The following is a 207,500-nucleotide window of genomic DNA, read 5'->3' on the forward strand; positions in this document are numbered from 1 at the left end:
GCCATGTTCTGTTATAATCTCCACCCACCACAGCCAGAAGAGGACTGGCCACCCCACATAGCCTGGTTCCTCTCTAGGTTTCTTCCTAGGTTTTGGCCTTTCTAGGGAGTTTTTCCTAGCCACCGTGCTTCTACACCTGCATTGCTTGCTGTTTGGGGTTTTAGGCTGGGTTTCTGTACAGCACTTTGAGATATCAGCTGATGTACGAAGGGCTATATAAATACATTTGATTTGATTTGATTTGATGTTCTGCCCTTGAACAAGGCAGTTAACCCACTGTTCCCTTGTAGGCGGTCATTGTAAATAAGAGTTTTTTCTTAACTGACATTCCTAATTAGGCAAATAAAAAAATGACTTTATTATTATCACAGGAATGACGCAGAACACCCCTACCCATTTCCCATCTTAAACCTACTTCTTCTCAGATGATGAAATCGCCAACCCTGACAGAGGGAGGAAGCGAGAAATGGAAGGAAAGATCTGGAAAGATCTGGGAAGCTCCAGAATGAAGGGCACCTCATCTTAATAATGTCCTGTTTATGACTCCTGTCTGTGCAGCTGCTCTGAATGCTAAATGTCAGCGTAGCAGCCACTGCCCTACCCTCTGCTCCGTCCCACCCAGCTATGTGCAACCTTATACCCCCGCTGTGTGACGTCTACACCTAAGGAAAGTGCTGGACTGGCCTAGAGCTCTGGAGAGAACAGAAACATAACCACAGCTCTGGTCTGGAGAGAACAGAAACATAACTACAGCTCTGGTCTGGAGAGAATAGAAACATAACCACAGCTCTGGTCTGGAGAGAATAGAAACATAACCACAGCTCTGGTCTGGAGAGAATAGAAACATAACCACAGCTCTGGTCTGGAGAGAACAGAAACATAACCACAGCTCTGGTCTGGAGAGAACAGAAACATAACTACAGCTCTGGTCTGGAGAGAATAGAAACATAACCACAGCTCTGGTCTGGAGAGAATAGAAACATAACCACAGCTCTGGTCTGGAGAGAATAGAAACATAACCACAGCTCTGGTCTGGAGAGAATAGAAACATAACCACAGCTCTGGTCTGGAGAGAACAGAAACATAACCACAGCTCTGGTCTGGAGAGAATAGAAACATAACTACAGCTCTGGTCTGGAGAGAATAGAAACATAACCACAGCTCTGGTCTGGAGAGAATAGAAACATAACCACAGCTCTGGTCTGGAGAGAATAGAAACATAACCACAGCTCTGGTCTGGAGAGAATAGAAACATAACTTCAGATCTGGTCTGGAGAGAACAGAAACATAACCACAGCTCTGGTCTGGAGAGAATAGAAACATAACCACAGCTCTGGTCTGGAGAGAATAGAAACATAACCACAGCTCTGGTCTGGAGAGAATAGAAACATAACCACAGCTCTGGTCTGGAGAGAATAGAAACATAACCACAGCTCTGGTCTGGAGAGAATAGAAACATAACCACAGCTCTGGTCTGGAGAGAATAGAAACATAACCACAGCTCTGGTCTGGAGAGAATAGAAACATAACCACAGCTCTGGTCTGGAGAGAATAGAAACATAACCACAGCTCTGGTCTGGAGAGAATAGAAACATAACCACAGCTCTGGTCTGGAGAGAACAAAAACATAACCACAGCTCTGGTCTGGAAAGAATAGAAACATAACCACAACTCTGGTCTGGAGAGAATAGAAACATAACCACAGCTCTGGTCTGGAGAGAATAGAAACATAACCACAGCTCTGGTCTGGAGAGAATAGAAACATAACCACAGCTCTGCTCTGGAGAGAATAGAAACATAACCACAGCTCTGGTCTGGAGAGAATAGAAACATAACCACAGCTCTGGTCTGGAGAGAATAGAAACATAACCACAGCTCTGGTCTGGAGAGAATAGAAACATAACCACAGCTCTGGTCTGGAGAGAATAGAAACATAACCACAGCTCTGGTCTGGAGAGAATAGAAACAAAACCACAGCTCTGGTCTGGAGAGAATAGAAACATAACCACAGCTCTGGTCTGGAGAGAATAGAAACATAACCACAGCTCTGGTCTGGAGAGAATAGAAACATAACCACAGCTCTGGTCTGGAGAGAACAAAAACATAACCACAGCTCTGGTCTGGAGAGAATAGAAACATAACCACAGCTCTGGTCTGGAGAAAATAGAAACATAACTACAGCTCTGGTCTGGAGAGAATAGAAACATAACCACAGCTCTGGTCTGGAGAGAATAGAAACATAACCACAGCTCTGGTCTGGAGAGAATAGAAACATAACCACAGCTCTGATCTGGGGAGAATAGAAACATAACCACAGCTCTGGTCTGGAGAGAATAGAAACTGTCCTGGAGAGAACACAACCAACCACAGCCTCTCTCTCAGTCTCCTTGAACCTCTCACCCTCTCTCAGTCTCCATGAGCCTCTCACCCTCTCTCAGTCTCCTTGAACCTCTCACCCTCTCTCAGTCTCCTTGAACCTCTCACCCTCTCTCAGTCTCCTTGAACCTCTCACCCTCTCTCAGTCTCCATGAACCTCTCACCCTCTCTCAGTCTCCATGAGCCTCTCACCCTCTCTCAGTCTCCATGAGCCTCTCACCCTCTCTCAGTCTCCATGAGCCTCTCACCCTCTCTCAGTCTCCACGAGCCTCTCATCCTCTCTCAGTATCCTTGAACCTCTCACCCTCTCTCAGTCTCCATGAGCCTCTCACCCTCCCTCAGTCTCCATGAGCCTCTCACCCTCTCTCAGTCTCCTTGAACCTCTCACCCTCTCTCAGTCTCCATGAGCCTCTCACCCTCTCTCAGTCTCCATGAGCCTCTCACCCTCTCTCAGTCTCCATGAGCCTCTCACCCTCCCTCAGTCTCCTTGAACGTCTCACCCTCTCTTAGTCTCCATGAGCCTCTCACCCTCTCAGTCTCCATGAGCCTCTCACCCTCCCTCAGTCTCCTTGAACGTCTCACCCTCTCTCAGTCTCCATGAGCCTCTCATCCTCCCTCAGTCCCGTGTGGTACGGATGTCACATTCCTAACTGCCTTGGTAACACACTCAGACTGCACTTGTCATATCACATTAGTTTCTTAAATGCAAGTATGATATACATCCATTCAAAGTGTCTTTTTCTTTGCTTCAGCACCAAGGACACACTGCTTCGTGATAACTCAGAAACTACTACAAGGCAAAAACTCTGTTCAGCCAAAGTTAGGTTGACTTTTGACGGTTACTATCAACACATGACATGAGAGAAAGCACAGACTGGCCACGTCAACCCCGACTTTAACATGCTTATGACATGCTCACACAGACACACACTTAGAACAGGCGAGGTCACAGAGGCAGGCAGTCAGGAAGAGCCCCCAGAGGCAGGCAGGCAGTCAGGAAGAGCCCCCAGAGGCAGGCAGGCAGTCAGGAAGAGCCCCCAGAGACAGGCAGGCAGTCAGGAAGAGCCCCCAGAGGCAGGCAGGCAGTCAGGAAGAGCCCCCGAGGCAGGCAGGCAGCCAGGAAGAGCCCCCAGAGGCAGGCAGGCAGTCAGGAAGAGCCCCCAGAGGCAGGCAGGCAGTCAGGAAGAGCCCCCAGAGGCAGGCAGGCAGTCAGGAAGAGCCCCCAGAGGCAGGCAGGCAGTCAGGAAGAGCCCCCAGAGGCAGGCAGGCAGTCAGGAAGAGCCCCCAGAGGCAGGCCTTAGCTCCATGGCGCTAGCTGACTGAATGACCCAAATGGCAGACCAACACTGTGTTTATAAAAAGCTCATATGAGGCCTAGTCTCTTCTCTCCGGTAACTTCCACTCCATCTGGCATTCTTCAGTTGTCCGTTAAATACTTAGTCTACAGTCTAAAGAAGCTATGGACAGCTTTAAATATATGTTAAACTTATTTCAACCTACATTCAGGATCTGGTAAAAACATCAACTCAAAGATTGTATGGACGCCCTGGATATAGTTCTACAATCAGCACAGTTCAGTTCATTTTACTTCAGTAAATCAGTTCAGTGCCTGGTAACACAACAAACTCAAAGATTATACTGTATGAATTGATTAAATACTCAAGGGGGGTGTAGGCACCAATCAGCAATCGCCAGGCAGAATAATACTTCCAGAAACAAGCTGTTCTGTGTATTTGGTTCCTAGGATCAGAGCATGGTAGCACAACAAGAGCATATGATTAAATAATTACTGAAGGGTCTAGTCAGCTATCACCGGGCAGAATAACAGGTCCAAAACATTCTCTAATACTAACAGCAGTGTGTTGCTTGTCTCCTTCTGGACAGAGACTGTTGTCATGGGACTTCCTCACTTAAATCTATATCTGTCTCATGGGTGAGTGATTCTGGAGGCATCTGAACAGGTGCCTGGGCTGGAATCTGCAAGTCATGGACCCTACTTCCCCATATACTGTAGGTTGTAGGGTATTCAAACATCCTTATCATATGAGCTGCCTATGAGAATATATGATGTACATATTTGAAATATGAATATAACTACTTTGTAAATAATCTTGTCTATTGTGTACTTTAATTGCATGTATGAGAAGATACATATCATTTCATTTTCAAATGTGAAACACTAGCCTATATAAGTACAGTTGTTAATGTTTCTTATTGATCCCCAAAGCAACTGCACTCTGACAATAAACCATTTTTTCTTAGATGTGTTCAAGTCAATTACTGTATATTTGAAGTAGGGCTATGGCTCTATTCAATCCGTATTGCGGAAGTTCAGCGTTACAGTGTGATTGCAATTTAAAGGCAATGTTCCCGCGTTATCGGAGATTAAGTTCACTGTAAACGCTGCATACAGTATGACGCCTCAATCGGAAATTACCTTTACATTTATATCGCGCAATCTGTAACGCCGCAGAGATACTGATTGAATAGAACCTAAACTAATATGTCCTCACCTGATACTTCTACAAACCCATCTTTGGTTTTGATGTTAAGTTCCTCTGGTTTGAAGCTGTGGACGTTCACACAAACTTTCCACGGCTCTCCCGGCGTCTGGGTCGGAGAGCTGCGGGGGGACTCGCTGTATCTCGTGCTGTACACAGGCGGCTGCCCAGTTGATGCACGCGTTGGTGGAAACCCTGTGCGCAGAGTGCCCGTGAATGGTGCGGAAAGGCGCGTGCTGAGCCGGCTAGGCCGGGCCCAACCGGGCCAGTCCATTGACATGTCTTCAGGGAAAGGGGACATCCCAAAGTCATCGTCCATAAACCGAGAGGCCAGTGACGGACTCTCTCTGAAAGGGTCTCGGGGGACCCTCTGCCTACTCCCCAGCGTTCCCAGAGTGTAGAAGTCTTCTGCCATGATCAACTGGCTGCTGCTCCAAATAAGAAAAGTAAGAAAAAAGCGGCACCTTAAATATTGGCTCTGTCCAAGTTTACTCTCCCCAAGCTGACAATTGCCAAAGTAATATAAATATTTAGTAGACAATGAGAAAAAAAGTTGTAAACCAGATGATTTGCTAAAAACAAAAGTTTATCTATGTTTTTCTAGTGTTGCGCTCAAGACAGTTACGCATCGAATCACCCCAAAATAACGGACATCGACTTGTGACGATCCCTTCCCTTAGTATCCTCGAAGTTGAATACGGTCTTTGAGTTGAACTGACGATATATCGACTGAAAGACCGTTTTATATGTCTACCGTTTTCCCTGACGGTGAGTGTGCACAACAATGTCCAGAAAGTGTGCGGTGTCTCCGGGCGCCACAACGCAACAGCTGACAGAAGAAGCCCCTCCCTGTCCGTCCAAGTTTAGCCATTAGCGCTGGATGGTGTCACTAGTCCAACAGTCTTGTCCGTTGAAACCATCCATACCCCAGTGACTCATTATCTTTTTAATAGAAAATAACGCATGGCTTCAGGCGCAGCCTGGGAGATAGGTGGAGACTCAGAGGCTGGGGGAGAGCAAGGGGCAAACACACTGATGTCACCATACGGATAAAACAATATAACTAATGAGTCAGATTTGTCAGTATGTATGACATGTATTTACGGTGTGTCTGTACAGTTGGCCGTAGTCAAAAAAATACTTTAGGGTTAGTGATCTTTCCAATAGCATCATTTAGGGTCGCCTAGTAAAAAATAGGTTACAAAAAAAAAGGATTGTCACCTCTATCATAATCATATCATAATCATATCATAATCATATCGTAATCATATCGTAATCATATCATAATCACATCGTAATCATATTGTAATCATATCATAATCATATCATAATCGTAATCATATCATAATCATATTGTAATCCTGTCGTTTTATTCCTGTCGAAAATAACATGTATTCTTTTTAAACCTTTATTAGTCAGTTAAGAACTAAGGCCTACCAAAAGGCACAATACCTCCTGTGGGGATGGAGTCTGGGATTAAAACTAAAACCATGACAAATAAATAACATATAAATACAGGACAAAACATACATCAAATCAAATCTAATGTTATTGGTCACATACACATGGTTAGCAGATGTTAATGGTCACATACACATGGTTAGCAGATGTTAATGGTCACATACACGTGGTTAGCAGATGTTACTGGTCACATACACATGGTTAGCAGATGTTAATGGTCACATACACATGGTTAGCAGATGTTATTGGTCACATACACATGGTTAGCAGATGTTAATGGTCACATACACATGGTTAGCAGATGTTAATGGTCACATACACATGGTTAGCAGATGTTAATGGTCACATACACATGGTTAGCAGATGTTAATGGTCACATACACATGGTTAGCAGATGTTAATGGTCACATACACATGGTTAGCAGATGTTATTGGTCACATACACATGGTTAGCAGATGTTAATGGTCACATACACATGGTTAGCAGATGTTATTGGTCACATACACATGGTTAGCAGATGTTATTGGTCACATACACATGGTTAGCAGATGTTATTGGTCACATACACATGGTTAGCAGATGTTATTGGTCACATACACATGGTTAGCAGATGTTATTGGTCACATACACATGGTTAGCAGATGTTACTGGTCACATACACATGGTTAGCAGATGTTAATGGTCACATACACATGGTTAGCAGATGTTATTGGTCACATACACATGGTTAGCAGATGTTATTGGTCACATACACATGGTTAGCAGATGTTAATGGTCACATACACATGGTTAGCAGATGTTAATGGTCACATACACATGGTTAGCAGATGTTAATGGTCACATACACATGGTTAGCAGATGTTAATGGTCACATACACATGGTTAGCAGATGTTAATGGTCACATACACATGGTTAGCAGATGTTAATGGTCACATACACATGGTTAGCAGATGTTAATGGTCACATACACATGGTTAGCAGATGTTAATGGTCACATACACATGGTTAGCAGATGGTAATGGTCACATACACATGGTTAGCAGATGTTAATGGTCACATACACATGGTTAGCAGATGTTAATGGTCACATACACATGGTTAGCAGATGTTAATGGTCACATACACATGGTTAGCAGATGTTAATGGTCACATACACATGGTTAGCAGATGTTAATGGTCACATACACATGGTTAGCAGATGTTAATGGTCACATACACATGGTTATCAGATGTTATTGGTCACATACACATGGTTAGCAGATGTTAATGGTCACATACACATGGTTAGCAGATGTTAATGGTCACATACACATGGTTAGCAGATGTTAATGGTCACATACACATGGTTAGCAGATGTTAATGGTCACATACACATGGTTAGCAGATGTTAATGGTCACATACACATGGTTAGCAGATGTTAATGGTCACATACACATGGTTAGCAGATGTTATTGGTCACATACACATGGTTAGCAGATGTTAATGGTCACATACACATGGTTAGCAGATGTTAATGGTCACATACACATGGTTATCAGATGTTATTGGTCACATACACATGGTTAGCAGATGTTAATGGTCACATACACATGGTTAGCAGATGTTAATGGTCACATACACGTGGTTAGCAGATGTTATTTGTCACATACACGTGGTTAGCAGATGTTAATGGTCACATACACGTGGTTAGCAGATGTTAATGGTCACATACACGTGGTTAGCAGATGTTAATGGTCACATACACATGGTTAGCAGATGTTAATGGTCACATACACATGGTTATCAGATGTTATTGGTCACATACACATGGTTAGCAGATGTTATTGGTCACATACACATGGTTAGCAGATGTTAATGGTCACATACACATGGTTAGCAGATGTTATTGGTCACATACACATGGTTAGCAGATGTTAATGGTCACATACACATGGTTAGCAGATGTTACTGGTCACATACACGTGGTTAGCAGATGTTAATGGTCACATACACATGGTTAGCAGATGTTACTGGTCACATACACGTGGTTAGCAGATGTTAATGGTCACATACACATGGTTAGCAGATGTTATTGGTCACATACACATGGTTAGCAGATGTTATTGGTCACATACACATGGTTAGCAGATGTTAATGGTCACATACACATGGTTAGCAGATGTTAATGGTCACATACACATGGTTAGCAGATGTTAATGGTCACATACACATGGTTAGCAGATGTTAATGGTCACATACACATGGTTAGCAGATGTTAATGGTCACATACACATGGTTAGCAGATGTTAATGGTCACATACACATGGTTAGCAGATGTTAATGCGAGTGTAGCGAAATGCTTGTGCTTCTAGTTCCGACAATGCAGTAATAACCAACAAGTAATCTAGCTAACAATTCCAAAACGACTACCTTATAGACACAAGTGTAAGGGGATAAAGAATATGTACATAAAGATATATGAGTGAGTGATGGTACAGAGCGGCATAGGCAAGATACAGTAGATGGTATTGAGTGCAGTATATACATATGAGATGAGTATGTAAACAAAGTGGCATAGTTAAAGTGGCTAGTGATACATGTATTACATAAAGATGCAGTAGATGATATAGAGTACAGTATATACATTTACATATGAGATGAATAATGTAGGGTATCTAAACATTATATTAGGTAGCATTGTTTAAAGTGGCTAGTGATATATTTTACATCATTTCCCATCAATTCCCATTATTAAAGTGGCTGGAGTTGAGTCAGTGTGTTGGCAGCAGCCACTCAATGTTAGTGGTAGCTGTTTAACAGTCTGATGGCCTTGAGATAGAAGCTGTTTTTCAGTCTCTCGGTCCCAGCTTTGATGCACCTGTACTGACCTCGCCTTCTGGATGATAGCGGGGTGAACAGGCAGTGGCTCGGGTGGTTGTTGTCCTTGATGATCTTTATGGCCTTCCTGTGACATCGGGTGGTGTAGGTGTCCTGGAGGGCAGGTAGTTTGCCCCCAGTGATGCGTTGTGCAGACCTCACTACCCTCTGGAGAGCCTTACGGTTGTGGGCGGAGCAGTTGCCGTACCAGGCGGTGATACAGCCCGACAGGATGCTCTCGATTGTGCATCTGTATAAGTTTGTGAGTGCTTTTGGTGACAAGCCGAATTTCTTCAGCCTCCTGAGGTTGAAGAGGCGCTGCTGCGCCTTCTTCACGATGCTGTCTGTGTGGGTGGACCAATTCAGTTTGTCTGTGATGTGTACGCCGAGGAACTTAAAACTTACTACCCTCTCCACTACTGTTCCATCAATGTGGATAGGGGGGTGTTCCCTCTGCTGTTTCCTGAAGTCCACAATCATCTCCTTAGTTTTGTTGACGTTGAGTATGAGGTTATTTTCCTGACACCACACTCCGAGGGCCCTCACCTCCTCCCTGTAGGCCGTCTTGTCGTTGTTGGTAATCAAGCCTACCACTGTTGTGTCGTCCGCAAACTTGATGATTGAGTTGGAGGCGTGCGTGGCCACGCAGTCGTGGGTGAACAGGGAGTACAGGAGAGGGCTCAGAACGCACCCTTGTGGGGCCCCAGTGTTGAGGATCAGCGGGGTGGAAATGTTGTTGCCTACCCTCACCACCTGGGGGCGGCAAGGGAGACAACACGACACTATATAAAGAGAGACCTAAGACAACAACATACCAAGGCAGCAACACATGACAACACAGCATGGTAGCAACACAACATGACAACAACATCGTAGCAACACAACATGGTAGCAGAACAAAACATCAAATCAAATCTATTTGTCACATACACATGGTTAGCAGATGTTAATGGTCACATACACATGGTTAGCAGATGTTAATGGGAGTGTAGCGAAATGCTTGTGCTTCTAGTTCCGACAATGCAGTAATAACCAACGAGTAATCTAACCTAACAATTCCAAAACTACTACCTTATACACACAAGTGTAAAGGGATAAAGAATATGTACATAAAGATATATGAATGAGTGATGGTACAGAACGGCATAGGCAAGATGCAGTAGATGGTATCGAGTACAGTATATACATATGAGATGAGTAATGTAGGGTATGTAAACAAAGTGGCATAGTTTAAAGTGGCTAGTGATACATGTATTACATAAAGATGCAGTAGATGATATAGAGTACAGTATATACATATACATATGAGATGAGTAATGTAGGGTATGTAAACATTATATTAAGTAGCATTGTTTAAAGTGGCTAGGGATATATTTTACATCAATTTCCATCAATTCCCATTATTAAATTGGCTGGAGTTGAGTCAGTGTGTTGGCAGCAGCCACTCAATGTTAGTGGTGGCTGTTTAACAGTCTGATGGCCTTGAGATTGAAGCTTTTTTTCAGGCTCCCGGTCCCAGCTTTAATGCACCTGTACTGACCTCGCCTTCTGGATGATAGCGGGGTGAACAGGCAGTGGCTTGTGTGGTTGTCCTTGATGATATTTTTGGCCTTCCTGTGACATCGGGTGGTGTAGGTGTCCTGGAGGGCAGGTATTTTGACCCCGGTGATGCGTACCCTCTGGAGAGCCTTAAGGTTATGGGAGGAGCAGTTGCCGTGCCAGGCGGTGATACAGCCCGACAGGATGCTCTTGATTGTGCATCTGTAGTTTGTGAGTGCTTTTGGTGACAAGCCAAATTTCTTCAGCCTCCTGAGGTTGAAGAGGCGCTGCTGTGCCTTCTTCACAACGCTGTCTGTGTGGGTGGACCAGTTCAGTTTGTCCGTGATGTATACGCCGAGGAACTTAAAACTTACTACCCTCTCCACTACTGTCCCATCGATGTGGATAGGGGGGTGCTCCCTCTGCTGTTTCCTGAAGTCCACAATCATCATCTCCTTTGTTTTGTTGACGTTGAGTGTGAGGTTATTTTCCTGCCACCACACTCCGAGGGCCCTCACCTCCTCCCTGTAGGCCGTCTCGTCGTTGTTGGTAATCAAGCCTACCACTGTAGTGTCGTCCACAAACTTGATGATTGAGTTGGAGGCGTGCATGGCCACGCAGTCGTGGGTGAACAGGGAGTACAGGAGAGGGCTCAGAACGCACCCTTGTGGGGCCCCAGTGTTGAGGATCAGCGGGGTGGAGATGTTGTTACCTACCCTCACCACCTGGGGGCGGCCCGTCAGGAAGTCCAGTACCCAGTTGCACAGGGCGGGGTCGAGACCCAGGGTCTCGAGCTTGATGACGAGTTTGGAGGGTACTATGGTGTTAAATGCTGAGCTGTAGTCAATGAACAGCATTCTCACATAGGTATTCCTCTTGTCCAGATGGGTTAGGGCAGTGTGCAGTGTGGTTGAGATTGCATCGTCTGTGGACCTATTTGGGCGGTAAGCAAATTGGAGTGGGTCAAGGGTGTCAGGTAGGGTGGAGGTGATATGGTCCTTGACTAGTCTCTCAAAGCACTTCATGATGACGGATGTGAGTGCTACGGGGCGGTAGTCGTTTAGCTCAGTTACCTTAGCTTTCTTGGGAACAGGAACAATGGTGGCCCTCTTGAAGCATGTGGGAACAGCAGACTGGTATAGGGATTGGTTGAATATGTCCGTAAACACACCGGCCAGCTGGTCTGCGCATGCTCTGAGGGCGCGGCTGGGGATGCCGTCTGGGCCTGCAGCCTTGCGAGGGTTAACACGTTTAAATGTCTTACTCACTTCGGCTGCAGTGAAGAAGAGACCGCATGTTTTCGTTGCAGGCCGTGTCAGTGGCACTGTATTGTCCTCAAAGCGGGCAAAAAAGTTGTTTAGTCTGCCTGGGAGCAAGACATCCTGGTCCGTGACTGGGCTGGGTTTATTCCTGTAGTCCGTGATTGACTGTAGACCCTGCCACATGCCTCTTGTGTCTGAGCCGTTGAATTGAGATTCTACTTTGTCTCTGTACTGGCGCTTAGCTTGTTTGATAGCCTTGCGGAGGGAATAGCTGCGCTGTTTGTATTCAGTCATGTTACCAGACACCTTGCCCTGATTAAAAGCAGTGGTTCGCGCCTTCAGTTCCACACGAATGCTGCCATCAATCCACAGTTTCTGGTTGAGGAATGTTTTAATCGTTGCTATGGGAACGACATCTTCAACGCACGTTCTAAAGAACTCGCACACCGAATCAGCGTATTCGTCAATGTTGTTGGCTGACGCAATACGAAACATCTCCCAGTCCACGTGATGGAAGCAGTCTTGGAGTGTGGAGTCAGCTTGGTCGGACCAGCGTTGGACAGACCTCAGCGTGGGAGCTTCTTGTTTTAGTTTCTGTCTGTAGGCAGGGATCAACAAAATGGAGTCGTGGTCAGCTTTTCCGAAAGGGGGGCGGGGCAGGGCCTTATATGCGTCGCGGAAGTTAGAGTAACAATGATCCAGGGTCTTTCCACCCCTGGTTGCGCAATCGATATGCTGATAAAATTTAGGGAGTCTTGTTTTCAGATTAGCCTTGTTAAAATCCCCAGCTACAATGAATGCAGCCTCCGGATAAATCGTTTCCAGTTTGCAGAGAGTTAAATAAAGTTCGTTCAGAGCCATCGATGTGTCTGCTTGGGGGGGGGATATATACGGCTGTGATTATAATCGAAGAGAATTCTCTTGGTAGATAATGCGGTCTACATTTGATTGTGAGGAATTCTAAATCAGGTGAACAGAAGGATTTGAGTTCCTGTATGTTTCTTTCATCACACCATGTCACGTTGGCCATAAGGCATACGCCCCCGCCCCTCTTCTTACCAGAAAGATGTTCGTTTCTGTCCGCGCGATGCGTGGAGAAACCCGCTGGCTGCACCGCTTCGGATTGCGTCTCTCCAGTGAGCCACGTTTCCGTGAAACAGAGAACGTTACAGTCTCTGATGTCCCTCTGGAATGCTACCCTTGCTCGGATTTCATCAACCTTGTTGTCAAGAGACTGGACATTGGCAAGAAGAATGCTAGGGAGTGGTGCACGATGTGCCCGTCTCCGGAGTCTGACCAGAAGACCGCTTCGTTTCCCTCTTTTTCTGAGTCGTTTTTTTGGGTCGCTGCATGGGAACCATCCCGTGGCGCTGGTTGTAAGGCAGAACACAGGATCCGCATCGCGAAAACCATATTCTTGGTCGTACTGGTGGTGAGTTGACGCTGATCTTATATTCAGTAGTTCCTCTCGGCTGTATGTGATGAAACCTAAGATGACCTGGGGTACTAGTGTAAGAAATAACACGTAAAAAAACAAAAAACTGCATAGTTTCCTAGGAACGCGAAGCGAGGCGGCCATCTCTGTCGGCGCCGGAAGTAGACTGAGAGGCAACGAGAAGCACCTGACTGCTGATTGAGAACCGCCTCAGGCAGCCAAGCCTATACAACACCCCTAATCAGCCGCGATCCCAAATACTACAAACCCCAATACGAAACACAACACACAAACCCATGTCACACCCTGGCCTGAACAAATAATTAAAGAAAACACAAAATACTAAGACCAAGGCGTGACATATGTATATACTGTATTCTATCCTACTGTATCTTAGTCTATGCCGCTCTGACATTGCTCGTCCATATATTTATATATTCTTTATAAAATCATGTTCTTAGTAAAATTCCATTCCTTTATTTAGATTTGTGTGTATTGGGTCTATGTGGTGAAATAGTTAGATATTACTAGTGAGATATTGCTGCCAATGGAACTAGAAGCACAAGCATTTCGCTACACCTGCAATAACATCTGCTAAACACGTGTACATGACCAATAAAATTTGATTTGATTTGATTTACATAGTAAAAAAATGCTCTTATGCACAATTTAACCAGGTGCTCTAGAAAGAGCTCCCATAGTGACTGCAGCAGCCCCTTCATTAGCCCTGTCTACTTATTTATTACAACCTGCCATAGTGTTGATATTATTCTATTCATTGTTATTTCAGACCACATTGTATGGACACCACAATTGAATAAATACCTTTGAAAATATGCAGCCGAAGTCCGACGAGTGCAGATACAAATTCATTGCTTTAATTATGACAAATGTTAAGAAAATGTTGAGCAATGTAAGAAAGTAATGACTTTTCAAATAAGTTATGTTACACGTCGTGTTTGGCTGTCAATTTGTTAGCTACGCTATCGTTACAAACTGCCTAGCATATCATTACAGCAGTTTGTACCTGTATGTTAGCTAGCTACCTAAGTAACGTCGTTAGTTGGCTACTACTACATCGAACTTGCCAGTATATTAACTATATGCTACCTAACAAACTTCCAACATTTATTGACTTGATTATTCACATCATTCTTAGCTTAGCGGTATAGTCGTTGTGCATTCTCAATGGACATTGTTCATTTGGGTGTGTTCGTAAATTCGCTCTGGCCATCTACTCCGATTTCAAAGCAATCTTGTCTGAGTGTGCCAGAGCGCAGAATAACTGATGGATTTACAAACACAACACCTGTTGAACATGGTCGGTGTCAGTAAACGTCAGCAAAAAATCATTACAGTCGCCAACACTCCAGATAACATGAAAACAGCCTAACCAGCTCTGCTAGGGCGAGTAAAATGGTCAGAGTGGGGTGTTCTCTCATTTGTGTCTGGAAGTAGCTAGCAGGCTAGTCAATGTTAGCCAGTTAGCTTGGGTGCATGACTGCCATTGTGAGGTCAAAACGCTCGGATCAACCCTTCTCCTCGGCTAGAGCGTCCATTTACGAACTGACAATCTGACAACGCTCTGAATTTACGCACGCCTAGAGAGCACTCTGGCACTCCAGATTGAATTTACGAAACAGACCCGAAGTCATAAAATGTCTACCAAGTAATGTTTTGTTATGCTAACAAGCTAGAAAGAGGTTGAATAGCAACAGAATCAACTTGCGGTAGACATGCGTAGCGCTAGTACGCTCAACTGAAATGATACCGTTCATTTACAGTATACTAAAATGAACTAATAATATATACTCAGTAGTATACAGTATGAAAGTATGGGTATTTGAACACAGCTCATTTGGACAATCTCACAGATAAATATGGCACAGAAACCTGAAGATTTATGTCAAACTGCAATCAAGATTAAAGACCAGTAAACTGGGAAACAGCATCTCTCCCGTGTCTCCGGAGCACAAACTCTGTATCTTTGCCTATTTACACCAGTGATTCTCAATCCCTTTAACACACCATCACAGTTTGGGAGTGATTCAAGGCTGCAAGTTCCTTTACACTACGATCAATAGAAAAATCCTATCAGATTTCGGAACCAGTCATGTTGGACTCCTATGGGGTTCTATCCTATAGGATAGGTTCCAAAATCCGCTAGGATTTTCTCTATAGGATCTTTTGACTAAAGGGCCCAACAGTATCACATTTAAAAATTGAAATTAAAAATGATCCTTTATGGAATTAAACTTTAAAAAGACAATCAGCAGTTGCTACATTGTTTTTTTTGACACATAAAAAAAAAATATATATTTCACCTTTATTTAACCAGGTAGGCCAGTTGAGAGCAAGTTCTCATTTACAACTGTGACCTGGCCAAGATAAAGCAAAGCAGTGCGACACAAACAACACAGAGTTACACATGGAATAAACATACGTACAGTCAATAACACAATAGAAAATATCTAGATACAGTGTGGGAAAATGTAGTAAGATTAGGGAGGTAAGGCAATAAATAGGCCATAGTGGCGAAAAAATAAAAATTAAACACTGGGGTGATAGATGTGCAGAAGATGAATGTGCAAGTAGAGATACTGGGGTGCAAAGGAGCATCATGGGGATGAGGTAGTTGGGTGGGCTATTTGCAGATGGGCTGTGTACAGGTGCAATGATCGGTAAGCTGCTCCGACAGATGATGCTTAAAGTTAGTGAGGGAGTTTTAAGACTCCAGCTTCAGTGATTTGTACAATTCATTCCAGTCATTGGCAGCAGAGAACTGGAATGAAAGGTGGCCAAAGGTGGAGTTGGCTTTGGGGATGACCAGTGAGATATATCTGCTGGAGTGCGTGCTATGGGTGGATGCTGCTATGCTGACCAGTGAGCTGAGATAAGGCGGGGCTTTACCTAGCTGAGACTTATAGATGACCTGGAGCCAGTGGGTTTGGTGACGAATATGAAGCATACAGGTCGCAGTGGTGGGTAGTATCTGGGGCTTTGGTGACAAAACGGATGGCACATCCAATTTGCTGAGTAGAGTGTTGGAGGCTATTTTGTAAATGACATCGCCGAAGTCAAGGTTCAGTAGGATAGTCAGTTTTACTAGGGTATGTTTGGCAGCATGAGTGAAGGATGTTTTGTTGTGAAATAGGAAGCCAATTCTAGATTTAAGTTTGGATTGGAGATGCTTAATGTGAGTCTGGAAAGCGAGTTTACAGTCTAACCAGACACCTAGGTATTTGTGGTTGTCCGCATATTCTAAGTCAGAACCGTCCAGAGTAGTGATGCTAGTCGGGCGGGTGGGTACAGGCAGCGATCGGTTGAAGAGCGTGCATTTCGTTTTACTGGGATTTAAGAGCAGTTGGAGGCCACGGACTGAGTGTTGTATGGCATAGAATGATATGTACCCATTGATTCTTATAGAGTCTAACTTATAAATGAATGATATGTACCCATTGATTCTTGAAGAGTTTAACTTATAAATGCCTCATGAGCTTAGCTCAACTGTCTAACCACATCAGAACCCAACATATAAGCTTGTTTAACTCCGATGTTAGTAAACAAAGTAAATGTAAACAAATAATGTATATCCTCAAAACATGGTTAAAACTATACTTTTGATATCATGGATGGTCAGTCCTTGCATCCACATCTCTGTCTGTGAATTTGAGAGTGGTTACATTTCTCCAGGCCCATCCCTCAGCTCTATCTATTAATCTGAGAGTGGTTACATTTCTCCAGGCCCATCCCTCAGCTCTATCTATTCATCTGAGAGTGGTTACATTTCTCCAGGCCCATCCCTCAGCTCTATCTATTCATCTGAGAGTGGTTACATTTCTCCAGGCCCATCCCTCAGCTCTATCTATTCATCTGAGAGTGGTTACATTTCTCCAGGCCCATCCCTCAGCTCTATCTATTAATCTGAGAGTGGTTACATTTCTCCAGGCCCATCCCTCAGCTCTATCTATTAATCTGAGAGTGGTTACATTTCTCCAGGCCCTTCCCTCAGCTCTATCTATTCATCTGAGAGTGGTTACATTTCTCCAGGCCCATCCCTCAGCTCTATCTATTCATCTGAGAGTGGTTACATTTCTCCAGGCCCATCCCTCAGCTCTATCTATTCATCTGAGAGTGGTTACATTTCTCCAGGCCCATCCCTCAGCTCTATCTATTCATCTGAGAGGTTACATTTCTCCAGGCCCATCCCTAAGCTCTATCTATTAATCTGAGAGTGGTTACATTTCTCCAGGCCCATCCCTCAGCTCTATCTATTAATCTGAGAGTGGTTACATTTCTCCAGGCCCTTCCCTCAGCTCTATCTATTCATCTGAGAGTGGTTACATTTCTCCAGGCCCATCCCTCAGCTCTATCTATTCATCTGAGAGTGGTTACATTTCTCCAGGCCCATCCCTCAGCTCTATCTATTCATCTGAGAGTGGTTACATTTCTCCAGGCCCATCCCTCAGCTCTATCTATTCATCTGAGAGGTTACATTTCTCCAGGCCCATCCCTAAGCTCTATCTATTAATCTGAGAGAGGTTACATTTCTCCAGGCCCATCCCTCAGCTCTATCTATTCATCTGAGAGTGGTTACATTTCTCCAGGCCCATCCCTCAGCTCTATCTATTCATCTGAGAGGTTACATTTCTCCAGGCCCATCCCTCAGCTCTATCTATTCATCTGAGTGGTTACATTTCTCCAGGCCCATCCCTCAGCTCTATCTATTCATCTGAGAGGTTACATTTCTCCAGGCCCATCCCTCAGCTCTATCTATTCATCTGAGAGTGGTTACATTTCTCCAGGCCCATCCCTCAGCTCTATCTATTCATCTGAGAGTGGTTACATTTCTCCAGGCCCATCCCTCAGCTCTATCTATTCATCTGAGAGTGGTTACATTTCTCCAGGCCCATCCCTCAGCTCTATCTATTCATCTGAGAGTGGTTACATTTCTCCAGGCCCATCCCTCAGCTCTATCTATTCATCTGAGAGGTTACATTTCTCCAGGCCCATCCCTCAGCTCTATCTATTCATCTGAGAGTGGTTACATTTCTCCAGGCCCATCCCTCAGCTCTATCTATTCATCTGAGAGGTTACATTTCTCCAGGCCCATCCCTCAGCTCTATCTATTCATCTGAGAGGTTACATTTCTCCAGGCCCATCCCTCAGCTCTATCTATTCATCTGAGTGGTTACATTTCTCCAGGCCCATCCCTCAGCTCTATCTATTCATCTGAGAGTGGTTACATTTCTCCAGGCCCATCCCTCAGCTCTATCTATTCATCTGAGAGGTTACATTTCTCCAGGCCCATCCCTCAGCTCTATCTATTCATCTGAGAGTGGTTACATTTCTCCAGGCCCATCCCTCAGCTCTATCTATTCATCTGAGAGTGGTTACATTTCTCCAGGCCCATCCCTCAGCTCTATCTATTCATCTGAGAGTGGTTACATTTCTCCAGGCCCATCCCTCAGCTCTATCTATTCATCTGAGAGTGGTTACATTTCTCCAGGCCCATCCCTCAGCTCTATAAATTAATCTGAGAGGTTACATTTCTCCAGGCCCATCCCTCAGCTCTATCTATTCATCTGAGAGGTTACATTTCTCCAGGCCCATCCCTCAGCTCTATCTATTCATCTGAGAGTGGTTACATTTCTCCAGGCCCATCCCTCAGCTCTATCTATTAATCTGAGAGGTTACATTTCTCCAGGCCCATCCCTCAGCTCTATCTATTAATCTGAGAGGTTACATTTCTCCAGGCCCATCCCTCAGCTCTATCTATTAATCTGAGAGTGTTTACATTTCTCCAGGCCCATCCCTCAGCTCTATCTATTAATCTGAGAGGTTACATTTCTCCAGGCCCATCCCTCAGCTCTATCTATTCATCTGAGAGATTACATTTCTCCAGGCCCATCCCTCAGCTCTATCTATTAATCTGAGAGGTTACATTTCTCCAGGCCCATCCCTCAGCTCTATCTATTCATCTGAGAGGTTACATTTCTCCAGGCCCATCCCTCAGCTCTATCTATTAATCTGAGAGGTTACATTTCTCCAGGCCCATCCCTCAGCTCTATCTATTAATCTGAGAGGTTACATTTCTCCAGGCCCATCCCTCAGCTCTATCTATTCATCTGAGAGGTTACATTTCTCCAGGCCCATCCCTCAGCTCTATCTATTCATCTGAGAGGTTACATTTCTCCAGGCCCATCCCTCAGCTCTATCCATTCATCTGAGAGGTTACATTTCTCCAGGCCCATCCCTCAGCTCTATCTATTAATCTGAGAGGTTACATTTCTCCAGGCCCATCCTCTCAGCTCTATCTATTAATCTGAGAGTGGTTACATTTCTCCAGGCCCATCCCTCAGCTCTATCTATTCATCTGAGAGGTTACATTTCTCCAGGCCCATCCCTCAGCTCTATCTATTCATCTGAGAGGTTACATTTCTCCAGGCCCATCCCTCAGCTCTATCTATTAATCTGAGTGGTTACATTTCTCCAGGCCCATCCCTCAGCTCTATCTATTCATCTGAGAGTGGTTACATTTCTCCAGGCCCATCCCTCAGCTCTATCTATTCATCTGAGAGTGGTTACATTTCTCCAGGCCCATCCCTCAGCTCTATCTATTCATCTGAGAGTGGTTACATTTCTCCAGGCCCATCCCTCAGCTCTATCTATTAATCTGAGAGGTTACATTTCTCCAGGCCCATCCCTCAGCTCTATCTATTCATCTGAGAGGTTACATTTCTCCAATGCCCATCCCTCAGCTCTATCTATTCATCTGAGTGTGGTTACATTTCTCCAGGCCCATCCCTCAGCTCTATCTATTAATCTGAGAGGTTACATTTCTCCAGGCCCATCCCTCAGCTCTATCTATTAATCTGAGAGGTTACATTTCTCCAGTCCCATCCCTCAGCTCTATCTATTAATCTGAGAGTGTTTACATTTCTCCAGGCCCATCCCTCAGCTCTATCTATTCATCTGAGAGGTTACATTTCTCCAGGCCCATCCCTCAGCTCTATCTATTAATCTGAGAGGTTACATTTCTCCAGGCCCATCCCTCAGCTCTATCTATTAATCTGAGAGGTTACATTTCTCCAGGCCCATCCCTCAGCTCTATCTATTCATCTGAGAGTGGTTACATTTCTCCAGGCCCATCCCTCAGCTCTATCTATTAATCTGAGAGTGGTTACATTTCTCCAGGCCCATCCCTCAGCTCTATCTATTCATCTGAGAGGTTACATTTCTCCAGGCCCATCCCTCAGCTCTATCTATTAATCTGAGAGGTTACATTTCTCCAGGCCCTTCCCTCAGCTCTATCTATTAATCTGAGAGGTTACATTTCTCCAGGCCCATCCCTCAGCTCTATCTATTAATCTGAGAGGTTACATTTCTCCAGGCCCATCCCTCAGCTCTATCTATTCATCTGAGAGGTTACATTTCTCCAGGCCCATCCCTCAGCTCTATCTATTCATCTGAGAGGTTACATTTCTCCAGGCCCATCCCTCAGCTCTATCTATTCATCTGAGAGGTTACATTTCTCCAGGCCCATCCCTCAGCGTTTTACCCAAACGATGGCAGTAAAACGTTTTGTTATTGTTTCTACTGCTGATTACCGCTTAAAGGAATTTTTATTTTTGTTTAGCTCACATAATAAAATGTAAAAGTATGTCTGTAAAGTGTCTGTAATATAATAAACATGTCAAAAACAAATGTACTGTAGACATTAATACATGCATTTCTATAGATTCCAGAATATTTCGTACAATGGTGGGGGAGTGCCAAGTTGGAGTCATGGTGGCTTCTAAACAGCGCCTCCCTGTCAGTCATCTATTGTATATATAAATAATTGCTCACAATATATGGGAAGAGGGATAAGGGTTTATTTTAAGGGTTCAAGGGGAGGACAATCTGATTTCAGCTGAAGCATTACAACAAGTCAAGCTCACACTGACACCCTGCTGTGTGCCAGTGGGAAAACGCATCCTAGCTCTCCATCTCCACATTATTGCTCGTTCACAGAGAAAATGAGAGACTGAATCATTTAACACACTGGAGCATCAGTCTTGTCATGCGCCTTGTTATTTAACTTTCTGTTTTCAACATAATCAGGGATGGAGTTCAAACACAAAGACCTCTATAACCCACTGATATAGTTTCCAATATTTATCAATTCCCCCCCAGTTTCCCAAATGTTTTCTTGGCTCGCTGTCACACCCTGATCTGTTTCACCTGTTCTCGTTATTGTCTCCACCCCCTCCAGGTGTCGCTTATTTTCCCCAGCGTATTTATCCCTGTGAATCCTGTCTCTCTGTACCAGTTCGTCTTGAATGTTCCAAGTCAACCAGCGTTTTACCACGTTCTCCTACTTTTTGCTATTCTCCTTTTTCTAGTCTTCGTGGTTTTGACCCTTGCCTGTTTCTGGACACTGTACCCGCCTGCCTGACCATTCTGACTGCCTTGACCACGAGCCTGTCTGCCACTCTGTACCTCTTGGACTCTGATCTGGTTTTGAACCTTTTTGCCTGTCCACGACCATTCTCTTCCCTACTCCTTTTGGATGAATAAACATTGTAAGACTCCAACCATCTTCCTCCTGTGTCTGCATCTGGGTCTCGCCTTGTGCCTTGTGCCTTGTGCCTTGATACTCTATTATTTCTCTTTCAGAACTAGTTCAATGGCCATTATAGAAACACATCATATAATGTGATGGAAAATCAAAAAGCTTACAGCTGAGTTGACAACAGTGAGGCAATGTATCTACACACAGTACATGTGAGAAAGTTTACCATACCAATACATGTGTAGATGCATTGATCATTTGATTGACTATTCCACAAATTCTAAATTAATTATACTTCATCCGTCATGTAATAAATGTATACAGTGCCGATGCATATTTACACCACAGTAATTACATATTCATATACATTTCACAGTTTACATTTCACCTCATGGAATGGTATATTAGGGCCACGAGGGAGAGTGGTTCACCTCAAAAGCATAATTACTATGTAAAATACTTGTCATCTTCCTCCCAATATCTCTATACTTTTGGACAAGTCGTTGAACATTCAGATAAAGGACCTCAGATGATTATACAGTACAATGCATAGAGAACAGACCCTCTTGCCTGGCGCACATACTGAACGAAGATATACAAGGTGACAGATTAGACATAATGCAGAAATAAAACCATTTCAATGATATACAGTACGGGTAGGAGCAGCGGTTCTAGATACTAATGTTATTCAAACAGTGCACTACGAGCCCACATAATATATCATTTAACAAATGCAGTAGACTATTCATTGAGGCTAAAAGTCATGGTTGGGGTTGTCTTCTCTGACACACAAGCTTTTAGTTTCCTCTTTCTTTTTTCTGTAGTCTCGGTTGTGGCTTTTTATAGGACATCCTCTGAAGAAAATAGCATTCCCCTCAAAAGAGAAGAGGGGGATAGTTGAAAGTAACATTTCAAGAAAAGTGAAGTAGTATTGTCTGAATCTATATGCCATTACATTGTTTATTGTAGCCTGGTCCCAGATCTGTTTGGTCTCTTGCCAACTCCATTACTTTCAATGGGTGACATTGAGTTGGCGTGAAAGCACAAACAGACTGGCATTCAGACTGTCCATTGTAGAGTTTAAACTGGAACTCTCTTCATTCAGACCCTAACATTACATCATAGACATAGTAGAACCCCAGTGGCATAATGGTGTTGCATAGAAACAAACAGATACCATTACTGAGAGGTGACACAAATGCAGAAATATGATTGTAAACACGTTACAAGTATGCATGACACAAACATTCTTTTTATATTGTCCTTCGGACAGACAACAAAACAAGACTGATGAGGTTCTGAAATACCAAACTCATTCAATTCAAGCAAATGATGTTACAGTGCTATTTCAGACCGTTAAAATAGTAGATTCATCCAATGTTGAATTTCCTCTCTGTCAAAAAGGAAAAGTAAAACATTTCAACACTGTCTCTTATTCAAGTTTTAGTCAAAGGAATAGAACTCATAGAACACATAGAACACATAGAACCCATATAACTTATAGAACTCATAGAACACATAGAACCCATAGAAGTTATTGAACACATAGAACTCATAGAACACATAGAAGTTATTGAACTCATATAACTCATATAACACATAGAACACATAGAACTCATAGAACACATAGAACCCATAGAACACAGAACCCATAGAGGTTATTGAACTCATATAACTCATAGAACACATAGAACACATAGAACTCATAGAACACATAGAAGTTATTGAACTCATATAACTCATATAACACATAGAACACATAGAACACATAGAACACATAGAACTTATATAACTCATAGAACACATAGAACACATATAACTCATAGAACACATAGAACCCATAGAACACATAGAACCCATAGAAGTTATTGAACTCATATAACTCATAGAACACATAGAACACATAGAACATATATAACTCATAGAACACATAGAATACATAGAACTCATAGAACACATAGAATACATATAACTCATAGAACACATAGAATACATATAACTCATAGAACACATAGAACACATATAACTCATAGAACACATAGAACTCATAGAACACATATAACTCATAGAACACATAGAACACATAGAACTCATAGAACTCATAGAACACATAGAACACATAGAACACATAGAACTCATAGAACACATAGAACACATAGAACCCATAGAAGTTATTGAACTCATAGAACACATAGAACACATATAACTCATAGAACACATAGAACACATAGAACACATAGAACACATAGAACACATAGAACTCATTGAACTCATATAACTCATAGAACCCATAGAAGTTATTGAACTCATAGAACACATAGAACACATAGAACACATAGAACACATAGAACACATAGAACACATAGAACACATAGAAGTTATTGAACTCATATAACTCATAGAACACATAGAACACATAGAACACATAAAGATCAACCATAAATAAATACATGAATAGATAACCACCAAGATGAATGGAAAAAATATGACAACCTACATATTAATCAGTGTTTAAATTGTCATTTAACCCCTACCCCAGGTGTTGCAATTTAGATATCCAAATTGTTCAGTGTCATTTGGGGTTGTTAGGGAAAATAATGCTTTCCTGGACATTTTCAGGATTTCTGGATCATGAGAAACCCATTTCTCAGTCTTGGCCTTCTGCAGAGTGATATGTTAATTCACCATCATTTTACAAGGAATGACATTTCAAATGGTTTCCACTTGATCAGAGGATAAATAAAACTGGCATTTGAGCTGACAAGCAGTTTGTTTGCCACCGGGACCACCTCCTCCTACCTCCTCCTCCATTTCTCAGAGGAGGAATGTTTGTGTTCTACCTTCTGAAGAGCTGGGATCAGAGAAGCAACACACCTTTTCCTACTCTTCCTGAAAAACACGTTGTTTGAAAATACACACATTCACAAACCTACTGAAATTGTCCCAAAAGACCTTTCTAGTGCACATCCCAGATCATAAATTAAACGTAAGAGTTGTTATGAAATGAAGAGTTGATCAGAGGGTAAAAATGAACGGTGCTCCTTCATCCTTCATTTTACTCATGGACGTCAGAGGAAGAGTGTCACAAGACAAAACTGTCTCTGGACATTACAAATCCACTGGGGATGGACCAAACTGTCTCTGGACATTACAAATCCACTGGGGATGGACCAAACTGTCTCTGGACATTACAAATCCACTGGGGATGGACCAAACTGTCTCTGGACATTACAAATCCACTGGGGATGGACCAAACTGTCTCTGGACATTACAAATCGACTGGGGATGGACCAAACTGTCTCTGGACATTACAAATCCACTGGGGATGGACCAAACTGTCTCTGGACATTACAAATCCACTGGGGATGGACAAAAATGAACAAAAGACAAAATTCAATCAATCTATTTCCAGTGGTTTCTGTCTGGGTAATGTGAACAGCACTGCTACAATTCAAATGGTAATTTATCTGCCAAGCAATTCAATGTATGGTAAAAACAACTGCTTGAAGGTTCTGGCTCAGAGATCTAACATGGAATGATGCAAAGAGAGGAAAACATGTCCCCATACTTTCGCTGTTCTCCTGTTGACTTGGGGAATCATAGTGCAGTCTCCTCCTCAGTCTGTTGATAACTTAGTCTGTTGCTAACTCAGTCTGTTCATAAGTCAGTCTCCTCTTCCTCAGTCTGTTGATAAGTCAGTCTCCTCTTCCTCGGTCTGTTTTATAACTCAGCGCCGGTTCTTGTTCTTGCTGTAACCATCCAACGAGTCATAGCTCCGACTCCGGCTTCGACTCCCAAAGATGGAGTTCCAAGACGAGCTGCGACTGTAGCTCCTGTAGGAGGAGTAACTCCTACTTCTTCCTCGGCTTCTACTCCTGGATCGGCTGAGGCAGAGGCCGGGGCTGGGGCTGGGGCTGCGACTCCTTGTGAAGAGGCTGCTCCAAGAGGATACGCTGGTAGAGCGACTGCTGGACGAAGGACTGGGACGGAAGTAGGGGATGGGTCTCTTCCTGGCACTGAGAGATGGTTAGCATGAGAGGGATTGGACTAAACACATAAAAAATAAGAAAATAAAGTTGAAATTCAATCAACTGCAAAGATTTTGGAAAACATGCATTGCGGTTTCATTCTGAATGTTTATGCTGAATCGGAGGTGCTAACCACATTCCTCTCATGGACATTGGAAATATGATATGGTCATGACATCATAGCTTGTTCTTAAAACATAAAGGGTGAACACCACATTGATTGATACCGGCCTAAGTAATCATGCCTGGATTGTTATGTTACTCTTTCTTCAGAAAAGGATTTCAGCTCGTGTTCAGGTCAGGAGAAAGGTATTTTAGATACAGCTCTCACACCTTGAAACAAAATTATACTGTGAATATTTCAATGCATAATCAGGAGCATAACTGTTTCATTTACACTGCTTTCGGAAAGTATTCAGACCCCTTGACTTTTTCCACATTTTGTTACGTTACAGCCTTATTCTAAAAATGGATTAAATAAAACATCTTCCTCATCAATCTACAAACAATACCCCATAATGCCGTCACAATACCACATAATGACGTCACAATACCCCATAATGACGTCACAACACCCGACAATGACAAAGCAAAAACTGAACTACCCTATTTACATAAGTATTCAGACCCTTTGCTAGGAGACTCGAAATTGAGCTCAGCTGCATCCTGTTTCCATTGATCATCCTTAACACATTTCTACAACTTGATTGGAGTTCACTTGTGGTAAATTAAATTGATTGGGCATGATTTGGAAAGGCACACACATGTCTATATAAGGTCCCACAGTTGACAGTGCATGCCAGAGCAAAAACCAAGCCATTAGGTCAAAGGAATTATCCTTAGAGCTCCGAGACAGGATTGTGTTGAGGCACAGATTTGGGGAAGGGTACAAAAAAAAGTCTGCAGCATAGAAGGTCCCCAAGAACACAGTGGCCTCAATTATTCTTAAATGAAAGGAGTTTGGGACCACCAAGACTCTTCCTAGAGCTGGCCGCTCGGCCAAACTGAGCAATCGGTGAGAAGGGCCTTGGTAAGGTAGGTGACCAAGAACCCGATGGTCACTCTGACAGAGCTCCAGAGTTCCTCTGTGAAGATGGGACAACCTTCCACAAGGACAACATCTCTGCAGCGCTCCATCAATCAGGCCTTTATGGTAGAGTGGCCAGATGGAAGCCACTCCTCAGTAAAAGGCACATGACAGCTCGCTTGGAGTTTGCCAAAAGGCACCTAAAGGACTCTCAGACCATGAGAAAAAAGATTCTCTGGTCTAATGAAACCAAGATCAAACTCTTTGGCCTGAATGCCAAGAGTCACATCTGGAGGACACCTGGCACCATCCCTACGGGGAAGCATGGTGGTGGCAGCATCATGCTGTGGGGTGAAAGTTCACCTTCCAACAGGACAACGACCCTAAGCACACAGCCAAAACAACGCAGGAGTGGCTTCGGGACAAGTCTCTGAATGTCCTTGTGGCCCAGTCAGAGCCCAGACTTGAACCCGATTGAACATCTCTGGAGACCTGAACATAGCTGTGCAGCGACACTCTCCATCCAACCTGGGATCTGCAGAGAAGAATGGGAGAAACTCCCCAAATACAGGTGTGCCAAGCTTGTAGCGTCATACCCAAGAAGACTCGAGGCTGTAATCGCTGCCAAAGGTGCTTCAACAAAGTACTGAGTAAAGGGTCTGAATACTTATGTAAATGTGATATGTCTGTTTTTTATTTATTTATAAATTAGCAACAATTTTAAATAAAAACATCTGTTTTTTCTTTGTCATTATGGGGTATTGTGTGTAGGTTAATGATGGGGGGGTAAACGATTTAATCAATTTTACAATAAGGATGAAAAGTAACAAAATGTAGAAAAAGTCAAGAGGTCTGAATACTTTCCGAATGGACTGTCTCGCTTAATCCATTGCAGCTTGTTGAGACTAGTAGACAATGAATCAGGTTTATTGCCTTCCTTTTACAGCCCAGTCCTTCAACAGTCTCTGAGTTAAACTGGGGGCCATTGTTGATGATTAAAAGCAGAGGTACTCAGTTAGGAGCGAACCAGGCTTGAGTCTGTGGTTAGAATGAATACGTTTTTACCAAGTAAAATGAAAGAATAAAAGAATAAAAGCATGTGTCACAATGTGTGAAATATCAGCTGAAAAGAGAATAGCAGACCTGGTTATCCTCCTGGCTTCCAGGTGACTGGGTGAATCTCTCCTCCTTTTTCTCATGGGAGAGTAGGACCTGGGTTTTTGCCTCTTCCCATTATGCTTCCGACTGCTGTGTTTCACATCCTTCTCACAGGAGCTGGGGTCCCTCTTCCTCTCTCGGACCCTACCAATGTCAGATGGCATCTCTCATTAGCAATTCTATCATTTGGATAGATTTTAAACCCACCATACTAGCGCCTTCTGCTATCATCATGCTAGTACAATAGTAGTGCCAGAAGTCGTTATCTGAGCTAGAGTAGATAGGCAAAGCTTTTTATTACCTGTCTTCACTGTTCCTGGAGTATCTTCCTCTGGACCTACCACATCCTTTCCTTCTCAAACCAGCTGAGTAGCTCGGTGAACGGGAGTATGACCTTAAGACAAAGCACAACACATTTACTTCAATGGAGCTCAGTGAAAGTACACATTATGTCAAGTTGCTGCTGGAGGTGTCAGTGAAGTGCATTAAAACTTAAATGAAACCAACCTGGCAGATGACAGTGATCGGCTTCGAGAGTAGCGTCCAGAGTGTCTGGAGCTCCCAGAGGATCTACTCCTGCTTCTGCTGCTGCTGCTGGAGGAGATGGCTTTAGTCCTCTTACGTGAAGAGGCCACCGTCCTCAACGGAGAGATGGAGGCAGTCTTCTGAGGTCTCCCCACCTTGGCCCCACATCCTGAAGTCTTCACCGGGTCACTGTAATGATAACAGTGGAATTCCATCAATGTCTGCTGCAATTGTGAAAATATACACTATGTATATGGATGGATTACATTTTGAGAAAACAGTCAATCAAGGAACATTTCTGGTCCTTTGACTTCAAGTAGCACATTTCATCACCTATAGTACGATATTCTTCAAGGATGGGAAGCTCACCTCTTGCCATTCCCGTTGAAAGTAGCAGTAGGCAAGCCACCTTCCACATGCAGAGGTTTACACAGGGAAGCGTAGCTGGTCACAGAGTTCCCAGAGTCGGACACGTTGTCTCCGTCCCTGAACCTCAGTTTCTCAGGTGAAGCCGGCGCACGGCATAGGACCTTTTTGTCGCCGGTGACGTTTGACTGTGAAATGCCGGTTTTGGTCGATGGTGGGGAAGACGTGTCGTTCCCGGAATCGTAATCCTGTGGTCCTTTGCTCTGATTGGATAAAGTGTGACGGAGAATCACTGTTGTGTTTAAAACCTCACCGCCAGGTTTTGACTGTAAGACCTGTAAACAGACAAAAAGACCATCTTTACTTCCAGAGATGTTTTCTCTTCTTTTTCGTTTAGTTCAATAAGCAACTACCTGTATGATGCATTGGGAAAACTCTACAAAGGCACGTATTTCCCTTCCAAAACACAGAGAATATATATATATATATATATATTTTTTAGGGGGGGACAGAGAACTTGAAAAGATTATAGACGTCATGCAAATTTGTGTCATGCGAATAACTTGGAAAGTAAAACTAAACTGAACCAAATTGAAAGATTTATTTTACATATATATTTTTTTATTAACTGAACTGAAAGAAATATATGAAAGGAAGAACAAAATAACAGAACGAAGAGTTACTAGTGTGTGAATAGAAACTAGCAACGGCTTTAACTAAATCCAGTGAGAGAAAGAAAGAAGTACAAGAGGAGGAACAACAACGGCCCCATTTCAAAGCCTGTTTTAACGAACAATAGAACAAACATCACAAAATGGGTATTATGTGGAAATGAAAAGGACTGTCGACAGAGATATCCCATCAGTCTAACTTAGAAAGTCCTCAGAATAGGACAGATTGTTTTCCCTGCAAGAAGAAAAGAATTAGCCTGCAGCGAACCCTAAGGTACAGTCAATCCCTACGTCTGCGGATAGCATCCACTTACCAATCAAGAGTTCCTCCTTAAGTAGGGGTAGAAAAAGGGAAGAACGAGCAACATAAGTGCATCATTAGAGTCGTAAAAACAAGAAAAAGACAATAACTTCTTCAAACCCAGAGCCAGTTACTGTTATTGGCATGTTCCTTTCCTTCCCATAATTGAGATTGTTGAAGAGTTTTCTCGGGGCTAGAAGCCCACAACAAGCTTTTATTGTGTACTCAATCTTGAATACACGCTACATGTCTGTGAGGCCAAACTTAATGTACTTTAGAAGAGGTATTCATACCAGTTTTGTAAACTAGACTGTACGTTTTTTTAAATTAGTTTTACTCTAAAAGAGTAAGAGTGGTTGCTAAGGACTATACAAGAATAAAATACATGTTTTTCCTGCTGAAGATAACTAAGAGATACCAAATGATTGAATGTTTGGCTAACTCAAATTCATTCCCTCCAAACAGATTATAATCTCTCTTTACCTATCGATTGCAAATCACTCATAGTAGATTGATTAAACTCTGCCCTCCCTAAGTCTTTTTCAGATAATCCAGTCCCCAGGCTGCAACATCAGACCATAACTAACACTGAAAACCCCAGGGGAAAACATCAAAACAAAACCACCCATCACAGGCCACTGACAAATATTCTTGAATCAATTCAATCTTGCTCCTCAAGTACTATCCTAACAGTCAGTGTTCTTCTGCTGGCTATCAGAACACTAGTTACCCAAAGTAACCAATAGTTACACTGAAAGCAACCCTAAACACCCACCATTTTGTTAAGTCCATTTGGAATATGTAACAGTGGAGAAGCCATTTTAATATTTTGCACATATTCAGTATTCAAACTACCTGGGAGTTAATCAGTGTGGTTGTTCTGTTCATACCCACATTTCCCTTTGTGAGTTGCATTGATTGGGAGGAAATATCAAACATACCGCAGAAATTAAACAGTTTCTAAACTATTGCTAACGTATCCATATTAAAATTAGGACTAATCTACTTCCATTGACGGTTAATTTAATTAAAAACCCTTGAAAATGAACACAAAGTGGAAGAAACATAGTAATATTGCCACGTTAGGTAACCAATTTGAGATAATCCTCAAAAAAAAAGGGTTGTGTTTAGAATTCAAAGCACCGTTGGTCTATAGCTTATTGCATTTCAATTACCAACCCTGTGGTCTGTGATGAAAAACATCTGGGGAGTAATTAGCATAATTTAATGATCACTGGAGAGAAATTAAATGTATCTCACGCCTCAGCGAGCCTGAGACAATGAGTCAACGAACAAACGGAGCTGAGCTGTGTTTAAAATCACATACATTCCCAGTAATAAAGACCCTAGGAAATTTCAAAAAAAGTAAGTCTTTTAGATCTGACCGATCACTATCGCCTAAGTCTCTAATACTGCTGCAATGCTGGGCCAATAGCAATCTATAAACAGTCAATGAAAAGTATTGTTTTGATGAAAAGAACTAGTACTTATATGCTTGAGCTCAAGAAATACAGCTGAATTGAAGACAAAATAAACTGATACAGTATGTGTTGGAATCTTGCCAGCGGTCACTGTGCTGATCATTTCAACTCATTCTTTACCCATTAGCTTTTCACAAAACACAGCTTGGCTGCATCCTCTGCACATTATCATTAGCTGCCTACCACCAGCAAGTTCACCGGGTGCTGTTTCTGCTAAGTTTGTGATTATATAATGGTGTTAGATAAAAACAGAAAAACAAGAACAGATGACATCACTGCTCAATGAAGAGTTCATTAAAAAAAACATGTCAGGAAGCAGCACGATTTTGGACAGGAAATGTAAAATGAGTTGGATTCAAAAGTGATTTAGATCGACCCTCGAAGGAATTCGATAGACTATATTCCCAAAGATTTTGATGAAAGAAGATGTAGATAAGAAAAAAGGTAAAAAGCCATGACAGAATTAGATTGTATTTTTTTTTACAGGATATCCGATGAAGATTATTTGTAAAATAGTTTGATCTTGAGAGAGGATATGGGCTTATAAACAATCTGATATTCTATATGTAAATGTGTCAACAACAAAAAAACATTGCCCTGAACTTTCGGCTTCAGACACGGAAGCAAGAGGTCTTACATGACCTTAATAGAGTAATACCACCGGAAGGTATTTTAGTTTAGGCTCAAAGTCCCGAGGAGCACTTACGGTGCTGGTAGAAAGGACGGAGCGAAAGATTGGAGTTGTTTTACACACTGACTTGGCGGCCGGCTCCCACTCAAACCCTCCGTGGTCCAGTGATGTACCAGGGTCCTCCATCAGGGCTGCTAGGCCTCCCAACGCAGGGTGATCCACTGATTTGTGCAGATGACGTCTGTGGACACAAATATTAAGGAGTTAAAAACATCACTACATCAAAGTCTACAATTTAGTACAAACTTAGTTTTACTGAGAGCCTTTTCTGGCCCACAATCGTCCAGATATGCTGCCAACTGTGCTCGTTCGGGACAAAAACGATTTAGTCAAAATAGCACTAATTGTGCAGCCGTGAGAACATCTATTTGGGGTAATGTAATCACTGGGACAATGTTTACCGTTTGAACAGCTGTAGTTGAAGTTATGTCACAATATCATCCGAAGGACTTTATGACTGGTTGTGATTGAACAGTGGCCTAGTTTCTGACAGTGGAAAAACTGTGGTGGACAGGGGGCACAGGCAGCCAGCTCAGGATGTGCCCCAGACTGTACAGGAGAACCAGACAGCAACCTCATAGTAAATGTCATCTACGGCTGAACAGGGATCAACCCTCAGCTGTTTACAGACTAATGCCTGCAACTCTGTCTGTGTGTGTGTCTTTGTCTATGTGTGTCTGTGTGTGTGTGTGCGCGACAAACCAGCTCGATATATAGCCTAAGCCTCAGACACAGGCAAACACTACTGGCACAGATACCAGTCAACCAGCCAAGCTAGGAGAACGAGAATTTACACAGACACAGCCTTGCCAAGCTGTGGCATTTCACATTTCAAACTAGAGCTACAGCTGTGGACACGAGCCGGAGAGCTAAGTGGGTTTTTATGGCTAGGCTTGACGATTATACAACTCCAGAATGATTATACCGTCCCATAATGCAGTTGGGGTATAATCGTTTCAACGGAACAGTTGATGAAGAATCCCAGAGAATTGAAGATTATTCAGATTGTCCCCCTGTCGTCTTCCCCCCACGACATAGACTGAGTTCCATCTGGCACCCTAATCCCTATATAGTACACTGCCGCCGCTGTTCTAACATAGTGCACTATGTGGTGAAGGGGACCATTTTGGGACGCAAACACTCTCGGCACGGTCGGTGGAGCGCAATCGGTCGGTCGGGGTAAAGCCTGCTGCTATTCAATTTCGGTAATGATTTCCTCTGCCGAATATCACAGGTAAACTCCCAATAATCGAGAGATCCAGAAGGGATTTTAATGCAATCATCTCTGGCTTTAGATTATTTCAGTTTGAAACATGGGCTCAGTTTGGTCGTCTCTCTGTCACCAGTGTGAATGAATAACACATGACTGATCAATTGGAGAAAAGACAGAATAATTTAATGAACAAACAAACAAATAAATGAAATGTCAGATGAGTGACACTATAGAGGTCTAATATAATGACACTATAGAGGTCTAATATAATGACACTATAGAGGTCTACTATAATAACACTATAGAGGTCTAATATAATGACACTATAGAGGTCTAATATAATGACACTATAGAGGTCTAATATAATGACACTATAGAGGTCTAATATAATGACACTAGAGGTCTAATATAATGACACTATAGAGGTCTAATATAATGACACTATAGAGGTCTAATATAATGACACTATAGAGGTCTAATATAATGACACTATAGAGGTCTAATATAATGACACTAGAGGTCTACTATAATGACACTAGAGGTCTACTATAATGACACTATAGAGGTCTAATATAATGACACTATAGAGGTCTAATATAATGACACTATAGAGGTCTAATATAATGACACTATAGAGGTCTAATATAATGACACTATAGAGGTCTAATATAATGACACTATAGAGGTCTAATATAATGACACTATAGAGGTCTAATATAATGACACTATAGAGGTCTAATATAATGACACTATAGAGGTCTAATATAATGACACTAGAGGTCTAATATAATGACACTATAGAGGTCTAATATAATGACACTATAGAGGTCTAATATAATGACACTATAGAGGTCTAATATAATGACACTATAGAGGTCTAATATAATGACACTATAGAGGTCTAATATAATGACACTATAGAGGTCTAATATAATGACACTATAGAGGTCTAATATAATGACACTATAGAGGTCTAATATAATGACACTATAGAGGTCTAATATAATGACACTATAGAGGTCTAATATAATGACACTAGAGGTCTACTATAATGACACTATAGAGGTCTAATATAATGACACTATAGAGGTCTAATATAATGACACTAGAGGTCTACTATAATGACACTAGAGGTCTACTATAATGACACTATAGAGGTCTAATATAATGACACTATAGAGGTCTAATATAATGACACTATAGAGGTCTAATATAATGACACTATAGAGGTCTAATATAATGACACTATAGAAGTCTAATATAAAGACACTATAGAGGTCTAATATAAAGACACTATAGAGGTCTAATATAATGACACTAGAAGTCTAATATAATGACACTAGAGGTCTAATATAATGACACTAGAGGTCTAATATAATGACACTATAGAGGTCTAATATAATTGAGCTGTCTGTCTCTGAAGATGCAGATGTAAATTAAATGGTGTGTTTATGTTGTCAGAATGCATTTTAACCAATGGAACAGTTGAACAGAAACAGCTGCTGCAGACCTAATGTATTTAATCCCACCTAACCCATCACCTCAAACAACTACTGCAGACCTAATGAATTTAATCCAACCTAACCCATCACCTCAAACAACTACTGCAGACCTAATGAATTGAATCCAACCTAACCCATCACCTCAAAGAACTACTGCAGACCTAATGTATTTAATCCCACCTAACCCATCACCTCAAACAACTACTCCAGACCTAATGAATTTAATCCAACCTAACCCATCACCTCAAAAAACTACTGCAGACCTAATTAATTTAATCCAACCTAACCCATCACCTCAAAGAACTACTGCAGACCTAATGAATGTAATCCAACCTAACCCATCACCTCAAACAACTACTGCAGACCTAATGAATGTAATCCAACCTAACCCATCACCTCAACCAACTACTGCAGACCTAATGAATTTAATCCAACCTAACCCATCACCTCAAACAACTACTGCAGACCTAATGAATTTAATCCCACCTAACCCATCACCTCAAACAACTACTGCAGACCTAATGAATGTAATCCAACCTAACCCATCACCTCAAAGAACTACTGCAGACCTAATGAATTTAATCCAACCTAACCCATCACCTCAAAGAACTACTGCAGACCTAATGAATGTAATCCAACCTAACCCATCACCTCAAACAACTACTGCAGACCTAATGAATTTAATCCCACCTAACCCATCACCTCAAACAACTACTGCAGACCTAATGAATTTAATCCAACCTAACCCATCACCTCAAAAAACTACTCCAGACGTAATGTATTTAATCCAACCTCACCCATCACCTCAGATTCTAAATCTAGTCCAGACTGACTCAAAAAAGAATCCACCAAATCCATCAATCTACATCTGTGCCACTGCGAAAAGAGCCTGTTCGCATTGATCTGGCCATCTGTCATTGTAATTTATCTGTGGACGGAGTTTTCCATCCATTTCCTGTGGACGGCGTTTCCAGCCATTTCCTGAGAAGCTGTGATAGGAGGGCTACCGCAAACACTGTTAATCGTTCCTATGATCACACAGTGGCCTATCAGTCACCTCTGGCCAATCAGTCACCTCTGGCCTATCAGTCACCTCTGGCCTATCAGTCACCTCTGGCCTATCAGTCACCTCTGGCCTATCAGGCACCTCTGGCCTATCAGGCACCTCTGGCCTATCAGGCACCTCTGGCCTATCAGTCACCTCTAGCCTATCAGTCTCCTCTGGCCTATCAGTCACTCACCACTTGCCTATCAGTCAGTCACCTCTGGCCTATCAGTCAACTCTGGCCTATCAGTCTCCTCTGGCCTATCAGTCACTCACCACTTGCCTATCAGTCAGTCACCTCTGGCCTATCAGTCAGTCACCTCTGGCCTATCAGTCAGTCACCTCTGGCCTATCAGTCAACTCTGGCCCATCAGTCACCTCTGGCCCATCAGTCACCTCTGGCCCATCAGTCACCTCTGGCCTATCAGTCACTCACCACTTGCCTGTCAGTCACCTCTGGCCTATCAGTCAACTCTGGCCTATCAGTCTCCTCTGGCCTATCAGTCTCCTCTGGCCTATCAGTCACTCACCACTTGCCTATCAGTCAGTCACCTCTGGCCTATCAGTCAGTCACCTCTGGCCTATCAGTCAGTCACCTCTGGCCTATCAGTCACCTCTGGCCTATCAGTCACCTTTGGCCTATCAGTCACCTCTGGCCTATCAGTCACCTCTGGCCTATCAGTCACTCACCACTTGCCTATCAGTCAGTCACCTCTGGCCTATCAGTCAGTCACCTCTGGCCTATCAGTCAACTCTGGCCCATCAGTCACCTCTGGCCTATCAGTCACCTCTGGTCTATCAGTCACCTCTGGCCTATCAGTCACCTCTGGCCTATCAGTCACCTCTGGCCTATCAGTCACCTCTGGCCTATCAGTCACCTCTGGCCTATCAGTCACCTCTGGTCCATCATTCACCTCTGGCCTATCAGTCTCCTCTGGCCCATCATTCACCTCTGGCCTATCAGTCACCTCTGGCCTATCAGTCACCTCTGGCCTATCAGTCACCTCTGGTCCATCATTCACCTCTGGCCTATCAGTCTCCTCTGGTCCATCAGTCTCCTCTGGCCTATCAGTCTCCTCTGGCCCATCATTCACATCTGGCCTATCAGTCTCCTCTGGCCTATCAGTCTCCTCTGGCTCATCATTCACCTCTGGCCCATCATTCACCTCTGGCCTATCAGTCACCTCTGGCCTATCAGTCACCTCTGGTCCATCATTCACCTCTGGCCTATCAGTCTCCTCTGGTCCATCATTCACCTCTGGCCTATCAGTCTCCTCTGGTCCATCAGTCACCTCTGGCCTATCAGTCTCCTCTGGCCCATCATTCACCTCTGGCCCATCAGTCTCCTCTGGTCCATCAGTCACCTCTGGCCTATCAGTCTCCTCTGGCCCATCATTCACCTCTGGCCCATCAGTCTCCTCTGGCCATCATTCACCTCTGGTCCATCAGTCACCACTTTGTCGTGACCAGACCAGACTAGTCCAGACCAGATTGGGCCGAATGTCCGGGGCGGAAAAGAAAAACAGGGTTCTGTGTGTGTGTGTGTGTGTGTGTGTGTGTGTGTGTGTGTGTGTGTGTGTGTGTGTGTGTGTGTGTGTGTGTGCGCACGTCTCAGTGGCTAAGACTTACCTGCTCTCGGTGCTGGAGGTGGAACTCTCAGACTCCGACCTCCGGTAGCGTCGTCTCCGGTGCATGTGCCTCCGTGAACTGGAAGAGCAAATGAGAGGAGAGAGAAAGAACAGGGGATGAGGATCTTCTTAGTGGGGAAGAAATAGCCAGATGTTGCTGTGATGGATATTGGACTTGCTTACCCTTATACCTGTATATGCTACTTTCCTGATAACTGCCACCAAATTAAATTAATATATATTTTTATAAAAATAAGACATAGTAATGGAAAAACAATGACAGAAAAAGAAAAGAGAAAGGAGGAGAAGAAGAGAAAAAGGAGGAGAGGAGAGGAGGAGAGGAGAGCAGAGGAGAGGAGAGGAGAAGAGAGGAGGAGAGAAGAGAGGAGGAGAGAAGAGAGGAGAAGAGAAAAGGTAGGAGAGGAGAGGATGAGAGGAGAGGAGAGGAGGAGAGGAGGAGAGGAGAGCAGAGCAGAGGAGTGGAGAAGAGAGGAGGAGAGAAGAGAGGAGGAGAGAAGAGAGGAGGAGAGAAGAGAGGAGAAGAGAAAAGGTAGGAGAGAAAAAGGAGGAGAGGAGAGGAGAGCAGAGGAGAGGAGAAGAGAGGAGGAGAGGAGGAGAGGAGAGCAGAGCAGAGGAGAGGAGAAGAGAGGAGGAGAAAAGAGAGGAGAGAAGAGAGGAGGAGAGGAGAGCAGAGGAAAGGAGAGGAGAAGAGAAGAGAGGAGGAGATGAGAGAGAAGAGAAGAGAAGAGAGGAGAAGAGAAGAGAAGAGAAGAGAGGATGAAAGGAGAGGAGAGGAGATAAGAGGAGAAGAGAAGAGACGAGAGGAGGAGAAGAGAAGAGAGGAGGAGAAGAGAAGAGAGCAGAGGAGAGGAGAAGAGAGCAGAGGAGAGGAGAAGAGAGCAGAGGAGAGGAGAAGAGAGCAGAGGAGAACGGTCTGACATTCTGTCTGACATTCGGTCTGACATTCGGTCTGACATTCTGTAGCAGTCACACTATGTTCAACAACAATGCGCTGCTCACTACAGAACAATTGGAAACATTGTTTATTCACAGTGTGAACTTGGATTCTCTTATTCTCTTTTGGTCCCTTTTTCTCTTTCATTGTAATTCTCGCTGTCAATTGTTTTTTTCTCTATCGGAGTGGGTGATTTCATGGTGCTTTCAGAACACAAAAGCAGTGTAGTTGTCCACACTGGTTGCTTCTCATCATGGATCGTTACTCTGGACCCTGATCTCATCATGGATCTTTACTCTGGACCCTGATCTCATCATGGATCGTTACTCTGGACCCTGATCTCATCATGTATCGTTACTCTGGACCCTGATCTCATCATGGATCGTTACTCTGGACCCTGATCTCATCATGGATCGTTACTCTGGACCCTGATCTCATCATGGATCGTTACTCTGGACCCTGATCTCATCATGGATCGTTACTCTGGACCCTGATCTCATCATGGATCGTTACTCTGGACCCTGATCTCATCATGGATCGTTACTCTGGACCCTGATCTCATCATGGATCGTTACTCTGGACCCTGATCTCATCATGGATCGTTACTCTGGGCCCTGATCTCATAATGGATCGTTACTCTGGACCCTGATCTCATCATGGATCGTTACTCTGGACCCTGATCTCATCATGGATCGTTACTCTGGACCCTGATCTCATCATGGATTGTTACTCTGGACCCTGATCTCTCTTTTGACGAACATATTAAGGATATTTTAAGGACATCTTTTTTCCATCTTCGTAACATTGCAAAAAATCTGAAACTTTCTTTCCAAAAATTATGCTGAAAAATCTATCCATGCTTTTGTCACTTCTAGATTAGACTACTGCAATGCTCTACATTCTACCCGAGTAAAACACTAAATAAACTTCAGTGCTTAACACGGCTGCTAGAATCTTGACTAGAACCAAAAAATTTATCATATTAGTCCAGTGCTAGCCTCTCTACACTGGATTCCTGTTAAGGCCTCTCCTGCAGACGACACTACAGTGGTAGGCTGATTACCAACAACGACGAGACGGCCTACAGGGAGGAGGTGAGGGACCTCGGAGTGTGGTGTCAGGAAAATAACCTCACACTCAACGTCAACACAACAAAGGAGATGATCGTGGACTTCAGGAAACAGCAGAGGGAGCACCCCCCTATCCACATCGACGGGACAGTAGTGGAGAAGGTGGAATGTTTTAAGTTCCTCGGTGTACACAACACGGATAAACTGAAATGGTCCACCCACACAGACAGCATGGTGAAGAAGGCGCAATAGCGCCTCTTCAACCTCAGGATGCTGAAGAAATTTGGCTTGTCACCAAAAACACTCACAAACCTTTACAGATGCACAATCGAGAGCATCCTGTCAGGCTGCCTGGTATGGCAACTGCTCCGCCCACAACCGTAAGGCTCTCCAGAGGGTAGTGAGGTCTGCACAACACATAACCAGGGGCAAACTACCTGCTCTCCAGGACACCTACACCTCCCGATGTCACAGGAAGGCCAAAAAGATCATGAAGGACAACAACCACCCGAGCCACTGCCTGTTCACCCCGCAATCATCCAGAATGCGAGGTCAGTACAGGTGCATCAAAGCTGCAACCGAGAGACTGAAAAACCGCTTCTATCTCAAGGCCATCAGTTAAACAGCCATCACTCACACAGAGAGGCTGCTGCCAACATACTGACTCAAATCTCTAGCCATATATTGTTTTATGTACATATTCTTATTCATTCCTTTACAGGTAGTTGTTGTGAAATTGTTAGGTTAGATTGCCCGTTATTACTGCATGGTCGGAACTAGAAGTACAAGCATTTCGCTACACTCATATTAACAACTGCTAACCATGTGTATGTGACAAATAAAATGTGATTTGATTTGATTTGATTATCGAGCTCCATTCAAAATGGAATGGTCTGCCGATCCATGTGAGAGACGCAGACTCGGTCTCGACCTTTAAGTCTTTATTGAAGACTCATCTCTTTAGATGGTCCTATGATAGAGTGTAGTCTGGCCCAGGGGTGTGAAGGTGAACGGAAAGACACTGGAGCTACAAACTGCCCTTGCTGTCTCTGCCTGGCCTTGCTGTCGCTGCCTGGCCTTGCTGTCTCTGCCTGGCCGGTTCCCCTCTTTCCACTGGGATTCTCTGCCTCTAACCCTATTACAGGGGCTGAGTCACTGGCTTACTGGTGCTCTTCCATGCCGTCCCTAGGAGGGGTGCGTCACTTGAGTGGGTTGAGTCACTGACGTGATCTTCCTGTCTGGGTAGGTGCCGTAGGGGAGATCTTCGTGGGCTATACTCAGCCTTGTCTCAGGGTAGTAGGTTGGTGGTTGAAGATATCCCTCTAGTTGTGTTGGGGCTGTGCCTTGGCAAAGTGGGTGGGGTTATATCCTGCCCTGTTGGCCCTGTCCGGGGGAATGGACGGGGCCACAGCGTCCCCCAACCCTCCCGGTCTCAGCCTCCAGTATTTATGCTGCAATAGTTTATGTGTCGGGGGGTTAGGATCAGTCTGTTATATCTGGAGTATTTCTCATGTCTCATCCGGTGTCCTGTGTGAATCTAAGTAAGCTCCCTCTCATTCTCTCTCTCTATTTCTCTCTCTCTCTCTTCCTCTCTCTCTTCTCTCGTAGGACCTGAGCCCTGGGACCACGCCTCAGGACTACCTGTCCTGATGAATCCTTGCAGTCCCCAGTCCACCTGGTCATGCTGCTGCTCCGGTTTCAACTGTTCTGCCTGCGGCTGTGGAACCCTGACCTGTTCACCGGATGTGCTACCTTGTCCTGGACCTGCTGTTTTGGACTCTCTCTCTACCGCACCTGCTGTCTCTAACTCTGAATGATCGGCTATGAAAAGCCAACTGACATTTACTCCTGAGGTGCTGATCTGTTGCACCCTCTACAACCACCGATTATTATTTGACCCTGCTGGACATCTATGAACGTTTGAACATCTTGGCCATGTTCTGTTATAATCTCCACCCTGCACAGCCAGAAGAGGACTGGCCACCCCTCAGAGCCTGGTTCCTCTAGGTTTCTTGCTAGGTTCTGGCCTTTCTAGGGAGTTTTTCCTAGCCACTGTGCTTCTACACCTGCATTGCTTGCTGTTTGGGGTTTTAGGCTGGGTTTCTGTATAGCACTTTGTGACATCGGCTGATGTAAAAAGAGCTTTATAAATAAATGTGATTGATTGATCTAAAGAAAAACTCTCTCAAGCAGGGGTGCACAATTTGAATAAAAAAATGTCCAGTGACTAACATTTTCTCCTCCCAAAAGTTCAAACCATTAAAATGTCTAATGTGCGCTATGATTTGGGGGCATATGTAGTTCTTGTATATGTATACGTAGCTAATAAACAAAGTACTACATTTCAATAATATTTCAACAATATTTATTGCACATTTTCATTGCAGACACATTAAACATGAGGTAAAATAAATATGCAGCGTAATCATAAATAAAAGTAGGCCTATCACAAATGTTCTCATTTCAAGCAAAATAAGACTGCATCTTCACAAAAAAATGACCCAAGTGCCTGTTTCTGAAAAAAGTGCTTTGATTTCTGAACAAATTAAAAGCCACATGTTTAATATTTATCTTTCCTACTCTCTCCCACTTCTCCATCTCTCTTCGTTAGTGAGATAAATTGGCTGTTTCTTGCCCTGCCAGTCATTTGAACCTTGGCTGGAGTGGAGTCGATGCCATTCTACACTTGAGCCAAATACATCCAAACTCAGTTTTTCACAATTCCTGACATTTAATCCTAGTAACAAAATCCCTGTCTTAGGTCAGTTAGGATCCCCAATTTATTTTAAGAATGTGAAATGTCCAAATTATAGTAGAGAGAATGATTTATTTGAGCTTTTATTTCTTTCATCACATTCGCAGTGGGTCAGAAGTTTACATACACTCAATTAGTATTTGGTAGCATTGCCTTTAAATTGGGTCAAATGTTTCGGGTAGCCTTCCACAAACTTTGCACAATAAGTTGGGTGAATTTTGGCCCATTCCTCCTGACAGAGCTGGTGTAACTGAGTCAGGTTTTTAGTTCTCCATGCCCGCACACGCTTTTTCAGTTCTGCCCACAAATTTTATTTTGGATTGAAGTCAGGGCTTTGGGATGGTCACTCCAATACCTTGAATTTGTTGTCCTTAAGCCGTTTTTGCCTCAACTTTGGAAGTATGCTTGGGGTCATTGTCCATTTGGAAGACCCATTCGTGACTAAGCTTTAACTTCCTGACTGATGTCTTGAGATGTTGCTTCAATATATCCACCTAATTTTCCTCCCTCATGCTGCCATCTATTTTGTGAAGTGCACCAGCCCCTCCTGCACCAAAGCACCCCCACAACATGATGCTGCCACCCTCGTGCTTCACGGTTGGGATGGTGTTCTTCAGCTTGCACGCATCCCGCTTATTCCTCCAAACACAATGATGGTCATTATGGCCAAACAGTTCTATTTTTGTTTCATCAGACTAGAGGACATTTCTCCAAAAAACTACGATCTTTGTCCCCATGTGCAGTTGCAAACCATAGTCTGGATTTTTTATGGTGGTTTTGAAGCAGTGGCTTCTTCCTTGCTGAGCAGCCTTTCAGGCTATGTCGATATAGAACTTATTGAACTCAAATCAAATCAAATGTATTTATATAGCCCTTCTTACATCAGCCGATATATCAAAGTGCTGTTCAGAAACCCAGCCTAAAACCCCAAACAGCAAGCAATGCAGGTGTAGAAGCACCTGCATTGCAGGTGTGGATATAGATACTTTTGTACCTGTTTCCTCCAGCATCTTCACAAGATCCTTTGCTGTTGTTCTGGGATTGATTTTCACTTTTCGCACCAAGTACGTTCATCTCTAGGAGACAGAACACGTCTCCTTCCTGAGAGGTATGACGGCTGCGCAGTCCCATGGTGTTTATACTTGCATACTATTGTTTGTACAGATGAACGTGGTACCTTAAGGCATTTGAAAATTCCTCCCAAGGATGAACCAGACTTGTGGAGGTCTGAATTTAGTTTCTTAGGCCTTGGCTGATTTCTTTTGATTTTCCCATGATGTCAAGCAAAGAGGCACTGAGTTTGAAGGTAGGCCTTGAAATAGATCCACAGGTACACCTCCAATTGACTCAAATTATGTCAATTAACATATCAGAAGCTTCGAAAGCCGTAACATCGTTTTCTGGAATATTCCAAGCTGTTTATAGGCACAGTCAACTGAAATAGTGAATTATAAGTGAAATAATCTGTCTGTAAACAAAACAATTGTGTCATGCACAAAGTAGATGTCCTAACCGACTTGCCAAAACAATAGTTTGTTATCAACAAGAAATTTGTGGAGTGGTTTAAAAACGTGTTTTAATGACTCCAACCTAAGTGTATGTAAACTTCCGACTTCAACTGTATGTAGGTGCTCAGTTTTTATTTTTTTTATTTCACCTTTATTTAACCAGGTAAGCTAGTTGAGAACAAGTTCTCATTTGCAACTGCGACCTGGCCAAGATAAAGCATAGCAGTTCGACACAAACAACAACAGAGTTACACATGGAATAAACAAAACATACAGTCAATAATACAGTAGAAAAAAAGAAAACAAAGTCTATATACAGTGAGTGCAAATTAGGTCAAATAAGGCAATAAATAGGCCATGGTGGCAAATTCCAATTACACACTGGAATGGTAGATGTGCAAAAGATGGATGTGCAAGTAGAGATACTGTGGTGCAAAAGGAGCAAAATAAATAAATACAGTTTGGGGATGAGGTAAATAGATGGGCTGTATACAGATGGGCTATGAACAGGTGCAGTGATCTGTGAGCTGCTCTGACAGCTGGTTCTTAAAGCTAGTGAGGGAGATGGGAATCTCTAGCTTCAGTGATCTTTGTAGTTCGTTCCAGTCAGTGGCAGCAGAGAACTGGAAGGAAAGGCGACCAAGGTAGGAATTGGCTTTGGGAGTGACCAGTGAGATATACCTGCTGGAGCGCGTGTTACGAGTGGGTGCTGCTATGGTGACCAGCGAGCTGAGATAGGGCGGGGCTTTACCTAGCAGAGACTTGTAGATAACCTGTAGCCAGTGGGTTTGGCGATGAGTATGAAGCGGGGGACAGCCAACGAGAGCGTATATGTCGCAGTGGTGAGTATTGTATGGGGTTTTGGTGGCAAAACGGATGGCACTGTGATAGACTACATCCAGTTTGCTGAGTAGAGTGTTGGAGGCTATTTTATAGATGACATCGCCGAAGTCAAAGATAGGTAGGATGGTCAGTTTTACGAGGGTATGTTTGGCAGCATGAGTGAAGGAAGCTTTGTTGCGAAATAGGAAGCCGATTCTAGATTTAATTGTTGATTGGAGATGCTAATGTGAGTCTGGAAGGAGAGTTTACAGTCTAGCCAGACACCTAGGTATTTGTAGTTATCCACGTATTCTAAGTCAGAGCCGTCCAGAGTAGTGATGTTGGATGGGCGGGCAGGTGCGGGCAATGATCGGTTGAATAGCATGCATATTGTTTTATTTGCGTTTAAGAGCAGTTGGAGGCCACGGAGGGAGAGTTGTATGGCATTGAAGCTCGTTTGGAGGTTTGTTAACACAGTGTCCAAAGAAGGGCCAGAAGTATACAGAATGGTGTCGTCTGCGAAGAGGTGGATCAGAGAATCTCCAGCAGCAAGAGCGACATCTTTGTTGTATACAGAGAAGAGAGTCGACCCGAGAATTGAACCCTGTGGCACCCCCATAGAGACTGCCAGAGGTCCGGACAACAGGCCCTCCGATTTGACACACTGAGCTCTATCAGAGAAGTAATTGGTGAACCAGGTGAGGCTATCATTTGAGAAACCAAGGCTGTTGAGTCTGCCAATAAGAATGTGGTGATTGACAGAGTCGGAAGCCTTGGCCAGGTCGATGAATACAGCTGCACAGTAATGTATCTTATCGATGGCGGTTATGATATCGTTAAGGACCTTGAGCGTGACTGAGGTGCACCCATGACCAGCTCGGAAACCAGATTGCATAGCGGAGAAGGTACGATGTGATTCAAAATGATCATTAATCTGTTTGTTAACTTGGCTTTCGAAGACCTTAGAGATTCAGGGTAGGATAGATATAGGCCTGTAGCTGTTTGGGTCTAGAGTGTCTCCCCCTTTGAAGAGGGGGATGACAGTGGCAGCTGTCCAATCTTTGGGAATCTCAGACGATACGAAAGAGAGGTTGAACAGGCTAGTAATAGGGGTTGCAACAATTTCGGCAGATAATTTTAGAAAGAGAGTTTCCAGATTGTCTAGCCCTGCTGATTTGTAGGGGTCCAGATTTTGCAGCACTTTCAGACCATCAGCTATCTGGATGTGGGTGAAGGAGAAATGGTGGGGGCTTGAGCAGGTTGCTGTGGAGGGTACAGGGCAGTTGACCGGGGTAGGGGTAGCCAGGTGGAAAGCATGGCCAGCCGTAGAGAAATGCTTATTGAAATTCTCAATTATAATGTATTTGTCGGTTGTAACAGTGTTTCCTAGCCTCAGAGCAGTGGGTAGCTGGGAGTAGGTGCTCTTATTCTCCATGGACTTTACAGTGTCCCAGAACTCTTTTGAGTTTGTACTGCAGGATGCAAATTTCTGTTTAAAAAAGCTAGCCTTAGCTTTCCTAACTGCCTGTGTATATTGGTTCCTAACTTCCCTGAAAAGTTGCATATCACGGGGGCTATTCGATGCTAATGCAGAACGCCACAGGATGTTTTTGTGCTGGTCAAGGGCAGACAGTTCTGGAGTGAACCAAGGGCTATATCTATTCCTGGTTCTACATTTTTTGAATGGGGAATGCCTACTTAAGATGGTGAGGAAGGCACTTTTAAAGAATAACCAGGCATCCTCTACTGTCGGGATGAGGTCAATGTCATTCCAGGATACCCCGGCCAGGTCGATTAGAAAGGCCTGCTCGCAGAAGTGTTTTAGGGTGCGTTTGACAGTGATGAGGGGTGGTCGTTTGCTCGCAGACTCATTACGGATGCAGGCAATGAGGCAGTGATCGCTGAGATCTTGGTTGAAAACATCAGAGGTGTATTTGGAGGGCGAGTTAGTTAGGATGATATCTATGAGGGTGCCTGTGTTTACGGATTTGGGGTTATATCTGGTAGGTTCATTGATAAATTGTGTGAGATTGAGGGCATCACGCTTAGATTGTAGGATGGCTGGGGCGTTAAGCATGTCCCAGTTTAGGTCACCTAGCAGCACGAGCTCAGAAGATAGATGGGGGGCAATCAAATCACATATGGTGTCGAGGGCACAGCTGGGGGCAGAGGGTGGTCTATAGCAAGCTGCAACGGTGAGAGTCTTGTTTCTGGAAAGGTTCATTTTTAGAAGTAGAAGCTCAAATTGTTTGGGTACAGACCTGGATAGTAAGACAGAACTCTGCAGGTTATCTTTGCAGTAAATTGCAACACCGCCCCCTTTGGCAGTTCTATCTTGTCGGGGCTCCATGTGGTAAACCAGGCCAATTGGCAAAATATGTTTAGTGGCCGAAGAAATATGACCAAAGGGCCTCTTAAGCCAGCAGTCCAATGTGCTTTAGATAGCTAGCAGGCCGCAGATTAGCGGCTGTGCGTTTAGGGGTCGTTAGCTGCTATAATTCCAGGTGGGAAAAAATATATATAATTTTTTTTTATTTTTTTAAATAAAATAAAAAAATAGGTTCAGAGATTGCGGTAGGAATCCAGAGATATGGAGAAGAATAATTCAGACTAGCTCTGGTTTGAGTCGCGCTGTGCAGACTGGCGAGAGTTGTCCGGGATAAAGGTAGCTGATGACCGCTAGCAAAGGATTGCTGACTGCTAGCTAGTGGCTTCTGAATGTATTCGTTAGGCCTCGTAACCCAACAGTCCGTTGTGCTCTAGACAGCTAGCATTCAGGGGACGTTAGCTGCAGAGGACGGAGGGTGAAAAGGTTCAGAGCTTGCGATAGGAATCCAGAGATATGGAGAAGAATAATAGGTCCGGTATGCTCCGGTTGAATCGCGTTGTTCAAACTGGTGAGAGCTTTCCGAGCTAGAGGTCAGCTGATGACCGTTAGCTGGCTAGTTTATGTTGGAGAGATTCCAGTAATAGTTTAGAGGAACTTTAGAGGAAAAGCAGGTCCACACCTCATTGGGTGAGGCGGGTTGCAGGAGAGTATTTTGAAGTAAGGGTTTAGAAAAATAGAAAAATATATAAAAATATATATACATGGGACACGACAAGACGAAGGACAAATACGTCTGACTGCTACGCCATCTTGTAATCCACCATCCTAGACTCATTGGTGAGTCTGGAAAGGTACTTATTGTTAATGATGTTCATAGTGGAGACAGAAGACTAACAACTGTATGTGGAGCCAAACATGGTCAAGGTGTGTAGTGCTTTTGGTTTTGGTTAGACCAGGGAAAACATTCTCAGACATTCTCAGACACAGCCTGCAGCCAGAAAGTGCAGTTAGTTGAAAGTGCAACAGTTGCTTGCAGATCAATCAGTTCCATCTGTAGAGATCCAGAAAGTGCCCACATGAAGGTCTGAGTCACCTCCTTTGAAAATCCCCTGACATCTGTTATGAGGAATGGATTCTCAATTAGAAGAAGGGGCTGCTGTCCAAGGCTGAAGCTGTCAAAGCGATTTCTGAAGTTTCCAATCAGAGTATCTATGAAGTCAACATGAGGAGAAACATCTCTCTCACCCTGAATCTGATCCTGCACTTTTGTGAAGTGTGCTCAGTCTCCTTGAAGATCTTCCTTGAACACTTCCAGTTTCCTCTGGAAGGAGTGGACAGATGTCACTCATTAAGGTGTGATGTCTACCAAAATCACAAACGGAGTTGTTCTTTCCCTGTAGTTTCATTTGGAGCTCATTAAGGTGTGATGTCTACCAAAATCACAAACGGAGTTGTTCTTTCCCTGTAGTTTCATTTGGAGCTCATTAAGGTGTGACCAAAATTGAAAACTGTGTTGCCTTCTGACTCTTGAGCTGTACAAGGAAAGCTGTTATTTCCATTTATGGACCAAAAGCGTTCCAACACCCTACATTTACTGAGCCATCTTACGCTGTTGTGCAGCAGTAGGTCATTTGCATTTGCCTCAACTTCTTTCAGGAATTCTCTCAGCAGGCGATGTTGATGAGATGAGGATTCCCTGAGGAAGTTGATGAGTTTCATCATTATATTCACACTTCAGCATACTCTTCTGATAGATTGGCGCACAGGACAGACTGATGAATGACGAGGTGGTAGGCTGTGAGATCAGGGTTGTCCTCTTTCAGCCGTGCCACAGCTCCTCTCTCTCTCTTCCTGTCATGGCACTTGTTTTAGATCTATCCCCCTCTTTCTCATCATCTCCTTTATGACCATGTCTATGTCCTTTCCTCTTGTGTGTGTCTCGAGTGGTGTTGCACCTAACAGGTCTTCACAGAATTCCTTCTTCTCTGTGTGGTAAGCTGAGCATTATCACTCACATCAGTAGATTCATCAACAGCATAATGCTCTGCATGGTGCACTCCGAATAGCTCCATCACGCTGTGTTAATACATCCTCTGTTAGTATTTCACTCTTTCTTGCTGCTGTTGTACGTGACATTGTGATTTGCTTGATCTTTTCACACAGCTCGTCTCTTTGTTTGTCGTCAAGTAAAGTTTCAACAGCATTCATGCACTCCGTCACCACTCCCCCGTCAGTAAATGGCTTCTGCTGTTGACCCAAAATCAAAGCTGTTTTTTTTGTGAACATTCGTTTGCACGTTGTTGAGCAGTGAATGCATGGGAGAGGACTCTGGTGGACCGATCACACTGGGCTTTGAGTTAGTTTATTTTGCCTGTCCTCACGTCAGACTGCTGTGGATATGTTTGCTCAAAAAGATCTGTGCTTCGTCTCGTAGTGGCACTTCACGTTGGCACTTTTTATTAGAGCCACGGTCTCTGAACATATCAGGCAGAGTGGTTTGACACTCGCTGCGGGAAGGATAAAGGCATATTTGTCTGTCCACTTCTCTTTGAAAGCTACATTTTCTGTATCGACTTTCCTTATTTTTGTGCATAGCATTCTATAATTTCTCCTTTCGCTTCCGTTTTTGCTTCTCTTGCTGTCTCTCTCTCTCTAACAACATCAGTCTCCTAACATGCATTGTAAACATTGCTTTGATTGGCTGAGTTTCATGAAGTGATTTAAATAACGCACGTGATTGGACAACACACAGTAGTATGGGGCGCTGTCTGGGACCTTCCCAGCTGCGCTGAGCCAGCACAGTATGTGTACATTGAAAAAAAAGGGTTGCTTCATCAGTATTTAATTTAACAATTATTCATGACAAATGTGTCGAGGTCCAGATAGAACCTTCCGCCAATTCCTCTGCTTTAAAGGATCATGTTTATCTTTCCTCACAGCTTCTGGTCGTAGCAGAAGGATGGCTTTACTACAGTGGTTCCCGACCTTTTTCAGGTAATGTACCACCAACAGAATTTTGCTCTTAATGAGTACCCCTGAAGTACCCCGTCATGTGCATTTAACCAGTAGGCCTATGGTAAAATGCAGTCTTCTGACGTATGCCCTGTGAATAGGCTAAGAACCCCCATGGGTCCTTGTATCCCCCGCTTGGGAGCCACTGGTTTATAATAGCAGGAGAGGGAAAAGGATGGCTAGAAGAGAGATTGGGCTGTGGAAAATGTACTGTGATGGAAAGATATATGTTCCTGAATTGATGAGAAATCACATTGACCAACCTTTTCTTGTGCTTTCGATCATCCTTCCTCTTATGTTTCAAACTAGAAGAGCTGTGCTTTCTCTTTTTAGAGGTGTACCTGGAAAATAAAAAATAATCGGTTATTGTTGTTGCTGACACTTCCACTAGTTCTTTTCCATTTATTTGAGGGAGAGGCCTGCTATTAAAACTAACTCAGCCACTGCCCTCCGACACCCGTAGGGTGTCTTCTGGTGAAATACATTTTTCGTCAAAGTTACTCATTTCAATACTGATCAACAACAACATTATGATGTAGGAAGTAGCTACCTGTGGAATTTGACATCATTTAATTTATTTCACCTTTATTTAACAAGGTAAGCCAGTTGAGAGCAAGTTATCATTTACAACTGCGACCTGGCCAAGATAAAGCAAAGCAGTACGACAGAAACAACAACACAGAGTTACACATGGGATAAACAAACGTACAGTCAATAACACTATAGAAAAATCTATATACAGTGTGTGCAAATGTAGTAAGATTAGGGAGGTAAGGCAATAAATAGGCCATAGTGGTGAAATAATTACATTTTAGCATTAACACTGGAGTGATAGATGTACAAATGATGAGGTGAAAGTAGAGATACTGGGGTGCAAAGAGAAAACCATAATATTATGGGGATGAGGTAGGTGGATGGTCTATTTACAGATGAGCTATGTACAGGTGTAATGATTGGTAAGCTGCTCTGACAGCTGATGCTTAAAGTTAGTGAGGGAGATATAAGTCTCCAGCTTCAGTGAATTTTGCAATTCGTTCCAGTCATTGGCAGCAGACAACTGGATGGAAAGGCGGCCATATGCGGAGTTGGCTTTGGGGATGACCAGTGAAATATACCTGCTGGAACGTGTGTTACAGGTGGGTGTTGCTATGATGACCAGTGAGCTGAGATAAGGTGAGGCTTTACCTAGCAGAGGCTTATAGATGACCTGGAGCCAGTGGGTTTGGCGACGAATATGGAGCGAGGGCCAACCAACAAGAGCATACAGGTTGCAGTGGTGGGTAGTATATGGGGCTTTGGTGACAAAATGGATGGCACTGTGATAGACTACATCCAATTTGCTGAGTAGAGTGTTGGAGGCTATTTTGTAAATGACATCGCCGAAGTCAAGGATCGGTAGGATAGTCAGTTCTACGAGGGTATGTTTGGCAGCATGAGTGAAGGAGGCTTTGTTGCAAAATAGGAAGCCAATTCTAGATTTTATTTTGGATTGGAGATGCTTAATGTGAGTCTGGAAGGAGAGTTTACAGTCTAACCAGATACCTAGTTGTTTGTAGTTGTCCACATATTCTAAGTCAGAACTGTCCAGAGTAGTGATGTTAGTCGGGCAGGCAGGTGCGAGCAACGGTCAGTGGAGGAGCATGCATTTAGTTTTACTTGCATTTAAAAGCAGTTGGTGGCCATGGAATAAGTGTTGTATGGCGCTGAAGCTCGTTTGGAGGTTTATTAACACAGTCTCCAAAGAAGGGCCAGATGTTTATAGAATGGTGTCATCTGCATAGAGGTGGATCAGAGAATCACCAGCAGCAAGAGAGACATCATTGATATATACAGAAAAGACTCAGCCCAAGAATTGAACCCTGTGGCATTGAGACTGCCAGAGGTCCGGACAACAGGCCCTCCGATTTGACACACTGAACTCTGTCTGAGAAGTAGTTGGTGATCCAGGCGAGGCAGTCATTTGAGAAACCAAGGCTAATGAGTCTGCTGATAAGAATACGGTGATTGACAGAGTCGAAAGCCTTGGCCAGGTCGATGAAAACGGCCGCACAGTATTGTCTTTAATCGATGGCGGTTATGATATCAGTTAGGACCTTGAGCGTGGCTGAGGTGCACCCATGACCAGCTCGGAAACCGGATTGCAGAGTGGAGAAGGTATGGTGGGATTTGAAATGGTCGGTAATCTGTTTGTTTAATTGGCTTTCGAAGACTTTAGAAAGGCAGGGCAGGATGGATATAGGTCTGTAACAGTTTGGGTCTAGTGTGTCTCCCCCTTTGAAGACAGGATACAGGAAGTAGCTACCTGTTGCATTTGACAGAATGATATGATACAGGATGTAGGTACCTGTGGAGTTTCACATTATGACATGAAACAGGAAGCAGCTACCTGTGGCGTTTGCTTTTCTTAGAGCTCTTGCTTTTCTTAGAGCTCTTCTTCTTTTTCTTCTTCCTCACCGGAGACAGACTGTAGTACGGAGATCTATGACAGAAACCCCCCAAAAAAACATTATGACCACGCACGCACGCACGCACGCACGCACGCACGCACGCACGCACACACACACACACACACACACACACACACACACACACACACACACACACACACACACACACACACACACACACACACACACACACACACACACACACACACACACACACACACACACACACACACACACCATTATCTAAAAGCACTCTTCTATCAAAGCTGATAATATCCCTCTCTCTCTGTGTGCATCTCTAAAATGTCAGTTTGCTCAGAGAACAGTTAGAACATGTCTAGAAATAGACCCATCACACCGGGCCACCATAGTGCTGGTTTCACTAGGCCACCATAGTGCTGGTTTCACTAGGACACCATAGTGCTGGTATCACTAGGCCACCATAGTGCTGGTTTCACTAGGCCACCATAGTGCTGGTTTCACTAGGCCACCATAGTGCTGGTTTCACTAGGACACCATAGTGCTGGTTTCACTAGGCCACCATAGTGCTGGTTTCACTAGGCCACCATAGTGCTGGTTTCACTAGGCCACCATAGTGCTGGTTTCACTAGGCCACCATAGTGCTGGTTTCACTAGGCCACCATAGTGCTGGTTTCACTAGGCCACCATAGTGCTGGTTTCACTAGGCCATCATAGTGCTGGTTTCACTAGGACACCATAGTGCTGGTTTCACTAGGCCACCATAGTGCTGGTTTCACTAGGCCACCATAGTGCTGGTTTCACTAGGCCACCATAGTGCTGGTTTCACTAGGCCACCATAGTGCTGGTTTCACTAGGCCACCATAGTGCTGGTTTCACTAGGCCACCATAGTGCTGGTTTCACTAGGCCACCATAGTGCTGGTTTCACTAGGCCACCATAGTGCTGGTTTCACTAGGCCACCATAGTGCTGGTTTCACTAGGCCATCATAGTGCTGGTTTCACTAGGCCACCATAGTGCTGGTTTCACTAGGCCATCATAGTGCTGGTTTCACTAGGCCACCATAGTGCTGGTTTCACTAGGCCATCATAGTGCTGGTTTCACTAGGCCACCATAGTGCTGGTTTCACTAGGCCACCATAGTGCTGGTTTCACTAGGCCACCATAGTGCTGGTTTCACTAGGCCACCATAGTGCTGGTTTCACTAGGCCACCATAGTGCTGGTATCACTAGGCCACCATAGTGCTGGTTTCACTAGGACACCATAGTGCTGGTTTCACTAGGACACCATAGTGCTGGTTTCACTAGGACACCATAGTGCTGGTTTCACTAGGCCACCATAGTGCTGGTTTCACTAGGACACCATAGTGCTGGTTTCACTAGGCCATCATAGTGCTGGTTTCACTAGGACACCATAGTGCTGGTTTCACTAGGACACCATAGTGCTGGTTTCACCGGGCCACCATAGTGCTGGTTTCACTAGGACACCATAGTGCTGGTTTCACTAGGCCATCATAGTGATGGTTTCACTAGGCCATCATAGTGATGGTTTCACCGGGCCACCATAGTGCTGGTTTCACTAGGCCACCATAGTTCTGGTTTCACTAGGCCACCATAGTGCTGGTTTCACTAGGCCACCATAGTGCTGGTTTCACTAGGCCACCATAGTGCTGGTTTCACTAGGCCACCATAGTGCTGGTTTCACTAGGCCACCATAGTGCTGGTTTCACTAGGCCACCATAGTGCTGGTTTCACTAGGCCACCATAGTGCTGGTTTCACTAGGCCACCATAGTGCTGGTTTCACTAGGCCATCATAGTGCTGGTTTCACTAGGCCACCATAGTGCTGGTTTCACTAGGCCACCATAGTGCTGGTTTCACTAGGCCACCATAGTGCTGGTTTCACTAGGCCACCATAGTGCTGGTTTCACTAGGCCACCATAGTGCTGGTTTCACTAGGCCACCATAGTGCTGGTTTCACTAGGCCACCATGGTGCTGGTTTCACTAGGCCACCATAGTGCTGGTTTCACTAGGCCACCATAGTGCTGGTTTCACTAGGCCACCATAGTGCTGGTTTCACTAGGCCACCATAGTGCTGGTTTCACTAGGCCATCATAGTGCTGGTTTCACTAGGCCACCATAGTGCTGGTTTCACTAGGCCACCATAGTGCTGGTTTCACTAGGCCACCATAGTGCTGGTTTCACTAGGCCACCATAGTGCTGGTTTCACTAGGCCACCATAGTGCTGGTTTCACTAGGCCACCATAGTGCTGGTATCACTAGGCCACCATAGTGCTGGTTTCACTAGGACACCATAGTGCTGGTTTCACTAGGACACCATAGTGCTGGTTTCACTAGGACACCATAGTGCTGGTTTCACTAGGACACCATAGTGCTGGTTTCACTAGGCCACCATAGTGCTGGTTTCACTAGGACACCATAGTGCTGGTTTCACTAGGACACCATAGTGCTGGTTTCACTAGGCCACCATAGTGCTGGTATCACTAGGCCACCATAGTGCTGGTTTCACTAGGACACCATAGTGCTGGTTTCACTAGGACACCATAGTGCTGGTTTCACTAGGCCACCATAGTGCTGGTTTCACTAGGACACCATAGTGCTGGTTTCACTAGGCCACCATAGTGCTGGTTTCACTAGGACACCATAGTGCTGGTTTCACTAGGACACCATAGTGCTGGTTTCACTAGGCCATCATAGTGCTGGTTTCACTAGGCCACCATAGTGCTGGTTTCACTAGGCCACCATAGTGCTGGTTTCACTAGGCCACCATAGTGCTGGTTTCACTAGGCCACCATAGTGCTGGTTTCACTAGGACACCATAGTGCTGATTTCACTAGGACACCATAGTGCTGGTTTCACTAGGCCACCATAGTGCTGGTATCACTAGGCCACCATAGTGCTGGTTTCACTAGGCCACCATAGTGCTGGTTTCACTAGGCCACCATAGTGCTGGTTTCACTAGGCCACCATAGTGCTGGTTTCACTAGGCCACCATAGTGCTGGTTTCACTAGGCCACCATAGTGCTGGTTTCACTAGGACACCATAGTGCTGGTTTCACTAGGCCACCATAGTGCTGGTTTCACTAGGCCACCATAGTGCTGGTATCACTAGGACACCATAGTGCTGGTATCACTAGGCCACCATAGTGCTGGTTTCACTAGGACACAGTAGTGCTGGTTTCACTAGGCCACCATAGTGCTGGTATCACTTGGCCACCATAGTGCTGGTTTCACTAGGACACCATAGTGCTGGTTTCACTAGGCCACCATAGTGCTGCTTTCACTAGGCCACCATAGTGCTGGTTTCACTAGGACACCATAGTGCTGGTTTCACTAGGCCACCATAGTGCTGGTTTCACTAGGCCACCATAGTGCTGGTTTCACTAGGACACCATAGTGCTGGTTTCACTAGGCCACCATAGCGCTGGTTTCACTAGGACACCATAGTGCTGTTTTCACTAGGACACCATAGTGCTGGTTTCACTAGGCCACCATAGTGCTGGTTTCACTAGGCCACCATAGTGCTGGTTTCACTAGGCCACCATAGTGCTGGTTTCACTAGGCCACCATAGTGCTGGTATCACTAGGCCACCATAGTGCTGGTTTCACTAGGCCACCATAGTGCTGGTTTCACTAGGCCACCATAGTGCTGGTTTCACTAGGCCACCATAGTGCTGGTTTCACTAGGCCACCAGAGTGATGGTTTCACTAGGCCACCATAGTGCTGGTTTCACTAGGCCACCATAGTGCTGGTATCACTAGGCCACCATAGTGCTGGTTTCACTAGGTCACCATAGTGCTGGTTTCACTAGGCCACCATAGTGCTGGTTTCACTAGGCCACCATAGTGCTGGTTTCACTAGGCCACCAGAGTGATGGTTTCACTAGGCCACCATAGTGCTGGTTTCACTAGGCCACCATAGTGCTGTTTTCACTAGGCCACCAGAGTGATGGTTTCACTAGGCCACCATAGTGCTGGTTTCACTAGGCCACCAGAGTGCTGGTTTCACTAGGCCACCATAGTGCTGGCTTCACCTGGCCACCATAGTGCTGTTTTCACTAGGCCACCATAGTGCTGTTTTCACTAGGCCACCATAGTGCTGGTTTCACTAGGCCACCATAGTGCTGGTTTCACTAGGCCACCATAGTGCTGGTATCACTAGGCTACCATAGTGCTGGTTTCACTAGGCCATAATAGTGCTGGTTTCACTAGGCCATCATAGTGCTGGTTTCACTAGGCCACCAGATTGCTGGTTTCACTAGGCCACCAGAGTGCTGGTTTCACTAGACCACCATAGTGCTGGTTTCACTAGGCCACCAGAGTGCTGGTTTCACTAGGCCACCAGAGTGCTGGTTTCACTAGACCACCATAGTGCTGGTTTCACTAGGCCACCAGAGTGATGGTTTCACTAGGCCACCATAGTGCTGGTTTCACTAGGCCACCAGAGTGATGGTTTCACTAGGCCACCATAGTGCTGGTTTCACTAGGCCACCATAGTGCTGGTTTCACTAGGCCACCAGAGTGATGGTTTCACTAGGCCACCATAGTGCTGGTTTCACTAGGCCACCAGAGTGATGGTTTCACTAGGCCACCAGAGTGCTGGTTTCACTAGGCCAAAAGAGTGCTGGTTTAATTTATGAACTGACCTTTCCCTCTTCCTCTTTCTCTCCGATTTCCTCCTCTTCTTCTTCCCCTTGGAAGCGTGGGGCCGAGGGGAGAGATCGTCATCAAACAACACACTGCAACAGGAGAGAGACAGGGATGGACAGGGTTACCGATGTGTTCTCCTCTGGGAGACTAAGGTTTCTGCAGTACTGTATGAGACTCCTGCAGGACACCTGTATACAGGGACTCTGTATGCTAACAGCATTTCCAATCAACTATATTTGGGGCCACACAGGAATGATTATAAAATAAGGTCATTTTAATAATTTACTATCTCCCCAAGAAAATAGTTCCAATGTGACCAACTGACAAAAATGTTTGATACATGTTCGCTTAAAGCTCAGACACCAATAAGTTTGCCTGCCGAGAGTACTTAGCACCTCTGAACGGTGTCGGCAGTCAAACTCTTTTGTGTTCACACAGCAAAGACCTTGAAGTCATCAGACACTCAAACTTGTTAAAATACTCCAAACCAGAAGATGGCAATAGCGTTGTTTTGCAATGCATATCCATGCGTATTGCTTGTGGTCTAGATTCCAAGCTATCTGCCCTGTATCTATTTCATACAAAGCCCTTGTTGTTACTAGCCAGATGGCCACAGCTAGATAACTACAATTTATTTCACTCTCCATAATCCTATACTGCCAGTGCCAGCCCATAGCCAAATGTTTAGCTAGCTAGCTAACATTAGCATATTCGCTAGCTAGCACAACATAGCTAGGTAGACAGCTAAGACACTGCACAAACGCAGCAGCCAACACAGGAGCTGTTTCATGAAAACTAGCTAATCCATTGTGATTGAATTATAATGTCTATACTTGCTAAAGTGGGTTGCTATCTTGGAGGAAGTATTTAGTGTTGTGTGCATTGCATTGCATCTGTGCACTTAGCTAGCTACCATCCCATAGCCTACAATGCAAATGACATGTAATGGTTCATGTATGGATGTACAGAGAAAATGCCCTCTTATATCCTATTTAATTTTTTGGGGCTCTTCCGACATGGGGGATCGTGCTCTCTGATTGGCTCAAAGTCAAGTTGTTGGCCACTGACGAGCATCAGCAGTCAAGAACAGTTGCACATAATCGAAAAGGCAGCGAACGGGCTATTACAGCTTCACAACAGCCAGGGCCCTCAGCTAACTTCACAGCAATTAGATCAGGGAGTAGTGAAAATGTAGCCATGATGAATTTACATTCCTGCTTAGAGCTTATGCTGCTAGGTAAAGTCCCCCCTTATCTCAACTCGCTGGACACCATAGCATCTCCCACCTGTAGCACACGCTCCAGCAGGTATATCTCTCTAGTCACCCCCAAAACCAATTCTTTCTTTGGCCGCCTCTCCTTCCATTTCTCTGCTGCCAATGACTGGAATGAACTACAAAAATCTCTGAAACTGGAAACACTTATCTCCCTCACTAGCTTTAAGCACCAACTGTCAGAGCAGCTCACAGATTACTGCACCTGTACATAGCCCACCTATAATTTAGCCCAAACAACTACCTCTTTCCAACTGTATTTAATTTATTTATTTATTTTGCTCCTTTGCACCCCATTATTTTTATTTCTACTTTGCACATTCTTCCATTGCAAAACTACCATTCCAGTGTTTTACTTGCTATATTGTATTTACTTTGCCACCATGGCCTTTTTTGCCTTTACCTCCCTTCTCACCTCATTTGCTCACATTGTATATAGACTTGTTTATACTGTATTATTGACTGTATGTTTGTTTTACTCCATGTGTAACTCTATGTCGTTGTATCTGTCGAACTGCTTTTGCTTTATCTTGGCCAGGTCGCAATTGTAAATGAGAACTTGTTCTCAACTTGCCTACCTGGTTAAATAAAGGTGAAATAAAAAATAAATAAAATAAAAATTATGGCAAGGTGCTCTTTATTTTAATTAATTTTTTAATTTCTCCATTATTTAACCAGGTAGGCAAGTTTAAAACAGGTTCTCATTTATTTATTTTATTTATTTCACCTTTATTTAACCAGGTAGGCTAGTTGAGAACACCTTTATTTAACCAGGTAGGCTAGTTGAGAACACCTTTATTTAACCAGGTGGGCTAATTGAGAACACCTTTATTTAACCAGGTAGGCTAGTTGAGAACAAGTTCTCATTTGCAACTGCGACCTGGCCAAGATAAAGCATAGCAGTGTGAACAGACAACACAGAGTTACACATGGAGTAAACAATTAACAAGTCAATAACACAGTAGAAAAAAAAGGGGAGTCTATATACATTGTGTGCAAAAGGCATGAGGAGGTAGGCGAATAATTACAATTTTGCAGATTAACACTGGAGTGATAAATGATCAGATGGACATGTACAGGTAGAGATATTGGTGTGCAAAAGAGCAGAAAAGTAAATAAATAAAAACAGTATGGGGATGAGGTAGGTGAAAATGGGTGGGCTGTTTACCAATAGACTATGTACAGCTGCAGCGATCGGTTAGCTGCTCAGATAGCAGATGTTTGAAGTTGGTGAGGGAGATAAAAGTCTCCAACTTCAGCGATTTTTGCAATTCGTTCCAGTCAAAGGCAGCAGAGTACTGGAACGAAAGGCGGCCAAATGAGGTGTTGGCTTTAGGGATGATCAGTGAGATACACCTGCTGGAGCGCGTGCTACGGATGGGTGTTGCCATCGTGACCAGTGATCTGAGATAAGGCAGAGCTTTACCTAGCATGGACTTGTAGATGACCTGGAACCAGTGGGTATGGCGACGAATATGTAGCGAGGGCCAGCCGACTAGAGCATACAAGTCGCAGTGGTGGGTGGTATAAGGTGCTTTAGTGACAAAACGGATGGCACTGTGATAAACTGCATCCAGTTTGCTGAGTAGAGTGTTGGAAGCAATTTTGTAGATGACATCGCCAAAGTCGAGGATCGGTAGGATAGTCAGTTTTACTAGGGTAAGTTTGGCGGCGTGAGTGAAGGAGGCTTTGTTGCGGAATAGAAAGCCGACTCTTGATTTGATTTTCGATTGGAGATGTTTGATTCTGGAAGGAGAGTCTGGAAGGAGAGTTTACAGTCTAGCCAGACACCTAGGTACTTATAGATGTCCACATATTCAAGGTCGGAACCATCCAGGGTGGTGATGCTGGACGGGTGGGCGGGTCCAGGCAGCGATCGGTTGAAGAGCATGCATTTAGTTTTACTTGCATTTAAGAGCAGTTGGAGGCCACGGACGGAGTGTTGTATGGCATTGAAGCTCGTTTGGAGGTTAGATAGCACAGTGTCCAAAGAAGGGCCAGAAGTATACAGAATGGTGTCGTCTGCGTAGAGGTGGATCAGAGAATCACCAGCAGCAAGACCGACATCATTGATGTAGACAGAGAAAAGAGTCGGTCCAATAATTGAACCCTGTGGCACCCCTATAAAGACTGCCAGAGGTCCGGACAACAGGCCCTCCGATTTGACACACTAAACTCTATCTGAGAAGTAGTTGGTGAACCAGGCGAGGCAGTCATTTGAGAAGCCAAGGCTATTGAGTCTGCCGTTAAGAATGCGGTGATTGACAGAGTCGAAAACCTTGGCCAGGTCGATGAAGACGGCTGCACAGTATTGTCTTTTATCGATGGTGGTTATGATATCGTTTAGGACCTTGAGAGTGGCTGAGGTGCACCCATGACCAGCTCGGAAACCAGATTGCATAATGGAGAAGGTATGGTGGGATTCAAAATGGCCGGTGATCTGTTCATTAACTTGGCTTTCGAAGACCTTAGAGATGCAGGGTAGGATAGATATAGGTCTGTAAAAGTTTGGGTCTAGAGTGTCACCCCCTTTGAGGAGGGGGATGACCGGGGCATATTTCCAATCTTTAGGGATCTCAGACGATACGAAAGAGTGGTTGAACAGGCTAGTAATAGGGGTTGCAACAATTGCGGTGCATCATTTTAGAAAGAGAGGGTCCAGATTGTCTAGCCCAGCTGATTTGTACAGATTTTGCAACTCTTTCAGAACATCAGCTATCTGGATTTGGGTGAATGAGAAATGTGGAGGCTTGAGCAAGTTGCTGTGGGGGGTGCAGAGCTGTTGACCGGGGTAGGGGTAGCCAGCCAGGTGGAAAGCATGGGCAGCCGTAGAAAAATGCTTATTGAAATTCTCAATTATCATAGATTTATCGGTGGTGACAATGTTTCCTTACCTCAGTGCAGTGGGCAGTGGTCTTATTCTCCATGGACTTTACAGTGTCCAATAACTTTTGGGAGTTTTTGCTACAAGATGCAAATTTCTGTTTGAAGCTAACCTTTGCTTTCCTAACCGCCTGTGTATATTGGTTCCTAACTTCCCTGAAAAGTTGCATATCGCGGGGGCTTTTCCATGCTAATGCAGTATGCCACAGGATGTTTTTATGCTGGTCAAGGGCAGTCACTTTTTTTGGGGGGGGGGGGTCGTTTCATTCATGTAGTGTCCGCCCCTCCCAGACATTGCCTTTCCACCCGTAGCATGTTAATTTGTCAATATAAAGATGTAACTCTTGTCGAAGCCCATCTGTCTCTCAAGATGAATGCTCATGAAAGGTCCACTTAATTTTCTCTCTGCAAATGGCTGATGCGTCGTGGCGACGAGGCCCTTTGAAGCACCAACAGACTGGTGGGAGTGAGGAAGAGAGGGAGTAAGTGAGACAAAGAGAGTGAGAAAGGAACAGAGAGATGTATGTGCAAGAAAGGGTGTTTTATCTGCGATTCATTTGGACAGCTTTGCATTGGTTTCTATAATGAGGTATTAAATGAGCGTTCTATGAAAAAGTGGAGAGTGTGTCATGGAGGAGATCAATAGGGTTGGACTCGCTGTGTGTTTATATCACTGGTGGTTGAGGTGTAAATATGTTTGGCAAGCGAAGTGATGCTGAGAGAGAGAGCAGTCACAGGTTTGTCATACACACAGTACAGAGAGGTACACACACACACACACACACACACACACACACACACACACAGACACACACACACACACACACACACACACACACACACACACGGGTACAGTATGCATACAGTACATGCCCGCCTGCCCACACAAACATAAACATGCACTTGTACTAGTGAATGCAGCTATTGTCTACATTTGATTGCTGGCAGAGCACTTTGTGCATATAGATGTCAAACATTTCAAATGTGTAATCAGAGCCGTCAATACAGAGCAGTTAAAACACTGTTGATTTACAAATTAGCATCGTCCCTGAAAACTGTAAACACACGTAGTCTCTAACAGTGTCTGAGTGGCTCTAAGCATCATGCTGTGATGCAACAGGGTTCTCAGTGCACACAGGCAGGGCAAGGTTTTTCTTCAAATATATATTTGTTATTATTTGTTTCCCTGAGCCTCCGTTTGCCATTGAAATGCTCAGTCTGATCGTATGGGCATGTTGATACAAATGTACATATATTTATATACACAGCCCTGATTGGCGGATAGGATCGTAGACTCTAGAGCCTACCCCGCTTACCCCTTCAAAGTAGGAGGATACATATGCAAATAAAATATGACTGGTCATTGGTTAGAATAATCAGATTGTGATGTCATGCCGTCATTCGGATGGGACGTTAAACGGGTGTCCTGACTTTCTGTGGTCACTAAAGATCCTATGGCACTGATCGTTAGAGTAGGGGTGGTAACCCTGGTATCCTGGCTAAATTCCCAATCTGGCCCTCATACCATCACGGTCACCTAAATCATCCCCAGTTTTCAAATGGCTCAGTCATCCCCCTCCTCTCCCCTGTAGCTATTCCCCAGGTCGTTGCTATAAATGACAATGTGTTACCTGGTAAAATAAGGTTGAAATACAAATTTAAAATAAAAATGGTGTGGATCAAAAAGTCCATCCCACCTGAACAGGCTGAAACTCCAGGTGTTTCTGTTCTTACGCTAAAAGGGTATTGTCCTCATGTTCACCATTTCAGTGTTATTTCAACCTCATAGTCTGGAAATATGTTTTGGTTTTTTTGTTCTTATTTGGATTTATTTTACAGGAAAATCTCGTTTTTGACTGTACTGTACATATTAAAGGTTAGGATTGGGGACTGGTAATCTAATCCTAGATCTGTAGTTAAGTGTCATTTCTGGTTAGGCAATAAAGCATGACATGGTGATTGAATAAAATAAAGATGGATGAAACAGTCGTAGAGATTTGTCGTATTGGCTCCAACTGTAGTAACCTTGTCCTTGAAGATCAACTGCTAATCAAAAAGGTAGCTAGCTATATGTACAACATTAGCTAGACATCTACAGAAACGACTGCAGTCAGAGACAATTTCCATAGATCACAAGAGATGAATCTGAGGTGAGTCGGTTGATGTCAGTGGTTTCGCCATCATAGCCCTCTATCTTTCAATGAGCGGTTTGGTTTTAGCTCCTGTCCTCTCTCCTTAACTCTCTGACCTTCAGGGAACAGCCATGATAAACAGACCTCTGATGGAGGCCATTACTTCAAGCTGTCAGCTAGTGGTGCACAGAGATAGGACAAGGTTAAGTGGCTTGCTCAGGGTCACATTGGCAGATTTTTCAACACGTTGTCTCTGGGTTTCAAACCAGCAACCTTTCAGTTATTTTGCCCAACACTTTTAACCGATAGACTACCTACCACCCTGCAGGTTTACTGCTTCCTTCCCACTAGCATCCCCTGATTGTCCAATGAAAACACTCAAAACAGAATCAGGCAAGGATGGGCATAGGAGTTTTTCCTCACTATGTGACCTGCCCCCCCAAAAACTACTGGCCTTAGTCATTAATCAAAACACTTTTTTTTTACTTCTAAGAAATGAAAAGTTCTCCACGATGAATAATTGATTTTATCCAGATTCTTATCATGTGCAAAATATGTTATAATAATCATCAGAAAAACATCAGACTGTTTCATGTTGCTCATTTGCTCTCCCTTGCTCTCCTCTCTCTCCCCTGCTCTCCTCTCTCTCCCCTGCTCTCCTCTCTCTCCCCTGCTCTCCTCTCTCTCCCCGGCTCTCCTCTCTCTCCCCGGCTCTCCTCTCTCTCCCCTGCTCTCCTCTCTCTCCCCTGCTCCCCTGCTCCTCTCTCTCTTGCTCTCCTCTCTCCTGCTCCCTCCTCTCTTTTCTGCTCCTCTCTCTCTCCCCTGCTCCTCTCTCTCTCCCCTGCTCTCCTCTCTCTCTCCCCTGCTCTCCTCTCTCTCTCCCCTGCTCTCCTCTCTCTCCCCTGCTCTCCTCTCTCTCCCCTGCTCTCCTCTCTCTTCCCTGCTCCCCTCTTCCTCTCTCCTGGTCTCTTCTCTCTCCCCTGCCCTCCTCACTCTCCCCCCTGACACTCCTCTCTCTCCCCCCCCTGATCTCCTCTCTCCCCGGTTCTCCTCTCTCTCCCCTGCTCTCCTCTCTCTCCCCTGCTCTCCTCTCTCTCCCCTGCTCCCCTCTTCCTCTCTCCTGGTCTCTTCTCTCCCCCCTGCCCTCCTCACTCTCCCCCCTGACACTTCCCCCCCCTGATCTCCTCTCTCCCCGGTTCTCCTCTCTCTCCCCGGTTCTCCTCTCTCTCCCCTGCTCTCCTCTCTCTCCCCTGCTCCCCTCTTCCTCTCTCCTGGTCTCTTCTCTCTCCCCTTCCCTCCTCACTGTCCCCCCTGACACTCCTCTCTCTCCCCGGTTCTCCTCTCTCTCCCCTGCTCTCCTCTCTCTCCCCTGCTCTCCTCTCTCTCTGCTAATAAAATAAAATGAACGTTTATTGGTTGCTGTCACGCCCTGACCATAGAGAGCTGTTTATTTTCTATGTTGGTTGGGGCGTGACAGTGACTAGGGTGGTTTATCTAGGTGATTTTTACATCTATGTTGGCCTGGTATGGTTCCCAATCAGAGGCAGCTGTTTATCGTTGGGCAGCCATTACCCCTTTGTACTTTGTGGGCATATTAGTAGCTTCACGTTTCGTTTTGTTCGTTTATTGTTTTGTTTTGCTTTGAGGTCCACATAGCAATAAAGATGTGGAACCAAGATCACGCTGCACTTTGGTCCAGTTATTATGATGATCGTGACAGTTGCGTACACAGATTTGCAGATGTTATTGCAGGTGAAGCGAAATGCTTGTGTTTCTAGCTCCAACAGTGTTGTAATACATAGCAATAAAAGAAATACACACATAAACCCCCCCCCCGCCCAGAAGAAAATAAGTTCTATATGATGTGCCATGTCTAGAATACAGTATATATACTGAATAAAAATATTATGTATGTAAAGTGTTGGTCCCATGTTTCACCATCAAAATGGCGCCGGAGGAGATGCTGCCATTATGAGTTTTTTTCACGATATTTGAAAATGATTTTCTATGTAATGTTTCTGCAACCGTATCTTATGGAAGAAACGAGCTTCTGGATATCAGGACAGCCATCACTCACCTCGGATTAGATGTAGATTTCTTCAACAACAACAACAACAAGCAGGACTCACACGAGGGCAGACATCCCAATTATTCGCAAAAGAAAAAGACGCAGAGTATGAAGAGCCGTATGTCTCGTCCAGACGCGCAGAAGGCAACTAGGAAAGCTGCCGTTACCGTCAATATTACTGGCCAACGTGCTGGACAATAAACTAGACGAGGTACGATCACAAATATCCTACCAACGGGACATCAAAAACTGTAATATCTTATGTTTCATGGAATCGTGGCTGAATGACAACATGGATATTCAGCTAGCGGGATACACGCTGCACCGGCAGGATAGAACTCTACTCCGGTAAGACGAGGGGGGGCGGTCTGTGCATATTTGTAAACAACAGCTGGTGCATGAAATCTAAGGAAGTCTTTAGATTTTGCTCGCCTGAAGCAGAGTATATTGTGATAAACTGCAGGTCACACTACTTACCTAGAGAGTTCTCAGCTATACTTTTCGTGGCTGTTTATTTACCACCACAGACAGATGCCGGCACTAAGACCGCACTCAGTCAGCTGTATAAGGAAATAAGCAAACAGGAAACCACTCACCCAGAGGCGGCGCTCCTAGTGGCCAGATTCTTTAATGCAGGGAAACTTAAATCAGTTCTAGCAAATCTCTATCAACATGTTAAATGTGCAACCAGAGGGAAAAAAATTATTGATCACCTGTACTCCACACACAGAGACGGGCACAAAGCTCTCTCTCGCCCTCTATATTGTGAATCCGACCACAACTCTATCCTCCTGATTCCTGCTTACAAGCAAAAATGAAAGGAGGAAGCACCAGACTCAGTCTATAAAGAAATGGTCAGATGAAGCAGATGTTAAACTACAGGACTGCTTTGCTATCACAGACTGGAACATGTTCTGGGATTTTTCCGATGACATTGAGGAGTACACCACATCAGTCACTGGCTTTATCAATAAGTGTATTGAGGACTTCGCCCCCACAGTGACTGTACGTACATACCCCAACCAGAAGTCATGGATTACAGGCAACATTTGCACTGAGCTAAAGGGTAGAGCTGTCGCTTTCAAGGTGCGGGACTCTAACCCGGAAGCTTATAAGAAATCCCGCTATGCCCTGCGACGACGAACCATCAAACAGGCAAAGCGTCAATACAGGGCTAAGATTGAATCATACTACACCGGCTCCGACGCTTGTCGGATGTGGCAGGGCTTGCAAACTATTACAGACTACAAAGGGAAGCACAGCCGCGAGCTGCACAGTGACACGAGCTTACCAGATGAGCTAAATCACTTCTGTGCTCGCTTCGAGGCAAGCAACACTGAGGCATGCATGAGAGCATTAGCTGTTCCGGATGACTGTGTGATCATGCTCTCCGTAGCCGACGTGAGTAAGACCTTTAAACACGTCAACATACACAAGTCTGCGGGGCCAGACGGACTACCAGGACGTGTGCTCCGGACATGTGCTGGCCAACTGGCAGGTGTCTTCACTGACATTTTCAACATGTCCCTGATAGAGTCTGTAATACCAACATGCTTCAAGCAGACCACCATAGTCCCTGTGCCCAAGAACACAAAGGCAACCTGCATAAATGACTACAGACCCGTAGCACTCACGTCCGTAGCCATGAAAGGCTGGTAATGGCTCACATCAACACCATTATCCCAGAAACCCTAGACCCACTCCAATTTGCATTCCGTACAAACAGATCCACAGATGATGCAATCTCTATTGCACTCCACACTGCCCTTTCCCACCTGGACAATAGGAGCACCTATGTGAGGATGCTGTTCATTGACTACAGCTCAGTGTTCAACACCAAAGTACCCTCAAAGCTCATCACCAAGCTAAGGATCCTGGGACTAAACACCTCCCTCTGCAACTGGATCCTGGACTTCCTGACAGGACCTCCACTGTTTGATTGCCTATGGAGGGAATAACTACACTGTTTTTAATCGGCCATATTCCCAGTCACCTTGCTGTGGTTAAATGCGGTGGTTTGTGTTTTCAGTTTTGCATGAATGCTGCCATCTATCCACCGTTTCTGGTTTGGGTAGGTTTTAATAGTCACAGTGGGTACAACATCTCCTACACATTTCCTGATGAACTTAGTCACCATGTCCGTGTATTCGTTGATGTTATTTTCAGAGACTACCCAGAACATATCCCAGCCTGCGTGATCAAAACAATTTTGAAGCATGGATTCCGATTGGTCAGACCAGCGTTGAATAGACCTTAGCACAGGTACTTCCTGTTTGAGTTTCTGCCTATAGGAAGGGTGGAGCAAAATGGAGTGGGGATCAGATTTGCTAAAGGGAGGGCGGGGGAGGGCCTTGTAGACATTTTGATAAGTTGAGTAGCAGTGGTCCAATGTTTTTCCAGCTCCAGTACGACAGTTAATGTGTTGGTAGCGTTTTCCTCAGATTTGCTTTGTTAAAATCACCAGCTACAATGAATGCGGCTTCAAGATAGTAGTAGTTCTTTAAGGGCCGTCGTGGTATCGGCTTGAGGGGGAATATGCACTGCTGTGACTACAACCGAAGATAATTCTCTTGGGAGGAAATAGGGTCGGCATTTTATCGTGAGGTATTCTAGGTCGGGTGAACAAAAGGACTTGCGTTTCTGTATGTTATCACAATCACACCATGAGTAGTTAATCATGAAACATACACCCACGCCTTTCTTCTTCCCGGAGAGTTCTTTATTCTTGTCTGCACGATGTACTGAGAACCCAGCTGGCTGTATCGACGGGGACAGTATATCCCGAGAGAGCCATGTTTCCGTGAAACAGAGTATGTTGTATGTTACAATCCCTAATGTCTCTTTGGAAGGAGATCCTCGCCCTGAGCTCATCTACTTTATTATCCAGAGGCTGAACATTAGCGAGTAATACACTCAGGAGCGGTGGATGGTGTGCAAGCCTCCTGAGTCCGACTAGAAGTCCACTCCGAATGCCTCTTTACCACTGGCGGGGTTTTGGATCAGCCTCTGGAATAAGTTTAATTGCCCTGGGGGGTACGAACAAAGGATCCAATTCAGGAAGGTCGTATTCCCGTTCTGATATCCAAAAGTTCTTTCAAGGTTGTATGTAATAACACAAAACCATTTCTGGGCTAATAATGGAAGAAATAACACACACATAAACGAAATACTGCAAAGTTTCTGAGGAGCTAGAAGCAGAGTTGCCATATCTGTTGACGCCATCTTGATACCTTGCACAGTTGCACAATTGAATGCATTTAACTGAATTGTGTCTCCCACATTTAACCCAACCCCATCTGAATTCGAGATGAGGGGGTGGCTGCCTTAGCCTGTTAACCCATGTCATCAGCGCATAGGGAGCAGGTGTTGAGGGTTAAATGCCTTACTCAATTTCAGAACGGCAGATTGTTGGTTACTGGCCCAAAGCTCTTAACTGCTACGTCTGTTTGAACAGTCAAAGAAAGCTGGGTAACTTTGTGTTAGAAAAAAACCCAGAAGACAAATGTTAAATTCTCAAACCCACTTATCTGCAACGACTGCTCACCTTCACTATTTGAAAAATAGTGAATAAATATAGTCAAAGGCACTCACCTCCGCGTCCGATGAGAGCTGCCATGTTTGCGTCTTCCCATGTCTCTAATGCATCCATTTCTGTCTGTGGTTGTGTCCAACTTGGTGTCTGCTGCCTCGGCATTCCTCCCATCAGCCTTGAGTGGCTGGCATGTTGTTGTCTCAGTGCTGTGGATAGATAGAAAAAATAAGAAAAATGGATTTAGTTGCATATATTCTCTCTCTCTCTATCTATAGATGCAGTGCCTTCAGAAAGAATTCATATACCTTGACTTAATCCACATTTTGCTGTGTTACAGCCTGAATTCAAAATGGAGTAAATATATTTTCGTTTCACCCATCTACACACAATATCCCATAATGATGAAGTTACATTTTAGAAATGTTTGCTAATATATTCCAAATTCAAATTCCAAATTAAATACAGAAATCAAATTTGTATAAGTATTCACACCCCTGAGTCAGTACTTTGTAGAAGCACCTTTGCCTGCGATTACAGCTGTGAGTCTTTCTGGGTAAATCTTTAAGAGCTTTCCACACCTGGATTGTGCAACATTGCCATTATTATTTTCAAAATTCATGATGATGCATTTGTTCTTTGCCAAGATAATCCATCCACCTGACAGGTGCGGCATATCAAGAAGCTAAACAGCATGATCATTACACAGGTGCAACTTGTGCTGGGGGCAATGAACGGCCAATCTAAAATGTGTAGTTTTGTCACACAACGCAATGCCACAGAGGTTTCAGGTTTTGAGGGAGCGTACAATTGGTATGCTGACTGCAGGAATGTCCTCTGAGGATGGATCAACATCATTGTAGTTATTCTAGAATGTTAACCTAATTGACAGACTCAAATGAAGGAAGTGTGGCAAAGCAATTCCCTTTTGTTCTGAATACAAAGTGCTAGGTTTGGGGCAAATCCAAACCAGCTCATTATTGACGACCACATTCCATATCTTCAAGCATAATGGTGGCTTGAAAATTTAATTTTCAATTCACTTTCCTCCGGCTAAAGACATCTTCCTGTCCCTCTACTAAAGACAGCCTCCTCTCCCTCTACTAAAGACAGCTTCCTCTCCCTCTACTAAAGACAGCCTCCTCTCCCTCTACTAAAGACAGCCTCCTCTCCCTCTACTAAAGACAGTCTCCTCTCCCTCTTCTAAAGAGAGCCTCCTCTCTCTCTACTAAAGACAGCCTCCTCTCCCTCTAGTAAAGTCAGCCTCCTCTCCCTCTACTAAAGACAGTCTCCTCTCCCTCTAGTAAAGACAGTCTCTTCTCCCTCTACTAAAGACAGCCTCCTCTCCCTCTAGTAAAGACAGCCTCCTCTCCCTCTAGTAAAGTCAGCCTCCTCTCCCTCTAGTAAAGACAGCCTCCTCTCCCTCTACTAAAGACAGCCTCCTCTCCCTCTAGTACAGACAGGCTCCTCTCCCTCTACTAAAGACAGCCTCCTCTTCCTCTTCTAAAGACAGCCTCCTCTCCTTCTTCTAAAGACAGTCTCCTCTCCCTCTAGTAAAGACAGTCTCTTCTCCCTCTAGTAAAGACAGTCTCTTCTCCCTCTACTAAAGACAGCCTCCTCTCCCTCTAGTAAAGACAGCCTCCTCTTCCTCTTCTAAAGACAGCCTCCTCTCCCTCTAGTAAAGACAGCCTCCTCTTCCTCTTCTAAAGACAGCCTCCTCTCCCTCTTCTAAAGACAGCCTCCTCTCCCTCTTCTAAAGACAGTCTCCTCTCCCTCTAGTAAAGTCAGCCTCCTCAGACATGGGCGAGAACCCACAGAAATGCAGCCCAAATGGCACCCTATACCCTATGCAGTGCACTACTTTTGACCAGAGCCCTATAAAGTACACTACTTTTGACCAGATCCCTGTAGTGCACTAACTAAATAGGGTGCCGTTTGGGATGCAGATCCTAGATAACACCAGCGATCAGCTATTCCCCATTCAAATGAGCTGTCAGTTGAAATGCAGTTATTTACATGCTTCAGTTGTCCTGACATCTTCTGAAACTATTTTTTGCATCTCAAAGTCTCAAGGTTGGCAGGCGTAGCAATAGGGAGGATTTGGCAAGTTGAACAGTCAAAGCCCAGACAGAGTTCCTTGAGTTTGTCCTTCTGTGGAGAAACCACGGCTTATATTTATTGCAAAGCTACTACCATCAGATGACACACATACTAAAACTATTAGGCCAAAAGTAGTGCACTATATAGGGAATAGGGTGCCTTTTGGGATGCATGCTCTGACTTCTCTGTGCCCTCTACTTATTACCTTATTGTGTTTTAGTCATGGAATATTGGAGCTTAATTACACATCCTTTACGGTGTCTCTGTCCGATTGTAATGAGAAGATAACCAGGAGTTGTTTGCCTCCTCTCTCTCTCTGCTAAGAACAGCCTCCTCCTCTCCCTCTGCTAAGAACAGCCTCCTCTCTCTCTCTGGTAAGAACAGCCTCCCCTCTCTCTCTGGTAAGAACAGACTCCTCCTCTCCCTCTGCTAAGAACAGCCTCCCCTCTCTCTCTGGTAAGAACAGCCTCCTCCTCTCCCTCTGCTAAGAACAGCCTCCCCTCTCTCTCTGGTAAGAACAGCCTCCTCCTCTCCCTCTGCTAAGAACAGCCTCCTCCTCTTCCTCTGCTAAGAACAGCGCCCTCCTCTCCCTCTGCTAAGGACAGCCTCCTCTCTCTCTCTGGTAAGAACAGCCCCCTCTCTCTCTCTCTGGTAAGAACAGCCTCCTCCTCTCCCTCTGCTAAGAACAGCCTCCCCTCTCCCTCTGCTAAGAACAGCCTCCTCCTCTCCCTCTGCTAAGAACAGCCTCCTCCTCTTCCTCTGCTAAGGACAGCCTCCTCCTCTCCCTCTGCTAACAGCCTCCTCCTCTCCCTCTGCTAAGGACAGCCTCCTCCTCTCCCTCTGCTAACAGCCTCCTCCTCTCCCTCTGCTAAGGACAGCCTCCTCATCTCCCTCTGCTAAGGACAGCCTCCTCATCTCCCTCTGCTAAGAACAGCCTCCTCATCTTCCTCTGCTAAGAACAGCCTCCTCCTCTCCCTCTGCAGCCAGAGTCAGACGCTCAGAGCTTTCCTTTCTCTCCCACCTCGTTATTATAGACTGAGGGCCACACACACAAACACGGGAGAGAACACACATGCATACACACAGACATACACACATATATATATATATATATATATATATATATATATACACACATATATACATATATATATATATATATATATATATATACAATTTTTTTTATTTAACTAGTCAAGAGAGTTAAGAACAAATTCTTATTTTCAATGATGGCCTAGGAACAGTGGGTGAACTGCCTTGTTCATGTATGTATGTACACACACACACACACACACACACACACACACACACACACACACACACACACACACACACACACACACACGTCTGCAAGGGCCTGCAGTGTCAAAGGAATTATGTAAAAGTTCAGCCTGGGTGCGCTCCAACACGACGGCTCATTTTAAAGGTGATGGGTTCAATGAAGACAGCTAATGCGCTCTAGACTGGCTGGTTAAAATGATCAAAGCACAGGGACTGAGGCTGAGAGAGGAGAGGAATATTTATACGTGAACATGATTTTTATTCTCTTTTCTTTGTTCCAGGTAGAACCCTTTTGGGTTCCATGAAGGACTCTTTCCACAGAGGGTTCGACATGGAACCCAAAATAATTATACCTGGAACTATAAAGGGTTCTACCAGAAATCAAAAAGTGTTCTCCTATGGGGAGAGCCGAAGAACCCTTCTGAAAGCCCTTTTTTATGACTGTACATTGCTATTTGCAGTGGCAGTTGCATGGACAGTTTTTTGGGGGGGGATGGGTGCTGATGGCAAAGTTAAATATCTTTGCAGATTTGTCTTGACTCTTGTTATAATATCTTTGCAGATTTGTCTTGACTCTTGTTATAATATCTTTGCAGATTTGTCTTGTCTCTTGTTATAATATCTTTGCAGATTTGTCTTGACTCTTGTTATAATATCTTTACAGATTTGTCTTGTCTCTTGTTATAATATCTTTGCAGATTTGTCTTGACTCTTGTTATAATATCTTTGCAGATATGTCTTGTCTCTTGTTATAATATCTTTGCAGATTTGTCTTGACTCTTGTTATAATATCTTTGCAGATTTGTCTTGACTCTTGTTATAATATCGTTGCAGATTTGTCTTGACTCTTGTTATAATATCTTTGCCGATGTCTTGACTCTTGTTATAATATCTTTGCAGATTTGTCTTGACTCTTGTTATAATATCTTTGCAGATTTGTCTTGACTCTTGTTATAATATCTTTGCAGATTTGTCTTGACTCTTGTTATAATATCTTTGCAGATTTGTCTTGTCTCTTGTTATAATATCTTTGCAGATTTGTCTTGACTCTTGTTATAATATCTTTGCAGATTTGTCTTGACTCTTGTTATCGTGAAAATGTATCAATTTGTTTTTCATTCTGACGAACAGTGCACAATTAAGCTCAGAAGCATCTTTTATATCATTCTTGCTGTCCTTGGCCATCTATCATGCTAGCATAATTCCCACATCCCTTTACATGAAAAGATCCTGAAATATGACTATAATCAGCACTAACAAGCAGAACAAGAATAAAATGTTGATTTCTTGTGTTAGCTCCTGTTGTTATTGTTAGTTCCCTGTGTGCTCTTGATAAAGGAGTGCTAGAGGTGAACTGGGCACAAGGCTCTCGTTACCTAGAAGGCCGTGGTTGTTTGTTATTCCCTGTCAGAGCTGAGAGCTGGGGCTGATGAGAATTCTAAATAAAATCGATTCTGTCATCACCAATGCACTCTCCCTTGCCCAGCCAGGAATTTATGGGAGAAACTTTCTAAGCGCTTCGATTTACCGCAGCCCGTGTATACCTGTGAGCTCCCTCTCTCCGTCTTTCTCTTCTACCTCTCTCTAAGTTTCAGAGCCATATGAAATCCTTTTGTAACCGTAATCCATAACCACTGGCTGCTGGGAGTGCCTGGGAGGGAGTGTTTGAAGGTACTCAAAGGGGACTATTCAAAGCATAGTCTCATCGACAAAAGCCTTTAAATGAACACCAACAGAGAAGGGATTTAGTGCGTGTAAAAGGAAGTCGATGTGGAGACGTTATGCGGACTGTAATCGCCAGGAATCCTGGCAGAACCTGTGACATGTGAAAAGACAGCTAAAATAAGTCATAGGTTGAGGAGGACTCTGTCAGAGCCTGCACTAAGGTGAAACTGCTCTCTGTAGGGAAATAACATGCTCTCTATGCCATGAAGACATGTGTTCTTGTTAATATAGCAATATCCAACATGACCAACACTCATAATGAGATAGAATGTACATAAAGAGTTGGTTTCAATTCACAGGGTTTCCAAAGGTGTACCAGTTCTATTCCATTCCAGTCTTACAGTAAGCCAGTCCTCCCATACCTCCTCCAAAACCAGCCCCCTCTGAAACATACCATCATGCCATTTGTTTTCCCGAATCAAGATGAGCACTGTCACTACAGTCATAGTAATATCATACTCTGGTTAACCACTTCCTGCTGTTGTGGGAACGCTAATAGTGGAAACATCAGCAGTATAATCTGGGTTGTGTGTATCAGAGTGACTCCTGGCACAGTGGCACAGTGGCACAGGCTCTGCTCGGCTCTGTTGCTCTGTCATGTGGCACTGCTGCTCTTTTGCCAATGAACAGACAAACCATCTGGACATCTGTTGAACTCAACTGAACCAAACCATCTGGACATCTGTTGAACTCCACTGAACCAAACCCTCTGGACATCTGTTGAACTCCACTGAACCAAACCATCTGGGCATCTGATGAACTCAACTGAACCAAACCATCTGGACATCTGATGAACTCAACTGAACCAAACCATCTGGACATCTGTTGAACTCCACTGAACCAAACCATCTGGACATCTGTTGAACTCCACTGAACCAAACCATCTGGGCATCTGATGAACTCAACTGAACCAAACCATCTGGACATCTGATGAACTCAACTGAACCAAACCATCTGGACATCTGTTGAACTCCACTGAACCAAACCATCTGGACATCTGTTGAACTCCACTGAACCAAACCATCTGGACATCTGTTGAACTCCACTGAACCAAACCATCTGGACATCTGTTGAACTCCACTGAACCAAACCATCTGGACATCTGTTGAACTCCACTGAACCAAACCATCTGGACATCTGTTGAACTCCACTGAACCAAACCATCTGGACATCTGTTGAACTCCACTGAACCAAACCATCTGGACATCTGTTGAACTCCACTGAACCAAACCATCTGGACATCTGTTGAACTCAACTGATTCAGACTCATCAAGGACTGTAACACGGTGTTTCTTTAATGTGGTGTACTGTACACAGACAAACCACACACACACACACACACACACACACACACACACACACACACACCCTCTGATGACAGTGTAAATATTTTTTTTTTAATCAAATGGGAGATTTGCATCCCCTGTGAATGTATAGCTGCCATACTTGCCTCCTGCATGGTAGTGTCTATATTTATCATTCCTACTCTCTGTACAGACACTTCCAAATGGAGTGTTAACCCAAAATGTGTGGGGGAAAACGTCAAACTATTTGCATGTGATTTGATGACAGCCAGACCATCTAGGGAGATGGAGATGATAGATGGAAGCGTCATGGAGCAGAGTGTTGAATGGAGCCTCCAAATTGATGTAACAGAGGGATTCTGATTCTAGAACAGGCTTTATGTTCCATCTTCCATTCCTTCCAATACTGATGTACTGCTGTGACCAGATATGTTCTTACAAGTATATTAGGACAAATAGCAGTTGTGTGCCCCTCATGCATTGTGAGTACTGTATATGAGGAGTTTATTTCCAAAATGCTACATTTTTCACATTTGTGTGTATTCACCAGAAATGATTACTTATGAGAACCTTCATGTGTGTGTAAAATTATAATGTCAGATTTCTTATTCATAGATTGTAGGTGTGTATTAAAATGGATTTTTGGGAAACGTCATATTTTTTTGTCATATTTCTAATTTGTAGTTGTTTATTAAACATGTAGTTATGTGTTACATTTGACTGTGTAAAACCTAGTAGAACTACTTATTTCTCTGAGTGTGAGTTGGATATAGCGTTTTGCAAAAAAAACAGGAATTCAAACAAACATGTCTGTCATTGAACAAACCCATGCCATGATTAAACACACCAATCTCTTTCACAAGTAACCTAATTTACCAACATTTCTGAAAATGTATATATATAACATTTTGGAAATAATATTTTAATATTTTCCTTTTTTAGGCCTACCCTTATCTGGTATGGTGTGAAGAGATGAATTATGAACGTAAGATCCCATTCAGTCCTTCTCTTTACCTGGTCACTGTGAATGTAAGATCCCATTCAGTCCTTCTCTTTACCTGGTCACTGTGAACGTAAGATCCCATTCAGTCCTTCTCTTTACCTGGTCACTGTGAATGTAAGATCCCATTCAGTCCTTCTCTTTACCTGGTCACTGTGAACGTAAGATCCCATTCAGTCCTTCTCTTTACCTGGTCACTGTGAACGTAAGATCCCATTCAGTCCTTCTCTTTACCTGGTCACTGTGAACGTAAGATACCATTCAGTCCTTCTCTTTACCTGGTCACTGTGAACGTAAGATCCCATTCAGTCCTTCTCTTTACCTGGTCTCTGGGAATGTAAGATCCCATTCAGTCCTTCTCTTTACCTGGTCACTGTGAACGTAAGATCCCATTCAGTCCTTCTCTTTACCTGGTCACTGTGAACGTAAGATCCCATTCAGTCCTTCTCTTTACCTGGTCACTGTGAACGTAAGATCCCATTCAGTCCTTCTCTTTACCTGGTCACTGTGAACGTAAGATCCCATTCAGTCCTTCTCTTTACCTGGTCTCTGGGAACGTAAGATCCCATTCAGTCCTTCTCTTTACCTGGTCACTGTGAACGTAAGATCCCATTCAGTCCTTCTCTTTACCTGGTCACTGTGAACGTAAGATCCCATTCAGTCCTTCTCTTTACCTGGTCACTGTGAACGTAAGATCCCATTCAGTCCTTCTCTTTACCTGGTCTCTGGGAACGTAAGATCCCATTCAGTCCTTCTCTTTACCTGGTCACTGTGAACGTAAGATCCCATTCAGTCCTTCTCTTTACCTGGTCTCTGTGAATGTAAGATCCCATTCAGTCCTTCTCTTTACCTGGTCACTGTGAACGTAAGATCCCATTCAGTCCTTCTCTTTACCTGGTCTCTGGGAACGTAAGATCCCATTCAGTTCTTCTCTTTACCTGGTCACTGTGAACGTAAGATCCCATTCAGTCCTTCTCTTTACCTGGTCTCTGTGAACGTAAGATCCCATTCAGTCCTTCTCTTTACCTGGTCTCTGTGAACGTAAGATCCCATTCAGTCCTTCTCTTTACCTGGTCCCTGTGAACGTAAGATCCCATTCAGTCCTTCTCTTTACCTGGTCACTGTGAACGTAAGATCCCATTCAGTCCTTCTCTTTACCTGGTCACTGTGAACGTAAGATCCCATTCAGTCCTTCTCTTTACCTGGTCACTGTGAACGTAAGATCCCATTCAGTCCTTCTCTTTACCTGGTCACTGTGAACGGGTGTTTTCTGTTTTGCAACATGTGGGTAATTTTGGTTGCCATGCCAGCCACATGCTCAGGATAGATCCTGCCAATGTCAAGAAGTCTAATAGAACTTGTGAATGACAAGAAGCCCTATTGGAGGAGATACTAGGAAAGATCAATACATCTAGCGCCAAAACAGGAAGGAGAAGCAAAAAACAAGATGGTAGATCAATACATTAAACAACAACATGACCCCAGCTGGTCAGGGAGATGGCAGTAGGCCAACATACAGTATATAGGCCTACTGTTGTAGCAACTGGTCCCAATGCATGGATTATGGTCCTCCTCGTTGACATTGACACATTACATAGTACATTTTATACAGTCGATAGGCAGAGAAGACAAACATGGTGAAAATGGAACCAGTCCTGAATACAAAATGGTGGCTTGCCAGGTCTGAGAATGAGCAGTAACTTTTGGTGAAACCTTGGTATAGGCAGTGGGCTTCTAAACACATCACTAAGACAGAGTCAGTAATGGCAACTCAGGGTGATAGGTCCACTGTCAATGTACAGTACTATTACCCTGAAACCACAGGGAAGATGGTTGTAAGGTAGTAGAAGTGCACTGAAATAAAATCTAAATGTATTTGTCACTTGCACAGAAAACCGCAGGTGTAAATGGTACAGTGAAGCACTTACTTGCATGCTCTTTCCTCAACAGTGCAGTATCAATATTAAAATATTTACACTTGCGAATATATACCTGGCCTTCTTTAGACATCCAGGATGCTGGCCTTGTAGGCAGAGTTCCTCTGTCCAGTGTCTGTGTTCTTTAGCCCATCTTAATATTTTATTTTTATTGGCCAGTCTGAGATATTACATTTTCTTTGCAACTCTGCCTAGAAGGCCAGCATCCTGGAGTCGCCTCTTCACTGTTGACGTTGAGACTGGTTTTTGCAAGTACTATTTAATGAAGCTGCCAGGTGAGGACTTGTGAAGCGTCTGTTTCTCAAACTAGACACTCTAATGTACTTGCACAGCGTTGTACGAGATCTTCAGTTTCTTGGCAATTTCTCGCATGGAATAGCCTTCATTTCTCAGAACAAGAATAGACTGACAAGTTTCAGAAGACAGTTCTTTGTTTCTGGCCATTTTGAGCCTGTAATCGAACTCACAAACGCTGATGCTCCAGATACTCAACTAGTCTAAAGAAGGCCAGTTTTATTGCTTCTTTAATCAGAACAACAGTTTTCAGCTGTGCTGACATAATTGCAAGAGGGTTTTTTAATGATCAACTAGCCAAGAAGTTAAAATTATACACTTGGATTAACTAACACAACGTGCCATTGGAACACAGGAGTGATGGTTGCTGATAATGGGCCTCTGTACGCCTATGTAGATATTCCATAAAAAACCTGCCGTTTCCAGCTACAATAGTCATTTACAACATTAACAATGTCTACAATGTATTTCCGATTAATCTGATGTTATTTTAATGGACATTTCTAAGTGACTCCACATTTTTTAACAGTAGTATACGTATACAGTGCCTTGCGAAAGTATTCGGCCCCCTTGAACTTTGCGACCTTTTGCCAAATTTCAGGCTTCAAACATAAAGATATAAAACTGTATTATTTTGTGAAGAATCAACAACAAGTGGGACACAATCATGAAGTGGAACGACATTTATTGGATATTTCAAACTTTTTTAACAAATCAAAAACTGAAAAATTGGGCGTGCAAAATTATTCAGCCCCCTTAAGTTAATACTTTGTAGCGCCACCTTTTGCTGCGATTACAGCTGTAAGTCACTTGGGGTATGTCTCTATCAGTTTTGCACATCGAGAGACTGACATTTTTTCCCATTCCTCCTTGCAAAACAGCTCGAGCTCAGTGAGGTTGGATGGAGAGCATTTGTGAACAGCAGTTTTCAGTTCTTTCCACAGATTCTCAATTGGATTCAGGTCTGGACTTTGACTTGGCCATTCTAACACCTGGATATGTTTATTTTCTAACCATTCCATTGTAGATTTAGCTTTATGTTTTGGATCATTGTCTTATTGGAAGACAAATCTCCGTCCCAGTCTCAGGTCTTTTGCAGACTCCATCAGGTTTTCTTCCAGAATGGTCCTGTATTTGGCTCCATCCATCTTCCCATCAATTTTAACCATCTTCCCTGTCCCTGCTGAAGAAAAGCAGGCCCAAACCATGATGCTGCCACCACCATGTTTGACAGTGGGGATGGTGTGCTCAGGGTAATGAGCTGTGTTGTTTTTACGCCAAACATAACGTTTTGCATTGTTGCCAAAAAGTTCAATTTTGGTTTCATCTGACCAGAGCACCTTCTTCCACATGTTTGGTGTGTCTCCCAGGTGGCTTGTGGCAAACTTTAAACGACACTTTTTATGGATATCTTTAAGAAATGGCTTTCTTCTTGCCACTCTTCCATAAAGGCCAGATTTGTGCAATATACGACTGATTGTTGTCCTATGGACAGAGTCTCCCACCTCAGCTGTAGATCTCTGCAGTTCATCCAGAGTGATCATGGGCCTCTTGGCTGCATCTCTGATCAGTCTTCTCCTTGTATGAGCTGAAAGTTTAGAGGGACGGCCAGGTCTTGGTAGATTTGCAGTGGTCTGATACTCCTTCCATTTCAATATTATCGCTTGCACAGTGCTCCTTGGGATGTTTAAAGCTTGGGAAATCTTTTTGTATCCAAATCCGGCTTTAAACTTCTTCACAACAGTATCTCGGACCTGCCTGGTGTGTTCCTTGTTCTTCATGATGCTCTCTGCGCTTTTAACGGACCTCTGAGACTATCACAGTGCAGGTGCGTTTATACGGAGACTTGATTACACACAGCTGGATTGTATTTATCATCATTAGTCATTTAGGTCAACATTGGATCATTCAGAGATCCTCACTGAACTTCTGGAGAGAGTTTGCTGCACTGAAAGTAAAGGGGCTGAATAATTTTGCACGCCCAATTTTTCAGTTTTTGATTTGTTAATAAAGTTTGAAATATCCAATAAATGTCGTTCCACTTCATGATTGTGTCCCACTTGTTGTTGATTCTTCACAAAAAAATACAGTTTTATATCTTTATGTTTGAAGCCTGAAATGTGGCAAAAGGTCGCAAAGTTCAAGGGGGTCGAATACTTTCGCAAGGCACTGTATATTGTGCTTCTACAAAGCATTGACTCAGGGGTGCGAATACTTGTGTAAATAATATATTTCTGTATTTAATTTTCAATAAATTAGCAAACATTTCTAAAAACGTTTTCACTTTGTCATTATGGGGGGTTATTGTGTGTAAATGGGTGATTTATATATATTCATTGCTGTAAGTCAAGGGGTATGAATACTTTCTGAAGGCACTGTAGGTAAATATAATCAGGGGTAAAGTGGCTGAGCAGCAGGATCAGTATACAGTTATGCTTTAATATACATACCACTTAGCCTACCACTTGGAATGCATGCCCAACACTTTGCTTCATTCTGTGGCATTCTACAAGTGGCATACTAAATGGGCCGAAGTCAAGGAAGCTTGCGCGTGTGTGTGTATGTGGGTGTGTGTGTGTGTGTGTGTGTGGGATCTTCCTTCCCCAGTTGCAGTGGGTGATTTGAGTATTGGTTAGGTCCCTAGCCAGTACTCTGAAGTTCAGCAAGGCTAATACGCTGTTCATTACCCCTGTCAGTGCTAGCAGGAACAATAGGTCATCGTTATTATAGGAGATGATAGCCATGCTAATTAGGAGTGGAAAAGACATGTTGTATTGCCACCCGATAGAGTACTTCCTGGGCACTTTGTTTTAAATTAAGGCTTATATTTTTGATCTGTTTTATATTCTAGTTAAGGACAACTTAATTGTCATCCAAAGACTTGGATGATTTAATTGTCATCCATCCAAGATAGCAATTAGATGAATGATGTTAATGCCTTGGACTCGCGGTAGGCTACACTAGATTCCAATAAGGAACATGTCGACTCTTCATGTAGCTGGAGTTGGATTTCACAGCATTGTTCCAGAAACTACGATGGATGCAGAACCAGGCTAGCCCAGCTCAGACTACGATGAATGCAGAACCAGGCTAGCCCAGCTCAGACTATGATGAATGCAGAACCAGGCTAGCCCAGCTCAGACTATGATGAATGCAGAACCAGGCTAGCCCAGCTCAGACTACGATGAATGCAGGACCAGGCTAGCCCAGCTCAGACTATGATGAATGCAGAACCAGGCTAGCCCAGCAAAGACTACGATGAATGCAGAACCAGGCTAGCCCAGCTCAGACTATGATTGATGCAGAACCAGGCTAGCCCAGCTCAGACTATGATGAATGCAGAACCAGGCTAGCCCAGCTCAGACTATGATGAATGCAGAACCAGGCTAGCCCAGCTCAGAATATGATGGATGCAGAACCAGGCTAGCCCAGCTCAGACTACGATGGATGCAGAACCAAGCTAGCCCAGCTCAGACTACAATGGATGTAGAACCAGGCTAGCCCAGCTCAGACTACGATGGACGCACAACCAGGCTAGCTCAGCTTAGACCTGGTTCAGCTCAGTTCAGTAGTATGATATAGGTACAGCAATGCTACTGTATTTCCCTGGATGAGTCCCAAATGGCACCCTATATAGTGCAGGATCCTATGGGTCCTGGTCAAAAGTTGTGCACTACGAAGGGAATATGATGCCATATAGGACACACCCTCTGTCTCTATGTGAACCTTCACACGTCTGTCCTATTTTGCAAAATTCAGTGCCTCATATATCTCAAGAAGAGGTAAACACTCGCTGTGCTGCAATTAGGTCAGTGTCTGATGAGAACGAAAGCGGAGGAGGAGAAGGAGAGGTGCAGCGACGATTACAGAGGTCAACTCTCCTCTCTGTCAACACACACCTGTAAGAGCCTCCACGTGGCTCCTATTCAACACTCACACCCACACACATTCATGACCCACAGTTAATATTTAAACATCCATATACATACACATAGGCACCTGCTTGTATATAGGGAAAATGTCATCGCAAACAAGCAGGAAGATCAAGTGGATGGTGGAGGCACTAGATTTTGCAAATGGATGAGATCAACCACAGCCAGTGTATTCACAAATAGAGCAACATGCTGAAGAACAAGACCCACACAATTTGTTTAGACTGTTTTGTCTCATAATGAGAAAATTTAGCATTTAGATATGAAAATCTATCTTTAAATTCATTTTTACTGTTCTGTCGGAACACCCCATAGCTTCCGGCTCTGTTCCACTAAAATCTCTATTTCACTGCCATTGTCTCAGGGAGAGAAACATCCCACACTCCCTGGTCCTCTCCTGTAGAAGACACTCCCTGGCCCTCTCCTGCAGAAGACACTCCCTGGCCCTCTCCTGCAGAAGACACTCCCTGGCCCTCTCCTGTAGAAGACATGCCCTGGCTCTCTCCTGTAGAAGACATGCCCTGGCACTCTCCTGTAGAAGACACTCCCTGGCCTTCTCCTGTAGAAGACACTCCCTGGTTCTCTCCTGTAGAAGACACTCTCTGGTCCTCTCCTGTAGGTCCTCGCCTATAGAAGACACTCCCTGGTTTTCTCCTGTAGAAGACACTCCCTGGCCCTCTCCTGTAGAAGACACTCCCTGGTTCTCTCCTGTAGAAGACACTCCCTGGTTCTCTCCTGTAGAAGACACTCCCTGGCCCTCTCCTGTAGAAGACACTCCCTGGTCCTCTCCTGTAGAAGACACTCCCTGGTCCTCTCCTGTAGAAGACACTCCCTGGCCCTCTCCTGTAGAAGACACTCCCTGGTCCTCTCCTGTAGAAGACACTCCCTGGCCCTCTCCTGTAGAAGACACTCCCTGGTCCTCTCCTGTAGAAGACACTCCCTGGCCCTCTCCTGTAGAAGACACTCCCTGGTTCTCTCCTGTAGAAGACATGCCCTGGCCCTCTCCTGTAGAAGACACTCCCTGGTCCTCTCCTGTAGAAGACACTCCCTGGTCCTCTCCTGTAGAAGACACTCCCTGGTCCTCTCCTGTAGAAGACACTCCCTGGCCCTCTCCTGTAGAAGACACTCCCTGGTTCTCTCCTGTAGAAGACATGCCCTGGCCCTCTCCTGTAGAAGACACTCCCTGGATCTCTCCTGTAGAAGACACTCCCTGGGCCTCTCCTGCAAGAGATCGTTTCTCACAGAAAATCCCAAATGTCGGGTGATTTTTTGTGACATTTCCAGCTGCCGGAGTGAATCGCGACTCACAGTGAAAGATGCAAATCCTTATGGGCAGCTGAGACTAGCTCAAATTGGCCACCGCCTTCTCCTGGGTTGTGTATCAAATAATACCCTTTTCCCTATATAGTGCACTGCCTTTGACCAGGGCCTATAGTACTCTGGTCAAATCAAATATAGTGTACTATATAGGGAATAGGGCCCTGGTTTAAATTAGTGCACTATATAGTGAATAGGGGACCACTTGGGATGCACACCTACTTTGCCTGACAGGAAGGCAGGGTGATAGAAGTTGACGTCAAGGACTTAATCAGACACAATTAGGAGATATCGCTGATCACCTGTCTCGAGTCGCTGATCACCAATCTTGGGTCGCTGATCACCAATCTTGGGTCACTGATCACCAATCTTGGGTCACTGATCACCAATCTTGGGTCACTGATCACCAATCTCGGGTCACTGATCACCAATCTTGGGTCACTGATCACCAGTCTCTGGTCGCTGATCACCAATCTCGGGTCACTGATCACCAATCTCGAGTCGCTGATCACCAATCTTGGGTCACTGATCACCAATCTTGGGTCACTGATCACCAGTCTCTGGTCGCTGATCACCAACCTCGGGTCACTGATCACCAATCTCGAGTCGCTGATCACCAATATTGGGTCCCTGATCACCAATCTCGAGTCGCTGATCACCAATCTTGGGTCACTGATCACCAATCGTGGGTCACTGATCACCAATCTTGGGTCACTGATCACCAGTCTCTGGTCGCTGATCACCAGTCTCTGGGCGCTGATCACCAGTCTCTGGTCGCTGATCACCAGTCTCTGGTCGCTGATCACCGGTCTCTGGGCGCTGATCACCAGTCTCTGGTCGCTGATCACCAGTCTCTGGTCGCTGATCACCGGTCTCTGGTCGCTGATCACCAGTCTTTGATCACCCATCGCTGGTCACTGGTTATACTGTGTCTCTTTGAGTTTGCTCCAATCCTCTCAAGATTGTTTTTATAGGAGATCCAGTGATGTGTACACAGGGTTTTTAATAAGATATTCAGTGAGATTTTAATCTCCTATTAAAGACCCAAACAAACATACATACACACACTCGCACTCGCACACACACACACACACACACACACACACACACACACACACACACACACACACACACACACACACACACACACACACACACACACACACACACACACACACACACACACTTGTATACTGAATCTCCTGTCAAAAACCCAGTGTAGTGATCAAATCAAAACTAGTTGTATTTATCTGAGTAACCTTTCCAAATGATGCAAAAAAAAGTACCCAATTGTAATTTTTGAGTAAAATTAAGATACCTTAATAGAAAATTACTCAAGTAAAAGAGAAAGTCAACCAGTAAAATATTACTTGAGTAAAAGTATAAAAGGATTTGGTTTTAAATATGCTTAAGTATCAAAAGTAAATGTAATTGATAAAATGTACTTAAGGAATAAAAAGTTAAAGTATAAGTCATTTAAAATTTCTGATATTAAGCAAACCAGACTGCATCATTTTCTTCTTCTTTAATTTACAGATGGAACAGGGGAACACTCCACCACTCCAACACTCCAACACTCCAACACTCCAACACTCCAACACTCCAACACTCCAACACTCAGGCATAATTTACACACAAAGCATTTGTGTTTAGTGACTCCGCCAGATCAGAGGCAGTAGGGATGACCAGGGATGTTCTCTGTTTAGTGAGTCCTCCAGATCAGAGGCAGTAGGGATGACCAGGGATGTTCTCTGTTTAGTGAGTCCTCCAGATCAGAGGCAGTAGGGATGACCAGGGATGTTCTCTGTTCAGTGAGTCCTCCAGGTCAGAGGCAGTAGGGATGACCAGGGATGTTCTCTGTTTAGTGAGTCCTCCAGATCAGAGGCAGTAGGGATGACCAGGGATGTTCTCTGTTCAGTGAGTCCTCCAGGTCAGAGGCAGTAAGGATGACCAGGGATGTTCTCTGTTTAGTGCTTGAATTGGACCATTTTGCTGTTCTGCTAATCATTCAAAATGTAACAAGTTCTTTGGGTGTCAGGGAAAATGTATGGGTGAAAAGTACATTATTTTCTTTAGGAATGTGGTGAAGTAAAAGTAAAAGTTGTCAAAAAAAAAAAAATAGTAAAGTTTAAAAAATGACCCGATATGTATTTTTTACTTAAGTCACTACAGTGACTGGGTGATCAGAACTGTCTGCTTTATCGTCGAGGGCATGGCTGTATATTTTATGAACTAAATCACAATAGAGGATTCACCTTGGAGGATGTAGAGCATCCAGTGGATTCTAACATCTCTCATTTCTCCACTCATAGTATTCTGTGTCAGAACTGCAGGAAAATATAATGATGTAATGAAACATACTGCACTTACCCCACTAATGACAGATTACTACTTAGTTACTGGCTACGTCTGAAATGGCATCCTGTTCCCTGTAGGGCAGGGATCATCAACTAGATTCAGCCGCGGGCTGATTATTTTCTTGAGCGAATGGTCAGGGGGCCGGTACATAATTACAAATAGTTAGTAGACTGCAAATTGACCGCAAGAAGCCCTTTACAGATATAACATTAGACTTTTTTGGGGGCTCAGAGCGCCAAATTCGGCCCGTGCACCGCCAGTTGGGGAACCCTGCCGTTGGGCTCTAATCAAAGTAGTACACCATATAATGAGAAGAAGAGGACTGTTGTTCCCGTTTGAAACAGATCCAACCTGTTCTCTCGTTTTCCTTTCCCATGCAGCCACATTCAACACTACCCCTTTTCTAGACCTTTAAACACCCAAGATTATCCAGTGAAGCGCAAGGCAGCGAGGAAGCGAAGTACATTTGAAGACAGGTGAGGTTGGTTTATTAAATGATTGCAGCCTGGAGAAACATAATGGTTTGATTCATTAAAAGAGTAATTACAACACAGTCCACCACTCCATGAACCACACATCAATCAAATTGAGGCAAGTGTCCTCCACTCTCCCGTCCTGCATCTCAAATGGCCCCCTATTCCCTATGTAGTGCACTACTTTTGAACCGGACCCACAGGGGAATAAGCTGCCATTTAAGAACAGATCCCTGCAATCTCTTCCTCTGGCTAAAGAGAACAAATGGGTTGGTTTTCTCCTCAGAACCCCCTCTAGCTTCGGGGACTTCGGACATGGAAGTGTCGTTTAGTCAAGAACGGTGATCTTTGCCAGCTACGCGCCAAACAAACGTCAGGAAGGAAGGAAGGACGAATGGGAATGTCGCCATGATTGGAGAGGGACATCATTGGAGAATGTTGTGTTTAATTAACTCTAAGGAAGGCTTTTGGACAACTCAAGGTAGCTTGCTGCAGCTCAAGCGATTCTGTCCTAGCATATAGTCTTAGAAATGTTGGTTGGCTGCTGCAATACTCTATCACAGCATAGCAAACACTACTCACTTTGGCCTGGTATCCATCCATGCTCCTGCTGTTGACATTTTACATACAGATGGTGTAGTGGAAGGCTGTTTACATAAACACACTTTATTTTATTTATCCACCTTTTGTAAAAAATGAACTGAAAGCACAGGGAGCGTTATTTTACTCACCATGACCAGCAATCAGCATTTACCCACATATTTCTCTCCAAGCTACCCAAGGGCTCTCCAAGGTCCCTAAATTCAATTAACAGGGGCTGTTATATCTCTGATATCTCTTATTACAAACCAACCAGGCAAGAAAGAGAAATCACTTCGGAGAAGAATTACATTTGGGAAACTGTTATAGCCTATGCTTTGCAGATTCATCTCTCCTGACATGATTTTACCAAACACTCAATTGCATTAAACCTCAGATGGGACGTCAACCTCTCTCTGTGCCCTAGAGCCAGACATCTTTGGAAATGGCCCTTCCCCTAAACTCTAACATTCCGTTAGGATCACAAAAGAGCTACCGTGACTTCTAAGCCACTTTATCGGCAGAGACAGTTTCTGATTCCAACAGGACAGGACCAACAGACAGAACACACTGCAGAAGTTCCAGGTTCTGCTTGCAAGCAGGAAGAACAAAAGGATTCTATTGCTACGGAATTACAACTATCAAAATAGATTTTGAACAATCTAAAATGAACTATGCTAATTTTCAGGATCCAAAAAGATCAGAGTGAGCTGTATGTATGTTTAGTTGTTGGTTAGATTGTTTACATGGGTAAATTACAGTGTTTCTGCTCTTTTCCAGATTATAAACTATAGGACAGCATGTCAATTAGTTTCCCCCCCAAATCAAGTTAGTTAGAAGTGATTATGTATTATATTGTGCCAAGGAGGAGGGAAAGAGAGGGGACAGGAGAGGTGAGAGAATAGGGTGGGAGGGGAGGGGATAGGAGAGGAGAAGAGAGGAGTGGAGGGGAAAGGAAAGGAGGGAGGAGAGGAGGAGTGTAAGGAAAGCAGGGAAAGGGAGAATCACAGTGTTTAATTAGCAGGATATACGACCTGTGATTATGCGTTTCGTGATGGCTCTTCCTGTCTACCTGTCTGGTTGCAATCGTCGCTAAGGGCCTGTGTGTGTGTGTCTGTGTGTGTGTTTGTGTTTGTGTGTCTGTGCCAGTGCCCATGTGTGTGTGCGTATGCTAATGTCTGTGGAGGAGAGAGCAGCAATCACTGCTCCATGCTGTACCCAGACTCTAATTATGACACTGTGGCACCAGAGACAAACTCCTGAACAACGACACATCAAGAGCCAGCTGTCTGGCAAATGAGAGAAGAGGAGAGGACCTTTAGTGTGATTGGAGGAGTGTGTTGATCAGGACAGCAGCGTTGGTTGGTTCAGGGCTGAAATATATGGCCAGTGACTGTGCCAAACAGGTGCTAAGGGGCTAGGGGGGTGACTAGGGAGTGGGACTAGGGAGCCACTGGGCTCTTGTTCTGGCAGAGAGTTAGGACTCAACAGCAGGCAGATGGCTGAACTTGAGATGGACCGCTGTGCTTGTCAGCTGCTTCTTTGTAAGAAAAAAAAACACTTGGATGCTTGGGGGATAGTTGGCTGTAGTTGGCTGTAGTTGGCTGTAGTTGGCTGTACTTGGCTGTACTTGGCTGTAGTTGGCCCTAGTTGGCCCTAGTTGGCCGTACTTGGCTGTACTTGGCTGTACTTGGCCCTAGTTGGCTGTACTTGGCTGTAGTTCGATGTAGTTGGTTGTAGTTGGTTGTAGTTGGCTGTACTTGGCCGTACTTGGCCGTACTTGGCTGTAGTTGGCTGTAGTTGGCCCTAGTTGGCTGTAGTTGGCTGTAGTTGGCCCTAGTTGGCTGTAGTTGGCTGTAGTTGGCTGTAGTTGGCTGTAGTTGGAGAGGGTTGGGAATACTTTTGGATGCTAAACTTAATTTGTAAGGTGAAAAAAATAATGAATGCTTCTCTTTTAGTGTACGGTGCATGAAATACTGTTATATTAGAGAGGACGGTCAGAGATAATACTACATAGCTATCTGAGTAAAACTTTCGGCCTCCATTAGATAAGTAACGTTCTGTCAGCAGCTGTATAAGAGAGGAATAAATACAAGTTTTTCATGCATTGAAAAACAGTATCCAGTATCCAATTTAAAATGTGACAGACCATCAACTGCAAACCGCAGTTCTTGAAATCTTTCGCACATTAGGAGTGTGCGAAAGAGACCTCCTATTTCTCTTTCTCTTTCTTATATTCTCATCCAATGATGCCCTATTATGTTTCCTTGTATCCACTCTGCGGGTAACCATACCCCCTAACAGTTTCCACAATGTCAAAGCTTGTCTCCACACAGACTACTATGTGGGGGGAACAGAACAGCTTCGGACACAGCACATCTCTGCAGTAATGAGCTGCCTGGGTAACGCGCTAATTTGTGACAGTAAACATATCAGGGTTGCAGAGGCGAGTCATGGCAGGGAGAGGGGAGAGTGTGACCCAATGGGCCAATGGACGGCTGTGGTGTGCGTATGAGAGTTAGAGAGTCTGGCTGTGAGCTGGGTGTACTGAGGTAATTAGATAACAATAACTTCAGTACAAACTACCTCTAACTTCCTTCATACTGGATACAGAGACATAAAAATGGTATTCACGAGTTCAACTGACTCTGGGGAAGTAGATAAAGGGCCTCATTGCATAAAGGGCCTCATTGCATAAAGGGCCTCATTGCCAAAATCCTGAAGTTTCCCTTTAAGAGGAGCAGGTCAATCTGGTGGTGCCAGTGAGAGCTGTGAATGATGTGATGAGTAACATGTTGAGATGTTGATGCTGGGGGGGGGTTAAAGCTGTAATCCTTAATGGTGAAACTGCCACGTCCGTTTGCCATGTTACAACATCAAAGTTACAGCAAACAACAAACACTGTTTTTCCCCTCAGACATCGTTGCTCAGACAATAGAACAGCAGCGGCTGCGACTGCAGGTCTATTTGATGAGAGACATTCCTCCAGCGCTCACTACCTTGTAAACAAAACAGTGACAGACAGGAACAGACAGTAGACAGTGACAGACAGTAGACAGGAACAGACAGTAGACAGTGACAGAGAGTAACAGACAGTGATAGACAGTAGACAGTAACAGACAGGAGACAGTGACAGACAGTAACAGACAGTAGACAGTGACAGACAGTAACAGAGAGTAACAGACAGTAGACAGTGACAGACAGTAACAGACAGTAGACAGTGACAGACAGTGACAGACAGTAACAGACAGTAACGGACAGTAGACAGTGACAGACAGTAATAGACAATAGACAGTAACAGACAGTAAAAGCCGGTAGCAGACAGTGACAGATAGTCACAGACAGTAACAGAGAGTGATAGACAGTAACAGACAGTAGGCAGTGCCAGACAGTAACAGACAGTAACAGATAGTGACAGACAGTAACAAACAGTAGCAGACAGTGACAGACAGTAACAGATAGTGATAGACAGTAACAGACAGTAACAGACAGTGAAAGATAGTAACAGATAGTAATAGATAGTAACAGATAGCGATAGACAGTAACAGATAGCGACAGACAGTAACAGATAGTGATAGACAGTAACAGACAGTAACAGACAGTGAAAGATAGTAACAGATAGTAATAGATAGTAACAGATAGCGATAGACAGTAACAGATAGCGACAGACAGTAACAGATAGTGATAAACAGTAACAGACAGTAACAGACAGTAACAGACAGTGACAGACAGTGACAGATAGTGATAGACAGTAACAGACAGTAGGCAATGACAGACAGTAACAGACAGTAACAGACAGTAGGCAGTGACAGACAGTAGACAGTGACAGACAGTAACAGATAGCGACAGACAGTAACAGATAGTGATAAACAGTAACAGACAGTAACAGACAGTAACAGACAGTAACAGACAGTAACAGACAGTGATAGACAGTAACAGACAGTAACAGACAGTAGGCAATGACAGACAGTAACAGACAGTAGGCAGTGACAGACAGTAGGCAGTGACAGACAGTAACAGACAGTGACAGACAGTAATAGATAGTGATAGACAGTAAGAGACAGTGACAGATAGTGACAGACAGTAACAGACAGTGACAGACAGTGACAGACAGTAACAGACAGTAGATAGTGACAGAGAGTAACAGACAGTGACAGACAGTGACAGACAGTAGACAGTGACAGACAGTAGACAGTGACAGACAGTAACAGACAGTAGACGGTGACAGACAGTAACAGACAGTAACAGATAGTGACAGACAGTAACAGACAGTGAGAGACAGTGACAGACAGTGACAGACAGTGGCAGGCAGTGGCAGGCAGTGACAGACCGTAACAGACAGTAGACCGTGACAGACATTAACTGATAGTGATAGACAGTAACAGGTAGTAACAGACAATAGACAGTGACAGACAGTAGACAGTGACAGACAGTAACGGGCAGTGACAGACAGTGACAGACAGTTATAGACAGTAACAGACAGTAGACAGTGACAGACAGTTATAGACAGTGACAGACAGTGACAGACAGTGGCAGACAGTGGCAGACAGTAACAGGTAGTAACAGACAATAGACAGTGACAGACAGTAGACAGTGACAGATAGTAACAGACAGTAACTGATAGTGATAGACAGTAACAGACAGTAACAGACAGTGACAGACAGTGACAGACAGTGACAGATAGTAACTGACATTGACAGAGGAGTAACTGATAGTGATAGACAGTAACAGGCAGTAACCGACAGTGACAGACAGTAGACAGTGACAGACAGTAGACAGTAACAGACATTAACTGACAGTGACAGACAGTAGACAGTGATAGACAGTAACAGACAGCAACAGACAGTAACAGGCAGTAGATAGTGACAGACAGTGACAGACAGTAACAGACAGTAACAGACAGTAGCAGACAGTGACAGGCAGTGACAGACAGTAACAGACAGTGACAGACAGTGACATACAATAACAGAGAGTGACAAAGAATGACAGAGTGACAGAGAGTGACCGACGGTAACGGTGGCGATGTTTCCCACTACTGAGGATTCCATCTTCAAATGAGAATAATGTGGAGAGGGAACAGATCATTGTGCACTCTTGGGTTCATAAACATTCAAGTGTTGAGATAGAGTGGATTTATCATGCTACTGTGGTCTGGATAATGCAATCAGTCCTGCAGTAATCCCAGACACACTGCCTGCAGTGACAACTAGGTTCATCTTTCCTAGGTTCTACAAGTCATTCGTATTATATCCTTCAAATGCAGAAAGAGGGTACGAAACATAATCATTCAACATATACACTTCTCCTTGTATTGAGAGGAAAGTAAGCTATCTTTCTATTTATTCACTGCAAATATTGTTGTATTATACTTCATATACCTAATGACTGGTTTGATTAGGGACTTTGAGTATCTACATACACTACACCACTTGTCTGGGAACACAGAATACACCTGGTCTGGGAACACAGAATACACCTGGTCTGGGAACACAGAATACACCTGGTCTGGGAACACAGAATACACCTGGTCTGGGAACACAGAATACACCTGGTCTGGGAACACAGAATACACCTGGTCTGGGAACACAGAATACACCTGGTCTGGGAACACAGAATACACCTGGTCTGGGAACACAGAATACACCTGGTCTGGGAACACAGAATACACCTGGTCTGGGAACACAGAATACACCTGGTCTGGGAACACAGAATACACCTGGTCTGGGAACACAGAATATACCTGGTCTGGGAACACAGAATATACCTGGTCTGGGAACACAGAATACACCTGGTCTGGGAACACAGAATATACCTGGTCTGGGAACACAGAATACACCTGGTCTGGGAACACAGAATACATCCGGTCTGGGAACACAGAATACACCTGGTCTGGGAACACAGAATACACCTGGTCTGGGAACACAGAATACACCTGGTCTGGGAACACACACCCCAGCTGAGTGTTTTTACACAACACGTTACCTGGTCTCACATTAGGCTGGCTTAGTAGCACTGTCTGAACAGGTGTCACACACACACACACACACACAGTCTTCCACACCCTGAGGGGAGCAGGTCCCACAGGAAGTTGCCATCTCCTTGCCACCTGTAACAGGCAGATGGAGACACAGCGACAAGTCAATCCCATGTCGATCCTATGTGCCTGATATAGCCACCATCTTAATGAGACCCACAGAGGATCACCCCACCTTTCTCTCTCTCTCACCCACTCTCTTCCTCTCATTCTCTCTTTCATTCTCTTTCTCTCTCACTCTCTCCCTCCAGCGGTCCCATCCTACATCCCTCAACCCCTCTCTTCCTCCACCCCTCCCTTCACCCCTCTCCCTCTCTGTCTCAAATACAGTTTTTTACAATGACTTTGGCACTAATTTCAGAAGCTACTGGTCATTTTTCAAAACTTTAGACGCAAAACTCAACACGGTCATCACTTGTAACACAGGCTGTCCAATGTTCAAAACATTGCATTGTGCATTCATATCTTTAAAGAAACCTTGCACTTGCAGAATCATTGTTCCAAATAACTAATTTATCATGAAATACCATAGGAACATTCATTTAGATCAGCCACACACAAGATACCGACAGTTTCACTGTGTAGTTGTTCGTTCAATCATTAAATATTGTAGTACAAAATATGTGATACATGTTTCATTATGGTGCTACATGTAAATACATCACTGTATAATGACTAGTAGAGAGAATACTACAGACACAGTGGAATCATTAAACAAAATCTGACATTTATTGATGAAATACAAAAAAATCACTCATAGGTTTCTTTGAATCAAAGCAAAAATAATTAGCTACAAAAAAAAGAAAAAATTACAGTAAAACATCACCTGGCTTACTGTAAAACATCAACTGCAGTGTTCCTCACCTGGCTTACTGTAAAACATCAACTGCAGTGTTCCTCACCTGGCTTACTGTAAAACATCAACTGCAGTGTTCCTCACCTGGCTTACTGTAAAACATCACTGCAGTGTTCCTCACCTGGCTTACTGTAAAACATCACTGCAGTGTTCCTCACCTGGCTTACTGTAAAACATCACTGCAGTGTTCCTCACCTGGCTTACTGTAAAACATCACTGCAGTGTTCCTCACCTGGCTTACTGTAAAACATCACTGCAGTGTTCCTCACCTGGCTTACTGTAAAAAGCTAAACAAAGGGTTGATTACTGTACTTCTATAGTTCCATCAACCCTGTCTTGTGGATTTGGCCATAGGTTCTCATCCACATCACAATGGATGTTTTCATTAGCCAAACATCTTGGGAAGAATCTTCGGGCATGGCGAAGCCGTGATGTCATTGCATGCGTCATCCATGGCCTGTAGAAGGGCGGCTTGTTCGTGAGGGCGCCTATCATATACCTTCCACCTCCATGTGTAGAAAAATTCCTCAATCGTGTTAAGGAAAGGAGAGTATGGGGGTAAGTACAGGGTGGTAAATTGTGGACGGGCCTGAAACCATGCTTGCACCATTTGAGCATGGTGGAACCTGACATTATCCCACACAATGACATAGGTCATGCCATCAGCTCTACAGACCTGATTTAGCTCATCCAGGAAAGGTACATTCGAACAGCGAATCATGTGGCTGCCTGCAGCTCAATATATAGAGTATATAGAGTATAGAGCTTTAGTTGTTGTTCGAATGTAGAACGGGCAAGATGAGTAATCTAAGCAACTTTGACCGTGGTATGATTGTTGATGCCACACATGGTGATTCCAGCATCTCAGAAACAGCTGCCTTCCTGGGATTTTTATGCACTACAGTCTCTAGAGTTTACAGAGAATGGTGCGATAAACAAAACACATTCAGTGAGCGGCAGTTCTGTGGGAAAAAACACCTTGATAATGAGAAAGGTCAGAGGAGAATGTCCAGACTCATTCAAGCTAACAGAAAGGCCACAAATGCTCAAATAACAGCTGTTTAAAACAGTGGTGTGCAGAAGGGCATCTCTTAACGTACAACACCATGAATAATTCAGACTGTTGTAGAGGCAAAAGGGGGTCCTACCCAGTACTAGATAGGTGTACCTAATAAAGTGACCAGTGAGTGTACAATAATGTCAAATCTGAAAACATGGTCTGGAAAAGTGGTACATGGGACCATAGAAACAGTGTCTGATAAAGAATAATGATTAAATATTACAGCCATAGATAATGTAGTCCAATTGGTTCATGTTCCACGGTAATTGGTGTCAATGGATCTCGGTATCCTGAAACTTTCAAGATCTAAACATGGAATATTGTTCATCAGTTCCCATACAACTATGCATTAAGAGTAATGCAACAGTTACTTATCATTTTGAGCAGTTGTATCAATTGATAGTTAGATCATTGTAATGAAATGAATAGACAGTCATCTCAGATGTAATGTGTGAATTGAAATACTTAATAACTTAGTAATACTTTGATGTTAAGTTGTGTCATTTTGAACAGGTGATTTTAGTTCAATGAACAAATGATCTTAGCTTTATGTGTATTGTATCCAAGCAATTGGAAAAAGTGTTAGAGTTTTGAAAAATGTGCATTTTGCATCATCGGTTGTGTGTTTGGTGTCTAGAGTTTTGAAAAATGACATCAAGGTTCTGAAATTAGTGCCTAAGTGATTGTAAAAAACTGTAAAATAAAATTGCATTTTTCACATGCGCCAAATACAACTGGTGTAAACTTTACAGTGAAATTCTTGGTTATGAACCTTTACCAATGATGCAGATTAAAAATAATAACAAGAATACAAAAATTGTAACTAACACAAAAATAAGAAAGTAAGAATGGAATTATATAGAGTAGCAGTACCAGATCAATGTGCAGAGGTATGAGATATTTGAGGTAGATATGTACATGAAGGCAGGGTAAAGTGACTAGACATCAGGATAGATAATAATAAGGTATTTGAGGTAGATATGTACATGAAGGCAGGGTAAAGTGACTGGGCATCAGGATAGATAATAATAAGGTATTTGAGGTAGATATGTACATGAAGGCAGGGTAAAGTGACTGGGCATCAGGATAGATAATAATAAGGTATTTGAGGTAGATATGTACATGAAGGCAGGGTAAAGTGACTGGGCATCAGGATAGATAATAATAAGGTATTTGAGGTAGATATGTACATGAAGGCAGGGTAAAGTGACTGGGCATCAGGATAGATAATAATAAGGTATTTGAGGTAGATATGTACATGAAGGCAGGGTAAAGTGACTAGACATCAGGATAGATAATAATAAGGTATTTGAGGTAGATATGTACATGAAGGCAGGGTAAAGTGACTAGACATCAGGATAGATAATAATAAGGTATTTGAGGTAGATATGTACATGAAGGCAGGGTAAAGTGACTAGGCATCAGGATAGATAATAATAAGGTATTTGAGGTAGATATGTACATGAAGGCAGGGTAAAGTGACTAGACATCAGGATAGATAATAATAAGGTATTTGAGGTAGATATGTACATGAAGGCAGGGTAAAGTGACTAGACATCAGGATAGATAATAATAAGGTATTTGAGGTAGATATGTACATGAAGGCAGGGTAAAGTGACTAGACATCAGGATAGATAATAATAAGGTATTTGAGGTAGATATGTACATGAAGGCAGGGTAAAGTGACTAGACATCAGGATAGATAATAATAAGGTATTTGAGGTAGATATGTACATGAAGGCAGGGTAAAGTTACTAGACATCAGGATAGATAATAATAAGGTATTTGAGGTAGATATGTACATGAAGGCAGGGTAAAGTGACTGGGCATCAGGATAGATAATAATAAGGTATTTGAGGTAGATATGTACATGAAGGCAGGGTAAAGTGACTAGACATCAGGATAGATAATATAAGGTATTTGAGGTAGATATGTACATGAAGGCAAGGTAAAGTGACTGGGCATCAGGATAGATAATAATAAGGTATTTGAGGTAGATATGTACATGAAGGCAGGGTAAAGTGACTAGACATCAGGATAGATAATTATAAGGTATTTGAGGTAGATATGTACATGAAGGCAGGGTAAAGTGACTGGGCATCAGGATAGATAATAATAAGGTATTTGAGGTAGATATGTACATGAAGGCAGGGTAAAGTGACTGGGCATCAGGATAGATAATAATAAGGTATTTGAGGTAGATATGTACATGAAGGCAGGGTAAAGTGACTAGACATCAGGATAGATAATGATGATAAGAGGAAATAAAGAACAGAGTAGCAGAGGCAAATCTTGTGTGTGTGTGTGTGTGTGTGTGTGTGTGTGTGTGTGTGTGTGTGTGTGTGTGTGTGTGTGTGTGTGTGATGACTAGTGATGTTAATGATATGGGACGTAGCAGCTGTAGCTGATGACTGTATAGTGATGTTAATGATATGGGACGTAGCAGCTGAAGCTGATGACTGTATAGTGATGTTGAACACTTCTTTGGGATAGGGGGCATCATTTTCACTTTTGGATGAAAAGCATGTCCAGAATAAACTACCTCCTACTCAGTCCCAGATGCTAATATATGCATATTATTATTAGTATTTGATATAAAACACTCTGAAGTTTCTAAAACTGTTGAATGATGTCTGTGACTATAACAGAACTCATATGGCAGGCAAACACCTAAGAAAAAATCCAAACAGGAAGTGGGAGATCTGAGGTTTGTAGTTTTTGAACTCAGCCCCTATCGAATACACAGTGGGATATGGGTCATTTTGCACTTCCTAAGGCTTCCACTAGATGTCAACCGTCTTTAGAACGTTGTTTCAGGCTGCTCCTGTGAAAGGGGGCCGAATGAGAGCTGATTGAGTCAGAGGTCTGGCAGCAGCCTCGATCTCAGTCATGCGCATTCACATGAGAGGTAGCTCTAGTTCCATTGCTTTTCTACAGATAATGGAATTCTCCGGTTGAAACATTATTGAACATGTATGATAAAAACATCCTAAAGATTGATTCTATACTTAGTTTGACAAGTTTCTACGACCTGTAATATAACTTTTTGAACTTTTAGTCCGGCGTTCTACTGGACCTGAACGCACGTTTGGATTTGTTTACCAAACATCCTAACAAAATAAGCTATTTGGACATAATTATTAACAAACATTTATTGTGGAACTGGGATTCCTGGGAGTGCATTCTGGTGAAGATCATCAAGGGCAAGTGTATATTTATAATGCTATTTCTGACTAATGATGACTGCGCAACATGGCGGATATTTATTTTGGCTGTTTTGTGCTCTGAGCGCCGTAGTCAGATTATGCTCTTTCCGTAAAATTAAAAAAAAATCTGACACAGCGGTTGCATTAACTTCTTGGATATAGGGGGCGCTATTTAAATTTTGGGATGAAAAACGTTCCCGTTTTAAAAAAGATATTTTGTCACGAAAAGATGCTCGACTATGCATATAATTGACAGCTTTTGAAAGAAAACACTCTGACGTTTCCAAAACTGCAAAGATATTGTCTGTGAGTGCCACAGAACTGATGTTACAGGCGAAACACAGATAAAAATCCAATCAGGAAGTGCCGCATTTTTTAAAACCGCCTCATGCCAATGACTCCTTATATGGCTGTGAATGGGCCACGAATGAGCTTAGGCTTTCTGTCGCTCCCCCAAGGTGTCGACAGCATTGTGACGTATTTGTAGGCATATCATTGGAAGATTGACCATAAGAGACTACATCTACCAGGTGGTCGCTTGGTGTCCTCCGTTGCAATTATTGCGTAATCTCCAGCTGCAGTATTTTTCCGTTTGCTTCTGATGAGAAACCAACTGTCATGTAGTGACTGCATTTTCCGGTCTTTTTCTTAGCCAAACGTGATGAACAAAACGGAGCTATGTCGCCAACACAAAAAATATTTTGGGAAAAAATGAACATTTGCTCTCTCTCTCTAACTGAGAGTCTCGTCATTGAAATCATCCGAAGTTCTTCAAAGGTAAATTATTTTATTTGTATGCTTTTCTTGTTTTTGTGAAAATGTTGCCTGCTGAATGCTAGGCTTAATGCTATGCTAGGCTATCAATACTCTTACACAAATGCTTGTGTAGCTTTGGTTGAAAAGCATATTTTGAAAAGCTAGGATGACAGTGTTGTTAACAAAAGGCTAAGCTTGTGTTTCAATATATTTATCTAATTTCATTTGCGATTTTCATGAATAGAAAAAGTTGCGTTATGCTAATGCGTTATAGTTGAAGTATTTTTCTGTCGATTTCTCAGCCAAGCAGGATGAACAAAGTTTTTCGCCTACAAAAATATTATTTTTGGAAAAAAGGAACATTTGCTATCTAACTGGGAGTCTCCTGAGTGAAAGCATCTGAAGTTCTTCAAAGGTAAATGATTTAATTTGGTTGCTTTTCTTATTTTTGTGAAAATGTTGCCTGCTGCCAGCACAGCCTAGCATAGCATTATGCCATGCTAAACTTACACAAATGCTTGTCTAGCGTTGGCTGTAACGCATATTTTGAAAATCTGAGATGACAGTGTTGTTAACAAAAGGCTAAGCTTGTGTTTGAATATATTTATTTCATTTCATTTGCGATTTTCATGAAAAGGAAACGTTGCGTTATGGTAATGCACTTGAGGCTATGATTACGCTCCCGGATACGGGATTGCTCATTGCTAGAGGTTAAGGAGAATTGTATCTATATTTCCATGTATAACACATGTATTTTCATCAACATTTATGATGAGTATTTCTGTAAATTGAAATGGGCATCAGACCGAGACTGAGGCTCTGCATCTGTCCTAGTGCTCCTAGACCTTAGTGCTGGTTTTGATTCCATCGAACATTCTTTTGGAGAGATTGGAAACCCAAATTGGTCTACATGGACAAGTTCTGGCCTAGATCTTATCTGTCGGAAAGATATCAGTTTGTCTCTGTGAATGGTTTGTCCTCTGACAAATCAACTGTAAATTTCGGTGTTCCTCAAGGTTCCGTTTTAAGACCACTATTGTTTTCACTATATATTTGACCTTTTGGGGATGTCATTCGAAAACATAATGTTAACTTTCACTCCTATTTGGATGACACACAGCTGTACATTTCAATGAAACATGGTGAAGCCCCAAAATTGCCCTCGCTAGAAGCATGTGTTTCAGACATAAGGAAGTGGATGGCTGCAAAATGTCTACTTTTAAACTCGGACAAAACAGAGATGCTTGTTCTAGGTCCCAAGAAACAAAGAGATCTTCTGTTGAATCTGACAATTAATCTTAATGGTTGTACAGTTGTCTCAAATAAAACTGTGAAGGACCTCTGCGTTACTCTGGACCCTGATCTCTCTTTTGAAGAACATATCAAGACTGTTTCAAGGACAGCTTTTTTTCATCTACGTAACATTGCAAAAATCAGAAACTTTCTGTCAAAAAATGATGGAGAAGAATTAATCCATGCTTTTGTCACTTCCAGGTTAGACTACTGCAATGCTCTACTTTCCGGCTATCCGGATAAAGCACTAAATAAACCTCAGTTGGTGCTAAATACGGCTGCTATAATCCTGACTAGAACCAAAAAAGTTGTTCATATTACTCCAGTGCTAGCCTCCCTACACTGGCTTCCTGTCAAGGCAAGGGCTGATTTCAAGGTTTTACTGCTAACCTACAAAGCATTACATGGGCTTGCTCCTACCTCTCTCTCTGATTTGGTCCTGCCGTACATACCTACACGTACGCTACGGTCACAAGACGCAGGCCTCCTAATTGTTCCTAGAATTTCTAAGCAAACAGCTGGATGCAGGGCTTTCTCCTATAGAGCTCCATTTTTATGGAATGGTCTGCCTACCCATGTGAGAGACGCAAACTCGGTCTCAACCTTTAAGTCTTTACTGAAGACTCATCTCTTCAGTGAGTCATATAATTGAGTGTAATCTGGCCCAGCAGTGTGAAGGTGAACGGAAAGGCTCTGGAGCAACGAACCGCCCTTGCTGTCTCTGCCTGGCCAGTTCCTCTCTTTCCACTGGGAATCTCTGCCTCTAACCCTATTACAGGGGCTGAGTCACTGGCTTACTAGGGCTCTTTCATACCGTCCCTAGGAGGGGTGCGTCACTTGAGTGGGTTGAGTCACTGATGTGAACCTGAGCCCTAGGACCATGCCTCAGGACTACCTGACATGATGACTCCTTGCTGTCCCCAGTCCACCTGGCCGTGCTGCTGCTCCAGTTTCAACTGTTCTGCCTGTGATTATTATTATTTGACCATGCTGGTCTTTTATGAACATTTGAACATCATGGCCATGTTCTGTTATAATCTCCACCTGGCACAGCCAGCCAGATCTCCACATAGCCTGGTTCCTCTCTAGGTTTCTTCCTAGGTTTTGGCCTTTATAGGGAGTTTTTCCGAGCCACCGTGCTTCTACACCTGCATTGCTTGCTGTTTGGAGTTTTAGGCTGGGTTTCTGTACAGCACTTTGAGATATCAGCTGATGTACGAAGGGCTATATAGATACATTTGATTTGATTTGATCGTCACGGATGAGTGTCCTGAATCAGGCAAAAGTTAGCTAGCTTAGCTAAGTATCTTTACTAGTTGGTAGCCACTCCTAAGTCCTAACATACCGTAGCGAGTTAACTGTTGCCTACATTACTCACTTAACTAGCTAGATTGAGGGCAGCCCATCGTATACAGTGTTGCTAGCTAACTAGCCTAGCCAGTTAGTCCCTACATTGTTAGCTATGCAACAACTTCTGTCTGACAATGTCTCCCCCACCCCATGTTTATCCCCATCATTGCTGGCATGCCACTGGTGATGCTCATGACATGTCTAACCAGCTAACTTATTAAACGTTTAAACTGTTTGGTTTTTTACCTCACCATGACCCGTAGTTTTGTCTGTTCTTTATATTTTGTTAAACTTGTGGTCTCTCTTATGTTTGTTTGACAGATGAAGATGAAGACACAGGCACCAGGTAACCTAGTGGTTAGAGTGTTGGACTAGTAACCAAAAGGTTGCAAGATCAAATCCCCCAAGCTGACAAGGTAAAAATCTGTCATTCTGCCCCTGAACAAGGCACTGTTCCTAGGCTGTCATTGAAAATAAGAATTTGTTAAATATAGGTTGAAAAAAACTGTTGATGCAGCATCTGATCTGAGTGTGCCAATGCCACCACAGCATTCAGATGCTGATACTCAATGGGAGGTTCCAGCACTGACTGATCACAGCTGCATGTCAAGAGTACAAGCCCACCTGCAACAAACAAAGCCAATGTGGTGGTGCAGAGCCATTGACCTACACCATTCCTGAAGAATGACACAAGCTCAGTGTTGTTTACTGGCCTTCCTCTTAGGGTTTTCTTTGACCTTGTAGCGTTTCTGCAGAAATTCTACACAGCTAACTTCAAAATGCATATCACTGATCAAATACTGATAACCTTGATGAAGCTGAAGCTGAATCTACTCCAGGGTGATCTTGCTGAAGGCTTTGCTGTGTCCGAGGGAGTAGGGAGCAGAATCCTTTCCTACTGGATTGACACAATGGAGGAGCACATGAGGATCTACATTCCATGACTGCTGAGGGAGACGATCCAGAACACAATGTCTCAAATCAAATCATCAAATGAAATTTACATCAGCTGATATCTCAAAGTGCTGTACAGAAACCCAGCCTAAAACCCCAAACAGCAAGCAATGCAGGTGTAGAAGCATGGTGTAGAAGCACGGTCTCAGTGCTTCAAAGAGAAGTTCCCCAGCACCACTTGCACCACCGACTGCTCTGAAACCAATCTTCAGAAAGCACACTATCACAATTCCAGAGAAGAGTCATACAGCTACTATTATTCCAGCAATACTCTCAAGTATTTGGTGGTCATTGCTCCATGTGGGCTCATTATGTTCATTTCTCCTGCATGTGGAGGCAGATGCAGTGTTCTGACCTCAATTCTGTTATTATATCTTTGTTTTAGTATGGTCAGGGCGTGAGTTGGGTGGGTAGTCTATGTTTGTTTTTCTATGTTGGTTTTTGAGTTCGGCCTAATATGGTTCTCAATCAGAGGCAGCTGTCAATTGTTATGAAAATAAATATCTATACAAGGCACAATACAAATGTTCATAAATCATAAGGAGTTATCCTTAAGCATTAGATAGATATGTATGAAGAGAGCTGTACAAGGCAAGATGTAAAAAAAACACCAAGAATTATGCAAATATAATCAGGTAAATGTGCATATGAAGAGAACTGTGCAAGACAAAAAAAACAATCAGGAGTTATGCTTATGCTTATATAATAAGGAAGAGCTGACAGAGCTTTAGACGGCACAAAGTATAAGAAGTATTAGGCCCTTAGATACCACATGGAGTGGATTAGCATATTTGGAGCACAGAGTTAGTCTGCCTGACTGGAACTAATCTAGTATCCTTGAAAGCATATGTGTGAAATAGAATGCCTTCAGTTTAGGGATAACATCAGCACAGAACTTCACATCAAAAGACCCATCATTATCAACCTGCTCAGATGGAGCCCAGACAAGCAGTTTTCATCGTAGTGAGGAGACCAAAGTCCTGTGCAGAACATGCCCATTTTGAACCTGATTGTAGTACCCACGAGGCTCCATTAGGTTTCAGCTGAGGAACCCCATCCACCAGCTTCACATCGGTGACTTTGCCAGAGAACAGTTCAGTCAGAGACTCACAATTATTACTCAGAACAGGACATTAGATTTTTAGAAGTTCTTGAGAGTTTAACACTCCATCTGGGCTTGCAGAAAGCCACGGCAGAACGCCTGCATGGAATCATCACAATTAGCTATCTAGCTAAATAACTACAGCTCAGCGTTCAACACCATAGTACCCTCAAAGCTCATCACTAAGCTAAGGACCCTGGGACTAAACACCTCCCTCTGCAACTGGATCCTGGACTTCCTGACGGGCCGCCCCCCAGGTGGTAAGGCTACGTAACAACGCATCCGCCACGCTGATCCTTAACACCGGGGCCCCTCAGGGGTGCGTGCTCAGTCCCCTCCTGTACAACTGTGTAGGTATTGATATGCCTCTGTGCTTTTATAGCTCCTCATCTCTGACCCATCCACACCGAGAGACGAGACAAAATAATTGAAGATGTCTTCGTAGGTAATATGTGGCCAATTTTTCATATCGTCCTCCCACTCTTGAATAATATGCGGATGTGGCACAGACTTGCCATTCAACTTTGAACGGTTTTTCTTGGTATGATCCCGTGGCATTTTGAGCTAGCTAGCTAACGTTTGCAAAATGGCAAGAACGCCACAACTGACATCCTCCACAAAACAGAACGTTCGTACATTGTTTTATTTCCAGGTTCATAAATAAGGTGAATAGGGATGTTAATGATATGAGCCGTAGCTGATGACTGTATAGGTTACATTTGAATATATGATTATATAACTAAACGCCCTATAGCAGGGCTCTACAGTGCCACCATTTTACTTACATACGCGCCTAAATATTTTGTTGTGCGACCTGGAATTTTAATTTAGGAGCACCAGTTTGTCTATAAAAATGAAGCATTCTAGGCTTTGTCAAATATTTTTCATTGTGCTCCTAAATGTCTGTGTGCGCCTACACATGCTGCTTGTAAAAAAAGGTAGAACCAATGCAAAAACAGCTATTCTAAGTCACATATGCTATGCAACTGTTCATTGTCTCGCCTTTACATGAGATGTGCCATATAAATGATTACTACAGGACAGTGATGCAACCAGTCAAGATACTCTTGATGGTGCACCTGTGCACAGCGGCGCCTCTTCCCCCTCAGGAGGCTGAAAAGATTCGGCACGGGCCCTCCCACCAAAAAGTGGTGATCCTCAAAAAGTGGTGATATTGTTTTGTTTAAAAAAAGAGAATTGGTACTTACGGAAATCCAAACCAGATTCGTTAGGAGATAACAATTTCCCTGAGGACTTCTCTCCCCCAAACACAGTCAGCTCAGGTTGGAGGTGACCTGTAGGTTATTGTTATTTAGGTACATGTAAGGATAATTTCCCTATTGGGACCATTAATCAATGAGATAGTGACCTTCATTGAGTTGTACACGTCCCTGCCAAGTAAGGAGGGCATCTCTCTCGTCTCGAAGACATGGGGTAATACATTTGCTCATCGCCTCCTCCTCTCCCTTCTATTTTATTTAGTGGCCCATCATAGGGAGTCTATTACCGCTTTTATGTGAGGGAGGTTTATTCAATTTGCTGGAGGCCCAATAGGAAGTTCAGTGTGTGTGTGTGTGTGTGTGTGTGTGTGTGTGTGTGTGTGTGTGTGTGTGTGTGTCACGTTGCCTGCTCAAGGACCAGTAAATGATTCAATTATTATTCTATTATCTGTCATGTGCTGAAGGTTTAAAAAAATGTCAGAGGGATCTGTTGTATCACTCATGTGACCTCTGACCTCTATGGTTCTTTGGGACTGAGGGAGGTCAGTAATATAGATTAATTTAATAGATGACAAGCACATACATAGTTTGTTTTGACATATGGAATAAATGAGGTTGGTTACAGAATACATGGTAAATAAATGAAGAGCGGTACAATAGCTACAGTAAACAACAACAAACTATTGTTAGAAATTATTTAATTATTTAATTATTTAATTACATCTCTGCTTGATAAGTTTCAAGTCCTACAATCTTTGAGGGACTGCTATGCAACTTTTAATTAAGGTGACATTTGAGGAATATTTCCGATCAAGTTGGTCTTCATCTAATCCGAGATTTATTTGTGAGTAAATATCAAGCAGAATTTTTTTCAGATTTGTAATCATATTGGAGTTGTCTACATCAGAGCATATCCAATACTATCCAGCGAAACAGATGAACCTACAACCACAGAAACACTGGGACAGCGAGGCGGAGGCCATTTTATTTTCTGTTCGTGCCCCAGGAAGAGACTGCAGAGAACAGGAAACAATAACGAAAGCTAATTGAAAATAAATCAAAGCCACGCGACTCAAAATGATTCACTGAATTGAAGAATTGTCTCTAAGACGGAGGTTTAAAACCTCTTAAGAGATAATCCCCATGGAAGTTGAAGGTGGATACGTCACCAGGGCCTGATTCATTCACTATGCTCTGCTAACGTAATGGTCACTCATGCACATTCAATAAGGATATTAGAACAGAAGGAACCTGTCAAATGAACAGTATATTTTAAAATGGGGTTGTCAGGGTTTGTGGAATCCGTAGAATTAGAACTCATTCTAATTCTATGTTGGAATCCTAGGATTCATCGCGTGAACAGGACTAACATGGAGCTTTGAAAAAGAAAGCCTCTGTTCTATTATCTGGTTTGAAATACAGAGCTACAATGGTTTTGAACAAATGTCACAAGGCAAAGAGGGAGGATGTGGTAAGAGCAGCAGACCTATTTACCATTCACAACCCATTGCCTTTTTACAAAATAGCATATCATTATTCAAGTTATTCAATACATTTATGCATGTTATGACTGCTAGGTCAACTGGCCAGCCATCCAACATCCAACTCACCTGAATCCCTGCAAGCTAATGTAATTCCAAGGCAGAAAGTGCAGCATGTATACTGTCGCTATCAGTTCAATAAGAAGCAAATAACTAATACTCTATTTGAATTCTGTATGCAGGCCGAGTGCGATCTGAATAGTGACACAACCTCATCTGAGAGGGAGGCACGCAATGACATGAATTACATAATTCATTTCCTCTCCTCTGCCAGATCTTCCCACAGACAGATGAATGTATAAAGGGAAATATATATATGCAAAAATCATCCTGTTCAGGATCATACTGATCCTGATAACTCGTTTCTAGGAGAGGATATCAGCACCCGAGAGATCCCACAATGCACTCTGTTTTGTGCAGGTTACAGCGTGGGATTGGCATATTAAATCAGCAAAGTTTAAGAGGGCGGGACTAACCCTAACCCCGAAGCCCTGATGTGTAAGATAATGAATAGGAGGAGATGGGTGTGTGTGTTGTGGGTGTGTTCGGGGCAGGCACATGTGTGTGCGGTGATGAAGAGTCAGCGTGGCGAGATGGCAGTGTGTGTCGGAATGCGAGAGCAACATCAGAGTCTATACCTCCTCTAGCCCCAGACACTGAGCCAAGCCGGGGATGTCTTCATTCGGACCGAAAGACACTAACCTTGGGCTCAACACACACATATATATATCCAAGCACGCACGCATGCACAAACACACTCACAGACTCAGTGGCTGTGAAGTGCCAGTCAGGAAAGAATCAGCCATGCAGGGCTGGAGTTGGAGCTGGAGGAAGATAGGACCACTGGAGGAAGATAGGACCGCTGGAGGAAGATAGGACCACTGGAGGAAGATAGGACCGCTGGAGGAAGATAGGACCGCTGGAGGAAGATAGGACCGCTGGAGGAAGATAGGACCGCTGGAGGAAGATAGGACCGCTGGAGGAAGATAGGACCGCTGGAGGAAGATAGGACCGCTGGAGGAAGATAGGACCGCTGGAGGAAGATAGGACCGCTGCGCACTAGATAGTGCTACTCTGAGTTTAGCCCTCCTTCTCCTCCTATCCCTCTGCTCCTCTCCTCCTCCACCTTTCCTCTCCTCCCCTCCCTCTCTACCTCCTCTCCTCCACCTCCTCTCCTCCTCCCCCTCTCCCCCTCCACATCTCCCCCTCCCCTCCTCTCCTCCCCTCCCTCTCCACCTCCTCTCCTCCTCCTCCCCTCCTCCCCTCCTCCCCTCCTCCACTCCTCCCCTCCCTCTCCACCTCCTCTCCTCCTCCCCCTCTCCCCCTCCTCTCCTCCCATCCTCCACTCCTCCTCTCCTATACTGTATGAAGCCTAATCTCTGCCCCCCCAGGCTATGTTCTCACCAGGATGTGGTGTCGCTGAGGCAGTGAAAGGAGGAGAGAGGCACAGTGAAGTACTTGAGGGAAAAAGAGTAAATAATGTCATAATAATATTTCTCAGCGAGGCCCTTTGCTGAACTAGGAGCTAAAAGGTATTAGTCCATTAAATCAATATCACCACTTCCTGTTGGAACTTGGAATCCAGGTTCTTATTAAACAGGACTAGATGTATACATTATTCTATTTTACGGATCTATACCCCATATTCTCAGTCCGTTGATGCAAAATGCTTAATTTGTAGTCTCCTGACCATGCCAATATCATCAAGAGAAAAGGATGGTTCTTGTTACTGCTAATGTATGGGCTGTACTGTGTTATTGTCATATAATTTCAGTGAGATGATCAACACCAACGGAATAACTGCCTGTCAGGGCTGAAATCAGAACACTAATTAAAAGCAAATGAAGTTCCAATCAGAGTGTGTGTGTGTGTGTGTGTGTGTGTGTGTGTGTGTGTGTGTGTGTGTGTGTGTGTGTGTGTGTGTGTGTGTGTGCGTGTTTGTGTGTGTGTGTGTGCGTGTTTGTGCGTGCATGCGTACGAGCATGCGTGTCTGTGCTTGGGAGTTTTTGCGTGCATGCGTACAAGCGTGCGTGTGTGTTAGAATAGCTGTAATGGAAAGATGAAGTTAATTATTATATTATTCATACCAATATGTGTGTGTTCCCTGCATCCTTGACTTTGATATCTATGTCTATTATGGATGCCCTTTGGACATTACGAGTCTGATGCGGAATTATGCCATCAATCAAAATGCATTAGTTTAGTCACATCATCACTTTAAAGGCCATATCCCATATTCATTGTAGCAGAATATTTTAAATTCAATGTGGTGGGATCAGGATTGACTGCAGATCTAAATGTACTGGGTGGGAGGGATGGTCCAAACTTGGGCTCCTGAGTGGTGCAGTGGTCTAAGGCACTGCATCTCAGTGCAAAAGGTATCACTGCAGGCTCTGGTTCAAATCCATGGCTCTATCCCATCTGGTGGTGATTGGGAGTCCTGTAGGGTGACCCAGTGTTGTCTGGCTTTGGCTGTTGAAGGCTGTCATTGTAAATAAAGAATTTGTTCTTAACTGATTTGCCAAGTTAATTAAAGGTTCAATAAAAAAATCTAGGGAAGGGTTGTCACATTGTATTTCTTTTGTATTTGGGGAGGGTTGTGTGTTTTTTTTTGGGGGGGGGGGGTGGCACATGGGAAGGTAGTGTGTTTTTTTTTGGGGGGGGGGTGGCACATGGGAAGGTAGTGTGTTTTTTGGGGGGGGTGGCACATGGGAAGGTAGTGTGTTTTTTGGGGGGGGTGGCACGTGGGAAGGTAGTGTGTTTTTTGGGGGGGGTGGCACGTGGGAAGGATGTGTGTTTTTTTGGGGGGGGGGGGGTGGCACATGGGAAGGTAGTGTGTTTTTTGGGGGGGGTGGCACGTGGGAAGGATGTGTGTTTTTTTGGGGGGGGGGGGGGTGGCACGTGGGAAGGTAGTGTGTTTTTTGGGGGGGGGGGGGGTGGCACATGGGAAGGTAGTGTGTTTTTTGGGGGGGGGGGTGGCACATGGGAAGGTAGTGTGTTTTTTGGGGGGGGGGGGGGGTGGCACATGGGAAGGTAGTGTGTTTTTTGGGGGGGGTGGCACGTGGGAAGGATGTGTGTTTTTTGGGGGGGGGGGGGGGTGGCACGTGGGAAGGTAGTGTGTTTTTTGGGGGGGGGGGGGTGGCACATGGGAAGGTAGTGTGTTTTTTGGGGGGGGGGGGTGGCACATGGGAAGGTAGTGTGTTTTTTGGGGGGGGTGGCACGTGGGAAGGATGTGTGTTTTTATTTATTATTTTATTATTACTCTGAAAACATAGAATTTTATGAAATTGATTACAATCATAAAACTATAATCTGATGTGTGTAGTTTTAGTCAAATTAGAACAAGGACCTTTTGTTCCTTTTTAGCATGTAAGCAGGGTACAAATGATAACAGGAGCAATCGACAGACAAGCTGGACTACTGTGTTCCTTACAGGACATTCTGTCTCCACCCTTGGAGGGGAGAAACTGTTAGGCTTGCAGAAAATGATGAAACATGTTGCAGATGAACCTTTTTGGGATAGGGGGCAGCATTTTCCCTTTTGGATGAATAACGTGGCCAGAGTAAACTGCCTCCTACTCTGTCCCAGATGCTAATATATGCATATTATTAATATAGAAAACACTCTGAAGTTTCTAAAACCGTTTGAATGATATCTGTGAGTATAACAGAACTCATATGGCAGGCAAAAACTTGAGAAAAATCCAACCAGGAAGTGGGACATCTTAGGTTTGTAGTTTTTCAAAGCTTGGCCTACCGAATACACATTGAGATATGGATGAGGTTGCACTTCCTAGGGCTTCCACTAGATGTCAACCGTCTTTTAAAACTTTAATGAGGATTCTACTATAAAGGAGTGGCTCATAAGACCTCTTTGAGTCAGTGGTCTGGCAGAGAGCCTTGGTCTCATGATGCGTGCTCCCAACCGAGTTACCTCTTGTTCCAGTGCTTCTCTGAAGACAAAGGAATTCTCCGGTTGGAACATTGCTTATGTTTTATGTTAAAAACATCCTAACGATTGATTCCATATATCGTTTGACATGTTTCTAAAGGACTGTAACGGAACTCTTCTAGTTTTTGTCTGGACGAAGTGCTCACGCCTCATGAAGATGGATTACTGGGCTGAACACGCTAACAACAAGTGGCTATTTGGACATAAATGCTGGAACTTTATGGAAAAAAATCTGTCATTTATTGTCGAACTGGGATTCCTGGGAGTGCCTTCTGATGAAGATCATCAAGTGAGTGAATATTTATGGTGTTGTTTCCAACTTTGTTGATTCCAAAATGGCGGATATTCCTCTGGCCGTTTTGGCTTCTGAGCGCCGTTCTCAGATTATACTTTTCCGTAAGTTTTTAAAAAAATCTGACACAGCGGTTGCATTAAGGAGAAGTGTATCTTTAATTCTGTGAATACCACTAGTATCTTTTATCAATGATTATTATGAGTATTTCTGCAAAATCACCGGATGTTTTGGAATCAAAACATTACTGCACGTAAGGCGCCAATGTAAACTGAGATTTTTTTTATATAAATATGCACATTATCGAACAAAACATACATGTATTGTGTAACATGATGTCCTATGAGTGTCATCTGATGAAGATAATCTCAGTGATTAATTGTAATTATATTTCTGCTTTTTGTGACTCTTTGACTGGAAAAATGGCTGTGTGTTTTTTCGACTTGGTGGTGATCTAACATAATCATATGTTGTGCTTTAGCTGTAAAGCATTTTTTAAATCAGACACGGTGGGTAGATTAACAATAAGTTGATCTTTCATTTGCTGTATTGGACTTGTTAATGTGTGAAAGTTACATATTTCCCAAAAATATTTTTGAAATTTGCGTGCTGCCTTTTCAGTGGAATGTTCTCGAGGGGTTCCGCTAGGTTAAACAATGTATCTACTGTATGAAGTGGAAAAACACACTGTCTAAGCAGACACAGACTGTCAAGGCGTAGCTTAAGATTTGAACTTGTTTGTTTGTGTTATGAAGACTGGGTTTGCATTTTTGATGTTAGGACGTCCTCGTGAATAAACTTTTTGACTATTGTAAGCTGAGAAATCTGTCTGTTTCATTTAAACCAGAATCTTACAAACTGGGTTGCAAACTGAGTAGATTAATTTAAGTTTATGAACATTGATAACAAAATTCTTATAACAGTTTCTTAACACAAGGTCACTACAGATATTGTTATTTGCAGTCGTAAATACTATTTTGAATTAATTATATGAGGGGGAGCATGTTTAATTTGTTTGATAGTACAAGGGGAGGGTCATATGAAAATATTTTTTACTTTGGGAAAGGGGCACACTTTTTTTCATGACATCTTGAGTTGGACCAGCCTTTCCCCCCTAGTTAATTTAGACCTGTCCCTAAAAAATTGTAATGCTTTTTACAGTTAACAAAGTACATGCTATAAAGTCCTGACGAGTGCTCACTGCTTTGACAGGTTAACATATTCTTGCATGAGTCAGGAGGGTTGAAAAGTCAGTCCATAGATGTTCATACAGTGGCTTGCAAAAGTATTCACCCCTTTGGCATTTTTCCTATTTTGTTGCCTTATAACCTGGAGTTAAAATGTATTTGGGGGGGTTGTATCATTTCATTTACACAACCACTTTGAACATGTAAAATATTTTCTATTGTGAAACTATCTAGAAATAAGACATACAAACAGAAACCTTGGGCGTGCATAACAACCCCCCCCCCCCCCCCCAAAAAAAGTCAATACTTTGTAGAGCCACATTTTGCAGCAATTACAGCTGCAAGTCTCTTGGGGTATGTCTCTATAAGCTTTGCACATCTAGCCACTGGTATTTTTGCCCATTCTACAAGGCAAAACTGATCCAGCTCCTTCAAGTTGGATGAGTTCCGCTGGTGTACAGCAATCTTTGAGTCATACCACATATTCTCAATTGGATTGAGGTCTGGGCTTTGACTAGGCCATTCCAAGACATTTAAATGTTTCCTCTTAAACCACTCAAGTGTTGCTTTAGCAGTATGCTTAGGGTCATTGTCCTGCTGGAAGGTGAACCTCCGTCCCAGTCTCAAATCTCTGGAAGACTGAAACAGGTTTCCCTCAAGAATTTCCCTGTATTTAGTGCCATCCATCATTCCTTCAAATCTGACCAGTTTTCCAGTCCCTGCCGATGAAAAACAACCCTACAGCATGATGCTGCCACCACCATGCTTCACTGTGGGGATGTTGTTCTCGGGGTGATGAGAGGTGTTGGGTTTGTGCCAGACATAGCGTTTTCCTTGATGGCCAAAAGCTCGATTTTATTATCTTCTGACCAGAGTACCTTCTTCCATATGTTTGGCGAGTCTCTCACATGTCTTTTGGCGAACACCAAACGTGTTTGATTATTTTTACCTTTAAGCAGTGGCTTTTTTCTGGCCACTCTTCCATAAAGCCCAGCTCTGTGGAGTGTACGGCTTAAAGTGGTCCTATGGACAGATACTCCAATCTCCACTGTGGAGCTTTGCAGCTCCTTCAGGGTTATCGTTGGTCTCTTTGTAGCCTCTCTGATTATTGCCCTCCTTGCCTGGTCTGTGACTTTTGGTGGGCGGCCTTCTCTTGGTTTGTTGTGGTGCCATATTCTTTCAATTTTTTTATAATGGATTTAATGGAATGTTCAAAGTTTTTGATATTTTTTTAGAACTCAACCCTGATCTGTACTTCTCCACAACTTCATCCCTGACCTGTTTGGAGAGCTCCTTGGTGGTGCTGCTTGCTTGGTGGTGTCCCTTGCTTAGTGGTGTTGCAGACTCTGGGGCCTTTTAGAACAGGTTGTGACACTTAGATTGCACACAGGTTAACTTTATTTAACTAATTATGTGACTTCTGAAGGTAATTGGTTGCACCAGATCTTATTTTGGGGCTTCATAGCAAAGGGGATGAATACATATGCAAGCACAACTATTTTTTTTTTTCATTTCACTTCAGAATATTTTGTGTATATCCGTTACATGAAATCCAAATAAAAATCTATTTAAATTTCAGGTTGTAATACAACAAAATTGGCAAAACACCAAGGGGATGAATTCTTTTTCAAGGCACTGTAGAGGTTTACTCAGAGACAGGCAAGAGTGAAAAAGCAAAAAAAAAAAAATACTCCAATCTCCAAGCGTAAATATTAATTAAATACATCTATGGAGAAAAAAAGAGAGAGAGAGAAAGAAAGTAAATTGAAAGAGAGAGAAGGAGCAAGTAAGAGCGAGAGAGAGATTAACTTGAAACTCATTTAGATGGGGACAAAGACACCAGGACACCACTGCCTTGTGATCAAAGCTACATCATTAATTCTGAAACTATCATCCTTGGCAGACCTAGAGGTTTTACCGCAACTTGATTTCCTTAAACGGTGTGCCTCCCAAAGGCACCCTATTCCCTTCATAGTGCACTACTTTTGACCAAAGCCCATGGGCCCTGTTGAAAAGCAGTGCACTATAAATGGAATAGGGTGCCATTTGGGACGCAGCCCTATCTTCAGTTCAGAGTCAAAGAGAGTTGCTGAGACAAAGCAAACCAATTCCGTCTCTTTCAACACAAGGACACTGCAGGGCTCAACGTTTGAATTAAAACCCTTAAAATAACCTTTCATTACGGGACTATCTGCAAAGGATTTCATGTTTTCCAAATGAACTGAGAGAAAAGCGTGATGACAACTTTTTCAATCGACACAAAATGAAATAGATAGGCCAACAAAAAGTCACATTATATCTCAGCTGTCATATTATTAAGCCGAGGAAATGTGTTGTTTTTCTTCACCTTGGAGTAATTTTCCCAAGTATGTGGTACATTTTCACAATTCTGAGCACAAACATCAAAACAGATCATCAAAATGGCTCATGTTTCAAAAGGACATTTTCAGTTGACTGAGTACAACAAACATATTTACAAAGTCACTTTGTTCCCTGCACCAAATCACTCTTTCAATTTAGATAAATATTGTATCTGCTTTTCAAAATGTAATGGTCACTTTACTTTTGACATGATTTTCTAACAATACAATAAACCGTCACTTATTCAAACTGCTCAACACAGATTTAGTGCCTAGATAACGTATAGTTAGATAACTTCTGAACAATGTCATTTTTTGGTATTTTTACCTCATAAATGTATCAATTTGACATCAATTTACGTTGGAAGGTAAAACAAAATCATACATGGATGTGGCTTAAATACTACAGTACATCAGAGGTAGGCAACCCTGTTCCTGGAGTGCCGCAGGTTCTGCAGGATTCTGCTCCAACTAGGCACCACACCTGACCAACTGAGCTAATTGATCAGTTCGGTGATTACCTAAATTCAACACACCTGGTCTTCCAGGTTGGGTTAAACCAAAAACATGAAGCGCCTGCGGCCCTCCACGACCAGGGTTGCCTGACCTTGTACTACATAATTATCCAACAGGCAGCGTGCTTCAACGGGACAAAGTAGAAAGAGTCACTCTATGGGCTACCATTTGGAATTATAGTGTAGTGTACAATACTGAAATACCTGGGTTGGATATAAAAATATACTCGTGAATTTATCAGAGTTTCATTAATACACTGTAAGCTGATGAATTTCAAACAGAGAGACAGGTGATTTTGTATTAGTTGACAAGTCAAGTAAAAAAGACGATGTAATACAATTTGGCAGAACAATATCCCTATACAATACCCCTATTTCTGAGGATTTGTCCTACGTATGTACTGTATAAGGACAATGAAATTGTAACACGGACATATTCCTGAACATGCCATTGGTTATAGTTTTTTATTTTTATTTAAATGGTGCATGTCAGGTTATAGTCACATTCTGAATAGAAAATTATATTTAACATCTCCTATTCTTGTTTTTCACCACTTCATGAAGAAGGGTTTTGAAATGTGTATCTTGTATTTTTTGCTGTTGGATCAAATGCTAATTAAAATGCTTAAATGTTGAGCATATCGTTATCTGATGTATTGATAACTAATCAATACCGTATGTGCTCACGCAAAACTTAGATTTTGCATGAATGACTCCGGGGTGAAAGATGCGAAACCCCAATGAATGCACAATCAAAGGTTCTGAACAGAAGAATAGGGGACATTACAAGTGTTATTATTTTAGAGTTTTGTACTTACAGTTTTGAAAATATACCACTTAAATTTTTTATAAAGTGATTGAAAAAAAAACATATGAGATAAGAATTTTTCTATAATTGACAATCTAACCCCAAATCACTATAAGATTCATACTGGTGTAATTTAATAAGGGGTCAAACTATTATAGTCTATGGAAAAAGATCCATGTTCTTAAAAAACCTCTACAAACTCCTACACTTTTTCAGTAAGTAGTAGTTGACTAATAAGTCACCCTAAATTTCAGACTAGACATAACAAGAACTGATTATACATCCAAACAGTACTGCACTCCCAGAGTATGCGAGCATTTCCTGGCAGGCCCTGGAAAACAGTTAACCTGTCAGCTCTATTCTTCCTAATCAGTCCTCAGCCCGATCTTCCAGCTACACAAATGTCACTGGGAATAGCAGTCACACTGCGGCTGTAGAGCTTCAGCCAGACCCATCACTATCGAACATGGGTCTTTAGAGAACATGTATGTGACTTTAGAGCCTCAGCCAGACCCATCATCAATATGAAACATGGTTCTCTACTGAATGTTTCCTTTACACACAGCCATAGCCACTGTAACTTGTCTGGTTGACAACATTCTCAAAGCCTTACACAAGTTAAAGGAAAGATTGACCCATTTTGAATGTTTTTGTTTTTGTGCAACTCTGAACAGTGTTTTATCGATTCCCGTGGTAATGTCATGTTTTCATGTGTATCTGAACTATTGCAGTTCAAGCAGGCAGAAATAGTGTGGTATGACGTAGCATTGCGATATCGCCGCTCTCACTACACTGGAATAGGAATACGACTTTTAGATCATGAAAACGTCTATCATACATGTCACATTTCAATACTGGCCCGTGTCATAACGCGGAAGGGTGACATCTCTCGAATGAGCCATTGATCATATTTTTTTGCGATATTCTTACCTCAAGAAATATAATTTAGACATTTCTGCTATTTGTCTGCACCTTTAGTCCGTGGTTCGTTGCATGGTGCTGTTGCCTGGCCGTTATGAATGTCAAACTCCACTCTGCAAGGCACATCGATCGCAGGTTGAACTTGGTGAGATTGTAGACTCCTAAATTGAAAGTGCAGTTTGTTTAGGAAATTTTACATTTAAATAGCTACTTCACATTCTGATATTGACTTTGGTATTAGTATGTGTAGCTAGCTACCTAGCTAGCTAGCCCATAGAGAGAACATTGCATTGTGGATTTTGTAGTCGACTTGAGCAGCAACAGAATTCCACAAATATGTTCACGTTGCTACCAACCTTATTATAACTACAAAATGCCTTATTATAACTACAAAATGAAACGTTTGTTTACAAAAAATTATTGTTCTCACATACAGTATTAGTGTTATTTAACACAGTAAAATAAAGGGATGAATGGTTTTGGCTGCATTTCCTATTTATTTCACTTTTTGTCCAGCAATACTCTGCTGACATTATACTGTACTGTGTGCAATTACGCAGATATAACCTAAGAAAAATAAAACGACGGTCCTAAGGATCTAGATAGGGCCTTGTTATTTTAGTAATTGTTTACAGAAAAACACTAAAATAAAGTATGATGCATGTCATGTGTAACTCCCGTTGCCCTCATTGACTGCTCTCGGGCAGGTATTCCTAAATTGGGGTACGCCCACCCCCGGGCGTCTGCCAAATAATAATGTGATTCACATTTTTAAACAATCCATTTACATTTTCCAACATTTACATTTGGGTGAGGTTTTTTCTCGTCTGGGTAGCCTCATTTCACCTACATTTTTTTTTACCATCTAGTGTTCAGCGAAATAACAAACAATGTCAAATACAGGTAGCCTAGTCAAATAATTAACATCCAATCACGTTAACTGTTAATCTCTCACGGGAATTCCAATAGCCAAACGTAGCTATTGCTCATTCCGTTGGTTCGAAAATGGATAAATGGTGAAAAAAGTAAGGCCTTAGTCCATAGAGACACATACAAGCTCTACTGGTAGACCTCCTACTACCAGCAGTACTACACCTGCACCTGTCAACAACAAGTTGTTCTGCTTCCACCAGCACATCCAATGCTAGTATCAGTAATTCACATTTGTTGTTACTCCAGCTGTGAATCTGATGCAGCCAAAGAGCTACTGCCCCCTTACCCAGGAAAGCACCGAACAACAGAAAGGGATGTTGGACCATCGAGTGGTGCAAATATGATGAGATCTACCCCTCTCATTAACCTGGGGTGAGTTATTCACAAATTTTGATGAACAAATAAGGTTTTATATGTAAAATGGCTAAATAAAGAGCAAAATGATTGATTATTATAATATTATTATTTGTGCCCTGGTCCTAGAATTGCTCTTTGTCATTTCCCACGAGCCAGGGACAAAAACTCTAATTCTTATGTTTAATAAATGTATCGTATAGTGTGTGTGTGGCAGGCTTACAATGATGGCAAAAAAACAAACATTTGAGAGTGCTCTGACCCTGGTGCTAGAGGAGGTACGCAGCCTGAGGTTGAATGTTTGAAGGGGTACGGGGCTATAAAAAGTTTGGGAACCACTACTCTAGGGCATGGTGAGGAAAATAACTTTCCCATGTTGGGAACAGTTAGTAACATGACGATGCTTACCTCACACAACCTTATTTATCTTATAAAGCAATCCTAACCCAGCCACATAATGATGCTTACCTCACACAACCTTATTTATCTCATAAAGCAATCCTAACCCAGTAACATGACGATGCTTACCTCACACAACCTTATTTATCTTATTACGCTTTTTTTTCAATGAACCATCAATGTACAACCCAAGAGTTTATTAACATATTGTAGATTGATTGATCTATTGACTGATTGATTACCATAGAACGCTGTTACTGTGTACATAGGACGTAGAATGGATTTACGTCTTACAACAGCCACTTTGGTTGATTATGACGTTCTGTCCAGAGACAGTCGCCAAGGTGATGTGAAGTGATGATGAGAAACCTTTTCAGGACTAGCCAATTATATCCTCCTCTCCCCTCTCTGATTGCATTGTCACATTGTTGGGCCCTGAAATAGTCTCAAATCCGCAAAGGCACTCTATTCCCTATATAGTGCACTACTTTTGACCAGAGCCCTATGGGTAGTAGTGCACTATAAAGGGAATAAGGTGCCATTTAGGACACACATATAGTCTCACATCCCAGACAAGTCCGGCCATCAGTTATAAATGCAAATGAGATGTAGTTTCACATGAATGGTAGAACATCTTCCTAAAATGAGGATGGGCACGGAGGATAGAAAGGACAGAAGGAGATAAATGAAGAGGAGGAGAGAAGGCCGGGATATGGAATATAGGCCAGTCAGGCTTGAAATAATTTAATTGAAGTGATGAGGCTCGGACTTTGATAAGTTTGCTTTTTAATAATGGCTCCCCAATAGCTTCGGGGGGTCCGTTTGGCAGCTACAAAGAAAATATCATGTGGATCAAGAAATCTGCAAGTATGGTCCAGATTTAGTTGGCAAGCTGACAGACAGAGAGACTGGGTTTAGTTGGCAAGCTGACAGACAGAGAGACTGGGTTTAGTTGGCAAGCTGACAGACATAGAGACTGGGTTTAGTTGGCATGCTGACAGACATAGAGACTGGGTTTAGTTGGCAAGCTGACAGACAGAGAGACTGGGTTTAGTTGGCAAGCTGACAGACAGAGAGACTGGGTTTAGTTGGCATGCTGACAGACATAGAGACAGGGTTTAGTTGGCAAGCTGACAGACAGAGAGACTGGGTTTAGTTGGCAAGCTGACAGACAGAGAGACTGGGTTTAGTTGGCAAGCTGACAGACAGAGAGACTGGGTTTAGTTGGCAAGCTGACAGACAGAGAGACTGGGTTTAGTTGGCATGCTGACAGACAGAGAGACTGGGTTTAGTTGGCATGCTGACAGACATAGAGACTGGGTTTAGTTGGCATGCTGACAGACATAGAGACTGGGTTTAGTTGGCAAGCTGACAGACAGAGAGACTGGGTTTAGTTGGCAAGCTGACAGACATAGAGACTGGGTTTAGTTGGCAAGCTGACAGACATAGAGACTGGGTTTAGTTGGCAAGCTGACAGACAGAAAGACTGGGTTTAGTTGGCAAGCTGACAGACATAGAGACTGGGTTTAGTTGGCAAGCTGACAGACAGAAAGACTGGGTTTAGTTGGCAAGCTGACAGACAGAGAGACTGGGTTTAGTTGGCAAGCTGAGAGACAGAGAGACTGGGTTTAGTTGGCAAGCTGACAGACAGAGAGACTGGGTTTAGTTGGCAAGCTGACAGACATAGAGACTGGGTTTAGTTGGTAAGCTGACAGACAGAAAGACTGGGTTTAGTTGGCAAGCTGACAGACAGAAAGACTGGGTTTAGTTGGCAAGCTGACAGACAGAGAGACTGGGTTTAGTTGGCAAGCTGACAGACAGAGAGACTGGGTTTAGTTGGCAAGCTGACAGACATAGAGACTGGGTTTAGTTGGCAAGCTGACAGACATAGAGACTGGGTTTAGTTGGCAAGCTGACAGACAGAAAGACTGGGTTTAGTTGGCAAGCTGACAGACATAGAGACTGGGTTTAGTTGGCATGCTGACAGACAGAAAGACTGGGTTTAGTTGGCAAGCTGACAGACAGAGAGACTGGGTTTAGTTGGCAAGCTGACAGACAGAGAGACTGGGTTTAGTTGGCAAGCTGACAGAGAGAGAGACTGGGTTTAGTTGGCAAGCTGACAGACATAGAGACTGGGTTTAGTTGGCAAGCTGACAGACAGAAAGACTGGGTTTAGTTGGCAAGCTGACAGACATAGAGACTGGGTTTAGTTGGCAAGCTGACAGACAGAAAGACTGGGTTTAGTTGGCAAGCTGACAGACAGAGAGACTGGGTTTAGTTGGCAAGCTGACAGACAGAGAGACTGGGTTTAGTTGGAAAGCTGACAGTAATAGAGACTGGGTTTAGTTGGCAAGCTGACAGACAGAGAGACTGGGTTTAGTCAGCAAGCTGACAGACAGAGACAAAAACCTCGGACAAAACGTATTGACAGAACACAGCCTGTCTGTTTGTCTGTGTCTCGTGTTTTAAACTGCTGTAAATACTGCCAGTGCCCCAAATGGCACCCTATTCCCAACATAGTGCACTACTTTTGACCAGAGCCCTATAAGCCGTGGTCAAAAGTAGTGCACTACATAGGGAATAGAGTGCCATTTAAGACACTGTGTCCTTCAGACCTGAATCTGCCGCTGGGAAGACGCAACGTCAAGCACGCTATGCATGATTTTCGGATTTTCCAATATGCCGACTCAGTGTGAATGCATTTTTAATGCGGTTTGGGTCTCTGTGCAATCTCTTAGCCTGGGAGTCATTGCACTGCACAGACATTATGAGTGATGGTACTGCTGTACCTGGTGGTATGTTCCAGTTGAAAGTGGCAATAACCGTGGCTACGTCCCAAATACCACCCTATTCCCTTTAGGGCCCTGGTCAAAAGTAGTGCACTATATCGGGAATGGGTTGTCATTTGGGACGTGCCCCATCATCTCTCATCATCAGTCTTTCCCCAAAGCACTGCAGATCTAATTACCATGATGGCTTCCTCAGCTACACATTCACCAGGCACCGGTCCCTCTATATCATTTTCATAGTGCCTCATACAACTTGAAAACTCAACAGTATCGTTGCCTTACAAATGGAAGACTGATGCAAATGCGTTCCTTAACGATGGGTTGACAAACATTAAAACCTCAGCCTTTGATCTTAATTATGACAAAGTATGATGAAGCGCTGGAAAATGGGTTGGTTTATTGACATGTTGCACCTGTTCAGGGTTTAAGTAGATTCCCTCATCCTAGCCAATCCCCTTCCACCTACATTAGTTACCATGCCGTTACCATTGGAGCGATGATCTAGAGAATAGTGAGTAGTGTCAACAGATTGGTCCATCACAGAATAGGGAGTAGTGTGATATATCCCAATTGCAAAATGTCCTGACAAACCCCGGACGACGCTGGGCCAATTGTACGTCGCCCTATGGGGCTATAAGGAAGCATGCATTAAACACGTTTCAGTGGTTTGTCAAGATCTAATAGGATATGACTAGATATCCCTCTCCCTCCTCAGGAGAACGACACTATTGGTCATAATGAACAGGTCATCTTTTACTGTCTGTAAGATTAACTTCAATGAATAATAATAATAACCTTCAATAAACTACCTTCATTTTACTAGGTTCAGATTTACTACCTTCAGGTGAACTACCTTCAGATGAACTACATTCAGATGAACTACCTTCAGATGAACTACCTTCAGATGAACTACCTTCAGGTGAACTACATTCAGATGAACTACCTTCAGATGAACTACCTTCAGATGAACTACCTTCAGGTGAACTACATTCAGATGAACTACCTTCAGATGAACTACCTTCAGATGAACTACCTTCAGATGAACTACCTTCAGATGAACTACCTTCAGGTGAACTACATTCAGATGAACTACCTTCAGATGAACTACCTCCAGATGAACTACCTTCAGATGAACTACCTCCATATGAACTACCTTCAGATGAACTACCTTCAGATGAACTACCTCCAGATTAACTACCTTCAGATGAACTACCTTCAGATCAACTACCTTCAGATGAACTACCTTCAGATGAACTACCTTCAGATGAACTACCTTCAGATGAACTACCTCCAGATGAACTACCTCCAGATGAACTTCCTCCAGATGAACTACCTCCAGATGAACTACCTCCAGATTAAGTACCTTCAGATGAACTACCTCCAGATGAACTACCTCCAGATGAACTACCTCCAGATGAACTACCTTCACATGAACTACCTTCAGATTAACTACCTTCAGATTAACTACCTTCAGATTAACTACCTTCAGATTAACTACCTTCAGATTAACTACCTTCAGATGAACTACCTTCAGATGAACTACCTCCAGATGAACTACCTTCAGATGAACTACCTCCAGATGAACTACCTTCAGATGAACTACCTTCAGATGAACTACCTTCAGGTGAACTACCTTCAGGTGAACTACCTTCAGGTGAACTACCTTCAGATGAACTACCTTCAGATGAACTACCTCCAGATGAACTACCTTCAGATGAACTACCTCCAGATGAACTACCTCCAGATGAACTACCTCCAGATGAACTACCTTCAGGTGAACTACCTCCAGATGAACTACCTCCAGATGAACTACCTCCAGATGAACTACCTCCAGATGAACTACCTTCAGGTGAACTACCTCCAGATGAACTACCTCCAGATGAACTACCTCCAGATGAACTACCTCCAGATGAACTACCTTCAGATGAACTACCTCCAGATGAACTACCTTCAGATGAACTACCTTCAGATGAACTACCTTCAGATGAACTACCTTCAGGTGAACTACCTCCAGATGAACTACCTCCAGATGAACTACCTCCAGATGAACTACCTCCAGATGAACTACCTCCAATTGAATATCAGTATAGGATAAAGGAGCTTTAATCCTTCTCTTACCCTCTTCATTATAGTTGTTTTCCACCATACACATTTTTCTGTATGAGGTAGATGTGTTATAATGAATTCCTCTATGGAGAAGGTACAGACTTGGATTGATGTGCAGATCGAAAATTAGATATTTTTTTTTGCAGTGTAATGACTTTGAGGGGCAATACCTCTCCCCAAATAGACAGCCTCAAAATAGGTTTGACTAGTCACTAAAACACTATAACACGTTCATTCACATCTTGTTTCAATCTACAGTGTTTCTAACTGTAAGGTCTGACTCTACACCTCCCTCCCCTCTCTTTTTTGTCCTCACTCTCCGCTCTCCTCTACACCTCCCTCCCCTCTCTTTTCTGTCCTCACTCTCCGCTCTCCTCTACACCTCCCTCCCCTCTATTTTCTGTCCTCACTCTCCGCTCTCCTCTACACCTCCCTACCCTCTCTTTTCTGTCCTCACTCTCCGCTCTCCTCTACACCTCCCTCCCCTCTCTTTTCTGTCCTCACTCTCCGCTCTCCTCTACACCTCCCTCCCCTCTCTTTTCTGTCCTCATTCTCCGCTCTCCTCTACACCTCCCTCCTCTCTCTTTTCTGTCCTCACTCTCAGCTCTCCTCTACACCTCCCTCCCCTCTCTTTTCTGTCCTCACTCTCCGCTCTCCTCTACACCTCCCTCCCCTCTCTTTTCTGTCCTCACTCTCCGCTCTCCTCTACACCTCCCTCCCCTCTCTTTTCTGTCCTCACTCTCCGCTCTCCTCTACACCTCCCTCCCCTCTCTTTTCTGTCCTCATTCTCCGCTCTCCTCTACATCTCCCTCCTCTCTCTTTTCTGTCCTCACTCTCCGCTCTCCTCTACATCTCCCTCCCCTCTCTTTTCTGTCCTCACTCTCCGCTCTCCTCTACACCTCCCTTCCCTTCTCTTTTCTGTACTCACTCTCCGCTCTTCTCTACACCTCCCTCCCCTCTTTTCTGTCCTCACTCTCAGCTCTCCTCTACACCTCCCTCCCCTCTCTTTTCTGTCCTCACTCTCCGCTCTCCTCTACACCTCCCTCCCCTCTCTTTTCTGTCCTCACTCTCCGCTCTCCTCTACACCTCCCTCCCCTCTCTTTTCTGTCCTCACTCTCTGCTCTCCTCTACACCTCCCTCCCCTCTCTTTTCTGTCCTCACTCTCCGCTCTCCTCTACACCTCCCTCCCCTCTCTTTTCTGTCCTCACTCTCCTCTCTCCTCTACACCTCCCTCCACTCTCTTTTCTGTCCTCACTCTCCGCTCTCCTCTACACCTCCCTCCCCTCTCTTTTCTGTCCTCACTCTCTGCTCTCCTCTACACCTCTCAATTCAATTCAATTCAATTCAACTCAAGGGCTTTATTGTTATGGGAAACATGTGTTAACATTGCCAAAGCAAGTGAGGTAGATAATATATAAAGTGAATATATAAAGTGAAATAAACAATAAAAATGAACAGTAAACATTACACATACAGAAGTTTCAAAACAATAAAGACATTACAAATGTCATATTATATATATATATACAGTGTTTTAACAATGTACAAATGGTTAAAGGACACAAGATAAAATAAATAAGCATAAATATGGGTTGTATTTACAATGGTGTTTGTTCTTCACTGGTTTCCCTTTTCTCGTGGCAACAGGTCACAAATCTTGCTGCTGTGATGGCACACTGTGGAATTTCACCCAGTAGATATGGGAGTTTATCAAAATTGGATTTGTTTTCGAATTCTTTGTGGATCTGTGTAATCTGAGGGAGATATGTCTCTCTAATATGGTCATACATTGGGCAGGAGATTAGGAAGTGCAGCTCAGTTTCCACCTCATTTTGTGGGCAGTGAGCACATAGCCTGTCTTCTCTTGAGAGCCATGTCTGCCTACGGCGGCCTTTCTCAATAGCAAGGCTATGCTCACTGAGTCTGTACATAGTCAAAGCTTTCATTAATTTTGGATCAGTCACAGTGGTCAGGTATTCTGCCGCTGTGTACTCTCTGTGTAGGGCCAAATAGCATTCTAGTTTGCTCTGTTTTTTTGTTAATTCTTTCCAATGTGTCAAGTATTATCTTTTTGTTTTCTCATGATTTGGTTGGGTCTAATTGTGCTGCTGTCCTGGGGCTCTGTAGGGTGTGTTTGTGTTTGTGAACAGAGCCCCAGGACCAGCTTGCTTAGGGGACTCTTCTCCAGGTTCATCTCTCTGTAGGTGATGGCTTTGTTATGGAAGGTTTGGGAATCGCTTCCTCTCTGTCTCAGCTCTCTCTCTCTCCTCTCTCAGCTCTCACCTCTCTCTCTCTCTCAGCTCTCTCCTCTCTCTTTCTCAGCTCTCTCTCTCTCCTCTCTCTTTCTCTCTCTGTCTCAGCTCTCTCTCTCTCCGCTCTCTCAGCTCTCTCTCTTCTCTCTTTCTCTCTCTGTCTCAGCTCTCTCTCTCTCTCCTCTCTCTCAGCTCTCTCTCTCCTCTCGCTCAGCTCTCTCCTCTCTCTTTCTCTCTCAGCTCTCTCCTCTCTCTTTCTCTCTCAGCTCTCTCCTCTCTCTCAGCTCTCTCTCTCCTCTCTCTTCTCTCTTTCCCTCTCTGTCTCCTTGCCTCTTATCTTTCTCTTTCTTACTCTGTTTCTCTTTCTCTCCATCTCTCTCTCCCTCTCTCTCCCTTTCGCCCTCACCCTGCTCTCTCTCTGACACTCATTACTATTCTCCCTTTGGTCTACTCCATAATGTTGACAGTAACTGTAGCCTAATCCACTCCATAATGTTGACATTAACTGTAGCCTAATCCACTCCATAATGTTGACAGTAACTGTAGCCTAATCCACTCCATAATGTTGACAGTAACTGTAACTTAATCCACTCCATAATGTTGACAGTAACTGTAGCTTAATCCACTCCATAATGTTGACAGTAACTGTAGCTTAATCCACTCCATAATGTTGACAGTAACTGTAGCTTAATCCACTCCATAATGTTGACAGTAACTGTAGCCTAATCCACTCCATAATGTTGACAGTAACTGTAGCTTAATCCACTCCATAATGTTGACAGTAACTGTAGCCTAATCCACTCCATAATGTTGACAGTAACTGTAGCCTAATCCACTCCATAATGTTGACAGTAACTGTAGCTTAATCCACTCCATAATGTTGACAGTAACTGTAGCCTAATCCACTCCATAATGTTGACAGTAACTGTAGCTTAATCCACTCCATAATGTTGACAGTAACTGTAGCCTAATCCACTCCATAATGTTGACAGTAACTGTAGCCTAATCCACTCCATAATGTTGACAGTAACTGTAGCTTAATCCACTCCATAATGTTGACAGTAACTGTAGCCTAATCCACTCCATAATGTTGACATTAACTGTAGCCTAATCCACTCCATAATGTTGACAGTAACTGTAACTTAATCCACTCCATAATGTTGACAGTAACTGTAGCTTAATCCACTCCATAATGTTGACAGTAACTGTAGCTTAATCCACTCCATAATGTTGACAGTAACTGTAGCTTAATCCACTCCATAATGTTGACATTAACTGTATTGAATGCCACTTTATTAAAAGTCCAGCCTGATGTCCCTCTTATTCTATCCATCTTTCTCCTTTATTTCTCTTTACCTCTGTCTCTTATTGTCTCTCTCACTGTCTCTCACTCTCCTTTTCTCATTCTTTCTCCTTCCTCTCTCTCTCTCTTTCCCTACCTCTCTCTCTCGTTCAACATCATCTTATTCTGCTTTTATGCTGCCTATACTTACATGGCTTTTTAGTCACACTCCCTGTCTGTCAGTCGGTCTATCTGTCTGTGAAAATGGCCTCATGTCTTTGTGTCAATCAAGCACAAGACCCAGAGTTGATAGCTCTCTTCCATTCACAAAGTTCCACATACTATATATCTCTCTCTGGAGAAGGAAATTGTTAGTGTCCTTGGGTACCAAGTCAATCCCCTTTGATCAGGTCTGCATCAAAGAACAGGTCATTGACATTCGGTAGTGGTACGTGGGTAAAATCACTAGAGAATCCAGAAAAAAGCCATATTACAAACTAATGTATGTGTTGTGATAATTGCGCTGTTTGCACTATAACCTCTTATTTCATATGCCTTGCCACCGTGATATTTTTTATTTATATATTTTTATTTCACCTTTATTTAACCTGATAGGACAGTTGAGAACAAGTTCTCATTTACAACTGTGACCTGGAAAAGATAAAGCAAAGCACCGAGACAAAAACAACACAGAGTTACACATAAACAAACGTACAGTCAATAACACAATAGAAAAATCTATGTACAGTGAGTGCAAATGTAGAAGAGTAGGGAGGTAAAGGCAATAAATAGGCCAAAGAGGCAAAATAATTACAATTTAGCATTAACACTGGAGTGACAGATGAGGATGTGCAAGTAGAGATACTGGGGTGCAAAAGAGCAAGAGGATAAGTAATAATATGGGGATGAGGTAGTTGGGTGTGCTATTTACAGATTGGCTGTGTACAAGTACAGTGATGGTAAGCTGCTCTGACAGCTGATGCTTAAAGTTAGTGAGGGAGATATAAGACTCAAGCTTCAGTGATCTTTGCAATTCATTCCAGTCATTGGCAGTAGAGAACTGGAAGGAAAGGCAGCCAAAGGAAGTGTTGGCTTTGGGGGTGACCAGTGAAATATACCTGCTGAGATAAGGCGGGGAGAGGAGAGAGCTACCTATCATAGACTTATAGATGACCTGCAGCCAGTGGGTTAGACAACGAATATGTAGTGAGGGCCAGCCAACAAGAGCATACAGGTCACAGTGGTGGGTAGTATATAGGGCTTTGGTGACAAAATGGATGGCACTGTGATAGACTACATCCAATTTGCTGAGTAGAGTGTTGGAGGCTATTTTGTAAATGACATCACCGAAGTCAATGATCGGTAGGATAGTCAGTTCTACGAGGGTATGTTTGGCAGCGTGAGTGAGGGAGGCTTTGTTGTGAAATAGGAAGCCAATTCTAGATTTAATTTTGGATTGGAGATGCTTAATGTGAGTCTGGAAGGAGAGTTTACAGTCTAACCAGACACCTAGGCATTTGTAGTTTTCCACATATTCTAAGTCAGAACCGTCCAGAGTAGTGATGCTAGTCGGGCGGGTGGGTGCGGGCAGCAATCGGTTGAAGAATATGCACTTAGTTTTACTAGCATTTAAAAGCAGTTAGAGGCCACGGACGGAGTGTTGTATGGCATTGAAGCTCGTCTGGAGGTTTGTTAGCACAGTCTCCAAAGAAGGTCCAGATGTATACAGAATGGTGTCATCTATGTAGAGGTGGATCAGGGAATCACCCGCAGCAAGAGCGACATCATTGATATATACAGAGAAAAGAGTCAGCCCGAGAATTGAGCCCTGTGGCACCCCCATAGAGACTGCCAGAGGTCCGGACAACAGGCCCTCTAATTTGACACTCTGAACTCTATCTGATAAGTAGTTGGTGAACCAGACGAGGCAGTCATTTGAGAAACCAAGGCTATTGAGTCTGTCGGTAAGAATGCTATGATTGACAGAGTCGAAAGCCTTGGCCAGGTTGATGAAGACGGCTCCACAGTACTGTCTTTTATCGATGGCGGTTATGATATCAGTTAGGACCTTGAGCGTGGCTGAGGTGCACCCATGACCCGCTTGGAAACCAGATTGCATAGTGGAAAAGGTACGGTGGGATTTGAGATGGTCAGTGATCTGTTTGTTAACTTGGCTTTCAAAGACTTTAGAAAGGCAGGGCAGGATGATTATAGGTATTTAACAGTTTGGGTCTAGAGTGTCTCCCCCTTTGAAGAGGGGGATGACCGCGGCAGCTTTCCAATCTTTGGGGATCTCAGACGACACGGAAGAGAGGTTGAATAGGCTGGTAATAGGGGTTGCAACAATTTCAGCTGATCATTTTAGAAAGAGAGGGTCCAGATTGTCTAGCCCAGCTGATTTGTAGGGATCCAGATTTTGCAGCTCTTTCGGAACATCAGCTGTCTGGATTTGGGTGAAGGAGAAGAGGGGGGGCTTGGGCAAGTTGCTGCAGGGGATGCTGGGATGTTGGCCGGGGTAGGGGTGGCCAGGTGGCAAGCATGGCCAGCCGTAGAATAATGCTTATTGAAATTATCGATTAGCGTAAATTTATTGGTGGTGACAGTGTTTCCTATCTTCAGTGCAGTGGGCAGCTGGGAGGAGGTGCTCTTATTCTCCATGGACTTTACAGTGTCCCAAAACATTTTGGAATTAGTGCTATAGGAGGCAAATTTCTGTTTGAAAAAGCTAGCCTTAGCTTTCTTAACTGACTGAGTATATTGGTTCCTGACTTCCCTGAAAAGTTGCATATCGCGGGGGCTATGCGGTGCTAATGCAGAACGCCACAGGATGTTTTTGTGCTAGTCAAGGGCAGTCAAGCCAGGGGATGAACCAAGGGCTATATCTGTTCTTAGTTCTACATTGTTTAAATGGGGCATGCTTTTGTTAAGATGGTGAGGAAAGCACTTTTAAAGAGCAACCAGGCATCCTCTACTGGCAGAATGAAGTCAATATCCTTCCAGGTTACCCGGGCCAGGTCAATTAGAAAGGCCTGCTCGCTGAAGTGTTTTAGGGAGCGTTTGACAGTGGTCGTTTGACCACGGTCCCATTATTAATTGCAGGCAATGAGGCAGTGATCGCTGAGATCCTGGTTGAAGACAGCAGAGGTGTATTTAGAGGGCAAGTTGGTCAGGATGATAACTAAGAGGCTGGTTACGGTTTTAGGGTTGTACCTGTTAGGTTCCTTGATAATTTGTGTGAGATTAAGGGCATATAGCTTAGATTGTAGGACAAGCGGCTTCGGTGAGAGACTTGTTTCTGCAAAGGTGGAATTTTGAAAGTAGAAGCTTGAATTGTTTGGGCACAGACCTGGAAAGTACGACAGAACTCTATAGGCCTACAGGCAGAGAGAAGACAGAGTGGCAGAATAAATTCAACCACACCTTTGTTTCATCACAAAAGCAGATCAACCTCTGTCTGGTGGAGTCCACAAAGCATATTGAAATTAGCAAACAGTTACATGACTCTTAGCATGGTCAAGCAAGTTAATGTTTCCAACATTTTCGGACTATGAAAAGTCACAAAGAATCCACCTATGCTTTGTCTAATACAGTGACAATTTAAGGATTCCAAAAAACAATTTAATCAAATTAACGTAAGCTAAATATAATGTGGCTGTACATGGAACTGATTTCTGTTTGTGTGTGTGTGTGTGTAATATAGGCCAACAAGTAATTCCATACAAATGAAGAATAGCATGAATAAACATGTTGACTCACCCTACTTGTAGCCACCAGAGGACAACAGCACAACGAACTGCAACAAGGTTTTTTTCAAGTTTTTTTTTCCCAAGTTTTTTTAAATGTTTGGCTTGATGTTGTTGTTTATTGTTTGTTTACTCCATGTGTAACTCTGTGTTGTTGTCTGTTCACACTGCTCTGCTTTATCTTGGCCAGGTCGCAGTTGCAAATGAGAACTTGTTCTCAACTAACCATCCTGGTTAAATAAAGGTGAAATTTAAAAAAAAATAAAAAATTGTAATGTGATGTGATTGGTGTGAAGCCAAATCCAAATTGTCTTCCCTTGACATTTTTTTGGGTGTGCCAGGACCATTCATAGTTGAGCTCATTCAGTTTAGCTCAATGCTGATTGGCTATTATTGTATAAATAATGATCAAGGGAGGCCAAATGCTGGCTACCCTTGCATTCAGTGCTGCAGGCGTTAACAAAATATCATATTCATTTTGACCAGACAGCATTAGGTAGATGGGCTACACATACATAGACAGAGGGGCTGTTTTTCTTACTTGAATGCTTTCGCCGGTGAGATACATTCAGCCTCGAATTGAATGGAAATTATGAAACACAGAGATGTAATGGCATTCTGAGGTGGAAGATTGATCGGACCAAAGCGCAGCGTGGTAAGTGTTCATGATGATTTATTCAAAACGACCTGAACACTGAAATACAAAAAATAAACGATGTGACCAAAACGAAAACCGAAACAGTACCGTGTGGCCCAAACTCTCACACGGAAACAAACACCCACAAACCAAAAGTGAAACCCAGGCTACCTAAGTATGATTCTCAATCAGAGACAACTAACGACACCTGCCTCTGACTGAGAACCATACTAGGCCGAACACAAAAACCAACATAGAAAAACAAACACAGACTGCCCACCCCAACTCACACCCTGACCATACTAAAACAAAGAATAAAATAACAGAACTATGGTCAGAACGTGACAAGAGAGATGAAAGATAAATTATTTTATGTATTTTTCTTTTTTTAATGGTAATTTTTTTTGGGGAAGCCTGGCTTCTCTTGGCGGCCATGAATACAAGCCACTGTTGACGTCACATTTGCCCACGCTGATGGACTACATTGAAGAACAGAGGGTAAAGAAGATTATTTTAGAACTAGGACTATTATTTCACTTTGAGATTAGATGTAAAATGGAATGGTGGGTGGTGGAATATGTGAGGTGCCATCTTGTGCAGTGATTCAGGGACAGGAATAACTAACTGCCATGAGAAAGTCCTCATGATAAACAAATCAAATCAAATCAAATCAAATTTATTTATATAGCCCTTCGTACATCAGCTGATATCTCAAAGTGCTGTACAGAAACCCAGCCTAAAACCCCAAACAGCAAGCAATGCAGGTGTAGAAGCACTTTTTCACTTTGTCACAGAGAACGTTGAGAACACAGAAGAACATTACTACAAAGATGTTTCAACGTTCAACAAGAATAGTCACAGTTTTTATTGGAACTGAAGGTGAGAAACTAGCCTATGTCAACATGCCAGTTAAAGGAACGCTAGCTGTCTCCATAGACCTCCAGTCATTGCGCTAATGCTATGGCTCCAGAAACTACATTCAACTTCCTTCTAACGGCACGCAGAGACATAAAAATGGTATCCATGACTCTGAGTAAATAGGAGATAAAAGGGCATTGCCAAAAATGTCCCACCAAATCTTTAAAGCTGGAATCCGTAGTGGTGAAACTGACACATCTGTTTGCGATATTACAGCAACAAAGAAATGTGTTTCAGACCCTTTGTTTTTTCCCTGGGATATCATTGCATTCATAGTAGAACAGCAGTGTGTATATGTTTTATCACAATGCTTAATGCTCCTCTCCTCCAGTTCAGAAACAAAAAAACTAACCCATATCAAATGTGCTCGGGACAACAGTGGCCCTATTTCCATTTATGCAGATTTCAGCTTTAAGGACATACGTCTTCCTGTCCGTTATTTTAGTTCTTATGAGCTAAGTTAACACACAGTTTTATAGTCACTGATATACTGACAGACTGGAACATTCTATAAAAGAAATTCATGACAGTGGATTTTACAAGTCTTTCATGGTACCCACACTATTAGAGCACAGCAGAGCACAGCAGCATACAACTCATTCTGTTCAACACAAATTACTTTAAATGCCACAAGACTCTTTAAATGTCAATGTGTTAGATTTTTACATAAAAGTGAACTGTGAGCTGACTAATGGTACATTTCTCCAAGTTCAATATAGTTTTTATTTTACCTTTATTTAACTAGGCAAGTCAGTTAAGAACAAATTCTTATTTTCAATGACGGCCTAGGAACAGTGGGTTAACTGCCTGTTCAGGGGCAGAACGACAGATTCATACCTTGTCAGCACGGGGATTTGGACTTGCAACCTTTCAGTTACTAGTCCAACACTCTAACCACTAGGCTACCCTGCGGCCCCAGTTGTCAGGGCCTCATCAGAATCATAGCAGAGGGCCCATCGAAAAACACTCCTTCAGTTATGTCCGTCAGCCACTCTACACAAAGATTTGGCAAAACCAAAACCACAAAATCCTCTAATTTACACTAATAAACACTAATATGTGAGATTTTTGTTTGTTTTTGTGAACAAATGTTTCATTTTGTGGTTTTAATAAGGTTGGTAGCAACATGTGGAAACGGTTGAGGAAATACAGTGCCTTTGGAAAGTATTCAGACCCCTTGACATTTTCTACATTTTGTTACATTACAGCCTTATTCTAAAATTGATTTAATATTTTTCCTCAGCCAATCTATACATAATACCCTATAAGAACAAAGCTAAAACTTTAGACATTTTTGCTACAATACAATTTTAAAAAATTGAAATATGACATTTACATAAGTATTCAGACCCTTTACTCTGAAGCACCTTTGGCACCTTTGGCAGCGATTACAGCATTGAGTCTTCTTGGGTATGACGCTACAAGCTTGGCACCCCTGTATTTGGGGAGTTTCTCCCATTTTTCTCTGGAGATCCTCTCAAGCTCTGTCAGGTTGGATGGGGAGCGTTGCTGCAAAGCTATTTTAAGGTCTCTCCAAAGATGTCTGGGCTCTGGCTGGGCCACTCAAGAACATTCAAAGGCTTGTCCTGAAGCCAATCCTACGCTGTCTTGGCTGTGTGCTTAAGGTCCTGTTGGAAGGTGAACCTTCGCCCAGTCTGAGGTCTTGCGCGCTCTGGAGCAGGTTTCCATCAAGGATCTCTCTGTACTTCGCTCTGTTCATCTTTCACTCGATCCTGACTAGCCTCCCAGTCTCTGCCGCTGAAAAATATCCCCACAGCATGAATCTGCCACCACCATGCTTCACCGTAGGGATTTTGAAAGGTTGCCTCCAGATTTGACACTTGACATTCAGGCCAAAGAGTTCAATCTTGGTTTCATCAGACAAGAGAATCTTGTTTCTCATGGTCTGAGAGTATTTAGGTGCCTTTTGGCAAACTCCAAGCGGGCTGTCACGTACCTTTTACTGAGGAGTGGCTTCCATCTGGCCACTCTACCATAAAGGCCTGATTGATCGAGTGCTGCAGAGATGGTTGTCCTTCTGGAAGGTTCTCCCTTCTCCACAGAGGAACTTTGGAGATCTGTCAGAGTGACCATTGTGTTCTTGGTCACCTCCCAGACCAAGCCCCTTCTCCCCGATTGCTCAGTTTGGTCGGGCGGCCAGCTTTAGAAAGAGTCTTGGTGGTTCAAAACTTATTCCATTTAAGACCACTGTGAGACCACTGTGTTTTTGAGGAACTTTAATGCTGCAGAAATGTTGGGGTACCCCCTTCCCCAGATCTGTCAATCCAATCAATTTAATTTAACACAGGTGGAGTCGGATCAAGTTGTAGAAACATTTCAAGGATGATCAATAGAAACAGGATGCAACTGAGCTCAATTTCGAGTCTCATAGCAAATGGTCTGAATACTTATGTCAGTCTTTTATAAAATAGGGATATCTTCTGTATACCACCCCTACCTTGTCACGACACAACTGATTGGCTCAAATGCATTGAGAAGGAAATAAATTCCACAAATGAACTTTTAACAAGGCACACCTGTTAATTGAAATTAGTTCCAGCTGACTGCCTCATGAAGCTGGTTGAGAGAATGCCAAGAGTGTGCAAAGCTGTCATCAAGGCAAAGGGTGGCTACTTTGAAGAATATAAAATCTAAAAAACATTTAGATTTGTTTAACACTTTTTTGGTTACTACATGATTCCATGTGTGTTATTTCATAGTTTTGATGTCTTCACTATTATTGTACAATGTAGAAAATAGTATAAATAAGGAAAGACCCTTGAATGAGTAGGGGTGTCCAAACTTTTGACTGGTACTGTATATATTTCCTGTTCTAGATACAAGGCAGACATTTCAAAACCTTACTCCTATATGATTTATTGTCTTACTGTCTTTTTTTGCCATTTATGAATGTGTAATTCAATGTGTTTTTATGGGCTTTAGTAGTAAAGGTCAAATTAATGTTAGTTGTTACATTTTTTTAAATATATTTATATTTTTATATTCTAAATCAAATATGTAAATGATCCATGGTATGACCTTCTTAAAACAGTTTAGAATGTCATACCGGGCCCAATTTCTACCTGTTTGAACGGCAATAGCTCAGATACACATGAAACATGAAATTAACCGTGGAATTGATAGAACATCGCTCAGAGATCTACAAAATCACTTTACCATTACAAATAGGTAAATATTTCCTTGAAGAGCCCACAGCTGCACACAATATGTGTAATCCAAGACAAATTAGTTAAACAGTCGGGGAACTAGCTAAGCGAAACTGTAATGTAAAATGATGGCCTGAAATTGGCTGCACTATCTAGCTACTTCCCTCTCCTTACTGGCCTGATATTGGCTACACTATCTAGCTACTTCCCTCGCCTTACTGGCCTGATATTGGCTACACTATCTAGCTACTTCCCTCTACTTACTGGCCTGATATTGGCTACACTACCTAGCTACTTCCCTCTCCTTACTGGCCTGGTATTAGCTGCACTATCTAGCTACTTCCCTCTCCTTACTGGCCTGATATTAGCTGCACTATCTAGCTACTTCCCTCTCCTTACTGGCCGGATATTAGCTACACTATCTAGCTACTGCCCTCTCCTTGATGGCCTGAAATTGGCTACACTATCTAGCTACTTCCCTCTCCTTTCTGGCCTGATATTATCTACACTATCTAGCTACTTCCCTCTCCTTACTGGCCTGGTATTAGCTGCACTATCTAGCTACTTCCCTCTCCTTACTGGCCTGGTATTAGCTGCACTATCTAGCTACTTCCCTCTCCTTACTGGCCTGATATTAGCTACACTATTTAGCTACTTCCCTCTCCTTACTGGCCTGATATTGTCTGCACTATCTAGCTACTTCCCTCTCCTTACTGGCCTGAAATTGGCTACACTATCTAGCTACTGCGCTCTCCTTGATGGCCTGAAATTGGCTACACTATCTAGCTACTTCCCTCTCCTTACTGGCCTGATTTTGGCTACACTATCTAGCTACTTCCCTCTCCTTACTGGCCGGATATTAGCTACACTATCTAGCTACTGCCCTCTCCTTGATGGCCTGAAATTGGCTACACTATCTATCTACTTCCCTCTCCTTTCTGGCCTGATATTATCTACACTATCTAGCTACTTCCCTCTCCTTACTGGCCTGGTATTAGCTGCACTATCTAGCTACTTCCCTCTCCTTACTGGCCTGGTATTAGCTGCACTATCTAGCTACTTCACTCTCCTTACTGGCCTGATATTGGCTGCACTATCTAGCTACTTCCCTCTCCTTACTGACCTGATATTGGCTACACTATCTAGCTACTTCCCTCTCCTTGATGGCCTGAAATTGGCTACACTATCTAGCTACTTCCCTCTCCTTACTGACCTGATATTGGCTACACTATCTACCTACTTCCCTCTCCTTACTGGCCTGATATTGGCTACACTATCTAGCTACTTCCCTCTACTTACTGGCCTGATATTGGCTACACTACCTAGCTACTTCCCTCTCCTTACTGGCCTGATATTGGCTACACTACCTAGCTACTTCCCTCTCCTTACTGGCCTGATATTGGCTACACTATCTAGCTACTTCCCTCTCCTTACTGGCCTGGTATTGGCTGCACTATCTAGCTACTTCCCTCTCCTTACAGGAGAGCAGTGCTCAGCAAGCGGGAGCAAAGTACAATGTGCCGCATTTTGTTGTGTTGCCAGCTTGAAGCAAAAAACTCTCCTCATTTTGAGTAGTAGACTCTGGCACGGTGACATCCAGATGGTTACTAGTACCATTTAATACCAAAATGACAAGTTATTTCTTGTGTAGGCTGCTATCCTACTCTTAATGAAATCAAGTGGGATGGGGCAAATTGGCCACTTTAGCTACCGCCGACGACATGTGATACAGCTGCCCGGCTTGTCGTTATGTTAGCTAATTGGCATGTCCCGGTGACATCCAGATTGTGAACAAAACTACAAGTTATTTGTCCTTAGCCCATCGAAATAAACATCACTTTCTTTTACAACTTTTAACTAGCGCCATGCTGCTGTTGTTGCCAGCTGGCCATTACAAAGTAGCTAGCTGGGAAGGGCTCATCAGGACAACTGACTGAAGTAACTGAACCCAATCCATTCATCTCCACTCGACTCACGTCTGCACTACATACTGTACATCGTCAATTTGCGCGCCAGGCGTGTCCGTAATAGCATCTCCCTGAAATCCTGCTGTTAGATTAGGGAGGAATTACTCCAGAGAAACCCCCTGGGGACAAGAGTTCCAACCACTCTCCAACTCTGTACCATAGCAGCTCAACCTGAGCATGGCAGTACTGTGAGAGAGTCGACAGAACCCAAGCTAGGTTTGAAGGAAGAAATACAGGCCTGAATATCAGCTGCTCTCCAGCTCTGTACTGTACCATGGCAGCACAGCCAGGAGCATCCCAGCCCAACACCATGGAAATCCAGCCCAGCACCACCAATACTGCACAGATGGGCATAGTTAGAACCACAGTGGCCTCAGAGTCATAACCTAAGGAAGTGTTAATGACTCAATGTATGTACTGTACAGCAAGAGTTTCAGCACCATCTACACATGCAGACACCAGGAAGCTATAGTACATCAACAAGATTTCCAACGGTTACCTCTAAATACTTCAAAGTGCTGTGACGTTCAATGATTTTCTGAAAAGAGTGCCATTTGGGACACGTATAGAGTCCTGCTAGGAGGCTGTATCTGTATCGTTATATCCTGAATGAGCAGTCTGGTCCAATGAGAAGACAGTAATGAACATGCCTAACCAGTCTGGTCCAATGAGAAGACAGTAATGAACATACCTAACCAGTCTGGTCCAATGAGAAGACAGTAATGAACATACCTAACCAGTCTGGTCCAATGAGAAGACAGTAATGAACATGCCTAACCAGTCTGGTCCATTGAGAAGACAGTAATGAACATACCTAACCAGTCTGGTCCAGTGAGAAGACAGTATAATGAACATACCTAACCAGTCTGGTCCAATGAGAAGACAGTAATGAACATGCCTAACCAGTCTGGTCCATTGAGAAGACAGTAATGAACATACCTAACCAGTCTGGTCCAATGAGAAGACAGTAATGAACATGTCTGAGCAGCCTGGTCCAATGAGAAGACAGTAATGAACATACCTAACCAGTCTGGTCCAATGAGCAGACCGTGTGAACATGTCTGAGCAGTCTGGTCCAATGAGAAGACAGTAATGAACATACCTAACCAGTCTGGTCCAATGAGAAGACAGCAATGAACATGTCTGAGCAGCCTGGTCCAATGAGAAGACAGTAATGAACATGTCTGAGCAGTCTGGTCCAATGAGAAGACAGTAATGAACATGTCTGAGCAGCCTGGTCCAATGAGCAGACAGTAATAGAATGACTGGGAGCACTGAGAGGGAGTAAAACTAGCAGTGAAATAGAATACAATCCTTCTAACCGACACTGAGTTGGGAAGAGAGATAGAGGGGAGGGAGGGAGACAGAGATGAGAAAGAGAGAAAGACAGACGTAGAGACAGATATAGTGAAAGCTCGAGAGGAAGGAAAAAGGGAGAGAGAGAGAAGGAGAGAGACTGAGCGAGAGAATAGGAGGGGAGAGAGAGATATAATGAGAGAATGATTTTAGAAAAGAGAGGTACTAGTGGCAGGACTGTACTCCGGTATCATCCCCTCATCCATCAAGTTCGGAGGAGAGGATGAGAGTGGCTACTCTCCAGGGAGTACTTCTGCCTCTGGTCTACATATGAGAGAGAGTCTATTGTTCATTTACAGCTACACTGAGTCTGTATCCGTGTTAAGAAGTGTATTTCATCTCTATGCCTTTCCATTCAAGATGGACTAGTGACACTGGTTTAGATTGAAGGTGACTTTTTTCCCTATTCATTCACAGACTACTATGCCTCTATGCCAATGTGTGTTGTTATAAACATCTATCCTCTATGCCTTTGGATGCAACAGCAGTTAATTCCTTGTTCATTTACAGGCTACTCAATGTGTTAGAAAGTGCATCCCCAATGCCTTTGGATGGAGGGAACAGCTTCCAATCCCTTATCTGTAATTTATTTTCCTGGCTAGAGCAGCGGGCTGAGGGCTGAGGTAAGAGGCTCCTCCCCCCGCTACACTCCCACAGGCTACCATCTGCCTCAGTGTTGGACAAAGTCCCTGTTAACCCCTGCAAGCACACACAAACAAGCAGGGCGTGCACACACACACATATACACACACACACACACACACTTGCAGGCGCATACACACAGGGGAGAACACACACACAAACACCACGATAGCCCCCAACTCTGTGCCCCAGCGGCCTGCATTTTTAATGAAGAGTGCCTCTGAACAAAACAGCTTGCAGGGCTATAATAGCTGAAGGCTGGAACCTCCAGCTGTAGAGTTAGTCAACTCATGCCTAGCTTCCTCCCTCCATTCTTCCCTCCATTCCTCCCTTCCTCCCTCCATGACTCCCTCTATTCCTCCCTCCATTCCTCCCTCCCTCCATTCCTCCCTTTGCCAACCCGAGTGAGGAAGAGGGGAAGACTGGAAGGAGAGAAGGGGAGGACAGAGGGGAAGAGGAGAAAATAGAGGGTAGGAGGGAAGGAGAGAGGGGAGGGGAGAGGGGAGGGGGAGGGGAAAGAGAGATGAGAGGGGGAAGGAGAGAGGGAGGGGGAAGGAGAGAGGGGAGGGAAAGGAGAGAGAGGAAGGGGAAGTAGAGAGGGGAGGGGGAGGGAAAGGAGAGAGGGGAGGGCGAAGGGAAGAAGAGAGGGGAGGGGGAAGGAGAGAGGGGAGGGGAAGAAGAGAACGAAGGGGGAAGGAGAAAGGGGAGGGGAAGGAGAGAGGGGAGGGGGAAGGGATGGAGAGAGTGGAGGGGGTCTGTGGGTCTCAAGCTCCAGTAATGATGGAAGAATGAAGACAGAGAGAGGAATGAAAAGAGAGAGAGGAATGAAAAGAGAGAGGAATGAAAAGACAGAGAGAGGAATTAAAAAAGAGAGAGAGAGGAATGAAAAGACAGAGAAAGGAATGAAAAGAGAGAGAGAGGAATAAAAAGACAGAGAAAGGAATGAAAAGAGAGAGAGAGGAATGAAAAGACAGAAAGGAATGAAAAGAGAGAGAGAGGAATAAAAAGACAGAGAGGGGAATGAAAAAATAAAAAAAAGGACAGGAAAAGGGGAAGGAGGAGGGAGGACACTGATTGAACATGAAACATCTCTCTCTCTCTGTCTCCCCCTCTTCTCCTCTCTCCAGCTCTGTCTGTTCTACACTAACTGTCACTTCCCAGGAGTTCACTAAGATTGTTCATCACCCCTCGGTTATACACAGTGAATAATGTGATTCTCTGAGCGAAAGAGAGAGAGGGAGAGAGAGAAGGGGAGAGAGGGAGGGAGGGGGAGAGAGAAAGAGAAAGAGCAAGGGATGGAGCAGGAGAGAAAGAGAGTGATCAACAGAGAGAGGAAGTGTGCAAGTGAAGAGAGGAACTAGGCCTGAGGCTATGTGTTCTGTTGGGCTAAGCATTCCCCAGTTACCGTCAGAACGCGAAGGAGCATCACCAACATATATACCTTACATACATATACTCTACCAGGGAGGATGTTCCTCTACCCCTTTTACAATCTCCCTGTGCTGTGGCGGAGATCTTTGTGGGCTATACTCGGCCTGATCTCAGGATGGTAAGTTGGTGGTTGAAGATATCCCTCTAGTGGTGTGGGGGCTGTGCTTTGGAAAAGTGGGTGGGGTTATATCCATCCTGTTTGGCCCTGTCCGGGGGTGTCCTCGGATGGGGCCACAGTGTCTCCTGACCCCTCCTGTCTCAGTATTTATGCTGCAATAGTTTATGTGTCGGAGGGCAAGGGTCAGTTTGTTATATCTGGAGTACTTCTCCTGTCCTATTCGGTGTCCTGTGTGAATTAAAGTGTGCTCTCTCTAATTCTCTCTTTCTCTCTTTCTTTCTCTCTCACGGAGGACATGAGCCCTAGGACCATGCCTCAGGACTACCTGACATGATGACTCCTTGCTGTCCCCAGTCCACCTGGCCGTGCTGCTGCTCCAGTTTCAACTGTTCTGCCTTATTATTATTGGACCATGCTGGTAATTTATGAACATTTGAACATCTTGGCCATGTTCTGTTATAATCTCCACCCGGCACAGCCAGAAGAGGACTGGCCACCCAACATAGCCTGGTTCCTCTCTAGGTTTCTTCCTAGGTTTTGGCCTTTCTAGGGAGTTTTTCCTAGCCACCGTGCTTCTACACCTGCATTGCTTGCTGTTTGGGGTTTTAGGCTGGGTTTCTGTATAGCACTTTGAGATATCAGCTGATGTACGAAGGGCTATATAAATACATTTGATTTGATTTGAGTGAGTGAGTGAGTGAGTGAGTGAGTGAGTGAGTGAGTGAGTGTGAGAGAGAGAGAGAGAGAGAGAGAGAGAGAGAGAGAGAGAGAAAATGGAAAAAGATGAAGAGAGAGATAGAGAGAGAGAACAAAATAGGTTGATGTAGACAGGGTGTTAGCTGTCTGATTGGCAACCTGTGCTCTGGCTGGGGAAAAATTTGGAACATTTGTTCAGTTGGTTGTAAATGTCTGCCTGGCTACCCAGACTCCTTGCTCTGGCTGATCGGTACACCATACCCACGGGCGTTAGTTTCTTCCTAAAAATGTGTCTGGATCTGAGTACCTCCCTGACCCTTCACTGAATGCGAGCACTTTTGCGGCTTACTGATTGGTTCAGAAACTGATTTGTTGGTGCAGGGCCAGAAACACACGTGGATGAAGTGGAGGTTTGAAAATAAGTAATTGGCTTTGATTCTCTGATTGGTTAGAGACGATCCAATCACTGATTACTTTGTTTTGTACAACTCATCTTGTGCTCCTCGTCACCATAAACAACTTCAATGATGGCAGTCTCAGACCAAAGTAGGGAATGACAGAGCAGAAAAATAATTCTTCAGGCTATGTAAATGTCTGTCATCTCCCCGCCTGTGATGCTTGCATCAACGTCAATGTTAGCCACAGTTAGCCTCTCCAGAGCAGAGGAGAGGAGAGGAGACACTGGAGCTGGAGGACAAGCTTTAAGAAGGGCTAAAACTGAACAGACAGGCAGAGAGAGAGCCAGCATCCACTAATGCAGCATCTGCTGGTGCTATCCCAGACACTATAAGGACACCGTTACACTGCACACTAAAAAATGAGGGTTCCCGCAAGGGTTCTTTGGGAAGGGTAATGGTTCTATGTGGAACCATACTGACTCAAATAACCCTTGGAACCCTTCAATGGTTCTTTACATTTCATAAAAGGGTTCTTTGGGAAGGGTAATGGTTCTTTACAGTTCACAAAAGGGTTCTTTGGGAAGGGTAATGGTTCTTTACAGTTCACAAAAGGGTTCTTTGGGAAGGGTAATGGTTCTTTACAGTTCACAAAAGGGCTCTTTGCTCTTTTAGTGATAATTCAAACGTAAGGGAGGTGTTTCATTAAATATTTTGGGGCGTGGTTCACACAGTTTTTTTTGGTTGGTGCAACCGCGATTGAGACTGTCATTCCAGTTGATCTAATCTGTTGTTTTATCCCTTTACATACTCTGGAAGACTATGGCTAGTGATGATGGTGTCTTGTTCAAGACTCACGTATTGCCTTGGGTCAATTGAGAATGGTTGACTATATCAGTCAGTTGTTCTCATTTTGGGCACCACCAGCTGTTCCAGAGGTAGCTAACCTGATTCAACTGGTCAATTAACAAAATAACACTTATGGAATTTTAACAAAATGGCTGACCGGAAGAAAGAAAAAATTACCTCTATGGTTCTTCAAAATTATCTACAAAGAATCTTTCAGATTGAGAACATTTCTTTATAGAACCATTCTTCATAAAGGTTCTATAAATAACCATAAAAAAAGGGTTCTATATAGCCCTAAAAGGGGTTGTAACCAACGTTCCCCGGGACTGCTGCACAGAAGCTCGAGATTGAACTTCACTCAACTTTATAGTTTTCCCCTTTAGTTAAGACTATGGATGTTTCCCTCTACTGTGGGAATTGCTAATACTCAACACTTTCAAAGCAACATACCGAAACAAGACAAACTATGCAAGACTTAGTATGCAAAACGGACTATGCAAGAGATTTTCTTATAGGCAGAACGCGTGTATAGGACTCTATTGCATTGACAGGCACATCTCAGCCCATACTTTACAGACCAGTGTGGCATAACCAATCAGAGCTGCAGTATCCCTATATGCAAATAGACCATTGCCATATATGGATCTGTGCCATTCACTTTGAACTGGACTGTGTTTACAGCATGGGTGGTCGCAAGTAGATGTGCTTGTTTTGAGATCAAAGCGAGAGCTGTAGGTAGATGTGGCTGCACATTTGATCACATTCTTTGCTAGTTAGTGAGTTATTAGCCCAGTTACAGCTAATTTCTAGTCAGCAATGGAGGAGTGGTTTCTTCCTACAAGAGCACAAAATGTGTACATTTCTAGCCATCTTTGATAAGCCAGTCAGGTAAAGAGTGTTTTTTCTTATCTTAAAGGGGAAGTGTTGTATTGTTAGACAGGCTTGAATAAGCTAAGTAGACAATGGGCAGAATATAGCATAATTTGTCTGATTCTCTGTAATAATCGTATGGGTATAATAATTAACTTTATTTTGTAAAGTAGTTTCTTGCAGCAAACAACACATTTTCAGTCACCTCCTTGTCTGAAGGACAAGTGGATAAACAGGTTAATGTCAAGCCCTGGATATTTTTTTCCAAAAGTTTAATGGAATGTAGACCTACATTGGACACCACACATTGGCTGTTACTGTAGGCTGAATGATAGAATAGCTATTTCCATATTATGGGATGCATTTTCTTCATTGTTTTTGATGGCAGGCCACTCTGGTAGGCCTACATTATGATCAAATAGCCCCAGTAGCCTACTTGGCCACTGTTATATCTGTAACTTAAAGCAGGTACAGCCTCCGTGTTCACAGTAAAGGCGCACCAGAAGATGCACATCATTTTCACAACGTTCAAGTTTGCGCTTAGAAGACCTGACATTTGTTCAGTGCCAAAGAAAAGTGAGGAAATGTGAGGAAACCAAACCGTCTTACAAAGGCAGAAACGCAGTAAACATGTAATTTTGTTAGATGCCAAATCTGCTTTTTGCCTAGACAGACAGCAATTTCTGATACTCCATGATATATTCTGATCAACTGCCTTGTTCTTGTGTCAGGAAACTGAATACCACAGATCAAAGATTTTTGACCAAATTTGTTGTCACTGCGTTTTGCGTTTGTTGGGCAGCATAGCAGAACCCTGTTTTGGTGCTATGTGGAACCTTTTTCAATAGAACCTTAGGAAAGGTTTTTTTATAGCACCATAGAGGTTCCACTTGGAACCCTATGATTATGGTTCTTTATAGAACCCCTATCTGGTACTCCCACTATTTGTTTTGTGTGTGCTCAGTTCAACACAGAGAGAGATGTTATATTTAGAGGGTGTATTGTTTCATATATCCAGAAATCAAGAGGACTGTTTCTCTGTTCCCCCTTCATTTTGGCTGGAGGGAATTTGTGTTGAGTCAACAAACTGGCTCAAATGAAGTCACATTGTAATATTCAACATAGAAAATAACCCTTTGAAAAAGCCACACGTTGAATCACAAAACAAATATTTAAATAAATACAGTATCACTGGCATTTTGTGAATAGAGGACTAGGATCAGGTAAACATATTATTGCCTTGTTTAAATAACAATAATTTTAATAGGAGCACAACGGCCGTGTGATACAACTTTTAGTGATGATAGTGGGTGTCAAAACCAAATTATTATAATAGATGCTAATTAGCAGAAGCTTTTATACAATGATTTACAGAGCAGCGCATGCATACATTTTCTTACAGGTGGCCCCAGCAGGAATCGAACCCACCATCCTGACACTGAGTCACACATAAACATCAATCAGTAGTGTAAAAATTACCCAAATGTCATACTTGAGTAAAAGTAAATATACCTTAATAGAAAATGACTCAAGTAAAAGTGAAAGTTACCCAGTAAAATACTACTTGAGTAAAAGTCTAAAAGTTATTGGCTTTAAATATACTGAAGTATCAAAAGTAAATATAATTACAAAAATGTACTTAAGTATTAAAAGTCAAAGTATAAATAATTTGAAATAATAAGCAAACCAGACAGCACAATTTTCTTGTTTTTTAAATTTATGGATAGCCAGGGGCCCAGTTCAACACTCAGACATAATTTACAAATAAAGCATTTGTCTTTAGTGAGTCCGTCAGTCCGTTCATTTGTATTTCATGTAATGGACATGCACAACATAGTCCAAATTGGTGAAGTGAAATGGAAAAAATAACTTGTTTCAAAAAATGTAAAAATTAAAAATAATTGAAAAGTGGTGCGTGCATATGTATTCACTCCCTTTGCTATGAAGCCCCTAAATAAGATCTGGTGCAACCAATTACCTCAGAAGTCACATAATTAGTTAGATTGTACACAGGTGGACTCTATTTAAGTGTCACATGATCTCAGTATATATACACCTGTTCTGAAAGGCCCCAGATTCTGCAACATTACTAAGCAAGGGGCACCACTAAGCAAGGGGCACCACTAAGCAAGCGGCCCCATTAAGATCAAGGAGCTGACCAAACAGGTCAGGGACAAAGTTGTGGAGAAGTACAGATCAGGGTTGAGTTCTAAAAAGATATCCGAAACTTTGAACATACCACGGAGCACCATTAAATCCATTAATATGGCACCACAACAAACCTGCCAAGAAAGGGCCGCCCACCAAAACTCACGGATCAGGCAAGGAGGGCATTAATCAGAGAGGCAACAAAAATACCAAAGATAACTCTGAAGGAGCTGCAAAGCTCTACAGCAGAGATTGGAGTATCTGTCCATAGGAAAAAATCCATTGCTTAAAGGCAAAAGTAATCAAACACGTTTGATGTTTGCCAAAAGGCATGTGGGAGACTCCCCAAACATATGGAAGAAGGTACTCTGGTCAGATAAGACTAAAATTGAGCTTTTTGGCCATCAAGGAAAACGCAATATCTGGCGCAAACCCAACACCTCTCATCACCCCCTGAGAACCCTATCCCCACATTGAAGCATGGTGGTGGCAGCATCATGCTGTGGGCATGTTTTTCATCGGCAGGAACTGGAAAACTGGTCAGAATTGAAGGAATGATGGATGGCACTAAATATAGGGAAATTCTTGAGGGAAACCTGTTTCAGTCTTCCAGGGATTTGAGACTGGAACGGAGGTTCACCTTCCAGCAGGACAATGACCCTATGCATACTGCTAAAGCAACACTTGAGTGGTTTAAGAGGAAACATTTAAATGTCTTGGAATGGCCTAGTCAAAGCCCAGGCCTCAATCCAATTGAGAATCTGTGGTATGACTTAAAGATTGCTGTATACCAGCGGAACCCATCCAACTTGAAGGAGCTGGAGCAATTTTGCCTTGAAGAATGGGCAAAAATCCCAGTGGCCAGATGTGCCAAGCTTATAGAGACATACCCCAAGAGACTTGCAGCTGTAATTGCTGCAAAAGGTGGCTCTACAAAGTATTGCTTTGGGGGTGAATAGTTATGCACACTCAAGTTCTGTTTTTATGTATTATTTCTTGTTTGTTTCACAATAGAAAATATTTTGCACCTTCAAAGTGGTAGGCATGTTGTTTAAATCAAATGATACAAACCCCCCAAAAATCTATTTTAATTCCAGGTAGTAAGGCAACAAAATGTGAAAAATGCCAAGGGGGTGAATACTTTTGCAGTAAAAGTAAAAGTAAAAGTTGTCAAAAATATTTTTAGTAAAGTAGACATACCCCCAAAAAACGACTTAAGTAGGACTTTAAAGTATATTTACTTAAGGACTTTACACCACTGCCATCAATGAAGGTTATTAGAGAAATGACAATCTTATGTGAACTTCAGAGCTGTTACACTGTTGATCATAATGTTAGTTATTTTCTGTGTAAAAGACATTACAATTTAAGCAATAAGGCACCTTGGGTGACTGTGGTATGTGGTCATTATAGTAGTTTAGTTAATAGTTAATAATAATAGTAATAGTTTTTAGCATAAAGCATTGCGGAGTGCCTAGATACAGACCTTAGCTGTGGTATATTGGCCATATACCACAAACCCCCCAAGGTGCATTACTGCTATTATAAACTTGTTACCAAAGTAATTAGAGCAGTACAAATGCATGCTTTGTCATATCCATGGTATACAGTCTGATATACCACGGTTTTCAGCCAATCAGCATTCAGGGCTCGAACCAACCAGTTTATAATGATATTTATACAAATTGCTCACTATACTGTGCCATTTCATTTTCAGCATGGATCCAGAAACTATAGTGGATAACCAGGCCAGCTCATTACAGCTTGGTTTGGCTCGACTCGGTTCGGCTTAATAGTTTGAAAAGGAATAGGGTGTAATTTGTGACAGGGAGAGTCTCCTGTTGATAAGTGCTGCCCCATCCTGACGGCAGCACGTCTCTGTGTGAATCCCCAGACTGGGTTTTTTGGGTTACTTTTTTGGTCAGGATGGGGCGATAGGATGAGGGATAAAGTTGTCAGTGCCGGGGGATCGTGTCTGATTGTGAGGATGGGATCAGCTAGAACAGGAGGATCAGGATAAGTGGATGAGAGAGAGAGAGGAGACGATAAACACTGATACAACTGTCTGTCTGTCTGTTTTCGCCTGCCTGCCTGTCTGTCTGTCTGTCTCTCTGCCTGTCTGTTTTTCTCCTGCCTGCCTGTCTGTCTGTATTTCGCCTGCCTACCTGTCTGTCTGTCTGTCTGTCTGTCTGTCTGTCTGTCTGTCTGTCTGTCTGTTTTCGCCTGCCTGCCTGTCTGTCTGTCTGTCTCTCTGCCTGTCTGTTTTTCTCCTGCCTGCCTGTCTGTCTGTCTGTCTCTCTGCCTGTCTGTTTTTCTCCTGCCTGCCTGTCTGTCTGTCTGTCTGTCCGTCCATCTGTCTGTCTGTGTGCTCTGAGGGCTGATAGTACAATGAAAGTAGGCATGAATACATAACACACATGTTGTTTTACCCTCTGTTGGGAACAAACAATTGATTCCCTTCAAAAAAATCATTAACCTAACCTTAACCCCAAACCCCTAACCCTAATTCCTACCCTAACCTTAAACCTAATCCTTTAACCTAAAGTAGTCCCTTTCCTTGTGTGGACCTAACGAAATGTCCCCACTTCCGGTCCCCAAAAGGATAGAAAAACCAAACGTACACACATACACACACACTGAAAAGGAGCATGAATATGTAACACACACGGTGGCACTTCACAGAGAGACAAAGGCATATGGCCACCATGTCACTGGAGGGGACAGAGCCTCAGAGAGAGAAGATAAGACAAGCATGTAACCTTTAAAAGAAATTGGGAAATTCTACTGAAGCCTCTGTCATGTTTACTTGACATGCCTGCCTGTCATGAGTTTTTTTCCTCTGTTATGTAATCCTCTATCTACATATAACATGTAGACATGTTGAAACCTCAGGGGTGTCAAACTCATTTTGTCCCAGGGGCCGCATTCGGTCTTTAACGAGTTCCGCACTGAAAATGTGTTATATTTACTCACGACAAAATCAATTCTTTTTTGAATTGTCTATGCTCCTTGACTGTCTAGTTTTTATGTCAGTGATTATTAGTGAACTGGACACAGTCAATAAACTGTATGAATGTAGTGATTATTAGTGAGCTGGACCCAGTCAATAAACTGTATGAATGTAGTGATTATTAGTGAACTGGACACAGTCAATAAACTGTATGAATGTAGTGATAATTAGTGAGCTGGACACAGTCAATAAACTGTATGAATCTAGTGATTATTAGTGAGCTGGACACAGTCAATAAACTGTATGAATGTAGTGATTATTAGTGAGCTGGACATAGTCAATAAACTGTATGAATGTAGTGATTATTAGTGAGCTGGACACAGTCAATAAACTGTATGAATGTAGTGATTATTAGTGAACTGGACACAGTCAATAAACTGTATGAATGTAGTGATTATTAGTGAGCTGGACACAGTCAATAAACTGTATGAATCTAGTGATTATTAGTGAACTGGACACAGTCAATAAACTGTATGAATGTAGTGATTATTAGTGAGCTGGACACAGTCAATAAACTGTATGAATGTAGTGATTATTAGTGAACTGGACACAGTCAATAAACTGTATGAATGTAGTGATTATTAGTGAACTGGACACAGTCAATAAACTGTATGAATCTAGTGATTATTAGTGAGCTGGACACAGTCAATAAACTGTATGAATGTAGTGATTATTAGTGAGCTGGACACAGTCAATAAACTGTATGAATGTAGTGATTATTAGTGAACTGGACACAGTCAATAAACTGTATGAATCTAGTGATTATTAGTGAGCTGGACACAGTCAATAAACTGTATGAATGTAGTGATTATTAGTGAGCTGGACACAGTCAATAAACTGTATGAATGTAGTGATTATTAGTGAACTGGACACAGTCAATAAACTGTATGAATGTAGTGATTATTAGTGAGCTGGACACAGTCAATAAACTGTATGAATCTAGTGATTATTAGTGAACTGGACACAGTCAATAAACTGTATGAATCTAGTGATTATTAGTGAGCTGGACACAGTCAATAAACTGTATGAATGTAGTGATTATTAGTGAACTGGACACAGTCAATAAACTGTATGAATGTAGTGATTATTAGTGAGCTGGACCCAGTCAATAAACTGTATGAATGTAGTGATTATTAGTGAACTGGACACAGTCAATAAACTGTATGAATCTAGTGATTATTAGTGAGCTGGACACAGTCAATAAACTGTATGAATGTAGTGATTATTAGTGAACTGGACACAGTCAATAAACTGTATGAATGTAGTGATTATTAGTGAGCTGGACACAGTCAATAAACTGTATGAATCTAGTGATTATTAGTGAGCTGGACACAGTCAATAAACTGTATGAATGTAGTGATTATTAGTGAGCTGGACATAGTCAATAAACTGTATGAATGTAGTGATTATTAGTGAGCTGGACACAGTCAATAAACTGTATGAATGTAGTGATTATTAGTGAGCTGGACACAGTCAATAAACTGTATGAATGTAGTGATTATTAGTGAGCTGGACACAGTCAATAAACTGTATGAATCTAGTGATTATTAGTGAACTGGACACAGTCAATAAACTGTATGAATCTAGTGATTATTAGTGAGCTGGACACAGTCAATAAACTGTATGAATGTAGTGATTATTAGTGAACTGGACACAGTCAATAAACTGTATGAATGTAGTGATTATTAGTGAGCTGGACACAGTCAATAAACTGTATGAATGTAGTGATTATTAGTGAGCTGGACACAGTCAATAAACTGTATGAATGTAGTGATTATTAGTGAGCTGGACACAGTCAATAAACTGTATGAATGTAGTGATTATTAGTGAGCTGGACACAGTCAATAAACTGTATGAATGTAGTGATTATTAGTGAGCTGGACACAGTCAATAAACTGTATGAATCTAGTGATTATTAGTGAACTGGACACAGTCAATAAACTGTATGAATGTAGTGATTATTAGTGAGCTGGACACAGTCAATAAACTGTATGAATGTAGTGATTATTAGTGAGCTGGACACAGTCAATAAACTGTATGAATGTAGTGATTATTAGTGAACTGGACACAGTCAATAAACTGTATGAATGTAGTGATTATTAGTGAGCTGGACACAGTCAATAAACTGTATGAATCTAGTGATTATTAGTGAACTGGACACAGTCAATAAACTGTATGAATCTAGTGATTATTAGTGAGCTGGACACAGTCAATAAACTGTATGAATGTAGTGATTATTAGTGAACTGGACACAGTCAATAAACTGTATGAATGTAGTGATTATTAGTGAGCTGGACCCAGTCAATAAACTGTATGAATGTAGTGATTATTAGTGAACTGGACACAGTCAATAAACTGTATGAATCTAGTGATTATTAGTGAGCTGGACACAGTCAATAAACTGTATGAATGTAGTGATTATTAGTGAACTGGACACAGTCAATAAACTGTATGAATGTAGTGATTATTAGTGAGCTGGACACAGTCAATAAACTGTATGAATCTAGTGATTATTAGTGAGCTGGACACAGTCAATAAACTGTATGAATCTAGTGATTATTAGTGAGCTGGACATAGTCAATAAACTGTATGAATGTAGTGATTATTAGTGAGCTGGACACAGTCAATAAACTGTATGAATGTAGTGATTATTAGTGAACTGGACACAGTCAATAAACTGTATGAATGTAGTGATTATTAGTGAGCTGGACACAGTCAATAAACTGTATGAATGTAGTGATTATTAGTGAGCTGGACACAGTCAATAAACTGTATGAATCTAGTGATTATTAGTGAGCTGGACACAGTCAATAAACTGTATGAATGTAGTGATTATTAGTGAACTGGACACAGTCAATAAACTGTATGAATGTAGTGATTATTAGTGAGCTGGACACAGTCAATAAACTGTATGAATCTAGTGATTATTAGTGAGCTGGACACAGTCAATAAACTGTATGAATGTAGTGATTATTAGTGAGCTGGACACAGTCAATAAACTGTATGAATGTAGTGATTATTAGTGAGCTGGATACAGTCAATAAACTGTATGAATGTAGTGATTATTAGTGAGCTGGACACAGTCTATAAACTGTATGAATGTAGTGATTATTAGTGAGCTGGACACAGTCAATAAACTGTATGAATGTAGTGATTATTAGTGAGCTGGACACAGTCAATAAACTGTATGAATGTAGTGATTGTTAGTGAACTGGACCCAGTCAATAAACTGTATGAATGTAGTGATTATTATTGAGCTGGACACAGTCAATAAACTGTGTGAATGTAGTGATTATTAGTGAGCTGGACACAGTCAATAAACTGTATGAATGTAGTGATTATTATTGAGCTGGACACAGTCAATAAACTGTATGAATGTAGTGATTATTAGTGAGCTGGACACAGTCAATAAACTGTATGAATGTAGTGATTATTAGTGAGCTGGACACAGTCAATAAACTGTATGAATGTAGTGATTATTAGTGAGCTGGACACAGTCAATAAACTGTATGAATGTAGTGATTATTAGTGAGCTGGACACAGTCAATAAACTGTATGAATGTAGTGATTATTAGTGAGCTGGACACAGTCAATAAACTGTATGAATCTAGTGATTATTAGTGAACTGGACACAGTCAATAAACTGTATGAATGTAGTGATTATTAGTGAGCTGGACACAGTCAATAAACTGTATGAAGTCCATTATCATCTATTCACAGTTTCGATATGGTTTTAGTCATTTTTAAGCAGGGGTCAAAGTAAGGCGGTATGGTCGGACACCAGGAAAACAAATAGTGAGCCTATCATATGAGCTTATAACAATAATGAAAACACTATTAAGAAAATTCTAGAATATAACAAGGCATGAAAAAGGAGTGAATGGACTTGAAAACGGATGAAATAGCCTAAGGTCCAAAATGCGATGTGGTTCGATGTGAACACTCGACACCAAGACGTGTCCAGACAGAAGTGGACTCATAAATTATGGCCTAATGACCATCACCAAATGTCATCAGACTTTTTGATGTTTTGTGTAACAGGTCTCTTTCCATCCTGCGCTGTTTGGAGGCTGAATGTATGTTGTGACTAGATGAATGTGGCCACTAGCCACTAGCCACTAGCCACTAGCCTAGTAAAGAAGACCTTTCAAGTGATGGTTTGACAATCAGATGAAAACATCCTGACTGGTTGTGTTTACACCACAATAAAAGGTAACACATTTTAAAAGTGAAATAACCAATCTTTACGACTGGGCCAACAGAGATCCTATTGAATTAATTGGGATTCTATACGTAATGCAAAGATTAGGTACATAAAATATGTTGGGGCGCAGCATATAGGAGGTCACATACCGGGAAGAAATGGCTGGGGCATGGGCAGCATATAGGAGGTCACATACCGGGAAGAAATGGCTGGGGCATGGGCAGCATATAGGAGGTCACACACCAGGAAGAAATTAATCCTACTATTTTGAGTCCCCCCCCCCAAAAAAAAATACAAATAATCCTAAATAAAAGCAATTTTGTATTTACACAATTGAACTTACACCACCTGCATGATGTATTGGTCCCCCACGTGGGCCGTATGTAGGACACCCATATATTCCTTATTAATTCACTTGGTGTTGGACTGTCTACTGACTGCTCATAGTTACACGAGGTTTAACCACCTGCTTGTTTGCTTGATTCAGCTACAGCCCAAACATTTTCTACATACTTATCTTTCTTATCTAGCAGCATGTCTACCGGTGGGCAATTCTATCATACGTATAGGTACAAAATAAGACAGATTTTTACACAACTACAGTTGCATTATTGACATAGAGAGAGATTAAGAGAATTGAGAGATTGAGCGTATTGTATGGTTGAACTGTTCAACAATGTTGATTGGCAATAAAAATGTCAAATTTTTCTTCTGTCAATAAAGCCTTTTGAAATTTGAATTATAGAGATAACTGACCTGATTACCCTCCTCCGTGCGGTGATGCTGGCCACGATAATGCTCCCTGGTCTCGGTGTGGCCACAGCCTTAAACGTCCCCTTCCAGAACTTCTCAAAGAGCTGCTTCTCCCACTGGTGCTCCAGGCTGGCCATGCTGTCCACTGTCCCCAGGGGGAGAGGGGCGCAGGGAGCCAGGGAGCGAGCCAAGGGGGGCTGGGGCTGGGGGTCCAGGGCTGCCCCTGGGAATGGGGTCTCGACGAGGGAGACTTCACATATACTATACTACAGGAATGTGTTGGAGAGCGGAGCACTCCGGAGCTGTCCAAGTACTGAATCTGAATCCACACAGGGAAACAGCAAACGTTGTTCTCTTCCTGCTAGAGTAGGTCAATGTGTCAGTGCTCAGAGCTGCTCCTCTCCTCACATACACACTCATACACCCCCCCCCCCTGCTCCTCTCCTCTCTTCTGTTCTCTTCTTTCTACGGGGGGAGCATGTGGACCAAGCTGGACAAGACAAAGGCTTCTTCTACTGCTGCTGCTGCTGCTGCTGCTGCTGCTGCTGCTGCTGCTGCTGCTGCCACACAGTCAGGCTGTTTTTTGTTCTCTCTGAGGGGGGTAGCGTTTCTCTCCCTCTCCTCTTCCCTGTCTCTCTGCTCTGTGTTGTGTGGTAGTCTTCAGTTAGAGCAGAGAGTCACAGGCCATACAGGAGAATCCTCCTCTCCGGTCAGAGCCAAGGATCCATTGACGGACGTAGTGTGTGAGGGAGTGATTCTCAGCGTGTTGCACAGGGACTCATACACACCGACGGGTGGATGAGATCTGAAAGCCGAGGCGAGTGTGTGCTGACTGTATATGTCTGGGTTTGTGGGCGTGAGTGAGTGAGTGGGTTTGAGAGTGTATGGATGAGCGTGCAGAGTGTGTGACGTGTGTGTTCAAAGCGAGTGAGGAGCCCAGCTGACTGGTAGCTTGTTTTGTCTTTCTCAGACTGTGGCGTTGGTAGGCTGGGGGTAGGTCAGGGGGAGTAGGACACCTTCTCTCTCTCTCTCTCTCTCTCACTCTCTCTCTCTCTCTCTCTCTCTCTCTCTCTCTCTCTCTCTCTCTCTCTCTCTCACTCTCTCTCTCTCTCTCTCTCTCTCTCTCAATCTTTTTTTCTCCCCCCTCCTATTATTTTATGTCTTATTTCCCTCACTCTGTTCCCTCCCTTTAGTTACTCTCATCCTGTTACTCAGTCTCTTTCCCTTTTAGTCTCTCTGTGTCTCTCTCCCTCCCTCCCTCTAGGCCCCTCTCTCTCTCTGTGTCTTGGACAAAGGGCCAAGCCGTTTGCCTCCATTAGCATAACAGAAGGCTGGGTTTGAGAGAAGCAGCCGGTGCATGTGCCTGACACAATAACCCCCAAGGCTCAGAGTTTGTCCCCAGCAAGCCTGTACCTACCTACAGTATACAACATAACCCAACACAACAGCACAGTCCAACAATGTAATATTACACAGCCCAACACAACCCAGATTACAGAATAACAACACAACAGTGTTTCACCAGCTATTCTACACATCACAACTCTTCTAGCTACAATATGCACCACACCACAACCCAATCCCCTCTCTCCTCTCCCTGCCGCTCACATCATCTGTCATAATATCTCCAAATGCAATGCTGAGTACTCAATTTAGGAAGACATATTTATTAATAATTTACTGTTGGATAGGCGTAAGGATTTAAAATTGACTGTACTTTGACAGTTTTTTTTATTGAACCTTTATTTAACTAGGCAAGTCAGTTAAGAACAAATTCTTATTTACAAAGACGGCCTACACCGGCCAAACCCAGATGATGCTGGGCCAATTGTGCGCCACCCTATGGGACTCCCAATCACTGCCAGTTGTGATACAGCCTGGATTCAAATCAGGGTGTCACGTCCTGACCTTAGTTCCTTTTTTTTTCTGTCAAAGCGAGTGAGGAGCCCAGCTGAATGGTAGCTTGTTTTGTCTTTCTCAGACTGTGAAGTTGGGAGGCTGGGGGTAGGTCAGGGGAGTAGGACACCTTCTTTCTCCTATCCTCTGTATCTCTCTCCTCTCTCGTTCTCTCTGTCTACCTCTCTCTCACACGGGGAGTGTGGCTAAGTCAGGTAGGAGACCTGAGCCAACTCCCCATGCATACCTTGGCGAGAGATGGAACGGGCAGGCATAGCCCGGTGCGCTACATTTATATCTTTATTTTGTAGTCTGTCTTGTTTCTTCTTGTTTTTGTTTGTCGGAGGGTCATCTCATTTTATTTTCTGCTCACTCCCCCAACCTCTGATTCCCGCTCACTCCATCAAAAACCATCTTCTCTTTTCCTAATTATTTTCCCTTTCATCTCCCCTCCTATTGTCTTTTTAGAACGTTAGCTCGTTGTATCGGCCGGGCTAGAGTGGGCATCGAGCCAGGAGAAATGAAGCCGGCTCAGCGCATCTGGTCTCCAATGCGTCTCCTCGGCCCGGGTTATATGGCACCAGCCCTACGCACGGTGTCCCCGGTTCGCCAGCGCAGCCCAGTGCGGTCTGTTCCACCCGGCCGCACTTGCCGGGCTACAGGGAGTATCCAGCCAGGACAGGTTGTGCAGGCTCGGTGCTCGAGACCTCCAGTGCGCCTCCACGGTCCGGTCCATCCAGTGCCTCCTCCACGCACCAGGCCTCCTGTGGCAGCCCCACGCACCAGGCTGTCTCTCTGTCTCCTCCCTCCAGGTGCTCCCTCCTGTCCAGCGCTTCAAGAGTCTCCCTCCTGTCAGGAGTTGCCAGAGCCGCCCGTCAGTCAGGAGCTGCCAGAGCCGCCCGTCTGTCAGGAGCTGCCAGAGCCACCCTTCACTCCGGCGCTGCCGGAGTCGACCTTCACGCCGGCGCTGCCGGAATCTCCCATCTATTTGGGGCCCGCTGCAAGGGTCCCCAGTCCGAGGTTGGCGGTGAGGGTCGCCGCTCCAAAGGCGCCACTTAAGTGGGCCAAGACTATGGTGGAGTGGGGTCCACGTCCCGCGCCAGAGCCGCCACCGCGGACAGATGCCCACCCAGGCCCTCCCCTATGGGGTTAGGTTTTGTGGCAAGAGTCTGCACCTTTGGGCGGGGGGTACTGTCACATCCTGACCTTAGTTCCTGTTTTATGTCTCTGTTTTCTGTCTCTGTTTTCTGTCTCTGTTTCTGCACCAGACAGAACTGTTTCAGTTTTTGTTCATTCTCTTTGTTATTTAGGTTAATAAGTGTTCAGTTCCAATAATAAAGATGAACGCGTACCACGCTGAACCTTGGTCCTCATCTTCTTCCACCAACAGCCGTGACACAAGGTGTCAGTAGTGACGCCTCAAGCACTGAGATGCAGTACCTCAGAGCGCTGCGCCACTCGCAAGCCCAAGTGGCAGTGACGATACATCTGAATATTTATGATCAAGGAATACACTGCAAGTAATACATCTCTGTCAGCAAAAACGTCCACTATTACTTGACCTTCCCAGAAGCTTCTCTACGTGTTTGTATTTGTGGTTAGAACATGCAGACTTTTGATCCGTCATAAATGGGGATAACAATCACCTGGCCAGGCTTGTTCTAATAGATATGCACGGAGGCACTCCAAACTAAAGCCAAGCTCAGTTAGATTATACATTAGCTGATAACATGAAAGTTAATGTCGAACAACACCAGCCACTTAATGATAAAAGCGGCAGCCTGGATTGTCATCACTGTGCTTTGAATAAAGAGAGAGTCAGGGTATCAGTCCCAAATGGTACCCTATTCCCTATGCAGTGCACTACGTTTGACCAGGGCCCGTAGGCAGTAGTGCACTATGTAGGGCATAGGGTGCCATTTGGGATGCAAACCAACAACCACTCTTCAATTAAAACACACAAAGTTGACGTTTATTGTCATGAAGCAGAACTGAGTGATTTCCCCATAGATAGCCCAGCTGCAAAGTCAAAACTGGCTATATTGTAAACATGAATGAAAACAGAAAATATGGTTAGCATTTGTGGTTAAGGTTAGGGTTAGGGTTATATTTTATGACTTTGTGGCTTTGCCAGTTAGTGACCACTCTGTGGTGGAGAGCTGTCTCCAGAACAAGATTCATTACGAAAAACGCTAGTCTGCTTAAAAATCTGCTCGAAATCTTTCATATACTTTGAGCGTTTACTCAAGCCTGTCTGGAGTGCCAGATGGGTGGGTTTGGAACTTTTGTGACTATTCTATTGGTTCCATTGCACCAGACAAGCTCAATCAAACTCAGATAAAGTATGGGACATGATTTGAAATAGTCTTTGAACCGAGGTCTGACACAGAACCATGTCAACTGGACACTTGCTGAATATGTTTAAATGATGGGCTGGAATATATTATGAAATCACTGGTTTTGCCCTCACATTTAATATTCAGTTTAGTTCTAAGGGTTGTGTTGAAGTCTTTCTGAAAGGGTCAGACGTGCAGCAGGTTTTTCCCCCAGAGGGAATAAAACATACAAGGTAAGATACAATGATAATTTACAGTTTATGAGAAAGAACATGGTTAAAGATGCTATGCATGGGAGTTTGTAAAAATGTTGCATTGTAATTTCAGAAAATGTCCATAATATACGGAATCTGCAGTAATAGTGGAATGATAAGTGTTTCACAGTATTACTTACCAGACAGTGCTGTGATTGGCTGTGATATTTGCCTATTGATTTCTCCTGCCGGAGCGACATCTGGGAAAATGGGAAAGCTGTTTTAGTGTACTAGCCAATTTCAAGTAGCCAATTTAGAAATCGCTCTGTCATTTCTTTGTTTCTAAAATTCAACATTTTTCACAAAAATGTCAGTTTGTGAGAAAACAAGCACTGGATACTGTAGGGAATCATTGTATTTTATTAACACATTTTTTATTTAACCTTTAACTATTTAACTTTAATTGTACCATCATATATTTTCAATCCCCAATAAATTATTATTACAGCTGTTTGAAGCTGGTGGATCAAACCCAAAAGTTAAAAGTGTAATGAACAGGAGGGGAGACAGAGAGCTGGTTTCAAGCGCAAAGCGCAGCAGGTGTTTATTTGTAAAGGCACCTCATTGGAGGAGGCAGGTAGCTGGGTCCAGGGGCAGGCAGAAGGTCATACACAGGGGGTCCAAAAAGGCAACAGTACAGGCAGGGAAAAAGTTAGCAACATCATCCGGGAGATCAGGCAATAGGTTGATAACAGGAAACCCGATAGGCTAAAGTACAGTCAGGGAATAGACAGAAGGTGTCGATAGTGAGGCAGGCCAAAACTATCATACAAGGGAGGATTAAATTACGCCGAAAAACAAACAATACCTCACAATGATGGGGTGCAAAGAACTGAACTAAATAGTGTGTGATAATGACATACAGGTGTGTGAACAGGTGATCAGAATTCAGGTGATTGGGATCTGGAGAGTGAGCTACGTTCAGGGGATCTACAGTTGAAGTCGAAAGTTTATATACACTTAGGTTGGAGATATTAAAATTTGTTTTTCAACCACTCCACAAATTTCTTGTTAACAAGGACATCTACTTTGTGCATGACACAAGTAATCTTTTCAACAATTGTTGACAGACAGATTATTTTACTTATAATTCACTATATCACAATTCCACTAGGTCAGAAAATTATGTAATGGCTTTAGAAGCTTCTGGTAGGCTAATTGATATCATTTGATTGGGAAAATGGGAAAATCAAAAGAAATCAGCCAAGACCTCATTTAAAAAAAAATCTGACCTCCACAAGTCTGGTTCATCCTTGGGAGCAATTTCAAAATGCCTGAAGGTACCACGTTCATCTGTACAAACAATAGTACGCAAGTAAACACCGTGGGACCATGCCGCCGTCATACCGCTCAGGAAGGAGATGTGTTCTGTCTCCTAGAGATGAACGTACTTTGGTGCAAAAAGTGTAAATCAATCCCAGAACAACAGCAAAGGACCTTGTAAAGGTGCTGGAGGAAACAGGTATCTATATCCACAGTAAAACGAGTCCTATCTCGACATATCCTGAAAGTCCTGAAAGTCCACTCTGCAAGGAAGAAGCCACTGCTCCAAAACCGCCATACAAAAGCCAGACTATGGTTTATAATTGCACATGGGGACAAAGATCATACATTTTGGAGAAATGTCCTCTTGTCTGATGAAACAAAAATAGAACTGTTTGGCCATAATGACCATCGTTATGTTTGGAGGAAAAAGGGGGAGGCTTGCAAGCCGAAGAACACCATCCCAACGGTGAAGACCGGGGGTGGCAGCATCATGTGGGGTGCTTTGCTGCAGGAGGGACTGGTGCATTTCACAAAATAGATGGCATCATGAGGGAGGAAAATTATGAGGATGTATTGAAGCAACATCTCAAGACATCAGTCAGGAAGTTAAATCTTGGTTGCAAATGGGTCTTCCAAATGAACAATGACCCCAAGCATACTTCCAAAGTTGTGGCAAAATGGCTTAAGAACAACAAAGTCAAGGTATTGGAGTGGCCATCACAAAGCCCTGACCTGAATCCTATAGAAAAGTTGTGGGCAGAACTGAAAAAGTGTGTGTGAGCAAGGAGGCCTACAAACCTGACTCTCAGCTCTGTCAGGAGGAATGGACCAAAATTAACCCAACTTATTGTGGGAAGCTTGTGGAAGGCTACCCAAAATGTTTGACCCAAGATAAACAATTTAAAGGCAATGCTACCAAATACTAATTGAGTGTATGTAAACTGCTGACCCACTGGGAATGTGATGAAAAAAAATTAAGCTGAAATAAATCATTATTCTACTATTATTCTGACATTTCACATTATTAAAATAAGGTGGTGATCCTACCTGACCTAAAACAGGGAATATTTACTAGGATTAAATGTCATGAATTGTGAAAAACTGAGTTTAAATGTATTTGGTTAAGGTGTATGTAAACTTCCGACTTCAACTGTATGTGTTTGAGAGTGTGCGCTGGAAAGTGAGCTGGAAAGTGAGCTGGAAAGTGAGCTGCGTTCAGGGGATCTAGAGTTGGAAGCAGACTTTACAAAAAGCCTCAAGAGAGGGTCTATGCCATGTTATGGGGAAATTTAATGCGGGGAGGAGGAGATTTGTTTAAATGTAGCCTAGTGCTGTTGAAATTCGCCTATGTTCCACACAGGGGAGAAGTTCTGAGAAGTTCTGGGTGTAGCACCTTTACACGTAGCACCTTTACACGTAGCACCTTTACACGTAGAACCTTTACACGTAGCACATTTACACATAGCATGTTTACACATAGCACCTTTACACGTAGCACCTTTGAACATAGCACCTTTACACGTAGCACCTTTGCACGTAGCACCTTTACACGTAGCACCTTTGCACGTAGCACCTTTACACGTAGCACCTTTACACGTAGCACCTTTACACGTAGCACATTTACACATAGCACCTTTACACATAGCACCTTTACACGTAGCACCTTTTACACTTAGCACCTTTGCACCTTTGAACATAGCACCTTTACACGTAGAACCTTTACACGTAGCACCTTTGCACGTAGCACCTTTACACGTAGCACCTTTACACGTAGTACCTTTAAACGTAGCACCTTTACACGTAGCACCTTTACACGTAGCACCTTTACACGTAGCACCTTTACACGTAGAACCTTTACACATAGCACCTTTACACATAGCACCTTTTACACATAGCACCTTTACACGTAGCACCTTTACACGTAGCACCTTTTACACTTAGCACCTTTGCACCTTTGAACATAGCACCTTTACACGTAGAACCTTTACACGTAGCACCTTTGCACGTAGCACCTTTACACGTAGCACCTTTACACGTAGCACCTTTAAACGTAGCACCTTTACACGTAGCACCTTTACACGTAGAACCTTTACACGTAGCATCCTTTGCAGGTAGCACCTATACACGTAGCACCTTTACACGTACCACCTATACACATAGCATCCTTTACGCGTAGCACTTATACACGTAGCACCTAGACACGTAGAACCTTTACACGTAGAACCTTTACACGTAGAACCTTTACACGTAGCACCTATACACATAGAACCTTTACACATAGAACCTTTACACGTAGAACCTTTTCATGTAGCACCTTTACACATAGAACCTTTACACATAGCACCTTTACACAGAGTTCTTTAAACGTAGAACCCTTACACATAGCATCCTTTACACGTAGCATCCTTTACGCGTAGCACCTATACACGTAGCACCTTTACACGTAGCACCTTTACACGTAGCACCTTTACACGTAGAACCTTTACACGTAGAACCTTTACACGTAGCATCCTTTACACGTAGAACCTTTACTCGTAGAACCTTTACACGTAGCACCTTTACACATAGCACCTTTACACGTAGCACCTTTTACACTTAGCACCTTTGCACCTTTGAACATAGCACCTTTACACGTAGAACCTTTACACGTAGCACCTTTGCACGTAGCACCTTTACACGTAGCACCTTTACACGTAGTACCTTTAAACGTAGCACCTTTACACGTAGCACCTTTACACGTAGCACCTTTACACGTAGCACCTTTACACGTAGAACCTTTACACGTAGCACCTTTACACATAGCACGTTTACACATAGCACATTTACACATAGCACCTTTTACACATAGCACCTTTACACGTAGCACCTTTACACGTAGCACCTTTTACACTTAGCACCTTTGCACCTTTGAACATAGCACCTTTACACGTAGAACCTTTACACGTAGCACCTTTGCACGTAGCACCTTTACACGTAGCACCTTTACACGTAGCACCTTTAAACGTAGCACCTTTACACGTAGCACCTTTACACGTAGAACCTTTACACGTAGCATCCTTTGCAGGTAGCACCTATACACGTAGCACCTTTACACGTACCACCTATACACATAGCATCCTTTACGCGTAGCACTTATACACGTAGCACCTAGACACGTAGAACCTTTACACGTAGAACCTTTACACGTAGAACCTTTACACGTAGCACCTATACACATAGAACCTTTACACATAGAACCTTTACACGTAGAACCTTTTCATGTAGCACCTTTACACATAGAACCTTTACACATAGCACCTTTACACAGAGTTCTTTAAACGTAGAACCCTTACACATAGCATCCTTTACACGTAGCATCCTTTACGCGTAGCACCTATACACGTAGCACCTTTACACGTAGCACCTTTACACGTAGCACCTTTACACGTAGAACCTTTACACGTAGCATCCTTTACACGTAGAACCTTTACTCGTAGAACCTTTACACGTAGCACCTTTACACATAGCACCTTTACACGTAGAACCTTTACACGTAGAATCCTTTACACATAGAACCTTTACACGTAGCACCTTTACACATAGCACCTTTACACGTAGAACCTTTACACGTAGCATCCTTTACACGTAGAACCTTTACACGTAGCACCTTTACACGTAGCATCCTTTACACGTAGCGCCTTTACACGTAGCACCTTTACACGTAGAACCTTTCCACGTAGCACCTTTACACGTAGCACCTTTACACGTAGAACCTTTACACGTAGCACCTTTACACGTAGTATCCTTTACACGTAGCACCTTTACACATAGCACCTTTACTCTGAACCTGGTGAAAACGTGTGGCAAATCTTTCCCTAAAATGGTTAAACAGTGGCCTGATCCCAGATCTGTTCGCTCCAGTGGGAGCTGGCAAGAGAGCAGAAACAGACTGACATCCAGGCTAGGAAAATAGCTATGTGATGTGCAGGTGGGACATCACAGGTCAGGAATAAATACAGAGATAGTTGGGAGGTATATAATTAAAGTGATGGTGGTCTTTCAGATACAGTTTTACAACATGGATTGAAAACTCAATATGTGAAATTATCTTTTTATCTTGCCACTGTAATTTCTGTGAAGATGGCGTTGATGAATGCATGCTGATACTCTCTCTTCTCTCTCCTCCAACCTGTGAATACCTTCATCCCCCCCAAAATAACTATTTAAAAGGCATCCTGTACCTCCATTAATGGACTCTTTCTTCTCATCTTATTCATCTGTTACATTGCACCTGCAAAAAAAGATAGCTCATATGTGTGAGTGCCTTTTGAATGTTAAATTAATGATATACAATATCATAGTATAAATGACTCGTGATCTTAGTTCAACTATCTTACCCCCACCAGAACCAAAAATAAAATAGTTTCTTACTCCATTGTTTGTATTTGTATATATTTATACAGTCAAAAGTTTGGAAACACCTACTCATTCAAAGGTTTATTTTTTACTATTTTCTACATTGTAGAAAAATAGTAGACATCAAAACTATAAAATAACACATGGAATCATCTACATTAGTAACCAAAAAAGTGTTAACAAATCAAAATATATTTTAAATTTGAGATTCTTAAAAGTAGCCACCATTTACCTTGATGACAGCTTTGCACTGTGGCGTTCTCTCAACCAGCTTCATGAGGTAGTCACCTGGGATGTATTCAATTAACAGGTGTGCCTTGTTAAAAGTTAATTTGTGGAATTTCTTTCCTTCTTAATGCGTTTGAGCAAATCAGTTGTGTTGTGACAAGGTAGGGGTGGTAGCCCTATTTGGTAAATGACCAAGTAAACGACCAAGTAATTTGGTAAAACACCAAGTCCATATTATGGCAAATAAGCAAAGAGAAATTACAGTCCAAACAAATGCTTCACAGAGTTCAAGTAACAAACACATCTCAACATCAACTGTTCAGAGGAGACTGCGTGAATCAGGTTTTCATGGTCAAATTGCTACAAAGAAACCACTACTAATGGATACCAATAAGAAGATGAGCCCTGCTTGAGCCAAGAACCACGAGCAATGGACATTAGACCAGTGGAAATCTGTCCATTGGTCTGATGAGTCCAAATTATAGGTGTATGGTTCCAACCACCATTCTTTGTGAGACACAGAGTAGGTGAACTGATTACCTCTGCATGTGTAGTTCCCACCATGACGCATGGTGGAAGAGGTGTGATGGTTTGGGGGTGCTTTGCTGGTGACACTTAAGCAGTATGGCTACCACAGAATTCTGCAGCGATACGCCATCCCACCTGGTTTGTGCTTAGTGGAACTATCATTTGTTTTTCAATAGGACAATGACCCAACATACCTCCAGGCTGTGTAAGGACTATTTGACCAAGAAGGAGAGTGATGGAGTGCTGCATCAGATGACCTGGCCTACACAATCACCCAACCTCTACCCAATTAACCCGACCTCAACCCAATTGGTTTGTGATGAGTTCAACAGCAGAGTGAAGGAAAAGCAGCCAACAAGTGCTCAGAATATGTGGGAACTCATTCAAGACTATCATCAAGACAAAAGGTGGCTACTAGAATCACATACATAAAAAAGTTAGTTTCAGAATCTGTATTTTTTAAACATGATTTCCTTCTTTGCCAATTGTTAACGCATTTCATTATAGGCTCTTTCACCTGACAAGTTGTTTCTGAAAGCTACTGGAATAATTCCCTCGAAACTTAAAAGCTCTCCTTCCAACGATGTTCTAGAAATGACTTTTAAAGTAGCTCCACCAGAATACAACTCCAATCCATGACGCATAAATTACCTGCAGAGGCTCACATTGGCCTCAAGTGGCACCCTGTTCCCTACGTAGTGCACTTGCACATGTTCTATTTATTGACAGTGTAGAACGGGGACTGGGGCCTGTTGTCAAAAAAACAACAGAGGCTCTTTGATTGGTTTAATAATGTATTACTCTCCTTTCTGTCATTAAAATGCAAACTCAAAGTCCAGGCAGACAGTCGGACCTGGCTGCGTAAACCCGATAAGATATTCCATGTTCTATTTGTTGCCCATTTTGGTGGTGGCTGGTGTGAAAGCTGTATGCATTCTGATCAACAACCTTGTCCCCTAGAGGTAATCAGGTGTGGCCTCACTCCCATTGTATTAAACCTCTGATGTGGTATGGGATGCAGGGAGATTTAATGAACAGTTGATGTAAATAAGGTAATGTTGTTATCCAATGCTAACACAATTTAGAAATACAGGCCTATAATAGAATGCTTAGTGTGAACACCTGTCAGTGTGAGTTTAAACCATCTTCGAGTGGTATGTCTTCACAAGCGTAATGGAACTCTGGTCTGATTTAATAACTGCTAGAGTAGAGTAGAATAGAATATAGTAGAGTAGCAGAGTATAATAGAGTAGAGTATAGCAGAGTATAGTAGAGTAGAGTATAGTAGCAGAGTATAATATAGTAGAGTGGAGTAGAGTAGTATATAGAAGAGTATAGTAGAGTAGAGTAGAGTGGAGTATAGTAGCAGAGTATAATAGAGTAGAGTAGAGTAGAGTAGAGTAGAGTAGAGTATAGCAGCAGAGTATAATATAGTAGAGTAGACTAGCAGAGTATAATATAGTAGAGTAGACTAGCAGAGTATAATATAGTAGAGTAGAGTAGAGTAGAGAATAGTAGCAGAGTATAATAGAGTAGAGTAGAGTAGCAGAGTATAATATAGTAGAGCAGAGTAGAGTAGAGTAGCAGAGTATAATAGAGTAGAGTAGACTAGTAGAGTAGAGTAGACTAGCAGAGTATAATATAGTAGAGTAGCAGATGGAGTAGTGTATAATTAAGTATAGTTGAGTAGTGTATTATAGTAGTGTATAGTAGTAGAGTAGAGTAGAGTAGTATATAGTAGTAGAGTATAGCAGTAGAGTATAGTAGTAGAGTAGAGTAGTGTATAGTAGTAGAGTAGAGTAGTGTATAGTAGTAGAGTAGAGTAGTATATAGTAGTAGAGTAGAGTAGTGTATAGTAGTAGAGTAGAGTAGTGTATAGTAGTAGAGTAGAGTAGAGTAGAGTAGAATAGAGTGGTGTATAGTAGTAGAGTAGAGTGGTGTATAGTAGTAGAGTAGAGTAGTATATAGTAGTAGAGTAGAGTAGTATATAGTAGTAGAGTATAGCAGTAGAGTAGAGTAGAGTGGTGTATAGTAGTAGAGTAGTAGAGTAGAGTAGAGTAGAGTAGAGTAGAGTGGTGTATAGTAGTAGAGTATAGTAGTGTATAGTAGCAGAGTAGAGTAGAGTAGAGTAGAGTGGTGTATAGTAGTAGAGTATAGTAGTATATAGTAGTAGAGTAGAGTAGTGTATAGTAGTAGAGTAGAGTAATGGAGTAGCAGTAGAGTAGACTAGTATATAGTAGTAGAGTAGAGTAGTGTATAGTAGTAGAGTAGAGTAGTGTATAGTAGTAGAGTAGTAGAGTAGAGTAGAGTAGAGTGGTGTATAGTAGTAGAGTAGTAGAGTAGAGTAGAGTAGAGTAGAGTAGAGTGGTGTATAGTAGTAGAGTATAGTAGTGTATAGTAGTAGAGTAGTAGAGTAGAGTAGAGTAGAGTAGAGTGGTGTATAGTAGTAGAGTATAGTAGTGTATAGTAGTAGAGTAGTAGAGTAGAGTAGTGTATAGTAGTAGAGTAGAGTAGAGTAGTGTAGAGTAGTGTAGAGTATGGTAGTAGAGTAGTGTAGAGTAGTAGAGTAGTGGAGTAGAGTACAGTTGTGTAGTGTATAGTAGTAGTGTAGAGTAGAGTTGTGTAGTGTATAGTAATAGAGTAGAGTAGTGTAGTGTATAGTTGTAGAGTAAGGTAGAGTATGTTCGTAGAGTAGGGTAGTAGAGTAGTAGAGTAGTGAGGAGTAGTAGAGTAGAGTAGTGTATAGTAGTAGTGTAGAGTAATGTTTAGTAGTAGAGTAGTGTAAAGTAGCAGAGTGGAGTAGTAGAGTAGTGTAGTAGAGCAGAGAGGAGTAGAGTATAATACTATAGTAGAGTAGAGTAGTGCTCCGTAGTAGAGTAGAGTAAATCCAAATCAAATCAAATCAAATGTATTTATATAGCCCTTCGTACATCAGCTGATATCTCAAAGTGCTGTACAGAAACCCAGCCTAAAACCCCAAACAGCAAGCAATGCAGGTGTTGAAGCACGTTGGCTAGGAAAAACTAGAAACCTAGAGAGGAACCAGGCTATGAGGGGTGGCCAGTCCTCTTCTGGCTGTGCCAAGTGGAGATTATAACAGAACATGGCCAAGATGTTCAAATGTTCATAAATGACCAGCATGGTCAAATAATAGGTCTGGGACAGGTAGCATGTCCGGTGAACAGGTCAGGATTCCATAGCTGCAGGCAGAACAGTTTAAACTGGAGCAGCAGCACAGCCAGGTGGACTGGGGACAGCAAGGAGTCATCATGCCAGGTAGTCCTGAGGCATGGTCCTACGGCTCAGGTCCTCCGAGAGAGAGAAAGAAAGAGAGAAAGAGAGAATTAGAGAGAGCATACTTAAATTCACACAGGACACCGGATAAGACAGGAGAAGTACTCCAGATATAACAAACTGACCCTAGCCCCAGACACATAAACTACTGCAGCATAAATACTGGAGGCTGAGACAGGAGGGGTCAGGAGACACTGTGGCCCCATCCAATGATACCCCCGGACAGGGCCAAACAGGAAGGATAGTAGTGCATAGTAGTAGAGTAGAGTAGAGTAGAGTAGAGTAGAGTAGTTGAGTAGAGTATCGTAATATAGCAGAGTAGAGTAGAGTGTAGTAGTAGAGTATAGTATAGTAGTATAGTAGAGTTGAGTGTAGTTGTAGAGTAGAGTAGAGTGTAGTAGTATAGTAAAGTCGAGCAGAATATAGTGGTATAGCAGAGTAGAGTGGAGTAGAGTAGAGTGGAGTATAGTAGTTGAGTAGAGTATAGCAGTAGAGTAGAGTACAGTGTAGTAGTATCATAGAGTAGAGAAGTGTATAGTAGTGCGATAGAGTAGAGTGGAGTATAGTCGTAGAGTATAGTAGCAGAGTAGAGTATAGTAGTAGAGCAGAGTAGAGTATAGCTGTATAGTAGAGTAGAGTAGAGTAGAGTAGAGTATAGCAGTAGAGTAGAGTATGGTGGTATGGTAAAGTAGAGTAGAGTATAATAGTATAGCATAGCAGAGTAGAGTAGAGTGGATTATAGTTGTAGAGTAGAGTATAGTAGTGGATTAGAGTAGAGTAGAGTATAGTGGTATAGTAGAGTAGAGTGGTGCATAGTAGTAGAGTAGAGTATAGTGGTATAGTAGAGTACGGTAGTAGAGTAGAGTAGAGTATAGTGGTATAGTGGAGTATAGTGGTGCATAGTAGTATATTGGAGTATGGTAGTATGGTGGAGTAGAGTAGAGTAGGGTTGAGTAGTAGAGTAGAGTAGTATATAGTAGTAGAGTATAGTAGTAGAGTATAGTATAGTAGTAGAATGGGTAAGTGTATAGTAGCAGAGTAGAGTAGAGCGGAGTAGTAAAATATAGTGGAGTAGAGTAGTGGAGGGGTGTCTAGTTTTAGAGTAGAGTAGAGTAGTAAAATATAGTAGAGTAGTGTGTAGTAGTAAAGTAGAGTAGTATAATAGAGTAGTAGAGTAGTGTACTGTAGTAGAATATAGTAGAGTAGTGTATAGTAGTAGAGTGGAGTAGTAGAATAGAGTAGTAGAGTAGTGTGTAGTAGTAGAGTAGAGTAGTAGAATAGAGTAGTAGAGTAGTGTACTGTAGTAGAATATAGTAGAGTAGTGTATAGTAGTAGAGTGGAGTAGTAGAATAGAGTAGTAGAGTAGTGTACTGTAGTAGAGTAGAGAAGTAGTAGAGTAGTGTATAGTAGTAGAGTATCGTAGAGTAGAGTTGAGAAGTGTATAGTACTAGTTTAGAGTAGAGTAGTGTGTAGTAGAGTCGAGTAGTGTATAGTAGTAGAGTCGAGTAGTAGTTTAGAGTAGAGTAGTATAGAGTAGTAGAGTAGTGTAGAGTAGAGTAGTGTAGAGTAGTAGTTTAGAGTAGAGTAGTGTAGTGTAGAGTAGAGTAGAGTAGAGTAGAGTAGAGTAGAGTAGAGTAGAGTAGAGTAGAGTAGAGTAGAGTAGAGTAGTGTCATGTAGTGTAGTGTAGAGTAGTGTAGAGTAGTAGTTTAGAGTAGAGTAGAGTAGTGTAGTGTAGAGTAGTAGTGTAGAGTAGTGTAGTGTAGTGTAGTGTAGAGTAGTGTAGAGTAGTGTAGTGTAGTAGAGTGTAATGTATGGTAGTAGAGTCGTGTAGAGTAACAGAGTAGAGTAGAGTAGTGTAGTGTATAGTTGTAAAGTAGAGTATGGTAGTAGAGTAGTGTAGAGTAGAGTTGTAGAGTAAAGTTGAGTATGGTAGTAGAGTAGAGTAGTGTATAGTTGTAGAGTAAACACTCCATCCTCAAGCTACAGTAGAGCGATGAAATAGATGGTTCTTTCCTCACAAGGCAACCTGACTGCATTTTCTACAGTCATCGCCATAGAAACCATGCAGCGGTTACGCACGTCAAGAGATGAAAAGCAAAAGTGAGGATTTTCCTAAGGATTGTTGAACCTACACAGAACAAAAATATAAACGCAACATGCAACAATATCAAAGATTTGACTGAGTTACAGTTCATAAGACTAAATCAGTCACTTGAAATAAATTCATCTATCAAGGCACAAGTTGTGACCCAAATGCAGGCACAGGAGGAAGATGGTTGGAGTCTTACAATGTTTATTCATCCAAAAGGAGTAGGCAAGAGAATGGTCGTGGACAGGCAAAGAGGTGAAAACCAGATCAGAGTCCAGGAGGTACAGGGTGGCAGACAGGCTCATGGTCAAGGCAGTCAGAATGGTCAGGCAGGCTCATGGTCAAGGCAGACAGAATGGTCAGGCAGGTGGGTACAAGTGGCAGACAGGCTCGTGGTCAAGGCAGTCAGAATGGTCAGGCAGGCGGGTACAAAGTCCAGAAACAGGCAAGGGTCAAAACCATGAAGACTAGAAAAAGGAGAATAGCAAAAAGTAGGAGAACGTGGTAAAACGCTGGTTGACTTGGAACATTCAAGACGAACTGGTACAGAGAGACAGGAAACACAGGGATAAATACACTGGTACAGAGAGGCAGGAAACACAGAGATAAATACACTGGTACAGAGAGGCAGGAAACACAGGGATAAATACACTGGTACAGAAAGGCAGGAAACACAGGGATAAATACACTGGTACAGAGAGACAGGAAACACAGGGATAAATACACTGGTACAGAGAGACAGGAAACACAGGGATAAATACACTGGTACAGAGAGACAGGAAACACAGGGATAAATACACTGCTACAGAGAGACAGGAAACAAAGGGATAAATACACTAGTACAGAGAGACAGGAAACACAGGGATAAATACACTGCTACATAGAGACAGGAAACACAGCGATAAATACACTGCTACAGAGAGACAGGAAACACAGGGGTAAATACACTGGTACAGAGAGACAGGAAACACAGGGATACATACACTGCTACAGAGAGACAGGAAACACAGGGATAAATACACTGGTACAGAGAGACAGGAAACACAGGGATAAATACACTGGTACAGGGAGACAGGAAACACAAGGATAAATACACTGGTACAGAGAGGCAGGAAACACAGGGATAAATACACTGCCACAGAGAGACAGGAAACACAGGGATAAATACACTGGTACAGAGAGACATGAAACACAAGGATAAATACACTGGTACAGAGAGCCAGGAAACACAGGGATAAATACACTGGTACAGAGAGCCAGGAAACACAGGGATAAATACACTGGGGAAAATAAGCGACACCTGGAGCGGGCGGAGACAATCACAAGGACAGGTGAAACGGATCAGAGCATGACAACAATATGGATTTCACATGACTGGGAATACAGATATGCATCTGTTGGTCACGGTGACAGATACCTTAATCTTGGAACTCCCTCTCATCAACTGACACTAGTTAGCATAACGCAACGGACAAAAAATATTACTAGAAAATATTCATATTCATGAAATCACAAGTGAAATATATTGAAACACAGCTTAGCCTTTTGTGAATCACCCTGTCATCTCAGATTTTGAAAATATGCTTTATAACCAAAGCAAGACAAACATGTGTTTAAGTTTATCGAGAGCCTAGCATAGCATTATGCCTAGCTAGAAGCAGGCAGCTTGGTCACGAAAATCAGAAAAGCAATCAAATTAAATCGTTTACCTTTGATGAGCTTCGGATGTTTTCACTCGCGAGACTCCCAGTTAGACAGAGAATTTTCATTTTGTCCCATAAAGATAATTTTTATAGCCGAAACACCTCCGTTTGTACTACACGTTTGGTTGAGAACGTCATGACAACGCCGAAAAATATTCCAAATTAGATCCATAATATCGACAGAAACATGGCAAACATTTTTTATAATCAAACCTCAAGGTGTTTTTCAAATATCTATTCGATAATATATACTCACAGACAATACTTTTACAGTTTTGGAAACTTTCGTGTGTTTTCTATCCTAAGCTGTCAATTATATGCATATTCTAGCCTTTTGTCCTGATAAAATAGCCCGTTTACTTTGGGAACGTTATTTTTCCAAAAATGAAAAAAGTGCCCCCTAGTTTCAAGAGGTTAATTAAAGAAATGGGCCTCTCAATTATATTTTTGTGCATTCAAACTGCCATCAATAAAAATGCAATTGTGTTCGTTGTATGTAGCTTATACGTGCCCATACCATAACTCCACCGCCATCATTCGGCACTCTGTTCACAACGTTGACATCAGCAAACCGCTCACCCAAATTCTCTAAAATGACTTTGGAGGCAGATTATGGTAGAGAAATTAACATTACATTCTTGGGCAACAGCTCTGCTGGACATTCCTGCAGTCATCATGCCAGTAGCACCCTCCCTCTAAAATTGAGACATCTGTGGCATTGTGTTGTGTGACAAAACTGCACAATTTAGAGTGACCTTTTATTGTCCTCAGGCCCCGGCACAAGGTGCACCTGTGTAATGATTGTGTTGTTTAGTCAGCTTTTTGATATGCCACACTTGTCAGGTGGATGGATTATCTTGGCAAAGGAGAAATGCTCACTAACAGGAATGTAAACAAATTGGTGCACAACATTTGAGAGAAATACATTTTTGTGCATATGGAACTTTTCTGGGATCTTTTATTTCAGCTCATGAAACATGGGACCAACCCTTTATATGCATTCATATTTTTTGTTCAGTGTCTATCATCATCAACAGAACTAAGATGAAGAGGGTACCATTGTTTTGTAAAAACATTTTACACTGTAATAAAGATAGCATGTCCTCAAATTGCCAACTACGTACGTGCAAAGAGCCTGTCCATTCAGGAAAACACAGAATAGACATGAATGCAGAACACTTGATACACTCTACAAGGACATATAAATGTAGACATAGACGTATAAATATATTGGCAGTAGGGAGCGTCGGGTGTAAATATATTGGCAGTAGGGAGCGTCGGGTGTAAATATATTGGCAGTAGGGAGCGTCGGGTGTAAATATATTGGCAGTAGGGAGCGTCGGGTGTAAATATATTGGCAGTAGGGAGCGCCGGGTGTAAATATATTGTCAGTAGGGAGCCTCGGGTGTAAATATATTGTCAGTAGGGAGCGTCGGGTGTAAATATATTGGCAGTAGGGAGCGCCGGGTGTAAATATATTGGCAGTAGGGAGCGTCGGGTGTAAATATATTGGCAGTAGGGAGCGTCGGGTGTAAATATATTGGCAGTAGGGAGCGCCGGGTGTAAATATATTGGCAGTAGGGAGCGTCGGGACGAAGGGACTTTGGAGAAACAACAACAACTTGGAGGTCAAGGGGTTAACGTCCCCTGATTTACATATTTCCTCCTATTAGTGTGAACACGGACAACACACACACACGCACGCACGCACGCACATACACACACACACACACACACACACACACACACACACACACACACACACACACACACACACACACACACACACACACACACACACACACACACACACACACACACACACACACACAGACACACACACACACACACACACACACACACACACAAACTCCCTCTCTGAGTGATGTTTAAAGGACATCCTATCAGTAATCAATACACCTGATCCCCTTGATGACCAACGATTACAATCAAAAGCAGCCAATGAGATGGACCCAGCAGTGATTAAATAAATCACACCATCGAAAATCATTGAGTGACATTTCTTAACCCCTGACATTGAAGGGTTCTACTGTAGATTGACTTTGGGTTGAACTTCAGATCAGATTTCTCCAAATAAACAGCGGGCAATAAAATGTTGTTTCTATAAGTACATAGTGAGACATGTTATGGATTTTGCGCCATTTCCTTCAATTTAGGCTCAAACTCACAATAGCGTCATCTGTTTTTTTTTAGCCTAGAGTATGGTGCTCAAACACAAGTCTGGCAGGATTACTGACAATGTTAAAACATTCAACTGTTTATGTGAAGACAGTCCAAACCTGCATCTCTTTATGTAACAGAACCAACAGACAGAGGTGTAAATAACACTGAGGAAATGCAGGAGGCTCTGTGACTCAGCACCAGGCCTGGGTTCAAATACTATTTGAAATCATTTCAAATGATGTATCTGGGCTTGATTGAGCTTTCCTGGTGCAATAGAACCAATAGAATAGTCTCAAAACAATCAGCCCCACCCATCTGGTGCACCACGCAACTAAAGCAATTGCTAAAAAGAATTTGAAATATTTCAAATAGTACTTCAGCCCAGATCTGGCAAGTAGGCAGGCAGGTCCAACACAGCAGTGGTGACATACACAGGCCAGGACAGGCAAGGGTATGAGAGGATGCTCCCTTCTTTCCCTTCTCCCCAAATTAAATCAAAATCAGTCACTCAGGGTTGGAGGAGACGACGACTCAGAGGAGGAGAGATCTGCCAAGATGAAATCAGGCCCTATGGACACAGCATAATACTGAACTGTAGTGATGGAGGGAGGGAGGGAGGGAGATGAATATAGAGATTACAGAGAGAGACAGACACAGAGGGAGATTGAGAGAGACAGAGAAACAAAGAGAGGGGGAGACAGAGTGAGAGAGAGACAGAGAAAAATACTTAACTTTCAAAATATTTGATTTGGTCCACAGAAAGGAGAGATAGAGAGAGAGAGAAATTGAGAGAGAGAGACAGAGAAAGAAAGAGATCGAGTGAGAGACAGAGACAGACACAGTGGGAGAATGAGAGAGAGAGAGAGAGAGAGAGTGAGAGTGAGCGAGACAGAGAGAGTGAGAGACTAAACTGTTTTTAAAGTTATTTTGAGTCTGGTCCATACAAAGGAGAGATAGAGAGAGAGAAAGAGAGCGAGGTAAAAGGAGAGAAAAATAGAGAGAGAGACAGAGTTGCAAACATCTTGATGCCAGACCTCCTTCCGTCACCACAGTGGAGGCTGCTCTGTTTTCCACTGTCTTTATAAACAGCTAAATCAATATGGCCGCCTCTCTGACCTGGAACTTCCCACCAGTCGATAAGCTCACAAAGAAGCTTTCTCACAGGAGCACGACAGCTCAGCAAAGAGAACAGAAGTCCCCCCCTTTGGGTATTAAATGCAGTTCTTACAGGCACTACTCACTAACCTTATGGCTTTAATTAAATTATTGTCATGGGATATGTATGTGCAGGCTATCCCTTACAAAAAAATTACTTGGAAAAAATCGTGTGAAAAAGGACAAATCACATGAAATGTATTTACATATTATATTTTTCATGTAATTTGTCTGAAAACCACATGTTTTTAAGGAACCTTTAGGTCCTAGACTTGACACTCTATATCGCTTGCCGTGCGATAGCAGAGAGAACAGTCTATGACTAGGATGGCTGGAGTCTTTGACAGTTTTTAGGTCCTTCCTCTGACACCGCCTAGCATATAGGTCCTGGGTGGCAGGGTTACTGCACTGTTTTTACACCTGTTGTATCCTGTGCACGTGCAAGTAAACTTTGAAACACAAAACTTGAAACGCACGGAGAAAAGGTTTTGTTGCTAATGGCAGCCTGCATTACCCCGGTCAGCCTTCAACTTGAATTACTCAATGATTTCTATTTACTTTTTATTTTACCTTTATTTAACTAGGCAAGTCAGTTAAGAACAAACTCTTATTTACAATGACGGCCTACCAAAGGCAAAAGGCCTCCTGATGGGATTAAAACTAGACAACACAAAGGGCAAGAAGGTAGAGACAAGAAAACATCACGCGAAGCAGCCACAACTGTCAGTAAGAGTGTCCATGATTGAGTCTTTGAATGTAGTGATGGAGATGAAACTGTCCATTTTGAGTGTTTGTTGCAGCTCGTTCCAGTCGCTAGCTGCAGCAAACTGAAAAGACGAGTGACCCAGGGATGTGTGTGCTTTGGGTACCTTTAACAGAATGTGACTGGCAGAATGGGTGTTGTATGTGGAGGATGAGGGCTGCAATAGTTATCTCAGATAGGGGGGGAGTGAGATCTAAGAGGGTTTTATAAATAAGCATCAGAGAGTGGGTCTTGCGACGAGTATACAGAGACGACCAGTTTAGAGAGGAGTATTTTATATATATATATATATATATATATATATATATATTTCTTTTTTTTTTACCTTTATTTAACTAGGCAAGTCAGTTAAGAACAAATTCTTATTTTCAATGACGGCCTAGGAACAGTGGGTTAACTGCCTTTTCAGGGGCAGAACGACAGAGTTTGTACAGGGGTGGGCAATTCCAATCCTTGAGGGCCTGATTGGTATCATAGTGTTGCCCCAGCCCCAGCTAACACACCTCCAATAATCACCTAATGATGATCTTCAGTTTAGAATGACATTCAATTAATCAGCTGTGTTTATTAGGGATGGAGAAAAAGTGTGACACCAATCAGGCCCCCGGCGACTGGAGATGCTCACCCCTGATCTAGCAGGACATATTCAGTCTTAGTGTAAGGGGCATTTAGGGTACAGGCCGGTGCTGATAGTGGACGACAATACCAGGCTGTCATGCCCAGCTCCTGCTCTCCCTCTCTTGCGCTCGAGGGCGCCAGGCTGCCCTTCATTATACACACCTGTTACCATCATTCGTGCAGCAGCGTTCATTGGACTCACCTGGACTCCTTCCCTTTGTTGATTGTCTGTAACTGTTTGCTCCCCCGTTTGTTCCCTGTGTTAATGTCATTATGTGTTCATGTCCAGACGCTGTCCTGTCATGTTCCATGTCCGTTGATATTAAATGTTCATTCCCTGTACCTGCTTCTCGTATCTACCAGCGTCAACCCTTACACCCAGCAACAGTCAACAAAGAGCTATTTGAAAGTGTAATGCTTAAAACCAGCAAGTCATATTGTTTGGGGACATACTTGGGGAAACAACCGAGCACTGAAGGTGATCCATGGTAAAGAATGCCACCCTACCACCTATTGAAGATCTGTCTTTCAGAAAAAGGTTATAACCAGAAAGGTTAACATCAGTGTTAAAAACACTCTTTCTTATTAATCACGTGTCAGTAATGATCAACACATATGCGTTGGAGCTGTGAACCCACACTCAATTTTAGGTAATAAGCTTCTAGTGTAAATGTGCAGAAAACCCAGACATTTAGGAGAGAAGAAATTAGTGAAGCAGATATCAGAGCACAGGTCATGATTGGGGCTAGCAACAGTATATGGGACAGGGTGTACATGCACGTTTCCCGATATTACCAGCAGTAATACAATCAGGACAGGGATAGATCTGCATTGTTGATTTTTTATGACATTTGAATGTGCATCAGATGGCAACAAGATCATATTGTACAGCAATTTCATCAAGTATCATGACCACGAAGCGATGGTTAGAATAGGATGGGAGGCCAAGAGTCAGTGTAACCAATAGAGAGTTAGAGTCCCGAGTGGGGGAACAAACAGTCTGTTCAACGGTCAGGTTAACAACCAAGTTCACAGTCAACCAAGCACGCAGGAGTCATGGCATAAAGAGCATAAAAACACAAATAGAACGACTTGGGGCTTGGCATTGTAAGTTCAGAGTCAATCGCCCCAACAATGCGTATGTGCTGAAGGTGAGTGAAAGCTCGGGAGAGAGGAGATAGTGTGGCGTGGTTACCTGTACCATACAAGGGGAGACAGGACTATGAAAACGGTGAACAGATCGGCAGGTGGATGAGAGGGGGCAGCACTGAGCTAGCCTGCGATGTCACTTTCTGGAGTAACTAAAACTGCGTAGGTCTCCATTAGAGGTTGACCGATTAATCGGAATGGCCGATTAATTAGGCCCGATTTCAAGTTTTCATAACAATTGGAAATCGGTATTTTTGGACACTGATTTGGGCGATTTTTAAAACTATTATTATTATTATTAATTTTTTACACCTTTTAATTTTTTTACCTTTATTTAACTAGGCAAGTCAGTTAAGAACAAATTCTTATTTTCAATGACGGCCTAGGAACAGTGGGTTAACTGCCTGTTCAGGGGCATAACGACAGATTTGTACCTTCTTATTTTCAATGGGTTAACTGCCTTGTTCAGGGGCAGAACGACAGATTTTAACCTTGTCAGCTCGGTGATTCAATCTTGCAACCTTACAGTTAACTAGACCAACGCTCTAACCACCTGCCTCTCATTGCAGTCCACGAGGAGCCTGTTACGTGAATGCAGTAAGAAGCCAAGGTGTGTTGCTAGCTAGCATTAGACTTACCTTATATCACTAGTTAATCACTGGTTGATGATATTACTAGTTTATCTAGCATGTCCTGCGTTGAATATAATCGATGCGGATAGTCGTTGCTCCAACGTGTACCTAATCATAAACATCAATGCCTTTCTTAAAATCAATGCACAAGTATATATTTTTAAAACTGCATATTTAGTTAATATGCATGGTGTCCCCGGTTCGCCAGCACAGCCCAGTGCGTGCTATTCCACCTCACCGCACTGGCCTGGCTACGGGGAGCATTCAACCAGGTAAGGTTGGGCAGGCTCGGTGCTCGAGACCTCCAGTGCGCCTTCACGGACCGGTCTTTCAAGTGCCACCTCCACACACCAGGCCTCCAGTGGCAGCCCCCTGCACCAGGCTGTCTCTCCGCACACAGGGCGTGTGTTGGGTGGGTTGTCTATGTTAGTTTTTCTACGATTTGCTATTTCTGTGTTTGGCCTGGTATGGTTCTCAATCAGAGGCAGCTGTCAATCCTTGTCCCTGATTGAGAACCATATTTAGGTAGCCTGTTTTCTATTGTGTTTCGTGGGTGATTATTTTCCGTGTTAGTGTTTGTTACCACACGGGACCGTTTCGTTTGTTTCACTTTGTTATTTTGTATTTTTGGAGTGTTCAGTTTGTCGTATTAAAATGGGCACTTACAACGCTGCAAATTGGTCCGACCTCTCTTACTCCTCATCAGAGGAAGACGACGAATGTTACAGTCAGGGTATATGCAGCAGTTTGGGCCGCCGGGCTCGTTTCGAACGGTGTGAAAACAATTTCTTTCTAACGAAGACAGCCAACTTTGCCAAACGGGGGATGATTTTACAAAAGCACATTTGCGAAAAAGCACAATCGTTGCACGAATGTACCTAACTATAAACATCAATGCCTTTCTTAAAATCAATACACAGAAGTATATATTTTTAAACTTGGGCCACCTGGCTCGTTGTGAACTAATATGCCAGAATTTTATGTAATTATGACATAACATTGAAGGTTGTACAATGTAACAGCAATATTTAGACTTAGGGATGCCACCCGTTAGATAAAATACGGAACGGTTCCGCATTTCACTGAAATAATAAACGTTTTGTTTTCGAAATGATAGTTTCCGGATTCGACTATATTAATGGCCAAAGGCTCGTATTTCCGTGTGTTATTATGTTATAATTAAGTCTATGATTTGATATTTGATAGAGCTGTCTGAATGAGTGGTGGTAGTCAGCAGCAGGCTCATAAGTATTCATTTAAACAGCACTTTCGTACGTTTGTTAGCAGCTCTTCGCTATGCTTCAAGCATTGAGCTGCTTATGACTTCAAGCCTATCAACTCCCGAGATTAGGCTGGTGTAACCGATGTGAAATGTTCAGCTAGATAGCGGGGTGCGCGCTAATAGCGTTTCAAACGTCACTCGCTCTGAGATGTGGAGTAGTTGTTCCCCTTGCTCTGCAAGGACCGCGGTGGGTAACGATGCTTCGAGGGTGGCTGTTGTCGATGTGTTCCTGGTTCGAGCCCAGGTAGGGGCAAGGAGAGGGACGGAAGCTATACTGTTACACTGGCAATACCAAAGTGCCTGTAAGAACATCCAATAGTCAAAGGTATATGAAATACGAATGGTATAGAGAGAAATAGTCCCATAAATACTATATTAACTACAACCTAAAACCTCTTACCTTGGAATATTGAAGTCTCATGTTAAAAGGACCACCAGCTTTCATATGTTCTCATGTTCTGAGCATGGAACTGAAACGTTAGCTTTTTCACATGGCACATATTGCACGTTTACTTTCTTCTCCAACACTTTGTTTTTCCATTATTTAAACCAAATTGAACATGTTTCATTATTTATTTGAGGCTAAATTTATTTTTTTAATGTATTATATTAAGTTAAAATAAGTGTTCATTCAGTATTGTTGTAATTGTCATTATTACAAATAAATAAAAAAATCGGCCGATTAATCGGTATCTGCTTTTTTTTGGGTCCTCCAGTAATCAGTATCGGCGTTGAAAAACCATAATCGGTCGACTTTTAGTCTTCATGAGACGTCATCTGAACCGACTTCATTTAGCTTCTATATGCTATTGAGTCTACACATAGGAATGAACAGTGTCATCTGATTGATGGCTTTGTCCATTCAAATATACAGTCATTGCCAACAACAGACAGCGACAATTTCTCAAGTAGCTTCAAGGACAAACCCACAACAGAGCGTAAAAGTTACTGAAATAACAATAGAAAAATCTGAAATAACAATGTAACATTGGAGTTATATTTTCATGCTTATGCGACTGTACCAAATAAGCCTCTTAGGCAAGTGCTTTAGTTTTGTCTGTGAGGGCACAGTGTACCAGTTCCCTTTGTTCTGTTAGGTGGAGAGTAGGAGACAAGAGATGAGGGGAGAGATTGAAGAGGATGACTTGACTGGGCCTCACCTCTAATTAATGACTCTCTAGGCCTGGGGCTTGTGTGTGGGGAGGGGGGGAGATACAGTGAGTGTGAGCTGCATTTCCTAACCTGCCAAAAGAGCCATCTTAATCCACCCCATAAAGAGCTAATCAGTTGATATAATCAACACTATCATTAGAAATCACGCGATATGAAAATCAACATTTAATATCGTAATTTCTGAGTATGCAAAAAGCATCAATCACAGCTTTTATTACACCTCGTATATGTTGGTGGAGGTAATGACCATTTTTTGGACGCGGTAACTAAAACTAGAAGATCTTCTGAAGTCCTTTACTTCGTTAAAGGTAAGTAATCGCATTATTTTGTTCAACTGTGATTTACAAAGCTAATGTAATGGATTAGACATGTTTTTACCCCGGGATAGTTTGCTAGTATGACACATAGTACAGGAGAACATTTATTGAGTGCAATTCGATCTGAATATATAATCAATTTAAAAGGATTTGTAATTTTGCATTAGCAGTCTTTTCGATTTAAATTTCCCGGGAACCATGGCATGTGTCATTTCCTGTTTTTGGTGCTAGGCTGCATCTAATTTCTTTGTCTGCATCTCCTGTCTGTCTAAACTCCCCATACCTTTCCAGAAGTGTGCACTAGTACACTTTGTAGCATGTATTTAAACTCTCTAACCAATGCTTACACCATTATGGCTCCTCTGGGCCATAACCCTCCCAGTCAACCAGGTACTGGAAACCCCTGCCCCGTGGTCGAACACTCAAGAGGTGTCTCACCGTGTACGCTGTGTATGGCCATCGATGACAAGGGGAGGAGGGGTGGGCCTGCAAACAGAAGACAAAGGGCTGCGAGATACGGGCTTAATCCTAGACACATGGAAAGTAGGGTGAATACGGAGGGTACGGGGTAACAAAAGACGAACGGCAGTGGTGCAAATGACTCTAGAGATGGGGAACGGGCTGATGAAATGGGGGGTCCCGAACCGATATCATGTAGCAGGGGTCCCGTAGCGATCCGCTTGTCGCCTATACCTGGAAGTGGTCTCCAACAGAGCAGCCCAAGCTCTCCTCCAGGTGCGGCGACAGCAGCGGATGAACATCTGGGCAGAGGGTTTGCTGACCTACTCTTGCCCAGGGAAGAGCGGAGGCTGATAACCCAAGGAGCACAGGGTGAGAGACCCATGGTAGAGCAAGGAAGGGTGTTGCAGGTGTTCTCAACCCATACCAGTTGCTGTCTCCAGGTGGTTGGCGGAGACTAGGCAGCGAATAGTCGTCTCTGTTGCTCCGACTGGCCGCTGGACTGAGGGTGGAATCCAAAGGACAGGCTAGCCGATGACCCAATGAGCGTGCAGAACGCCTTCCAGAACAAGAACTGCGGACCCCGGTTAGAGACCATGTCCACTGGGAGTCCATGGATCCGGAAGATGTGCTGCACCATGAGCTAGGCGGTCTCCTTGGCAGACGGTAGCTTGAGGAGAGGAATGAAGTGGGCGGCTTTGGAAAACCGTTCGACCACAGTCAGGGTGGCAGTGTTGCCCTCAGACGGAGGGAGACCCATGACAAAATCCAGGGATATTTGGGACCAGGGGACAGTGAGGGACAGGCAGTGGTTGGAGAAGACCAGCCGGAGCTTGTCGATGAGTCTTGTTCTGTGAGCAGACCGTGCAGGCGGCATGAACCGCGGCAACATCCGGAACCATAGTAGGCCACCAAAAGTGTTGTCGCGAGAAGGACAGGGTCTGACGAGAGCCCAGGTGACAGGCAAGCCTGGAGGAATGGGCCCACTCCAGGACCGAGGAGCAGACATCATCAGGCACAAATATCTGGTTATCCGCCCCCCCCCCCTTTTCCCTATACCGCAGCTGATTTCCGTCTCCAGGCATGAGGTGGGAAGGATGATCTCAGGCTCCGGGGTGGTAACCGTGGGGTTATAGTGGTGAGACAGGGCATCCAGTTTGACATTCTTGTACCCGGCCAGTAGAAGAGGGAAAAGTTGAACCGGGTTAACAGCAGGGCCCATCTCGCCTGCCTGGAGTTGAGGCACTGGGCGGTGCGAAGATACTCCAGGTTTTTGGGGTCAGTCCACACAATGAATGGATGTTCCGCCCCTTCTAGCCAGTGACCCCATTCCTCCAATGACATCTTCACCGCGAGAAGCTCCCGATTCCCCACATCATCGTTCCTCTCCACAACACTGAGGCGGTGGGAGAAGAAGGCGCAGGGATGCAGCTTAAGGTCCAGGGGAGAACGTTGGGACAGGACAGCACCCACTCCGACATCCGAAGCATCGGCCTCCGCCACGAACTGACGGGAAAGGTTAGGATGAACGAGGATAGGAGCAGTGGTGAAGTGGTGTTGTAGGTCCCGGAATGCCCAGTCAGTGGCAGAGGACCACGTGAACCAAACCTTGGTAGGGATGAGTGCAGACAGAGGGAGGCCAGGGTGCTATAACCCCAGATAAAGTGGTAATAAAAGGTGGCGAACCCCAGGAAGCGTTGCAGCAAAGGTACAGGTCGGCAGGCAGGCTCAGGGGCAGGCAGAGTGGTCAGGCAAGGGTCAAAACCAGAAGGGCGAGAAAAAGAGAGACTGGGAAAGCAGGAGCTGAGGTAAAACCACTGGTTGACTTGACAAACAAGACGAACTGGCAACAGACGAACAGAGAACACAGATATAAATACACAGGGGATAATGGGGAGGATGGGGGGGGTGGAGGGGGGTGGAGACAATCACAAAGACGGGTGAAACAGAAAAGGGTGTGACATACTTAGACTCATTTCATATGATAGGCTTACATTTAAAATGCATGTGAGGGGTACTTTGGGGGCACTCGGCAGAGAAGGTGAGATTGGGCCTACAATGGCCAAAAAAGGTTGAGAACCACTGGACTAGGTACGTATTTGATGGTACATTATAACAATTCCAACAATAATCATCCATTAGCCACGATGCCCAATATATTCCTGTCCCGTGCTTGTTGAAGCCCAAAGATGTGCCATCACCTGTCTGTGGAGCCATTTCAGACTACTCAATGTCCATGCGAAGTACAACTTCCTACCCATAACTGTCTTTAGATTCACTATGAGAAAATCATTGAGTGTAAGCAAAGTAACTCCACTAGTCATGCATTGATAGATAATTATGTGTCAATTGTATCAGATAATGTAAATGTAATTAATATTATATCAATCAATCAAAAGTATTTATAAAACCTTCTTACATCAGCTGATGTCACAAAGTGCTGTACAGAAACCCAGCCTAAATCTCCAAACAGCAAGCAATGCAGATGTAGAAGCACAGTGGCTAGGACAAACTCCCTAGAAAGGCAGGAACCTAGGAAGAAACCTAGAGAGGAACCAGGCTGTGAAGGGTGGCCAGTCCTCTTCTGGCTTTGCCAGGTGGAGATTAAAACAGTACATGGCCAAGATGTTCAACTGTACATAGATGATCAGCAGGGTCAAGTAATAATAATCACAGTGGTTGTAGGCGGTGCAACAGGTCAGTACCTCAGGAGCAAATGTCAGTTAGAGTTTCATAGCCGAGCATTCAGAGTTAGAGAGAGAGAGAGTCTCTTCATTTAGAACATATTAAAGTTAGTTGTCATTGTCTTGTTTTTCTTGGCATCTTTTAGAAGAAGTAGAGCCACGCTGGTATACAGAGACCTGTACATTGGCAATGTACTGTCGCCTAATACCCTCACAAACCTTTACAGATGCACAATTGAGAGCATCCTGTCAGGCTGTATCACCGCATGGTACGGCAACTGCACCACCCACAACCGCAGGGCTTTCCAGAGGGTGGTGAGGTCTGCACAACGCATCACCGGGGGCAAACTACCTGCCCTCCAGGACACCTACACCACCCGATGTCACAGGAAGGCTAAGATAATCAAGGACAACAATCACCCAAGCCACTGCCTGTTCACCCCACTACCATCCAGAAGGCGAGGCCAGTTCAGGTGCATCAAAGCAGGGGCTGAGAGACTGAAAAACAGCTTCTATCTGAAGGCCATCAGACTGCTAAACAGCCATCACTAACACAGAGAGACTGAAAAACAGCTTCTATCTGAAGGCCATCAGACTGCTAAACAGCCATCACTAACACAGAGAGACTGAAAAACAGCTTCTATCTGAAGGCCATCAGACTGCTAAACAGCCATCACTAACACAGAGAGGCTGCTGCCTCTTGTCGCCTACATACAGACTTGCAGTAATTGACCACTTTAATAAATGGAACACTAGTCACTTTAATAATGCCACTTTAATAATGATGTTTACATATCTTGCGGGGTTGAGGGAGCATGCTCCACATGCTCCACATGGTCCACATGCTCCACATGCTCCACATGGTCCACATGCCTGCAGTGGAACTGGAATGTCCTGCACCCAATGCCATCTGCAGTGTGTGTTGAGTTTTGGAATAGGCTGAGCTATGGCGCTGTGGGGATTGTGGCTCAGATAAATATTTCTGTGTCACCTGTGCTGTGATAATACACCGCACTCCCAACATTGTCCACCAGTTGTAGTTATGGAAGGAAATGTATTTTATGTTACGTCAACAAACTGGTTAAAATAATCTTAGGGATAGGCGTCCCGTTAACGGGACAGTTGTAAATGATGCAGCGCCGTGTGTCAAGATCGCAGAATTTAGAGAAACAACAAATGTCGGTACGTATAGGTGTCTTAAATCGTCTGAAAGCCTAAATTATTTTTAATATAACTGCACTGTCCAATTTACAGTAGCTATTACTGCGAAATGCAATGCTATTGTTTGAGGAGAGCTCCTAACAACAAAACACTTTTTTCACTGCGATAGGTTTGATAAATTCACCTCTGAAGCTGAAATGTGTACTTACATTCTGAAATCTTGCTGATTTATCATCCAAAGAGTGCCAGAGATGTTGTTTTGTTAGATACAATTATTTTTCATATCCTAAAAAGGTCCATATAACATGCACGATCGATTTTGTATTTCGACTCGTTCAATTTGCAAAGAAAGGAATCTGTGAAAATCTAACGCTAAACGTTGATTCAACCAGTCAAATCACGTTCGTATTTATTCCTCAGAGATCCTAGAACGTAACCAGACTACACTATATCCTTAGCAGTGTAGTATATCCTATATGACACCAAATTTGGTCAGAGAGCGACGCCATCATGGCACTCCGATGACGAATGCGGTCTTCACTTGATTGACTGTAACCAATCAGGGTCAAACAAAGCTAGCTAGATAGCCAATGAGCTGTGCTTTACGGGGGTATGCGGACACCCAGTATATGTTGAAAAATTTTGCTGCTAACCTTGTGCGACATCAAGCCTTTCCTTTTGGACAAAAAATATACGAATATTCAGTCATGAAGTTATTAAAACTGGATGTTTTGCAAATATTGAACTTATAATATGTCTACTAATACTGGAAAAGCTAAATCAAAGTCCAAGTATACAGATTTGACAATATTCTTTCAGAAAAAATGTAATGTGAATGTAATGTCTCCTTCATGATTTGCCCAAATGTACCTGGGTGACTTCACACTAAATTTCATGTAGTTTGCTCATACTTCAAGTGATCCGTCTGAAACTTTGCACATACGCTACCATCTCGTGGACACTATCAGAATTATAACCAGAGTGAAGGCTAGATCTGGGACCTTTCTGTTGCATTTCAAAGTTGGTGGTAGATTTAAAAAAACGGTTGCTTTCTTCTTTGTATTTTCTTCTACCAGATCTATTGTGTTATATTCTCCTACATTCAATTCACATTTCCATAAACTTGAAAGTGTTTCCTTTCAAATGGTACCAAGAAAATGCATATCCTTGCTTCAGGGCCTGAGCTACCGGCAGTTAGATTTGGGTATGTCATTTTAGGCGAAAATTGAAAAAAAGGGGGCTATCCCTAATTAACTTGTTATTTTTGTCCAGTCAAAAATGTTGATCATGTAAATACAGTTCAGTTTGTATAGAAGTTACAGTTCCCTGAAGCGGTGAGGTAAATGTGACAAGCACAGAGCTGTTTGGGAGTTTCAAACCTGCAGCTACTGTACTGTAGTCTGTTCTACAACAACTTTGTGTCTGTCTGTCTGTCTGTCTGTCTGTCTGTCTGTCTGTCTGTCTGTCTGTCTGTCTGTCTGTCTGTCTGTCTGTCTGTCTGTCTGTCTGTCTGTCTGTCTGTCTGTCTGTCTTAGTCAGGGCATTTCATCCCATGAGTCCCGGTGGGCCTACGATGGGAGTGGAGCCAGTACAACCGACTTTTGACTGTTGTTGACGTTAGAGGTAGGCCTTATTTCAAAATTGGAAACTAAGACATCTGGCTCCTTTACCATCTAGCAAACTGTATCAGATCATCAAGTGTTGCAGCACCATGCTCAGGGACAGTTTCTCCCTCCAAGCCTTAAGACTGTTGATGAAAACTGAACTGACTCTTTGCTGCTATGGCAACTACTGTACTTTACTTAACTAACTGTCTTCATTGTATTGTGGCCACTACACAGTATTCTGGCGTAATTTACAACTTTGATTTAGATTTAATTTGATCTAGTTTACCATAACTCTGTTCACTCTGTTGTTATGATGAAAATATGGAGTCATTTCGAAAGTTCTTAAGAAGCATTCCACCAACATGGAATGTAATGTTTAAAACATGCAATCTAAGAAATTGAATGTCCTCATTTCAGGAAGAGCTCATGACGTCTGGCTGCAGTTTTGCAGCTGTGAGCTGGAACCTGGCACCCTGATCAGCTGCAGACTGGCCGGTCAGGGAGAAATCCATTGATGACCCATTGTTCAGGATTGTGTTGAAATAATTTTGCAACAAAAAAATAGAAGAAAGTTGGTTTTAAAAGAGACCGAGAAATACACTTTAGTTAAACTTGTGTTATATTCCTGTAAATACATGGTTTCTGTAAATAAACATGTTTCAAAATGTTTGGTAATTATCACCTGATGGGGGACAATGGTGTAAAATCATGTAATAAAGCTCCACTCTGGGATTTGAAAAACAACAAAACTAGGTCCCTGCCACTTGTTTTGGAATAAAAATGAGGGATGGGGTTAGGCAGACGTAAACCCTCTCAAATTACCATTGAACATCTTTCCAAATCCCAGACTGTAGCTTTAATTATTACAATTACAATGATGACCATACTAGGAAAACAGGATTCTTACCACGGGTTCTACAAGAGTTGACATGTAATTAATGTGTTCTCCCCTCGTCATGTATTGCTCGTTGGCATGTAATTGATGTGTTCTCCCCTCGTCTTGTATTGCTCGTTGACATGTAATTCATGTGTTCTCCCCTCGTCTTGTATTGCTCGTTGGCATGTAATTCATGTGTTCTCCCCTCGTCTTGCATTGCTCGTTGACATGTAATTCATGTGTTCTCCCCTCTTCTTGTATTGCTCGTTGGCATGTAATTCATGTGTTCTCCCCTCGTCTTGTATTGCTCATTGGCATATATGATATCCATGTCCACGTATTTCTTCTCCTCCTGGCTCAGTGTGTTCAAATCAAATTAAATCAATTTGTATTTGTCACGTGCGCCAGTTACAACTAGTGTAGACCTGACTGTGAAATGCTCACTTACAAGCCCTTAACCAACTAGTGTAGACCTTACTGTGAAATGCTTACTTACAAGCCCTTAACCAACTAGTGTAGACCTTACAGTGAAATGCTCACTTACAAGCCCTTAACCAACTAGTGTAGACCTTACAGTGAAATGCTCACTTACAAGCCCTTAACCAACTAGTGTAGACCTGACAGTGAAATGCTCACTTACAAGCCCTTAACCAACTAGTGTAGACCTGACAGTGAAATGCTTACTTACAAGCCCTTAACCAACTAGTGTAGACCTTACAGTGAAATGCTTACTTACAAGCCCTTAACCAACTAGTGTAGACCTTACAGTGAAATGCTCACTTACAAGCCCTTAACCAACTAGTGTAGACCTTACAGTGAAATGCTCACTTACAAGCCCTTAACCAACTAGTGTAGACCTTACAGTGAAATGCTCACTTACAAGCCCTTAACCAACTAGTGTAGACCTTACAGTGAAATGCTTACTTACAAGCCCTTAACCAACTAGTGTAGACCTTACTGTGAAATGCTCACTTACAAGCCCTTAACCAACTAGTGTAGACCTGACAGTGAAATGCTCACTTACAAGCCCTTAACCAACTAGTGTAGACCTGACAGTGAAATGCTCACTTACAAGCCCTTAACCAACTAGTGTAGACCTGACAGTGAAATGCTCACTTACAAGCCCTTAACCAACTAGTGTAGACCTGACTGTGAAATGCTCACTTACAAGCCCTTAACCAACTAGTGTAGACCTTACAGTGAAATGCTTACTTACAAGCCCTTAACCAACTAGTGTAGACCTTACAGTGAAATGCTTACTTACAAGCCCTTAACCAACTAGTGTAGACCTTACAGTGAAATGCTCACTTACAAGCCCTTAACCAACTAGTGTAGACCTGACTGTGAAATGCTCACTTACAAGCCCTTAACCAACTAGTGTAGACCTGACTGTGAAATGCTCACTTACAAGCCCTTAACCAACTAGTGTAGACCTGACTGTGAAATGCTCACTTACAAGCCCTTAACCAACTAGTGTAGACCTTACAGTGAAATGCTTACTTACAAGCCCTTAACCAACTAGTGTAGACCTTACAGTGAAATGCTCACTTACAAGCCCTTAACCAACTAGTGTAGACCTTACAGTGAAATGCTCACTTACAAGCCCTTAACCAACTAGTGTAGACCTTACAGTGAAATGCTTACTTACAAGCCCTTAACCAACTAGTGTAGACCTTACAGTGAAATGCTTACTTACAAGCCCTTAACCAACTAGTGTTGACCTTACTGTGAAATGCTTACTTACAAGCCCTTAACCAACTAGTGTAGACCTTACAGTGAAATGCTCACTTACAAGCCCTTAACCAACTAGTGTAGACCTGACTGTGAAATGCTGACTTACAAGCCCTTAACCAACTAGTGTAGACCTTACAGTGAAATGCTCACTTACAAGCCCTTAACCAACTAGTGTAGACCTTACAGTGAAATGCTCACTTACAAGCCCTTAACCAACTAGTGTAGACCTTACAGTGAAATGCTCACTTACAAGCCCTTAACCAACTAGTGTAGACCTTACAGTGAAATGCTCACTTACAAGCCCTTAACCAACTAGTGTAGACCTGACTGTGAAATGCTCACTTACAAGCCCTTAACCAACTAGTGTAGACCTGACTGTGAAATGCTCACTTACAAGCCCTTAACCAACTAGTGTAGACCTTACTGTGAAATGCTCACTTACAAGCCATTAACCAACTAGTAAAGACCTGACTGTGAAATGCTCACTTACAAGCCCTTAACCAACTAGTGTAGACCTTACTGTGAAATGCTCACTTACAAGCCCTTAACCAACTAGTGTAGACCTGACTGTGAAATGCTCACTTACAAGCCCTTAACCAACTAGTGTAGACCTGACTGTGAAATGCTCACTTACAAGCCCTTAACCAACTAGTGTAGACCTGACTGTGAAATGCTCACTTACAAGCCCTTAACCAACTAGTGTAGACCTGACTGTGAAATGCTCACTTACAAGCCCTTAACCAACTAGTGTAGACCTGACTGTGAAATGCTCACTTACAAGCCCTTAACCAACTAGTGTAGACCTTACAGTGAAATGCTCACTTACAAGCCCTTAACCAACTAGTGTAGACCTTACTGTGAAATGCTCACTTACAAGCCCTTAACCAACTAGTGTAGACCTTACAGTGAAATGCTCACTTACAAGCCCTTAACCAACTAGTGTAGACCTGACTGTGAAATGCTCACTTGCAAGCCCTTAACCAACTAGTGTAGACCTGACTGTGAAATGCTCACTTACAAGCCCTTAACCAACTAGTGTAGACCTGACTGTGAAATGCTCACTTACAAGCCCTTAACCAACTAGTGTAGACCTTACAGTGAAATGCTCACTTACAAGCCCTTAACCAACTAGTGTAGACCTTACTGTGAAATGCTCACTTACAAGCCCTTAACCAACTAGTGTAGACCTTACAGTGAAATGCTCACTTACAAGCCCTTAACCAACTAGTGTAGACCTTACAGTGAAATGCTCACTTACAAGCCCTTAACCAACTAGTGTAGACCTGACAGTGAAATGCTCACTTACAAGCCCTTAACCAACTAGTGTAGACCTGACTGTGAAATGCTCACTTACAAGCCCTTAACCAACTAGTGTAGACCTGACTGTGAAATGCTCACTTACAAGCCCTTAACCAACTAGTGTAGACCTTACAGTGAAATGCTCACTTACAAGCCCTTAACCAACTAGTGTAGACCTTACTGTGAAATGCTCACTTACAAGCCCTTAACCAACTAGTGTAGACCTTACAGTGAAATGCTCACTTACAAGCCCTTAACCAACTAGTGTAGACCTTACAGTGAAATGCTCACTTACAAGCCCTTAACCAACAATGCAGTTCAAGAAAATATTTATTAAATAAACGAAGTAAAAAATGAAAAGAAAAGAAACACAATAAAATAACAAGGAGGCTATATACAATGTGTGGGGTACAGGTTAGTCAAGGTAAATTCTATTTGTAGGTAGTGGTAAAGTGAGGGTGGGGTACAGGTTAGTCAAGGTAAATTCTATTTGTAGGTAGTGGTAAAGTGAGGGTGGGGTACAGGTTAGTCAAGGTAAATTCTATTTGTAGGTAGTGGTAAAGTGAGGGTGGGGTACAGGTTAGTGAAGGTAAATTCTATTTGTAGGTAGTGGTAAAGTGAGGGTGGGGTACAGGTTAGTCAAGGTAAATTATATTTGTAGGTAGTGGTAAAGTGAGGGTGGGGTACAGGTTAGTCAAGGTAAATTGTATTTGTAGGTAGTGGTAAAGTGAGGGTGGGGTACAGGTTAGTCAAGGTAAATTGTATTTGTAGGTAGTGGTAAAGTGAGGGTGGGGTACAGGTTAGTCAAGGTAAATTGTATTTGTAGGTAGTGGTAAAGTGAGGGTGGGGTACAGGTTAGTCAAGGTAAATTGTATTTGTAGGTAGTGGTAAAGTGAGGGTGGGGTACAGGTTAGTCAAGGTAAATTGTATTTGTAGGTAGTGGTAAAGTGAGGGTGGGGTACAGGTTAGTCAAGGTAAATTGTATTTGTAGGTAGTGGTAAAGTGAGGGTGGGGTACAGGTTAGTCAAGGTAAATTGTATTTGTAGGTAGTGGTAAAGTGAGGGTGGGGTACAGGTTAGTCAAGGTAAATTGTATTTGTAGGTAGTGGTAAAGTGAGGGTGGGGTACAGGTTAGTCAAGGTAAATTGTATTTGTAGGTAGTGGTAAAGTGAGGGTGGGGTACAGGTTAGTCAAGGTAAATTGTATTTGTAGGTAGTGGTAAAGTGAGGGTGGGGTACAGGTTAGTCAAGGTAAATTGTATTTGTAGGTAGTGGTAAAGTGAGGATGGGGTACAGGTTAGTCAAGGTAAATTGTATTTGTAGGTAGTGGTAAAGTGAGGGTGGGGTACAGGTTAGTCAAGGTAAATTGTATTTGTAGGTAGTGGTAAAGTGAGGGTGGGGTACAGGTTAGTCAAGGTAAATTGTATTTGTAGGTAGTGGTAAAGTGAGGGTGGGGTACAGGTTAGTCAAGGTAAATTGTATTTGTAGGTAGTGGTAAAGTGAGGGTGGGGTACAGGTTAGTCAAGGTAAATTGTATTTGTAGGTAGTGGTAAAGTGAGGGTGGGGTATAGGTTAGTCAAGGTAAATTGTATTTGTAGGTAGTGGTAAAGTGAGGGTGGGGGGGGGGGGTCAATGGAAATAGTCTGGGTGGCCGTTTGATTAATTGTTCTGCATTCTTATGGCTTGGGGGTAGAGCATTTTGGACCTAGACTTGGCGACTCCGGTACTACTTGCCGTATGGTAGCAGAGAGAACAGTCTATGACTTAGGTGACTGGAGTCCATGCAAATTTTTTAGGCCTTCCTCTGACACCGCCTAGTATATAGGAAGCTTGGCCCCAGTAATGTACTGGGCCGTACACACTACTCTCTGTAGCACCTTAACTTACTTACTGACTTTATTGTCCACATGGGGAAATTTTGTTTCAGTGTCATGTACACATTTAAAGTGGCGTTTAAATACAAAACAAGATTGACAATACAACTTTCATAACAGTTACGCACCAATAAAAATAATAATAGCAAGAAATAAGAAATAAAACATAATTTTTTTAAAAAGAAGAAAAGACTAGCCTGCTGGCCTTACGGGGTCAATGGGAACAGTAGCCTGCTGGCCTTACAGGGTCAATGGGAACAGTAGCCTGCTGGCCTTACAGGGTCAATGGGAACAGTAGCCTGCTGGCCTTACGGGGTCAATGGGAACAGTAGCCTGCTGGCCTTACGGGGTCAATGGGAACAGTAGCCTGCTGGCCTTACGGGGTCAATGGGAACATTCGCCTGACCTATTTAGGAGGGATATCACACCTGGCACAAATTATTGTCTCATTCTGTTTTTCCTGCTGAGGGGTGCCCTATCCCTGCGCTCAGAGGGGAGTAGTTCAAAGTCCAGGTACAGGGGGTGGCTTGGGTCTAAAATGATTTTGTGAGCCTTACGGAGGGTCCTGACCTTAAAGATCTCATCCAGGCCTGTCTGTTTGACTCCAAGTACCTTGCTTGCTGTGGTAATAATCCTTCTCAGCATGTTTCTCTGGCTGACGGTGGCATTTCCAAACCAACAAACAATACAAAAAGTTCAAATACTCTCAATAATGTATTTGTAAAACAGAGTCAGTATAGTACAGTCTACATTAAAAGAACCCAACTGTTTAATTAAGTACAGTCTCTGTTGGCTCTTTTTGTAGATCAGGTCTGTACATTTACTCCACTGAAGCTTATTGTCCAAAAAAACACCCAGATATTTATATTCCTCTACAATCTCTATGTTCTGACCTCTGATCGATGTTGCAGAGGTAGGTGTTGTACGCTTCCTGAAGTCTATGCACATATCTTTGGTCTTGTTGGTATTGAGGACCAAGTGTGATTCCTCACACCACTCTACAAAGTCATCTAGGACCGGGCCATGATTTTCCTCGTCATCATGCAACAGGCTGATCAAGGCAGTGTCATCAGCGAACTTAACGAGGTGGCTGTCAGTATGGGAACTAGTACAACTATTAGTGTACAAGATGTACAGGAGTGGGGACAAAACACATCTCTGAGGAGAGCCTGTGTTGGTATTGCGTATATCCGACACATGGGGACCTATTTTGACTCGCTGTGAGCGTTGGCTCAGGAAGTCCAACAGCCACAAAACCAGCCCCCCCATCTAAGAAGAAGTCCCGAATGAGTCTCTGTGCCAGAATGTAAGGCTGGATTGTGTTGAAGGCAGAAGAAAAGTCAACAAACAGAACCCTGACATGGGATTTGGCACCCTCTAGATGTCTATAGACCATGTTAAGGAGGGTAAGAATGGCATCATCAACTCCTCTGCTAGGCTGATAGGCAAACTGAAATGGGTCGAGGAGCTTCTGGGTGACACTGAGAATATGACTTTTCACAATTTTCTCAAGGCATTTCATAACTAAGGATGTCAAAACATTCAGTTCATTAGCCATGTTCTGGCCCTCATATCTCTCAAGGTCAGCACTGGTTTTCCCCCTGCCTATGTGGAGGGCACTAGCCATGGATTTAATCCCTCGCCAGGCCACACTTGCGTTTCCTGAGGAGAGGGTCCTCTCCACCCTTTGCTTGTGTGCCCCCTTGTCCACTATCTGTCTTTTTAATCTCACTTTGTACATCTCTTAAAGCCTGTCTATCACACCCAGCATAAACTGCCTTCTTCCTATCAAGTAGTCATTTTAGATGTTTTGATACCCAAGGCTTGTTGTTAGGGAAGATTTTACAGGTCTTAGTAGGCACAACTGACTTAACACAGAAGTTTACATAGTCTGAAATAACCTCTGTGAGTTCATCCAGATCAGAGCTGCTGTCCTCAAATACCTCCCACATAGTACAGTCAAAACACCCCTGGAGACGAGTGATACTGTTGTCATTCCAGATCTGGACAGTTTTAACTGTGGGTTTCTCCCTCTCCTGGAGCTGACAGTAGGTTGGCAGAGTAGCCTAGTGGTTAGAGCGTTGGACTAGTAACCGGAAGGTTGCAAGTTCAAACCCCCGAGCTGACAAGGTACAAATCTGGTACAAATCTGTCGTTCTGCCCCTGAACAGGCAGTTAACCCACTGTTCCTAGGCTGTCATTGAAAATAAGAATTTGTTCTTAACTGATCTTGCCTAGTTAAATAAAGGTAAAAAAAGGTTTGCCTGAGGTAGTTTTAACTGTGGGTTTCTCCCTCTCCAGGAGGTGACAGTAGGTTGGCCGGAGGTAGACAACATTGTGGTCTGATGTCCCCAGGGGAGGTCTGGTGGTGGCAGAGAACGCCTTTGGTATTGTCCCATAGCACAAATCAAGAGTCCTATTTTTCCTAGTGTGACATTTCACATACTGATGGTATGTGCGCAAGACTTTGTGCAAGGTACCGTTGTTAAAATCCCCTAAAATAAATGTGGGTGCGTCGGAGGAGATGGATTCCTCTCTCTTACCAGGATCGATTTACACCACTGGTCCCTGACAAGTTTCCCAGATCACGGTCCGCTCTGACCAGAGTGAAGCCGGCCGGCTCCACTTCTCTGTCCGAGACTCTGTCATCCAGCCAAGTCTCAGTAAATGCCAGCAAACAGGCCTCCCGATATTCGTGTTGGAAGCGCAGATCCGCTGACAACTCATCCACTTTCCCCCTCAGTGACTAAGGTCAGATGCCGAGCAGTTTCCATACCAAGCGGTGATGCAACCGGTCAGGATGACCTCAACGGCGCAGCTGTAGAACTTTTTGAGGATCTGGGGACCCATGACAAATCTTTTCAGTCTCCTGAGGGGGAAAAGGTGTTGTCATGTCCTCTTCGCAAATGTCTTAGTATGTTTGGACCATGATAGTTTGTTGGTGAGGTGGACACCAAGGAACTTAAAACTCTCAACCTGCCCCACTGCAGCTTCATCAATGTGAATGTGGATGTGTTCGGCCATCCTTTTCCTCTAGTCCATGATCAGCTTCTTTGTCTTGCTCAGGTTGAGGGAGAGGTTGTTGTCCTGGCACCACACGGCCAAGTCTCTGACCTCCTGCATATAGGCTTTCTCATCATCGTCAGTGATCAGGCCTACCACTGTTGTGTCGTCAGCAAACGTAATGATGGTGCTGGAGTCGTGCTTGGCCACACAGTAATAGGTGAACAGGGAGTACATGAGGGGACTAAGCATGCACCCCTGAGGGGCCCCCGTGTTGAGGATCAGCGTGGCAGATGTGTTGTTTCCTACCCTTACCGCCTGGGGGCGGTGTTAATTCTTGCGTACTATTGTTTGTACAGATGAACGTGGTTCCTTCAGGCGTTTGGAAATTGCTCCCAATGACGAACCAGACTTGTGGAGGTCTACAATTTTTTTCTGAGGTCTTGGCTGATTTCTTTTGATTTTCCCATGATGTCAAGCAAAGAGGCACTGACATTGACAAATGATGTCAGAAGCTTCTAAAGCCACAACATCCTTTTCTGGAATTTTACAAGCTGTTTAAAGGCACAGTCAACTGAGTGTATTAAAACTTCTGACCTTCTGGAATTGTGATACAGTAAATTCTAAGTGAAATAATCTGTCTGTAAACAATTGTTGGAAGAATGACTTGTGTCATGCACAAAGTAGATGACCTAATCGACTTGCCAAAACTATAGTTTGTTAACAAGAAATTTGTGGAGTGGTTGAAAAACGAGTTTTAATAACTCCAACCTAAGTGTATGTAAACTTCCGACCTCAACTGTAGTTGTTCCTTTTGTCCAGGTGGTAAAGGGCAGTGTGGAGTGCGATTGAGATTGCGTTACCTATGGATCTGTTGGGGCGGTATGCGAACTGGATTGGGTCTAGGGTTTCCGGGATGATGGTGTTTATGTGAGGCATGACCAGCCTTTCAAAACACTTCATGGCTACCGGCATGAATGCTACGGGGCCGTAGTAATTTAGTTAGCTTTCTTGGTCACAGGGACTATGGTGGTCTGCTTGAAACATGTAGGTATTACAGACTCAACCATTGAGAGGTTGAACGTGTCAGTGAAGACACTTGCCAGTTGGTCTGCTCATTCTCTGAATTCATGTCCTGGTAATCCATCTGGCCCCGCGACTTTGTGAATGTTGACCTGTTTAAAGGTCTTGCTCACATCAGCTACAGAGAGTGTGTTCACACAGTCATCCAGAACAGCTAGTGCTCTCATGCATGCTTGTCTCGAAGAGAGCATAGAAGGTATTTAGCTGGTCTGGTAGGCTTGGGCAGCTCGTGGCTGGGTTTCCCTTTGTACTCCGTAATAGTTTGCAAGCCTTGCCACATCTGACGTGCGTCAGCTCCAGTGTAGTACGATTTAACCTCAGGCAAAGTGTCCTGTATTGACACTTTGCCTGTTTGATGGTTCGTCTGAGGGCATAGCGGGATGTCTTATAAGCGTTTGTATTTAGTGTCCCGCTCCTTGAAAGCGGCAGCTCCAGCCTTTAGATCGGAGCAGGAGATGTACGTACGGTCACTGTGGGGACGACATTGTCGATGCGCTTATTGATGAAGCCAGTGACTGAGGTGGTGTACTCCTCAAATCCTTTGGATGAATCCCGGAACATATTCCTGTCTGTTCTAGCAAAACAGTCCTGTAGCGTAGCATCTGCTTCATGTGACCACCATAGTGAGTCACTGGTACTTCCTCCTTTAGTTTTTGCTTGTACGCAGGCATCAGGAGAATAGAATTATGGTCAGATTTGCCAAATGGAAGGTGAGGGAGAGTTTAGTATGCATCTCTGTGTGTCGAGTAAAGGTGGTCTAGAGTTTTTGTTTCTCCCTCTGGTTGCAGGTGACAATAGGAGCACCGCTTCTGGATGAGCATTTTCTTGTTTGCTTATGACCTTATACAGCTGGTTGAGTGCGGTCTTAGTGCCAGCACCGGTTTGTGGTGGTAAATAGAAGGCTACGAAAAATATAGATGAAAACTCTCTTGGTAGATAGTGTGGTTTACAGCATTCTATCTCAGGTGAGCAATACCTCGAGACTTCCTTGATATTTAACATTGCGTACCAGATGTTATTGAAAAATAGACACACCCCCATCCCTTGTCTTACCAGATGTGGCTGTTCTGTCTTGCCGATGCACGGAAAACACAGCCAGCTGTATATGTTCCATGTCGTCGTTCAGCCACGACTCTGTGAAACATAAGGTATTACAGTTTTTAATGTCCCTTTGGTAGGATAGTCTCGAATGGAGATCATCCAGTTTTTTTTCTCCAGTGATTGCACATTGGCCAATAGAACCGGGTTAGAGGCGGGCTACCCACTCGCTGACAAATTTTCACAAGGCACCCAGTATTTCCATCTTTTCGTCATGCGAATGACGGGGATTTGGGCCTGGTCTGGGAGAAGCAGCATATGCTTCATGTCAGATTCATGAAAGAAACATCTTCCTTCAAGTTGAGGTGAGTAATTGCTGTTGATATCCAAAAGCTATTTTCGGTCATCAGAGATAGTAACAGCAACATTATGCACAAAATAAGTTACAAACAATGCGAAAAAACTCACAAAATAGCACAGTTGGTAAGGAGCCCGCAAAACAGCATCATTCGCCTCCGGCGCCATTATCAATCTTCTTGTACAATTAGTATTTTGTACTGGTGTTGTCTTGCTGTGGTGATAATCAAGGTCGCTACAGTGAGCAGCAGAACAGTTAGAAAATGCTCCATCTTCCTCTTGTTGCTCTCATACAGTAGGACTGAATGGGACTCTACTCTGGGACATACAGTATACCTTAGTTTGTTCCCAAACAACATTCCCTTTAAAATGCACAACTTTTGATCAGGGCAATAATTATTCATGTCGATCATAGATGCTGCAGCACCCCTTGATAAATTTAAATTAAATAGCCAAAATTATATATTTACTCCTCTTTGTGCATAAATAAATAAAATCATTCAAAATACTACACAAGAGAGGATCATTTATCCACAAAGGACCAATAGCTTCCTTTACAAATATAAGCAGAGGGCAAGGTGTCTTCATCTGATCACTGGGACGAATAGTAACTCTCTCTCTTTCTCTCTCTCACTGGGACTTTTCACTCAAATGTATAAGGAAAAATAGCACTCTCTCCTTCTTTTGCTCTCTCACTCTCTCTCTCTCTCTCTCTCTCTCTCTCTCTCTCTCTTCCCCTCTCTTTCTCTCTCTCTCTCTCTCTCACTCTTTGCTGCTGGACATGACTAATAGTCAGCTTGTTTGAATGGAGCACATCTATTTTGTCCTTCAATATTTCACAAAGAAAATAAGGCTTTCATGCATCCATTCAATTCTTCAAATATATTCTGGAGTTGCTTTCAAGAGCTATAGGCTGTATGCCTGAATCTATTCAGCCAGCACTTAAGAATATGATTAAGCAGGCAGGCAATTTATGACTTCATTAAATATAATAATTGTTAAGAGTAGGGTAAATGATATGTCACGTAGGTTTGTGTATAGTGCAACTGGGGTGTGTCGTGTCTTTTCTATCATTAACTGAAGACTTATAGTTTTTATCAAAGTTTCTCTGTAATTAAGTAATACGCGATTAGACTGATTAATCATGTAACCGTAATAACTAGGAAGTCGGGGCACCAAGGAAAAATATTAGGATTACAAAGTTATCATTTCCTAAAATAACTTTTCAGAAATTTTATCTGATCTCTTTGTCTACGAATAAATTAATTATTTACTTTACCTCACGTTAGTGTCATTCCAAACTTCATCAATTGTTAGTTATCTGTACGAACCCAGTCTTCACTATGAGTCATCCATACATCAATTGTCTTAAATCATTTATTTATTACTAACTAAGTAATTCACAGAAATGCATAAACAAACAAACAAACAAGGTAAATGTGGTTGCATGAAATGATAGGAGAATGTAAACCGGACTCTACTCTGGTTGTAGAGTCCGTAAACTAAACCGGCATCGCAGCTTGTTAGGCAAAAGTGGAAGTGGGGGTCGACTAAGAAGTCACTACAGAGTGATAATTATAACAATGGAAATGCTAATCCTTTGCACATGAACGCTCACTCATTCGGGAACAATTGCAATCAATATATTTATTTACGCTCAGTGTGTCGTCTTGATCGCTGGTGAAAAGTTCATTTATTTTGTAGAATTGTCTGTCTCTCTCCCTCTCTCTCTCGGTTGTGGTTAGAGGGGATTGTGTGACATTCGTTATAGAATGGATGTTTCGGCGGTTGTCAATGATACCGAATTCCTAGTTGCAGACTAGTAATTAATATCAAAGACTTGTTCTTATTCTGTCGGTATCGATAGTCTAAGAGTTTAACCACGTGGTATGGTTAAAAGATTCAGCAATGGTCTACAACCTTTGTCTCCCCTAATGGCGAAAAATATGGTCTGCAACCTTTAGCCATCTCGTAATTGAGGTAAGCTCGGTCTGCTGATCGAAAACCCGAGTGGGGGTTTTATTCGGAATGGCAGAAAAGGGCTGTCCCAGGATGTATGACCCTAACTGGGCTCAGGGGCTGTCCCAGGATGTCTGACCCTAACTGGGCTCAGGGGCGGTCCTCTGATTTAGTTCAAATCCAATCGCCTTTTGGAGTTTTCCTTCATTAAACAGTCCAAAATCATATTACACAATTATACAAACAGTATCATACTCACTCATTCATCTTATACAACAATTAGATGTAAACCTCATATCTGAGGCTATTATATAAACAGCGTTACGGTAATGTGGCCACAGCGTCTCCCATGAGCTTCTCCAAGTTGTGACAAACTGACCAGTTCGTAGCTGGATTCTTTACCGATCTTTTATACTTTCTCCGGAACATGAAATTTGTTCTTACCTCAAGTTCTGTGAGGTGGAAGGATTTCCTTTGTCCTCTATGAACATTTACTCTCTCTATACTATGTGGCAATGTGGCAGGGTCTTCTCAGGATATTACGACCTCTGACCATAGTAGCCTAGATGCCCAGCAGCCAGTCATATCTGTTCTACATGATCCATTTCTATCTGAACGCTATGTAACATTTCATCCTCCTGAACAGACCCCTTGTATAATGGGTGGGGGTTATTGTCTCATCTATATCTCAATTCAATATTTCTTAGTTCGAATTCCCACAGCAGCAACACCTGGGAGGATTTGTCACTGGTTGAGTCCTAAATAGCATCCTATCCTATTCACTACAAAGTACACAACTTTTGACCAGAGCACTGGTTTAAAGTATTAGACAATACAGGCAATATGGTGCTGTTTGGGATGCAGTTACAGGCATTGTCAGTTTCTATCAGGCTACAGTTCTGTTTGGAGACTGACCCTAGAGAAATTTGAAATAATAGTAATTTGGTGGATGCTTATACTTGTCCGGTTTCACATATGAACAAGTGTGTATCATACATATATGTGTGTTATTGCATTTCTCAACGCGATGCCCTTGGAGAGTGAAGTCGTGGGTATGGCATTATGAATAAATACACAATGAATAACGAATAATAAAAACAAGTAAAAAATAACATGGCTATATACAGGGAGAACCAGAACCGAGTCGATGTGGAGGGGTACCAGAACCGAGTCAATGTGGAGGGGTACCAGAACCGAGTCGATGTGGAGGGGTACCAGAACCGAGTCGATGTGGAGGGGTACCAGGTAATAACATGGCTTTATAAAGGGGGTACCAGTACCAAGGTGATGTGTAGGGGTACCAGGTAATAACATGGCTATATACAGGGAGTACCAGGTAATAACATGTCTATATGCAGGGAGTACCAGATAATAACATGGCTATATACAGGGGGTACCAGGTAATATCATGGCTATATACAGGGAGAATCAGGTAATAACATGGCTATATACAGGGAGTATCAGGTAATAACATGGCTATATACAGGGAGTAACAGATAATAACATGGCTATATACAGGGAGAATCAGGTAATAACATGGCTATATACAGGGAGAATCAGATAATAACATGGCTATATACAGGGAGAATCAGGTAATAACATGGCTATATACAGGGAGTATCAGATAATAACATGGCTATATACAGGGAGAATCAGGTAATAACATGGCTATATACAGGGAGTATCAGATAATACCATGGCTATATACAGGGAGAATCAGGTAATAACATGGCTATATACAGGGAGAATCAGATAATAACATGGCTATATACAGGGAGAATCAGGTAATAACATGGCTATATACAGGGAGTATCAGATAATAACATGGCTATATACAGGGAGAATCAGGTAATAACATGGCTATATACAGGGAGTAACAGTACCGAGTGGATGTGTTGGGGTACCAGATAATAACATGGCTATATACAGGGAGAGTCAGTACCGAGTCGATGTGGAGGGGTACCAGAACCGAGTCGATGTGTAGGGGTACCAGATAATAACATGGCTATATACAGGGAGTACCAGTACCAAGGTGATGTGTAGCGGTACCAGGTAATAACATGGCTATATACAGGGAGAATCAGATAATAACATGGCTATATACAGGGAGTATCAGATAATAACATGGCTATATACAGGGAGTACCAGGTAATAACATGGCTATATACAGGGAGTACCAGTACCAAGTTGATGTGTAGGGGTACCAGGTAATAACATGGCTATATACAGTGAGTACCAGTACCAAGTTGATGTGTAGGGGTACCAGGTAATAACATGGCTATATACAGTGAGTACCAGTACCAAGTTGATGTGTAGGGGTACCAGATAATAACATGGCTATATACAGGGAGTACCAGTACCAAGTTGATGTGTAGGGGTACCAGGTAATAACATGGCTATATACAGTGAGTACCAGTACCAAGTTGATGTGTAGGGGTACCAGGTAATAACATGGCTATATACAGTGAGTACCAGTACCAAGTTGATGTGTAGGGGTGCCAGGTAATAACATGGCTATATACAGGGAGAAACAGATAATAACATGGCTATATACAGGGAGTACCAGTACCGAGTCGATGTGGAGGGGTACCAGGTAATAACATGGCTATATACAGGGGGCACCAAGTACCAAAATGATGTGTAGCGGTACCAGATAATAACATGGCTATATACAGGGGGCACCAAGTACCAAGATGATGTGTAGGGGTACCAGATAATAATATGGCTATATACCGGGGGTACCAGGTAATAACATGACTATATACAGACAGTACCAGGTAATAACATGGCTATATACAGACAGTACCAGGTAATAACATGGCTATATACAGGGAGAAACAGCACCGAGTCGACGTGGAGAGGTACCAGAATGAGACCACTGTGTCCTTGGGGACCTTCAATAATGCAGACATTTGTTGGTACCCTTCCCCAGATCTGTGCCGTGACACAATCCTGTCTTGGAGCTGTACGGACAATTCCTTCAACCTCATGGCTTGGTTTTTGCTCTGACATGCAATGTCAACTGTGGGACCTTATATAGATAGGTGTGTTCCTTTCCAAATCATGTACAATCAATTGAATTTACCACAGGTGGACTCCAATGAAGTTGTAGAAACATCTCAAAGATGATCAATGGAAACAAGATGCACCTGAGCTCAATTTCGAGTCTCATAGCGAAGGGTCTGAATACTTATGTAAATAAGGTATTTAAGTTTTTTATTTGTAATACATACATTTTTACAAACCTGTTTTCGCATTGTCATACCCACAGCAACGATTAAAACATTCCCAAACCAGAAACCGTGGATTGATGGCAGCATTCGCGTGAAACTGAAAGCGCAAACCTTTGCTTTTAATCAGGGCAAGGTGACCGGAAACATGACCGAATACAAACAGTGTAGCTATTCCCTCCACAAGGCAATCAAACAAGCTAAGCGTCAGTATAGAGACAAAGTAGAGTCGCAATTCAACGGCTCAGACAAGAGATATGAGGTAGGGTCTACAGTCAATCACGGATTACAAAAAGAAAACTAGCCCCGTCGCGGACCAGGATGTCTTCCTCCCAGACAGACTAAACAACTTCTTTGCTCGCTTTGAGGACAATACAGTGCCACTGACACAGCCTGCTACCAAAACCTGTGGACTCTCTTTCCCTGCAGCCGACGTGAGTAAAACATTTAAACGTGTCAACCCTCGCAAGGCTTGATTACCAACAACGACGAGACGGCCTACAGGGAGGAGGTGAGGGCCCTCGGAGTGTGGCCCTCACCTTACACTCAACGCCAACAAAACAAAAGAGATGATCGTGGACTTCAGGAAACAGCAGAGGGAGCACCCCCCTATCCACATCGACGGGACAGTAGTGGAGAGGGTAGTAAGTTTTAAGTTCCTCGGCGTACACATCACGGACAAACTGAATTGGTACACCCACACAGACAGTGTGGTGAAGAAGGCGCAGCAGCACCTCTTCAGCCCCAGGAGGCTGAAGTAATTCGGCTTGTCACCAAAAGCACTCACAAACATTTACAGATGCGCAATCGAGAGCATCCTGTCGGGCTGTATCACCGCCTGGTATGGCAACTGCTCCGCCCACAACTGTAAGGCTCTCCAGAGGGTAGTGAGGTCTGCACAACGCTTCACCGTGGGCAAACTACCTGCCCTCCAGGACACCTACACCTCCCGATGTCACAGGCCATAAAGATCATCAAGGACAACAACCACCCGAGCCATTGCCTGTTCACCCCACTATCCTCCAGAAGGCGAGGTCAGTACAGGTGCATCAAAGCAGGGACCGAGAGACTGAAAAACAGCTTCTATCTCAAGGCCATCAGACTGTTAAACAGCCACCACTAACATTGATTGGCTGCTGAAAATATACTGACTCAACTCCAGCTCACTTTAATAATGGAAAAATTGATGTAAAAATGTATCACTAGCAACTTTACACAATGCCACTTATTATAATGTTAACATACCCTACATTATTCATCTCATATGTATATACTGTACTCGATACCATCTACCGCATCTTGCCTATGCCGGTCCACCCACACAGACAGCATCGTGAAGAAGGCGCAGCAGCGCCTCTTCAACCTCAGGAGGCTGAAGAAATTCGGCTTGTCACCAAAAACACTGACAAACAATAATTTTGCACGCCCAATTTTTCTGTTTTTGATTTGTTAAAAAAGTTTGAAATATCCAATAAATGTCGTTCCACTTCATGATTGTGTCCCACTTGTTGTTGATTCTTCACAAAAAAATACAGTTTTATATCTTTATGTTTGAAACCTGAAATGTGGCAAAAGGTCGCAAAGTTCAAGGGGGCCGAATACTTTCGCAAGGCACTGTACATGCCATTTAGCAAACACTTTTATTCAGAGAAATTTACAATACATTGTTTTGTATGGGCAGAATCAAACCTATTTATTTACAACCCCGGAGTATACAGGGATTACCTCTTTCAAGAATAATCTGTTTTTGTTACTTACCCTGCTGGATTTAAAACTGCATTCAGGGCCATGTTTGTGTTCACTTGCTACGTTGGCCATGGTACAAGTTGTTGACTTCAGCAACATGTTGAATAAGGTGTAGTCTGGTTTGATCTGTAACAGATAGTAGAAAGGTAATTTGAAAGAGATCGACAAATACAGAGAGAAATGATAGTCTCACTTTAGTTAAACTTGTGTTATATTCCTGTAAATACATGTTTTCTGTAAATAAACATGTTCCAAAATGTTTGGTAAGTATCACCTGATGGGGGACAATGGTGTAAAATCATGTAATAAAGCTCCACTCTGGGATTTGAAAAACAACAAAACTAGGTCCCCGCCACTTGTTTTTGTCACACCCTGATCGGTTTCACCTGCCTTTGCGCTTGTCTCAACCCCCTTACAGGTGTCGCCCATCTTCCCCATTATCCCCAGTGTATTTATACATGTGTTCTCTGCTTGTCTGTTGCCAGCATTTTTTCCCGTCTTCCTGTTTTCTCAAGTTTCTGTTTCCTATTCTCCCCGCTTCTAACTATTGTGCCTGCCCTGACCTGAGCCTGCCTGCCTGCTGTTCTGTACCTGCCTGACTCTGACCCGATTACGAACCTCTGCCTGCCCTGACCTGGGCCTGCCTGCTGTTCTGTACCTGCCTGACTCTGACACGATTACGAACCTCTGCCTGCCCTGACCTGAGCCTGCCTGCCTGCTGTTCTGTACCTGCCTGACTCTGACCCGATTACGAACCTCTGCCTGCCCTGACCTGAGCCTGCCTGCTGTTCTGTACCTGCCTGACTCTGACACGATTACGGACCTCTGCCTGCCCTGACCTGAGCCTGCCTGCTGTTCTGTACCTGCCTGACTCTGACACGATTACGGACCTCTGCCTGCCCTGACCCGAGCCTGCCTGCTGTTCTGTACCTGCCTGACTCTGACCTGATTACGAACCTCTGCCTGCCCTGACCTGAGCCTGCCTGCTGTTCTGTACCTTACTGAATCTGCCCTGGATTACGGACCTCTGCCTGCCCTCAACCTGTCTTTTGCCTGCCCCCTGTTTGGGCCTGCCCCCTGTTTGGGCCTGCCCCCTGTTTGGGCCTGCCCCCTGTTTGGGCATGCCCCCTGTTTGGGCCTGCCCCCTGTCTTTTGCCTTCCCCGTGTTTGGGCCTGCCCCCTGTTTGGGCCTGCCCCCTGTTTGGGCCTGCCCCCTGTTTGGGCCTGCCCCCTGTTTGGGCCTGCCCCCTGTTTGTGAATCTAGCTGTCTGCATCTGGGTCTTATCCTGAGTTAGTTTTGGTATACAAGGGATGTTATTTTTGTTTTATTTAACCGTTATTTATCTAGGCAAGTTAGTTAAGAACAAATTCCTATTTACAATGACGGCCTACCAAACGGCCTCCTGCGGGGACAGGGGCTGGAATTAAAAGTAAAAAGAAATTAAATTTAAAAAACATTCAACATCTTTCCCAATGCCAGACTGTGTCTTTAACTAATACAATTAATACAAGTATGACTATATTAGCAAAACATTTACTTACCACGGGTTCTACAAGAGTTGACATGTAATTAATGTGTTCTCCCCTCGTCTTGTATTGCTCGTTGACATGTATTTCATGTGTTCTCCCCTCGTCTTGTATTGCTCGTTGACATGTAATTCATGTGTTCTCCCCTCGTCTTGTATTGCTCGTTGACATGTATTTCATGTGTTCTCCCCTCGTCTTGTATTGCTCGTTGACATGTAATTCATGTGTTCTCCCCTCGTCTTGTATTGCTCGTTGACATGTAATTCATGTGTTCTCCCCTCGTCTTGTATTGCTCGTTGGCATGTAATTCATGTGTTCTCCCCTCGTCTTGTATTGCTCGTTGGCATGTAATTCATGTGTTCTCCCCTCGTCTTGTATTGCTCGTTGGCATGTAATTCATGTGTTCTCCCCTCGTCTTGTATTGCTCGTTGGCATGTAATTCATGTGTTCTCCCCTCGTCTTGTATTGCTCGTTGGCATGTATGATAGCCATGTCCACGTATTTCTTCTCCTCCTGGCTCAGTGTGTTGTACTGGTGTTGACCTGTTGTGGTGATTATCAGGGTCACTACAGTGAGCAGCAGAACAGTTAGAAAATGCTCCATCTTCCTCTTGTTGCTCTCACACAGTAGGACTGTATGGGACTCTACTCTGGGACATACAGTATACCCAAACAACACTCCGTTTAAAGTGGTCAAAAACAGTCAAAAGTAGGGCCCTATATAGGGAATAGGGAGATATTTGAGACAATGACCTGGTCTCTCCAGATGTGTAACACATTAAACCAGAAATTCCACTTGATAAGAGACGACCAAAGGT

At 43.1% G+C, this 207,500-nt stretch overlaps 3 protein-coding genes across 3 annotated transcripts in view; all 3 read right to left on the reverse strand.

Moving 5' to 3' along the window:
* Positions 1 to 5,674, reverse strand: part of LOC109896192 (heat shock protein beta-8) — a 14,260-nt gene extending 8,586 nt beyond the window's left edge. Inside the window, exon 1 of the mRNA XM_020490486.2 lies at positions 4,890 to 5,674. Coding sequence (XP_020346075.1) covers positions 4,890 to 5,292 — 403 coding nt within the window. The 5' untranslated portion in view covers positions 5,293 to 5,674. The remainder of the gene's footprint in view (positions 1 to 4,889) is intronic.
* A 15,614-nt stretch (positions 5,675 to 21,288) lies between these two features.
* LOC109894954 (serine/arginine repetitive matrix protein 4-like) lies at positions 21,289 to 154,654 on the reverse strand. Its single transcript, XM_020488614.2, has 12 exons — positions 153,788 to 154,654; positions 69,121 to 69,267; positions 57,170 to 57,262; positions 52,464 to 52,556; positions 50,341 to 50,418; positions 37,628 to 37,705; positions 32,254 to 32,419; positions 29,098 to 29,429; positions 28,711 to 28,917; positions 28,505 to 28,597; positions 28,189 to 28,347; positions 21,289 to 26,006 (listed from the first exon to the last, which is right to left on the reverse strand). Exons 1-12 carry the CDS (start codon positions 153,919 to 153,921, stop codon positions 25,718 to 25,720), a joined length of 1,869 nt encoding a protein of 622 aa, XP_020344203.2. The 5' UTR covers positions 153,922 to 154,654; the 3' UTR covers positions 21,289 to 25,717.
* Positions 154,655 to 160,861: 6,207 nt separating this feature from the next.
* On the reverse strand, positions 160,862 to 182,146 carry LOC116374786 (keratin-associated protein 5-4-like). The gene is made up of 10 exons (XM_031829497.1): positions 181,965 to 182,146; positions 181,693 to 181,856; positions 181,486 to 181,533; positions 162,660 to 162,743; positions 162,442 to 162,546; positions 162,069 to 162,326; positions 161,707 to 161,790; positions 161,224 to 161,388; positions 161,056 to 161,139; positions 160,862 to 160,974 (listed from the first exon to the last, which is right to left on the reverse strand). Exons 1-10 carry the CDS (start codon positions 182,144 to 182,146, stop codon positions 160,862 to 160,864), a joined length of 1,287 nt encoding a protein of 428 aa, XP_031685357.1.
* Positions 182,147 to 207,500: the final 25,354 nt, after the last annotated feature.

This window comes from Oncorhynchus kisutch, linkage group LG8 (genome assembly GCF_002021735.2).
Source record: "Oncorhynchus kisutch isolate 150728-3 linkage group LG8, Okis_V2, whole genome shotgun sequence".
Lineage (NCBI taxonomy): Eukaryota > Metazoa > Chordata > Actinopteri > Salmoniformes > Salmonidae > Oncorhynchus > Oncorhynchus kisutch.

What these genes read in the sequence shown, in the direction of transcription:
- LOC109894954 (XM_020488614.2), bottom strand. Translation starts at nt 153,921, where the DNA reads ATGGCCAGCCTGGAGCACCAGTGGGAGAAGCAGCTCTTTGAGAAGTTC. An exon ending in AAGAAAAGCAAACGCCACAG is followed by an intron (nt 50,419 to 52,463) that starts GTAGCTGCTTCC and finishes TTTATTTTCCAG; the next exon opens with GTACACCTCTAAAAAGAGAA. An exon ending in GAAGCCAGGAGGATAACCAG is followed by an intron (nt 26,007 to 28,188) that starts GTCTGCTATTCT and finishes ACCATCTCTCAG; the next exon opens with TGCCAGGAAGAGACCCATCC.
- LOC116374786 (XM_031829497.1), bottom strand. Translation starts at nt 182,146, where the DNA reads ATGGTGCAGCACATCTTCCGGATCCATGGACTCCCAGTGGACATGGTC. An exon ending in AGACGACTATTCGCTGCCTA is followed by an intron (nt 181,857 to 181,964) that starts GTCTCCGCCAAC and finishes TTGGGTTATCAG; the next exon opens with CCTCCGCTCTTCCCTGGGCA. An exon ending in TACGTGTATAAGTGCTACGC is followed by an intron (nt 162,547 to 162,659) that starts GTAAAGGATGCT and finishes CTACGTGTAAAG; the next exon opens with GTGCTACGTTTAAAGGTGCT.